The sequence below is a fragment of the Vanessa cardui genome, chromosome 11 (genome assembly GCF_905220365.1).
Source record: "Vanessa cardui chromosome 11, ilVanCard2.1, whole genome shotgun sequence".
In the NCBI taxonomy this organism is placed as follows: Eukaryota; Metazoa; Arthropoda; class Insecta; order Lepidoptera; family Nymphalidae; genus Vanessa; species Vanessa cardui.
Window position 1 is genome coordinate 10,959,725 of NC_061133.1, and position 251,880 is coordinate 11,211,604.

The 251,880-nt window shown below is 33.6% G+C and overlaps 22 protein-coding genes, 1 non-coding gene and 1 pseudogene across 31 annotated transcripts; 10 read left to right on the plus strand and 14 right to left on the minus strand.

Annotated features, from left to right (window-relative positions):
* The first annotated feature begins 626 nt into the window (after window positions 1-626).
* On the plus strand, window positions 627-23,845 carry LOC124533518 (calcium-transporting ATPase sarcoplasmic/endoplasmic reticulum type). 5 transcript variants are annotated; one of them, XR_006966699.1, is made up of 14 exons: window positions 627-824; window positions 6,457-6,601; window positions 16,020-16,037; window positions 16,520-16,602; window positions 16,679-16,783; window positions 16,866-18,451; window positions 18,535-18,724; window positions 19,395-19,542; window positions 19,655-19,913; window positions 20,022-20,166; window positions 20,243-20,452; window positions 20,905-21,022; window positions 23,123-23,273; window positions 23,335-23,845. XR_006966699.1 is itself a non-coding variant. In XM_047108862.1 (13 exons), exons 2-13 carry the CDS (start codon window positions 6,484-6,486, stop codon window positions 23,361-23,363), a joined length of 3,009 nt encoding a protein of 1,002 aa, XP_046964818.1. In that variant the 5' UTR covers window positions 627-824; window positions 6,457-6,483; the 3' UTR covers window positions 23,364-23,845. The 5 variants fall into 5 exon arrangements, 4 of the variants coding, with proteins under 4 accessions (XP_046964818.1, XP_046964815.1, XP_046964816.1 ...); XM_047108862.1 differs by lacking the exon at window positions 23,123-23,273; XM_047108859.1 differs by lacking the exons at window positions 23,123-23,273; window positions 23,335-23,845 and having other exon boundaries at window positions 20,905-22,672.
* Window positions 23,846-25,259: 1,414 nt separating this feature from the next.
* Window positions 25,260-26,168, plus strand: LOC124533574. The gene is made up of 2 exons (XM_047108945.1): window positions 25,260-25,417; window positions 25,512-26,168. Exons 1-2 carry the CDS (start codon window positions 25,404-25,406, stop codon window positions 26,050-26,052), a joined length of 555 nt encoding a protein of 184 aa, XP_046964901.1. The 5' UTR covers window positions 25,260-25,403; the 3' UTR covers window positions 26,053-26,168.
* Window positions 26,169-26,368: 200 nt separating this feature from the next.
* LOC124533414 lies at window positions 26,369-28,572 on the minus strand (annotated as a pseudogene).
* A 491-nt stretch (window positions 28,573-29,063) lies between these two features.
* LOC124533413 (3-oxoacyl-[acyl-carrier-protein] synthase, mitochondrial) lies at window positions 29,064-30,577 on the plus strand. Its single transcript, XM_047108650.1, has one exon. The coding sequence runs from the start codon at window positions 29,283-29,285 to the stop codon at window positions 30,570-30,572; it is 1,290 nt and encodes a 429-aa protein (XP_046964606.1). The 5' UTR covers window positions 29,064-29,282; the 3' UTR covers window positions 30,573-30,577.
* A 52-nt stretch (window positions 30,578-30,629) lies between these two features.
* On the minus strand, window positions 30,630-35,803 carry LOC124533412 (gametogenetin-binding protein 2-like). Its single transcript, XM_047108649.1, has 8 exons — window positions 35,605-35,803; window positions 35,156-35,346; window positions 34,452-34,595; window positions 33,448-33,736; window positions 32,869-33,093; window positions 32,323-32,604; window positions 31,638-32,078; window positions 30,630-31,537 (listed from the first exon to the last, which is right to left on the minus strand). The coding sequence occupies exons 1-8, from the start codon at window positions 35,692-35,694 to the stop codon at window positions 31,340-31,342; spliced, it is 1,860 nt and encodes a 619-aa protein (XP_046964605.1). The 5' UTR covers window positions 35,695-35,803; the 3' UTR covers window positions 30,630-31,339.
* Window positions 35,804-36,225: 422 nt separating this feature from the next.
* On the plus strand, window positions 36,226-37,458 carry LOC124533831 (ribosome maturation protein SBDS). The gene is made up of 2 exons (XM_047109364.1): window positions 36,226-36,515; window positions 36,755-37,458. Exons 1-2 carry the CDS (start codon window positions 36,385-36,387, stop codon window positions 37,377-37,379), a joined length of 756 nt encoding a protein of 251 aa, XP_046965320.1. The 5' UTR covers window positions 36,226-36,384; the 3' UTR covers window positions 37,380-37,458.
* Window positions 37,459-37,919: 461 nt separating this feature from the next.
* Window positions 37,920-50,327, plus strand: LOC124533898. 2 transcript variants are annotated; one of them, XM_047109462.1, is made up of 8 exons: window positions 37,920-38,304; window positions 40,477-40,662; window positions 40,743-41,247; window positions 41,324-41,380; window positions 44,629-44,756; window positions 45,922-46,244; window positions 46,467-46,613; window positions 46,747-50,327. In XM_047109462.1, exons 1-8 carry the CDS (start codon window positions 38,104-38,106, stop codon window positions 46,802-46,804), a joined length of 1,605 nt encoding a protein of 534 aa, XP_046965418.1. In that variant the 5' UTR covers window positions 37,920-38,103; the 3' UTR covers window positions 46,805-50,327. The 2 variants fall into 2 exon arrangements, with proteins under 2 accessions (XP_046965418.1, XP_046965420.1); XM_047109464.1 differs by having other exon boundaries at window positions 46,485-46,613.
* Window positions 50,328-51,508: 1,181 nt separating this feature from the next.
* Window positions 51,509-54,629, plus strand: LOC124533549 (rRNA N6-adenosine-methyltransferase Mettl5). Of its 2 annotated transcripts, none has more exons than XM_047108906.1 (5): window positions 51,509-51,859; window positions 52,226-52,523; window positions 53,343-53,557; window positions 53,815-53,955; window positions 54,349-54,629. In XM_047108906.1, exons 2-5 carry the CDS (start codon window positions 52,389-52,391, stop codon window positions 54,500-54,502), a joined length of 645 nt encoding a protein of 214 aa, XP_046964862.1. In that variant the 5' UTR covers window positions 51,509-51,859; window positions 52,226-52,388; the 3' UTR covers window positions 54,503-54,629. The 2 variants fall into 2 exon arrangements, with proteins under 2 accessions (XP_046964862.1, XP_046964863.1); XM_047108907.1 differs by lacking the exon at window positions 51,509-51,859 and adding an exon at window positions 51,944-52,107 and having other exon boundaries at window positions 54,349-54,628.
* Window positions 51,829-52,381, plus strand: LOC124533400 (SOSS complex subunit C homolog B). Its single transcript, XM_047108630.1, has 3 exons — window positions 51,829-51,859; window positions 51,944-52,107; window positions 52,226-52,381. The coding sequence occupies exons 1-3, from the start codon at window positions 51,829-51,831 to the stop codon at window positions 52,379-52,381; spliced, it is 351 nt and encodes a 116-aa protein (XP_046964586.1).
* Window positions 54,630-54,645: 16 nt separating the features above from the next.
* LOC124533548 (putative aldehyde dehydrogenase family 7 member A1 homolog) lies at window positions 54,646-58,216 on the minus strand. The gene is made up of 8 exons (XM_047108905.1): window positions 57,948-58,216; window positions 57,638-57,854; window positions 57,338-57,555; window positions 56,732-56,947; window positions 56,232-56,411; window positions 55,857-56,039; window positions 55,307-55,513; window positions 54,646-55,069 (listed from the first exon to the last, which is right to left on the minus strand). The coding sequence occupies exons 1-8, from the start codon at window positions 58,116-58,118 to the stop codon at window positions 54,854-54,856; spliced, it is 1,608 nt and encodes a 535-aa protein (XP_046964861.1). The 5' UTR covers window positions 58,119-58,216; the 3' UTR covers window positions 54,646-54,853.
* Window positions 58,217-58,560: 344 nt separating this feature from the next.
* On the minus strand, window positions 58,561-60,624 carry LOC124533564 (UPF0545 protein C22orf39 homolog). The gene is made up of 3 exons (XM_047108933.1): window positions 60,341-60,624; window positions 59,730-59,894; window positions 58,561-58,940 (listed from the first exon to the last, which is right to left on the minus strand). The coding sequence occupies exons 1-3, from the start codon at window positions 60,449-60,451 to the stop codon at window positions 58,719-58,721; spliced, it is 498 nt and encodes a 165-aa protein (XP_046964889.1). The 5' UTR covers window positions 60,452-60,624; the 3' UTR covers window positions 58,561-58,718.
* Window positions 60,625-61,237: 613 nt separating this feature from the next.
* Window positions 61,238-68,422, plus strand: LOC124533438 (peroxisomal targeting signal 1 receptor). The gene is made up of 2 exons (XM_047108691.1): window positions 61,238-63,106; window positions 68,269-68,422. Exon 1 carries the CDS (start codon window positions 61,473-61,475, stop codon window positions 63,081-63,083), a length of 1,611 nt encoding a protein of 536 aa, XP_046964647.1. The 5' UTR covers window positions 61,238-61,472; the 3' UTR covers window positions 63,084-63,106; window positions 68,269-68,422.
* Window positions 68,423-68,438: 16 nt separating this feature from the next.
* On the minus strand, window positions 68,439-70,771 carry LOC124533437 (probable tRNA (uracil-O(2)-)-methyltransferase). The gene is made up of 4 exons (XM_047108690.1): window positions 70,158-70,771; window positions 69,900-70,084; window positions 69,456-69,686; window positions 68,439-69,373 (listed from the first exon to the last, which is right to left on the minus strand). Exons 1-4 carry the CDS (start codon window positions 70,618-70,620, stop codon window positions 68,507-68,509), a joined length of 1,746 nt encoding a protein of 581 aa, XP_046964646.1. The 5' UTR covers window positions 70,621-70,771; the 3' UTR covers window positions 68,439-68,506.
* Window positions 70,772-71,721: 950 nt separating this feature from the next.
* On the plus strand, window positions 71,722-93,245 carry LOC124533825 (inositol hexakisphosphate and diphosphoinositol-pentakisphosphate kinase). Its single transcript, XM_047109358.1, has 28 exons — window positions 71,722-72,253; window positions 73,618-73,800; window positions 74,207-74,347; window positions 74,791-74,881; window positions 74,955-75,109; window positions 75,671-75,758; window positions 75,841-76,045; window positions 76,127-76,408; window positions 76,936-77,124; window positions 77,682-77,782; window positions 78,315-78,452; window positions 79,003-79,234; window positions 79,368-79,576; window positions 79,730-79,956; window positions 80,371-80,507; window positions 81,186-81,300; window positions 82,143-82,270; window positions 82,687-82,801; window positions 83,153-83,230; window positions 83,905-83,990; window positions 85,290-85,389; window positions 86,498-86,582; window positions 88,494-88,667; window positions 88,873-89,034; window positions 89,585-89,720; window positions 90,306-90,406; window positions 91,558-91,661; window positions 92,293-93,245. The coding sequence occupies exons 1-28, from the start codon at window positions 72,143-72,145 to the stop codon at window positions 92,896-92,898; spliced, it is 4,479 nt and encodes a 1,492-aa protein (XP_046965314.1). The 5' UTR covers window positions 71,722-72,142; the 3' UTR covers window positions 92,899-93,245.
* Window positions 93,246-96,041: 2,796 nt separating this feature from the next.
* On the minus strand, window positions 96,042-97,375 carry LOC124533528 (ADP-ribosylation factor-like protein 6-interacting protein 1). Its single transcript, XM_047108873.1, has 3 exons — window positions 97,163-97,375; window positions 96,675-97,046; window positions 96,042-96,594 (listed from the first exon to the last, which is right to left on the minus strand). The coding sequence occupies exons 1-3, from the start codon at window positions 97,178-97,180 to the stop codon at window positions 96,403-96,405; spliced, it is 582 nt and encodes a 193-aa protein (XP_046964829.1). The 5' UTR covers window positions 97,181-97,375; the 3' UTR covers window positions 96,042-96,402.
* A 1,362-nt stretch (window positions 97,376-98,737) lies between these two features.
* LOC124533526 (fatty acid-binding protein-like) lies at window positions 98,738-100,999 on the minus strand. Of its 2 annotated transcripts, XM_047108872.1 has the most exons (6): window positions 100,889-100,942; window positions 100,679-100,776; window positions 100,244-100,335; window positions 100,006-100,175; window positions 99,436-99,546; window positions 98,738-98,971 (listed from the first exon to the last, which is right to left on the minus strand). In XM_047108872.1, the coding sequence occupies exons 3-6, from the start codon at window positions 100,311-100,313 to the stop codon at window positions 98,909-98,911; spliced, it is 414 nt and encodes a 137-aa protein (XP_046964828.1). In that variant the 5' UTR covers window positions 100,314-100,335; window positions 100,679-100,776; window positions 100,889-100,942; the 3' UTR covers window positions 98,738-98,908. The 2 variants fall into 2 exon arrangements, with proteins under 2 accessions (XP_046964828.1, XP_046964827.1); XM_047108871.1 differs by lacking the exon at window positions 100,679-100,776 and having other exon boundaries at window positions 100,889-100,999.
* A 797-nt stretch (window positions 101,000-101,796) lies between these two features.
* Window positions 101,797-174,325, plus strand: LOC124533772 (protein piccolo-like). 2 transcript variants are annotated; one of them, XM_047109281.1, is made up of 16 exons: window positions 101,798-102,226; window positions 108,498-108,607; window positions 111,849-112,066; window positions 112,768-112,956; window positions 115,320-115,463; window positions 115,998-116,091; window positions 121,385-121,549; window positions 163,171-163,309; window positions 163,797-164,032; window positions 166,421-166,584; window positions 167,907-168,143; window positions 168,988-169,161; window positions 169,521-171,087; window positions 171,601-172,900; window positions 173,022-173,133; window positions 173,591-174,325. In XM_047109281.1, the coding sequence occupies exons 1-16, from the start codon at window positions 102,057-102,059 to the stop codon at window positions 173,756-173,758; spliced, it is 5,187 nt and encodes a 1,728-aa protein (XP_046965237.1). In that variant the 5' UTR covers window positions 101,798-102,056; the 3' UTR covers window positions 173,759-174,325. The 2 variants fall into 2 exon arrangements, with proteins under 2 accessions (XP_046965236.1, XP_046965237.1); XM_047109280.1 differs by having other exon boundaries at window positions 101,797-102,226; window positions 169,521-172,900.
* A 437-nt stretch (window positions 174,326-174,762) lies between these two features.
* On the minus strand, window positions 174,763-181,126 carry LOC124533654 (luciferin sulfotransferase-like). Its single transcript, XM_047109066.1, has 7 exons — window positions 180,925-181,126; window positions 177,849-177,983; window positions 177,437-177,536; window positions 176,719-177,041; window positions 176,243-176,337; window positions 175,557-175,740; window positions 174,763-174,915 (listed from the first exon to the last, which is right to left on the minus strand). Exons 1-7 carry the CDS (start codon window positions 181,010-181,012, stop codon window positions 174,797-174,799), a joined length of 1,044 nt encoding a protein of 347 aa, XP_046965022.1. The 5' UTR covers window positions 181,013-181,126; the 3' UTR covers window positions 174,763-174,796.
* Window positions 181,127-182,113: 987 nt separating this feature from the next.
* LOC124533826 (sulfotransferase 1B1-like) lies at window positions 182,114-189,844 on the minus strand. The gene is made up of 7 exons (XM_047109359.1): window positions 189,638-189,844; window positions 187,216-187,350; window positions 186,953-187,052; window positions 183,740-184,062; window positions 183,381-183,475; window positions 182,714-182,897; window positions 182,114-182,424 (listed from the first exon to the last, which is right to left on the minus strand). Exons 1-7 carry the CDS (start codon window positions 189,723-189,725, stop codon window positions 182,309-182,311), a joined length of 1,041 nt encoding a protein of 346 aa, XP_046965315.1. The 5' UTR covers window positions 189,726-189,844; the 3' UTR covers window positions 182,114-182,308.
* Window positions 189,845-193,335: 3,491 nt separating this feature from the next.
* On the minus strand, window positions 193,336-198,319 carry LOC124533749 (sulfotransferase 1E1-like). Its single transcript, XM_047109223.1, has 8 exons — window positions 198,177-198,319; window positions 197,101-197,235; window positions 196,847-196,946; window positions 196,395-196,587; window positions 195,273-195,399; window positions 194,653-194,747; window positions 194,029-194,209; window positions 193,336-193,886 (listed from the first exon to the last, which is right to left on the minus strand). Exons 1-8 carry the CDS (start codon window positions 198,262-198,264, stop codon window positions 193,777-193,779), a joined length of 1,029 nt encoding a protein of 342 aa, XP_046965179.1. The 5' UTR covers window positions 198,265-198,319; the 3' UTR covers window positions 193,336-193,776.
* Window positions 193,347-193,432, minus strand: Trnay-gua. Its single transcript is given in 2 exon segments — window positions 193,347-193,382; window positions 193,396-193,432. It is a non-coding gene; the product is annotated as a tRNA-Tyr (tRNA).
* A 1,911-nt stretch (window positions 198,320-200,230) lies between the features above and the next one.
* Window positions 200,231-200,941, minus strand: LOC124533587. Its single transcript, XM_047108965.1, has one exon. It carries the CDS (start codon window positions 200,858-200,860, stop codon window positions 200,354-200,356), a length of 507 nt encoding a protein of 168 aa, XP_046964921.1. The 5' UTR covers window positions 200,861-200,941; the 3' UTR covers window positions 200,231-200,353.
* A 4,639-nt stretch (window positions 200,942-205,580) lies between these two features.
* LOC124533673 lies at window positions 205,581-206,479 on the minus strand. The gene is made up of 2 exons (XM_047109091.1): window positions 206,005-206,479; window positions 205,581-205,798 (listed from the first exon to the last, which is right to left on the minus strand). The coding sequence occupies exons 1-2, from the start codon at window positions 206,391-206,393 to the stop codon at window positions 205,738-205,740; spliced, it is 450 nt and encodes a 149-aa protein (XP_046965047.1). The 5' UTR covers window positions 206,394-206,479; the 3' UTR covers window positions 205,581-205,737.
* Window positions 206,480-209,455: 2,976 nt separating this feature from the next.
* On the minus strand, window positions 209,456-215,415 carry LOC124533818. Its single transcript, XM_047109338.1, has 7 exons — window positions 215,209-215,415; window positions 214,967-215,134; window positions 214,702-214,853; window positions 214,096-214,292; window positions 213,805-213,882; window positions 213,569-213,716; window positions 209,456-211,721 (listed from the first exon to the last, which is right to left on the minus strand). The coding sequence occupies exons 1-7, from the start codon at window positions 215,286-215,288 to the stop codon at window positions 211,513-211,515; spliced, it is 1,032 nt and encodes a 343-aa protein (XP_046965294.1). The 5' UTR covers window positions 215,289-215,415; the 3' UTR covers window positions 209,456-211,512.
* Between the last annotated feature and the right edge of the window lie 36,465 nt (window positions 215,416-251,880).

Consider the following 251,880-nt stretch of genomic DNA (forward strand, 5'->3'; position numbering starts at 1 on the left):
CATATATTTTGTATAACGTCTTAACTTACCTGTTTATATTTGAAATCAATTTACCCTATCCCTGATTTACATATGATTTAGAAATACAGAACATATTAAAAGACTTGTTTTAGGCAAAAAAATATCTGGAACCTAATTGCTGCTACGCCGTAGCATTTGTAGCGACTAAAAACAATGTTAATTATTATGTAATAATCATACCAAATAACGTACTTAGTAATTATTATTCTAAAGACGGAATCAAACTTTACACTTTTATATGTAGGAAAACAGTGATACAAAGTTTTTGACAAACAAGTTGATTTTGTTGAATTCTTAAATTATACAATTGAACCAATGTAACGTATTCTATATTTTTATAATATTTAACATTATAATATTTACTTAATGGCTATGGAGATACGTATGTCGAGTTACGTTGTCAATTATTTCGATTTTGTTTTTAATAAATGTAAAATAAAACGTCAAAAGTTGTCAGTGACGTCGTTTTTGCAAATGTTATTTGCAGTCGACGCAACAGCTAGCTTAGGAATTTGAACTTTATTACGACGTTTTAAATAACTAATTGCATATGCACATGCGCATAGACAGAGAGAGATGTTGCGTGTTTGAGGAGACGCTCTCGCTGGCAGAGCGCCCGCGGCTCGGCACGGAGCTTATAAAAGACAGCGACGTTTTGCTCCCACGCCCGGCGCACCACAATCTCGACGCTCTCCTCATGGGGCGCGCAAACCTCACCTGATAGTATAAGAAACAAAATATTAATTAATTAATGTATTTTCTATAATAAACCAATAAGTGGGACCAAGTGATAAGTGATAACGGTAAGTTTCAATATGTGACAGTGTTGCCAACAAAGAACTGTGAAATGTGCAATATGTGACTTCAGTGTGTTGCCCCTATATACACAAATCGTGACCCTGGATTTAGCGATGAATGGATTGTTCTTTATGTGAATAGAAACCCAAAAACTCTTTTAAAAGAGTCGTGATATACTGCGGTTTTCTATAAGCCAGTGTTACCAGAAGTGAAAAGTGATCGTGAAAAATTAACCAATAGCCATGTTAAACACATAGTTGAGCACCTTACAAAATTGTAGCTCATAGTAGCCCATTACTTATTAATAACACTGTTATTGATATAACATTTGAATATATTAAAAAAAAAATATTGTGCTAAACGAGAATAGTAACTCGACTTTTACGGGCTATTCGAGGGAAGACTACTTTTTTACAGTGTGACAATCGATGATGACTATATAGTTCACAGATACGCTTCTAGTAATACTGGCTTAAATATTTTTTTTAAATATAATAAAAAATAAAAAAAAAAACAGATTCGACATCCTAAAATATATACAATGGAATGTTTGACAGTGCCGAGACCGCGTCCATCACCACCTCTAAGCTTATTCATAGCGTAGCATATAAATAGCTGTTCATCAATTTTGACGTATTTTTGGCGTTAAGCTTTTATCGACTGTATTTCATATATATAGATATATATATATAATTAGAGACATTTTTGTGTATCTGTTGTGATGCTATCAATCAATAAACGTCAAATCCATTATTGTATTAAATGATATACTCAAAATGATTTAAACAAACAAATAATTATTGGTTAATATGAAACGCAGCATTTACGTAAATCAAATAGCAATTACGCTAATTAATCCTTAAAACAAACAAGATAACTAATTTATTCAATAGAATTATATAATAAAACTTAGCTATAGTTTTTTATGCAATCAAGTTAAACTTTATTTTCCATCAATAATCACATTCAAAATGTTTATTCCATTCGTATTTGTCTAAAATAATGCATGATAATTCACATAATATAACTGTTTATTGAATGCTTTATATTATTTAATATAGAAGAATATACCACAACACTAAAGAATATTAAATTCAAACTATATCAATTCGGCTGAAATTTTACGACTATAATGTAATACACGATAATTATTAGAGCTTCCTAATCCGATAAAATTATACGGTTACTATAATACTCTTCAAATACGTTAAAACGAGCTATTATTTTTATGGCCGTCTATAAAATCTTCAAATTCGAAACCAGAAAATTAAATATACGAACAAAGCAACTAATACTTGGCGTACGTCAATTCTACGATACGAGCTCACTCAGATGAGCAATTTATTACGTTATCTCTATCAGTATAGCAACTCTTTAATTTTTTTTCATTAACGATAAATTTAAAAACTTTAAGTTATCTTTTGACATGAAACGTCCAGAAATAAATTTTTTTTATTTCAACCGAATACATTAAAACGATGTGGTTTTTAAATGTACAGTATTCAACAAGATTGGCATAGTGTGTTAAAACAAGATTGTTACACAAATCAGTGTTCGCAACGACGTTGATTTTGTTTATTTATTCACAAAGAAACTGTGAATTCTATTTTAACATATTCATAAAACCCAATAATCTGATTTACATAGATAGCCTCAGTGCAGAATTGGCTGAGGCAACTTTGCCTAATATTCCGAGTCATGTAGAACATGATTCTTATAAATCCCTTGGGCCAACAGACAAGTGGGACCTGCCAAAGCAGATGGTTACGACACACTCAAGTACTATAATTCTATTTCGATTATTACCTTCGCCTGTTTATTTCTAGATGACGAATAGCCTTACGTGTATGTTTCGATAGATGTAACATCGTGCGTACGCATTGGCGTACATTGGCTCGTTACATTATCTTGGAATTTTAAAAGCATATTTTATAAGTATGTTTTCGATATCTTCTTGACTTCTATTTCTCACTAGATACAGCTCTCAATAGTTCATCGTGGTTGATGTCGTGAAAAAGATTTATTTTCGAACTTTTATTGATTCAGAATAATCAATCACATTTGTAATACTGGAAGGTTTTATACTACAGTTAATACTTACCTTGGTATAAGTATAGTATAAGCGTAGCAAATTTTGTGTGAGTATTTTAGATACATTTTGTATTTCAATAAAGCAGAAAATTATGTCTATGAATATTTTATAACGTTTCGATTTAAAATATATCATTACGTTTCTTATTATTTCATCTATTGTTAAAGCTATCAAATGAAAACCCATTTACGAGAATAATTTACATTAAAAAAAAGTTTAATAATTACAAGGCGACATATTCTTTTGTCTCACTTAACCATTCAATGTATACGTAAATATACTCTATCACATATGAAATAGCGTTTGTATTGCTACAAATATTAATTTGTAGATCATTAAAAAAAACAAAAATATAATAATAATAGAAAAATAAACCGAAGGTAGGGATAGCACGTCGGGAAGACTTTATTGCTTATAAAATATACTCGTCGTAATTAAACAGTAATGAGCTATATTCGTATGGAGAAAATAATTCAATTGAATGCATTTTAAGCAACGTAACATATTTCCAGATAGGTATATCTTCTAGCATATAAATTAAAGCGGCTATTTATATTACTCATATAATGAAAAGACTGAAAAGCTCTTATAATAGTGCTACCGCGTTATTTGTGTTATAAAGTAATGAAGCATAACATTTCCTTATCTATGAGAAATTTTTTTAATGATATATGCGAAGGTATACGTTATGGGTTAATAGATCGATTTAATACCGAAAATAGCTTACTAAAGATATTTGAAATTTATGACGCATGTTATATTTTTCATCGATATATTATATTTTGAAAACGATTTTGTTTTTCTCGTCCTTACAAAAATCATCACTAAAAACATATATACAGCAGTTCACTGTTCCCGAAACGTTTGAATCTTATTTAATACATTTTTATTCAGACACCGAAATAGATGTTAACATTGGCATTCAGCTGTTTCTCGGTGATTTTCTATTTTCAATCTCTAAATATACATATTCTTTGAACACAAGGCTGTCATCTTTAAAATTTGTCTATACTATTTAAGTTTTATAATTAATTATAAATCAACCCCAAAGTAGAATTCTTAAAGTACAATACGTAAAATAAAAACTGAACTACCATATACTTTAGTTGCAAAAGGTAAACAAGTATAATTATTTTATTTTTTTTTTAATTTTTGCCTCATTCTGGTTGAGTAAACTTCAATTATATTAAAAAATTATAACGCAAAATATTCAAACGTATCATAGGAACAAAGTAAAGAGTATGTACCGTTTAATTTTTTTTTAAGATAAGCAATGACATACTTTGTTCTAGTATCAAATCAATAATTTAAAAAAAAAAACGAAACAATAAAAATATATTAAATATTGTCATTGAATTACAACTTAATATAAATTTTAATGTAGTATCGCTTTTATTGAAATGCACGCACAGATACACACAAGTTTTAGAATTATTAAAAACAGAACAGTTTAAATCAATTACATCAGGGCATTTTAAATTGGATAGTGATAATCGTGTTTTAAATAATTATTATATAATATTTAACATGTGACTTGTTTTTGCGATATGCTTGTCATGATGTGAATTATTCTATATCATAGATCATTGTCAAAAGACAGTTCGTCTTGCCAGCTGTAGATCTTATAGCAATTTCGAACTGTCGGCTGCGCTCCAATAATAATTTGACAAGCAAAGCACAGTTCTAACTACAGCGAATAATAAAAGTTTTAAATAGAACAAATAATACCAATGATTAAAATGAATACGACATAAATTGTTACGGTACGATTATTAACTTTATTATAGCAAATATATGTTCAGACTAATGCTTCGTTTTTTTGCTTTATTTTATAGTAATGTTTCATAATCATGTAGAAAATATTGTATATATAATCCTATTACATGAAAATGACAAAAACTCTAACAATATTACATTTTTAACAAAAAACTAGTAAATAGGTACTTTAAAAATTTATTGAGTCAGGCAGTCATAGCGCCTAGTATTAATTCGGAACTTTCATTATAATTAATGCGCAAATTGTAAGAATTAGTAAATCAAGGTAAGGGCCACGCAGACCCTGGCCGTGAGCCCAGTTTTTCTAGGTCGCGCTCAATTTCTTAATGACCAAGATAATCGTGTAAAAATATACCCATAAATACCTTACTTTTATTTTGTATATGTTGACAATTTAGCGATAATATTTGACTTGGTATTACTCTTCAATTTTCAATGTTACGCCAAAACCGCACATTCGAAAAGCACCGGGAGCTCGACCCGGGCATCGGTCGCTATAAAAAGATCAACATAGGACGGTCGACGACGGCAGCCGCGCGACATACAACCCTGGAAAGCGACTTGACTGTGCCATCTAGTACTGTTGCCAAAATAATTAAAGAAATCTCCGTCGATGTCCCTCCGCCGCGCCCGCGCCGCTCTAAAATCGTCGCTCTTTGCCCGGGAGTTGCTACTCGGGGCGCGGCGGGAAAACATCTCCCGCGTCACTTTTATTTCTTCTTTCCTTCCCGACGCTGTCGAATAAAATATTTCAGTAAGTTCCTAATATCTCTAAAAACGGATCAAATTCAAGTGTACTACTATTTACTGTGAAATTAAGTGTTAATAAGTTACCTGAAGGATTGTGAAAAATAATATTGTGATAAAGTGTTACATAACGCGAAGAGAATTATGTAGCTATTTCCTAATTTTAAAAATACCGCACTTTCTAGGCGCCTAGTCCATAAAAATAGCACTGCGTCACGTGGTACAATTTCAACCTATCGTAATGCACCACATTTATTCAAAGCCGTAAATTATATTCGTTGTATTTTTCTATTATAACATGTTTCTTTCATGTTTTATATAAAAAATACGATCATTAAATCAATCAAACAAATTATTTATGTAGTAAAGAAAAAATATACAATAAAAAGATTTACATTTGATAACATTAGTTTCTGACCTGGATACCAGATGGCGTTATGACCGACTCCTTTTTTACGTCAGTCTAGGAAAAAATGACGGCTCGATTGGAGACGTGTTGGTGTAGTTTATGATATTTACGAGAAAAAGTATTAGCTTAGTACAAATTTTAGTTGTAACTTTGAAAATATAAAGTCAGACTATTTATGTTAAGTGGAACATTGATTAAGACATTTTCTGCTCATGTATTAAAAAAGTTCTTGGTGAGTGTGTAATTGTCTGATCAAACGGTGCTTAATGTAGGAAAAAGGCAGTTATCATCATTCTTAAATTCGCATCGGCTCAATATTTATTATTTTTATCTTAGGCAATTCCTATGAATGTTCAATATATTTTAAATACGATTTGTCGGGAGAATTCGATCATAAAATGACAATTAATACAATCATAAATAATATTGCGAGGTTACCTTCACGTTAATGAAATGATGATGAACGCGGTAATAAAGTACAATAAAATCAATATTTTTATTTACATATTATTATAAAATTATTATAATCCTACAACATGGAACTTGGTTTACTTCTGTGATATCATGATGATGACTTGTCATTTTCTAACCTATATTCTGTATTACCTTCTAGAACTGACGGCAACGTAGAAATTCCACCATGGACGACGCTCACTCGAAATCCGTGGACGAAGTCTTAGGATATTTTGGTACAGACCCAGACAAAGGTCTGACTCCAGACCAAATTAAAAGGAATCAAGAGAAATATGGGCCAAATGGTAAGTAGTTTTAATTTTACTATAATTTGGTAAACCAATCAGAGTTGTGCAGAATTATATTAAAAATACTTTTGTATTCTTCTAAGTATCAAATACATATAATTCCAAAATTAACATATTTTAAAAGAATATATTTGAATAAAACCTTCAAGAATGCTATTACATTTTATTGTTCCTCAGTACAGAAAATAAAATATACAAAGTATTAAGACTTCAGATGTTTATGTTAAATAGGCAACAATTTTTTTTTTATGTCATAGTTTTAGTGGTTATTAATCTTAATAGTTTTTTGTATCTTTTACTGAGACAAATAATGAGAAAAAATAATTATAACTTGAATTTTATTATACTAAAATCAATTCTTTATGTAAATTATCTTATCAATTAACTTAATCTTCAGTTAAGATTTATTATAGCAGACAATGTTTATATATAGTTATGCAATATATAGATATTATATTCATTCCCCCTATATGTAAGTCCTCGTTTTCAAAGTTTACCGATAGCTGCTTTGTAGACTGTTATAAAATATATGATCGGTAAATCTAAATATGCTCAGAGGTATCATTGCATATCATTCTATTGTGTGATAAAGTACAGCAAGGCAACAAAGAAATGAAATTGAGTATTTTCTCTTAAAGTGAAAGTTGCCAATTTTTGAATATGCCTAACTGTTCTATGACACGGTTTCTTACTGAGATTTAAAGAGACAAAAAATAACAAAAATGATTGGCTCACTTAAAAAATGACAAAAAGAAAATCATTTTTCGAACCGAACCTGCTCTACATCAGAATTAAAAGTTTTCATTTATAAATTGTGGTTCTTTTTGTTACTTAATAACATTATAACAATTATTTAAGCTGTTGTAATATATATATATATATATCATCAAAACTTAGCTCTGCATAAAATAATTGATTAATTTAAAAGGTGCATAAAGATTGTTGCTTATCGTTTAAGTTAAATGATTACTGTTTTATAATTTGGACATTTGAATGTTACTTATAGCATTTTATAAAGATTACACTACATTAGACTTCATTCTTGTTCGATTTTCATAGCAATATGATGTTATTGTTTCGAAGCTGTTGAACCAAAATATATTTTGTTAAATATTCTCAATTTAAGACAACATAAATTTTTTTTCTTTATTTTTCTATAGAAAATCCCCACATATAAAAACCATACACTTTTAAATAATAGAGTATAGTTTATTTTTGAGTAGTCATTTCATGTAAAAAGACGCATTCTCAATTCGCCCTCTATTAGGCTTATATATAATATAATGCTTCTCTTGCGACTTACTTCTATTCAAATATGAATGCTCAATCTATTCGCCTCAAATTTTCTTATATAATCGTACGTATTAAATAATCTTACTTCATAAAAGAAATATTTAACAATTATTATCGTTAACCTTATAAAATTTACCGTGGTATCGCATAGTAATGGAAATTCAAACTACAAAGAGCATAGTTTAAACACACGCAAAATCTTTCGATAGGAAAGTTAAAATGGTTGATATAACTGACGCTAAAAACTTAACGATAGATTAACCGTTACATTTGACTTGCCGTTCTGAATAATAAATATTAGTGACGACGGTTTTTTTTTTATTTTTATGTCTAATATCCAGTTTTGTTTGTTAGTTTTCAATTTTTTATGTTGATTTTTTTTTATTATATTGGTACATATGTTTTTGTATCAAAAGTTAATCGAATTAATTAATCAAGTTAGATGTTGATTTTTTATACTATGGACTAATACATACCCTAACATTGTATAGAGTATATAGCTCCAATTTACAAATTCATTCACACGATTCGATTTGAGGTGAGCAACATTCCTTATATGTGCTCAACAAACAATTTACAATAAAAAAAAATCGATTTGACAAAAAATTGTTGTTTTTTTTTGTATCGTTTAAACGCGGTCTAAGCTGTTTAAATTTGAATCGAATACAATTCCAAATTAAAAAAAAAACAACTTAGTGACTAAACAAGGATTTGTTCACGCGTACATCAGTGTTATTTATAGTCGGATACTACGAACACCTCTTGTGTTCGGTGAGCATCGCAGGTTAGCAATGGTGCGTGCACGCGAGCAAGCTATCGGCTACCAGAGGACCTTTCAAGCGTGATAACGATCGTGTCACCCCCTTTTTATAATTATAGCCATTTTATCTACTTGATAGAAAATTCTCTAACGATTTTTTATTGTTCACAAAAAAGACTAATCAATAAGAGGCGCGATAATACCTACTGTAAGATTATATTTACAGCTTTCCCACCTACTCGTTTTTATAAAAATACTATTTTCTATCTGTCGTTTTGATCAGTGTCAAGGTTTATAGTTTGAGCGTAAGACCCTAAATTCAGAAATATTAATGTAAAATTAGCGAACGAACAGTTTGTCTTAGAAAAAGAATAGAAAAACGCTTTTAAAATTGTTGTACAAATAAATAAAATCTTCTGTTATCACCGACTTTGATAAACGTAAACAATTTAGCGTGACTTCATACATTTACCTAGATATATAGAAGGTCATTAACCTTGTAGTCGAAACAATCGTGCTTTGTATTAAGATGCTTATTTATAATAAGGCTGCTTGCGTCTGGGCTTGGGTTTAATTCGGTATCATACAAAGTGTATAAGAATTTTAGTATTACGTCCCTGTTACGTCTGATACATTTTAAGAACACTATTTTCATACTTGTAACGCTATTATAAAATAATAATATTAATGTAGTCGGCTTATTTTTAGAAGGACTAAAAATAGTCAACTGGTCAAAAGTACTTTCGATTAATGATATAGCTTAGACTAGATATATCCTCCTGGCGAATTTCGGCCAGTTGTCATGTGTTAAGAAAAAAGTAGCCTATGTCCTGCTTTGAGTTCAAATTTGCTTCATAAGAAATTTCATCAAATTCGGTTCATTAGTTTGGTACTGAAATAACGACAGACAGAGTTTCACATTATCAATATTAATTTAGATTCTCTCTCTCATAATCTAATAAAAGGCGCCTGATTAGACACAACCGGAAAAGTTCAGGCACAGGAACAACGACTTAACGTCCAATAGAGACACGAATTATTATATTTTGTCGTTTTGTGGTACTTGGTACTCAAGACTTAAAATATGTTGCCTTACGTCTAACCACTAGACCAATGAAACGGTTAGCATTACCCTATGAAGTATACCTTAGTACCAAAAATACAATGACATTTTATTCAAGAAATATTGCAAAATATTTATACTTAAATGTAAAATTTTAGTTCTTGACAGGTACATCCGTAATGCAAATTATATAATTGTAGCTAAGAATAATATTGACCTGCGATTTGAACTTGACTTAAGCACTGTTTTTTTTATTGTTAACATATCCGACTCGAAACATAAATCTCAATATTCGTTTATATTTACTATCAATGTAATGGTATATTACATAGAACAAGATGAATCTGGCGGAAAAAAAAATGCTATTGTCTTTTATCAGAGCACACTCGGAGCGTGCCGATGCGAAATATTGTTTAATATACGATAAGCTCGGCTCCGAGTGGATAATTGCGATAACACAGTTTGTTTAATATATTTGCGTTAAACCTTTGCTATGCCTTTACCGATGTCCGCTTAATTTCTTCCTATATTCATTTTTATATCTAAATTATTTTTTTATCATGCATACCGTCTATACATTTTGATTAAAATCGGCCCAAAAATAGTGTCGGTACTCGCGCTTGTATTTCTATTAGCGAGATATAAAAATTGAATCAATCAGTTCAGTATATTCCGTAGGAGAACAAAATCTTTAAAGTTATATTGACGGTGTACGGGATATTTCCTGATTTATTGAATAGACGAAGGCTACAGCTAATCCTTTAGTTTGACAGAGTTCCTGCAATAAAATATATTTATAATAGGATGATGTCATCGTAATGATATTGTACTATTGTGTATTTAACTTAGGAAGACAGGAAGGTAATCTAACATAAAAAATCAACCAACGAAAGATAGACACAGAAAGAATTCAACCAATCATGGACTTATCGTAATTATACTTAGTAAACGCTCACGGTCAAATTAAGACAAAAACAGTTAAAGCAATATATGCGGCGATATTATAAGTCGTGTAATAATTAAGGTACTAACATTAACAGAATAATCAAAAGTATTACCCAATAAAAACGTAAACGAAGTGATATGTTTTAAATTATATATTAATAATCATTTACTAATGGTATAAGTGATTAAGAATATACATTAAAAAATAATATCTATTAGCTTAATATTTAATTCAACCTTAATTGTATTCAATAATGTTGTATTAAAACAATTTAAATGTAAATACCTACTTACATTCCATACAAGTTAGTGTTTTTCAAGTGTTGTCAAAAATTTAATTAATAATACATAATAGTATTCGAAAAATAATGTCACATTTTTTCGTAAAGATTATTTCATAACTAAAATCAAATTGTTAAAAGTTACCTAAGATACAACTAAAGGCAGATAATCTAAAGTAACGTAAAGGTAAATGCGATTGTTTATTTTCGTGGCCTCCTCGGTCCGCTCGTTGAACGATAATTTGCCTCCGTAGAATAATCGCATCCAAGCAACGCGTCACTCCACTTTGAAATCGGTCACAATACGGAAAACTTCCAACCGAAATAGATTCTAACGCAAATAATGCCTTGTTAATGAATTTATAGCGGCTTTGAAGCTATCGTCCTTTAATGTTTACATGATTTATTTGCGTTCTTAAATCATTCGTATATAAATTAGCATTTACCGTTATAAACATAAAGCGATTTCAGAAATTATAACTATGAAACTATATTCGTTTTTATTGCTATTCGTTGTTTTTATTGCCAGACACATGATTCATGTTTGTCTAAAAGTCGCAGTAATAACAATTATTCAGTATTGTCTGTAATAGTACCTCCCCGAACTTCAAAGGTGATAGAATTTAAGCCCTATTAAATATTCAAAATAGTTAAAATAAAATGATTGGGCTGCGATAGCTTAAAAAACGCCAGGATCAATAATTTTCTCATATAATAATTTGTATTATTGTACAGCTTTGTATTCTTTACATATAAAACATACATAAAAGCAGCAAGTATAACTTATCATTATATGAAACTTCTATCGATCGGTTCACTCATAGCTTTTTATGTGAATTAAAAAAAATAATTATAAGCAAGCAAAATATTCTGTTACAATAAATACAAAGTCAGTTACATTATTAGATCATATGAAAATGACTCATACGATTTTTACTTAGTTTCCGCCATTGATTTAACTAAGTATAATAAATTAATAATAGCTCAGATCTTTATTAGCTAGTCTTTGTGCTAAGACAGTTTATATGATATTGCTTTCCTTATTTCATCCAAATTAACGTGCATTAAACAATAAATAACACATATGCAATACAATGTTTAGAGGCAGAAAAACACTTATAAATTTCTCGATTACTTTCACAAATTCATGGAGATCTTTTTCCGTGTTTGAATAAAAAGGGATCTAAATTCAATTTGAAATTGAAAAAAAACAACATCCTTTATTTATAGGATGTATATGTAAGTACTTTCTTTGAATACAGAAGTCGAGTGTTCTAATTACAAAAATTAAAAAAAAAATACTTTTTCGTAATGATGCAACAATTTGGTTGTATACATAATTTGTTAATCATCGTACGTCTGAAGTGAGCTGTTTTGTTATAAAACATAAAATGACATAGCAATGACGTCACTTGGGGTTATGGCTGTGAACTCTGAATCCTTATAATTTCATCGTTTCAGTCTGTTACCCTCGTACGTTTCATAAAGCGCTGATTCAGGCTACTTTAAATTTTACAGACAGTTTTCGAGAATTGTTTACGAAAATAGCTCTTTTCGTATAAACTTTTTAAAGATAAGTCTTAGTGTTGAAATTGTGTTTTTAAAATATTTGAGGTATTTATTTCAAGCGTCAGCTATGATGTTATAATTGAAGTTTCGTTTACCCTTACTGCCATTAGGGTATTTGTAATATTAACATAAAATCCGTAAAAGACTTACTGCTGTTTTTCATAAACAGAAAACTTGGGAACTTAGTCCAACACGCCTGGACAATGAGGATCGTGGAAATGTTCGCAAGCAATGCAGGTTTCCTGCCCAAATCTAATATCATTTTTTTACCGTATCAAAATATATAAAATTATACATATAGCTGTTTAATCTTTCTTAAAATTAATCACAACAGCCATTTTTAATCTTCGAAACGGATATTATATTAGGCCATCTGTTCTTGTACATCGCTCTAAGTGCGCTTATAATGCTTTTGTACCAAAATTTCTTTGATAAATAAATCACCGATCAAAGAAACATCCTGCCATAACTTTATTAGAATATTTATAATAATTTATCTTCGTTAAGTGAAGAGGTGTACTAAACATTGTATGCCATATGCAATTCTGAAGCATCCTTCTTTGCAATTGTAATATATATTTTTAAATTATATACTGTATCTAATATAATATAAGAAGTACGTTTTCAAAGTTATGTTTATACACAGGGAAATGTATATATTTTTTCTTAGAAATATTCGCATTCAAGGCCATACTTTTCAAGAAAAGAGTTAGAAAATTATATTTTAAAGTATAAAAGACACCACTATATAAATATATTTTTTAAATGTATTGAGATTTCGCGTCGATCGGTGTCATCATATAATCGGTAGTTTTCATGTGATAGATGCACAAGAAAACAAAAAGATTATATAAATATAGAAGAAAATTTGATTGACAAATAACATTTTTCAGACATATAGCCGTAGTAACATAATTTTGTCAAAATTTAAAGTCTTATCAAATTAACGTTTCAAGTAGCTTGCTTAGATTAAACATTCAGACTAAACTTCCTGATAAGAAGCAGGTTTTTATTGATATGACTCAATAGTCTATTGGACGTAAACGTATTATACATTACGTACGTGCGTCACTTATCTCAAAGGTTATTGTGGAAGAAACATGTCGAGTCGATCTTGCATATAAATACAAATGTCTAAATAATGACGTTCGTAAATGAATAAAACAATCGTTGCTCTGAACTGTGAAGTCATAGAATTGAATCATTGATTTGCGTATTATGAAAATTCTTAGCAATGTCGATGTCGGCTGGTGCATTGGTAGTTATGAGTGGGATTGTAACGCGAGGTGTGCGGCGCCTGGGAATGCTGACGCGTGATGCGGTGAGCTCAGAGTGCCTAGTGACTGAAATATTATATAGATAGACACCACTGGCCGGTTTATTTCGGACTTTCTTACGTTGGTGTCTTGCGTCTACGAGAGAGCAGACGCGCGGTACGCCCCAATATCTCCGCTCCAATATTTTATTGAATAAATAAATGTCATTAGAATCGTTGTAATTACATTAATTATTAATAAGGTTGACATTTAAGATAACTACCTAGAAATGTATACGATATTGCATACCATTACTAGAAATCGAATTCGTTACATATATTATAATATGTTTTAAAATAAATAACTAATTATACATGAAGCGTATTATTTTATACAGTATGGATAAAGAAAATGTTATTCGCGATCTTTTTTTGGTTAGCGTGGGTTTTATTTATTGTATCCAAAAGATTTTAATATTTTTTCTCAAGTCTTTCTTTAAAATATATATTTATAAAAACGTTTAAATGTATCTTTTTTCATCACTTGAGAATAGATCTGTACCATACATTAAAATTAAATGACGTCTGTTATTTTGACATGGCTTTACTTTTTGCTTGAATGCGTGCCAAATTATATAACTCGGTTGATAAATTCTTTACGTACATAACATTCATATGAATAAGAAGTAAAGTACATTATTAGGAGATATTATATTACATTTGGATCGGATGTCGTTGATTTAAATAAATATAAAGTTTGACAGACCTTACATCATTTATTCAATATTTAACTAAGTATATAAAAGATGTAATGAGCAAGTCCTTTTTTAATATAATCAGAATTAAAGATATAAGACTCAAATGACATTCGAAAGAACCTTCGCTTCGATTATTATACGCATCATGCTCTAAGTTAATAACAATTGTATAGTTAGATTATAGGAACGTGCCATTAGCTTGGAACGTCTCGAATGTATTGTGTGGTACATTATTAAATGAGGCACGTTCCACGAGTGACGTAGACAGACCTAGGAAGCGAGGATCATTAAAACTGCCATTTTAGCGAGATGTCGATAACTGTGTTAAAACGCATTCGCACGCAAAAGCTGACAAGGCGATATCGTTGCGTTGACTAATTGCTTACATTAGTCTCGCTGAGGCAAGCAAACGGATCGCGTACGCAAATAGTCAATACAACGATTGACTTGGCGCACGTTGCCCGATTACATTCAGATGAAATCTAGATATCAATGTATTCCTGACTACACGCGGAACGTTATAACCGCTTTGTTTATTTACACAAAATATTACCACGGATGTATTAACGTATATACAAAAAAAACTATTTGTATAGGTACTGTAAATGGCGCGTACTTTACACATTATAGGACTGTCGTTAATGGCAATCCGCGTTATACTTGCCGAAGTCTCGATTATTGCTGTCCTCGTGCGTATCCTTATTAATCATTTATACGTTACCTATGTAATGAGGTTAGTGAACAGGTCAATACGTCACTCCACGTGTACATAGCGTCGTGGAACGACAACATTGGTCGAGACGCCGTCCAATGTGGCCGTTCCGCGGCAACGTAAAGTTACACAAATATAAACATACATCATTAAATAAAGTAAAAAATAAATACTATGTGTCAACCGTAAAGACAAAGCAAAGCATAAGCTAAAATTTCCATTCTTTTGTTCTTATTTCTTATCAAAAGAAAAACACCTTAGGAAATTTTATCTGTCCGTAAGGATTAGCCTTTGTTTTTAATTTTTATTCTTTAGCACGTAAAGATATTAATTATGATAACAACAATACAATAAAATGACAATCTACAATTGCATCGTACGTATCAAATAGAGATATATTTTTTATAATTAAATCACAAATCAATGTTAATATTCGTAATCGATATTACTCCTTTAATAAAAAGTTATCATTCATAGTACCTGGAGAAATCGACCAATCAAATATATATAGCAATTATTTCAACGTAACATAATAATAACAAAGGATTAGTCGTTGATAGACGATTCGAGATCTTACAATCACAGCTTATTCGTAATCATAATATTGGCGGCGTGTGGTCAGCCTAGCTAGCGCATATTTAGTCAATGTATATGTATTTATGTACGATCGTAACTGCCGAGATAGATCGCATGCATGCTCTGACTGGTTTATCGTCTGTTAAATTTACTCCTTTGATGTTTCATTCAAAATTCTAATTACGGTTCTTTTCTGTTTTCAGAACTGCCTACGGAAGAAGGTAAGAAAAAAAAATCTCGTTAGAATGATAAAAATACAGCAAAAACTGCATTCGTGATAATGCGGTTTGATTATAAATTCTTAAAAAATATTTCAATCATGTATATAATAAAAGGGAGTTTACAATGACTATCTTTCTTAAGTTCATATAAAAGTATGTCATGGTAATTTTTTTTCTCATTGGCTTCATGGTCTGGTAACAACCTAGGCTTGATTATGATAATAATGTAAACAAATATAACTTTGTGATATTATTATGTCAAATTTTTGTACCAAGATTTTTTTAAAAACTCATTTTGCATCGTCTAAATATTTAGATCAAGTTTTACTGTAGGTATACTCTACTCTAATATTGTATACCAAACGTCTCAGTATCTCGACCTGGTTTACGTTCTGCCTTCAATCAATATCTTACAGTCAGTTATCCCACTTAAAATTACTTTTCATGTCGAGTATTCATCTAAATAACACATTTATTCATAGGCAAGAGTATATGGCAGTTAGTTCTGGAGCAATTTGATGACCTCTTAGTCAAGATCTTGCTGTTAGCCGCCATTATTTCCTTCGTAAGTATAAATTAAAAGCATAAATATTTTTATTTGACAAGGCACGCGAATAAAAAACACCTTGTTTAATTTCCAGGTATTAGCTTTATTTGAAGAACACGAAGATGCGTTCTCCGCCTTCGTGGAACCTTTTGTTATTTTACTAATTCTTATCGCTAACGCCGTAGTAGGAGTATGGCAGGTAAAGTAAAACTAAAATTAAATTATGATTAAATTTCACTGCACTAAGTAGATGATATCTAAACTTATATTTTTGACCACAGGAAAGAAATGCAGAATCCGCTATCGAAGCTTTAAAAGAATACGAACCCGAAATGGGTAAAGTAATAAGAGGCGACAAAGCTGGCGTTCAAAAAATTAGGGCTAAAGAGATTGTACCCGGTGACGTCGTTGAGGTGTCTGTCGGTGACAAGATTCCCGCCGATATCCGCCTGATTAAAATTTACTCTACCACCATTCGTATTGACCAGTCTATCCTGACTGGTGAATCTGTGTCTGTAATCAAGCACACTGATGCCATTCCCGACCCTCGCGCTGTAAACCAGGACAAAAAGAACATTTTGTTCTCCGGTACTAACGTAGCCGCCGGCAAAGCTCGCGGTATTGTCATCGGCACTGGTCTCAATACTGCCATTGGTAAAATCCGTACTGAAATGTCTGAGACTGAGGAAATAAAGACACCTTTACAACAAAAACTCGATGAATTCGGTGAGCAGCTATCTAAGGTCATCTCCGTCATCTGTGTTGCCGTATGGGCCATCAACATTGGCCACTTTAACGACCCTGCTCATGGTGGAAGCTGGATTAAGGGAGCCGTATACTACTTCAAAATTGCCGTTGCCTTGGCTGTGGCTGCCATTCCAGAAGGTTTGCCCGCTGTCATTACCACTTGTCTTGCTCTTGGTACCAGGAGAATGGCAAAGAAGAATGCCATTGTCAGGTCTCTCCCATCTGTCGAAACTCTTGGTTGTACTTCCGTCATTTGCTCCGACAAGACCGGTACTTTAACCACCAACCAAATGTCTGTTTCACGCATGTTCATCTTTGAAAAGATTGAAGGTGGCGACAGCAACTTCTTGGAATTCGAAATCACAGGCTCCACATACGAACCTCTTGGTGATGTCTACCTGAAGGGACAAAAAGTAAAGGCTGCAGAATTCGACGCTCTGCACGAATTGGGTACCATTTGCGTTATGTGCAACGACTCCGCCATTGATTTTAACGAATTCAAACAAGCTTTCGAAAAGGTCGGTGAAGCCACTGAGACCGCTCTTATCGTTCTCGCCGAGAAGATGAATCCTTTCAATGTACCAAAGACCGGCCTCGACCGCCGCTCAGCTGCTATTGTTGTCCGCCAGGAAATCGAAACCAAATGGAAGAAAGAGTTCACACTTGAGTTCTCCCGTGACAGGAAATCTATGTCTACTTACTGTGTTCCCCTTAAGCCCTCTCGCCTTGGTACTGGTCCTAAACTGTTCGTTAAGGGTGCCCCCGAAGGTGTGTTGGAACGTTGTAGCCACGCTCGTGTTGGTACTGCTAAAGTACCTCTCAGCTCCACCCTTAAGAACCGCATCCTGGAACTTACCCGCCAATATGGTACCGGCCGTGACACCCTACGTTGCTTGGCCCTGGCTACCGCTGACAACCCAATGAAACCCGACGAAATGGACCTCGGCGACTCCACCAAATTCTTCACCTATGAAGTCAACCTCACTTTCGTTGGTGTTGTTGGTATGTTGGACCCCCCTCGTAAAGAAGTATTCGACTCCATCGTTCGTTGCCGCGCTGCTGGTATTCGTGTCATTGTCATCACTGGTGACAACAAGGCCACCGCTGAAGCTATTTGCAGGTATATTCATTTTACTTTTATCTTTATCATTGGAAGTAAAAGTCTGAATGTTCTATATGTGTAATTCACCCTTAAAATTTTAGGCGTATTGGTGTATTCGGAGAAGATGAAGACACAACTGGCAAATCTTACTCTGGACGCGAATTTGACGATCTCCCCGTTGCTGAACAACGCGCTGCCTGCGCTAAGGCTCGTCTCTTCTCCCGTGTGGAGCCCGCCCACAAGTCCAAGATTGTTGAATACTTGCAAAGCATGAACGAAATCTCTGCTATGGTTAGTTTGAAAATCATTTTATTATAAACGTTTCAATTAAATAAGAAATATAATCGCTCGACGTTTTAGTGATTTTATTGTACAGATATTTTCTAAACATTAATACGTGAAACTTATTAACATGAGATCTTGAACTGTTTATTACTCTTAAAACAATATATTCATAACTAGTGTAGCGAATAAGCGTTATTCGATGTTTACAATAGTAGTATTGGGAATGCTTTCCGAAATGTAATGTTTATGTTAGTCAGTCGGCACTGTTTATAAACTGTAACACTTTGAAATATCATGTCTGAATTGAAAGATACAATAACAATAGTGAAATCCTTACGTAATGCAAAACTAAATAATAAATTATTCGTTGTTATAAATCTTAATTTGAAACGAACGAAATATGTAATTGACAAATATTACGCTTTTAACGCCACAACTGAGAAAGCACATTACTATTTACTTAGTCAAATTTAGCAGCTATACATTTTATTCCACCATTCATATTATTCCACCAGCCCGCATTAGAACAGCGTGGTGGTATATGTTCCATACACTCTCCTTAATGGAAGAGGAGGCCTTATCTCAGCAGTGGGAAAATGTACAGGCTGTTACTTTACTTTTTTTTTACTATATATTTTATAGTACCAAACATTGAAACTCATAAAATTTATTACAGACTGGTGACGGTGTAAACGATGCTCCAGCTTTAAAGAAGGCCGAAATCGGTATCGCTATGGGTTCAGGAACTGCCGTCGCCAAATCTGCCGCTGAGATGGTCTTGGCTGACGACAACTTCTCCTCTATCGTAGCTGCTGTTGAAGAAGGTCGGTTTATAATAATAAATATCTTGCTTATTTGTCTTTATTCAACTTTTTCCAATATTACTCTATTCAAATTAATATAATGTAGAGTTATAAACAAAATATACGTTTGCAGGTCGTGCCATCTACAACAACATGAAACAATTCATCCGTTATCTCATCTCCTCAAACATCGGTGAAGTCGTATCCATCTTCTTGACTGCCGCCCTCGGTCTCCCTGAAGCCCTGATCCCCGTACAACTGTTGTGGGTCAACTTGGTAACTGACGGTCTCCCCGCCACCGCCCTCGGTTTCAACCCACCTGACTTGGACATCATGGACAAACCACCCCGCAAAGCTGATGAAGGTCTTATTTCCGGATGGCTGTTCTTCAGGTTTGTTTAAAATTTAATATGTAGTTCTTCTTCAAAAGCGGGTGATTCTCATTATATTTAAGAAAAGATTTTCTTAAATCAAAAAATTTTGCTACTTCTTCCGCACAGATACATGGCTATCGGTGGCTACGTCGGTATGGCCACAGTCGGTGCTGCTTCCTGGTGGTTCATGTACTCGCCCTACGGACCAGCAATGAGCTACTGGCAACTCACCCATCACTTGCAATGCCTTGGTGGCGGCGACGATTTCAAGGTACTCTTTTGTCCCAGACATACAATTTAATTCATATATAATCAGACAAAAGTTTTAAATAATAATTTAATTTCAGGGTATCGACTGCAAGATCTTCACTGACCCCCACCCAATGACGATGGCTCTCTCTGTACTCGTAACCATTGAGATGTTGAACGCTATGAACAGTTTATCTGAGAACCAGTCTCTCGTCTCCATGCCACCCTGGTCCAACATGTGGCTCGTCGGCTCCATGGCACTCTCTTTCACCCTCCACTTCGTCATTCTATACGTAGAGGTCCTCTCGGTAAGTTCACTTTTATGAATCATTTGGTCCTGCAATGGTAGCAAGGTATACGTCTTAGGGGTTGTCCATTAATCACGTGAGGCTTGAAAGGGGTGAAGGGGTTTGATAAAAATCACGAAAATAACACAAGGAGGAGGGGGGGTGTAGTAAGATATCTCGTGTATTTATTTTTTGTCTAATACGCGATTTTTAAACAAATATGGTCCTTAATTTCAGAATAAAATAAGATTATAGTACCTATTATACCTGTATTTAAATTAAGATAATATTCAGAAAATTTTAAGATTCGTTGTAGGTACTAAAAATACACGTGATGTTGAGAAGGGGGAGGGGGGGTGGTCTTAAACCTCACTACGTATCACCAATGGGGGAAGGGGGGTTAAAAAATGCTAAAAAAAGATCACGTGATTAATGGACAACCCCTTATGTGTGCGTGTTCGGTGTGTCCGCAGGCCGTGTTCCAAGTGACGCCTCTGTCGGTGGACGAGTGGGTAACGGTGATGAAGTTCTCGATACCCGTCGTACTCCTCGACGAGGTGCTGAAGTTCGTCGCGCGCAAGATCTCCGACGGTGAGAGGAACTCCCTGGTTGACTGGCTCAACGGCATGCAATGGATTGTGCTCATGTGGGCCGTCTTCTTTGGCATCATCATCTACGGACCCCTATAAGTCGGCCCGCCCTCGCGTATCGTGCCACCCCGTTTGATTCACACCTAATACCCTCCCATCGAACTCCGCGCTACCCACCCTCTAGCCTCGACGGCTGCAGTAGTGTCAGTAGCAGTCCCCCTGGAGAGTGGGTAGCGCGGTCGCCCTGTGGAACCCTACGGACTATGAGCTCGAGCTCACCACAGCCTAACCGTGTGTGCTAACCCGAGCCCGGCGAGCGGGACTCCGGCGGCGGCTCGCGGGAGGCGCTCGTGTGTTTGCATTTGCATGTGCGAGACAATAATTCATTCTACAATAGTAACCCTCGGAGTCTCGAACTGGTACACGTTTCGTTTTATATACATACGAGAATTGTGCGAAAGTTGTTTACGAGTCAGTGGCTGTGACGACTCCAACCGAAATTTTGAAACACCAAATTTTTATGGTTTTATGAGAATTTACTAAGTTGTAAGTGAGTAGTATATTTGGATTCAGTGGTAAATTTTGTATAAATTAGTTGTTTGGAACGAACTCCGTCGATAAGTTGAGAGTATACTCGCACATTGCTCACTACCTCGTCCACGGACGGCAGACATATTGTATGAAAATTACATTATCTAGTAATGTGCATTGTTAGCTTAGATTAATTTATTGTAAGTGTATTGTTAGGACGTCGTTATTTCGACAACTGTTCTCGTCAAAAGGGAACTTTCCACTTTCCTCTTACCCATGGTTGCTTTACCCTACTCTGACGCATTTCAAATATACTTTAGGCTCCACTCGTTTGCAGTTAGCGTTATGCTACTGTTTCATTAGTTTTTTTTGCAACTGCTAATAATATATTAACAAATTTATGAATGTGTCTTCATGCGTTAAATAAAATATTGGAAACTTCATTAGTTGATACTGTGATCTTGTCGACTGATGCCCCACTATGAACTCTATTGCATTCGATGTTTTCAAAATAATTAATAAGGTAGTTTTGAAAATAATAATAAAGCAATATAGTCAAAATATTAACGAATAGTTAGTTAATAGTAAATATTACTTGATTGGTTTTGGTGATAAATTTTAGATTAAATTAAGGATTTTATGGCCATTTCGTGTGATTTGGTTTTTGTTCAACTTCTCAACATTGAAACATAATATAAGTTACAAAAATGTGAAGTCTGTCAATGTTTTATATTTTATAAGATTTAGTTTCTGGACATTCGTAAGTTTGTAAGAAATGAAATTGTGAAATAAAAATCCTGCATGAGTGCATCGCATGATTTTTTTTTAATAATACTGTTTTGTTTTGACTTTGAAATGACATTTCGATTGTTGTTAATGTATTTTCAGGTATCTGAGGAAACTCTTAAATAAGTTACGTTATTTAAATAAACGAGGCAATTTGTTACCAACTACATATATTCAACACTGCACAATTGAGGGCATGCTCAAAAATTTGTTGTGAATCCCAAACCTTTCCGATTATTATTTATAAAAATATAACTATGTACTAAAATGTTGCAGATAACTAAAATATACACATTTTAAATTAATTAAAACAATGGAATTATTATTCTTCCTACATTGTGTTTTAGAGCCCTCTTCAACCCCCACCCCTCGACCTATTAAATTTTCAATCATAACTGTCCAAAATTGCACTCGTGTCATACATTATTACAGCAGGTTACGTGTTCCTCGTTGACGCACACTAACATGAGTTTTTCTTTTTTTTTTGTTTTCCTGCTAACAAACTAAAAAAAGTTTTGCAAGCTTCAATGTTAAATCGCTATTGGCTACAATATTTTATTAAAATATAAATCCAAAATTTTATATTTTTTCAAAGTGAACGTATCATCTATGTTCAGTATTTAAATATGAATTGCAATTTAATAAATGATATAAGATTTGATTTGTCTAAATTAATGATTGGTTCCGTCGTAATATAATTGCAAAACTTTCTCCCTGTCCTGCCACTGGCGCGGCGAGACCGACAGTGGCGCGCATGCACTAACGCGGTGTTGTCTGCCCCCAGCCGAGCCGACGTGGAAGGTGTAAGCGCCGGGACTCCGCCGCAGCGCACTGCACGCACATATTCCTTGAACATTCATTGTTTGTTGTGATCCCGCAGTGAAACTACACATTTAGTAACTACGACACGGTTGTGATCTCTGCATAAAGACCTCGTAAGTTCGGACTACGGCACTCGCTCGAGCGCATCGTACTAACGCTAACGTTGTTTTACAGCGAACGAGGTGGTCATTGACAAGTGGTAAACGCCACCGATTCATAGTTCCTCATCCGCTTCTCTCTGCTACTTCCGCTCTCGTCTCTCTATAGTACGCTCGGCTGTGGCCGTGAGTCCGCGGGCGTGCTCGTGTCGCTGTAGGCTCTCGGAGAGGACATGTTCATAATGTGTATATACATAACTATACTTAGGAGGTTTATTCGATTTGTTATTACGTTGTTCTATTGAAGACTACATGGTGCCCGTCGACAGAAGCAGTGCGATAGACTATGTGTACTTAAGTTGACAGCGTGCTATTATTTATTGTTATATTTTATTCTCTTTATCTAGTTTGCTTATATAGAGCCGATATTTCTATTTAGTGCTGACGCCTCGACGAGCAATATGGTGTCTGTAAGGGAAGGATATACAATATTATCCAGAGTTTGGGACCTAAAAGTGTCCAAATTTTAAACATACCTGTACATTTTAATGTATTATTGTTTTGTACAATAAATCGTTATAAAAGAACTAATGTTTTATTTGAAAACTCTGAGCTGCCTTTTTATTTGTGAACATTTTTTAAATCTTTGTCTAATGCTCCGGTTTCTGATGTCAATAGCTGCAAAATGGGTCGATGCTCCTATAAAATATTTAATTTATTTTATTGCTTGTGAATTATAAATCACGTTTTTATTTCTGACTTCTACACACATACGACTATAAATTAGAACGTAAATATAGCCAAGCCGAACTGCAAAAACATCAGTTTTACAATTTCAACAACTTTTTCTTTCCGAAAATATTCGCAGCTTGAATGTACCGAACCTGTAACGTGTGTTCCGACTTTAAAAATGTCACACAGTCACCCACACCCACGAATTCTGACAAGGAAACACCGTCTTGTCTTTGTTACTACGTCTAATGAAAAAAAATGCAAATACACGTAGACTTATTTGCTTTCTTTGCTTGGTAAAAAGCTGCGAGCACATTCACTGATTACTAATTTACTTTGACTCACTCAAGACCGAGTGAGTCGAGAGACCAAGAGTGTGTCGAATAAACTAATCTAATATTTGCTTCAAAACTTAGAAGATATCGTTGTGTGATAACTTCTTTAGTACATCATAGATTGGCATAAATATCCGTATTAGTAAATAATTAATTTCGAACGCAGAAAAGTCGTAATATTAATCACCTTATCTAAAATGAAATATTTATAAATTAATATGTTTCTTTAAACAAATACTAAATAAATTCAATATTGTTTTTAAAATAGGATGCATTTGAAGTTTAAAAAAGACATTATATACACATACCTTACAAAGTTACAACTCCAGTATATAACTAGTTACAATCACAGATATTACCTCTTACAAAAATATTTTTCACAAATTTATAAGAATTAGAATGCAACGAAAACTTCTGTAGTATGATATCGAGTTTTATATGCATTGTATTAATGAAATTAATAACTGATCCAAATATCAGTCCCATTAATATTAACATATTATTAATACACTAACAACGGAATTATCTGTCATTAATTCGGACTTTTACAAAGAAGAAGAATAAATTATCCTGATAAATTACATATGTATTTATTATATAGGTAATCCATCAGATTGTATAAAAAACTTAGTATTTCATTAAATATTATTTTATTCTTAAATAAAGTCAAAATCTTTTTAATTTAATGTGTATTAAAACAAATAGAAAGGTTATCAAATATTTTAGTAAAACTACTTTAACTTCATTTCTTTTATGAATAGTTTATTAGTTTACTGAAACGTATTTATTGAACCGAAGAAATGCTAGACCTAAGAAATGAGTTACAAATAATTAAAATCGCATCAATGGTTTTAACTTTGGCTTCACTTAACACTAATTCTTCATACACTCCATCAGCTGTATATTGTGATTCTGTTGGCGGCACATAACTAGAATACTTCAAATACTTCAAACAAAGTTTCATGTGTCACTGTCAGATTAAACGAGAAAACGGCCTCAAATCTTTAACTTTTCAAACTGTTTCGCTTATTTCATTATTTTTAAATAATAAAATGAAATTACGTTTTTGATTATAAAAATGGAAGCATCCGGGTGCGTATTTTCTTATATAAAAGCCAGGTATTTTACCCTCATATGGTTAATGCTTGTATTAAATTTTTCATATATTCGTAACGTATTTTTACAGATTAGTATCGGAATTACCAACTAAAATGGCTCATTTAGATATTATGGAAATAGGGGAAAACATTGAAGCTAATGCTGCACCTGAAACAACAAATTCCCGAGTGTTAAGGAAAAGAAAACCCTTTGTCCCAGAACCGAGTAAATCGTCTAATCGTAGAGTTAGTATGAAGCCTCGCAAACATAATATAACAGAAAACGCGAATTCTAAACAAATAGAAGCATTATATCTCAATAAAAAAATCAAGTCACTAACTCAAACACTAGAAACCATATACGAGGAGCCAAAACCTAGTACTGCAGAATCCGAGACATATATCGGAGGACGAAAGATAAAAAGACTATTGACATTCCAAATAGGTAGCCAATATACCAAAGAAAAAATAAAAAAACGTAGGGCAAAAATCAAGAAACTTCTTGGAAATAAAACATTTGTTAATAGAAAAAAGATACCCATGCATGTGTTTCTCAAAACAATTGAGTGTTTGGAGTTAGACGAAGTCATTCATTCTGAGAGTAAGACTATTGATAATGTCACAGTATAATATTAGTAGATGATTTACCTACGGTATTTTTGTCGGTGTTTATTGTAAAATCAATTATTAATCAATAATTAAGTATTACTACAACTGTGACATTTAATAAAGATTTGTTCAATTTGTGTATAGTATTTATTTTAATTTAACTGCATCATTCTATGAATAAATAAATAATAATTTTTCACTTAATAATGCATTTTTTAAATGTCTATAGAGATTATGGTAGATTTGCGGGATTAATACAGTATAATTATGCCTAAATAAATTATTTTAATTACTATTAATTTTAAAAGAAGTTAAAGTATCAATATTTAAAATGATATTAAACTTATAAAAAATACTTTATTTTGGAATGAGATTCTCTAACAATCACATAAACTTAACTAATAACAATAAATACAATAATTTAATTAACACAGTATAAAAATAATACATACATATAAAGCAATATCTTCATGAAAACTATCAAGTAGATCTTTATGCAAATATTTTATTCAGCTCTCCTTTCATTAGTTATATATAAATTTCAATCTTTAAATAAGCAATACGTAGATGTACTGGAACACCCCTCATACTCTTTGAGCATACTTGAATTATTTTTTTCAAGATTCACACACACACACCGAGGCTTCTCTTCACCTGGGGTAAATAGCTGGCGTGGGACTCCAACCCAGCCTCGTTCAATGCCACCACTGAAATAATTAAATAAAAATAGTTGAGCTAAAAATGCCTTAATAATTATTATATTTTTATTAATTGGAATTTACCATTTTATTATTTATATGAATTGCAACAATTTTAATAACAAAATAACATTTTATATGATTTTGTAATAGTCCTTTTACATTATGCACTACAAGTGGTGTTTGCTAAATATTACTTTTTTTATGGTATAGGTTTGCAGAGCATATGGGCTACCAGATGGAAAGTGGTCACCATCACCTGTAGACAATGATACTGTAACAAATATTACATCGTCAATGTGCCACCAACCTTGGGAACTAAGATATTATGTCCCTTGTGACTGTAGTTACACTGCCTCACTCACCCTTCAAACTGGAACACAACAATACTGAGTACTGTTATTTGGCGGTAGAATAACTGTGGGTGGTACCTACCCAGACGGGCTTGCACAAAGCCCTACCACCAAGTAAATTACACATTACATACATTTTTGTTAATAATGCTACATCCTTATTCCACTTAACTAGTTAAATCCACTTTATAAACTGAAATGGATGGTAGTACTTATAATTATATAAATACCTTCTTCTAAATTTTCAAAGCACCATTTACCAGAACCATTTAACACACAAATTTTTGATAAATCCATAATAAATACCATAGATTATTCCAAATCTCAAATGTTGTTTAAATTCAATTTTAAAGTTGATTATTTTCCTATTGTCCTCTGATTTGAAGTTTTGCCCTTCATAATAATTAGATTTAGCTGAGATGGCATTATTTTTCATTAACAGTGTTCTCATATGAATTTCTATATATTAGCCAGAGTCATTGCTATTCAACAACTAATAAATGCTCAAATTTAAGGTTTTAGAATATCTTCTAGATTTACAATCACATGACCACTGTCTTGACACTGAATTCAAAGTTTGCCAAAAAGCAATAGTAATTTAATTACATAAATTTATCTCCAGCTACCTTGTTTTTGTACACCATACACGAGTCCCTTCTTCTTCACTCCAAGAGATATTGCATGGTGGAAACAATTTATCTTGCTTTTTAGCCGCTTCTTTTTCTTCTTTACAAAGCTTTATTTTATGTTTAAATTCACTCATGTACGAGGTTTCTAAACCATTTTCATCATAATATCTACCAGCTAATAAACCTAAAATAATAATTTTTAAATAATATTATCTAATTAAGAAATAATAACTTAGCATTTTATATAAATCAAATTTTGTTGATTGCATACCAATAAATTTATATTTTTCTCTATATGTCTTTCTCCAGTGCAATATTGTTGATACATCATCACAAGACAATTCTAAAACATGATCTTTATTGCTGGACTCATCTTTAAAATCACCCGTCACCAAAGCTCTTGTTCCATCTTTGCCTAGAAAAAATACATTTGTGTCAATTTATTTAGCGAATATTCACATCTAACATATTCATTTTCAGAGAATTAAGTTTATTACCTATGAAATAATGATAAGGAGATCCTTTAGCATAATATTTCTCGCCTTCGGTAACATCAAAGATGCTTCCAATAACTGATAAATAAAGCTTATCGATATATATTCCATCATATTTAGCTAATTCATCATTAGAGAAGACTAACGGACCATTTGCCCGTTTTAACCCGTCATCAGTTTTTAAAGTAATGTTATACTTTCTTAAAATTATTGCTACTATAGCGATTGAAATAGTGATTATAATATATTTTAAATTAAATTTTGAGACTAATGTTGAAAACATTATAATTAAGTCAGGGTTATTTCGTACCTATTCCAAACACCAAAACGTAAACAAAACATTACACCTGACTCATTTATCATAATTTGACATTGACAGTAGGGAGTAACACAGAATCATTAGCGTTTTATTAAAAGCCAAAATTTAAAAAAATACGTTGTAAAATACTATTATTTTATTGTATAATGTATAGTACATATAAATAAAGTTACAGCTACGGTAATAAATAGATTACATATAAAGCTTAAAATCAATGTAATTATTGTGCACTTATAAATATTTATCTACGAACTATTTCGCAAAATTAGGGCGGAAATACTTGAATAATTCTGAAAATATTAACACGATGATCGTAATATACTTTAAAATTTGAAAGCATGGAACAGTAGTAATAATGGTATTCCCCGATTTAGTCCCGATTATTCCGATCAAATTAAAAAATGAGCAGCTTATGACACGAGTAGGTGGCAGAGATATAGAATAAAATAATAAAATTAATTTTACGAGGGGAATATGAGATATGAGATCCTTAAATGCTTCTCCTTACCTCTACACTCCATAACCGATACATAAATTTGACACATGACAATGACAATTCCTTGTTTATCTTTATAACAATTAACGAAGGTCGAAGTGTATAAATCTTTGGTATTTACAATACTTTTGATATCAAAGTTTTATTTTTATTATATTGATAAGATTCATTAAATTTAAGTCAAGTACATTATTTAAGTACTTGTCCCAACGATCATTATTAACTAAATAATGATTTTAACCTCTATGTTAAACTAAGCAATATGAAGTTTCTTATGCACTTACGTAAATATACACAGTTTCCTCCTAGACGAAGAGTGGTTGTTACAGGTGTTGGAGTAGTATCACCTTTAGGGACAGGATCTGAGCTAGCTTGGAATAATCTCTTAAAAGGACACTGTGGTATAATATCACTTAAAAATGAGGAATACTCAAAACTACCTAGCAGAGTAGCGGCTGTTATACCTATAGAGAGCGATAATGAAATAGCAAAAGCCATGTCTAAATCTAATTTAAAATTGATGGCCCCAGCAACCTGTATAGCCCTAGTTGCAACTGCCGAAGCTCTTACAGATGCCAATTGGATTCCAAAGTCTGATGAAGAGAAAGAAGTAACAGGAGTAGCACTTGGTATGGGAATGATTGATCTCAAAGATGTCTGTGAAACAAATAATGCTTTGAAATTAGGTTACAATAAAGTCAGCCCATTTTTTGTACCTAGAATATTACCTAATATGGCAGCAGGTCATATTAGCATAAGGTATGGCTTTCGGGGTCCCAATCACGCAGTGTCTACAGCTTGTGCCACTGGAGCACATTCTATAGGTGATGCATTCAGGTTCATAAGAAATGGTGATGCAGATGTTATGGTCTGTGGAGGAGCAGAATCTTGTATAAGCCCTCTAGCTATTGCTGGATTTTGTCGATTAAGAGCTTTAAGCACTTCTTTCAATGATATTCCTGAAAAGGCTTCAAGACCATTTGATAAACTTAGAGATGGTTTTGTAATGGGCGAAGGAGCGGCTGTTGTTGTCCTAGAGGAATATGAGCATGCTTTGAGGAGAAATGCCAAGATGTATGCAGAATTATTAGGTTATGGTCTTTCTGGGGATGCTTCCCATATTACTTCTCCAAGAGAAGATGGCAGTGGTGCTATATTATCCATGAGTAGAGCTTTGCGTGACAGTAACCTAAGTAATAATGAAATATCATATATTAATGCACATGCCACATCAACACCTGTGGGAGATGGTATTGAATCTACAGCTATCAGAACACTATTCAAGGAAAATGTTAAAAACATGATGGTGTCTTCGACAAAAGGGGCTCATGGCCATTTATTAGGTGCTGCTGGAAACTTAGAGGCTGTGTGGACTATTTTGGCATGCTACCACGGAGTTGTGCCACCTACAATTAATTTAGATGAACCTATAGATGATTTAAACTATGTTGCAAATGTTCCACAAAAATGGAATAAAGAAAGACGGATTGCTTTAAAAAACTCATTTGGATTTGGAGGCACCAATGCAACTCTCTGTATTTCAAGTATTTAAAGAATATAGTATGGTACTTTGTATTGAGGGATAGTATGGCCAAATAAAAGCATGCTCTAGACTCGATAGTATATTTAAAACTGAGTTACAAATGTTTTCAGATTTTACAACATTGGCTAGCTAGCCACAGTAACTCCCAACAACATGCTGTTAAAGCATTCTCATAAAGAGCGAAAAATAATTCATTTGTGTACCACATAATATATTGAGTCACATAAAGCATGAAAATTAAATGATTTGATCAAAATGCTACTATATTTCATTACAAAGCTTTAACATTTTAAACAGTAAATATTTGTTAAATGCTGGTGTTATCCAGTCAATAATTTCATAATATCATAAAAAGTTGGAATCATTCAAACTTGCACTTCATTGGATAAAACTTATAATTATATAATATAGATTGTTATGTATATATATATTACATATGCTATAAGCACCTTTTCAAATACACCTACATAAGAATCATTGACCTAATTGGTAGGATTTGAATATATTTCAGGAACATGATTATCTTTTATGTGAAACTGTCCTAAAAAATGGAATTGTGTTACTAAAATTGTTAAAGTTATAGCATTTGTAAAAAGTGTATAAAGAAAGCTTTTTAATTTAACTTTAAATGAGCAATCAATCTGAATTATTATAAAATAAATATAAATAATGTAAAATAAAATTTAATATGAATTTATATCTGTATTATTTTTCTTCTACTGACTCAGAGGCTTTTTTTGTGTGCAGTTTGAATGTTACAATATTTTATTATCATATTATACAGGATTTTTACCCTGCTTTAGCATTACAGAAGATAATTGTGGAGTGTTCACACATAACTGAGCAAACTTTTGCCGTAAATTCTGTCTTAGCTCTTGCCTTTTTTCTGTAATGTTTCTCCTTGATTTAAATTCCAGTACTTCTTCAATGGGAATATAACTGGTGTCTTTTTCTTCATCTGATGAACATGTGTCCTGTGAATAAAATTATTCATTAAAATATTTTCACAATAGTTACATAATAATTCCACAATTCTAATCTTTTTAAACTCTTTTGTTAAATATTAGTACATACCAGCATTTCTTGCAGAGAGAGTGTGAAACCAGTGCATGAAATTTTGTCGTTTTTAGGTACATCTGAACAGTCTCCCCTTTCATGGTTGCAAAATCCTTCAGAACAAGCAACCTCGGAACCTTCCGGAGAACTCATTAACGAAGATGAACCAGACATAGTTTCACAGCAACCACCGTTATTACCAGATGAGTAACCACAATCTTGAGAATGATCATTAGGTGATAAGTTGCCATTTTTGGTTAGTTTTTGTCCTAACTTCTTTGGTGAACAAAGTTTCGTATAGTCTTCTTGACATGAATGACAACTATCACCGTTGGATTGTATTCCATCACAGCACTGGTTGAAATCACGAGGTGTTAGCAAATCAGTTGGAGTATCTCTTTCTTCTAATAAACATTCTTCACATTGGCACTTGTCTTCAGGTTCCTCTGAATCAGCTTCCTGTAAAAGAAATATAAATAGATGTTTATATTATGTAGAAGTATATAGACATTATAAATGATTACTGGTTGTACTCAATACAACAAGAAATTATTTCATACATAAAAATTGCAATATATTTGAAATATATTGCAATTTCATGAACACAAAACAATACGATTTTTATGCACAAAAATCTTTTTAGAACATTTATTACAATTAAATGAGTGTTAAAGAGTTATTCTATAAAAAAAATATAAATTACTTTGCATTTGCCCTCAACAGCCAGGCGTTCCTTCTTCTTCCTTCTTTTAAGCTTTTTCTGTTCTTTTCGTTGTTGTCTTGTTAATTCTTCTTGTGTTATTTCATCATATAGCAGCTGTAGCTTTGATACACCACTCTTGAGTTCAACAGCTGTCTCAAATTTGCGATACAGTGCTTCTACACCTACTGCTGCAAGGATTTGACATGTGTTTTCTTCTTCACGCAGTCTAAGTGAAATTCTTTGCAGCCGCTCATAGATGCATATTCCAAGACAAATTAGGACCTAAACAAATGTGTGCTTTTATTATAAAATTGATGACAGTTACAATTGGTTTTAATCTGCTACTCTAGGATGCCCTCACTAAATGAATACTAAATTATACTAATAAATATTAACATATTTATGATTATCTCATAAGATAGACATAATTTATAAATAGCAGACGAATATCAAACCTACAAAAATTCTAGGTCAACTTTAAAGAAATTTGCAAACAAGAAATTAAACAACATTAACAAAATATTAAAGAACTTATACAATACTTGCCTCTTCCTGTGCAATTTCTAAAGTTTTGGCATGTTTTTCACGATGATTTCCAAACAGTTCTGGCTCAGCTCTAGCTATAAGATGTGCAATATAGTCTGTCTTTGCTTGTAAGTGCAGATGTTTGTCTAACAGACACCGTTTAATACCTCCATATAAGGCACCAACATAACCTTTCTCTTTTTGTGGCTCTTTCTCTTCAACTAATAACTGATAAGCTCTCAATACCTGTAAAATTATTGTAACTGATGATAGAATGACGATTTTTAAGAGAATATGATGTCTTTTTCATAGACATCAGAGAATAAAACACTATACACAATATTGTTTATATATAAATAATGCAGGCCTGAAAAGATTCAGTATAAACATTAAAATAATTAGGATCATATTTATTTCTTGTGTTCATTAAAAGTATAAACATTTCGCTCCTTGTTTGTTATAGAAATGTTGAATTTAATGACAAGATAACTATTGATTTATGTAGCAAATTACACAAATTACTAAGTTACATTCAGTAATAATAATCTTATAATTTAAAACCATATTGGTAGAACTATGTTAAGAAAAAAGCATTCATACCTTAGTTTTGCAGTCTGCACAAAATCTGTGTTTCCTGAGATAGTTGTGAAGAGTATCATGTAAAGTGTTAAAATGTACTAAGGTAACATGTTCCCTTGCTGAGGTACGCATGGCATCCCAAGCTGCGCACCATGCAGTGCGACCACCCCAACCCCAGGCACCCCAGCCCCAACCACAGCCTGACGTGGCACCCCAACCTCTTGCAGTGCCTGCCTCAAGTGAATGTAATGTACACCGCTGGGACTTTTTCCATCTAGGTTGACTCAAGATAAGGCATTCAAGACCAGTACTGTTAAAAAAGAAAATTTGAGTTAAAAGATAATTCATTATGAATTAACCAAAATAATCTTAGAGATCATTTTGGTTGATTTTATATTCCTGTTGTTTTTTTAATATTAGCTATTGTTATTCCATATCCTGTCCTATTCCAATAGTTAGTAGGAAAAAAGATAAACAAATCTATGATTTGAATTTTTCATGCAGTTTGGTATTAACTCAACTGTATTGGATACTAAGATTTTATAATTAAGATAACTTTATTTATAATACAACACTGTTACACTTTAATTTTATTTCCAAAATTCTGATAACAGATTTATTGATGTGCTAATTCCATTAGCCTTCAATGCTAAAGCAATTTTTCCACAAATTGTAAGTGAATATCTTAGATAAACCAAGCTCTTGACCAATAATATTGTGTCAATTTGCTGTCAAATGTTGTTAATACAGCTTTTTTCTTCTTAAGGTTGGAATAGAGCAAGTTGTATGTATGCTATGGTGGTGTTAGCATACTATACCCTTTTTGAATATGAAAAATATTATATTATTTAAAAATTTTAACAAAAGTAGTATTGTATAGTTAATAATGTATTCAAAATCAAATTTTACTAAAATATATGTACGGAGAATATATGCATTTTTTTCTAACATTTTGATCATACTGTTTGTTGTATGAATCAACAATATACATACCCCTAAGTTAATTAATATTGAGTCATTTTTACCTGTGTCCATTTAGCAATGTGGCCAAGGACTGTGGATTTGTTATTTTATCTTCTCTAATAGTCATAATTTCATCTTGTGTCAAAATTAATGGATCTAAAGTTGGATGACCTGATTTACATAATTGATAAAAAAGCCTTTCAACACTGAAACAAGAGATTAATAATAGTAAGCTTTATTTTAACTTAATGAAAATAATATAGATGTAAATTTATATTTGTACAAATAATATGAATAATGAATTTGTACAATATTATTATTATATAATACTTATACAATAATCAAAAGTAAGTTTAAATTGATTAAACAAATATAAAATAAAAGGAACTGAGAAAAATAATTATGTGCATATATAATATCATGTTATTCAATAATGTGGAACATTAATATATTGTGTACTATTTCTATACAAAAAATGCTATCAGTCCATGTTTTTTTATATGCATACATTTATGGGTATTTATTTCTTATTTATGTTTTTCTTCATAACATCAAATATCATTATATACATATTAGTTCAATCAATGAATTAAATAATCAAGTATAAATTGTTCATAGTCTAATTTCTTCTTTAGATACTATGTAGAACTAATAGCATGAGTAAAATATTAGTATTATCTTCTATTAATATTTTTGTTTATATTTAAAAGTTACTATCAAATAGATTATTAAATTAAAAGATAACAATAAAAACAGTGATTACTACCTTCTTCGACAACCGACACAAGGAATGCTTTGATTTAAAACATTAAATATATCGGAAGCGTCAACTCTAAGTGCCGACTTTAATTCATCTGTCGTGAGAGTTCTGTATTTGCGGATAAATTCATCATATTCTCGACCTTTAACTTGAGGACTATCAAAAATAAGGCCCATAGTACTTAGATCCATAATCATCTGCAAATTATAAAGAATAATATATATTCAACAAAGAAAAATTCCAGAAAATAAGGTCAACATTTAAACGTCACATCTTGTGATTACAAGAATTATAATTAATTTACTTGAAAAAAATATAAATAAATATTAAATTATGATAAAAAATATATATTTTCTTCAGATTAAGTATGATTTCCTGTAACGTACGCTTATTTTCTATCTTTTAATATGTAATCTACGTTTGAGGTAATGTCAAAGTGCAACTAGGCAACTTACAGTTAAGTTTTCGTAAATAGTTAACGGCAACTGTTTCCTCTTGATAACGGGGTCTTTATCACAATTATATATATCAACTAATTTAGCCATTTTTATGATTATTCACATAAAAATTGCCGACAAAATATACAAATATAACAAAATGACGGCTGATGACGGCCAACTTAAATGAAATACACGTCGTGACGTCCAGTTAAGCGTAGATTAAATTAAGCATATCGTCACCACAGAGTAGGTATACTAAAAATAACCGACATATCCAAATAAAGATAATGGGAGTATCGAAAGGAATTAATTGCTTCCTTTAATAAAAGTCATTCTAACATAAAGAATACATGTAATTATCTAATAGTATTATTAAATTAAAACCTAGATATTTGATTTTCTTAATGTATTAAATAATAAAAAGGTCTTTTGTAATGTAAAAAAGTTTTCAGAAAAGGCGACTTTTCAAATTGAATATCTAATTAACAAAACACTAACTACTGTACAAAATAGTATTTATACAGAATTACGTTACTAATTTTTTATAAATATTGTAGATCACAGCAACGTTCAAGAAACCGCTAAAAATATATTCATTGGTATTTTTAGCGGACATGGGGCATCACTATTTACAGGTTTTATTTTTAGATTCTATTGAAATGTGAATTTATGGAATAAAAACTCCTTGTACAATTATTGTTTATAGTACATAATTACTTTGACGTTTCCAGAGTTCTCATATTTATCATAATATAGATGAGTCTTTAGTTTTTCGATACGATCAAATAATTTAAGATGTCTAAAATATTTACTCCAACAAATCAAATTCGCTTAACAAACGTCGCTATCGTAAGGTTAAAAAAAGGTGGTAAAAGGTTTGAGATAGCATGTTACAGAAATAAAGTAGTATCTTGGAGAAATAAATTGTGAGTTATTTATTTACTCTTATTCTACTAAAATGAATTATATTATATTAATCCTGACAAAAGACATTAAGATGTGTATTTTATAACAGTATATCTCAGACTCGTCTTCTAATCAAGATATTTTAGAAATTTGTAATACAAAATAATTTTTCAATAATTAATATGTATTACACATTTCTTATTATTCGCTTATGACCTTAATGAAATAGATGTTATATAATATTTATTAAATATTTCAGAGAGAAAGATATTGATGAAGTATTACAAACGCACACTGTATTTACCAATGTGTCGAAGGGTCAAGTAGCTAAAAAGGATGATTTGGTTAAAGTTTTTGGTAAAGATGACCAAACTGAAATATGCAAAGAAATTTTGGAAAAAGGTGAACTACAAGTTTCAGATAAGGAAAGGCATTCACAGATAGATGCACTTTTTAAAGATATTGCTACTACTGTAGCAGACAAATGTGTGAATCCTGAAACTAAAAGACCATATCCAGTGTCTATCATAGAAAAGGCTATGAAGGATATACACTTCTCAGTGAATGTAAATAAGAGTGCAAAACAACAATCTCTTGAGGTAATACCTTTAATAAAAAAAGATATACCACTTGAACGGGCACAGATGAGAGTAAGAATTATGTTGAGTGGAAAAGATGCTCGTAAGGTAAGAGATAAGGCTGTCAAATTAGCTACTAATGTTGAAGAAGAGAATTGGGAATCTGGCACAGCCAATGTTATATGCCTTATTGATCCCGGAAGCTTTAGAATTTTAGACGAATTGATTAAAACTGAAACTAAAGGCACTGGACAATTTGAATTATTAAACCTTAAAGAAATGATTGAAGGTGAACAAGCACTATAAACTTGTCCATTATCTTTAATTAACATATTAATAATAAACTTTTTTAATATCATGTAAAATAAATTATAACTTTTGTTAACCAATGTTTTTTATTTATACAAAAATGTACAAAAATCAAGAGACAAGATACATTGCCATAGATAAATAAAGCTCATGAATCGAAGTAGTATAATCTGTACTAACCACATTTATTTGTGATTTTGCATTATCTCTTAATGGTTTATGTATAATTATTAATTTCTTAAAATATGATTTATTATATTTGTAATCTACGCTGCTAATACGTAATAAATACCGGTCGACGTATGTTATCTTAACTTCTTAAGCTTAAATACAGATACAAAATAAATTAATTTGATTTGATTATCAACTATTGTAATTAGTAAATACAGTGAATTTGATTAAAATAAATATTCAATTTTTCAATTAATTACGAAACACGAATAAAACAACTTAAAAAATAATACTTTCAACAAAAAACCGGTATTAAATCGAAACATATAATGGAACGTTGAAGTGAATGTACCCATCAGCAAATGAATGACAAATTAAAAAGTTTTATTTTTCTTATATTGGTACGAGATTTTATTGATTGTTTTCTTTCAAGATTTTCGGCCAGACGGCGACTGAAATTGCAAGTTACTGTGATATATTTATTTTCAATATTAAACTATTCTTATCAAACAATTAAATGAGCAGGGATATCGAGTTATGTCTATAAGTAATGGAAGGTACAGAACTGGGTGGCGACCAGCAATTCTGTTTGAGATGGAACAATTTTCAAGCAAATATAACTTCTCAATTCGAGGCACTGCGCGATGATGAGGACTTCGTGGATGTCACCCTGGCATGCGAGGGACACAGGCTCGAAGCCCACAAAGTGGTTCTTTCGGCATGTAGTCCTTATTTCAAGGAATTATTTAAAGTAAGTCCATCTTTCACTCCCCACACTTTGATGTGTCACCATTACAATGACTCTAGTGAAAGTTGTTATGTATAAAACACTTGATCTACTTACAAATGCCATGTCTCGCGATCCAGTTAAGTATTCGTGATTTCATTATTTGTACCTACTTTAGAATTCTGTTTCACAATTTCTAATTAATTCGTTAGTATTGGCGCACTATTAAATTATTTTATTTGAAAAAGTCACATTCAGTCTTCTAATTTCTCAAAATTGTACAAAATCCCTTTCTAACAGTTGTCATGTACTTTTCCTTTTTCTACATGTTTTCTATTATTAGACATACTTTTTGTTACAAATTCCTATTAAAATCCATTATATATTAGTAATTTGAAATAATACTATACTTTTAATGATGATGAAAAATTTAAAGAATATTTCTTCTTTAGTAATGGGTATCACTCCTATCAGTTCATATTTATATGATTGTTGAGAAAATAGTGTTAAAATGATTACAAAGCCTTGAAACATATAAAAGCTTTAAATAAATCATAATATCTGTGTATAATATTAGTTTCAAAATAACCTACATAATTTAAGTTTATTTTTCTAAAGTTGCAATATACATATTTCATTAAATTTAAAGAGTATGGTCCCACTACAGTTACAAATGGGCCAATTAACCACCAACCATTTTATGAAATCACTTTATTGTAAGGTCTTTGCCCTTACTAGTAGTAATGCTTATTAACATTTACTTTCTGTTTTGTCAATTATTGTAATACAATATCTTTGTGAATGGAACTTATATATTTAGTCATGTGACCAAATTAATGTAATTCAACTCTTTTTTTTTTAAATCAACAATTCGATAAATTGATTGGACTATATTTTTTTATTTAAAAATTTTTCATTAATTACATTATAGAAATTTATGTTATGTAAATATATTTGGCATGAAGTTTTAATTAAAAAACCTTGCAATCATTCGATAAAACTTATTTTATTTGTGTAACATATGTGTGATATTTTAGCTAACTATATATATCAGCTGTCATACATATTGATTTTAAAATAACCTCTAAACTAAATATAGTTTAAAACCATTACTATAGCCATACTGTTCTGTACGCTATATTGTTATTTATTATATGAGATAAAACTACACTTATAGATAATGTGTAAAAACTTAAATAAACAATTACCTAGTTTATAAAAATGATAACAGTCACATACAATAATGACACTGGAAGTAAGGTGTATGTAAAAAGTTGACATTGTTCATTATCAAGATCTGTCAATGACCTGTTACAAAATTGATAAGATCCCTCTAGTACTTTGATTGTGTCGACACTCACAATAAAGGATAAAAATATTTGTAAGACTTAGAATTATTGCATATACATTTTAATACTTATTATTTACTTTAAAACAAAATGTCTTAACTTATTTAATTTCTTGAGAATGTTACTGCATTGTTCTAATATGATTTAGGTTAACTCATTTTATTTAAAGGCTACTAATTAGTCTATTATTAAGTATACATTTTTTATATTACTGTTAGCTTTTGTTTAGGCATGAAAATTTTCTAAATATTGAAATGTATTATTAAATAAATATAAAAAAAAATTATATTTAAGATTCAAAATAAACTTTTAATGTTTTTTAAAGAAAAAAACAATGTGTCAATTTAAAACTGAATTTATGGAATGTGAATAGTGACAGGTTTTGAACAAATAATAGGTGTATTATAGCTTTCCAAAACTTTGAAAACGCAGCAATTCCAAAAGTTAATTATCTCTACTGTTCTTATAGTTTTTGATTTTCAATTGTTTTAATTATAATCTAAAGTTTATTAAGATAATGTTTATTATCTTGCTTTGTAATCATTGTTGTATTATATTAATTAAGTCAATGGTATATTATGAAACAACAATGATCATTATGGTTTAGATAATAGAAATTTAATTTCTATCATTTTCGTAACAACAAATCTATGGAAAATATGTGGTATCTCATTAAGTGGAAGCAATTAACCTAATTTCTAGTGACTCTTCAATCACTTATTGATTTCATAGTCACAATATATTTATTTTGTAATTGTTTTTGCTTATATAGAAAAGTGTATCATTAAGAAACAATTGAACATTTCTTTGATTATATTGTATATTCAATAAAATGTTTCTTTTCCAGAACAATCCGTGTCCTCACCCAATAATATTTATGCGCGATTGTGAAGTGTCACATGTTCGTGCTCTTCTTCAGTTTATGTACGTGGGCCAGGTGAATATCGCGCAGGCACAGCTCAGCGCGTTCTTGCGCACCGCAGACGCGCTTCAGATACGCGGCCTCACTGATTGTTCACAACACAACGACAAAGTAAATGATCATTTCGAATGTCTCATTACTTCTAAGAAACTGGATGTGTGTCAATTTCAAAGTGTAACATTTTTTTTCAGAAAGTGAATCGAAAGTCTCCACCTTCCCAACTACGTAATTTGCTCAGCGCCAAGCCGTCACATTCTACCTCCTCCTCCAAAGCCGCAAGCCAAAATGTGGAATCGACGTCTGCCGATGACCCCGAGAAGAATGCAAGTCGCCGTTCTGAGATAAATTCTCCCGATGCTGCCAGAAATAATCTCAACGAAGAAGCTTCCTTTCAAACTTCTAGTCAAACGAGGCCTAATAATGACGACTTTAACCAAACTTGTAACTACCCTACGTTGAGGGTGAAAACTGATCTCGAAGCAACTGAAATTAACACTGAAGAAAATGATATCCTCATGGATCCCGGAGATTATAAGGAAGGAGTGGACACGTGCCAAGAATTCAGCGCGACCGACTTGCTCGAACCAAAAATGGAAGTCCTGGAGCAGGAAGCCAGCGACGAGGAACGTTCCAGTTTTCAGCCAATGTACTACAATGAGAACAATACTTTGGCGAATCCATTCGCCACCTTACAAGGTAAATAGCTGTCGAGGAAATCTAACGATCGTCCTCGCCGGAAGCGGTCACTAATGGTAATGCTCTCCTCCCACAGGTAACATCGATCTCATGGCCGGAATGAACGCGGAGCTGCGAGACGAGAACTCGGAAGGTAATTACAATTGTCAGTCATACTAGTCACCGTCACGTCATTCACACGCACACGTCGACTCGGACAGCCGCGCCCCCGGCGAACCTCTTGTACATTCCGAACGTATCGGCTAGCAGAGCGCGCGGTCTCGTTTCGAGTAAGGTGCTAGGCGCGCGGGTGTCGGGGCGACGCCGCCTCCGCCTCGCCGCCGTCCGCCGCCAGTATCAGACGAGCGTAGGACGATCCTATCAGCGAAGGGGAGGGAAGCGAGGCGGGCGGCGGCGAGGCGGCTGGGGCCAGTGCGAACGTGGTGTTGTTGGCAGCGGGCGGCGCGGGCGGGCCGGGCGGCGTCCGGTGCGCGCAGTGCGGCCGCCGCTACTCCAACGCGTCCAACCTGCGCCAGCACGTGCGGCTCATCCACGAGGCGCAGCCCGTGGTGTGCGCCACCTGCGGCCGCTGCTTCAAGACGCCGCTGTACCTGCGGCGCCACACGCTGGCGCAGCACGTGCCGCGCCTCAAGCCGCCGCCGCCGCCGTCGCCGCCCCCGCCGCCGCCCGCGCTGCGGCCCGCGCCCCACTAGCGGCACCCGCTCGCCCGCCTCCCTTGTCCGCCGCGCGCTTTCCTTGACTCAGCCGCCGCCGGCTCGCGGGCCGTCGGCCGAGGGGGGCGACGGCGCGCCGCCTTTGAAATGTCGAAAGCGATTTGATGTGGCGACTCAGTCGAATGATTCTGACGGCTTTTGGAGTATTATTGTATCTCTTCGTTGGCTGACATTGTGAAGATGTGGCTTAACGGTGTAACAAGACTGTCAGTAGATGTATCTAGTCTGTGATCGGAGTGTCGCCGGGGGCCTATCTGCCGTCACACCTCTCCGCTTATTGCGTGCCTTTCAATATTATACCGAGTGCCAGCACGAGTCCCTTCAGCGAGCCCTGTTAATCTTTTTTTTGTAGTCTTAGCACCGTATCGGTATGAGTGTTACTTTTTTTATACACAATTTTAATTGCGGTATAACAATAACAAGGATAAACCGCGGTGAAACGCCCGCTCATTAGCAAATGAAGAACGCTGGATCATTTAATACTCGGCGTCGATCGACGGGCTCACGAGTAACGGGCCTCGCTGAAGAGAACGCTTGAGTACCTTCCTTTCTGACAATAGACTGATCGTTGTTAAAGCATTTGTTGCAACCGGTGCTGATTTATCATAGGTTATTTACAGGTTACATAATATTATACATACCTACATTATACACGTTATCCGCAGTATTCGACCCGTTCCACCGCCATCCCTAACGAATAATAAATATTTTCTTATTAGAGTGTAATATTTTGTACTACGAAGCGATGGAATAGGTCGAACTCATCCGTTTTTAGTGTCGATTTCGTGAGTTACACAACCCGCGACGAACAACAATAACAATAGCGATATTTTTATACACAATAGTTTTATCTTTACACAGATGTTATATTGTTGAGTGATTGGACGGCTCCCGGTTTATAGTTTGTACAATATCACAAGTGTTACAGTTAATATTTGATATCTTGATTTACTTATCCAGTAAATATCATATACATGATACAAATGATATTTGTTAAAGCATTTTTTATATAATTTAATGTGCACGGAACGTACGAACCCAGTGTGCGCACGCTGAACGTTCATACGAGCGACAGGCTTAGATTAAGTGAAGGCGCATTATCGAATATTTTATTTTTATTATCTTTAAACTTTAACGTCTTCGATTTCGAAATAATCGACTGATTTGTATTTAATTTGTATTTATAAAGATTGCCATTTAAAACGCATCTAGTCATTTAAAAAAAATCTGCATTTAATTAGGACGTCATGAAGTCGAAGGTATGATTAGGGTTGTGAATTACAATATTAGTTTTATCTTTAATGAAATCATAATTAATAAAATTATCTGAATAATATTAGATCTCATATCGTTTACTTTATATTACTCTTGATCTCTAAATTTTTCTCTGCATTTATTTTTAGCGAGATAAATAAATTTAAAATAAAAAAATACTTGATAATATATTATTATGTACTGCAGAATATTACAAAAAAAAAAATAATATGTTAAAAATCAATTGCCAATGTAATCAAGTTATTAGAAAATGTATTTTGGTGAGCACTTTATATTTTTCTTGAAAATAATTCCATCACTATGTTAAGGCGCAGCTATCGTTAAAAAAAATAAAAAATAAATGTAATCTCTCAAATTCAATAAAATATTTAGGCGAGGATCTCATAAGTTATATTTATTCAGTCGAAATTAATAAAAAAATACATTAGGATTTTTATCACTACAATTATAACTGTGTTTATTGAATATTAAACGAAGCTGTTATTATGAGGCTTTATGAGACTATTAAGTTGTTGAAATAGATTAAAAAAAATATCATTAACATTTAAACATAATCATCTATAGTTATTTCATATAATATATAATTTTCTATAGCTTTTTTTTTTAATTTTTTAAATGATTTGATAATTAAATAATTATTGAATTATGCACACAACAGATTATATTTATCTTTTACATATTATACCGTTACTATATTACATATTATAAATGAGTATGTTAATGCTTCTACAATATAATTTACAGTGCCATAAATGTAAGTTTAAAATTAGTTTAATAACATTTTAGACATGTTATTAAACAGTTACTGAGGTTTATTTTATATAAACGCAATAAAACAGTCAATTTTAAACGCTAATTGCAAATCCTTTTATTATATATAATCTATGGTCCATACAATAATGTGAAATAGCTAGAAACTTTTAATATAATCATGTTCATCTGTACAATCGCTTTGTGCAGAATATAAAACCTTTATGTATGTACATAAATTAATGTAATTTTATACTAAACACAAAAAATAAAGTATTGGGAATACAGAATGATTTTCTATTCTTGAAACGACACTTCGATGTAAATAGTTATTTAAAACGTTACACAGGTTAATGGCATGTAAGTATTTCATTTACCTTGTGTTCACATATATTATTTTAGTTTTAAGTCAAATTTCTCACAAAAAATAAGTTTGCAATATAATGATTCTTAGCTCTAATAACATTTATTTTCTACTCGGAACTTGATGTTAATAAGGCTATTTACTGAAATTAAGTTTTGCTTTATTTTTATGAACTTATGAATTATTAGTCTGTATAGGTATCATTCATTTCGGAGGTTCCCACTCTTATATCTGTTTGTAATGACGTTTCGTGTTACTGAGGTGTAGTGGTGTCGCCAGGTGCGGGGCGCTGGGACGGGCGGCGGAACCGGCCGGTGCCGGACGCCGTGTGGCTCGAGCAGCACCGGCGCGCGCTGCCCTTCGTGCTCAAGCGGGAGAACGAGCGCGGCGCGCCCGCCCCGAGACTTGTGAGACATTTCATTCGCTATTGTGACATTCGCGTGATCAGTCGTAGAGTTACTTATAAAATAAATAAAGTAAAGTAAAGGTTTGTGGAATACACATGTGGCAGAATTTGTATGAAATTTGTCACATGCAGGTTTCCTCACGATGTTTTCCTTCACCGCTGAGCACGAGATGAATTATAAAGACAAATTAAGCACATGAATCAGCGGTGCTTGCCTGGGTTTGAACCCGCAATCATCGGTTAAGATGCACGCGTTCTAACCACTGGGCCATCTCTGCTCATAAAATAAATAAATATAAAAATAAATAAATAAATATGAGACAACATCACATACATTACTCTGATCCCAATGTAAGTAGCTGAAGCACTTGTGTTATGGAAATTAGAAGTAACGACGGTACCACAAACACCCAGACCCAAGACAACATAGAAAACTAATGGTAATCTACATCGACTCGGCCGGGAATCGAACCCGGGACCTCAGAGTGGCGTACCCATGAAAACCGGTGTACATACCACTCGACCATGGAGGTCGTCGTCAACTTTTTGCGATATATAACTACTACTCAAAGCCGTACTACATTTGTATGTTATTCGAATTGTTTGCCAAATGAGTAGGGTTCTTTTAGTAGTTTCTTAATGTATGTATAGTTTTGATGATCCCGTTTTTTGTTTTAGAGGATATTCTGATGTTGCTACGCTTAGGCTTAGTAATAAAGATATTAACTTATAGGTTCAAAAATATAAATCTTTTGATTGTGATAAATTTCACGCACTCTTTGATAACATGACGATAGCGAGACGGAGGCGCGCGCCGACCATAACGACTATCGTCACGAAGTTTTTTTTTTTTTTTTTATGGAATAGGTTGGCAGACGAGCATATGAGCCACCTGATGGTAAGTGGTCACCATCACCCATAGACAATGACGCTGTAAGAAATATTAACTATTCCTTACGTCGTCAATGTGCTACCAACCTTGGGAACTAAGATGTTATGTCCCTTGTGCCTGTAGTTACACTGGCTCACTCACCCTTCAAACCGGAACACAACAATACCGAGTATTGTTATTTGGCGGTAGAATAACTGGTGAGTGGGTGGTACCTACCCAGACGGGCTTGCACAGAGCCCTACCAGCAATAAGTAAGTAATGTAATCGCTCGTAGATAAAGCTGGGGGAGGGCGTGGAGATCCGCGAGGAGCTGCTGCGCGGCGTGAAGTGGGGCGACTACCGCAAGGTGACGCGCGGGCTGGCGGCCGCGCTGTTCTCGCCCATGGAGCTGGCCACGTGCTCCGTCACGGGGCAGCGCTGGTCGCGCGCGGGGCAGGAGGCGCGCCCCACCAAGCCGCCGCTCGACCGGCGCCGCGTGCACGCGCTCATCTCCTACGTCAGCCGCCACTTCCCCGACGTCGAGGTCAGCCGCATCAAGCAGGTGCTCGCCTACAAGTGCAAGGAGAACTGCGCCGCGCTGCGCATGAGGACCGCCAGGTGACCGCCTAACGGGCATTACACTCTTACGTCGAATGAACCGTAGCCAGATCTCACATTATCGTTCGACGATTCGATCGTCGTTTCTCATTTATTATACAATAGGAGATGCTATTTTAAAGTAAAACACTCGGACCATACGCCCCGCCGGTGAGCGGGCGGGACCCCCGCGGTCGGCCCCGCTCACCGGCGCACTGGAGGCAGTAATACAATTTGAAGCAGGCTGTCGAACTGTTTCAGCGAGTCGAGCAACTACATGCTGAGCGCGGCCGCCCGCCCCGCCGCCGACGACGCGCCGCCCGCTCCCCCCGCGCCCGCCGCGCCCCCCGCGCCCGCGCCGCCGCCCGCGCGCGCCGCCTACGCGCCCTTGTGAGTAGTACAACTACCACACTAATTACATAGTAAATATGATCGTTTACGAGCCGAGTCAGTCGCTCGTCTACCTAAACTACTAATTTTAATGATTCTTCTATTCGTGATTTATTTGTGTGTGTTGTCGCAGTGAGGGCGCGAAGGGGGGCGGCGGGGCGGCGGGCGAGGAGGGCGAGGCGCCGCACTGATGCCGCCGACTCGTAGTTTTGTACCAAAAAGAGAAACCGAACCGACGGCCCTCGCGCTCGCGAGTCGCCGCCCGCCGGCGCGTCAGATTCGTATTTATTTAGGTGATATTTTTCTATTGGCTACCGAAGGGGTTCCGTCTCCGGGCGCCGGGAGTCGCGCTCGAAGCTCTAGCGATAATTTATCAGGTTCCTAAGACATGTTCTGTAGTTAGGTTCTATTTGCACGAATTTTCGCGAAACACTGCCGCTTACTTCTGAACCCTCTCGTGATCGGTCGTCGGGCCGCTTCCTTCGTTTCGTATGTTTAGTCATTTTATTTCGTTACTGTACCAATCTGAACACGAGGCATTCGAGTGCCGAACGAGGGACCGTTGCAATCGCAAAGTGAATATATCAAAATGGCATAATTTTAGAACTAACATAGATATATTATATAGTCATTTCGTTCTATAGATGTAATGTAAAAGAGAATTTATTTTGGAGTGAGTCGGGTCGGAAATTGAGAAGTCTTCGGAGAGCTGTGATCGTGATGGTTATATGGAGTCATATTTTTAAATACTTATAAGAGATAACGTAACGTAGCGGGCGTCGGAGGACGCGCGTCGCACATCTGCACAGGGATGTATTTATCATATCAACTAAGCAATAACTATTATTTGATAATGAAAATTAAAGATTTTTTAATTTTTAAATACTATTTTAACCGAGTTGTTATAAACGTAGTTAGTAAATAACTGAATTCTCTAAAGTCCATGATCATTTATACAGTTCTTTTGAACGATGATCGAATCCTCATAATGGTTACTTGTCACATATGAAACTTCATATCAAACGTTATTTTACGAAATTTTGTACTATTTAGTCGTGTTTATTATGTGTAGGAACAAGCAGATATTGTCCTCAGTGGCGACGAAGATTAACATTCGGTCGTTCTTTTTATAAATACTCGCTTTTACTATTTTTATTAAGCTAAAGATTGGCAACATCGTTTAGCTGTTTCGTCATATTCAATACATCGCACTGATCACTAATGATACTCAGATTGTTTTATTCGCGGCGTCTCGAACAAATGAGAATTGAAGCAATACTCAAATATCTGCTTGTTGTGGAGCGCACGGCAGCGTGCGTGCCGTGCGCATAGGTTACAGTTACCAGAGTTAGGATATTCTATTGTAGTAGTCACGCATCGCTACGTAGGAAATCTTACCGACTTGTAATGTTATACGATGCCAATCGATCTTTTTAATGCTCAATTTTGCCAAATTTTACTTGCCGAAAGTCTTGTCTATTAATTTCGTCTACTATTTAAACGAAACGCCATTCCGCCCCGTTTCTCCTCGGAACTGTGGGGGCGAGGAAATGGCACGTCTGATTTGCTCAATGATATGCATTATAATATTCCTTTTGAGTTCTGTTCGTACGTTCTAATAGAGGTTAATGGTCGGCCCAATGGATATATCATTAGAAAATTTTTTAAAAAGAAATTTTAATTGTAATTATAGTGAAATGAAAAATTTTATCGAGAATATTAAGTATAAATACTTATGTGACGAATGCTCGAGATGCAATATGTTAATTTAGTGCCAAATGATAAGTTAACTCGTAGCAATATGTCGTATCCTAATGCTCTTGTAATTTCTCGCGTAGTGTTAATGACCTAAGAGGTTAAAAGGTTTCTTTTACAAGACTATAATAATATATTTATACAGGGAAAGAGTTAGGTATGTACGGTTTGGATATAAGAATGTTGTTGCGGTATAATACTCATTGTGGCAGGGTGTAAAAATAAGTAGAGGCTGACCGAATTGTTCGGGGAGTTGTATTCGCACGTCAGGAACCAATCACAGATGCCGAACGCCTCAGCTACATGGTAGTCGATAATCGTTTTTTTTCACTTAGTCTTAATTATTTTTACACTCTGTTTAAAAAGCACTGAATGAGCAATGGAACAGAGAATTTATTTACTCAAATAAGTTTTTTTTTTTTATTATTATTTATAATATTTTTTTTACTAAAAATATACATTATTTTGCATTTTATGATTGTAATGGCAGCTGTCCATGTTTGCAGTGAATGATAAAATCAATCACTGTTTAAGGTTTCGTAATTGAATAAGAAACGATACATCGAACATGACACATTGGGCACAAATGTTAGTAAAATTCTATGGCTTATTTTTGCTTGCAATACGTAATTATTAAAACGAGAATGTTCCCAAACTGATTGTTTGTCATAAAACGTTTGAGGAGCCCTTGTTAAAAATCTATATTTTATTAAGTATATTTTCACTGAGCAATACATCTATAAAATTATGTATATAAGAAGAACAACATAGATGCCACTGCGCCCCGAGAGGTCAGTGTTGTGCCAAAATTAAGTGCTAGTCTTTAAAAAAAAATGTTGTTATCATTTTCAGATTTTTATTTAGTCCAGAATGTGTTTGTTCCTGTGCTGTGAAAGTAATATTTTCTAACAAATCAACACTAGGGTGTGATGGAAAATTAGATAATATAGTTGTTTTTTTTGTGTATTAGGTCTTAATTTTTAGGTCGTTTATCGAAAATTTATTATTTTTAATTAGAATTTATTTTATTTACACTATTATACTAAATTGACTCGTTTTGTGATTGTTATTAATAAACTAAATATATATAAAATATATTAAAGCAACTATATTGTTTAATTGTTGTGTGTATAGGTCGACAACAACACAGGGTTTGTTGATGTTATTTGTAAAGATATTGATAAGATTGAAAAATATATATAATTGGAATTTGAGGGGCAATTAATTGTATTCCTTCGGTTCTAATAAATATTTACTGTGGTCCATATATATAGTCAGTTGTCGTCCTATGGGGGAGTAGCGGTTCGAGTCAATAAGTGTAATATATGAAGAGTTGTGTTGGTTTGTTGCTATATTTATAGTATTTATATTAATAATGATGCACATGATGATTTAGCTTTGAGCTCGTGCAATATTATTCCAAATTGTTTATAGGGAAAACTGTTATGATAATTTCTAAATTGTTATATAAATATTTTTATAATTATAAAAGACAAAGGCAACTTGAATTCTATTTTTGTTGTGCATTTATTCTCAAATTTTATCATATTACAATACCACAAACTCATTGTGGACTGTAATGTCTGCATCTGTGAAAATTATTATTAAGCTATGGTAGATGGTTTTTTTATATATTGCTGATATTGTGAGTCAATTCTAGTAATGTTAATTCTCGTTAATTTAGAATAATTTACAACAGTAAACATATTACGATTGCTCAATCGAGATGCAACACTAACTGCGAAATAGACAGAAATAATTTTATATTAATATGTCCTTTTATATTGTTATTTATCTAATAATTCAGTTTTATAATTTGTGAGTTGTGGCAGCGCATGTTATTGTCTTATGTTTATTCTTAATAGAGGCCAAATGTTGACTTGCTTATGTGAGACTGTTTTGCCAAGAATCAGAAAGTATATTACCTACATTGTTTTAAAATAAATGCTTTTATATAAATTGTGTTATTTTATTTTGTACCCTTATAATACCGTATAAGTGATGTGATAAAGATATTTATAGAACTTTAAGCACCTTTTCGGAAAAAAAATGAAGCCCTAAAGAAAATTAAAAAGAAATTATGTATATAATATGTATAAGTAGACTGAGTTTCTTTTGCTTGATCTTCAACTCAAATCAAGGTTTCTTCTGAACTTATTTGAGCATATTGTTATGCTTAAAGAGAGTAGGGAAACTGCTTTCAAGGCAACAAATATTTTTTAAAATATTCAGTCTGTTGCCTTGAAAATTTCTTTTAAATTTTTCTAAATAATATAATACAGTGTAAACTCGTTATAACGAAACTCAAGGGACTGAGCATTTTTTGTCGTTATAGAGTTATCGTATCTTATAAATTATTGTTTATACATATAGTCCGATAACTTTTTGTGACGTTTCTTGCCAGTACTTTTTATGTATTCTATTCATATCTACTGTATGTGGTGGAATCGTCTTGATTAAACAACAAAAAACGTTTTACCAACTTAGCAACAATTGGTGGTGATTCGGTTTCGTATACTTGATCATCTTCTTCATCTTAGTTAATAAATTTTTATAAATAAAAAAAACCGCCTTCAAAAATGAACTAAAAAGAAAAAAAATAATCAGTTACATCCATATCCATTTTACGATTTTTTAATCACCTCTCAAAGTCGGTAACTTTCACTTTCCCAGTGTTCAATATATAGATTTCATTGAAGTTTATAACTTCAATTCAATTCTTAGTTTAATGGCTTATATAAACATATAAGAAAAAAAAAACGTTTGGTGTGCTACCGCCAAACAGCAAAGTTTAATATTGTTTTGTTTCAGCAAAGAAAACCAGTGCATTTATAAGCATAAAGGACATACCTAAAAATTTAGCAAATATAGTACCAACGGTAGGTAAAGCATTATGCGTTGTATTGTATCAGTTGTGTCTATGGGTGGTGGTAACCATCAGGTATCCGATTTGCAACTCCGCTTATCCATTCTACAAAAATGTTTGTCATTTTTAACTTAAATCTTGCGACAAATATTGAAACGCTTGGTAATTTTTTTGAATAAATGGTGTCTCCCGCACTCACATGCAAATAATGTGTGTACGGGATGGATGTGAGTGCGATAATAGGCGCTTGGCCGCCACATAAACAAATTTTCTGTCTCAGCTGGGGTTGTCTATTGGTCAATAAAATTATTTGCATTGTATTGTACAAAGTAATGGAATACTTTTCAAAGGAGATCAATGTCAACTTGAAATAAAAGTTTTGACAAATGACAGCTCAGTGGGAAAAAAATCACCAAAGAGTATTTATCCATTACATTTTACGTTAAAATTTACAAGGAACAAGTAATCGGTAAATGACAAACGTGAAAGATAATGACTTCCACTGTTTACGAATTACTTGTATATTTGTAAAACAGTGTGTGTTTGCTTAATTTTATATGATTTATTTTACATCTGGGTTACTTATCGTATTAGATGGCGTTTCCTCAACCTAATGCACAAAGAGGTTAGTAAGGTTTTTGTTTACTTTACTACAAACCAATGTCTAGGCAGGAAACATCATTTAAGTTATTTATATATTTACTTCTAGAACTAACCAATAGAAAGATATTAGAGGAACTTCAGCTTAAAAAGCAAATGCTTTTGAAGCAGGGAGCTGTGGCGCCTCTTACTGCCACTACTATTTCCTTGACCCAACCAAGTCCTGTAAGCCAGCTGCCTATGTGCTCTATTCCTCCACTTTCTGCTACAGCTGTGAGTGAACTTACTTCTTTTAAATAATTAAATTTAAATCATTGTACAGTAGAATACAAAATTGTTTGTAATTTGATTAAATTTTAAAATAGGTTAAATTTTTTGTTTGTGTTTTCAGGGTTTTCCACAACTACCTGAAGCTAATATTGTAAATACAAGTCATAGAGCTGCTTTACAGCACGCAAACGCAACATCTTGTGGTTACTTTGTTTCACAAGATTCTTCTTTTGGTAACCAAATACTACCAGTTTTACCAAGATTTGATAATAAGTGAAATTAAAATGTCTGCACTTATGAAACTGAAAACTCTTGAGGGTCATTTAGGTGCCCTTTCTGGATTTTCAGAACCTAAAATAGAGCTTGAACAATATGAAACACCAGCACATATAGCTGCTGTGGCTCTTTACACCATGCAGGTCTGTATTCGGTAGTTTATCCTGATATTAATTACTATTAGTTAGTTATTTATTAAAGTATCTTTCTGATCAGAGGTGTTAGAAAACATACCTTAATTTTTCATGAGCCAAGTAATAAGCTACTAAATGCTTTATTATGTACTAAAAAACTTTCTTGATGAATTCAATTCTACTTATAATACAACACTATTGCACTTAACTATTTATAAAGTACCGATAATAACATTACCAACTTTCAAAATACTGCTTTTAGGCCAACCTATATTGAATATCATAAATTATGCAACTTTGATAAACAATACAGTATGAAATATATAAGATGAAATACCAATAGTGAGTTAATATATTGTACTCTACAGTTATGTCTATGGACATAAAAACTTTACATAAAAAAATTTAAGCATGTTTTCACTTATAAACTAAGATATTAAGTATCAACAACAACAAAAACAACCACAGCCTGTAAATTCCCATCTGCTGGGCTAAAGGCCTCCTCTCCCTTTGAGGAGAAGGTTTGGAACATATTCCACCACGCTGTTCCAATGCGGTTTGGTGGAATACACATGTGGCAGAACTTCTATGAAATTTGTCACATGCAGGTTTCCTCATGATGTTTTCCTTCACCGCTGAGCACGAGATGAATTATAAAGACAAATTAAGCACATGAATCAGCGTTACTTGCCTGGGTTTGAACCCGAAATCATTGGTTAAGATGCACGCATTCTAACCACTGGGCCATCTCGGCTCTTTAAGTATCATTTAGATATAAATGATTTCCTTAAATACAAACCCTAATTATTATTTTTTTCCCACTTATAGACTCAGTATGAAGCTCTTGAGAATAAATTAGTCCTAGATGCTGGTTGCGGGCCGGGTATGTTGGGCATTGGTGCATCACTATTGGGAGCAGGAATGGTTGTAGCGATGGACATTGATGATGGTGCTTTAGAGGTATTACAAGAAAACATTGAAGAAATGGAAATTCCTAACATTGATGCTGTTCAATGTGATTTTCTTAATTCAAAACATTGTAGGTATGTGTAACAAGCAAAGCATATATTTAAATTTAGATAAAATATGGTTTTGAATAATAAAGTCAATGAGAGAAAAAAGAAACACAGACCCAAAAACTTAAAAGATTTTATTAATATACTCCGGTTAATTTGGAATTTCCCCATTCAGTTCTCATAAAAACTGAGTGAACTTCAGTTTGAGTGGAGCTCTCGGCAGTTAAATAGTCACTGGTGGTTGCTAGTAAGATATTAATGTAAAATAATAAATTATATTTTAGATGGGAAAATTATTTTGACTCAGTGTTAATGAACCCACCTTTTGGGACTAAAAATAATGCTGGTATAGATATGAAGTTTCTCAGGATGGGCTTGGATCTCGCTTGCGACAGTGTTTACTCATTACACAAATCATCAACAAGGTATTATTTGTTAAATAATAACAATCCAGCTTATTAAAATTGTAAAAGAAGTTTGTTTATGTTACTAGATAATAAATTAAATGTTACGACTGTTTAATAATCAATTTAGAAAGAGTATAAGTTGCCTAAAAATGCTGAATTGTGCAAATAGTTTATGGACTTATTTGAATTAAATTTTACAACTAACTTATAACATAAAAGACTGTAAACTATAGAAATTTTCAGTGCTATATTGTTGATTGATTTTTCAGATAATTAGGAGTTTACAATTATTCATTGGTATACTATCTATATATATATATTTTTATAAACTAGCTATCAATGACAGTCTCAAGCAATCGAAATAATTCAATATTTATAGTAATTCTATTTATATTAGCCATTTTTTTACAGAACTCATATACAAAAGAAAATTAAGGAATGGGGAGTAAAAGGAAATGTCATTGCAGAACTTCGCTACAACTTACCAGCAACTTATAAATTCCATAGACAACAAACTAGAGACATTGCCGTCGACCTATGGAGGATACATCATGTACAATCATGAAATATAAAAATATGTGACCGAAAATTGTCAATATCAATGATTTTTTAAATAAATAGGCATCTTTTAAAATATTGTAAATATAATGCACTTTGGAAAAATAAAACATTTTTTTATAAGAAACATTTATTTTAAAGTTTATCAGTCTTCACCCAGCTTACAATCGAGCTTTGAATATGATTAGTAAAATAAGCTTTAAGCTTCATAAATTAATATAAAATGCTGCAAATACTCAATGGAACAAAAATATCTTTTAAACGTATATTTAAATAATTTAGTCGATATATTGTCCCATATCAACCTCTCAACATAGAACCACACTCGTGGAAAAAGTATATACGAAATGTCATATCACTAATCTCCAAACTGAATATTCTGAGCGAGTTTGATGGTGCCGGAGTAGTTGATGGTGACGGTGGAACGGCGCATGTAGTTCTTCCAGCTGTCGGAGCCACACTCTCGCCCACCGCCCGTAGCCTTCTCCCCGCCAAAGGCTCCACCCACTTCCGCTCCATTGGTCGGGATGTTCACGTTTACGATGCCGCAATCTGAGCCGTGGGGTCCGATCCACTGCAAGACAAATAACATTTAACCAACTAATCATTGAAAAATAGTTTATTTTTTGCCTATAAATACGACTACAAAATAATATGAACTGTGACTGAATGGTCGCAAAATTGTAAATTATATTCTTTGCTCTTGTGTCTATATATGTATTAATTTCTGAATATACTGCTTAGACGGAAGTCATTACAGAATGGCAAGATATATTGGTAAGGTTGGTTGGTTGTTGGTGATTGGTGTTACCTTAAATACGTCGGCCAAATTTTCAGTGAAAAGACTGGACGATAGGCCCTGGTCGACTTCATTGTTGTACTGAATACCGGTGTCCAAGTCGGGGATCTTGATGCAGTACACGATGGGCGCAAAACATTCCGACTTCACAAGCGGGGAGTCGTGGGGCAATCCCGTTATTATTGTTGGCTCCACGAAGTATCCTTCACGCTCTATAACCTAAATGAAAAGAGAATTATTAAATTTTGATATAAAAAAGGTTCAAAGAATGATAAATGAACTTCGACCAATATCTTTAAATTTCAAATTTCCCCTTAAAGAGTTTACGGCATCTCTCAATGTTGATTTTATTAATAAAGGTTAATGTCATAAAATCTACGATAGGAGATTTGCTTGCCTTTTCGACTTTCTAAAACAAGAGGCAAATAGCAAACGTTATAGTCCTCGATAGTGTTTAATCCAGTCAAGGCATTATGTGCAACAAATTTGGAACTTATAACGCTTTAATGTTTTAATGACAATTGAATATTTGTGACGTTTTAGTTCAAGCCAATCGTCTTACTTTTCCTCCGAATTCAATCGTTCCTCCTTGCTTGACAGCTTCAGCGACGGTCTTCTTGTAGGCTTCGACGGCGTTCGGCGTATGTAGCGGGCCAATCAAGGTTTCGCCCAACAGAGGATCACCAATCTTAGGCACCACACTCGCGAATGCTTTCTTCAACTTTGATACTACTTCAGAGAACAGCTGTTTCAAAAAAATAATTTATGTTTAATTGACATTACAAAAGTAAACCAGATACCAGATACAATCTTTTATCCCACAACATTTATCAAGCAAACCAAAAAAACAGGATAATGACTACAATCAAAATCGGCCAAAGAAAAGCGATTACTTCTGATTATTATTAGAAGATCTTTGTTAATAATCCCCACTCACCCGCTCGTGTATGAGCAGCCGTCGCGTGGTGGTGCAGCGCTGGCCGGCCGTGCCGGCGCACGCGAACAGCGCCGCGTTCAGTAACAGCTCCACGTTGGCGTCTGAGTTGACCACGATGGCGTTGTTGCCGCCCAACTCCAGCAGGTGACGGCCAAAACGCCTCTGTACCTCCACACCTACCTACATGACGCGGACATTTAATGATGTTGTCAACAACTAGTAAGATAATCGTGTAAGAAGAACCATGCAAAATGTAGGTTTTCAGGCACTCTTTATTTCCTTCTTCTATATTATCGTGGAGCAACAATTATAGTATAATTGCTGTTCTACGATAAGATATTATCTGACATAATCCATGAGTTAAAAATAATAAAATTAGATATATTACATCTAACGATGAATTTATTGCATTCGATTTAGTTAATGTTAATGGAACGTTAATGGAAAAAAGTTAATGGAACGATCCCTTACAACTTAGTAAATAAAACTGAATTAATTACCTCCTGTCCCACAGCGGTGCTTCCAGTAAATGATACTAGTTTCATCCTGTGATCACGTACGAGCGTTTGTCCGACGTCTTTTCCACCGACACAGAGAGATGCCACCGCCCCCGGAATATTATTCTTGACAAGCACGCTCTCGACTATCTTAGTGACGGCGACCGCGGTAAGGGGTGTGGTGTCTGATGGTTTCCATACACTGACATCACCACAGACCTGGAAGCGATAGGTACACGTTTATAACATACTTATGTTCTTTTATATTTATAATTTGGTTAATATTTTATGCTAAAAAAATAAAAAATGCAGTGCAACTATGTCCATTGCTTATACTTTTATAATTAGGATTACATAAACAAAAACATACATAATATCTTCATACATAATCGATTTTTTGTATTCTTATCTTCGTCGAAGGCAAATACTACTTGGTAATGATTAACATTAGTGGTATAACCAAATGTGGGTTAGATAAGATAAGACTATTACTAAGTAGTATCTGATAAAATTAGTTCAAATTCTGTCCAATCAATTAATTACACATACACCTCCTAATACCAAATTGTGAGGTATAGGTTAAGATATATTACAAATGTGTATAGGTACCATGGCGATAGCGCTGTTCCACCCGAAAACGGCAACTGGGAAATTGAATGCGGTAATTATTCCAATAGCGCCCAGAGGATTCCATTTTTCGATGAGCACGTGTCCAGGTCGCTCCGAAGGAAAGATAGTTCCCGGTAGTGTGCGGGACAAGCCAAGAGCTAAGTCACAAACGTGGATGTATTCTACAACTTCTCCGATGGCTTCGGGTAGAATTTTTCCTGAGGCATAAAAAAGTTTCTTAGTTTGGTCTAACTTATTTTAGTTTATTCTAAGTTTATAAGAATAATACTCTTCTCTTACCCATTTCTAAGGAAACTAATTGTCCGAGAGGTTGTAATTTTTCTCTGAGTGCATCACCAATTTGCCTAACGATCTCTCCTCTCGCAGGCGCTGGCATTTCTGCCCAAGTATGCCACGCATCCTGAGCGGCTGTAGCACAAGACTCGTAGTCAGCCTGGCTAGCCGATTGCACTTCAGCGATAATTTTTCCATTTGCAGGACTGTAAGATTGGATTACCTAGGGAAACATTAATGGTAGTTTTAGGTATTGATTTTGATTGGAGATCAATCTAATTTTATTAACTAAACAAACAATACATGTATAAATTACCTGGCCATTCGCCTTCCATTTTCCATTGAACACACCCACATTGGTCTTTTCCAAACCTAAATCCTTTAAAAAGGAATATTTAGGATCTTCTATAAGGTAGGTGGATGCGTTTCTAGCCATTGGCAATCGCAAACGCAGAGCTATGACACTACGACACAGTACACGATTCATCAGTAAACCAGTCACGAACGAATGTGATCGTGTGACTTGGTGTAGCTGAACAAAGATAAAACAATCTTGTTTGTGAACAATGAAAGGCGTACCATTGCCTTATCGCAATATTACCGATAAATTAGTTGCCGGGTCAAGACATTGAATAAATATCATTTATTTTATAATTATACTTTATCAGGCATAAAACTTTCTTGCAGTAGTAAAATGTTTAGATTAGTTTTCAAACATGTACGCTTATTACTAGTGTTATTTGCGTTGTATATTACTATGATAGGCATATTTAAGAAGATAATTCAAGGAGCTTTGAAATATTAAATAATACGTCGATGAATTAATCAATTATTATTCTTATAAAGGTTGGAAGACATATTAACAGCGTCGAAATGAACTGAAACATAAATATCTCGAGTTGGTTGTGATGAATAAACACGACACATATTTACATCTTATATTTATTCTTCTATAAATAAACTTTGTACACAACTGGCAGTTACATTTATATAGCTTTATCTAACAAAACTAAGTAAACATCAATAATGTTTGGTCAATATTCTTGCTAAGATAGGAAACAATTTTACATTAAATAATGCAATTATACTACATGATTATACATGAACTTTTGTCTTCATCAAGTTTCCCTTCTCTCATTTCTTGTGCCTTTTGTGCGAGGTATGTATTTTGATCTCTCTTAATCATCCATTCTGGCAAAGGTTTCTCCCAGTCAGCAGGTGGTGACTCTCTCTTCTTCCAAGTGTCATTTTGGTAATGTGCTGTTAATCGTTTCAAACGACGGATTTTTTCACTTTTGATTAAAGCATCCTGTTCAGTAAAATTTATCGTAATTAATGCAATAAAAATGTAAAATTATAAAACTGGGCCATTTTTTTATTATTAAAATCTTTAGAAATGCTATTTACATCAGCCTTTCATTATGAAATTGAAGAAGAATCTACAAGATATTTATGTACCTAATTATCATTGGTTAATCTCTCCAGCTTGTAGCTTTTATTTCTGTTTATTACAAAATATGAATTTGATAATTAAGATCAACACAAGTACACACATTAGGCGGCTACCGGACAGTGGCCATGTTCACATGGCGGGAAAAAAAGGACATAATGCGACTCTAAACAAACTCGGCAAACGAGACCCGCCATTATTTATGAAATAACTCTTTATTTGCACTTCTTCAATTGGAGCGGCGGTCACACGTTCTTTCGATGTACAGGATAGTATTGGATGAAGAGTGTTTTATTTTAGAAATACAAAACAAAAATCAGATCAGTAATAATCAGATACACATTCAAATAAAAATTGAAAAAGGCTATTATGGTAAGAATTGACTACAAATAGACCATTGACATTTGAGAGAAAAAAATTGTAGAAAAAAATAAGATACCATATGCATTGAAAAATCTAGTTTATGGATTCAGTTTAAGGGATCTCTCAAAAAACATTGTTCAATATTTTAGAATGATGTATGAATTCAACTGATGAATCTGGATGATGAATTTACCTAAGGACCTGGTTTGCCTGGCTGGTGGGGGGCGGGGGCCTATACATGAAATTATTATATTTCATACATCAGTCATTAAAAAATATACTCACAGCTGCCTTTGCATCGTTATCCTTAACCCATTTGCAACAATTCACATAATCCTTCTTCCATTGATTGCAATCAAGTGATTCACCATGAATAAAATACTGATGAAATCTTGCTCTAAAACTGGTACAGTCATCATATTCATCTTCATAAATTTCACAATCTCTTATCTGAAAAAAAAAAAAAAATCTGAGATTATAATTTTTTGTTCTTTTAAAACTCTTTTTATTGTATATTTGGCTATCTTTTTAGTTCTAAAATTTTAATTAAATCTAATATTTTCTTAATTTCTTAAGAAACATTATGTAAATGTTTCAAGATGGGTAACGGTATCCTCTCTCTTTGAGAAGGTCTCTCCTATCTATCAATGTCGGTGTCGCAATGCAGTTGAACACATATGGGTTTCCGTACACTGTTTTCCTTCACCACCAAACATGAGATTCATTATAAACGCAAACATAAATAAGGCATATGAAAATTCAGACATGTTTAACACATCAAACATTTTAAGTAGAACCATGTTGACTGCTCATTAAAATACAAAATTAATTGAAATCAATTTTAGTTACCTAAAAATTAAAATAAAAACGTTGTAAATAAAAAAGCTATTACATACAAGCCATTTCTCTGTGGGGTCAATCGTTGGTGTTGTTTCTTCACCATTTGTACTGCTTTCTGAATCGTTTTTCTTGTCTATATTTGTGCTATCGCTGTTATTTTGAGACATATTTCAATCCTGTGCAATTTTTCTTCCTTATTTTATAACTTAGAGTTTGTTTTAATTCATTATATAACAAATTTAATTGAATAAGAGAAGTTATTCAAAGAAAATGGTAACGAAAAAGTAATGAGAGTAAAATTACAAAAAATAGTGTAACTTTAATGTGGACAAAAAAAAGAGGTGAAGTTTTGAACAGGTGTAAATATCGCTTCTATTAATTATTTTTAATTTTATATTTTGACCTTAATCTTTTAGGTTTTTAGGTTATGTTTTGACGTTTTGAGGTTACTTTCTTACGTCAAATCATAAATATGAAGTTTAAGCAGCTGGTTAGTATCTACTATCTTGTATGACAATTTATTTTATGCACACGTACAAATAAAAGCTCCAAATGGAAAAAAACCTTTTTTTTAGTATACATATATTTAAAATAAGTTTTAGGAAGGTGAAAAACATATTCATAAACAGTTTGTTAACAGTTGTTGAACATTGTCAAACAATCTGAATTCTTATATTATATTCAACTTTAATAATTGTAAAATATAAAAAAATCTCTTTTTTAAGTCTCTTATAAATATAATGTCTTTAATCTACTTTTACAAATCTGTGCGTCTTTAATATTTACAATAATTTACAAGACGCTGGCACAGTTACTAGTTATGTACTCTTTAAATTTACATTCACTTTAAAAGGCAAAGTGTATAAATGTAAAATCATTTGGTAAAATAATCTGTGCCTTTTTGGCACAAATAAAACTTAAACGCCACAAATATAAAGATTAAAGAGTGTAATCATAATTCATAGGTCACTGTCCACTGACACTGACGCAGGATATTTGACATAATAACTTTTAAGTAGTACTTATATTATTATGACTTGTCTTATCGTATTTTATTTTGCAGGAAAATAAAATGATCCAGCTTGCGTTGAAAGTGACCTTTGTACATTTTAAGCAAACTCTGAACTTTTGATTTGTGAAAAGATTTTGTAGTGTTTGAGAAAAATAAATAAATACTTAGTGTTAAAAATGTCGTTAAACAAACTAGTTGGTGGAGACTGTGGAGGTAATAATGCGCTTGTACAGCTTACCAATATTGTTGGCCGTGATGCTTCAATTACGCAAAACCTCTCTCAGGCCGATAGGTTTGTTAATGAGTTCATGGCTCAGAATTCGCAAGCCCCTCAAACATTTAATATGAACGCTCTGCTTAATAATATGCCTGAAGTGGAGAAATCAAATATCTCGAAGACTTTGCAATTACCTTCAACCAGTAAAATATCTAATATACATACACAGAGATCAGTTCCATGGCAAGCTGGCCCTTCCACTTCATTTATGAGTGCACCAATGTTACCTTTTAATATGCCATATCAGCCATTATTACAACCTCAACCTTCTTCAAGTGTCCAGATTCAATATGTAAATGAAGCAGACTTGCAAAAAATTACAGATAATGATGTTAAAGCAAAAGCTCAAGAGTATGTGAGTAGTGTGCAAGAAGATGATGAACTTGCATATAATCAGTTTATGTCATTTATGAAAAGAATTAGCGCAGGGGAATTAAATCTAGGCGAAACATTAGAAGGAGAAGAAAAACAAATGAGTAAAGATGAAATAGTAGAGGAAATGGCTGAAAAATTCAAAGATGAATGGGCTAAACTAAGTGATGTTAATGATGATTGGAACAATGAAATTGCTAATGGGATAGCTAAGGAGTATTCTTTTACAGAAGGAAATGTGATGTTAGAGAATAAGAGTGCTCTAGAAATTGGTAAAGAAAAATTAAAGATGGGTGATATACCAGGTGCTGTTCTATGTTTTGAAGCAGCTGCTCAACAACAGCCTGATTCGGCTGAAGTATGGTTCCTTTTGGGTACAACACAAGCAGAAAATGAACAAGATCCTTTAGCAATAACTGCTTTGAAAAAGTCTTTAGAGTTAGATCCAAGACAACTAGAGGGTTACATAACATTAGCAGCAGCCTATACAAATGAAAATATGGGTAAATATGCATATTTAACATTATTAGATTGGTTAAAAGCTAGTCCTAAATACAGTGACATGCTTCCACAAGATATAAATCCCCAGAAAATGAATTTAAAAGAACTAGAAGCATATGTAACATCATTGTATCTAAAAGCTGCACAATTGAACCCTGCACAGATTGATCCCGATGTACAGAATGCTCTAGGTGTTATTTTTAATATAAACCAACAGTATGACAAAGCTGTAGATTGTTTTAAGGCAGCGATTATGGTATCATCAGATAATGCAAAACTTTGGAATAGGCTTGGTGCTACGCTGGCTAATAGTGATAGATCAGAGGAAGCAGTTGAAGCATATCATGAAGCGTTAAACATAGAGCCTGGATTTATACGCGCTAGATATAATGTGGGCATAACATGTATGAATTTAGGTGCTCACAAGCAGGCAGCAGAACACTTTTTAGTGGCTTTAAATCAGCAGTACAAGGCAAAGAGTATGCATCCAAATGCATCAAATACTGATACTAGTTCTTCAACAATTTGGACTACTTTAAGAATGGTGTGTTCTTTCATGGGAGAACATGATGTTGCCAAGTTAGTGGATGAGAGAAACTTAAGTGAACTTAATAAGTTTTTTGAAGTCGACTCTTGATTTGCAATAGTTATATAATTCTTTATTAAACCACTTGACCGTTATTAGAAGCTTAAATAATGAGATAGGCATATCCGATTCCCGTCACATTTTACCTCTCTTTCTACCCTGGTATGTATGTCTCTTTCGCACTACCCTCTCTTTTCACCTGGCTTGGTGGGAAGCGCTGGTAGCAGTCAGCAATTCCCTTGTAATCATTGGCTTGAAGTTTCCCGTCCGGTCAACTTGTGCACTAGAAGTAATTTTCAAATTGAGCAAAGTGATAATTGTGAAAAATTCTACATGTAAGTTGCACATTTATTTTTATATAACGGTGGTACCGTTCGCTATTGTTTAAATTTTTTATTTTTCTACCCTACATATATATTTTGTGTATTGTCTATAATAAGGACTTATTTTCGAATAGCAAACGCTCAATAGTTGTTTTATAATGGATAACGATGTTAATAGACCTATTGAGCAAGTTGTGGCGGGTACATCAGGTACTAATTCACAACACGGTAGGCGGCGGTCAACCTCTAGTAGCGATAGCAGTGATAGCTCTTCCTCATCTTCGAGCTCGTCTGAATCTCAACGAGTCTCAAAGAGAAAGAAAAAGCATCGTCACTCCAAAAATCATAAACGCCATCGCCGTCTTTTAGAAAAACTGTCTAAAGAAGTTTGTGAATTAAAGCAAAATGTTTTGTATAACGAGCAAAATAATTACTGCGATAATGATAATGAATCATTTTTGTCAGACGTAAGTCGCGAACTTTATAATAACCAGTCGATGCAATACTGTAGTGATGTTAATCCCGATGTACCTAATTTGTCATTTGATATTGAAACTAAAATTAAGGACCCTGCTGTACCTACCGCCCCTTTGGAATTTATTAAAATGTTAAACGAAGTTCAACGATTTGGCAGCGAAACATGGTCTGACGTACGATATAGTGACACACAAAAATTATATAATCATTCCCCTGGATTTATAGAGCTTGAAACTAATGATGAGCTAAAGGGGTATGATAATTTACGTCATTTGGTACACTCTGATAGAACTTATGCTGCTTTCACTTTTTGTATTCTAAAGCAAAAAGAGATTTTCTTAAATAGTTGCCGAAATTTATTAGCCTGGGCTAGAAAATCAGATGCTTCGCTTAGCAATCTTAATGAAAAGATTGAGGAAATATTTTTAAAGGGTGATTTTCAAAAGGTCTCCGCAGACCTATTGCAAATGTCTTGTGGTCATAGAGCAGAAGCCATAGAAATGAGAAGGGACAGCATTTTAAAGAGTGTTCGTGACCCTCTTATAAAATGTAGATTGAATAAAATTCCTCCTTCTAATACCCATATTTTTCATTCTGAAAGGCTCACTACTGCGTTAGAGAGTGCAGGTGGTGTGAGAAAAGCTTTTTGGCCCGTCAGCCAACCTAATAAAGGCAATGGTCCACGATCTAAGCCCATAAGTACTACAAGGCCACCCTCGCAGGGTTATGCCTCTCATACTGTACCATCGCGTGGTACTTTTACAGGTTATTGTCGAGACCATGCTACTGTCTCTAATGCCAGTGGCCATCATGACCAGCCCTCGCGGGGCAGTTGTCATAATTGCTTTTCCGTTGGCCATAATAATATTAGCCAGGGGCAATATAATCATAATCCTAGCAAAAAGAGTGTCTCTTTTCGATCTCGCGGGTCGACCAGACAGCCTTTTCACAGAGGACAAAAACGTAGGTTTTCACCCTCTGACAACAGAGGCAATAAGCGGCAAAAACAATGACATGAAACCTTTCCGAGCCGGACGTCTAGCACAATACGTCGGCCGCTGGAGGAAAATGGGAGCTCCAGACTTTGTGTTACAAATAATATCAGGGTATCGCATACCTTTTTCGCAGAAGCCTCCGCTGAGAATGCCAAACCTAGTATGCGATCGTCGTCACACCGTAGAGTCGGACGAAATGACTTCTGTCGTCCTAAAGATGACGGAACAAGGGGTTTTGAAACCAGTGGCCCTATCGCCGAGCTTTATTTCCCCCCTATTTCTTGTTCTAAAGACGGACGCGTCATACCGTCCCATATTCAACCTGCGACTCCTAAATCAATATGTGATAACCGACCATTTTCGACTTATAAATGTACATCGCATACCAGACTTCCTCCAACCTCGGGATTGGATGTGCAAAGTGGATTTGTTGCAGGCCTATTTCAATCTGCCGGTAGCCCGGTCACATCGTCGTTTCCTACGGTTGATATACAAAGAACAGTTGCTAGAAATGACATGTCTCCCTTTCGGCCTCAGCACAGCACCGAAGATATTTGCTTGTTTAACGAATTGGGTTGCGCAAATTCTTCGAGAAAAAGGTTTAAGGCTTGTGGTTTACCTCGACGATTACCTCATTGTACATCAAGACCCGAGCGTATTGTCCGAGCACGTAAATCTCCTATTGAACACAATAGAGTTCCTGGGTTTCCAAGTAAATTACGGAAAATCGATAATAGTCCCACGAAAATGCATAACTTATCTAGGCATAGTTTGGGATCCATGGTCAAATCACAAATACCTACCACAGGAAAAATCGGCGGCCATAGTCACCAAAGTCACACGTGTTTTAGAAAGCGGCAAGGTATCTCTAAAAGACTTGCAGAGTTTGGTGGGTGTATTCAATTTTGCCAGTTTTGCTGTCCCTCGGGGGAGGTTAAATCACCGAGCCACGCTCAACTTTCTAAATACATTACCAGATCAAATGGTTTCGATGAAACGTTCTCTTCCCGATCAAGTGAGACGGGAACTACACTGGTGGCTCAAAAATTGCCACCTGGCAACACTAATACATGTGCCTCCACCAATACATTTTCTTGTCACCGATGCCTCGGACCTTGCCTGGGGCGCACAACTGGACATCAGAACATTATCAGGCACCTGGAATGTAAAGGAGCAACAACTGCACAGCAATCAAAAAGAGTTGCTTGCCATTTTGAAAGTCCTGGAAAATCACGCAGAGAAAATGGCAGGGAGCTCGATAATGATTCAATCCGACAACCGATCTGCGGTAGCGTATCTTCGCAACGAGGGGGGAACGAAATCTCAACCTCTAACGAAACTAACTCACCGCATACTTCAAATCATGGACGATCATCGGATACACTTCAAAATCCATCACATTCCGGGTCTATTCAATCCACAAGCGGATTCATTGTCCAGGCTTCACCGTCCTCCGGAGTGGCATTTTATGCCGAATTGTACGAAGATCGTGTTTATGAAAATGGGAACGCCTGTGATCGACCTGTTTGCGTCGAAGACCGCCCGAGTGGTGGCGAATTATGCAACCTTAGATCTCAAGGATCACGAGGCAATGTATCACGACGCTTTCAGTATACCATGGAATTTTCCGCTGGCATGGATTTTTCCTCCACCCTTTCTAATACCCAAAGTGCTAATTCATCTGAACCAAGCAACAGGCCTATATCTCATAGTGGTCCCTCGTTGGGAAAAGGTATTTTGGAGAGCGGACCTGAAATCACGGAGCGTCGCACCTCCATTCACATTGACAAACCTGAAGCGGTTTTTGATCGACACAACGACGGGGCTTCCACCTCCGAAAGTCCAGGACATGACTCTGGAAATCTGGAAATGTGGGGGTGGTCTGAGAAGTTAAAATCTTGGGATTTCGCCCAGATATCACTGCTTAGACGTTCCTGGCGGCCATCCACATGGAAAACATATAAAGTAGCGTGGTCTCGATGGATAACATGGGCAAAAGAGCATAAAATAGAAGCAACCAAACCAGAAGGTTCTGATTTAGCACAGTTCTTAGCTGATTTATATTTAAAACAAAATCTATCTTATAACACAATTCTTCTCCATAAATCTGTAATTTCTACGCTATGTAATGCAGAATTGTCCGGTAAACTGAGTGAAGATGTTTTGGTCAAACATATTCTGAAATCCATATCTTTGAAAAACCCTAAAGTACAGAAACCTCCAATTTGGGATATTAGCATTCTGTCAAATTACATGGAAAATTATTCTGTAGATAATAATAATATATTTCAGACGGTCCGACACACGGCCACATTACTTATTCTATGTTCAGGTCGCAGGATACATGATTTGACCTTATTATGTGTGGATAGCGATCATTGTGTGATTCATGAGAATTATGTTATTTTTTGGCCTCTTTTTGGGTCAAAAACAGATTGTAATGATTATAGACAATCAGGCTGGAAATTGTTGGCCAACAAAGAAAATGAAAAATTAAATCCGGTGTATTGGATAAATAGAACGATTACGATTTTAAATGAAAGACGGAGCCGGTCAGGGTCTTTTAATTTGTTTATGACCCTACGTGGATCACCATCCCCAGCCTCCCGTACAGTCATTGCAGGGTGGATAAAAACGCTTTTGAGAGATGCAGGCATTAAAACAACTCCTGGAAGCATACGTTCCGCTGTAGCTTCGAGCAATTGGATTAACAATTTTCCTCTTGATGATATTTTGGCTCGAGGAAACTGGAGATCAGCTAACACTTTCCAAAAATTTTATCGGCGTGAAGTTTTATCTTTTTCAAATAGTAATTCCACCTTGACTTCACTGTTTAATCCTGTACATTGAAGTAATTTAAGGGATTGTATAAATTGAACTGATTTAAATGATTCATTTTCATTACTTAATTATTCATATCTAGCTTGTAAAAGGAATATGTTTTCAAATATTTTCATTTCGGTTGAATTTTAATTGTTAATTAATTGTTATACATTATTTCCATTTCTAATTAAAAATAAATAAATAAAATAATAAAAAGCTTATTCTTTCATACATTATTTTTATTAAGTCACATTGGCATCTTTTCACCAGGCGATATCAAACAAGTCTCATTATTTAAGCTTCTAATAACGGTCAAGTGGTTTAATAGAAGCGTTTTACCTGAAATAAAACGCATATTAAACTACTTACCTTATTAGAAGCTTAGCTTCTATTTCTGCCTGGTGCATAATTACAGACAATGATTACAAGGGAATTGCTGACTGCTACCAGCGCTTCCCACCAAGCCAGGTGAAAAGAGAGGGTAGTGCGAAAGAGACATACATACCAGGGTAGAAAGAGAGGTAAAATGTGACGGGAATCGGATATGCCTATCTCATTATTTAAGCTTCTAATAAGGTAAGTAGTTTAATATGCGTTTTATTTCAGGTAAAACGCTTCTATTATGATAATAATGTACTGTTGTAAGCATTATCACATTGTGATATTTTAATGGCAGAGGGCAATACTAATTAATCTATTACTAGTGTTATAAGACATCATATATTTTTATATTTGTTTTGGCATTTCAATGATAATAAAGTTGTTTATACAATTTTTTTTTTTAATTATTTCATTATATAAATCTTATGTGATTTTGTCATATAAAATTATAATTGCTTATCATTTAAATAGTGGTTCATGTTGTCTTCTCATGCAGAAAACTACAAACTGAGCTGTCTAAGGGACAACCTTGTGGGTGATTATTATAAAACCAACATGGTTTTATTTGCATCTTTAAATCATTATTATTTTTCTTGCTCCTAGCATGATTTTTTACCTCATCTACAGTTCTTGGATACCGTAAATGCACACAACCATTTCTGACTTCAAATATGTGATGATTATTTCTTAATAAAGTTTGTAAACCACCGCATTCAGATTTTAAAGCTTTTAATTTCTCAGAAGGTAGAAGTTTTATAAGTTCATGAATAGCAACACTATTACCCTTTGACCAAATTGTCTTTAAATTGCATCCATCAAGCAAATAATTTGAAATACAACTTATTATAGATTCTGTAATATTCTTATCTAACTGTGTGCAATTTCTTACTCTTTCAATGGGGTCTCTTGTTTTAAATTCTTTTGTTTCAATATCTGTTTCATTGCTCAGACTTAATCCTATTTGATTACTTATCATGTACTGAATACCAGCAACAAATTTCTCATGGTTGTCTTCCTTGTAGGTTCTCTTCCTACCAATAAAACATATTCTCTTTGTACTTGGAATTTTCAATCTATCTATTTCAGTTTCAAAACCACAATTATCACATAATTTTTTAACATATTCCAGATATTCTGTGTACTGGCTCTTCGATGAATTTTGTCTTTGATATTTAGTACCATCAAAGTTGTATGCACAACAGGGTAGCAGAAAAAAACTTGATTTGTAGGAATTTTGCGCAGCAATAACTGGAATCCATGGTGTTAGTTCATCAGAATGATTTCCTATAATCCAATCCACATCAGAAAAGATATGCATATTTGATGGAGTTACTGTTGTTTCCTATAAAAAACATTTTAAAATTACATGCTTTTTCCAACTACTGAACATGTAGATAAATCATAAAATATTATATAAAACCTACTTTTAAGATAATATTATTGGGATATAAGTCCCATATTTTTCTCTTTCTAACATCAACCCCATATCCAGTGTGTCCCTCCATACTTAAAATATAAACAAGCAAACCATTGCCACATCCAATATCAACAAATGATTGAGGTTTATTATTTGTCTCCCACAGAAGTAGCAAGTATGTAGCAATAGCAATATCTTCATACACAAACTTTGTTGGGTCTGTACATTCCGGCCAGATCTGAAACAAAATATATACAACACCATATATATAGGTTTATATTGCACTCTGTCTAACTATATTAAGAAAAAGATTGTTTTTTTTTTTAATTTAGAATATTTTGACATGATAGTCATACCATTGTATTCAGCCTTTTTCAAAAAAGATAGTCACAGTAATGCATTGTCAAGGCAGGTAGTATACATATATAAAATAGAATAAATTAATGTGTACCTTAACCATCTCTTTACCATATCTCAATTTTAGTTCATTATATTTATTATAGTATTCTTCATTTGGCACTAATGCTAAAGATTCATTGCATATCTGAACTTGCTCAGTAGATATTTCATGACACCATTTCAGGACTTGAGGTAAGACAGTACTTTGTAACCATTGGTGAGATTTAGTCACATTATCTATAAAAACAAAAATATATTATCCCATATGTTGTCTAAATTACATAATTATGCTATAAAATATATAACTAACCAGAAAAAGTTTTTAATATAACTTCATCCTGTTGTAAAGAAAAGCTATAAGAAAATGTAGGACATAGGTTTTGCTCATTTTCCACTGGTGTCACATCAAAAAATTGTGCTTGTGTTATAGATTTATTTTTATAAATTATTTGAAATGCATGTGATTCAAGGTAACTTTTGGGAAGAAGTTCTACTAATAAAATTTCATTTTTATTTTTACATTCTTCAACTACTTTGACTTGTTTCTTTTTAAGGATATCATCTAAGAATTGCTTTTTGTTTACAACTTTTAGTTGGAAATGTTTCAATTCATTTTCCCAGGCAATATCATTGTCTTGAACATAATATTTATTCAGAACAGTGCATCCCCATAACCTTTTATTGACTACATGCGGTTTTGTTATTAATATATTAATTGACTGCCAAAATAAATTTGGTTTTACTTTAATACAAGACGTTGTAGTTACATCCATGTTGCATTAAAAAATAATAATACTTATTTAAAATAAAGCATTATTTTATTGTTGTATACAAATATAATTAATAAATATATATATACTTAAAGGAGTTCTAACTAATCGAACGGCCAAAATTCAATTATTACTTCTTAGTTTAATGGCATTGCCTTTAAGTTATGTTAACCAAAGCGTAAATAAATACTACAAAAAAACGTCATTGTCTGATCAGAGTGAGCACTGGTGACAAATCACATTATGACATAAACATGATGTCATCAAAGATGCTAGACTAATCACCTGACATCTATTGACAGTTGGCTCAATATTTCTGGGCTACCATAATTAAATTTGAAGCGTGTGCTAAGTTTATAGGTTAATATTGTACAAAGTACTTATGCGAACTTTCAGTACATAACCAAAATTAGTTTAGTTTCCATATTGATATGTTCAACATAATAAGCCTGACGTGTGTACAATATAATAAACCTTATTATTGTATATTTTTAACAAGGGTTCATAATTTATTTGTCGCTAGTTAAATGTTTTTTACTTTTTAGTTCATTTTTACAAATAGCAGTTATTTAGTTCCAAATCTATAACCACAACCAATAGTGAAACGTAATAGAGCACTTTGGTGTCGTGACACACAAAAAGTCGTTAATAAAAAGCTTTAATCTGTGACACAAATCACTATTGACCCTGTCAAAGTGTACCTTATTGTTATTTGCATGTTTTTTAACACTCTTTGTATATCAATTTTGTAACAGAGATACATACTATTTATGTCCACATTAAATAAATATTTTTAGCCATCTATGTAGGTAATGTCATATACTGAGCTTGAACATGGATATCAAGGGTTGCGTCAAGCTGCTCATCAGCCACAATTTTATGTCGGCGATGACGGTAATCTCGTCCCAATAAGACCTCCTGTAAGTAAATAGTAGGCTTGATGCTTTTGTATCCATTCGTAGAATTTTGTATCAATACATTTGGTAAATTCTTTATAATCAGCTGTAAATACTGCTCTAACAAAAGACATCTGCATAATGAATGTAGTTGTATTGATCGAAAACTACCAAATTGAACACGTAGCATCCATTACACCAGTATACATTGCGCATACTAAGAAAACATACGATTTTCACTAGAATAATAACTAAAATACACACAGTTTTACAAAAACAATATATCTATGTCAATATGAACAGATAAATCAACTGTGCTGGATTTTCAAAGCAAATAATTTATCACGAACAAATTGGCCACAGTTCAACAAACAATAGACTCATTATAAAGACTACTGAGAATTTATTTATTATCATTAAAACAGTGGATATTAATAGCAACTTGATATTTCTTATATTTATGACAATAAAAGTTGTAATGACAATGACAAGTGAGGTAACACAACATGTTAATTTGTGTCAAGAATGTGTTGGTTATCATGTATATTTGTGACCAATCATTTGTGAGCTCACTCATGATACTTATCATGAAATTGTGTGTAATTATGATAGTGCTATGATTGTGAGTGATGGAGTGGCAGTGGCTTAAGGACTGGTGGCGTTTAAAAAGATGGAGAAATAAAAAAAAGAAGGAAGAGAGTGATGATGATTTTTGTTACTGTGATGAATGTTTACCTGATGTGAGCTTTGGTTGAACTTTAATTGATATTAAAAAATTACTTAACTTGCTATTAATATGCAGCAAACTTGGTTGACCTTGCTAGTAATGTTATAATTAGATCTTTACATTAAAAACTATGTTTAAATATACATATGTAACACTTACAACACCATATATTGTATGAGCATATATAAGGTTGATTTGCATAATATATGTATCTTAACAAGTAATATACATAAAAATACTTAAAATTTAGGTTTTTAATTTAATTTTTGGTTACATAACAAAATCAATGTTTGTTTACATGTCAATATTCATTTTCCTTGTACAAGTTTTAGTGGCCTTGTAAAAATTGTTCCGCTAGAATGGAAACTAAATATAGGCAACTCTCTGTAATATTATTATAAAAATGAAAACAAGTTTTCATCCATTTATTTAGAATCTCATAGTCAGTGAAGGAGTATTATGATAAACTTCCAAATATTATCTTTATCTCATGCAGTATAACACTTATGGAGATAAAATTGAAGATTAAACCATATAACTCGACTAGTAACCAAGTGTTCCAGTAATTCTTAAAAAAACATATATTTCAACAAATTTCAACAAACATTACCAGAATTATTTTTCTTAATAGGGTTATAAGTCTATGGAATAGATTAATTAATTAGTAAACATGACTTTGAATGAGTATTTAGGTATTTACATATATTTAGGAACAATCAATATGTTTATGAAGACAATAGCCCAAATGCTAACTTTCATGAGAATTTATTTAACTTCAACTGGGTCAAAACCATGCCAATTAATTCTAAATAATGAACATATTGGTCCTGATGATAAAACGCTACTTTTCAAATATAATTAAAAGAAAATAGTTGAAATTAGACTGGGCTGCACACATATCCGGAGGCTCTAGAAATATTACTGTTGTCAATCTACAGAAAGAGCATAATATATAATTGTTTCTTCGATCAACTCAAAAATAGAAGCTTAGATTTTATCTTCCTATTTATGTATTGTAGTTAGTGTCATGATTGATAAGACAAAGTTTGATTTATTAGTTTTCTTTAATGGTCTTAAGAAAGAAAATGTAAATACGACAGGCAGGATATTTTTTTCCTAATATTAATCATCATACATTGTACAATACATACAAAAGTGTTTTTACAAAATCTTAAAAAATATAAAAATTATAATGTACAATATTTAAATTACTTTCTTAGAGAAATGGTTAGATATCATCCTAATAAGATTATAAAAAATGTTTAACATGCATATATATTGATTTTGTCCCAATCGAGCAAGTCTGAGATGATATTAATGATTGAGTGTCAAAACCTTTCGTTAATGTATTATCCACAGTTGATATTGTTGTCACAGGGCGAGTTGGATCTGTGCGAGCCTCTAGACCCGCACAGTGATGGCGGGGGCAAAAAGGTTGTGGTCGGCGTATGCGCCATGGCCAAGAAGTCGCAATCGAAACCGATGAAAGAGATCCTCACCCGACTCGACGAATTCGAGTTCATTAAGATGCTCGTCTTCCCAGAGGAGGTTATCCTAAAGGTTCTGCTCAATATCTAACCTCTAGTGGAACAAAATAGCTTTACAAGCTTCGCATCAAGTATGTTAGACTTCACATCGTCAAGAGTGTTATTTTGTTTCACTACTATACATTAAGATTTAAGATATTTTCCTTATTAACAAATTCACACACTGAAATACTATCTTCTTACAAATGTACTTATTTGTATAGTAGAGCACTCTAGCGCGTGATGCATGGATTTATTTAAAGGCGATAAATAACTGCGCACGTATGAAACTGTTTTCATTTCATAGCGTGGTTCGCTTTATTTTTGCCTGTATCATATAACATATGGAGCTATTGAATGTTGTATTGTGTTTATATGCTTTTGCTGGAGTACGTAACATACTGGAATGTTTTGAATGACGTCAATTTATAAAATTATAGAAGCCGGTGGAGGAGTGGCCGATATGCGATTGTCTGATATCGTTTCATTCCAAAGGCTTCCCTCTGGATAAAGCGATTCAATACGAAAAATTGAGGAAGCCTTACGTGATAAATAATCTTCACATGCAATATGATATTCAGGTAATTTACATTTGAGTTAATTAGCTGAAGTACTGCTAGCAATTACTGTTCTTCTCGCTATTTTTTAATTACAGAATTGTATTTCTAAGTTTTAATGAATAAAGTAACAATTAAAATCTATTTAATTTATAATGGGAAGACTGTGCGTGAATAGGCTGGAAATTAATAATTAAAATAATTAATTAAAATAATCTATATCAAGATTTTGTGCTAGTCCTCCATGATAAAAGTTGGTTAAAAGTATTTTGGTTTTTATTAAAACTAGCTCCATTAAAACCAGAATATGGCCACACCCTAGTATTAATGTTTTAGTATATACAAACCTTATCAGAATACGATATTACTTTTAAAACTGTTTTTTTTTTACCTATAATCAGTCTCATAAAATATGACCAACATATGTCACGGTGTATTATATATTTTTTGGCATACAACTTTTACAGGATCGGAGAAGGGTATACGCAATTTTAGAGAATGAAGGTATAGAAATACCGCGCTATGCTGTTTTGGACAGGGATTCACCGGATCCAAAACGTAAGTTTATACTCTATGGGCAAAAATGTAAACGTGTTCCCATAATACCTGGTAACATTCATATTGCTTCCAGATCATGAATTAGTCGAATCGGAAGATCACGTAGAAGTAAATGGGGTTGTATTTAATAAGCCATTCGTAGAAAAACCGGTATCGGCGGAAGATCATAATATTTACATATATTACCCCACTTCTGCTGGAGGGGGGAGCCAGAGGCTTTTCAGAAAAGTAAGTATTAATTTTATCAACAAACGAATTCATGATACATTGTTTTGTTTAAAGAAAGAAATAAATGCTTATTTAGGACATTTAAATAAAACTAGTTATACCCGGATATTATAGACACCCGGTCTACCCGTGACCACGAACGCTGTAAAGTGCTCGAAACGTCGGGATGCCAAAAATAATTAATAACTAGTTTTATTTAAATGTGTAATAATCGCGAAAATTTAAGACAACACTATTTAGGACATTTTGTTGCATCTGTGTATTAGTGCGTAGATACTAACTCAAAATTCATGTAGCCATTGGTAAGGAATATTAATCATTTGCATAATACGAACACGCCACCAACCGTAGGAACTAAGATGTTAAGTTCCTTGTGTACACTGGCTCACTCACCCTTCAAACCTTCAATTGCCGTGGCGGTAGATTGTATGATTAGTGTAGTTGGTAGTGAACCCACCAAAATGGGCTCACAAAAAGTCCTACCACCATATAATTATTAGGGTTTTAATTAAGGGACGGAGTATGTACTACGTTTTCTAACTTAGTATGTTGTTTTTACAGATAGGAAGTAGAAGCAGTATTTATTCTCCAGAATCAAGGGTTAGAAAGACAGGATCTTTTATTTATGAAGATTTTATGCCCACTGATGGTGAGTTAGTACATTTGGGATTGGGTGAAATAATTTACTCTATGACTTAAATGGATAAATTGTATATATTTCGTAATTATAGGGACAGATGTAAAAGTATACACAGTGGGTCCAGATTATGCCCACGCGGAAGCCAGGAAGAGCCCAGCGCTGGACGGCAAAGTCGAGCGCGACTCGGAAGGCAAAGAGATACGTTATCCCGTTATATTATCCAATCAGGAGAAACTTATATCTCGGAAGGTTTGCTTGGCATTTAAACAGACTGTGTGCGGTTTTGATTTATTAAGGTGAGTTTATATTCATTTCCTAGAATGTTCCACGTAAACTAAATGTCCAAGTTAAATAATATATATGAGAATGTTTTTCAGAGCGAATGGCAAGTCATTCGTGTGCGACGTAAATGGTTTTTCATTTGTTAAAAATTCAAATAAATACTACGATGATTGCGCCAAAATTCTCGGCAATATGATCCTGCGCGAGCTGGCGCCCACTCTGCACATCCCCTGGTCTGTGCCCTTCCAACTCGACGACCCCCCCATCGTGCCCACCACTTTTGGTAAAATGATGGAATTGAGGTGCGTGGTGGCCGTCATTCGGCACGGGGACAGGACGCCCAAGCAGAAGATGAAGGTCGAAGTACGCCATCCCAGGTACAACATACTCAGAAGTGTCATTAACTTCGTTATTTTTAGACAATGACGGGAATTAGGAAACTTAGTTGTACCTGTTATTTAAACCGGTGCCTAAAAAATTACTGTAAAATAATAGACAACAACAACAACAGCCTGTAAATTCCCACTGCTGGGCTAAAGGCCTCCTCTCCCTTAGAGGAGAAGGTTTGGAACATATTCCACCACGTTGTTCCAATGCGGGTTGGTGGAATACACATGTGGCAGAATTTCTATGAAATTTGTCACATGCAGGTTTCCTCACGATGTTTTCCTTCACCGCTGAGCACGAGATGAATTATAAAGACAAATGAAAATGACATGAATCAGCGGTGCTTGCCTGGGTTTTAACCCGCAATCATCGGTTAAGTTGCACGCGTTCTAACCACTGGGTCATCTCGACTCTCCAAAATAATAGAGGATATGATCGTTTCCTTCGAATATTTATCATAGCTTGAGATGTGAATGAAATGAATGGGAAACAATTTGTGTTTTTTTTTTTGTTCTAGATTTTTCGAAATATTCGAGAAGTACGAGGGTTTCAAGCGCGGGCACGTGAAGCTGAAGAAGCCGAAGCAGCTGCAGGAGATCCTGGACATCGCGCGCGCGCTGCTGGCCGACATCCACACGCGCCACGCCGACCCCGAGATCGAGGAGAAGCAGGGCAAGCTGGAGCAGCTCAAGAGCGTACTGGAAATGTAAGGCCACCGCCATTTTGTTTCATTCTCGTCCAAAGTCGATTTAATATATTGGTTGACGGACGAGCATATGGGCCACCTGATAGTAAGTGGTCAATTTAATATATATATTTTATGGTATAGGTTGACGGACAAGCATATGGGCCACCTGATGTGGTCACCATTACCCATAGACAATGACTCTGTAAGAAATATTAACTATTCCTTAAATCGTATTATGTATAAAGTAGATATTATGTCCCTTGTGCCTGTAGTTACACTGGCTCACTTACCCTTCAAACCGGAACACAACAATTGTAGTACTGTTGTTTGACGGTAGAATAATTTGTGATAATATGAATAAAATTGCTATTGTAACTAAAATTCCAAAAAAATATATTTTATTAATTTAATAAACTCTAAACAGAGAGAACATGCCCATGGTCCCTGGCAAAATTAATACGGCTTTACCTAGAATGGTTATCTTAAAGATATAAATATCCTGGTTGTTTGTGTGTATTCCTTAATAAGTTTTTCGAATGGTCTAGGTGGTAATAAATATGTTTGTGATGTGTCAGGTACGGCCACTTCTCGGGCATCAACCGCAAGGTGCAGATGAAGTATCAACCGCGGGGCCGCCCGCGCGGCTCCAGCTCCGACGACGGTAACGCCACTCACGGTCCGACACCACCACTGCCTACCGCCTACCACCTACCGTCCCCACACGCTTGCTATGCACTGTGACGACGTAGCTCATGTTTATAATCATCAAATCATTCAATATAGAAGCATTACACATTTATTCCTGTTCAAATTGAACACATTTTATTTCTTATATATATTTTATTATACCGGCTTTATTGAAATTATTGCTAATTGCGATTTTACTATGCTTGAGGTAGTTAATGTAGAGCATTTGAAATTATTTGTAGTAATCTAAATGACAGGAATTGCAACAGTGGAAATAATCGTAAGTAATTATACGCGGTTTTCATACATTCGACCTGGATTTATATAAATTATAATACAGGTGCATACAAAAGTGCATAAATAATGGAGTAGTCTTGTTAAGCGCAATTAAAGTCATATTGCATAGCAAGTGTAATTTTAAAAGTTTTTATTTTGCCTCATTTTTAAAGCAAAACTCTTTAATTTATTTCACATATTTCATTTTATGACGTATCTCTGATTAACGAGGCTTGTCGTAGTAGGATGTGATGGAGAGCCGTCCCTGGTGCTGATCCTCAAGTGGGGCGGAGAGCTGACGCCGGCCGGCCGCATCCAGGCTGAGGAGTTGGGCCGCATGTTCCGCTGCATGTACCCAGGCGGGCAGGGCCGACACATACCGGGTACGGAGCAGTGCTTGTGAACTTAGCTCATATCGAAACGTGCCTCTCGCACGAGAAATTTTCGCATTATCTAACATATCTCCATTGTTTCCTTATTAAACTTAAAAACAAATGGTAGTCAAGGTATGATATTATCAGCTACAAGATCACAGAAAAAGTGATTTTACAGAATTGTACATCAGGAATAATGTAAAATATTGACTTTTTATCAACTTTAAATTGGAAAATAAATTGATTCTCTATATGATAGTATATCAAATATAATATATTTATCAAATTGGAAGAAAGATTTTGATGCCACATAGAAATAAAACTAGTTATAACGGATTTGAATCGCGTATATTAATTATTTTTGACAGCCCGACGTTTCGAGCACTTTACAGCGTTCGTGGTCACGGGTAGACCCGTTCGGGTATCGAAACGTCGGGAAGTCAAAAATAATTAATATACGCGATTCAAATCCGTTATAACTAGTTTTATTTCAATGTGTAATAATCCCGAAAATTTAAGACAACATTGATGCCACGTGACATTGCATTGCATGCAATAGGCGAAGGCAGTACGCAGGGGCTAGGGCTGCTGCGCCTGCACTCGACGTTCCGCCACGACCTGAAGATCTACGCGTCGGACGAGGGCCGCGTGCAGATGACGGCCGCCGCCTTCGCCAAGGGGCTGCTGGCGCTCGAGGGCGAGCTGACGCCCATTCTCGTGCAGATGGTCAAGTCCGCCAACACCAACGGCCTGCTGGACAACGACTGCGATTCCTCCAAAGTACAAAATATGTGAGTTCCTCAACCGAGGGCCGCGTCGTGCATAACAAAAGGGCTCTCCGCACTCTATTGTTCTATTTTTAAAATCATCACTAAGTACTGGCTGGTAGTGCCTGGCACGGATTATAACGGGTGTGGCGTGCAGGGCGAAGGCGCGGCTGCACGAGGCCATGCAGGTGGAGCGCGAGTTCAGCGCGGAGGAGCGCGCGCGCATCAACCCGTGCGCGTCGCTGAGCATCGCGGCCGCCATGGACTTCGTGAAGCACCCCGCGCGTACGTGCGCGCACGTGCACGCGCTCATCCGACAGCTCGTGCGCATCGTGCTCGCCAAGAAGGACGACCCCAAGACCAAAGGTGCGCTGTCCTTAGTGGGTGGCCTTTGCTCCCAGTGTCGAAATACATTTGGGGATGATGTGTATGCGCTCTAACGAATCCTATCTTCCTAAGATACATTTGGGGATGGTGTGTATGCGCTCTAACGAATAATAACTAATCCTATTTTCCTAGATACGATATTATACCACGGCGAAACTTGGGAGCTGATGGGCAGGAGATGGGGCAAGATCGAAAAGGACTTTTGCACGAAGAATAAGACGTACGATATATCGAAGATCCCGGATATATACGATTGCATCAAGTACGACCTGCAACACAACCAGCACACGCTTCAGTTCGACCAGGCGGAGGAGCTGTACATATACGCGAAGTACCTCGCGGATATTGTTATTCCTCAGGTTAGTTAAAATATATGAACTAAACTTTAGAATTGTAACGTTCTTACCTAATACATAACATTAACTGCTGCGTGACTATCGTGGTTGGCGTCAGGTGTAATCATGGTATAACACTACAAAATACGAATGATCTTTTATTCGAATTTCGAATTGTAAATTTGGGGTCGGTTTTGTAAAATTGATTGGGATTTTATTTGAATGCACACATGTACATCAGCTCGAGATACTTTTATGAGAAGATAGCAATGCAAAAATTGTGTCGAAAAATCACTAGCCCTAATTCATCTCCAAATATCGTTTTGGAAAGAATAATGTTAATCTCTCAGTCCATCAAACATAAAGAAATATGAATTTGTTTATTTTATTATAAAAAGTTATGGTATGATTTAAAACGATTTATGATATTTTTTTAAGGAATATGGATTAACGATGCAGGAGAAGCTTACAATCGGGCAAGGCATCTGCACACCCCTACTCAAGAAGATACGAGCCGACTTGCAGAGAAATATCGAGGAGTCGGGGGAGGAAAATGTCAACAGACTCAATCCGAGGTAAGAGTGTTTTGTGGACCTACGTTTATATTCTGCAGTAAACATTGCTAGTTTTGATGGAAAGTAGTCTCAACTGTCTTTTGTTTAATCAGTAAAACATACAATAGGCTATTTGACTGGTTTTTAAAATCCATTTTATATTATTTAGTAGAGGTTAAGGAACCCAGTAAAAGTAGATTTTTTTATTTCTAGTACGTATTTGCCGAAAAAAATCATATTAAAAATTCCATATTTAAATAACGCGCGAAAACGCTACTTGGTCAATATGGCGCTGCAATGGGGTCGGTGACGTCACTTTGCTGTATTTTAATCTGTGGTATATATAGTAGAAAAACAAGGTTTACAAGAAAGTGACTTCATCATAAGTCCGGCCAATCAGGAGCGTTTTGTGTCACGTGACAACGTTTGAAAAAAATGCATTTTTATTTATTGATTTTTGAACAAATTAATTATTATTTTCAAGTTTCGTTAGTAAATAACCATTTTTAAATACATAATATACACTGATTACAATATTTCACAATTTATTTTTCGCATTGTCAAATAGCCTATTTGAAAAACACAGAGATTTTATTAAACGATTCAAAAGCTCGTCACTAGAATGACGTAATACGCGAGTTAGCTAGTACGATTGGAGTGGATCCATGGCCGTGTAAGTAAGGCGCGCCCGCCGGGCAGGTACAGTCACGGCGTGTCGAGCCCGGGCCGCCACGTGCGCACGCGCCTGTACTTCACGAGCGAGAGTCACGTGCACTCGCTTCTCACCGTGCTGCGCTACGGCGGCCTGCTAGACGTGAGTGCCCTTACATTTATTCTATTATTTTTAACAACAACATCCTGTAAATTCCCACTGCTGGGCTAAAGGCCTCCTCTCCCTTCGAGAAGGTTTGGAACATGTTCCACCACGCTGTTCCAATGCGGGTTGGTGGAATACACATGTGGCAGAATTTCTATGAAATTTGTCACATGCAGGTTTCCTCACGATGTTTTCCTTCACCGCTGAGCACGAGATGAATTATAAAGACCAATTAAGCACATGAATCAGCGGTGCTTGCCTGGGTTTGGAGCCGCAATCATCGGTTAAGATGCACGCGTTCTAACCACTGGGCCATCTCGGCCCAGTGAATAAATAAATAAAATCACTTTATTTCCAGTACCAAAATTTCAATTTTACAAACACTTATTATTTAATGACTTAACTACACTCCAAATCGACAAATAGCAACTTAAAAAACTATAAGTTTACTAGTACACCAATTTTAAGTTTATCGGCTTAGAAAAAAAAGTCATATTATATAATAGCTATATTATATAATCAAATTGTTTGAAACAACAAGCTTCCAAATTATTCACAGTCTCATATGTTGATAATTAATTTTTAATAAATGTTTGTAAAATAAGAAAACCACCCAAAATTATGACTATACATATGTTTATTTGAACAGTTTGGATTATTTTTCCCGATATAGATTATACTTTGAATTAATATTCAAGATCAATCATTTATCATTTCAAAAAAAAAAATTAAATGTTCTTAATGTCTCATGTCAAATGTTCTCATATGATATAATATACAGTTTTTTGTACCAAATAACGTTTTGCAATGTGATTGTTGACTGTTGTGAGAATGAGTAGGTAGTGAAAGATGAACAATGGAGGCGCGCCATGGAGTACGTATCGATGGTGTCGGAACTCAACTACATGTCGCAAATAGTGGTTATGCTGTACGAGGACCCCACCAAGGACCCATACTCCGAGGAGAGGTAACCGACTTGTAGCCAATTATATTTTCTCTTCATTTATTTCCTTTACTGACTTATGACCGTATGAAACATCATTATTTGGATAAATAATTATTTATATTTAGACTCAGTTTCGTTATTTTTGAAGAATGTCTGTGTGTTTGTATGAACCTATATTATGGAATATTTATCTTCTGTGTAGTGATAAAGTATTATGTTATACATTTATAACAATTCATCGATGTCATACTATGCTTTATTATAATAACAGACCTACCAGCCTTGCTGTTCTCTGTTCCTGTTTATCATGAAATCTTTTGTTGAGTTCAATTCACGTGTATAAATGTGTTTTTCAACGTTCCTTGAGAGTGAGATAGCTATCATTCCACGAGCACAATTTTTAAAGTAAATATTTACCCTCTAAGATCTACCGTCAGGTTCCACGTGGAGTTGCACTTCAGTCCGGGCGTGAACTGCTGCGTGCAGAAGAACCTGCCGCCCGGGCCCGGCTTCCGGCCGCACAGCCGGAACCATTCCACCACCAACAACTCGGTACTCGCCATCCTCTCACCATCGTATTGTTCCTCTTAGTTCATTTATATATTTGAAAAATATTAGTGAATCTTTGTTTATTTAACACTAATAATGTTGGCCCATAAGTAATACAAGATGAATATTAAACATGAAACAAGTTAAATTATAAAATTATAGTATAAAATAATTATAAAATTAAAGTATTTAGAAAGTAGATTTGACTTGAGGTTTATTTTCTTTTTTATAAGATACAATTTAATCAAAACAAAGGTTTGTCATGATGTGTTTTTGACATACTAATCTAAATAATAGATTATATCCCTCTATATATATACTGTTTTTTTTTTAATATGATTTGTTTCAAAACAGAGTCCATCAGATGAAGTGAAGTGTATAGAAGAAGAAGGTGAAGATGACCAGATGGCCAGCCAGGAAACCTTGCAACCCGTAAGTTGAAACTTTACATATGCCTTGTCATTTTAAAAAATATGCCAAAACAAATACATTTATACTATTCTTACGGTAAATATGTATGTACTAACTTTATCTTTGCGTTTCTGTGCTTTAGAGTTTTAAGGATGATGTTTTAGTGAAAATGTAGGTTAGTGGATTTATAAACTATTGTCGAAACAGTTCCGAACGAACTCCATTAACAATTTTCATATAAAATAAATTTAAAACTGCGCACATTTTTTTCTCCACTACTGTATATATAACATAATATTGTATGCTCGAATATATACTATGCCAATTATGTTTAAATCATGAGTAATTATTAATTTTTTCTTGGTAGTAGGGCTTCACTCAACTTGTATGTAGCTTAGCTTAGCAAATACCAGCGGTATTTTGTCCTATTATGCTCTGGTTTAAAGAGTGAGTGAGCCAATGTAACTACAGGTCAAAGGGATTTCACCTTAGTTTCCAAGGTTGGCGGCGCATTAAGGATATATGGAATAGTTGATATTTCTTACAGTGCCATTGTCTATGGCCAGTGTCTCTTGCCATCAATCTGCCGCAGCTTATTTGCTTGTCCGCTTACCTCTGTCATAAAAAATAATAATTATTAGAACCTATAAAAATGGTGTCGTTATCAAAAATTAATAATCAATTATTTTTTTCAGGACAACCCGGACGACCTTGATAGTACATTCTCACCCAAGAAAACGTCGAAATCAAAGCTGAGACCATCGGATCCAATACCTATCTGGTAAGAAACTGTTTTGTAGCTTTTTAGTATCAATTTCTGTGTCGGAGTAACAAAAAAAAAGAAACGATTGTATATCACAGTTTCTATAGAGGCTTTTTTCATGGTCATTTATGGGCTGTTTTTTTATCGTTTAAAAATAACTTCCTTGAATTTCCATCTATCAGATACTTAATAAACTTGGACATTTTATAAAGACTATTTTTACACTGAATGCGGAATTAATTTTAGTCTTGGTACTTTTATCAAATGGTTAAAAACATTTATTGTTTTTGCCTTACATTAGTCATACATTACATTAACAGCCTGTATATAATATTCCACTGCCGGGTTAAGGCCTCTTCTCCCTTTGAAGAGAAGGTTTGGGACATATTCCAAACTACGCTGTTTCAATACGGGTATGGTGGTGCCTCAGTCAACAAATACACTTACGAAAAGTCTTTAAATCATCTGGTACAGTTAATGAAATCATATATAATATTGAAATAAGCTAATTGTTTAGTTTGAACTTTGTAAGTGAGATAGTATTTTAATAAATATTGTACATAACTTCAAGAAGAAAGTTTTGTATAAAATTTATTAATATATGTAGCTTTGTGTATTTATAAGTTATATTAACTAATTGTATCCCTGACTTGGCACGTTATTTAACGATGTTTTCTATATATAATTAATACACCGTCCGAAAGTTTTTAACTCATCTATATTCTATTGAGACCTGACAAATCTTTAAAATGGTTACAAACAAATTTTGGAAATGTGGATATTTTAATATCAGCTACAACGAAGCTTCGGATACAGTTTCATGTGGAACCGACTACTTGATTATTATTCAGTCATATTCTAGATTTTGTCTTAAATTTTCGCGATTATTACACATTTAAATAAAACTAATTATAACGGATGAATCGCGTATATTAATTATTTTTAAACATCCCGACGTTTCGAGCACTTTGCAGTGTTCGTGGTCACGGGTAGACTAAGATGACATTTGTCTATTTGAAGAACAAAGGAAATATTATTAACAACTACCGCCAACGATTTCTCAATTGATATCTTGAGTAACGTTCCGGTTGCACGCAGAAGGTACTAACTGTACAAGACAAGGCAAACAAGACCTAAAGATACATCATTCGTTTATTCATCGATTCAGCGATTCATCCGTTATAATTAGTTTTATTTAAATATTCTAGATTTTCTAAATTTTAACATACCTTTGAAAACATGAAAGTTTTGTCAGAGCTCAATCGCAAGCTAAACAAGTTATAACTGGTTCGTGGACCATGCTCGGTGTGCCCGCAGCAACCTGCACTACACGGTGAGCGGGCACGAGGCGTCGGCGCTGGCGGCGCGCCTCAGCGAGGAGCTGCGAGCGCGCTCCGTGGCGCCCGCCGACCCGCCCGTGCGTAACCCGCCCCCCCGCGCGCATCCTGCCCCTCAGTGCGAGCTCGAATCGAAGACTCGCATATGAATCAGTCCACACTGTGACAAACACTGACGTATAGTACGACACAACTTAGATGTCGCATCGGCAAAATTCGTAAAACCGATCACATCCGAATTGAGTACGCTAACCCAAATTATCAATATTTATTTCTCACGCGAATATGATCTTTGCACAAACGTAATAACTTGTAATATCATGTGACCTAATATATTCGTCAATTTGACGCGTCGATTTACATGCACTTGCTTTCTCTGACGCGTGAATCTATAGCGACGAATAGCGTCGAATGGCGCGATCAGGAGCTATTTCTATTGGTTGTGTACATCGGCAGTAATCGGTTTTATTTTCATTCCATTGTATTTTCCGATGCTACATCTAATTTGTGTCTTACTATACCTTTTTCTGCCGATCGTGATATTTTTCATGATATTTTTAGTCGCAGTTGTACTAGCTCACGTAGGCATGTCCTGCCGAGTTGGAGCTCCTGAGTGTAGTTGATCTAGTAATATTAAAAACTACAAAGCACTATAGTTTGTTCGCGTTAAGAATGCAGTGAGTTGTCATTGTTTACCGGCCTGACTCCGCCCCCTTTGACCAATCAAATCTTTTTTAATAACAGGGTGAGGGTGTATGCATATCTGTGTTAAAATTCCAACAAATAATATTTGTTTTAAAGACTAAGTATAATGAATTTAAAAAATACACTTTAAAGTAAAAAATCGAATCGGGGTGTTTATTCAACAAAATACTTAACGCTATATACAATCGTTTGCGAATCTTGCCATCGCGATGTAGAAATTTACATATTTTACCATAACGTCATCTAGTAGCTATAGGTTACATTAATTGTTACGCGTACGGCTTGAATAAATAAATATAGATATATAAATAACAAAATTTATATTATTAAATTAAATGTGAACTTGACTTTGTAATTTGAAAAGATTTGATTGGTCAAAGGGGGCGGAGTCAGGCCGGTAAACAATGACAACTCACTGCATTCTTAACGCGAACAGACTATAGTTAATTATTTTCCTTTTCTTCTCAATCGTGCGCTTATCAGAGGGAGGAGAAGGAAACGAAGGATGCGGAGGAGCCGCCGCCGCGCGCGCGCAGCTACGACCAACACAAGCAGACGCACGACAACGGTAAGGCCCCCCCCCCCCCCCCCCGCGACCCCCCCCCCGTGAGTTGCCCCGCTAACCATGTCGTGTCAGACAATCCCTAACAAAAAGTCAAATCTTTGAAGTGTTTCACACCATAGATAAATTACAGACCATAAATTAAAATGGCTGCTTTGAAATAAAATATCGATTAACGATTTTAAAGTTGTCTGAAAAGTTTCGCTGGTTCGTTGAAGTTTTTTTTTAATACACTAAAAATATTGTTTTTTTTTTTTGAGAAATTTTGGACACGAATATTTATAATTCATATTAACAGCAAGTATATTTAGCATTTGACTTAACATTTGTTTAAACTGGCAACATTAGCACTTTATTTACAGTACTGAAACAAAATTGCTATTCGTTTGTGTATCAGTTATTGTATTATTAACGTGTGCAGCACAGCTAGACCTAAACCGCTTTCGTTATGCTGCGTCTTCACCTTCGCGTTAGTTGTCAGATCTGCCATTCAGATTTTGACTTGTGCTAAAACAATTTGATGTTTTTAAATGGATGGACAAGTAGGTGAAGAAAAGTAAGTTAGATAGGTTATAAGTTGATATTTACATTAATTGTGAAATTGTAAATTTAAGCGGTTTTAAAAATAATTATTTCTAGAATTTACTAAAAGAAAAGCATATTTTTTTCAAAATTACTTCTTAACTGATTTTTTGACCTTCTAAAGATAGGTTATGTACTCGTATCCGAATAAACACAGCAGTAAGTTCATTACAAACATGAAAAACATCCAAGTGTTTGTTTCTGTATTATAGTAATTTCAAAATCGACTTTTTAACGGACAACAACATTGTCTTTTTTAACCATTATTTTTTGTTAAATATACGGTTCGTTATAGGCGGCACTATAGTATTTTACGGGTTTATAACGGATGTATTCGGATATAACGGCGCTATTTTGAACAGTATACAATATTCAAGTGTCATATTTCTTTTGGTGAAGGAAAATTTGCATGAAATTATTTTATGTCAATCCTACTCTTTACATCAAATGGTTTTTTTCTTATTTCGAATGCAGTTTCAGTTCCCTACTGTAATGCGTTTATTTTTATAATTTTGTGTATTCTTTTACTTGTGTATTTTGGAGTGTGTAGAGACATCGCCACGGCGGCGCACCGCTGTCGAGTCGAGCTCATTCTGGCCGGTGATTTTGTGTGTGTTTGCGTTGCACTCTTGCTCCTCGCGAATGCGTGTGACTCGTTTGACTATTGTTTGAGTTTTGCATGATCTGTTTAACCAATAACAAATATAAGAGTTAAACAATATAAGACGCATCGAACGCGAGTTTCCGTCGGCCCGCTCCCCCCCCGGTCACACGCGTGTGCGCGCGGGGGGAGCGCGCCGGCATGGCGGCTGGCGTTCGGCCGAACAGTCGTCAACCGCCGCGCACGGTGGGCTTCGGGTCTCATTCGGACCGCGCTCTGTCGCAATCCGTCACCATCGGCACGCTTCGAGGCATTTGTTTATTGTCTATCTATATAGTTATATATTTAATGTATACGAATATGTTTTATATATTCTATCCTTTCTTCTTGTACGACGAGACTAATATATTTTCTTTTTATCACCACCCCGTCTCTAACGCCACCTCGCATCGGCCACGTAACCGTCTGTTGCATCGTCGCATCGCATCGTATCGTATCGCTCGCGTAACTCTCACGATCAGATCCACCCGCACTAACTCTCTCCCCACCCCCGCCGACCCCGACCCCTCCGACGCCGCTCGTGAACGTCGAGGGCGTCGAATCGTCCACTAACGAGCTGCCGCTGTCCGCGATCACGTTCGGGGGCCGCTCGTGGCCGCAGCTGGCCGCGCCCGAGGGCCCGGCCGGGGGCCCGCCGGGGGCCGAGGGCGCGGCCTGTAGCGTGTGGGGCGCAGGGCGGCGCCAGCGGCACAGCATCGCCGGCCAGATGAGCTACCTCAAGATGCTGGGGCTGGGCGCGCGCGGGAAGCTGTCCGGCGCCGCCGGCCTCTTCAGCACCGCCGTCATCTCCGGCTCCAGCTCCGCACCCAACCTGCGCGTCATGATACCCACCGCCACCTCGAGCAACAGTACGTTCACATTGAGCATTGCCCATAAACATGTCCGCGGGAGCCTCTACTCGGCTTCTCGAGGAGCCCATTTTTTGAATCATATAAAAATGTATCGTATATCATCCGTTTGCTACGGCGTAAAGTTAAAATTTGGTGTGAATAAATAATGACAAGCGACGTAGGCAGACGATGAAAGTAGCGTATGAGCGAGTGTGGCCCGCAGCGGCGCTGGAGGGCTTCGGCGGCGTGCCGAGCATCCGGCCGCTGGAGACGCTGCACAACGCGCTGTCGCTGCGCCAGCTGGACGCGTTCCTGGAGCGCGTGACGGCGGCGCCCGTGCTGCTGGGCACGCCGCCCGCGCCCAAGCAGCCCTCGCCCACCAACAGTAACCGCCTTCCCTACCTTTGACTACTAACTCGCCCTCGTATCGGGCTTGTCTCATTTCCTTTCCGGTATATTTCTTTTTGTTACCCTGTCAACGGTCTCACGTTTCGTCACACCCGGTAACCCGGTAACCCATAACTGGCAAACATGTATATAATTGCATTATTTCAGTCAGTATTCAATTAAATTCAAAATCTCTGTTCGAACTGAAAAAATTGCTCTAATTAATAATAAATAAATAAATATGAGACAACATCATATACATTACTCTGATCCCAATGTAAGTAGCTGAAGCACCTGTGTTATAGAAATCAGAAGTAACGACGGTACCGCAAACACCCAGACCGAAGACAACATAGAAAACTTATTGTAATCTACATCGACTCGACCAGGAATCGAACCCGGGACCTCAGAGTGGCGTACCCACGAAAACCGGTGTACACACCTCGACCATGGAGGTCGTCAAGATTAATATAATTTTATTTTGTATATTTTTACTAATATCACGAATTGGAGCGGTCTGAAGCGATAGTGACGTGTGTCGTGCGCAGGCGTGGGTTGGAGCGGCCCTTCGTCGCTGATGTCGTCGTCGTGCGAGCTGCCCAGCGGCCTGTCGTCGGCCGGCCCCTCCTCGCCCAACTCCAACTACGCGTCCAACTCGGACAACAAGAACAACTCGTCGGACAGGTAACGCGACCGACTCGATAATCATTTCCGACCGTTTACGCGTAACGAAGTGCATGTGCGAACATATATGTGTAAACGCAGGAGCTCTTCACTTTAGCGGCTCCATATTAGTGTTTGACTGTCACTTGCGAAACTTAATTATGTCTTCCGAATGCCGTTGCGTAACGCAAGCGGGTGCTCCAAAATCGGAAAAAATTTCGAGAGACTCATAGTAAGTTGATCTAGTTTTACAAATTGGCAAATGTTAATATTGACTGTTATTCGGAATACTTTGTTAAGATCCGACAAAGCTCATTGTTTGACTGCTGCCATAGGAGTGTCAATTTCAAGCTTTTTGATTTTGATTTAAATAGAAACTCACAATAAAGTCATTTTCATCATATAAATAATTGTTTCGTTCCTCTCACTGGTTTTACTTTGTACATACAGACATCATCGACTTGATCGTAACATTGTACGCAATAAATGTTTTATTCAAATCGTTACCGCTGATACATTATCATATGAAAATATTTCAATAACTATCGCCGAGTACACGATGGAGCCCGCAGGAGGAGTCGTGCAATGTAACGTTATGGATTCCAGTAGCAATTGGAGTAGAAATGTGGCGAGCAAGCTCCCCGAGTGGGAGGGGGAGGCGACCACGCTGTGCGCGCTCACCGCCGGGCTGCTAGCGGGCGCCGCAGGTACCGCCCACGATGTACCACTCACCACCACCCACCACCCACCACGTGCACGTGCAAAGTACACAATACATGACACCACATTAACAAAGCACACTATACACATGGTTATGCGAAGTAGGAGGTACAAAAGACATTTTTTGGGGTCAATAGACGCGAACGAATACGCAGCTTCTGTACATGTAATAATGAAATAAGTTACAGCACCAAGTACTTCCTAATACCTAGATTGATTTCTCGATTTACACGATACTTCTTTAACACCATTTAGAGCCGAATTATATGTATATTTTGTATACTTACATGCGTATATTCCATGATTATTTTATATTTGATTTCTCAGTGCAATAAACTTCTAAACATTTATCTGTGACTTTTTGAAGACATAACCTATTATAATTAATTGATAATAGTCTAAATTTTTTGGTTCCTATCACCTATCATCCAATATAAATCAATCAAATGAATTATTAAATTATAAAATAATAAAATTTAAAGTGTTTAATGAATGTGAAATATGATGTAGAAATAAAAAATCGAAAACATAATATCGAATTGTAATAGAACGGCTCTATCGAATATCGATCGTTGGTGAATTTTAAACTATTTTAATATAAAAGTAAGATATACTTAGTAATGACGAGTCATGTATAGACAGTGTCATAAAATCGGAATGAATACTTTTGTCTGTTGATACTAAAATACTTTTGATATGCAAAACTTCTTATAAACTTTGCTAGCGCTGCATTCCACGCGTGTCGATTAAAGGGTTCAAGCCCTATCACACCGGAATATTCACGATGAAATGATTAATAACATGTAAATTGAAATGGTCTTTTTTGTAAATTTTGTCGGCGTCAATCGAGGTGAAAGTGTACTTGATTAAAATATTAATATTTGGTAATGTGTATCATATTTAATAGGTCTTGTAATAAAAACATTTTCGTCTGTCTGGTGTATGCATGATTCATTATTCATAGCACGCTGAACAGCATTGTTAATAATGATTTTACTGTTCACGCATGTCGCAAAATTATTATTTTTATTTGACAGAAACTGTCCTTTTTTTATTGCATGATTTAAACATTGCTAAATGACACGATATAGAAGATAATATCGTATGTAGTATCACAGCCCCCTCTCTGGTTCCGAAGGTTCGTCTATTAGCGGCGACGTGACGCCGGTGTCGGCCGCCTCGGAGCTGGAGTTCAAGAGCAACGAGGCAACCGCCGGCTCCATCACAGACCACGATATACTGGTAACCTAAACCCGGACGATACAAATAATATTATATATGGTTTTATGTTAAAGTTTCAGTTTTACCTCAATACATCTTATATGTACTACTAGCGTTCTTCCTTGGAATTTGCAATGTCAATGGTCCCTGAAATTGTAACGGACAAAATGTTTTTATAGATTTGAGGAAGCAGATTTTAAAATCTATATAGTAGATTTTGACTTAATGTGCTTGTGAAAAAATTATTAGGTAATGGAATTTTTTTATATACAGGGTTTCATTTTCCGTCTGGCATTTTTAAATTTGGACCGATAATTATTGTTTAAATATTGACAAATATCCAGTGCTTAATCGTTTTTATAAAACAAAAGAAAAAAAAATAGATTTTAATTGATACTTTTTTTTTTAAATACATTTTTGAAGTTGCATATAATATATATATATATATATATATATATATATATATATATATATATATAACTCAAAAATAGGTCTCTTTTGGATTATACATATGGGGGTTAAAATTATTGCAAATAGTCACCCCTATCACCTCCTCATAACGGATATACGTTGAGTTACCAATAAACCTGTATATATTTATATAAACTAAACTATTTAATGAAAACTAACTTTAATTATTATTACTGTTCAGAGCGCTGAGGGTGAAGACGATGAAGAGACATTGTCCGTTGATGGCTACGGTTCTTCGGTGAAAGTCATTAAAAACGACCTCACCTCGCAGTCCTGCGAAAATGTGACGAAAGCAGATATCGAGGACACCACGGGCACCGTGCCCATCGACCTATACGGTCTCAGCTTTCAAGAGACAAAGGAGACATTCTACAAAGAAATGCCATCCAGTAGTAAAAATTATAACATAGAAAGTGATATTAAAAATAAATGTACTAAAGATCGTTTACAGTACATTAGTAATTTAGACTCGCTGAATTTACAAAGTAAAGACAGCAATAATGTACCGAAAACAAACGATGAACTTAACAATGCGAGTAGAAGATATAGCGATAGTAGCGCACAGAAAAATAATCTCAACGCGCAGACCGCAGTTTTGGGCAGCAGATTCACGACAACATTAGTGTTGGAAGATTCGCTTGCGTCGACCTCATCTACTGATAGTAAGTCCAATAATAACTTGGACCACGCGCAAGATGGACCCCCACCAGTTGCGCCGCTACTCACTAAAGCTAAAACCATAAACGTTAAGCCTGGTTTCACTATCACCGAAAATGAAAATAGTTAAGTGTCAACGTAGCACCATTAATTAAAAATAGTTGAGAAAAGAATCATGAAGATTTACATTTTTAATATATTTACACGAAACATTGTTATTGACTATATTGTATCATTTATGGCGCTTTTACCGATGTCTTTGAATTTCACTTTTTCATATAATGCATGAAAGGGATACAAATGGTAATACAATAAATAGTTCAATGTGATATACGATTTTCAGATTGTGAACATGATCCTGAATCATCAGACACTTTGTGATATTGTGCATTAAGTTTCCTGCTTGTCCATTAACTTATTGTGAAACTGTAGACTAGATAAGAATTTTGACACAATATATTTGACATAATATTAAAACCATTTTTTATTTTTTATCCATCGCATAACATTATTCTAGCTTAAAAACATTTCGGTGCCTTCATTCAATATCAGTGCACTGCTGTTTGTTTATAATTAAATAATTATATATAAGCTATACTTCAAGCCAAACACAACAACAAAAACAACAGCCTGTAAATTCCCACTGCTGGGCTAAAGGCTTCCTCTCCCTTTGAGGAGAAGGTTTGGAACATATTCCACCACGCTGTTCCAATGCGGGTTGGTGGAAGAAGAAGCTAAACACATATATGTATAGTACAGAGACGTTTCTTATACCAACTTCCGTGAATGTTAATATTTCTCCAATAATGATTTAGCTCTCCTGGGATCTCTTTCCTTAACAAGGACGATCGCACAGAACGTTCTGAGTTTTGAATGTTAGTTAAAAGTTTATTCATTGAGTTCTAATTATTTATAGCCCTAGTAAGGGCTATAAATAATTAGAATTTAATATATATCAGCCATGCTAGAAAATGTAACAGCTCATTCTTGCTGTCCATACTAGTCGTCTTCGCGTTTGGACTCCACTTCCACTTACCATCAGGTGGAGTTGAGTCATATGCCCGCCCGAATATATAAAAAAAAATTGTGTACATACAAGATAAACTTTAATTTTAGAGATTTTACACATAGACAATTTTACTACTTCTTAGTTTTTATTAAGTGTATGTAATCTTAAAAAAGTCACTCCAAGTCATATCTCTGCGGAGCGTTATGGACACGTCGCTATAAAATGCAATCAATTAAATTTTTCGTTATTTTATCTAAAGCAGTTTTTATGTAAACAGTAATATGGTGTTGTAATAAAAATTAAATTAAAAATTTCTGAAACCCTCGCCACAAAAAACCCCCAACGCGAAGTTTTTTTTTAAAATATTAATACATACTTATACATATAGGTACTTTAGGATTAATTTTCTTCTTTTTCTCATTATTTTTTACTTTTTAAAGGTAGCTTATGTTTTTTGAGGCGGGGGTTTCTGGAATTTTTATTTTATACTTTTTAAAGGTAAACCGATATCCTTATAATACCTCTGGTTAAGTTGTAAATACGCAGGTTCTTGTCGATTTAAAACATATAAGTTAAGATTACATTTTAAGGTCAATCTTGTTCTTTTTTATTTTACTTACTAATTAATATTTTTTGTTTCTAAATTATTATTTTTTTCTAATAATTTTATTTAATTACTAATGTTTTTGTGATGTATAAGTCATAACCTTTCATTTGATACCCCAATTGAGCATATTTGCAGACATTCGGTTTTTCTTCCCTACTTTAAACCCTTTATAACTTTTAAACGGCTAAACCGATTTTCATCAAACATGTCTAAGAACACTCCCCCGTAAAACACCTATAATACACAAAAAACTAAATTGAAACCGGTTCATTCGTTCGGGAGCTATGATGCCACAGACAGACAGACAGACACGTCAAACTTATAACACCCCTCTTTTTACTTCGGGGGTTAAATATAATCGTTTTGATTTTATTGCTTTACACTTACAGTTACAGCTAGAGAATTCAGCAATTTCATCTGTTATTTATTCATCTTTAGAATATGTACTAAAAATATTCTTTCTGCAAGGATCTATTTTGGATATTTTTATACTAAAAGGATTTTATATGATTCACTGACCGATTCTTCATTACTTTGAAGATCAGAAAACTAATTATGACCATGTAAACAATGCATTATCATTTATATATCATTTACACAAAAAATGCCAATAACAACTTAAGCTTTGCTAAATTTATACCTAGTGTAGAAAGCAGTGTCATCCTTAAAAATTAGATATCTAACTAACTAATAATTCAGCACCATACACCATTAGAAAACAAGTATTTCCTGATATTGATTGTGTTTAATTATTATTTTTATACGGTCTTACAGCATTTGACAACATTATAAATATTGAAAATGTTTTCATTCTAAAAAGATAACAGTAAAATTTAATTTTAATGTATAGTCATATGCTTTATATTTGTGTAACAATATATTTACAAGTCTTATGTATATTTACATTGCTATTGATTATTTTGTAATTATCAGTGACAATAATTGTATAAACACTACAAATAAAGATAAATTTCAAACAATTGTAAGGTACTTAAGATATATTACTCAAATTATCTTTGTAATATGATTATGTAGACATTTTTACACAGGTTCACAAATTGTGGAATTTTTTTAATAATAAGAAATATAACCTAACCAACTATCAAGGCCGTCTTTAACCTATCGGACGCCCTGGGCATATTAGGATAATGGGCGGGGGTTATTCATCCCCTTTTCATTAGTCTATTGATGAATCTTTTTTACAAACATGTATATACATGTATATACATGTAAATTGTATTTTTATATATATAAACTTGTCAGACAGCATAAGACGGGCGAGAGTAGAACAGCTTCACGCATGTTAAAGTTAGAAAATTGGTATCGTTTTCAGTAATTTATGTTCGATTTCTAATATAATTAGCTTTGATAGTACATATTGGTTATGTTCTCAGGATCTGGTAAGAACTAGGGAGGGAGGCCCTACCGATCGTGTGGCTCTGGGCACTTGCCCAAAAGGAAAGAGGTGGTGCCTACTATATATGGAAAAGTAAATTAACACTCTCTAAATGTGCCATTGCTGGGCTAAAACTTAGTCTCTTCCTTTTTTTTCATAATTAGTGATGATTTTCATAAAAACTTTTCTCGTTTTTTTTTTATTGGTAAAATCTGTGACCTAAAAAAATTTCATAAGAACTTTGTGATAAAATGAAAAGACATTATGGTACATTTTTTTATTTAACCCAAATAAAATAATTTATAGCTCACAATGAACAAGCTTAGCTTAAACTTAAAACAATGACCAGTTCATACATCACTTTATAATACAATATTAAAAACTTGCTATTGCATGCATTCTTTCATATAAACTGCAAATATTAACACACTACAGCCATTACCATATAAAAGTCTACTACATAAATAACACCTGAACAATTTCTAGGTACTTTTGTGTATGTAGGTTTAACTGCCTAAAATATTTAAATATCACAAATATAAAAAGAGATCATAAGGTCTAAGACCCTAAAGCTTTAGCTGTGATAAAAAAGCTAATTTTAAAACATTAGTACAGTTTGTATCTAATCTGATTTTAAAGTTGTAATTTTTGGTGTTTTTTTGATTAAGGACATAAGGGTATTGAAAATTCCTCTCTGCTGAATACCAGGCCATAGTAGAACAACTGTAGATAATATATATAACAGGAATATGTTGTTTATAGATGAAGCTAACCACGCCAAGGTGCACAGCATGCTGATTGATATGATGTAATACTGAAAATAGAAAAATTATGAATAATATTCACATAGCAGGCGAGTAATTAATTACATTAATTTTCTTATAATAAACTCACCATTGAAGGACTGTTCTCTCGCATAGAATAAAATGCATTGATATTGCCTAGTAATTTGTTGTAATGTATTACAATGCTTCTACAAATTTCTTCAAATAGTTTTTCCTTTTGGCCTGTCCAAGAATTGGGACCACAAATAGTATTTGATATTATTGGAACAATGAAGTCAACAAAATTTAATATCAGACCAACAACTGAAAATGTCGCTAGGGTGTTGAGGTCCATAAGCCAAATTGAAAAGAATAAAATAGAGACAGACGCAAATATAGCGCAAGGATGCCATTGCTGTTCCCATAATAGTACCGATTTTAAGGGCAAAAGAGCCATGCGCCAACCTTCCAGAAGCCTTTGCACTTTTTTCACTTGCTGTTCCTAAAATACAAATTCCTTGCATTATTCAAATAATTAATCGGATAAGTGTTTAAATAGCGCATAATTATAGAGTAGACCTAAATAGACTAATATACATTTTTAATAAAAGTCAATACCTGAACCAATTCTGCCATTTTGAAAAAGAGTTATAAATGAATGTTCAAAACGTTATTTACTTTATGATGGACGCTCCTATGAATAGTTCGAATGTGAAACAGTAAAAAGGGAAAAGACGACGTTCAGCCTGACAAAGATTCAAATTAGATTTTTTTACTATCTGTCAAAGTAAGACAAAGAAATTATGACAATCAAAAATCACCATTTCACATTCGAGTCTTACAAGACACAAAAAGTAGAGAAAATTAAATATTACACAATTTTAAAAAAAATTATATTATTGAACAATTACAAACTTTAAGATACCTATAGCCGTACGATAAAAAATAAACAATAAATTATAGATTCTAATATAGAACTTGTAGCTTTTACAGCGCATTAGAAAGCGCTAGGAACCGATACAAAATTATATTTGTGTCATTATTTTTTATTTGTCAGTATTTAGGTCGCTTTTAAGTTCATTCGTATTCAATGAGTTGTTTTATTAGTATTCTGCAATAAAGTATGTGTTATGCTATCTATAACTATGCAGAACTATCGACAGAATATAGAACTATCGATAGTTGACCTCAAAAACTATTCAGTTTATCGATAGTACTATCGATATTATCGTTTTGATCCATACTTTTGATACCATCGAGAGTAAGGATAGCTCTCCGTAAGCAGTACTATTGATAAGGGCAATACTATCGATCGATTATATCTATAGTATTGCTAGCTCTTTGTAAGAAATATTATTGGCTCGATACATACAATAATATCGTTGTTGATAGTATCGAGTTTTAGACTATCGATAGTTTTGGACTATAGTCTAGGTAGTCTTATAAATAATTTTGAGAAAAGGTTTCGTTAATGTTTTTTGAGTCGAGGCCCTAATGTGTCATTGAATATTTTATTTTTATTTTGAAATGGACTTTGATAGTCGTATCTCATTATGTAAATTTTACTCATCTACAAGACACAATTTTTAAACTTGAGGGTATACTTAGTTTTTTTCTAGAAAACATTCCAAATGATCATGATACATTTTTATATTCTTGACTGACGCAAATGTATCTTATTAAAATATAGCATCATTATCAGGCCTATGAAATAAGTTATCTTGAGGCAATAATACTATCGAAAAATACATAGCTTAATTGAAAAAATATATAGTTGAATGCAATGATATTCTAATAAACAGATATGTTATATCCATACAACAGAAAAAAGTGTGCCGCGCCGGGGACCGTTTATTTAAGTTTATTTTTACATTTCGTTCAAAGTAAAAAGGATAGCTTGATAAAAACAATAAGTAAAAGTGATAACTAAATGTTTTAATTACGCAAAACGTATCACTACGTAATTATGATGTATTATAACGTATTACTACGTAAAACAACTAAAGGCAAACCTCCCAATTAGGACGTTTTCTAGTCTTCACTTTTTGCGCGTTAATAACATATCTGTTTACTACAACATCATTGGTTGAGTGAATCAAATGACTTTATATTCATTTAAAAAATGAATAAGTAATAACTAGTGTAAGGAGGACTTGTTACAGATGATTGTTGACTGATGTAAAAAAAAGAACATTTAAAAAGAAAAACATTTATTACAAAATTAGAAAAATATTACAACAATTGAAGTATAACTTATAAACATAAATAAGTATAAAGTTGCCTTTTATTCCAATAACCAATTATATTTAATCAATGATCTCACAGTATGCTTTAATTTTAGACTCCTATACAAAATTCAAATGTTTAAGAAGTCACTCTGCGAAAGTATCTTTTACCTGGTGTCTGTGCTTTGTCATGAGTCAAAGTCTGAAAGATAAGAATAGATTATGCAAGGTGAATAAGCAATATATTTTTGAACCTTCATCTATATTAATACTATAAATGTGAAAGTAACTCTGCTGTCTGTCTGTCATTCTTTCACGAATAAACCGCAGAACCGAATTTGATGAAATTTGGTATGAAGCAAACTTGAACTCTAAGAATGGACATAGACTACATTTTGTCTAACACATGACGACTCACAAAACACTAAAACCCAAGCGAAGCCGCAGGCGACTACTAGTATATACATATGTAAAAACAAGATTTTTTGTCTATAACCAATCATGTTATATCTGCTATAGCTTCCTAAAGACAAAAGACTCATAGTAGGCCCAGCAATCTATCAGGACCAAATTGAAATACAATATTATAGTTGTTTTTTTAAATATTGCTGTTGCTTATTATGCATTCTTACACTGCGACATACAAAAATAGTAAACTATACTTACTATAACACATTCATCATCTGTAAATAAATAATGTCTTCCACACTTAGCACCACTCTCAGGTATAGTAGATAAAGTTTCAAGTTCATGGTCATTTAAAATTTTAGTACAACTCTGAAATGATAATAAAAAAGGCTAGCACAAACAAAAATAACGTAACCATAAAATAAAAATAGTAAACATTCCATTGCTTTCGAAAGTGCAAATAGAAAGTATTGACATATAGTGACAGACATCAAATAACAATAAGTTTGTAAAACAATAACAAAAAACATTTATGTACTTTTTTTTGTTAGCTTATTAGGATAGAGAATTTTTAAATAATATTGTGAGTTACATTAATTATTTATTTTGAGCATAAGTCTGAAAGGTACCTTTATTATTGTAATTCAATATCAAAAGATTTATAAAATAAATTACAATATAATATTTTGTCTCAAATTTATAATACATTTTTAAACATATGGTCTTATTCAGTTTTTGTTCTATTATTTTTTTAATACAATTATTATAAATATTATTATTATAATATAATACAATTATTATAATATTATTTGAATTAAATAAATTTACCTTAATAGTTGTATTAGGCATACGTTCCTCATACTCCTCGCCTAACTTGAATTTCATTTCCACTGTTCGGAGCAATGATGAATTTTTAATGACCATATTATCACCATCCATTGTTATTTCCATTAGAGGAGATGACATTGCCATCATCTTCCGTCCCATGAAAGGTACACCTGTATGACAAAAAATATTTCAAAATTCCATTGAATTAATTTTTAGGGCACAAATACTAAACACTTACCTACTGCTATGAAATAGTCATCAATGTTTTCATTTTTATAATGTTGATACTTTCCAGGAATTGAAGGCATTTTTAGTTTTTTAATAAAGCACCTAGAAATAATGAAATATTCGAATTAGAATTCAAGGATAATTATGCAACTTTCGCTTTCTCAATGTTAAAAGAGTTCAATAGACCGATTGAAACTATTAACAGTACTCTACTGTTTTAATCAATACAATAAGATAACACTTATCACTTAAAAGCTGGTCACGTACAAAGATTACTAAGATGAATGATAATGCATTAAATATGAATTATTAACAATGAATTCAGCCTCTTCGTTAGCTTTTTCATTTTCAATATTTTTCTGAAATAATTGAAAAAGGAAAAGAAAAAAAAACGTAACAACAATTCTTATAATAATACATAAGTAATATTTGCGTAGAAACCTACCTGTAAGCAATATAAGACAACAATGCCAATTGTATGATTAAAATGTATCTCTCCTATTTACTTATTTTGAGTGCAATATTGTTTTTATTGATGTAGCACTGATAACAATAAATTATCGATAAAACGTGAACGGAAAATTAGAAAAACAAAATGCAATACGCGTTTTCTGTTTTAAAAGTAATTTAATAATACATTTTTGTATCATATTACCTCTTGTGTAGAAAGTTTAAAAAAGTTTTATGCAAGTTTGATGCGTTTGCCGTTTGCTATTACCGATTGGTGGTTTATCAATACCTATTATATACCTACCTATATAGTATATACTATATACAAATAAGTATTGTTTATTGTCATTTGTCTTTGACATATGTCAAAGCACAGAATAACATAACTACTATATATTCATATTTCATGCATATGCAAGATGCAAGCAATGATGGTTCAATTTCCTTTTAAATTTGAATAAAATTAACTACACAATATTAATTTTATTTCAACACATGCTACTATAATTTATGTGATACACAGCGATCTGTAATTTTCTTAAAGTAACAAACTTTAAATAACTATATACTCTTCTAACTCCATAGCTCGTGCATATTGAAATTTTTTATTCAACGCGAATTTCCCCTTTGTTTTGTGACTTTGTGTGTATATCTATTTTCTACTTTATAAAAACTCATATGGGTAACGTATAAAGACATTAACTACTTGTTTTAATTTAATTATATACGCTGCTTAATTACTTTATTGTTATTTTTAATATGATCCCATTAGGATATACAATAACATAGAAAATAAATACAAGGATACGCCTTACGAGGATAAAATATGATTTTTGTGTGAACCTCATAATGTTATCTTTAATTTTATTTAGATTTATTTGTTTCGAAGCAAATTTGTTTTAAAATTTAATTTCAAGACTTACGAGTTACCGTGAACGCTTCTATAATATTCTATGTTTCACATCGGTGAGCGACAAAAATATCTGCGGCAAAAACGCAGTGTACACAATTTATAAGGTGTAACGGCGTATTAAAAACCGTACGGTAAAAATGTAGTGGAAATGACGGTAAAAGCTGATGCCTGATAGCTATAATAATACATAATATGACTATGGATTGTACTATGTGACGTGTGTGAGCGAGATGTGATTCGAGTGTTTTGATTTTATCAAAAATATAAAACTGACTTAAAAAGGATTTGATTAGTTAAGGAGTATTAGTAATTCTTATTTTAAGTTTAATTCAGTTTTTTATAGTGTCTTGGTAAGTTAGGATTACTTGACCCGAGCGGACTCTATATTCCAAAACAAGTAATTGTTGATGATTTTCGTTCAGTTTTATTCCCTTTATTAAACAATACCGAATATTGTAAAATGGGCGATAAAGATGACTATTTAACTTCGTATCGAGTGTTCTTTGAGAACTTCGCGGCAACTGTTGATCCTGAGGATCAATTGCCTGTGAATATCGCGGGATACACAATTACGGAGGCGGAGTTGCCGGGAGAAGTAATTTACTGGACCTCACAATATTTGAGCGAAAAGTAAGTATTTCTTCTGTATGTTCCTATTTTGATATTATTGGTCTTACTACTAAATTTCAGACCCTTATTTATTTTTGATAATGTTAAACTAATAATATACAAGAGTATCTTATCTGATAATATAAAATATATATTAAGTTTTAAATAAACATTCTAATATAAAAAAAAAAAAGTTGTGTTATCATTGCATTTTAAAACTTAATTTCTAATAATACATTAATACTATTACTTATTAATGAATGTATTACTATAGTAACCAGATTATCATCTAAAGTAACAAGGCTAAGGCCCCTTTGAGTAAAAGGTTTAGAGCTTATTCCACCACACTTACCCAAATCCGATTGGTGGCTGGGTAGATTTAAATCACAAATTCCCTAATATATTAAATGGTAAGATTTAAAAGAAAATCTGTATAGTTTTGTACTATTCATTAAACACCTTCATATAATGTTTTGATGTTTCTCTAAATAAAGTCATAAAATTAAACATCCAGAATAGTATACATGGTAACGACTGATTAAATGAATTAGAAATTTTAATCAAATATTCTTAATATTACTTTGATTGATACTATTATGTACTACAATACTTACCCCCATAAATGACATATATAAGATAAATATATCTCTAATTTTATGTATACAGAGATTTCTTAAATTAATATATCTATACAACTCGCCTTAGATAGTAAAAATAAGTTTTTTAAACTGGACTATTCAATCTTATTTTATATTTTTGATAAAAGAAGATGCGTTGAAATATTTTAAAAATGTAAACAATTATTTTATTTCTGCATTACTTCGATAAGGTATCATAATCACATCAGCCAGTAAGCTCGAATGATAGTTAACTGCAGTAATGTAAATAAATGTCAAGGCTATTCTTATTTTAAATAGACAAATTAATCTTTTTTCTTTTCTATCCTGTGCACATTTAATTTTATAAATGCAACTCCATAATAGTTGCATTTATAACTCACACAGGGCATTGACCATTAACAATAACTCAGAATATTTACTTAAAACAAAAAATATTTGTTCAAGTGTGAATGAAAGTGTCAAGTAATAATTCTTCATTTTTAATTAGTAGCATGTCTAAGTCAGGAAAGAACATTGATATTTAGTAGTATGGCGGTGTGTACAATGATTTAATCAGAGATTGAGTAAAACAAGTATTACTCATCCTGGGCGGTGCGATCACAACCGCAGGTGACGCCTGCGTTGTTTGTAATGTGCTGATTTATAGTCATTTCAGATACACACAATCGCGCTCGTAAATATGACACACACATATACCACATATTAATTGTTATTATTAGATTTTCCGTCATGATTTCTTACGAGGAAAATTATTTAATGTATCGTAAATATACGCAAAAACTAACAGTAATTGGTGTTACTGTACTATTATGTATCTTCTTCGATTTGGTATGCGTTTCTCCAGAGAAAAATGTAGCATGTGGGCATCGTAAGAGCCTGTTATGAGTTTTTTGCGCTACAATAATCTAGAACTACAGTATTAGAACTGGGAAATTCCTATTTCATATGGAGGAGGGTTGGAAGCTGCCATTAAAGGCTTATAAATCTTTGTTTCGAGGAGCTAAAACAACCGACATCATCTTATTAGAATAATTACAGGCAGATGATGACTGCAATTATTTGGGTTTTAATAAACGTGTACTTGTATATTATGTTTAAAATATTAATATATTTATGACACAGTCGCTATTCAAAAGCACGATGGGTTTTTGGTGCATTTAAATTAACTTCATATGTTTTGCTCGCAAAACAATACTTATGTAAATAGAGAATAGCAAACGAATGTTATCTAATCGTTAAAGCTAACTAGACTGAAAAGATTTTACGATTGTTTAAATATTTTTTTCCCTTCACTTAACTTTATATATCTATTTTAGAAAGGTAATTTTTTTTAACACAGCGTTACATAACTTTTATACCATTAAATTATTTGTGAACATTTCATATACGACTTATTACGTATACATTTATTCGTTTGTGTAGGAGAATTTACGCAATTCACTTTACATTAAAATATGTAGTAAGTTTCAAGATGAAACCGACACCGGGAATGTTGGGAGGTGTTCCTACTTTGACGTAATTTGCTAGACGGTTCATTAAGCCCAACTTATTCCGCAAGTTAGCGTAAATTGCGTGTTACGACTTTGCGCATCATACCTCATTGCATAATGTCTCACTTCATATAAATACCAAGAAATAGATTATTACAAATAGCAATTCTATCGTTTTATTTTGTGAATTATTTTATATCTAGTCATGTGAGTCACTGTTTACGCTATCTTATCATTGTATACACGATGCAACGCTAATGTTACGATCGAGTGCAATAACAATGTCTAACAATAAGTTGCAAATAACAGCGAAATTTAATAGACTCAATCAACAAGTCGCGGTCGTGTGGGAATATGTAAATACATCGTCACATAACTTTGTATAGGCTAAGTAGGTTACTTGATAGTTTTACATAAATCAAAATATTCGTCAGCGTCCGATTGAGTATGAATTTTGTTTTGTTGTGAGATAAGTGAAACAGTAGAATGTGACGAAAAGATACGACTAAGAATCCTTGGGACGCAAAATGCGAACGCTTTAAGATTAAAAATGGCAAAATAATAAAAACAAAGCTTTTTGCGTTGATAGGCTGACAGGAAAATGGGCCACAAGATGGTAAGTGGTTACCACCACCCACAGACATTGACGCTGTAAGAAATATTAACTATTCCCTCGCCATAGTCAATACGTCACCAACTCTGGGATTTAAGATCTTATTTCCTTTTTGCGTGTAGTCACACTGGCTTTCCATCCTTCAAAATGGAACCCACCAATATTTAGAAGAGTAATAAATTGAACAAATTCCATACCCACAAGAGCTTGCGGCTTGAATCCTAAAGAAGTTCATATTTGTTTTCAAACTGATATTTAAAATAATTTACATATTATTGGCTATTTCAAGAATATTTGAAATTATAGATTAAAGAGCAGGTTTTCTCGCCCACCTCGTTATCGTGTATGCTAATTTTAAATGTCACTAAATTTTATAATCTATATTATAACTTATAGTGCATATATATTACAGTTACAAGTTACTGTTTTGATATTTTGCATTCCACAAAGATTGTATGTTTGATATTAATAATAATTGGTAAATATTATCCAACGGCTTATGAATGCTTGTGGTGACCGGTGGGCAATGCGTTTTATTAAAGCTTAAAATAGGTGTGATAAACTTGGCAATTGAAATAACGAGGTCATCAATTAGGTACGCACTTTCAAGGCGTGACTTTATTTAGAGTTCCTTGATCTTACATCAAAATTGTTTGATGACATTATAAGCGCCTACCTCAGGAAAGAATTTAGGTTCAGGTTAGGTTGGGTTACATTCCGAACCGAAGATAAAAAAATCTCTTTCTCATCATTTATGATTTAAATACAATTGTTTTAATGTACATAATGTAGAATAAATATAAAATACAATATTTGGGTGCACTCCCAAACTGTAAAAATGAAATTACTTACCAATCGGCCTCTTTATAATGTTTACAATATAAAAGATATTTTTTCGCTGATATCACTTAAAATTTACTGATAACAATCAAGTTTGTTATTTATTTTCTGGCGACCTAAATGCGTTTTATATCTAGACTATGATTAGTTTTTTTGTAAACAAAAATTATAATCCGATACATTTCCATAGTAATTGCGACTGAATAGAATGTAATTACATATCACTTTTACAAACAGTCAGCGTCTATCGAATGAGGTATTATTTTACGTAGGTGTAAGTTTCGAAAGTGAAATCGTATAGTTTCATTGTTTATAACGAATATATGTGCTTTAAATATACATATGTATTATGTACATCTGCTTAGACGAAGATGAAAAAATTATAACATATTTTTTCACGTAGTTTTTACGAGAAATAAACAAATAGTGAAGTACCGGAATACACTTCCTCGACGCTAAATCCGTCGTAGGGAATCAGGAAATGCTACAATACAAATTGCATATTAATAGAATGTCGTCCTTAGACGAGAGGCGACGGAAGTATTAACATGTAGGTGACCTGTGGCGAAAATAATATAATACGATTGGCGTCTTTATGAAAATGCCCTTATGTCCGTTGCACAAATTGGCACGCGTGCGCGTGGGAAGTACGGATGCGTTGATAGTGTGACAGAGTCAATGGACGACTCACCTCCTAACTTTCACATTTAATTGTTGATAATAATTCCAGACGAAATAATTTCTTCAAAGTAATATAATTTGTAAATGCGAACGCTTTATTGCTTCGAGTTTATAATTGAAACAAGAAATATCGTCATAATAATTGTATTTTTTATTTTAGAGTAAATTAAATATATCATGTATAAATTAATCATCGCGTTTATATTTATGTCTCGAACAGTATAATTGGCAACAGCTCAATGCAATTCACGTTAAATGATATCATAAGATTCTAATACTTTGCAATGGTGTCTAAAGTGACTTTGGAAAACTACCGTAGTCGTTGCCAGAAGCATTTGATCTTAAAGTGTCAGGATTTCGTTAGATATTGTTGTGCCCGCCAAGAGCACTGACCTTTTTATGTATCCTACAGACAGACGTACGCGTCCGCATTTTATTTCGTGAATGTACTCTACTCGATTGGGGAACAGGGAAATTTAACACATGTTCCGACTAAATACGAGTGAACGGCCTCGCAGTTTATTTATTTTTTTGTTCGACGTTGTGAATGCTGCGATGTTACCTGTATTGGAATGGTATCGGTGTAGGCGAAAACATTTGGTCTGACTTCCATTGTGTAGTCTGATAAATGTTATCTTTTTAGCCTAAAAGTACATATACGTGTCAATGAACGAATGATTAACCATTCAGGACTTTTATTTGGTTGGATAATAACCAAGAATAGAAAGAAATAGAATAGCATAATAACCCTATCGATACTACTAATTTTAAGCGAAGCGTTAACCGTATTTTCTTAATTTCTGATACAATTAATGTAATTGGTGAATCTATTTGAAATTGATACAATAGCCATTAACTGTTAATCACTTGTACACACACAATAATTGAGAATAAAATGATATCAAAAGTATCACAGAACATAATATACCTACTTATATTTGGCAAGAATCCGATCAGTAGTTTTGATGAAATTGAAAGAGCAAATATTCAAGCACATAAACGCGTCCTAAAAGTCAGATAGATATTACACTCATTTATTATGTTTGTAAATAGTAAGATATATTTTATAGGATATTTTTTATTCATTAGATTAATAAATATTAATTTTATGTCTATTTAGGCACAAACAATTGCATGACACAAAATATGGTCTAGACTTTATCTACCAGTCAACGATGGTCGCCGATAAATGTAAAGAGATATATACTAATAAAAATATTTTAAAAAGAAAGTACATGAATAAGCAAAAGTGGTAATTCCGACCAATACAATATGTTCGAATTGGAGTACTATGTACTTCGATGTAAGTTTCAATATAATGAATATAATATTATATAATACTAAAGATAACTACAATAGTTTTTAATGTCAATTCAGCGTCTAAGTTGTTTGTTTATCTTTCCTTTTCCTTTCGTAGGAATACATTATAAATATTATATTGTAACAATATAAGAACGCATTTAAAACTAAAAAAAAGAATACATCAATCAAGTCTGAGATGTGAACATTTTTGTCAATAACAATGGCGTATATAAGTAAGGTTTGTAAAGAACCGTCATTTGTTTCCATCGCGATAGTGCAGTTCAGCGCTACAAGTCTGGTTCTTAGGGGGTAATTGCAAGGTTAGTCATATTTAACCATAGGTTTAGTGCTATCATGTTTCCTATGAAAAACCCATATCGATTTAATTTAATGGTTTTATTCTTTGATTTTAAGCTTGAAACATTTTTTACGTTACGTCGTGTTGTATGTTTATACAAATATACTTGTTATTAATTAATGTAATGTAGCGACTTATCGTTAAAGGTTTAATAAAATTAACTACAACTATATTAATTATTCCTATTTCTGAGCTAATTTTCATTTTACGAAGAAGTTACCAAGCCTTGGATCACACGTTTCTTTTGGATACACGTGTGGCAGACTTGAATCTGACATAATATGCAGGTTTCCTGGCGAGGTTTGTTTCTGCCGAGCTCGCTGTGAATTAAAGCAATAAAAGTAAATTATTTTTTGCTGTACATTCATAATGAACTTCTTGATTCCAGACAATGCCCTCTCACGTTGATGGCTCCACTACAACGGATCATACTTGACGAAGTCCGCGTCGCATCTAAGAAGCATCCCAACGAATTTGGATATAATTCTGATGAGTCAGGTAAATTTTATCAAACGTGTTATGTCATTTTGTTTTAACGTTACATGTCTCCTACATGTACTCATGTCTTCTGTATTTATAATATAGAAAAAAAAATGTGGTTCTTGACGCGAAGAGAATAAAAATTATAAGGTTGGCGATAAGAGAAATGTTTTCAAACGTAACTCGAAAATGGTATCTTAAACATTTGTTTGTTTTATATCTTAGCATATATATATGCATACAATCAAATAGTAATAGTAAGTCAAAAAGTTTATCAATTAAAGTTGAAAAGTATCGACAAAAAAGCGGCTTCGATATGTATTTTCACTTCTAACATAACTTGCCAAGTTACCGTCTACCGTCTCTTTAATGTCCTGCGAAAGTATCTTAAAAGTATCTTTGTCGTTTTACGATCGCTATAACTCTGTCGTAACTCTGAAGCTAGACCGATCGATATGCGCTCACTCATACATAAAAGACGAATATTGTTACTTTGCCTACTTGACCTGACCTCCTTCAGACGTTCAATGATGATCAATCATTCAGTGTTATTGAAGGTCACTCGATACCCGCTACTTTGTTTCGGACTGGAATAATGTTGTAACCGAATTTTCAGCGATTATTTCATTGTTTAGTTATACTACTAAGTATATTTTTTTACATTTAAAAATACATTAATCTTTTACGACCTCCGTGGTCGAATAGTGTGTCCGGTGGTGTGTGACACCGGTTTTCATGGGTAGGCCACTTCGTGGTCCCGAGCTCGATTCCCGGCCGAGTCGATGTAGATTACCATTAGTTTTCTATGTCGTCTTGGGTCTGTTGTTACTTCTGATTTTCCATAACATAAGTGCTTTTGCTACTTACATTGGGAACAGAGTAATTTATGTGATGTTGTCTCATAATTATTAATTATTTGCTAGGGCATTGCTTTGAAAATTAGGTCCGAGATAGACTTTGCTTACTTATTGATCCTAGAGTCCTTGTTACATATACTACTCAGACTATGAAACAAGGTATTAAATTAGACGGACAAATTGATTACAAAATCAAAAGTGATTACCACTTCCCGGTAATCGAAACGACGACGAGCCTTTTTGTTACGTATAATACGTCAAAAATGCTGTCACTCGATTTATTATATGTAAATGTATCTGTGTTAGGAGGTTTGATACTCAATAACTTTGAATGATATGGAATAGAATATATTATTCTTTAGATTTTTTTTTAAATATATTATAGATAAGAACGCAATGCATAATGCTGATATTAAATTTCAAAGATAACGAGATGGTTATAAGACGCATATACTGCCATAATTGAGAGACAATGCTTATTGTATCTATGTATATATGATATCATAATGTTATCGTTTTATCTACTGGGTTACATCATAAAACTGACCGTTAAATATTAGGACACGCCTACTTTGACTCATCATTAATAGCGCAGAACTAATATAAGCAAATATAATTTGGGAAACGACCTTATGTTATATTAGGCTAGAACTTAAATAAATGAAAAACTCGTTTTAAAACAAAGACTAAAACGAAACATGCTAGCGCCAAAACTTCATCTTTTTAGATGGGCATGCTTAAACTCCAGTGCAAGATTTGACGTACGAACTGGCGAAGATGAATAATAAATTGTGAAATATAATTATTGTAAACAAATTGATTTGTTGAGACATTGCATTGAATAATGAGCCAGTGTTTTATTTACTGAAATTCTCTTAGCATGGTAGAAGATTTTCGACATTAAATAATAAAATGTTACGATTGTAGAGTTCTCTCTATATGCAATAAGAGCAAATCCAAATCGCTGCGGAATACAAGCGTAATGTAAGAAAGTGTGAGCAACATATATATTAATATCATAAATGGGCAAGCAATTCTGTAAATTATCTCTTCACGCTTAAACCGCTGAACCGATTTAGGTAAAATTTGGTACGGAGGTAGTTGAAGTTCCGGAAAAGTACATAGGCTATTTAATTCACCCCTCGAAATGCTAAAATGGGGATGACGATTGTTGTTCACGATAAAGTTTTATAAATTTCGCGCGCGTAAAGCCGCAGGTTTATTGTGTTTATAGTTATTATATCATTATAGTGTTACACGTATCAAAATTGTTTACAACACTATAGCCCTTTCACCATTTGATGAGTGGGATACCAAGTGAATATATAATAACTGCCTAATAAGGATTGCGTCCTTCATCAAGTACTATTACTAAATGTTCTGAAGCTAACTTCGGTCTTTATCGAATCTGTATATATTTCTAAAAATCGTATATGATTAGTTATTAGCGGCTGTTCAAATGAATAATTCTTGTTGTATGCGAGTGGGTATTGGGACCGGTTTTAATGAAGTCTAAAATAAACAAATGCGGTCGGAAGGCACCTCTCTTTGTGCACTATTGAAGCAAGTTGCTAAGTTTTTTAAAACTAATAACTCCTTTCTACAATTGGTTTTTTTATTTGGAATTTAATTCGGGTAATATACAATAATTCATCTTTTATTTTACAATGTGATATAAATGCATAATGATATGCAATTATTTAGTTATATCGTATTGCAAGTTATAGGTGGAAAGGCATACTTGATCAGAAGGTCGCAGATTTTATATGAATTAATATAAATTAAATAAACCTGTAACTTGTAACCTTTTCAATTTGGATAAGTGGAGAGGCGAGGTTAATTAAAATTTATAATTTCTATTTAAGAAAGCATTTTATTTTCTATCATAATTAATGTTTAAATTACAATGACTATTTTTAATACGTTAATATATAACACTTTCTTATGTAGAATCTAAATAAAAATGAGTAGTTAGGCAATTAATTCAAACAATTTACATATTTTTATTCTAATCAGAATTCGAATTTTTATGTAATTCTATTAATTTTGGACAAATTCAAGTCTAGCTGGTACAGGCAGATTCGTAAAAACCATGCAGAATACGGTATATAGAATATATGTGAAATTATATAGTACCTATGTAATATCAATTATATGAATACTTCTTAAATATACAGATAGGTATGGTATACACACCATTTGGTTGTTGGCAATTTCTACTCCATATTAGTCAAACAATTATTTTTAATTATCTCTTTAAAAGTGTTTTTTTAATTCGATAAAAACATTATTTTTGAGGTTTCACTTGTAAATAATTTGACACAGTTAAACATTATAATTTAAGTATATTGTTGATTGCGTAAAACAAGACTGAAAACTTAATATTGTTTTATGTTTTACAGAATACGTAGCCCTCCGATTAATGCAAGCAGTGACGGCACGCGTCAACGACGTGTGCATTCGATATTTGGACAATTCCCGCCTCGACACACTCCCCCCACCGCCTCCTCCAACGATGAGAGAATTTCGCACCGTCTCCTCTGCCACGAAAAATATAAGGAGATCTATGGAGGACCGGCATGTGGAGATTGGAAACCTCGAAGCCTTGTTTGGCATTGAGGCAAGTGAAGTTATAATTGCAAAAAATTGTAAGCTTTTGGACGCAAGCTAAAGATTCTATATAGAGGTCTATAGGGGTGGCCTGGTGGGGTAATCGTCTCATGATCTTTACTGAACCCTGGGCCTGTACTTTCGGTACGGTAATTTACAATGGCGATATTAATAATTCCTTGGCGCAAATTTACTAACCAACATCAAAAGTATTAAAAAAAATCAGGATTTTTAAAAAATTAATTTCGATTTGGCTTGGTAGTGTCTATCATGATCGCAATATTGGGTCTTAAGACATGTTATTTGTTTCAAAATCAAAATCAAAATATACTTTATTCAAGTGGGCTTTTTCAAGCACTTTTGAATCGTCATATAACAATTAAGTGAAGCTACCACCGGTTCGGAAAGTAGATTCTACCGAGAAGAACCGGCAAGAAACTCAATAGTTACTCTTTTTCAACATTTAAAAAAAAGTACAGTCATTTTAGTTAATACAATTATTTAAATTAATATATCCTGTCTGGAAGTCAACGGGTATTAATTCTACGCTTATAAAAAAGATCATCATCATCATCATCAAACATCATCAATCATCAAGATCATTTATAAAATCTTGTATCGAATAATACGCCTTTTTTTAAAAGTTTAAGTAATTGAATTGGTTCCGGCGAAGTGAGTGGTCAGAGAGTGTGATGGCGTGTGCTTGCGCAGACGACGGAGCCGACGAGCTTCTACGCGGTGTACGACGGGCACGCGGGCTCGGCGGCGGCGTCGTACTGCGCGGCGCACCTGCACCAGTACCTGGCCGAGAGCCCGCACTTCGCGCGCGACCTGCGACGCGCCACCGACGACGCCTACCTGCGCACCGACGCAGAGTTCGTGCGCAAGAGCAACCAGAAGGTATGCACGCACAAACACGTTTGCTCATTTCGAAATTCTAATCTTGAAATATTACACAGTATTTTATATATCAAGTCAGTCATGTTTTTAATGAAACTCTGAAAATATTTATATATCTGCCCCGTGACCAGTAAACACGCACAAACACGTTTGCTCATTTCGAAATTCTAATCTTGAAGTATTACACAGTATTTTATATATCAGGTCACTTATGTTTTTAATGAAACTCTGAAAATATTTATATATCTGCCCCGTGATCAGTAAACACGCACAAACACGTTTGCTCATTTCAAAATTCTAATCTTGAAGTATTACACAGTATTTAATATATCAGGTCACTTATGTTTTTAATGAAACTCTGATAATATTTATATATTTTTAAGCACTAAAAAATTCATCAAATATTACTTATAGTTAACAGCGGTAGTTTGAATGAAAATAATATTAGAGATACTGCTAACAGCTACTGCTTATAAATAAAAGTCAGTGATTATCAAAGGGGTGAAGAGTTTAGTTTAAGTAGGATGATATTTACGAAGTGGATGAGATATCATCATAGTATTTGTATAAAAAAATACATTACCTTCGTTAAGTATGGTAGGAAGCAAGTTTACGAATATACCGTGTTATGCTAAGCGGTTTTCGTCACTAAAAATATTTGAAGTTAGCATATCCCTTGTTATAATATAAAGGTTAGAAAAGTCAACAATCTTTACCCTTACTTAGATAATCTTTATTAAGAAATTATCGATTATAAGAAAGAGAAATAAATCGGACGTTAATAATTTCACAATTTGCTACATCAAACACATATTTCTTTATATTATTAATAGTATCCGTAACGAATTAAATCTTCTTAATTCGTGTGACTAATTAAACACCTTATAATTTATATCAATCCGGATAGTCGAGTTTATACATAAATTATCATTAATTTAGTCCGTATACATGCAACTTGATGAAAACGTCACTAGTCAAGTCTACATGTTAATAACCTTAGCCTTTTAATTTACTTGGTGGTAGGGCTTTGTGCAAGCCCGTCTGGGTTGATACCACCCACTCATCAGTTATTTTACCGCCAAATAACAGTACTCAGTATTGGTGTGTTCCGGTTTGAAGGGTGAGTGAGCCAGTGTAACTACAGGCACAAGGCACATAACAACTTAGTTCCCAAGGTTGGTGGCGCATTGACGATGTAAGCAATAGTTAATATTTCTTACAGCGTCATTGTCTATGGGTGATGGTGACCACTTACCATCAGGTGGCTCATATGCTCATCCGCCAACCTATGCCATAAAAAAATTCGATTTTTTTTATTGTATAAGTAGCTGTTCGTCCCAACTTCGTTCGGTTATTATAATAATAAGTTTATTTACTTTGCCAATTAGATATCAATAAACCATTGTGCAATTAAGGGATTCGAAAATCAAATCGTTTAGGAATATTTAATTTAGGTACATAGAATATTTATATATATATATAAAGGTAATGCACATATTTTTTTATTAATAAATAATTCGTTAAAATTGTACATTTCATTAAAAATCTAAGAAAATTTATTTTTAAATTAAACATTTTCAATTCGGGTAGGATTAATTATGTATAACCTGTGGGCTAACTGCTAAGAACTCATTTCTCGTATACAAACATTTCATTATAATGTTTTCGATTAAGTAAGATAATTGGTGCAATTTTGACAATTTGGAGTCATGTTCCAAAATTTGTTGCAGTTTCCTTACAAAGAAGTTATTGATTATGCAGTTTGTGTTTGATTCTGGTATTCATGTTTCTGTGTCTCATTAATTGACAATACATTAATGAATAGAGTGAATCATTGAGTAATAGTTAATATTCTCCGTCTAAACCTACCGCCTAATATTTGTATATTGTCTGCTGCCCTCTGTTGATGAGGATAAGTAATTAATCAAAAAAAGTCACGATGATTACATAAAAAAGGTTCATAGAAATATACATAGTTCGAATAATGACTGGAGGTGATTAGCCCTATCATTGTTTCATAATACCTAGTTTTACTTTTATATACATATCATAGAATGTCGTATTACAAGGTAATTAAAATATACGAGCCAACTTTATTATATTGGTGTGCGTGACAGCTACATTGACACTTGTTGCTAATGTCATACTTCTTTACATGTGTGTGTATAACTATTATGTCTTCGATGAGTCTTCAGCTTTGCGAGTGTGTGGTGTTATAACGCGTGTGTGTGTGCGTGACAACTTTGACACTTGTTGCAAACGTCATACTTTTTTACATGTGTGTGTATTACTAATATGTCTTCGATGAGTCTTCAGCCTTGCGAGTGTGTGGTGTTATAACGCGTGCGTGTGTGTGCGTGCAGCGCGCGTCGGGCGGCGCGACGGCGGTGTCGGTGTGCGTGCGCGGGCGGCGCCTGCTGGCGGCGTGGGCGGGCGACTCGCAGGCGCTGCTCGCCAAGCGCATGCGCCTCATGCAACTCGTGCACCCGCACAAGCCCGACCGCCCGGTCAGTGGTCAATATTTGTTATAGAACTATTTTAGTCATTAATAAATTTTATATATTTATTTAATTCAAATGGGAAGCATTTTGGGGCATATTAGATAATTCCCCGTGTATAAAGAGACGTATTGTCTGGCATCTGTTTGTTTTTAGAAGATTTAGACCTCTATCTAGTATGAAATTTAACGGCGCTAAAGAGGATCTGAGCGTGACCTTTGTTTAAAGAAGATTGAAGTAAGTTTAACATTTTAACTCCGCTGAAGGATATGATTGTAGGGAGTTCTCGTGTCGTAGAAGCGAATAGGAAATTTCCTTGCACCCTACGATCAGACGTAATGTTATTCATTTATGTCCAAAAAAATACCTAGTTTTACTATTGATACTACACTACACATTATTACATTAATTTTAGTATTTTATTTTACATCATAAAAACTATGGTACAAAAATGATTCAGTGAGAAATTAACCAAATAGTCGAGCTTTAAAAACGAAACAAATAACGGAAACGTGTGCTAAGTGGAACTCATTATTGCATTAGGACGAACGAGAACGAATAGAGTCGTCGGGAGGCTCGGTGGTGTACTGGGGCACGTGGCGCGTCAACGGACAGCTGGCGGTCTCGCGAGCTATTGGTGAGTCTAATTGTTGCAATATACGAGCCATCATCCTCCTGCCCTTATAGTTGTCTGACGTCATCTCACAAGTATTTCACATAATCCATTCATCGGTTTTTTGTCCTTCCTCTATTTATGTAAGCAAAAAAAAAAATATTTATGCATGTATCTTTTGAAAGTTCTTTAACGTCGCTTAAAAAACGGATAAAATCCTCACGTAAGGAAAACTTCAGCGACCTTTTCCATGTCTTCCTATTTATATTGTATACGGTTTTATAAAATATTATTTACAACAAACAACAACAACAACAGCCTCTAAATTCCCACTGCTGGGCTAAAGGCCTCCTCTCCCTTTGAGGAGAAGGTTTGGAACATATTCCACTACGCTGTTCCAATGCGGGTTGGTGGAATACACATGTGACAGAATTTCTATGAAATTTGTCACATACAGTTTTCCTCACGATGTTTTCCCTTCACCGCTGAGCACGAGATGAATTATAAAGACAAATATAGCACACGAATCAGCGGTGCTTGCCTGGGTTTGAACCCGCAATCATCGGTTAAGATGCACGCGTTCTTACCACTGGGCCATCTCGACTCCTACTGGGCCATCTCGACTCCTACTGGGCCATCTCGACTCCTACTGGGCCATCTCGACTCCTACTGGGCCATCTCGACTCCTACTGGGCCATCTCGACTCAACTAAAGTATCGCTTCTGTGCTTATAATATGTTTAAATAGACAATTGAATTTAACGTCCAGTGTACGATAATTCTGATAACACGATCTACACATAATCAAAGCCGTGTGAAACACGCTTTATTATTCGCAAAAACGTATAATGGATAACATAATCAAATTTACATTAAAGGGTAGTCAATTGTTTTCATCAACGAATGCGTGTGCGAAGTGCGAATTGTCATAAAAGGCGGTTTAATCAGCCGTTTTATTATTATGAGCCTATCAAAAAGGGGTGACTATCGGCTCTTTTAGAATTCACAGCTTAGAATGTCGCTCGTAGAATTAAGGTTTATAAAAGAACCACGAAAGGTTTATAAATAAAATCGAAATATATTAATTTTTTGAAATAGGCAGGTCGTGTAATTTATACTATGAAATAATATAACTTAACTGTGGGAGTAGTTCTTAATAAATATAAAGTAAAAGTAAAGTAAAGTAACAGCCTGTAATTTACCCACTGCTGGGCTAATGCCTCCTCTTCCATTAAGGACAGGCTTTGGAACATATTTATTAATAAACATATTTTTCATTTATTGATCAATTTCACAATATTTTTGCTTCTTCTTCACTTTAACCTTGTGATTTTATCATTGCACCAACCAGCAAGTTCTGGAAACTTAAATGTCTGCAAATATCCCAGTGCTGCACAAGGCCTCTTTTGCTCTTGAGCAGAAATTCAACCTTAAAAAAACGTGAAACCTTATTTAAGGCGAAAAAATCTTGTTTAGTAAAAAAGCAAAGCCAACTGTCAAATATAGATGCTAACAAATCGAAGTCAGTGACATTAAGTCATAGACAATTTAACTACTTTTTACTAATTGATACATTCCAAACAGCAGAAAGATAAATTTATTAGACATGATCTATGGTATAAAAACAATTAAATGAATACTAAAATAGCACGCCTCAGTTCTGTAATCCCTCCTCTCAGCCATTATGGTCGTGTGTCCGCCATTAAGTTGTTAGCGTTATGCTTGGGGATGAACGATAAATTGCCATATCATACTCTGCGTTGACATAACGGTATCATTTATAAGGATTTCGTGTCTTCATTTTGTTACATTTGCAAATTACAATGTTAACACGTCGGATGTAAGGTCTGCATGATTGATTGATAAAGGTTCACTAACAATTTTGTTCATTATCTTTTATAATGCATTTTATCCCTATTTGTGGATTATTGAACGATTAATGAAAATTGAGTCTGAGACTTTTGATCATTATCGATATTTCCATTAATTGTAGAACTACGTGCACTTTTACAATAAAATAGAATATATTTTTTTGGATGCTAATTCTATTCTGATCAGCTAATTCACAAAAATGAAAAATACTAGCGACCCGCCCGGCTTCGCATGGATACTTGATATGTTTCTTGATATTATGACCAAAATTACATATAATCTTTATAAATTGTGTCCTAGGACTTATACTGATGTATAACCTATATTACTGTAAAATTTCATCCAAATCCGTTCAGTAGTTTTTTTTGTGAAAGAGTAACAAACATACGTACTCACAAACTTTCCCATTTATAGTATGCCTACTTATTCTACTAAGATTAGTAGGATGTATATACACAATAAAAATAGTCTTTACAGCGTGTTCAAATTGAATGCGTATATTTCTCACTATCAATACCATTTATACGGTCCATAATGTCTGTTGTCTATTCGGCAAATATATTTAAGTAGAATATTAATCACACACAATATTCTTATTATAACATTGTATGTCGCAAACAAAGCCCGCCTGGTATAATTTACAACTTAATCGCGGTGAGGTGCGCGCGTCGGGCGCCGCGGAGTCGCAGCCGTCCGAGCGTCCCCTGCGCTACTCCCTCGTCAACCCGCGTCGCTGCACGAAACTATATCGATCACTTCGGACACACTGCACTCGCACACTGCAGACATACAGCCCTAACAGCGATATATTAAAATACATTCATTAAAAATCATAAGCCTTATTAACTATATTAATATTATAAATGTGAAAGTAATTCCTGTCCGTTTGTCGCTCCTTCACGTCCAAATCGCTGAACCGAATTTCATGAAATTTGGTATGAAACAAACATGAATTCCAATAAAAGACATAAGCGAAGCCATGGGCGACTACTAGTGTTTATAGTGACTTACAAAAACAACAGCCTGTAAATTCCCACTGCTGGGCTAAAGGCCTCCTCTCCCTTTGAGGGGAAGGTTTGGAACATATTCCAACACGCTGTTCCAATGCGGGTTGGTGGCATACACATGTGGCAGAATTTCTTTGAAATTTGTCACATGCTGGTATCCTCACGATGTTTTCCTTTACCGCTGAGTACGAGATTATAAAGATAAATTAAGCACGTAAATCAGTGGTGCTTGCCTGGGTTTGAACCCGCGATCATCGGTTAAGATGCACGCGTTCTAACCACTGGGCCATCTCGACTCTTATATACTCAAAAGTCAATTTGTATATGTTTCCACGTCTGATCTACTCAACCTATCATCGTTTACATACCGATCACCGTTGTTATAGGGTACTTAACACGCCCCCCACTCACACGCGGGCGAAGTCGATGTTGGAAACTAGTATTAAACAAGCTTGGAAATTAGTTTTGCAATTGCTACTTAGATCTGATGTTAATAAGCACGTTACCTTGTTCTGGGTAACTAACTATATTGTTGTTACAGCTCGTGTTGCGTTAATCTCGAAACAACGAAGATATTTAATTTATCAATCGAACAAAAAAAATATTGTGACCAACATATTTAAAATCAATAAACGATTATATGTTATAATCGATGAACTAATGAATTCGTCATTATTTAAAGTATGCCAAATTATTTTCCAATGAAAATGTACAATAATCTTACCTGGAAATAATCTACTTGATTATTATTTGCATGTGCAGGCTTGATTTAAAGATTATTAGAAATTTTCGTATAATCCAATGCGCAAAAAAATAAATACCAATAAACAACTTTGACGTTGAATGGTTTCGTTATTATTGGTTAAATCTAAAATAACCTATGATATTCGTTATGGTTTCGTGAAAACATCGATGAAATTGAAACCGCAACTTTGATAATTAATTTTAAAGTAGATATAAGCAATTACAAGGATAAGTGATGTATTATGAATAACGAGCGTCTAGCACCGGATTATCACGGTTGCAATTTATAAATAAAGAAAATTAGAAATGCTCTTGTACATATATAAGTATGTCATGAATGAAAATTGTAAATGGTATTTTTTTTTTATAATTAAACATAGTTACTATATAAATCTTGACCGCGTGGATTGGTGGCAATAATGCTATCATCATTTTCCCGTTCAATAGCAATTCCTATCCTCTGAGCACAAAATGACCACAAAAAAATATTTTGATGACAGAAGAGGCGGGTCATTTTGTGTGTTATACTTTTTACGCGTAAAGTAACGTCAAATAATACTTTTTTAGTATTTTGCACATCTTTGTTTAGTGATAAACAAAGATGTGCAAACGTAATGTTAATCGTAATGTTACTTTGCATATAAATCAAAAACGTCGGTTTATTAATGGAAATGTAGTGTTGACATTTTCTTCACGGCTCCGAAGTTGAGGGGACGATGCCCATTTGTCCCCTTAACATCGATACCCGTTGATTTAGCGTTCCGTTGGAGATTAGGTGCCGCAGCATTTATTATATAGCCCTTCTAAGTTGTCGCAATTTACCCATCCGAATTTTCTGCGTCACTAAACTGATGTGGATTTCTATGGTATAGTCTTTACTTTCATGAGTTGCGCAAATTGGCTTTGGAGACCATTATTATGTTATAACTTATAATGGCTAGAAATTACTTAATTGTTAAACTGTTCTATTACAATGAAGATTTTTTTTACTTTTTATCACAATTGTTCTGATAAATAAAATTTATTTGGTAGCTGTTAAAAAAAATCAGATAACGTATTTATATTAGATCAAACAAATTCCGGAACATTTTTTCACGATGTTTATATTTACAAAATTACTCAAAATTGTCATCGAAATGTACGACTCATTCGGGCTGAATCGCTCATTTGTCTAATTATAATATTCCAGTCATTCACTAAGGATATTTTACATTGCATTTATTTGTTTTTTGTGAGGTTTTTGAAGAATGTGTTGAGGAGTGAAAAGTTGAGGATCGTGTAAAGAAAAGAAAAAAAAAATAGTTTTTGTTTTTAATTCCTAACCCGACTAATCAGCGAACATTTGGTTTCTAGTCCTTTATGACTTGGAGCCATTTATGTCTTAGTCGATTTTGACACATGAGTTGTTGTTTGAATATTAAGTCCTATGAAGTGTCATAGGCTCTATGACATCACCCGTACAATTAAGTGTCCACTCCTTTGTAGTTGCGCTTTTTATTACTTCTGACATCCTATATGAAACTTATCACAATTAATCCGCTTTGGTATTTATTTCATGGAAAAAATAAATAAAAATTAGAATTAAACTTAAATGAAAAATTGGGTAGATCAAATTCATATAAGATTTTTTATTCATCGTTTCAATAATTCCAACTATTTTTGAACTTTTTATCTAATTTTCATTTGATTATCCAGGTGACGCAAACTACAAGCCGTACGTGACTGCGCGGCCCGAGATAGCAGAGGTTGATTTGGATGGTGACGAAGATTTTGTGGTCGTGGCCTGCGATGGTCTCTGGGACGTCGTCAGCGAAGACGATGTTGCATTGTCTGTTTACAACCAGTTAATGAACGATCCAGGTATGTGATTATTTTATATATTTTAAATGTATTAAAAGGTAAATTCGGCTAGTGTTACTGTGGTGTATACAATTTGCATTCGATGAGTTATTTAATAGTTAGAATTTGGTAAAAAAGATCAACTTTAATGCGAATTATTTTTTCAAAATGCCTTAGATATCTTCTACTTTGTTCTCAGTTCATAAATTCAAAAGAACTTAGTCACATCCTTAAAGGCGATGGACACTTCTACAAACAAAATGTTCCCATCTAATAATTGTACGAATTACGTATACAGTACTGTATTATGGTATTTTATCGCCGAGGCAAGTTGCAACTCGCTCTAAACTGCCTATTCACTTATGTCATTGCTATAAATAGAAGCAACGGCTTTAGTTTCCAGATAAGAAAGTCATATCAGCTAACACTTACATAATAATATGTTTATGTTTGGAGTAAATGAACTTGCCGCTAAGTTCATGGCTCTAGACGTACCAATAAAGTGATATGTAATAATCAGTAATTTCAAATTTTTTTTTAGCCAACTTTTATGGTTTTAGGAAACTCATACTGAACTGTTGTCAGATTTTATGATATTCGTATTTACAATCGAATCAACATAGGCTCTTTTTAATTGTGTATGCGTAATATTGATCTTTTGATATTAAACATTCTTCCAATCCGCCTCATGACCCAATTATAGATTGTAATAAGATGTTTGTTTGGTAAATCGATTTGGCGATACACATATTGGGTCATACATCCGTCCCTGTGACTCATACAGAATTTGCTCTGAAATGCGAGTTTATATACCGAACAAAAAGATCTTTTATTTTACAAACTTTCTCTGACGACGTATGGAAGACAGGGGTCTGAGTATTGTGGACGGGGTAACTAAGGCGCCCTTCAAGTCTTCGTAAAGTGTCTTTAATGGATCGCAACGCTCAAGGCGAAAAGCTTTTATGTTGCTCAACAGATTTTTGTTGTCGCATAAATGTAAGGGTTTTTCATTGTAACACTTGTACTGAGGGGAAATATGTCGTATGCCACTTTTGCCATTGTTTCGTTTGGCTTGTGGCGTCAAAGGGAAATTAAAAGCTTAAGATGATAAAACTTGCTTAGCTTTCAAGTTCTCATTCAAGTGAACAACTTTATTCGTAGAATTAATTGGAGATATTATCGTTTTTTTTTTTTAATTAAATATTACCTAGTTTGTATGTTTATGTATTTTGTGTTTATTGTATCAGGATGATTTGACAGTTTATATTTACATGGAACTTCGATACCAGAACAAACCTTATTACAAATAATTAATGTTATATGTTTCAAATTGATTTACGAGTAGATATAAAAGTTTTTAAACACATTGTATTTTTCAACGTCACTCGTTGAGATAGCGAGGTAAGTTCCACTTGGTTATAATAAATCACAATACAGTTAGTGTTGTTAATGAAACGTCTCGTTAAGATCTGTGTAAATGTAATTAATAAAAGTAAGCTTATTTCTGTGGCGTGTCCCCGCTGTCTGATCCTCCGACGCGGTGACAACTTGACGGGTGAATCGAGTCTTATGACTAGCGGACGTAATTTTCTAGCTCAGGTTACTGTCTGAGTGATGTCCCCCAAGAGAAACTAACAGTCCGTCTTGATTGCATTAAGAAAGTATCGTATTAAAGATATCTACGGCATGATCTAGAGATGTCTCAAAATGATTGAATAGCATTTATACTTGATATTCTCATTTTATTCCGTTAAACGTGATATGTAAAAAAATATATAAAGAATAAATAATTTATTATTGTCTAACAAACATACGAATACCTTTGGTGATACTTCTTATTTGTAATAAAAAATCAATCAGTATTCTTCTCTTACTACAAATAAAAAAATAGTAAAACCAAGAGTTCTTTATGTAGTTTTCCCAGAAACACTATCGGTCTAGGTGTTGCGAAAAATACAACAAAACTGTCGTGTAGCGTAACGAGACTGCGGTGTGGGTGCCTAGATTTCAGTGGCTGCGGTCAGACGGCCGCCAGTCCGCGACTGCTCCACAATAACGTTTCGTAATTGCGTCGGAAGTGGGGAAGTGGAGAAATTGGATACTTGGTTTTCACCTCGCCCCCGTTCACCCCGCGTCTTCGTGAAGCCTTTCTAATTGCCAGCTTTGTCAGTAGTACGTAAACACGCCATTGTTGTAATGTCTGCTTGTTTTTCGATGGCAAATAAGATGTTTGTATTATATTAGGCTTTGTATGTTTCGAAAACATTTAAGTATAATTTTCACCGATTAATATCACTTCTTAAATGAATAGGCTTTTACACTGTCGTATGATCTAAACTAACTATGTCGCTTAAATAAGAGATTGTTTGTTTAAATAAAACTAATTATAACGGATGAATCGCGTATATTAATTATTTTTAAACATCCCGACGTTTCGAGCACTTTGCAGTGTTCGTGGTCAGATTGTTTGTTGATTGATGTTGTGTATTTTATATGTATGTTTGTTAGAGTTCCTTGAAAAATAAGTCTTTATCAGTAACAATCTTAATATGAGTAGTTATATAACAGGCGGTACTTCAGTAATTGTATGCAGAGGTCGCAAACTTAATTATTGTCTATTAATGTATAGGCATTATGTTTTGTGGAACTCGAAATATGAATTCGTTATCGAAAAATCCTAATTTTATGGAAAATTTGGACGCATTTTGCCAAGAACTTATCGTGACATGACGTGACTTAGCACTCGTACGTAGTAAAGAGCACAAATTGAATATTCAGTAATATTGTTAGGACTGCAAATCTTAATACTAAGTCTTGTGTAATGCTCTCTGACCTTCCGTTATAACCGTCTTATATTACAACGCATTTCTACGAGTAGGTTTTTAAATATTGAAGAGTGACATATAAAATATCTCTCTAAATCGTTGACAAGAGAAGAGTGCATGTGGGTCAATTCATATTTATTTTAATAATTAAAACGAACACCTACGGTAAATTTGAACTTCTACTTCAGTGGACACAAGGGGCTTATTGGATTATGAGTTTTAGCAGTTTAAACAGTCGGAGTTGATATTTAAACTGGGGCGGCCGGGCGGCGCTAATTCGCCTGGGGGCAGTCGGATTATTACTCGTCATTATACCAGCATTCCTGATTCCAATTTTATATCTGACTGTCTAAAGGTCAAATTTCATTGAAGCTCGAATATTTCACGTCACATTCGCTAGGCATTCATCCTCTCGTATAACGCTTCTAAACCGACATTGTTGGGTATCTTCCTTCCTGTTTTTTTTTTTTATAAACCACAGTGTGTGGAGTATCCACATTTTTCCATTTTCAAATTTCTATTATAAATATTTTGTGTTGGCTGGAGCTGTAAATCCGAAAGACGCGGTGCTGATGTCGAATAGTAGCAGTAGTAGTCTACAGTCTGGCTATGCTGATTGTTTCGATAACATTGTGTTTATAGATCGACCGATAGCCGAGGTACTTGTCAAGTTAACAGCGATTTAGATGGCATTGTGTCTGATTTCCGACATGAATTCTATCACTTCCGTGTTGTTATTTTTTACTGACTGTTAATATTTTCATCATCATCATCATCATCATCATTATTATCAGCTACCATATTTGATGACTTTCCATTGTTTAACGATTAAATTGTAAAGTAATTTGATTATAAAAGTATAAAAATCGCTCTGTTAATTCACAGATTAAATCCGAAAAGGCATATAAGCGTTAATTTGTTCCAAAGCAAAGTTCATGAATTATGACATGTTGACAGGCGACGGCTGGTCCATTAAGTTACAATGAGTTACTTGTGTGTCGGATTATTTTAGCAGACGCCGCATATTGTTTATGGCGAAATTTTAATTCAATAAATACTATATTATTTAATGTTTTACTTTTATTAAATGTTTATAGATGAATTAATTTTTATAGATGAATAATTATTACCCCTTTCTGTTTCGAAATAAATGTTATTATATCAGACCGATTATTGCAAACAGGAAATATAAGATTTTAATGTGAACTTAGAAAGATTGCGCGGTTCAGTTTTGGATGGAGTTGGTGTTTTAAAGTGGCACTAGAATTATATACAGTTATTATGGATCTGATGATGATGAGTTACCGAAATAAAATGTTTTAGGAATCAGCGAGCCTTCGCCACATTATTTGCAGAACCTCATGTTAAGAGGCAAATTTTAAGTTTAGTTCAATTAGCATTTTTTTTTAGTCGTTAAAGATCACTACGTATTTGATCTGCGATGTTATTAAATTATATTGATTGATACTTAAAGGGCATTCTGTTCTGTAAATGTAATATAAACTACTGAGTGAAGTTGCTTTAAGGAAATTGATCATTGGCTGAATTTAATAACGTACGCAAGCAAATTGATTAAAACCGTGCAATTTATTTTAACGGCTTATATTCTTAAAGTTTCGATATATCTCAAAAGGGTATGTTGGTATGATTGTGATCTATAAATGCTGAAAACTGCCCTAATGTTAATTTATTTTTCGACCGGAAAATCATAAACCTACATATGTAGACGGAATTGGTCCTGTTGACTATTTTATGTAACTATATTTCATTGAAAATAATTGTATATTCAACCCTTACTTTTTTAAATCTTTGCAGACCACTTAATTTTCTCGTCATGCGTATTTGCAAATGGCCAAAACTATTCGTGCGAATATAAGTAAAAAAATGCGCGTGTCGGCAAACGTTTCTTATTGCCGAAGGTCATTCGCATTCACAGAACGCTGCTACCAGTTCCTTAATCATTATCAAATAGGCATTAACTTATCGAACGAAATTCTTTGATTCGACGATTCGATTTCAAATTTATCCTGCGATTTGCCATTTGTACATGTTTCATTTGAACCAATAATAAATTAAGTTTTTCTGTATTAGATTGTACCTATGTAAGAAGTTCATAAAAAAGCTTGGAGATTATGTTCGTTGATTTTCATGCAAGAATAGGATCTAGGCATAATAATTAAAAAGTTAATTGTATATGATTATGTGAGTATAAGAATGATTTAAATGCAGCCTTTTTTGTTGGTTTTTCTTGGCAAAATCCAATTCGAAACGGCGATAGTTTTACATTTAATTGATCTTGTAATAAATAAAATAATTGAAATTAATCTAAATATATTTTGACTTTATAATAGTACCTTATATAAAAAGAGTCATGTGTTCGAGACAGCATATATTTAGGCAATATGACGCTCGATCGTCAACACAAATTAAATTTGCGAGAGCGTAGCAATAAAATTCGATAGTTCTGCGGCTGCGCAGGTCGCGCTGACAATGGACACTACTTGGCAGAGCGTCCGGTGTCCACGACATCATGAGTTCCGACCTTGACTTTGTTCGCTACGATGCCGCGTTATCTGCCAACTTTCATTCACTTTACACAACCACCGGAATTAATATAAACAATACTTCCTAGCATGTGATTTAGTCATTAATATGTTCTCGACTTGGATTATTTTCAAATTCAATTTGCTGCAAAATGGATTATTGTTCTTATAAACGGTTCTAGTCATATTATATTGAACATTAGGCACGCAAAATTCTAGACAGTTTTAGTATCTAGAACATAGCACGTATTTCGAAAGAATAATGTAGGTAATATTATATATATACCTATTTGAAAACTAAACTTTTTCCTACATATAAGTTGTGGTTTTGTGTAATAGAATTTTTGACCATATGTAGTTTTTAATAAAACAAAATATCTTAATTGGAGTCTGTTCTAAATTTTTTTTAATTATGACATCGAGCTAGTAAATATTTCCACGATTGAGTCATTACCTCGTAAAGGAATTATGTGTATTTATAGTCACAACATGTGCTAAGATGACTGCTGGATAAATACCAACCTGAATACATGAAATTGAATATAATAGTCCATTTAACAAAACGTTTACATGGTAATTACTGTACAAATTGTAAAATATTTTCTCGAAAGTATCACATAAAAGAGAATGTACTATTGATCATTAGACGGAGCTCTACTTGTTTAACAAGCCATGGCCTATGGCGGACTCATTAGCATCTCAAATATAACATTACGCGGCCCTTTTCTAATTCATCAAAACAATTTTACATAGTATATCCTGAGGTGTTATATGAAGTATGTATTTTTTTGAAAATTAAGATTTGAAAGATAAAACTGTTTTGAATTAATTCCACTTAGTAAGCAAATCTTCTATTCGATTATGTGCAATTTAAATGTTGGCACACTGTTGTAGGGTAAATAAGTCACAACTCATTCGTGTTCCAAAGATACGATGCGGTTGCAATATTTTATTACCTTGTGTAAGAAATTTTGTTCGTAGTTATTCAGATTATGACTCAATATATATATTTTTCTAAATACAAGAATAAGTTGAAAGTAAGCGGTTTACGCGTTTTATTTTCTATGAAAGTATACGGAGTCGCGCTCCACATGACATGTCGGGCGCTGTTTGCAGACGGACCCAACGCTGACGGTGCTAGATGTATTTGCATAGTAAACAGGCAGCGACCGAGCGTCGTCTATTCCTTACTTGAATATAGCTTTGTCTCATTGCATTTATATTTTGGTATGTAAAACGATCGACATTTTCGCGCGACAATGCTGAATCTCATGAATATTTAGCGCGTTTCGGTTGTGCAATGACCATAGGCTGACCTTGGCGGTTCTAATATTGGGGTATTGTTTGAGTATGTGTGTAAAGGAGGGTGAGTCATGTTAAATCGTTAACAAGCGAACTTTCCATGATGGTTACAATAAATCCTTTTTTTTGTTATAAAAACTTAATTTATCCAATATTATTTTTCTGTATGGAAAATAATGTTTGTTTAGTCAGCCCGCAGGTGATTACACAAAACAATAGGCACTAGTGATTATATTCAGTCGAGTGGTCTCACCGCTTGGCGGGAGGGTGCAACGCAATAAAAATGTATAGGGCTGTGCGGGAGGCGCGCTGTCGTGGTGTGCAGCCCTCGCTTTGACATCATTACAATTATTGCTGTATTGCCCCACCCCAGTCTTCTGCCGCAAAATAGTGAACGCGTGCCTCTGAATATACCCGTATTTGTCTAACAGTTCTGAGGCGCATCTATCTTTGATTGCTTTTTGTCTATGGACGTGACGTTAACCAAACCTTTTTTTTCTATGTGGTAAACTTTACCTACTATTAAAAATAGTAAATCTTATTTAAATAGCCATTTAATCTTAATATCAAGTAGTATAATTTTCTAGCGCGATATTATCATACGTAACTTGAATAATATTCGTAGCAACATTCCAATAAGGGAGGTCCGGTTTCATTGTCAATTTAAGTCTTTTGTGATCTAAAGCTACGGTAGACGCTGACAAAGGACGCACTAATCCTACGATCAGGCTAACGAGATGTCACGGAAACGGACTTTCTATTTCTTTGGCGATTACCTAACCAAGGAGTGAAGAATTTTTTGGTCAACTCTACTTACATTATATAAAAAAATAAGTGTGAGTTTAGAACGCATGTGTTAGTGGGCCGAAATTCTCATAAATTTGATGACAAATCAATCTTGAATTAGTAATGTTCGAATTCATTTTACATATTCGAAATAGTTTTTAGCACAACAACTCACAAACGCAAGGAAAACACTAGTCATTGCCGAAACGATATTCGGGAATGCTGCACATTTTAATTTTATCTCGTCGTAAATTGTTTGTTGGATCGCGCCCAAGACGACACAGACTGTATCATCCAACACCCGGCTTCTGTACCACGTGGGTGGTCGGTTGTTTTCATATTAGTTGTGATAACATAACCTCACCGATAAATAATAAAATATGATTATTTTTACGTAAATACGTGTGCTGTACTCCATAACGTATTTAATTTTGCTGGTTGTTCATTCGATGACATCGACATGCTTCCTGATTACACTTTGTATAAAATAATACAGCTAAATAAAAACTTTTTGTAAGTTTTCTGTATAAGCGATCGACCAGCATTATGTAATTTTTTAAAAATTCGAACCTCGAATGGAACGTTAATGTTAGTCGTTTTGGGGTATTGAGAATTTCTCGCGTACATGGGAGGATTATTTTTTATTCCAAAGTTTTCTTTATATGGCAGTCTTGTTATTCGAGAGTCCCACAAAGGATTTCTTTAATATTTATGCGACGGTTCCTTTGTCGAAGCAATATATCATTATTCGAATACATAAGTAAAGTTCATATAATAGAAACTGTATTCACTGACTTTCATTTCAGATCTACTTGATCCATAAGTTGTAGTAAAACCTTTCAGATAATAGACAATTTTTATTTTCTTGTCTTTCTATAGCAGTTTTATTAACGTTCAATATACTTATTCCTACGTTTACTAATAATCCTCAAAATAATATGTTTTGTATGTGTCTGAAATTCAGATTATACAGGTTTGCGGTAAGGTTAATGACATCATTCAATACATCCTCGCTATAGGTACAAGTATGTAACGAGCAGGAAATCAGTATTCGGCAAAGCTTGTGATATCTTGTGATTTCTACGTTCGACGATCAGGTTCAGTTACTAATGTTAATACGTTCTAATTCATCTCGAGTAATTAGCTCCGATACGATCCAAAACATCGAGAAGTCGGGAACTAATCGAACATGCCGCTTCGTTATCTCGACATCGAAATTGTCTAATTGGGTTTGCATAAACCTTGTTGCGGAATGCATTGCACCCACGTTCGCTATCATCGAATAATCAAGATATGAAAATATTTTACACTTAATTCCGTAATATAATACAGCTTCACTTTTTCTACATGTTTAGTTTATAAAATATTATTAAATTAATGTGACTTTCATATGCTGCTCTGAACATTTCTAAGGGAAAGTTTGTATTAACGCATAATAAATTATAATTACGCTGATCTTATAGAATAAAACGGCTTTCGTATGAACAATGTTTAAAGTTATATTTAGATTAAGCAGAGAAGTATTAATATAATAATTTAAAAATAACAATAACTATTTCGCGATGATACAAAATCTATTGAACTAATCTACAATGGAACCAAGTTTTGATATTGAAATGTATAGACTAAGTAATAAGAATTCCATTATAGGAAGTAAGAAATATTGTGGTCACGATTGAACCGCGTATTGTAAATTATATAGCGTCGGGATTATTGCTGTAGACTAAATACTATAACGGTGTCCCTGTTTATATACAAATTAGACAAAGTGGTATTATATGCAGTTGTATTAATTATTATTCTCGCTTGCTCGGGTATATTGAGGAAGTAGTATTTCATGTAATTGTATCTTTCCATAGATAAACCTACATTTTGAAATGGGAATATAAACAAACGATTATTCATAAATCTTTACATTTTCCATAGTTTAACGTTGCCAAATTGTCAGAGGATCCAATTTAGAAATGACATGAATGTTAGACAAATTTTGTTTGTTCTGTCCTGTTTGATAAGCGAACTCGTGTTTGCGTTCCACCATTGTGATGGCGCTGTAGTGGACGAGTTCGTTATAATTCAATAAAGTTCTAAAAGCTATGGTGCCTTATTTTTTTTATTTTGAAAAAAAAATCGTAAAATAAAAAGACGACGGTACAATAGCGTTTTGTAAAATTTAATAGTAATTTAAAATCTGCTTCTATAACATTGAATTTGTTTATTATTTTTTGTTGGAATATTAATAGATGTAACACAGATGCTGTTTCTGCAGCATCTGCGTCAGATTTAATGTGACAACGAGCGACGTTTTCGTGATTCGTGCAACGCACTTCCACAATTGACTCTATTTATAAGTTTTTTTCTGGCCCAAGTTCATCGACCGCGTAATCTTCGTATATTCGGTCTCGGAAAAAGTTGTTACATATCAGTCTGCCAGCACTTGCAGCTATAAATTAATGAAAACTTTCTTTAAAAGCCTTACTCTTATCTAGATTAAACCTGCTTCAGGAACCAGACTAACTTTTAACTTTCACCCCTTTTAAAAGGGCCGAGAGTTTTATTAAGCTTATGTGTTGATTTATATTGTTTGTATTAAGTTATAAAGTACGTTTCAATTAGTAAATAGGTTGTAAGTGAAAATGATCTGTTCGATGATTTATTATCTCTAGAAGATAAAGAGTTTTGTGATGCTTGGTTTTGTGATTGCATTTAATTTCAGAACCAAGATGTATTACTTGCTGGTTCGAACCTGGGCAAGCATTACTTAAGTATAATTTATCTCGTGAAAGAAAATATCATGACGAAAGCTGAAGCTGTTGATTTCTACCACATATCCTTAAAGCATAGTAAGATTTATAAGCCTCAAACATTAGTTTCGAGATAAGAAGGCATTTACGGACTGTCATATTACATAATTGGTAGCTTTGAAGTATTATTAATAAAATATATCCGATACTTTTATGCTATGAGTAGATCTGCTACTATGTTTTAATAAATATCGCACGCATGAGTAATGATCCGTAATTGGAGACAGAAAGGCTATCGCTGTAAAATAAAGACTTCGTGACATCCGTCATCTAACTGTATTTAACGATAGGTAGGTAAGTTTTAGTGTTCGATTACGATAATTATATCGCATGTATTTATACACTCGTGTGTTTGCTGTTGTTGTGATATTTGATAACCGTATCATTTTCAACAGAGGTTGATGTTTGATGGGAGTTTTCTTGCGGATCTTTAACAATAATCATTAACGTTACGCCATATGTATATGCAAATTTTGATTTTTGCAATCGTGAGTCATATCGTTTCTGTAATGGTATCGAGGCTTATCGGGAGTGGAGGTGAGGAGAGAGCAAGTGCTCATTGAGATTCAGCACGACGTGGACCAAACTTTACCTTATCCGGCTACCTCGTAATGTCTCTATTGTTTGCAGGAATGGTTAATCCACGAATATTTTGTGACATATTGTCGTTCGTTAGGCTGTCGCAATTGAATCAAGAATTGCAAATATTTTGCAATAGCAAATTTCTTAATGAATTTTGGTTACTGTTTATAGTCATTTGATATCATTTGATGATCTTTACTTTTAGATACGATGTGCCTTTCCACAAATTATTAGGGTGACAGTAATGACTAAAATAAATACGCCCACACTTTTGAAATAATGGTACTTTTAATGTTTTGTAAATGTACCCATTAAGGCCTGCTTTGTATTTTTTTTATGAGAATTGCATTGACAATCTTGGCAGACGGTTGTTGCGTCAGATTTACGGTAATTTCACGGGTGGTGCGTTTTGACGGTTCCTTGTGGTGGAAAAGTGAAGTGCGAAGTTTCGGCGAGTCGGCGCGGTAGAGCGTGGCCGCGCGGGGTCGTCGCCTCCTCGCCACCTCGCCTCGCAACGACTTACCATCGGCCAGCGTGCTGCAAGCTCGCGACTCTATGATACTGTAGTGGCGATCTATCTCTGATAATTCTATCCAGTATGTTTCCAATTTGACTTCTGTTATCTAGAACTCTTATTAGCTACATTTAATTGGCATTGTATTTATAAAAATGATAAAGATTTTATTGAGCCTTAAGTTATGTTACCTATATCAAAGGACCTTACGTTTTTATTAATGGTATTCATAATGGTACTGTGGTACTAACGAAGATTAATAATAATTATTTATAACCGTATCATATACTTGTATGATTAGTATTAGAAACAGGTAACCACCACCGCTTTAGAACATCAGCAAAATTGTCATATGTAAAGTTTACTCAATTCTTAACTAATTAGTAACGATAGTGTCATATTAATGTCTGTCTGCTGGGGAAAGATATCCTTATCTTTTAAGTGAAAAGGACAAAAATGAAGAGTTTCATTTATTATATTGCACCATTTAATATTCAATGAAGATTCACTAATTTTCTTTTCCTGTAAGTTTTCTCGTGGTAGATGTGTTTGGATTCTTTATGAGAGTTTTGAGAATAGATAACTTGAACAGTTTAAATATATTAAAGTTTCAGCTTGCCCACCTGTGGATTTTCTTGTCAGCTAAAATTCAATATTAAATAAACTTTCTAACGTTTCAAACAAAAATGTTCTTTAGCCTTGCCAGTTTTATGCGACTTTTATTCGTCATCGCCCGTTCAAAGATCTAATTTAAAATATCTGAGTAATGAAATCACTGAAAAGGCGTAAAGATTTATAGTGACAAACTGTAAATATGTATGGGAGGTTCGTCATTGGGTATGGATTCTGGAGGTTTCTGCGAATGGCCACGAATGGCGAGTGGCAACATCTGGAGGGCGCACTGTGCGAACATCGGAGGGGGGTGCGCGGGGTGCGTTCGGGCTCCGGGCTGCAGTGCCACCGCGCGCCAGTCCCCCAGACACCGGCCGCGCGAACGGCCACCGCGAACAGCACGCATCGCGCGAAACCCGCGACCCTTCGGTACTCTGTGCCACTCGCTTCGTGCCCAGTGCAGTGATCCCTGACCGCCCGCCTAGCACCAGCGGCGCTCGCACACTTCGTTGCATACATGTGAGTCTTCAAGTTACAAGCCTTCGCTCCTCCCACGCGCCGAGTCTCGTCGCGCCGGCCGGCCGGCCGGCGTTTCGCCTAACCTATCCTTTTAGTGTTATTCTGAAAACAAAGGGAATTGTGATCGGTGTAAGCATAAGAACTTGAAAAATTACTATGTAATTAGGAAATATCAATTTCTTAATTATCACAATCGTGTCACTGTATAGCAGAAATCTAGACCTATGATAGATGCTATATATATGTACGTCATACATATCGTGAGGAATGTTTGTAACTAATTTTGATGAACTAAACGAATTACTTAGTTATAGTGATTTAGATATTAAGTTGCAAAGGTGTACCGAGTTTTGAGATGACAAAGCTATGATTTTAGATATGATTATTAAAATTATTCCGTTTGTTAATGTCGAGAGACTGCGGATAACGTATCATGGTGGATTGCGATCATTGTTCTATCCATTAGATTAATTAAAACACTGGGCGGCGGGTGATGGTGCGCGATCACGCGAGTGAGCGGCGACAGCGGCGCGGGCGGCGGCCGCTAGGTCTTCGAACCTGCACCGTGGAAATGGGATTACTGCGCGATGGCCTTAAATGCTATTTTGCACTCGTTCTAGTCCATAGTAAATTGCGCTAGATGTAATCTACGGTGGATTCCTTTTGCTCGTTTAAAAAAACGCCATCATTTTTTCACGACCACAAATCGAACAGCTTTGGTTACGTGTATAATGGCATAGAATTAGAATTTCCCACTTACTTGTTAACAATAACGTCTATAGGATATTTATATTGATTTGGATAAAATGATAAACAAAAAAAATACCTATGCACAATGTTTTTAAAATATCTGTAGCAGCCAGAGAAAAATAGAGAAGCTATGATGGAGATTTTGAGTACCTTAATGATACATTAATTTCAAATTTAATAATTATCAGTTAACGTCTGCATTTTCATTTTATAAGAAATAAACAAAAAATATCTTTATATATCGTAGCTGAAAACTGCAGACAGTAATATAATTTATTATCTGTGATCATAAAATGAAAACGCAAATCATAGAGTCAGACATTTAAATTATTCAATTATTTAAAGTAAAACTTTCTCATTATAAAGTCAGATTAAATGTAACATGAAACTTTTATTAGCGGAAGGGTTGTACCGTTACGTTAATCAACTCCGTGTAACGAATTGTGTGCATACTATCTTACAAGCGAATCACATTTTTATAAATTATTTTTACTAAAAAATTTTGCCATTCATTTACATTATATAACATACCGACCAAACTAACCCTAAGATAGGTTTATTAAGGTTTTTTTGATAACGCAAACAATAGTATGACATATGTAAATAAGTCTACATTTTTATTCGAATTTTAAATTATGCATTATCTAGAACACATAACACGATCTCACAACCTCAAGTTAAAATACACTTACAAGAGATCTATAAATATGTAGAATCAGAATAACAATAATGCACAGGTTCTATTGTGTTGAACTAGACAAGACTGATGTGTTACATCATTAAACTGTCACAGCTCGCATCCGAGTTATCGCCTTGTTGATGTTTTTAGTGGCCGAAAAGTGTCACAGTTGTGTCAGTGGGAATTCATCAGCATCGATTGATTTGACGCCTTACCTGCTTTGATATTTCAAACATGACCTGATTTGTAAGTCGCTTGCTTGAAATTATTTTTACATATGCTTGTTAAAAAATGAGTTCTATTTTTAAAATATTCAACTCCAATTGCGATATATAACGTAGTCATTGTTTTACTGTATTGAAGATGAGTCGATAGGCTAAGCATGAAACAAACTCTTAGTCACCGATGAATCAAACCTTCCATCTTAGCATCTCAATATATTAGCGTAGCTTCTGAGAAACTAACAAAGAAAGCACAATACACGTTTGAAGTTTCCCTCGTCTCGTTCTGCAATCATGAAATATATAATGTGTATTTAAACTGCACCATCTGCAGTCATTGTTTTGGCTATCTCTACGTTCCGATCTAGCGCATTTAAAACACGGCGTCTGTGTGCCAGATTTCCCAGGTTATTACCGTTGCTACCGTCATTATGTACAATTGTGGAATATTCTTAAGATACAATGATGATGGAACGATAGGATACAATTCGGTGGGTGTCGAGCAGCGGCGAGTGTGTGGCGCGGGCGGCCAGCAGCCGATGGCGACGCCGAGATGAGAAATCACGACGGTCCCGCTACTCACCGCTACGGTACTTAGTTTAAGTCGTTGTTGCTGTTCTCTTAATGCATTTTATTATACTACCGCGCTCAATTAATCTGCGACTTTCTTACCAATGTAATTTTCTTAAATTCGCACATTTGCAATAATAGTTACATAAATTAATTTTTAATTATTTTAAGACAACGTAACGTACAATCTAAAATCAAGCTTTCGTATATTTTTTATGTTCATCATACAATACTTTCTTTGAAAGGTAATGCATAACATTTAGATAAATATGGTAATGTCTCCAATCGCAGCGTTATATTTGTATATCATCTGTATGTAATTAATAATTTCCTTTTATTTGCGAGATCGTATATTCTTCATGTCAAAACTAGTAATATTTGATAGGCTTCAAAAGTGCGTCATAACTTAAGCGTCTGACCACATGATATCAAATGTTGATATCAAACACGTGTGCTACCAATATGTTATCGATCTATGTGAGATCGTAAGTTTTATGTTTTAGGGTAGGTTTCGTTTTGTTGTGGCGGCGGAATGACGTCATAGCCAGCTGTAGGGCGGGTAACGTCACGCCGGGCAGGGGCGACGACCCCAACTGCCCTAAGCGCCCGGTGGCCGTCGCGTTCTGCCTTCCTCTAATATCATGAATAACTTACATTATGAGCTGTATAGCTTGCCGACCTGGGGCAACCTGCGCTGAAACTTGCTGAATATTATTCATTGTCTGCATCAAGCGAATAATGGCTGCATTTTCAACCTTCATAATGTATTCTATTACCTGCAACGTATTGTATAGAATATTAATCGCGGCTTTGATTTCATCGTTTTTGTATTATAAGATTTTTAATACCTTAAGTTAAAGCATACATATTTAATATTTACAAAGGTTATATCTATCCATAAACGTCACGTACGCGTGTACGCACACATTTCCGTTTCGTCCCCTATACTTTTTTCGCCCTCGACTCGAATGTGATATTTCTCTTGGGACTTCTAGTACTGTTTATAGGTAAGGTGTTAAAATCCATACTTTAGAATGTCCGTAACAGGAAATAGTTCTGTATAACTGATTCTAGTCTATATATTCCGGTCGCAATATTTTATCTCGCCGGACGCCTATTCATTGTAACACCTTTCACTCGACACAAAACGGATTACAGTATACCCATGATACGCTCATTCTATGAAATTATCCATGGTTATCGTTTGAATTTATTGAGATCCGCGATAGATTTTTAATAGCGTTACGATTATCACGTTCATCTAAATTTCTCCGATCACCACATGTAGTCGTTTGAGCGTGCAAGTTTGCGAGTGGTGAATAATACTATTGTTACATTTTAATCTCTATGTATAAAGATTTAAGGAGGTAAATGCTTTATTTGTATCCTACGCGACGAGCTGTCGTATGCGCGGCTCGGCTTGGCTTTCCAGCGTCACGCGAGCTCATCCACGCCCCACATCCACACAACATGATAAATACCATATTCATAAAATAACGTGTACCTACTTATAATTAAGATGCTTTCGTTTAAAAACGTTTTCACTAGATCAACATAATTTTCATTTTGATTCGCATAATAAGCAGATGAGAGTAATTACAGTCGAACCTGTAAAGATAATACGGCACCGAAGCCGTTTTATAACGACCGTACAATGTTTATTTATATTTTTCTGCTGAATAGAAATTGATTGTTTGAAGTTGTAATTAAAACGCTGAACAACAAAACCAGTTAGTCTCGCGTCTACAAACGCGTTTTAAATTAACCAAAAAAAAAAGTACTCCTTATTAAGTGAGTTATCTGCCAGTTAAAATCTAGTTGGGTCCTATGGCATTATGACCAATTCTGAGTCATCTAGTCTTCCCCCTTAATAACAATTAATTGACGATAGTTTAATTGTAACGCACGATAAACCTTCAAAGATATTTAAAAGAAATAAATATTTATCTAAAATCTTAATGGATATAAAATAAACTAAAACATACTTTTGTCACACAATCTATTGAAATGCTCTTTTATTTACTTTTTCATTCTAAACTAACACTTTTTATCTTTCGAATGACATGATTTCGCTTACAATAGTCACGATCGCCACAACGCTATTATTAAATTATAGTCTTGTTGTCATCGTCAATAGCGTCTTTGTCAATAGAGTCTTCGTATTTCTTTTCTATTATTTTAGTAAAAAAGAAAATTAAGCCGTTGCGAGCTTATTTTGTGCTGATGAAGTCAGCAAAGATATCATTCAAGCATATGGACAACCTGATGTTCACCTCCTCCCATAAACAATGGCGCTAGCTTAAGTTACATTAACCATTCTTTCACCACTTGCACGGTATTGTGACTTTATATGATGAGTGGGTGATACCTACGCACACAGCACTACCAACAAGCGGCAAATTTACACAAGTACAAGCAACTATCTTTGTGGTCCTGTGTGGTTTACTTGATGGTAGGGATTTGTTCAAGCTCAGATGAGTTACCTACCCACGCCCCACCTCTACCACCCAGTCATCAATTATACAACCGCAGAAAAAGCAATATATTCTTTTTTTATTACTATGATCCTGTTTGTGGGGTGTCTGAGCCAGGGTATTACTGGCAAAAGTGACATAACATTTTAATGCCCTTCGCCTCGTATAGGCGTTGTATAAAATAATGATCCTTGTATATTTATTTAGTTATCTTTACTCCCATTTGAATAAATCAGACGGCCTCTTGATATTGAATAAAGAAAGCACGTAAAGTAGGTCTCACATCTGAGATCTTATCATCATCTATGTGTGTAAGAAATTTGTTATAATATAAAGAAAGAAAAAAAAATTACAACGAAATCTGACATAGACTTCACCTTGAATTAAGGTTATTGAGTTTATTCGCGACATTTATCCTAAAGAGGGTTAGCAGACGAATATTTTGATAAATTGCAATATCACGTCCCCTTGGGTTTGGTCTACACTTTATATGATGTTATCTATCGATTTACGTCTCTCGTAATGCGATTCGTTCCTTATAAAATATTCATGTCTGGATTATTTAACACAAGATTAATTTTAGTATTACATTATAATTTACATCAAAGTAATTGTTACATAACGCATAATTATATCGTAAAGAGTTTTAATGATTTGTCAAACTATACGCAGGGGCTATCTGGAATATTAATAGGCAACATCGACAAAAATTATCACAAAGTTAGCAAGCACTTTTTCGTAACAATAGGAATGAGTATAACATCGTGACTAGACAGCTTTGTATGAAATGTTTTTACGACCTTAAGAAGAACGTTTTCATTGTACAGTGAAGGGGACACTCGTTTGTAATAGACCTATTTGCTGATAAATGCTCAGTGACGTTCAAATAGCACTCTTGTATTGTGAAATATATTGGTTTTAGAATACGCAATTGATTTAATGGTAATGCACAAATGTCTTTGAAAAAGTACAGTGAAGGCTTAATTTAAGGAGAAAATTTGGAGCTTATTTTTCCACGTTGCTACAATCGGGGTCGGTGAATACATATGTGATAGATTTTCATCAGACACGTGCCTTTTTCCTTCAACTCAAGGTGAACTTTTGGTTGCTTGGATTTGAACCCGCGATCTTTGAAGTTTCGCGAGTTATAACCGTACTCCACTCATTCTGAAAGAAGTCTTTATTTTTATGTCTTCGAGTTGTAATGAAAATTCTTGAGATCAAATTCATCATCAAAGCAATGAGAATCTTATCAGCTTTAGATTTTGTTTTTTACAAGCTTTTATTTACCTCAAACTTATGGTATGTGTTTGTCAAATCTTGCAAATGAATTTGTATACCAGCTCCACTGAATTGATTGAACGGTTATTTCGTTCACACTTTTAGTGTTTATGCATGATTTAGTATATTTCTCTGAAGTTTCTATTTTTAACATATTTAAAAGTTCTTCTTAATCCTCAAACGCATAATGTATCAATCTTGCCTGCATCACACTCTATATTAACCATGAGATTAATTACTAATTTAAAAACAACTTGGTATAACACATAGTCTTAGTCATTCATTGTGTAACTATAGTTTCTTCAACTATATCTATATTTCTACACGAATATCGCATTAACTTTTTTGTTCAATGTTGTTGAATTTTTTGTTATTCAAATATATAATAGTTTTGATTTGGTATTTAAAATACACGATCTAATATGAATTCTTAAGTTCTAAATATAACTAATTGAAATAGAAATGATTTACTAGGTATATATTCTAATATAGAAACTTTTTATATTATCTTTGTTTTTATTTGTGTTATATGTTAAAAAAAAGGATTTAAATGTATAAATATCATACGAATCACCAATCTCTATGATCGTCTTTCGACCAATGGCGAACATGAATGCTAGACTCATAAAAGTGGCAAGTAACTGTGTGCTACCGTTTTACATTAATTGGTTTTCTGCTTTGGTAACGGGGCCTTCGCAAAGTCAAGGGGTTTCACCGAGCGATTCATTAGTGTGCTGAAGTGGACCACAGAAATTTTAATTGCCGCTACCATAAATGTACGTTGCAGTTTTATTCAAATTCGGCGCACATTATTACTTTCATGTTAAATAATAGTTATTACGTCAAAGCTAATTGAACTGTTTTTATTTATTGTATATTTATATTCTTATTTTTCATAATTCAAATATAATATCGCAGCTTGTCGTTCTTTTAAAGTTATTTGCGGTTTCTTCATTCAGAATAATCCTTTTCTCTCTTAATCGTTTTTTATCCGCTTGTATCGAGAAATGAGTCTAAGCGTGTGACTAATGGGCTGCGGTCGAGTCGAATCGTGAGAGCTATGATTCTACATTGCAGATAATACTATTTACTGCTCTAAAACTCGATGTAATTTAACGTTATAAAACTCTTATATTTAATATATTCTGTACCTAGTTTTATGATCTTGACTATAATGACACTGAAATCAGAAGCCAGAACGTGCTAAAACGTTTTGTCTACGAGTTCATCGCTCTATCAAGAGAGCAATTTACTTAATTTTGGCCTCGTGTTTTCTATTTTATACACCTATTCGGTTTAAAGAAAGCGTAACTTTGAAGGTGTGGATTGTTTCAAAGCTTGTTAGTTGAAAGATTCAGTTAAACAAGTATGACGGTACGATCGTAGGTATAAATAGTTCCTCACCACGTGCCCTTACTAGTTAGTATTGATGGTACAGACATGCCTCTTCATTTATCTGTCTGCTTGCGCCTTGCAGTTCTGTTACACTCGTTACGGGTATGTCAATTATAGTGTTGCGGACGCGTTTGTAATGAGAAGTACAGATTATATACATGCATTTTATCGTTCTTATGTTTTTATTTTCTAACGTCCTTATTATACTCCTACATTAAAGAAAATATACTTGTGCAAGGCTATCTAGGTAAGTACTAATAACGCAAGATATATTTTAACGCCCAGCAGATTGGTGAGCGAGCCAGTGTAACTATCAGGGACATAATTTGGGAACTAAGAAGTTCCCAAATTTGATGGCGCGTTGGTGATGTAAAGAACGTTTAAAATTGCCGACGGCGCCAGTGATTGTAAGCAAATGAATATTTCAGTTTATTGGTTCTCATATTTTGTTTAAGATCTATAAATTTTTTTAAATAATCAGTATTGATATATTACCTAAATATGTAATATAGAAAATATAAAAGGGCTGATATAAATTTGGATGTTCCTGCGCTATTGTCATCGACAGAGGTGTCGTTGCATGTTGGGCGTGCTCACTCATACTGACATACTCATAATTATTATTTGCTTTTCGTGCACGGGAGCGACTTGATTTACCGTCCCACTCCGGCTTCGGACAGAGGGCTTAAATTAGTGCTGTGTCGGTTGTCACAAGATATTTTATTTTCCTCCTCCCGCCTGCCCTCGGTCGCATTTCGCTTAAAATCTCCATTCTTACTCCGTCACGAGTTATTTATAAACACGCCTTATATAGACAACTGTCTTAACGTTCGACTTTATATCGTCGATCTCGCTAAACTTAATCGTCTGAAGTACCACGTCTTACGCGTGAGGGCTTATAAAATATTTATAATATATAATTTAAACCTGTTTCAAACATCCTGTTTTGCCTTTGAAACTGTTTTAACTAAGTTAGAAGTGACACTGGAGAAGCTAGAAAAAAGATACGTTGACAAGATTAATGATGTAGACTGATTGGCCGGCAGCGGTGTGGGGCCGCATCAGAAGTGTCGAGGGTGATGAACACCGATGTCCTCCTGACGATGTGCAGATTCCACTTGATTTATAAATTACAGCGACTGCTAGGTCAATGTAATCGATTTGTCCTTAGGACTAGATGAACGTAGTCATTGAGTGATGAGGAAATCGAAAGCGGACTAGTTTTTATATTACATTTAGACTTTTTTATTTCCAATTCAGTGTGATCTTGAAAACCGTAATTTTTTAGACATCTAGATTGTATAGGACATAAACTGCGACAAAGTTTATCAATTACTTGGTTTGTATTTGCAAGAAATTCGCGTTTTGCTTTTAAGGAAACTTTAAGGGCCTATAGTGAATTTCTTCGATACGAAAACAGCTTTAAGGATTGTGCTTTAAATCCTTAACAGATGTGAAATATCCACCCATTAGTAAAGTATATTTACAAGCACTTCCTATATATCCATTTATGTAATTTTCAAAGTAATTATATTATAACATTTCGAATAATTCATATAACAATGTTCCCATGGGACACGCGCAACTTACGGTGACATCAACGTCTATTTCACTTGATTGATATGCTAAATGAGTACACGTCGCGTCGCTGACAATATCGACGTTAAAAACTTCCGTTGCTATTCACTTTACAAGAATATTCGCGATAACTATTCACGTGAATGTGGCGAATCTGCAATATATTCATATGTAATGTGTGTTGATAAAAATGTATTGTTTTTAATGATTTCATTAATAAGGCGCTTGTGATAAACAATAGCCATGGCGAGGCACGTACTAGGATGATGTAAGCGGCGATTTCCTGCGGGCACCGTCGCCGGCTACGAGCGCTGGAGACGCATGTGGCGTGTGCTTGCCTGTTAATTACCCTCGCTGACGTCACCCGCGGGAGCGTAGCTCCATCGCCATTATCGGGGGCCCTCGCGCGGAAACGACAACGTCCGACGCTTTCTCTGCCACGTTTTAATAAATCGCAAATACCATACCGTTACTGTCCTTCAAGGTCACCACACCACATACACACAAGTCTTCCATTTAAATATATGTTTCATTCGAAAATAGAAATGAGAAATTTCTCAATCAAATAGTATATAATCATTTTTAAAAGCGCACAGTAAACAGTCAGACAGCGATCGTATCTGATAAAGCAAGCGTGGTTCAGGCGCGTCGTTAAGCGTGACTCATCTTAATGGTAGCAATTATGGTAGAGCGGTACAGTGATGGCGCTCAAGAACATGCCATGTGCAACACGACTTGGATAACATCAAATTGCAGTTTAAATCCATGTTTTGGTACACGTTTGTTTAAAAATAAAATAGTGTTTATAAAATATCCATAAGCAGCGAATGTAAAGAGATAGACCGTGAGATAGACGCGTGTTCCTTTGCCATTAATCAATCGCAATTATTTTTCAAGTTTTGACAACTTTCAAGGTCGATATCTAATCGTTGTTTCCGTACAATTGTCGACTGATTTGTAATACAGAAGGAAATCTCTTTTCAACCTGTTAACGAATGAGGTCGGACAATACTGTAAGAAACGACACAAAAACTTATCGCCGGTCCAACTGACTAGTTACTAATTGCTTGAAAAGTCTACGTTTTCTGTAATTGTTGTTTTTATACAACTATAAATTATTTAAGGTTTTGTAATCTCGCCTTCATGATATTTATTCAATTAAAATGTAATTTTAATTTAAAATCCGAGTATAAAAATTAGCAAGTCAAAGTAATTACAACGAGGCGACAACTATGTACCGTTAAAAAGTGAGAAACTAAAGTGAAAAAGTCATTCCATTTTAATTCAGACCAAAAATTATTTACATGTCGAGAGGGCGGGCGCGTCGTTATAGTTTAGAGAATAGATTCGGTATTACTTTTAAATGTCACGAGCCCGCAGACTGCGACTCGCTCTGTGAAAGGATCTGTAGACCCTGCATTAAATGCCATCGCGATGCTATTTTGGATTTTATTAGAATAGCCTTTCCATTTATGTCTGGCATCTCTAAGATGGTCGTTATAACATTTTGAACTTTAAAGTTGAATTTAACCATAACTTAATTTATATGATAAATTGTCACTGGTGAATTTTTATAAGCTAAGTGACTGTTCTTAAAATGTTTGTTTGCTGAAAAATATACGAGCTTTTCTGATTTTTTCTTTAATTCTAAAAGTCTTCGAAAACAACAAAGTTTGTTGACAACTTTAAGTAATTACAGAAACTTTATGTACCGATGTGTATTCACAACGCGCAACAGAGTTGCAAATTTTTTAACTTTAGTTAAAAACCCCCAAAGACCGAACTTTAATCACAATTTAATTTTATAAGGATCAAAATGAAAGATTCTCTTCTAAAATGACTGAAAGAATATTCATACATATAATTCATTTTGTGATAATTTTTGTACGAAATAGAGAAACGTCGATGAATGTGGTATTTTATGTCAAACATAGAAGAGATTGTGTATTTATGTTTAAATCATTTAATGTATTTAATTTAGATAATAGAATTTAACAACGTGTTTAAAAGAATCTCAAAGTTGGTAAGTGGAATCGTAAGAATGTTTCATCTTAAGAAGTCAACTTACTCTGGCGTTCAGCATATGTCTGTTGAATTCTAAAAGCGTATCATAGAATGGTAGAATCGTACGGCGGGCTAAACATTATAATACAATAAATACTCTTATTTTAAACCTTATGCTTTATGTATTAAGATATTATAGCATTCAAAAGTAAATGTGTTATAGGCGGTGTACTTTAAACGGAGTCATGCTCTTTTCTGTAATGTACTAGGAAAGTACGCGTTAATAGCAATTACTGGTATACTTGTCTAAATAAAGACAGCGAAGACATATCATACGTTCTTCTTATTAGAAACAAATTAATTACAAACGGAGATAACATTCTAAGTGTTCGTTTTTTTACTACAAATTATCCATAGTTGTTTATACTTTGTTGGTAATCATTTATTGCTTTAATTTATATTATACTTATCAAGTTTTATGCAGAATACTTTGGCGAGAACATAATAATAAATTGTGGAGTTCGAAATGTTATAAAATCGATTATTGGTTTAAATATTTAATATATTTCAGTATATAAATCATTTTCTTTTTCAGGCATTGTAATTGAACGTCCGAAACACTCATGAACAATACGAATTATCTGTAGACGATCAGCACATAACTCTCTCACTTTCGACATGATGTACATTCACTGGAAACAATAGACTAATAGCACTCCTTGTTCATTTAGATTTATCTGTTTCGAAATATATCAATTGTTGCTTTTACTGAATTCGATAGGCTCCATTACAGGTATTTATCATTGCTCGAGGATGTATGTTATTGTGGTGCTTGAAATAGCTGTCATTAAGATGTTTATCTCATCAGTCGCGGTGCGACGCGGTGCTATCACTCGGGATTGCATTCCCGCTGATATTTCAAGTCCTCCTACACGAGGCTCTTTAGTTGGAGCCAGTCGGCCTATTGATTAGGCCGTTGTGCGCGCTACGTCTTATTGCATTCCACACTTGCTGTAGCTTGTAAGTTGTCTAAACAATTTGCAAAACTAAATAACAAATCATGGGTAATATTATTTTTTGGAAACGTTTTAGCATTTTATTATCACTTCTTTTCTAAACTTAAACTATTAAACCTAAATGATTTTTTTAGCTAACTGTTTACAATCAGCTTACTGTACTTAATCAATAATAATTTTATTTTATATATTTATAAGATTTTGTTGAATATACTTCAGACAGCGATTCCACTCCTTAAGGAATCTATTTTATGTGGGCCGAATGCAGAAAAGGCTCGGATATAAATAGAATTGCACGAGTTGCATGACCCAAACTGGTTCCTATTCCGAGTCTGCCTACGCGCTCGCCATCCTCCTGACCCGTAGCATTACCCTCTGATTCATTTTCAGCATCTGCATTACGCCCACATTCTTATGATCGTTTTCGAAGTACTAAATAGTAATTTGTTACAGCTTATATAAGCGTATTGCGAAATATTGAAGTACATTATTCAGATGTGAATAATACAATGTTATACTTGGACATCGTAACCTCTCGTTTCATTAACTAGAAGTGAGAACTGGCAGTCGATAGCATATAGTTGTGTCTCGTTTCTATAATTGGAAACTTTACTGCGACTAGTTCTCACGCTAAAAGCTTAACAGACTTTAGAGAGTCCTATTCTACTATGTTGATAAATTACGTGGAGCGCTGGTCCTCTTCGACTTTTACCTTTTATGTACATTTGTAAATTGTTTGAAATTCAATTTTTTTCATTATCAAGGTTTTGAGTATGTATTATTAGTTATGCACTTGTAACATGATTGTTAATAATAACATTATAGATTGAACTATATGAGCAAAATAAGTTCGTTCTTGAGAACGGGTAATGACGTATAATTCTATGACGTTTTTAGAGATGATTAATATTTTTTACCATCCGTATATTTATGCGCGAGGTAAGAAATGAAACACGCTTCGCTTACGACGTCCGCCCCTTACCATATTTTTTATTTACTTAGCCATATGTAAAGTTAAGTGCCGTAGACTTTAATGTAGGAACTTTTGCGTTTATATATTTCCATGAAGCTGACTGAAGTTGCGTATGTAATTCCAAATATGGTGACGTTTTAACAGATTTAGTATTACCAGTTGGGCAGCTTTCGGAGGAGTTTTTGTCCAAGAAGGGTTGCTTACATATTGCGTAATACAAGACGGACTTGAGGTTTGCTGTATAATTGCAATTACGTACGATTTATGTTATGGGTTAGTTAGAGTAATGGTTCTGATGGAAGTGGACTCATAAAGATAAATATTTATTAGTATGAAAAGATACAAAATCGTTTCATATTAATTACTGCACCCTCACAATCTTTAATTGGCTTAACCGATAAAATAGAACAGTTCTCGCTTCATCTATTGCAATGTTATCATCTTAATGGTAAATAATATTTGCTTAACTACCAATCGCTCTTAACCAAATGTTTGTTTATTTATTGCATAAACAATTTAAATTGGTTATATGTCCAATATTGGAAATGTATAAATTCTCCTCGTGCAGCCATTTGTCCTGTCAAGAATTTTAAGCACTCGCTGACTCGCTTCTTGCTTCGCGATCTTTGCCGACCTAAGGATGTTAGCGACGACACCGATTCTCGCGAAATGTACCGAAATAAACGTCCCCCACCGCTCTCGAAGCGATAATTCCGTCGGTACACCACCGATGCACCTCGCAGCTGGAGTTATCGTGTCAGTTTTATTTATTCCATTTCAGGCAAGCTCTTCGTACGAAGCGCATCAAATTTTATAACTGCTTTATTTCTGTTCGCACGTATGAAGTGTGCCGAGAGAGAGATTTTCTTTTGAAACCAGATAGTTATGATCAGTGTCGGCTTGCGATCGCGTTTCTGTTTCTATTTTTGCTTTAAATAGCCTTCTCTTGAGATAAGTTAGTCATGCGATTAATAATCGAATTGTCATAACATTCACAAACTAAATGACTCATACTATGAGTACCTGTTTGCTTATGTCATTATTTTTTTTTCATTATTACTTATTATTGCTATTACTTTTTTATTACAACGGTGAAAGGAAATGAAGGATAATCTAGATTAGATTAGTAATACTAAATGCTTTTTATGAGTCATAAGACTCATAAAATGATTCAAAGAACAAGAAAAGCCAGTTAAGAAGCTACAGTACTAACTTTTTAGAATTATTATCACAGGATACTTATTTCGAGAAAGTATTAATTTTTGAATGTTGTATTATATATATACAACATATTAGTAAGTGTTTTGACGATATTGTCAAAGTAAAGAAAATATGTTTAATAAAAACATGAAGTTAATACTCGTTTCGACAGCGTTACCGACCCAAGCACCCTTAATAAATTTAAGACTTCGTTTTTTTTGTATTTAATTAGCAAGTAACGTCAAAATATTCGATCAGCGTTCACTTAATTCCCCGGCAACCGGTATATATTCGTATGCAATCGCGTAGGTTGATAAGAGCTCGTTACACCGTCGGCCGCGCAAAACCTACACGGGCTGAGTCCTTACAACTGATATTGATCGATATTAACTGATATTAACGTTTGATAAGCCGTTAGTAAAAAGTTGTATGATTTTATTGCCTGTATATACATACTACAGATAAATTGCAATCATAGTTTTCTGTTTTATGAGTCTTGTATCAGATTTATATTTTTCTATATTTATTTGTCTGATTTATGTTCTTTGTATACCTTATGTAAAAAAGAATTACGCAAACTATACTCTTTACGTTACAGATATAGATTTTTTTACATTATTATGATTTTTTTATGAGCCAGTTAAGTTGTTATAGTTTGTTATCAACATTAGGATAAATTGTAACGATTTGACTTTTTTTATTTCATTTTCTTATAATTTTAAAATTTACGGTTAGGTTTTATTTGTAATTCCTAGGATAGCGAGAACGAGTTCATGTATATACCAACCAGATGAAAACTATAAATTTACGTTATTACCTATTAGTTAGTAATATTAGCTAAAATATTTAAAATTTAATATGTTTACGATCGATTGAGTAATATTAATATGAGTAATAACGTTAAACATAAATACAAAAAAAAAGAAAAACAAATATTGTATAATGGAAAAGTGTGCAGCAATTGTTTTTTATCTCGAAGTAGAATGCTATTAAAATTATCGGTTGTATCGCTCGCATGAGGTGAATAACCTCGTCTTTGTTTAATGTAGACGCCAAATAATTCACCGGTAATTACTTTATTGCACGTGGAATATAATATAACTGTTTCTCAACTTTCCTCTTATTGCATTAGATTATTTCCTCTTTATTCCCCTATAATTGAATAAATGTTTTATATTGAGAGATATAAATCTAGACTTAATGGATTTTAATTTTTATACGCCATTTAAATTTTTTCTCGATTGTGACAGTCGTTTAAATGTAAATATGATTTTGATTTTAGCTTCGTTGTTTGTTATTTACATTGAATTTGTAATTGCTGTCATTTTAGTCAATAATTATAATATTGATAGTCGTATTGTTATATTTTTATCCTACATCAAAAAATATCAAATTTTACCGATGATTACACCGATTGTATACCAATTTTTTTGACCTATTTTTAAAATAGGTTACATCTCGAGGTCACCCGCTATTTCACAATAGGGGTAAAAATACTTGGGAATTCATCACCTGTTTCCTTTGAGGGGTGATGTTTTATGCGCTTGCGCAGGTATTCAGAAGTTTTGGAAGAAGGTGTTTTATTTATTATTCATCAAAATATGTTATAGTTGGCCGTCATAATATTTTTTTTTGCATTCAATAAATTTATTAGTAACAAAATATATAATTATCGGCATTTTTTATAAATCTCTTTTAAAGATAAATTTTATCTTAATTCATTACCATTATCTTATTTTTTTGGCTAACGATTTCGTTTCAACTCAACTGACCTCTCGAGGTAATTGTATACTGCAGAAACACTCGATTTCTCTCGTCCTCGACCTCAGACACGCACAGCATCAATTACGTGCCCTGTGATCGAGTAACGTAAGTATTTGCTTTAAATGTAAAACAATTCTGTGCCCAATACTCTGTTCGTTAGACGTCATCTATGTAAATAAAGCTTATCGAAATAATAACGTCGTTAACCATCAATATAAGTTAAATATTTTCGTTTCTCCAAAGCATGGCATTTGAAATCTTAGGCTTTAGAGCGTAATACACCGTGTATATAGTTATGCAGCATGTATATCCCCACACTAAAGCACCGTGGTAGAATAGTATTAAATTTTCTCGTTCTGAGCAGGACTCATTACACTGTACCATCATTGAACCACTTCGGTTGGGGTAGCTTTTTTTTTAATGTTAACTTAGGTGATGTAATGGCATATACAATATTGTTAATGTAATCACAACAAAATACAATTCAATTTATGGAAATTGCATTCTATTTTGTAGTGCTAATGGTACTTTTTATAGCGAACGTTTTGTTGGTTTTCGTTACTAAATAAAATAAAAACACTACTTTCATCCACATTTACCAATTTTTTCTCGCAAAATATTTCGTGCATAAACGCGATCGTTATTTTTATATGCATAAAAATACATACAAAAATAAAAAGAAAGACGCACTCAAAACACTTTCTTCGTGCAATAAATCATTTAAATTCGGTTATAGTCTTGTAATTAATTTATTAAGAAAATATTTGTCAAAGGAGCGTTCGCGGCATTTAATCACGGTGACGTCTGCAGTACGATAACACATGCGGCTAAGCGCTGTACACATCATTCGCATAGTTGAACTTTATGTTATGAAAACACTTAACAAATTCTCACGCTCTTATGAAGGATAATTTTCTGTATGTAACATTTGTTAATCAGTTTATATATTTACTTTATATTTAAGTATTGTTTTTTTTTTTTTTTGTATGGACATATTATGAAGAGGAATGAGACCATGTTTTAAGAAAGGTCTTGAGCATGGATGTGGATAGATATAGAGGTAGAGGACGATTAAATATTAAAAGTAACGTTTCTTTGGAAACGATGGATGGATTGTGTAAAAGAAGATATGATTAGAAAAAATATTACTTGTGAGTTGACGTCTGACAGAGAGGTATGGAAGGAGAAGACATGCTGCGCCTAACCCAAGTAGAATTGGGATAAGGGCAAGATGATGATGATGATGTTTTAAATATTGATTTTTACAAAATACTTGGGATCTAAAAGGCCATACTAGCAGGCATTTACTTGAATATATTAATAATAACCTTTTAAATCAGAATATATGCTTAACTATAATAATTTAGTTGTTAAATATTCAAAAATATACCCATTTGTCCTTGGTGTTAAAGCTTGCCACAAGCTTAATTTCATAAAAGTAATGTTGAGTAGTTTGGCCGAGAAAGAGGAACAAACAGAAAGAGTTACTTTCGCATTTATAATAATAGTGTAGATTTATGTTATTCTTTATCTCTTCGAAAGAATACCTAAAAAGTAAAGTTTATTTCATAAATTTATCATAAAATTATAAGAAACTCTGAGAGTTAATTGTATTCGCAAATAATGCTTATCAAAATCTTAATTAGTTACTCGTTACTAATTAATATATTTTAACGTTAAATTGCGAAAATTTTAAGTGGAACTAATTCGCTTTATAGTGTTGCTAGAAAACATTTAGAATTTGTATTCTAACGTGCAAAGTTTTTACTTAATAACCTTGAGGCGAGTACCAGTACGAAAACTCGTTTGAATGAGACGACTATTATATATTAAATTATTTATTGTTCTCGAGTTGTCCTGGAACAAACTGACCTCGATCCTCGATCGCTGTAGGCTAATATTGTTGAGTCATACTTAAATAAAAATGAAATTACTTTGCGTCCTCCGTCAAAAGTTGGCATTAAAATTTTCCTCTTACTTGACATAGTTTAACCCGATCTTCATTAACATATATGCAACGCTGCATAATGTCGATGAACGTTTAAAATTGTCACACACAATTTTTTTCTTAGTCACGGTAATTTTCACTTACATCGTGTTTATTTTGGTAATTGTAAAAAATGTGCTTGTAATTGCACAATTTCGAGTGGACTTGCTTTTTATTTGAACTACGTTTTAGCTGCGGCTTCGCGCATGTTTTGTTTTAATATACATAATATTAAAAGAAATTAAAAGTTTTACTTATTTATTGGCCATTAGCTGTTGCTTACTTTGGTTACTGCCATATGGATAACTCGCGTCTGGTAGGTAATCCCCTATAGGTTTCTTATGCTTACTGGCTTCCTATTGAAAAGAAATCGGTTCGATTATTGGCACCCAGATTTCGGTTTTAGCAGGACTCTATGGTTCTGGAAGGATATTTGTTTGTACGACGGATACGAAGGAAGTATGTATATAAGTAATGTATTGTTTGTACATATTCATTGAAGTTTAAATAAGGATATTGCCTATAAGCTGTTTTTTCCTCATTCGCATAAGTGAACAATTAACAGCTGATGCATTTATAATTTAAGTAATTCGATTTATATTCAAAAGAACGTGGATATGTTACTTATATCCACTATAATATCTGGGTAAACAAATCGTTCACAGACATTTTTTCTTTATTTTTAAAGCTAGTGCGGCCAGCATTGTGTTGAAGATAGTTCCAATAAGTGTTAGAATGTGCTGTATTTCGAACGCATAATAAGAATATATAAACGAAGCTAATATTAGTAATCTATTTTAATCAGACAAGCAATCGACACGTGAATCATTCCTGGTTGAGTAAAAGCATTTCGTTCAATAAGTTTCTCAACGAGGGCGTCGCTGTTGCCGTTACTCAACGCTTAATAAACCAACGTACATCTTGAACCGTGTTACGTATGTAAATTGTTTAATGTAATCTACCAACCTGCCTTCATAACTTCGTTTCGCTTGATTGTACTTTATGTTTAAGACTCGTGCTCTGTTGAACCGTGAACGAACGTAATGATCATAAATGTGCACACGATTAAAATTGAGACATTGATGCGTAATGAACCGTATCAATCGGCGCTTGCGTTACATAGAAATGGCGCTCACTTTTTCAACGCATAATTCTCATACAAAAGTTCCCCGTTGATACCTTATAACGACTACCGAGAATTCCAACAAGACTATTAGATAATGTTATCCTTTATTTGAACACCAACAAGATGTATTTGACAATATAAAGAACATAAATCTGTTGATGCACAATACTTGTCGCTAACGATAGGTCGCGATCCTTTCCAGACAACCTTACGGGCTTGAGACATAATCAATATCAATGCAAGAGTCATACGTATATGCACAACAGCAATATATTTAAATACATATACTATTATGCAACACATTACATAACTAAAGAGGCAACCACTCAACTATTTAATTAAAACCAAGAACAATAAAACAAAGGAAGCTGAATGTATTGCATTTATGAATAAGTCAACATTTTTAATATAAGTATTTTCCGTAGTTGTGTTGCGAAGAAACTCAAAGAAAGTTGAGACTTATGCATTTAATTCCAATGACTAACGGAATTCTAAGTGCAATTCTTTCTGAGAAGTGACTAGTCGATTTTCAATTCATTTGTAATAACAGTATAACAAACAATTTCACATATAATTTTTCTAATAGTCTGTTATTCGCGTCAAATATGTTTTAATGAAGCGATCGGACAACGGGTTGAATTCAAATGTGAGAAATCCCGGCGATGAGTAGCCGGTTTCGGTGAGTGTCATTAATCGTGTCAATTGTAAACAAGCCCGTATGACGGCGCCGGCTGTGAGTCATACAATCGCGATGTGGGCCGGCGCGGGGCATTGTGCCGACTCGAGGCTTCGGAGTGCTGGGCCGTGTGGGGCGCTTCATTGTATGATTGTATGTAAAGGAGGCGCGGGCGCCTCCGACGCCGACGCAGAGATCCTCGAGAAAGCGACGACCATCGCAACCTACTTACAGCTTACCATTACATCGAAATATCATTAACAACATTTTAGCTCATACCATTTGTAGCAGCTTCCATATTAAATTAAGAGATTATTTGCCTTCCCATTTAATTTTTAACACTTACTTAACTTAAATGTCTTCCAATTGGAAAGTTGAATTCCGGAATGAGAGTTCTGTTAATTAAAAATTCGTGTTATATTATATATACTAATTCATCAGTTTATGTTATCTCCATTGTAAAGAGAATGTGAAAGTATTACTTTTAATGTAATACAATTCCTTTATCGACTATAAACAACGAATCGTTGAAGGATTTGTTGGTGTTCTCCGACAATACAGACATGCTTGTTTGTGGAACTTTATCTTCTTACTCGACTCATTCCCTCACGATTACTGTCGTGAAAAAGCACTGCACAGATTCACGACATGATAGTTCGCCATATTTGGTAAATCGATTGTAACTATAGTCTGTTTGAAATCACCTGCAGACGTTCCTACAATAGGAGCTTACTTCCACTCGACAAATCTTTCTTTGTTGTTTATATTGATTTTATCTCAATATATGTTTATAAAATCTATCTTAGATATTCAAACCTGTTTAATAAATAACTACTGTTTATATCGTAATAATTAGTATGGTTAATTGTTTTGTCGACAGCTGCAAAATTTTAGCTTAATTTGTTGGGTGGAACTGGTTTAAGATTTAGTGCGAGATTTGGCCCACACATTATAACAGTTGAAATTCAATAAATTGCAAAATTATTGACAAAAGCTCGGTATTTTAACTTATATATTATTATTATAAAACGACAATTATTTTCGTATAGTGACAGGTCTAGTGTGATTTTCTAGTTCGTGCATAAAGCTATTTCATGACCGATTTTATCCAGAATATTATATACAGCTAACAACGATTAACTCATTAACATAGGAATTTCTTTGGTTATACAATTTTATGTAATAATTGATTTCTTATCGATTACGAATATACGTTATAACATGCATTTCTTAATGATCATGTTTGAAGTTATCAGGAATTCTAATTTGAATAAAGAACCGGTTACGATGACATTTAATGATATTTTAAATGATTTTTTTTAAATTTAAAAAGTCGAATTTATAGGATTATCAGTTTGGAGGCGAATCAGAAATACCCTTGACCCGGCGTGGGACTGGAAACGTATATGTATGTATTTTTGCAAGGAGGTCATCAACCGCAACGACGATTTGTCTTATAAGAATAAACATTGTAATTTTGTAAGAACAATCAAAGATACAATCCTCGTAATAAAGGAAGTACATAAAGAATGTCTAGTACCTGCAGATATGAACAACATTAATTACGTGATTACGCCATAAAGAATATGTTGTTAACGTATAAATATGTATAGGTATACAAAAAGTTCAGTAAAATTAATTTTGACTGAACTTAAATGAGAGCAATGGAATTTATAAATAAAAAATAATTTTATGTATGATGAAAAAATATATATTCTATTGAATATTAGAATTAGTAGTTACACTTACATGTAGTCTGTATCGTTGCATGTTAGTTGACGTGTTAACGCTTCGTAAATCTACTATGATTTTATAATAGAATATTATATTTTAAAACGAATAGCTTATCGTTTATTTGTTAACGTCAACATTCAATCAACAATGTTTATTTATAAGCAATGTAATCATATTTAGTATTATCTAAAAATAGAAAGAAACGTGTAATGCAGTCGAAATGGGCGCTTATTCATTACCTTGAATAATATCACATGTCTGACGCAAGCTGCTCGAATATTGAATACTGAATCACTTTTGAAATCACGCCTTTGCGCTGAAAACCGTCCGTCCACCAATTAATAAATAGCTAATCGGATATCGTATATTCGGAAATAGCAATTCTGATTGATCTCCGGGTGAGAGGGCGGGTCGAGCAAATCAAATACACAGCGCAGCGCCGGCCGTCGAGCGCGTGATGTTAATCGGGATTGCAATTACCGGACTTGCTGGCTGTTTATCGGACGATATAAACGAACGTGAATAGTAATTACTGCTCTAATTTATGAAAGCGTAACACAGAAAGCAAAGACGTTACGACAGATATTTGTTGAATTAACAATTCGAGCGTACTGCATTTTTTATGCAGATTCAGCGCGCGCTGTGTAAATGAATGTATGATCATGCAATCTGTTTTAAACCTGCTTTTGCTGTCTGCGTAGCAGATGTTTTTGAACAACCTAAAAAATATTGTACACACATATGTAAATTATAAATGCAATGGAAAATTACAATGACTGAAGCTACGAAACTATTTGAAGCTATACGTTAGATTGACTACATACTACGAAGTTGGTTTTACAAAAACAAACTTTCCATTAGTTTTACTATAATTATTATATTAATTGAGAAAAAACTTAATGTGAAATGTAATGGATGGCGGGGTTAATGTCTATCTCATAATCCAATCATCCGTCAATCAATAGCGACGGAATTTATACTATACTATACTTATACTATCATGGGCGTGTATGGAACATATGTATGTAGCCTAAGATTGGTTCTCGAAACATAAACGAGCTTCTCGGCGGAGTTTTAGTATTGAATTTTATGTAGCAATGCCTCAGCGATCTTACAATAGACGACTTGCATCGGGATAAAATGTTACACATTGTGTGGGTTTCGCACTAATTTAACCGATGCAGGACTTAAATATTTCAACATTTCTCCATTCAGTAAACAAGATTATGAGTTAGAATTAGCTTAGTATGACGTGATAGGTCGTTAGGATGCGCAATAAGCCGCGGCATGAATCATGTATGAGTGTATGACACACAGATAGCCTCTGTGGCGTTCGTGTGAATTATATCTATGGAGTCTATAATTTCGATTCGTCTAGCAAGAGAGGTCGCTGGCCGTGACACGTGATCGATGTTTTCACCCTGAATACTGGGAGCGAATCTGATAGCGATTATTTACACTGTCTCCATGCAGCGTGCTAACCACGCGTTCTAAAATACTTGTTATCTATTTTTATTTTTAATACCTATTGTAATTAAATTAATTTATACCTAATGGTTTTTTATCTTGTAAAAGAAAACATCCGTCTTATATGTAAATACTTTCTTAATCTGTTTAATTTCTAATTATTTGTTGCTATTTAAATAAAATGTAACAATTAATTAGATAGATTTGTAAATACAAATCAAATTATCTAATATGTTGTATTACTGGCAACTGGTTTTTCTGAAGGCTAATTAAAATATGTTTAAAGAAACCGTTTTTGTCAAAAAAAATCAATACAAACAAACATACGGTTTGGTATGATTCACTTAATTTGCCAAAAGTGTATGTGTTACGATATAAATTTTGCAGTGTTTAACCAGGTCGTTGCTACCACTCGAACTGTTGACAACCTGATGTAAAACGTTCTGGAGTGTTGTAAAAACTAACGATCTGCTTTCATGTGCTGATATATCTACGCCTCTGAGTGCTTTTCGAACGTCTGTATCTGATAAATGTGCAATATTGCAACGATAGGCAATGTGATTGTTTCGCAACGAAAACAGTGCGCTTTTTCATCGATACTTTTATTGAATGCGAAATAAAAATGGATTTTGATTATAAAGATAAGCCTGCATGTCGGTTTGATAATAACTGATAATTTTGCATATAAGCCGTTTATCAATGCGTTCCAGGGAATTTCCTATCTTATCGTTCGAATATATTGTCCTATAAGGATAAATTAGTTTTGTGCTTCAAATCTTTACCCTACGAGTTATATTAATAATTTAAAATAAATATGTGTTCCACTTTACTGTTCCGTTTGTTAATCTCGTAAATCAATTAATTGTTTATTTTTAGACACAGCTGCTGATACTAACGTATTTCAATTAAGGGCTGTCAATAAATAAACGAATGTCACTTTGTTTGTTATTCGGAATTTTGTTTATTTATAAGTACCATTAAGAAACAATAGTAACAAAATTAAATAGTCTTTCATATATTTTTTACATAAACAATACGAATGAATAAGGACTTAAAATTATGCGCACAAATACTAAAGTACGTACCTAAATGTGATATTTATTCTGACAGGAATGTAGCACTTGTTGCGTGGGTTCCAACTTTTGCATATAAAGCCGGGCGTGATTTGTCGCAAGGCAACTCGCCCGCAACCCTACAGGCGCCGAGGCACAAGTCACAACGCATGAGCGAACTCACGATCGATGGGACAAATCCAACTCTGACTTAATTTGCATGCACTGACTAACTAACATAGATAGAAAGATAGATAAATAGACAGATAGATACTCTTTTATTGTACACTACACAAAATAAATACAAAAGTACTTATCATGCATACACATGTTATAATGTTAAGTATGTTGTATGCGTACAATAATGTGGCAGGTGGTGCAGTACAAAATGTGAATACTATTTATAAATACATTCAAGAAATACCTACGTATAAATTTATATAACATATTGAAAAACATAGCAATAAAGGTATATAAATAGTAAAATTATACTTCATGCTATTGTTAATCAAATTCGCCCATCAAACATTTCTCAAATACATTTATTACATGTTTCTGATTTAGAAGAATCTGTATTTCAAGCTTATGATGAAAGTATGTTGTTCTAAGTGTATTCCTAATTTACTAGTCGAACAATAATTAAACTGCATCACTGATGAAATATGTTTCCCGGAATACACATTAATTTAACACGATTCTCATCTTTCACACGGTGTATTCAATTCTGCTGTAATTTGGGTCGGTTTAGTGCACTGGAAGTTGTCCATTGTGTCACATTGTTTAACTGTGAGATCAGCGAGTTAACGAAACTTTGACATTCTCTTTTAAGTGGGCAGCTAACAGCGACCAGGTCGGTAATGGATGCACATAAATATTTAGACTAACATTCATTATATACTTCGCGTAATTCCAAGAGAAACCTGATTATTTTGCGGTTTCAATCGGTAATATTAAAATGTACAAATGTAATATTCTGTTAAGAATATAGTCTCCGTTTTTAGTACTTCGTATTAAATTGTAGCACGTTGGCTCAAAAAGTCCAGGAAACAAATGTGCAGATGCGAATTGAAAGGCTGCAGACAGTCCAGGCAACCTTTCAATTACGCCAGGGCAATCGGATCGACGGCGGCTTGCTGCGAGCGTTAATTAGAGAATTCCCTACAGTGCAGCATGTAACTCTTCCGTGCCCTCTAGTCCTCGCGTCCTCTCGCTAACCAATTACCGGCCAAACGTTGAACCTGCACGTAAAAAAAGTTTGCATGCATATCGCGTTCGAAAAGCTGTGTCCGAATTAAATGTATTCACTTTAACGAAAACACCGTTTTAATTATTTCCATTTACGATGATGGTGTCTGATTAATTGGTTAAAACATATTATAATTTAATTATAAAGTGTCACGCGTTGTTATAAAAGAGAAAATAATATAACGATACATACGCTGTTGTCTATTGTACCGTACAAATATATATTTATCTGATTATCCGAACGTTATTATTAGTAGAAAAATAAGCGAATTTTATTTAATCCTTAGGCTAATCGAATATATTCAGTCTGGGTCTAATGGAATTACGTAACTAGATATTAGATATCTGCGAGAAAGCTCTCGGATAAGATGCCCTTTATTTGTCATGTGTCTCGTCGCTGGATAGAGGCCCGCTCCGCAGCCGCGCAGACGGCTGAGCTTAAGTGGCCGCATCGAGTTTGTTTTCCTACGATAATGTGTCTGTAAATATCAACCCCTGCCACTTTCGCATTTAATTAACACTTTACTATTCGAGTGGATGTATTCCATACTAAACATATATTATACGCAGCTGGATTATAGCTTCGATTTCTACACGAGTAATTCTATGGGTAATTATAATTTCGGTACATCAGACATAATGGCGTCGTACCTATAACAGACAGTGTACCAAAACCCCAGCGCCAACTTAGAATCTATATATTATTATACGACCCACGCGTATTTTGAAACGTGCATCAGACTTCGATTGCCTAGACTTCAATCAATTCTATTTAATGGCTCGCCTTTTTTGTATGTATGTCTAATCATGTTCATGTTAAGTTCATAATTTGTTTTGACAATGAACGTTCTGTCCTACATACTCACCGTTACCGTTATTATCTTCCATTGTTCTTAAATCTGTCTATTTCACAGCTTACCGTAGCTTATACAAATAAATATATTTTTGTGGTTCTATTAAGAACGACGTAACACTTTTGTAAACACTTTTTGCATGGACTCGCAACAATGAAGAAATCTTCGATTTTCTCTACACTTCATAAGTATTGCACATAATTAAGAAAAGCGATTACACATATGGCTATTCATTGGAAATAATTGAAAAACATATTGTTACTAACTAAACATATTTTTTTTACCTTCAATAGTATTTTGACGTAATACGCTGCACTTCGTAAGCTCTCTGAAAAGTAATGAGTTTAATGTTAACGTCTGTGTAGGCTTAACATGGTGGAATTTTATGTATAGTTGAATCGTAGGTCGGCTCTTTAAGTGGAGCCTGCAATGGCGGCAGGGGGTTTCTCCCCAACCTTGCTGCAGCACGAAAGCGCCAGCCTCCCTAGTCCTCGCATACATCGATCTTTCATTATTAAATTTGACGTGAGCGTACATAAAATAAGCATATAAAAGAGCGTCTAATTTAATTCAATAACATTATTACCATACGTGACAGATGTAGGTCACATTTTAAATATAAATTATTTTGTTATAATGTCATCACGCGACATGGCGACTATTTTATTAAATTTATGTGCTTGTCACATTAGCGAATTTGTTATACTTTTAAATGATTATTTTTGAAACGCAATAAAATTAGAATTATGAGTATGAGGTTACAATTCACTAAACATTTCCGAATGAAAATTTTCTGACGGTCAAGTTTACTCTCGTCAATCAACTCACACGATAAAACTACAAGGTAATGAAAAAATATCATGGTAATATGTTAAATATAAAAAAGCGTTGGTTTAATTTAAAACTGCATTTCATTTCATTAACTTTCAATATGAAATACCTAGATCGTTGGGTTTAATCTATAATATCGTAGACGATGCAGTAGACTGCAGAGCTGCAAGTTACACCGGGCCGGATGAACTTGCTGGAAAATTGCACTTGATCCGCCTCCCGTCGCCCCCTTCCTCCTCTCAATTCTATTACAGATCTGCAGCATTTTCTATCCCGTAATAGAATGTATAAGACATACGGAGACATTTCGCTCTAATAGTTTAAACTTGTTGAATATTCGTACTGATTTTCACATTTTCACATACACAATCTCTAAACGGACGTAAGTTCGTAGGACTAAAAGATTATTATATATGACTATTAGTTGATGGTAAGTGGTCACCACTGCGCATAGAAAGAAATGTTAATCATTTGGAATTATAAAATGTTACGTCGCTTTTGTCTGTAATTACACCTTTGTAACCACAATACAAGTTAGTATAGTTTTGCGGTAAAATAATTGACGCGTCGGTTGTAGCTCCTACTTACCCAAAGGAACTTGCACAAAGTCCTACAAGCAAGTATTTTAAATGAGTTTACTTAAAGATTGTCTCTAAGCAGGTTAGATATGTTGTAACAAAACTTTTAAATGAGAAATAATTTTATTTTTTTATTTTGAACCAAAATCGAAAGCAAAGGTTTATAAATCGCGATCCAACGCGAACCAGAACCAGGGCAGGTGCGTTCGGCTTAATATGCACCGATGCGGTGGATCGTAATCCGTTTTTGCTAGAGTTGTAGGAACAATGGCCGCCGGCACATTCCATCGGTATCACCGTTAGCCGGCCCGTAGTAATCGTTGCAATCATCACCGCTCGGACAGTACCTACGTAATTTGATAGTTACATAAAAATTTAATTCTAAATTATCGTTCCAGTTACTCGGAGTTAACAAGTTCATTACTAGGTACGGTATGTATGTTAGTTAGTTACTCTTGCGAGTTACCAAATTATCATTCGATTAGACTATGATATAAATGAGAATATCTGTGAGGTTTATTTCTTCTTCGGCTGTTCGAAAGAATATGTTTCTATGATCAATAGTTTTTATAACTTAGTTCACAGCTTATTAGAATCTTAAATGTCTGTAGATAGAATGTTTTATTTTACATTTTAAAAAAATCTGCTATTTACCAATATAAATGTAATGTTGATTGTATTTTTTTTACTAGTTCAGAAAGGGATAACTAAAACAATATACACTACAGTTAAATTTCGAATAGTCTATTTCAATATAAAATAATTTGAAGCCCGCCTTTAGTTTTATAAGAGACAGGGCGCGGTTGGCTAAGCGCCAGACCAAACAGGGTAAAAAAGCAAAGGGCGGTGGCGTTGACCGCGCCCCGATATAGCGGGCAAAGTCAAGGCGTGTATCTATGTCTAGCGGCGAACATCGCATTCGAAAAAGCCATACAACTGGATACCGAGGATAGTATTCCAACAGTGTCCGAAGTACACTCCCCGTTATTACTGAAACACTCCCCGTGGCTCAGTAATAACATGCGAGTACAATTAATTATGTTTGTATTCACTGACATAGTGATATAACATATTTTAATGGTAATGGCAAAATATGACCTTTAACTAATACCAAAATCTCACGCTAAAGCTATAAAGCATTACAAAAACAATATTTACGCAACACAACTGCAGAATCTTAAACGAAACCATGTCGACGGTCCTTTGGAAAACGAGCGTGCCATTTTTTGTTCATATCCCTCCATATAAGAGTCAACAATGCTGGCCAACTTTGCGACAAGTACGAAGTCGGAGTTGTGTTAATAGCTCAGAGAAAATAACGGGGTCTAAGTTAGTATCCAACGTACATGTGATGCACGCGGGTACGAACGGGACACAATAGCAGCGAGGTGACTCATGCGGCAAGCTTGAGACTGAACAAGGACATCCTCACACTGCTCGAGCTGTGGCAAATGGAAACATAAACATCGTTACTCCATATCCGTCCGCTCTATTCACCATTGTTCCGCAACAAATTGCAGACATAATAGACTTCGCAACAAACTTCGCGCTAGATGACACATTGATATTTTAAGGATAATAGCGTTGGGAAATTTCGTCTGGCGTCCGAAATGTTCTTGTCGATTTCAATGTCATATACACTTTATGTAACTACAAAGACAACTGAAAAAACGAAAATTATAATTGCGATTTTCTTTCTACAGATGACTTGAAGGCGGTGCCGAAGAATTTGATAAGAATAGCCAAGAAAGAGGGCTCTGAGGACAATATTACAATAATCGTGGTGTTCCTTAAGGACCCGCGTGATATTGTCGCCGACAACTGCCCGCCCATGGACCTTGGGTAAGGAAACTCAGTAATTTAGATTAATCTTTAAATATATCGTTTTTGGTGGAATGGAATACAGTTGTAGTTTCCAAAGAACCACACTGAGTAGGAGTTTTGTGTTAAGAGTCATCAATACCATCAACACTTAGCGCATTCTAACCAGTCAACCCAATAACTGAGATGAGGTTTAGTGGTCTATTTAAAAGATTTTCATTTCAAGTGGATAGTAGAATATTCAAATTACTGTCTAAATTACTCATCAAACGTAAAAGTTCTTGTAATTTAAAAGTTAATTCTAATATCAATAAATTAATGACATGATACAGTTTCTTATGAATTTATGAAAATCTGACACGAATAATAAACAATGTGTCCTTTACGCTTACAGTAAGGAAAATAACTGCATAAATTGGCTATAATTAACAACGTGATAGTATTATTGAATATGAGGAAAGGTCATTGTTTTGTTTATGAATAGTTATGAATAATTGTTTTTAATTAGGCTGGATAACGCGGTGATGAACGCACCACCGTTCGCCGTGGAGAATGAAGCTTGCAAGATGGTGGTGGCGGAGGCGGGAGGACGAGACTGTGCCGAGGGTGGCGACAATGGTGTGTCTGACAGCGATAGTGACGACCTTGGCCCAGAGACCGCTGTCGACGTCGACTTAGATATTGACGAGGACGCCGAAATGGACCACAATGAACCAGCCGCTCCGACTCCACCAGCACATACAGGTACATATCAGAGTATTGTAACATTACAATGATTGGGAATTTAAAATATCTACCAGAATTAGATATTAAAGAAATCTCTAATTTCTGCACTTACCTGCTTTCGTTCGAAGCTTCTATCACCAAAGGTTGTCTGTAAGAGATTCCTATAAGCGATAAGATCGCCTTTGTGCACCATTTGTTATATATTTTTCGTTTCTCTAATGAACCCAATAATTGTGTCTGCAATAAAGTATTTTAAATAAAAATAAATAAATAAATAAATAGGCTTTTATATAATCTTTTTGTTTCATCACAATGAACAGGGGGCTGTCGTTATGGGTCATGGTTTACCAGATTCGGATGTTTTACCGACGAGGTTATTGCTTTGTCATTGTTCTCATTTTATTTTATTACTATCGCGAAAATGAATCTCACGTGACATTTACACTATCCATGATATTTTTTTATGTATTGGAGAACATTATTTTTCTAAGTAAAAAATTACGCATTAGTATAATCGATAAAAATTCGCAAAAGTTTGCATCGATTTACAAAAATATTTTTAATGACGCAAATTATATATCCTTTAGTACTTATATTTTTTTCCATTTAATGAAAAACCGCAACGAAACTGTCTGCTTTATACAAAAGCTTAAAGAATCTTTTATTAAATGACGTCAGATAGAATCAGCTGAGATGGGTAGCGACCCTTACTTTCGTGATCTCAGCTGTTAATAAAAAAAAATCGTGTACTGTCTATTTTATTATTTAGTTACGGTGGAATATTCTCTCTACTTATACTTTATACTCTATATGACTATTGATTCTGTGCTACTTTCCATTGTTTTAGGGCGCGGTTTATAGTGTATTCTGAGTATTCCGCACCTAATTACTTATTGTTTAGTTAAAATTCGTTCCTAATTAACTGGGTTAGGTCTAGTGGGTGTGTTATGTTTATATCACTCGATGGTATGTTTTATATCTATGTATCAACTCACGTATGGTAAATTTAATTAGGTTTTGTAACGAGCTATTTTTTGGCAAGAAAAATACTTCACGTCAAAGTTTATTTTGTAATTAATGATAAACGATATAGATAGATTACCTATCTGTCCTAATTTCATAAAAATAAATTTATTCAATATATTTCAAAGTGGGTATTTAAAGTCGCAAATATTATATATATTTATATCTTTACAAAAAAAACAATTACATACCTAAATAGCTGCGCTACATTTTTTATGGCATGTTTAGTTACACCTATACAAAAAAAGTATGATACTCAAGTGACCCATTTAAAAAAAACTCAGCGCCTAATGACGTAAACATTTAACTAAAACAATAGCTAAATATTTTGTGGCTTATTTTCATTTCTTTTATTCTTTGTTAGGATATGATACTCTTGAAATTTTGTTTTTAAAAAACAAACATTTAATCAAATATTAAATGCAATTTCTCTTTTTGCCGAGCATAGTAAGTAGTCAATATGGTGATTTCTTTAATATTAAAGATGATGTATGTACCCACTATTCGAATCGTAAATATTCAAATAGATAAGATTAGAGGCGAGTGATATAAATAAATATTGTAATATAATAATGAGACGGCATCCCTGAGTTCGCGTCCCCTCGCCACCGCCGGCCACGAGCGCGCCGGTTCCGCCCGTGCCCGTGGTGCCTCGCCTCGCGCCCCGTCGCCGCCCCGTCCCGCACCGCGCTCGCAATCAGTCGCACATCGAACGCTCGTGGGCTCTGTACCGCTCTCTATTGTCGAAACTACAAATTGTGAACGGACTTTTGTCTACATCAACACCTTTTATAAATATTTTTCATTCGACATTGGAAAAAAAACTGTGCAGTGAAATTACCGTTTGCGGTACGTGATTTTATGCAAATTATGTTGATTATTTTTACATACGGAATAGTTTTGTGAAAGGTTATTTCTGTGTTGATTCATGCGGAGCGGTGTTCTGGAAATAGATCGTGTTCGTACTGTGGCGCATCCCTCCTTCGTTCTTCTGAGGATTCCCGCAAAGGCCCTAGGTTGACCGGCATATTTTTGACTCTATATGCTCGTTCCTTTCGAACACGGGCGTGTCTCAATAATCCGTTTTCGAAATGGCGTCCGCGAAGTTTTCGCGAGTTTAAATTTTACGACCGGTAAATATTGTTATGATCACGCGGATTTGCTGTCAGTGTAACGAGTTAGGCGACACGTTAATTCTTGCTTTGTTTCAAAATATGTATAATGATTTTCACTGAAATCGGTATGTTTCTTTTATATAAGGGTGTGTCACCTGTTGATAGTAAGTGGGGGTGAATGTTGATCAATGTTGCGTGATCACCTGGTGCTGGCGCGGGTGGTAACGAGCGCTTGTATTGAATAACGTGTTATTTTTGTATTATTTAGTGGAAGACAGCCACGTCGACGGCAACCTAGTGGATAATGTAGCGGAGAGTGGCGAAGAGTCCGAAGACGAGTGGAATTACTACAAAGGCGAGGGCGAACAAGAGCAAAATCCCAGCGAAGAGGTTGACGAGCCTCCGCGTTCTGAAACACCTTGTCAGGATAATGTGAGTTCTATTCAATTTATTGCTATTACACATTTTAAATTAACTTCTTAAAAAAATAAAGTATAGTATTTGATCAGTGAATAGAAATATTAGGTTGATTAGAATTCACAGCATAGGTTTCATAGACTTACTTTCTTGGAAATATGTATTGTAGTGGATTTAAAGTAGATTGTAGTTCTATAAATAACTGGCTTCATGCATTTATAGAATGCTAATTTAAAATACATTCTGTATACCTGTTGTAAATACACTTGCATTCTTCTGGGAATTAAGAATGTTTGTCTTTATGAATTAGCAAATTTACATTTGTATTAGCTCCTTTAAAAGATTTGATCTTCATTTGTCTTTCATAAACAATCAGGAATGCTTATGCTTTAAACTGCTTTTTTGTCCACATATTGAATTACCTTAATGTATAGATTATGAATATAAAATATATATATAACAGTATGAAATTTTGTATTCTTATCTTATCAAAGAATTATACCAGCAATAAGCTATACTAATTTTATTGTTATGGTGATATTATAAAAAGCTGTTTATACATAATATAAACAGACTTATTGTCGCCTGTGGCTTTGCTTGCTCTCTACAGGGTTAGGTTAGTCTCATGTGTTGGGCAAAAAAAGTATCCTATGTCCTTCCATCGAGTTCAAATCTGCTTCATACCAAATTTCGTCCAATTAAGTTCATTGGTTTGGCTGTGAAAAGAATCGACAGACAGACAGAGTTACTTTCACTTAAAAAATGTAGATGCATATACATAGCATATCAGCAATTGTGTCACTTTTATAACTAAACACACCAAAAAAAACTCATTATTGACATCTATAAATGTGAAATAATTGATTTTGACCTCAATTAATCTTACATGAAATGCATGTATTGGAAATATATACAGTAACAGTTTGAAATATTGTTTAATTTACTAAAGATTTGGCTTATGCAGGGTGCATGTTATTCGGCCTTGTACTTTTATACAATTGCTAAATTTAATTGTTTGGGTTTAATTATTTTGATAATTTCTTATGCTTACTAATTTGTTTTTTTTTTACCGTCAATTATGAGACAGAGAAGGGAAGCACTAGGGAAGAAATAATTGTATTCTTATTTTACATTATTGTAAAATTGAAACTAAGAAATAGAATTCTTGCTTATAACTCATACCAAGTTTTTAACATATTTTTATGTCTCAATACATAACAACATGATTATATGGAAAAAATAAATCACTAACACTCATTTAGTATTGAATAAGAAATCTCTTAATTCTGCAGATTTAAAAAAAAAATAACCTTATATGTTTTTTGTTTATATTTCAGTCTGCTTGGGAAAGCAGTTCAGTAGACATGAACAGCTCACCACTTAACCCAGACGCTCCGGTCTTTGTGCCGGGTGGAGTAGCAGGGTCTGATGTGCTGCTTGCGGAGTCTCCCCGCAAGCCCTTACCAATGGATGATATAGAATTGCCTGATGTGGCCCAGTTCCAGACTGAGGCTGTCATCAGACCTGCTGAACTTCAAGACTTGGATAATTGTGATCAGCTTAATGGGCATCATGTGAGTTTGTTTATTTCATTACAGATTCGTTAAATGGGCAACTCAGATATATATTTTGAGGTTAATTCAGGTCGTAAAATTGTGCAATTAGCTTATCTAGTCTTATGAATTCATTAAAACAATTTTCCTTAATCAAGTAAACATATTTTTTCCATCATTTCATTTCAATAATGAATTTAATATGGCAGAACTCAAATACATTAACTACTTGTGACTCTTTACATAGACCCATGTACAAGCATAGCGGATAAGAAAGCAGATTAATGTAGTTTTCTTAAAATAAATAAGCATTTATATCATTATATCAAATTAAATAAAAAATATCTCTCTATTTTCACTACAGACCTACAAGTAATATTTATTGTACATCCTTTTTTTATTATTTGTGAATATTGTGTGAGTCAAAGTCACAACTTAAATTAGTTTGTATTAAAGTTTATTGCATAACTATTAATTGAATATTAATATGCATGTATTAGTACATGCATATTGAAGTTTACCACAAAAACTTGAATCTATTTATAATTATTACTTTCACTTGAAGTTATTATAATACATTATTGTTAGTGTATATTAATTGTTATCATTTAAAAATATAGTGATGACTCTAATTTAAAGCTCATTTCCTTATTCCAGTATTCTTATCTATTAATCATTATTTTTTATGGAAACATTTTTTTTGTGTTATATTTGATTAATATTGAGTGTTATTAGTTTGTTTGTCAATTATACACAATATATAAATATACAAATATTATATTACAATGATATTAAAATATATACCCTGCAAACTGTAATAATAATTTGGCAATATTTAATATTAAATACATTTTCGTCTTTTCAGAATATATCAATGGAAGGCGTAACACAACACTTAAATGGCAATGATAAGTGTGAAATGGAGAGCTTAGGTTTCGGATTTAGTGTAGGAATAGAACAAGATAAAATAAAAGATACAGGTTTATTTCAAGACTTTGAAAGAATACAAAAAGATACAACAGACTTTTGTAACATTCAGGTAATTGTTTATTTTTATCATGCTTGTCCTACTTATATATTTCAATTCTATTACATTCATGTGTTTTGTTATTTTGAGCCATGCTATTTTTTTGCTGGTGAACCAATCAATCAATCCAATTTGGCACGTAAAATTATTTCAAATGTTTTCCGAAATTTGAACCCTAGTTATTGTTTGAAAAATATTGTATATAACAATTTTTTGGATTATAAAATTGAAATAATATTTGAAAATCATATTCTGAAAGTCTTTGTAAATATTATACATATTTATCTTTTGCTTAATTTATTTCACAAGTCAAACGACATTTGCTTTGTTGTTTGAAAAATTAATTAATTAAATTAAATTTTTCTTTGCAGGTATTTCCTGCTCATACAGAAACAAATCCCTTTAGTGTCGATGATAACGATGAACTCTTTGAAAGGCTAAAAAACAAAGAAAATGATCCCATGAGCATGAGTTTTTACCAAGAAAAAGATGATGACACTTGTGAAAGATTTGGAAAAATTGGATCACATGTTGATTTAAATGCGGTACAGCCTCTTCCCGACAGTGACGATGAAGATATTCAACAGAATGGAGTTTGTGAGATTGTTAATGAAAACAAAGAAAACATTTCGCCTGAAGAGAGAACAAACTTATTAAATTCGGAACAAGACATTCAAGAGCCAAACAATGACATTATTAGGTTTGAAGACAGATCAGAAATTGTTGGAAACAATGTTTCTAATTTAGATAATTTTATGGACTTCAATATTCAAAACACAAATATGCAAAATTATACTAATACAGACTTTGAATGTAATGTCCAACAAGACCCTGTTGCTCAAACAGACACACCTGAATCTCACAAACTACTCTTTGAACAAATACCAGAAATACCAGATGGTAAAAGCTCGGAACTAGGATTTACAAATGAGGACTTATTGGACCCTTCAGATAGTGATAAAGATGTTAGAGCTATAACTCCACAGGATGAAATTTCTCAAGATATTGAAATGGAAAGTAAATTTGATGAATCACCATCTGAAGAAGTTCAACCAGAAATTGCTGCTGAATTTAAGGATGACCAAGTTGATGAAGAGAGTTCCGAAAAAGACAATCAAATAGAGAATTCACCTGAATCACCTGAATTAGGCGAAAATGAAATAGTGACAGAAGCTGCAATAAGTCCAGAAGTTAATGAAGAGTTAAATTGTGAAAATGCATTGTCTGCAGAACACGTTAGTGAACAAGAAATTATTAAACCATCTTCACCAGAAATGGCTCATGAAAATGTAGTGGTCGAAGTTCATGAGACTCCTGAATGTGAACTCAATGAAGAGCTGAATGAAGAGAATGTTATGGATGAAATACAAAATGATGCTGGTAATGATAATAAAGAAATGAATCTTGCAGAGTTTGCTTTTGAAGCCCCAGAAATTAAGTTTGAAAAAGAAGAAGACACTGAATTACAGAAACTGGAACCAGAGTTATCGACAGAGTCACCATCTCCATCTCCCGCTCCGAGTGAACCACTGATGACGAGTGAGTCCCCATTACCGGTACACGAGTCGCCACTTCCCAAGGAGTCCCCATTGCCGCAAGAATCTCCATTGCCCCAAGATTCTCTGTTACATCGAGAATCTCCTTTGCCGCAAGAGATTTCTTTGCCGCGCGAGTCTCCGTTGTCACAAGATACTCTACAGCCTAGAGACTCTCCCATACCAAGTGAGTCTCCTCTTCCGCAAGACGCATCACATGTTAGAGAGTCCCCATTACCACAAGAGTCCCCAGTACCAAGTCCCTCCCCATTGCCTCGAGAGTCTTCAGTAGCAAGGGAATCACCATTACCGCAAGACTTTTCAGTGCAACGGGAAAGTCCAGTACCTCAAGAGGCTCTATTACCACCGCAGTCATCACTGCCTGGAGAGTCACCAATACCTAGTGAGTCACCAATACCTAGTGAGTCATTAATTCCATCTGAATCACCACTACCAACTGAGTCACTAATGCCATCTGGGTCACCATTACCGATTTCATCACCCGTACCCGGTGAACTTGTCGAACCCTCATCGTCACCCATTTCAAAGTCGCCACATCCTTCAGAATTGGAAGACATTGAAGCAATCGCACTTAATCCATCGCCATTACCGTCACAGACAACTATGGAACAATCACAATCACCATTACCATCACATGATAATGTTGGAACTCCAGTACCCGCTGAGGTTCCACTACCTAGAGAATCTCCGATACCCGAAGATAAAACCGACAAAGATTCAGTGCATGTTAGTGAGATAACACAAGAAAGAGATACCCTATCTTCTAACGCATCACCTTTACCCACTGAAAGCACAACTACAATAGAACCTGCCCTTGTTGAACCACAAATAGCATCACCACAGCCTCTTGATCTTGAAAAGGAAACAGAGACTCAAATTGAATCTAATGTTTCAGTTGAACTCGAGAGTAAAGAAATAGAAAGAGAATCACCTCATCCTGTTGATCAGTCTGTGTCACCTGTGCCAGTGCAATCTGATTCTTTCATGCCCGTGGAAGTGTCACAGTCTACCGAGTCGCCTGTACCTGATATACCTGTTCATACAGAATCAGCACCATTAGAATTGGAAACGCCTATAGAATCTTCCGTAGTGGAAACTGTTCCCCTTGAATCCGAAGTTACTAGTGTATCGCCTGCACCCGTTGATATGATCACGGAGACGACACCTGCAGCGCCTTCTCCAGTGCCCGTAACGGAGTCAGCCGAGGTCATATCTTCTGAGATACAACCATCAGCACCCGAAATTAGCGCTCCAGCACCCGACATAGTCCCCGAGGAACGGCCGCGTACTGAACTAGTCACCGATATAGATATCGGTATTCCCGAATCCAGAGCCCAAGAAATTTGTGTTCCCGTTACTAGTGAAATTCAACACGAGGATACCGTACAACCCGGAGCCACACCCCCTCCGACACCCGCGGTCGAGCCCGCTCAACCTTCCGCCCTCGGCGAGGCGCCCATCGCCGCCGCCACAGCTGCAGTGGCCGCCGCGGCCGCCGCCGCCGCCGTCACAGGTGTAGCCGCGACCACAGCTAAAACGAAATCGACCGGTTCTCCGAAAAAATCCCCGACGACACCCACTGCTAAAGCGGCCACATCGAAGACGGCAACAAAAACGACACCCGCTACACGAACACCAGCTTCGGTCACGAAACGTTCCGCGCCCACATCGACAACGAGCACGCCGCGGACACCGGCGACGGCCGCCCCGCGCCCCGCCGCCGCTCGCACGCCCGCCTCGGCTACCAAACCCTCGCCGGCCGCGCGACCCGCCGCCAAGCCGGCCTCGTCGCCCGCCGCGAAGCCCGCCCCCAAGCCGGCCGCAGCCCCCGCGCCGGCTAGGGCGGCGGCGCCGGCACGCGCGGCGCCTGCTGCACGCCCCGCTCCCAAGGCGCCTGCGACGAAACCCGCCGCCACAGCGGCATCGGCGAAGACGGCTTCGGTGCCGTCTAAAGTCGCCTCGGCACCGGCGGCTCGGCCCGCCGCTCGGCCCACTTCAGCGGCTCGCCCGCTTTCTGCCGCCGCTCCTATCGCTAAGCCCAAGGACGTGAAGCCGAAAGCTGCAGCTGCGCCCTCGAAGCCTATGACAAATGGCGATGTCAAAGCGCCCGCCAAGCCGCCCACTCGCGCGCCGATTACCCGCCCCGCGCCTCGTCCCGCGCCGCGCCCGGCCGCTCCCGCCGCCGCTCCTCCTAAGTACGTACTGTTTATATTTTCTGTTTTAATATATTGAATTTTAATTAAAATTTATCAGTCATATTTTAAGTTAAGACTTAAAGAATTATATTTTTTCTGACTATTTATTTATTTGAAATAGATCTGCTGCACCAAAACCCGCGGCGCGCGCTCCTCTCGATAAACAGAGCAAAGATCTCGCCAACAAGCGCATCACCGCCAAGGCCGCTCCTCCGAGGACTACGACTGCAAAGGTGAGCACTAAATATATGCTAATTATTCGAGATCAAATTGATCAGTTAATTCTTTAATCTCTTTACTTTAAACTTGTAAGTTCACCCATCATATTGTGTTTTTTTAAGATTTATCACAATTTTGGAATACATTACATGCTTTATTGTTAATGTCGCCTTAATTGTCACGGAATTGAGCAATGTACCAATCAATGTGTCCTACAAGATGACTACGTTTTATCACTCGCGAAATAAATATATATACAATATACACACCAGCTGGAGCGACATATCAACATTTTTTTCGCAGCATTTATCTTAGGAAATATCCATGTAGTTGTCGAGGCCATGTCCCACAGCATGTTGCTCCATTAATAAATCGTAGTGATCCGAGGCTTAACGAATACGGAACGATGAGAAAATTAATAATCTCACTTGACTTGTTATCAGTTGTAAAACAATAATACGTTTTGTTTAGGCCCTGGCTGGATTGAAGGCCGCCCCAGCGAAAGTGGGAAGTGTAAAGAAGCCCGTGGAAAAGAAGGGAGCGACGGAGAAGACGCTCGCCAACGGCGCCGACGAGCCGCTGAAGGCGCCCCCCAGCCCGCAGGCCGACAACGCGCTGCTGCCCGACGTGATCGCGTAGATTGTCGATTCGATTCCGATTCGATTCCGATTCCTATTATTTTCCGCTTGAATTTTGTGATTTTCTATAAGTGTATGATAGTTTTAACGCCGCTCGTAGCGGCGAGACGTTAGGTGCGGGAGACGTCTCCCATTTTATATTATAGAGTCGCTTTTAATAGATGTGTACGTTGCCGATTCGTTGTGTGTGGGTGTCGGCCTCGTCGAACCGGCCCCGATCCGGACGATTTCGAGCCGGTTCGGCGCAGCCCGGCCCTTACACGGTTATTATCCACTATTATGAGTCTGTTTAGAATTTTTATATTACCAACGAATGATTGATTTTAAATCTGGCTTTTAATTTATTTTCTTTGTATAACCGTATTATTTAAATAAAATTGTGAAGAAGGACTGAGACATTGTTTTATTTATAGTGGTATTAAAATTATGGAGTATGATAGTAAAAGGAAAAAATGTTTACTTAATAATAACAACTACATTTACTTGTCAATGTTTAACTTAAATATCATGGTGTTACAAAGAAATACTAAAATAGAGCATTTTATTCAAATAAATGGTTATATCACCATCTTTGTTTTTCATTTAGACAACCTTTTTAGTCGTTGTTCAAGAATTTGACAAAATCAAAGTCAGACGTTACTGATTTAAATAAAAAAAATTTTATGGTAATTATGACAATGAAAAAATTAATATGCCTGTGTAATTTTATACTTGCAAAGAATTTACATATTTCCGGATTTTACTTTATAAAAATCATGAGATTTTAAGATTGACCACTATTAAGAGCTATTTTTTATTGTATATAATAATTTAATGAAAAAGCTATAATCGTGCGCAATATTTATTGAAGTAAGTGTTTTTAAAAGTACTTGCTTACTAAAATTATAGAGAAAACAAAAATAGAAACTTATAAAATGAGCTGAAATTGGTTTCCCATATGCCGTTCATTTGGTCAGGATGCCCTGGCAATGATGGACCTCGCCCCCAAAATAAAAAGAACCGTGTGCATTTTAATTTATATACATTAAGCATAATTAATTTATGGGCATGCCATATGAGGAAATCTAAAGTCGGTGTCTTTCAGATTGTCGGAGATCCATTTGTCGGCTTCAGCTGTCATCTCATCATCAAAGTAGTCACGCCAGTTGCCCGTTTTACCTGAAAATATTTTTCGTTTAATTTTTTTTTTATAATAGTAATTGTTTTTTCTGAGGAGAAAAAGGCGTTCTCTCAAAGATTGAGATTACAATTGAACAGCTTGTGCATCTTAGTAGAAATATAGTTTATCTGTTTTGCTGAGGCGAGCCGAAAATGCACACAGTTTATTTAATCGGTCAAACAGTGTCGAAGTATAGTAAACTTTTAACTTATATATTAACATCAATTGTACACAATAAATGTCCTTTTTTGTTTATAATAATAATATCAATATATATATATATATATATATATATATATATATATATATATATATATATATATATATAATATCTATGATATTCCATAAAAACAAATCGGTAATCCATAAAATGGATATACTAAAAGGAATAGTTTTGCAACATTCGTTACCTATTTTTCTCGCTGGAAAAATAGGTAACGAATGCTGAAACGCGTTACGCGCTTCTCCGCGTGATGGAAAGTGGGGGGGTACTCCCTGGTTTCCTGGAGGCTGAGTGCGCCCAGGTCCACCGGGTTTACTCACTAAAAAACAGCGGTACCCTCTCTGTCTTTCGGCGGGCGCCACGGGATCTCTTACGCATGGTACCGTGACGGCACATTAGTTACCTGCTAAAACTTACCATTTCTAATAAAATTCGCTTTTCCCGGTATCTGTAGACCAAGCTCGCGAATCTCGTCACAGTTGATGGATTTATTAATTTTAAAGTTATCATAGCTAAGGTGGTCGCATAGTTGGTCAATTTGCTGTTCCGTGAAATTTTTACCCAAAAATTTGCTGACTCGATTGATTACATTGCGCAGATCCTGAAAAAATAAAAATGAAATAAATATTGATCAAATTAATCAAAAATAAAAAAAAATCAGTACAGTACAGTAACAGCCTGTAAATTCCCACTGCTGGGCTAAAGGCCTCCTCTCCTTTTGAGGAAAAGGTTTGGAACATATTCCACCACGCTGTTCCAATGCGGGTTGGTGGAAGGTGGCATGTGGCAGAATTTCTATGAAATTTGTCACATGCAGGTTTCCTTACGATGTTTTCTTTCACCGCTGAGCACGAGATGAATTATAAAGACAAATTAAGCACATGAATCAGCGATGCTTGCCGCTGCATGAGATGCACGCGTTCTAACCACTGGGCCATCTCAACTCAAAAAAATTCGATTCATAAAAATCTTTACTACACGTGTTTCTTAGTAAACCTTTTCTTTATTTTCTAAGTCTCATAAGCCATGTCAAATGTATCACTTGATTATGGTACTGAAAAAATTGACTAGGAATTTGACCCTTGATATGACTTTTATAATACCTTCGATAATTCTTCATAAAATAAGAATATCATATTGGGGTGATGCCTTTTTTCCCAGCACTCCTTGAGATGTTGAAAATATGGGGTAAAATAATCTGAAAAGAGTAATTAAAATTAGAACCGATCCTAAGAGCGCACAAATATTTAACAAACTGACATCGGCATTACATTTACAAGCACTTTTGAATCGTAATTTAACAAATATATTAAGTGAAGCCACCACCGGTTCGAATAGTAAATTCTTTCGAGAAGAACGGACAAGAAATTCAGTGGTTACTCTTTTTCAATATTTAAGAATACAGTCATGATAGATAAATATAATTATATATCATGTATGTAATATATCCTGATTGGAAGTCAACAAGTATTACTTCCACGCATTTTTATCTTGTTTTAAATAGTGGAGTACATATTTCCCAAGTAAATATAGGATATTTTATTAACATTAGTCTCGATAATATAGTTATTAAACTCACGTGAATCATTAATGAAGAATTTCCAGTAAGTTTTGAAGTCACCGATGTAGCCTCTTATACTCATTGTCGAATTTAGATGGAAATAGGAGACAGCGACATCTCGCGGGTCGCGGGCTACGTAGATCACTTTGGCGGTGTCCAGTAACGACGGTGGTAGGAGGGAGAGCGGTAGGTGTGTTTTGACAAAACGTGGCAAAGTTGAGGCCGCAAGCTGCTCTGTTACCGGTTGGCTAATATACTCGAGGCATTTTAATTTACGCTCAGTATCGCAGTATTTGTCGCGGATTTGCTTTATCATTTTTGGGAAGAAGTTAATTGAGCATCTGGAATTATAATAAACTCTAAGTTCAGTATCACCTGCTATTAAAATCATGATATCTATCAATACATACATATAATGATATTAAAACATATCTGAACAGTAGTATGTGTATTTGACAATTTCTTAGGTAATTTTTGTTCCTTTTTAAAACTTTCTACACACATCGAGACACTTATATATACCGAATCATATTATATATACATATTATATATGCATATTATGTATACCGAATCATCGCGTTGTTACTAAATTTATCTCTATATTTTACATGCATTATTTTTTTCTTTATTTGTAAAAAAAGAAAAAAAGTTATTAAAAAACGTAGCTTACATTAAATAAATGAATTAATTTCTATAATAGTATAGTGTTTGGAAAAAATAATCGATAATTACTTACTCTAAATATGGGAATCTCTCAATGAGTGGTATTGTTTTAGCCTTTTCATAATCCAAGTCATTCGCCACCATCCACACGAGCTCCTGCGTCCATGTTGTTCCTGGATATGATTATTACTGTTAAAACAAACTCAAGATTTATAAAATACTAGCTGTGTAGTAGTGATCCTATGTTAGGCATAAAAGTAGCCTATGTTCATCCTTGGAGTTCAAGTTTGCTTCATAATAAATTTCATAAAATTTCGTTGATTGATTTTATAAACATTTACAATATTAGTATAAATTTAGTAAAGGTTAAATTACATTATTTTTTATAATATTTTAAAATTATATATTGTTGTAAAATAATTTATTCGTTTTCTTTGGTACATCACATAAATCATATATTTTTATTTGTATTATAATTTTCAAACCTGATCGTGGATAGCTGATTACGAAAACGTCGGTAGGACGTATGTCCATGCTATATATATTAAATGCTTCCTTTCTGAATCCGTGTTGTAAGAAGTAGCCTTTTGGTCCGACACGAACGAAGCCAGGGTATACACCTGAAATTTTAAGCATTATTTTATTTAACAACTGATCGAAAGGTTTTAGTCAGAGATCGCCACGTAGGCATAAATAAGAAAGCAGCGTAAAATAATATTAAAAAATAAAACAAATAATATAAAAAATACCTTCCATAATACCTATCTACATATATAAATATAGATTTCGTTGAATATTCAGAAGTAAGATTTTCACTTAATAGTCCTGCAAGAATTCGACCCCGTATAAACCACGATCAAATTCATATTAATATTTTGTGCAAAATATCAACAACAACAACAACAACAGCCTGTAAATTCCCACTGCTGGGCTAAAGGCCTCCTCTCGCTTTGAGGAGAAGGTTTGGAACATATTCCACCACGCTGTTCCAATGCGGGTTGGTGGAATACACATGTGGCAGAATTTCTATGAAATTTGTCACATGCAGGTTTCCTCACGATGTTTTCCTTCACCGCTGAGCACGAGATGAATTATAAAGACAAATTAAGCACATGAATCAACGGTGCTTGCCTGGGTTTGAACCCGCAATCATCGGTTAAGATGCACGCGTACTAACCACTGGGCCATCTCGACTCGCAAAATATCATGTTACGAATAATTAATTTGCACATAGTGCGTAACATTTTAATATGGTGAAAAGCGATGTTATCTATGTCAACCTACATACATATATTATTGTTAGCAGTTTAATTCATAATTTCGATTGTAAAATTAATGTATCTACTCTTGTTTGTTCTTGATAAACAAGCATTCATATCAAGCATTAGAATTAAATTAATTTCAGTTTTTCTATTATCAATAGTTAGGTTATTATAAGTTTCATTATTTTAATTATTTAATTTAACAATTAAAGTACCAGCATATGGAAAAAACATAAAATTATGACGACGATAGAACAAAATTTTGGGAACTCGCGACGTGAGCTGGTAGAAATACAAAAAAGGGATTAAGGTCTTTAATTAATTCGTTCGTCGTTAGGTATTAAACGTTTCTAGAAGTCTTTGTCCTTCGGGTTTTTTGTGACTTATCTAAGATATTTGACTGTGTGCAACATGACATATTGGTCCGAAATTGTCACCATTAGCGACAGTGCATTTAATCTTCTATTACCTATTAGACCAATCCGATTCAGAGGCTTTAAATGAGGATTATAATTCTAGTTTGATTGAAAGGGTCTTCCCTTGTATCGGAATGTATCGGAGCCCCAGTAAGTAAGAGGATCCCTCAAGGATCAATTATTGGTCCATTTCTCTTCGACATTTATATAAATAACTTTTGCTGATGATACTTCTTTAGTTTTTGAAAAAAAAAAATCTATATGTGACGATATAACGATGGTTTTCTTGTTAACATCGTTCTATTTTTATACCAATAATATTTAATTGACTACTCCAAACGAGAAATGTGTTAAAACGAATGCTATTTTACATAACACGTTGTAGTGATGTTGAAATAGATGTTGAAGCAATTACAGAATTCCTTGGTACATTTTTAAATGCATGTCAAGTATTCTCGACATGAATTTAAAACCAAACCCACAATTTAAAGCCATAAGCTCATAAAGGTATTAACGATTGTTTAATTTATATTTATATTTTATAAATATTTGAGTGCATATAATTGTTTACACATACTTAAACATTAATAGTTCTTCTAAAGATTAGCCAACCTACGTTTAAAACAATGTTTTCGATTAATTCAATTACATTTACAATGTACCTACGTATCTTAATGACGCAAGCGAATTACCGTTTTTAAAAAAAAAACATTTACGCTAATAAAAGTTATGTAAGAAGTCATAAATGAGACAATTAGATTAGGCAATTTACATATTATATTTATCACGCAATTTAACGTTGACTTTTATCCATTCCCCAACAAGACGTTTTTGCTTAGCTGATGATGTTTATGAGAAAACAGAAAGTAAAGTACTTTATATGTAGTTAACGGTCAAACTCGTGCTAGGGATACTGTCCAAAAATGAATCACTTATTATATTAGAGTATAATAACTATCAGCAATTCAATAATCTTATATTTAAAAATTAAAATCCATGACTCTTTTTAATTTCTACGTGTAATATATGTATTTATAAAGGGTAACACGACGTATATCCGTTAGGAGGTGATAGGGGTGACTATTTCTAATAATTTTAACCCCCATATGCATAATCCAAAAGTGAACCATTTTTGAGTTATGAAGTTTTTTAGTTTTTACCAAATTTGTCAAAAATGCAACTTCAAAAATTTATTTAAAAAAAGTATCAATTAAAATCTAACTTTTCTTTTGTTTTATAAAAACGATTAAACACTGGATATTCTTCAATATTTAAACAATAATTATCGGTCCAAATTTAAAAATCGAGACGGAAAACGAATTTATTTCAATATTTTTTGATTTTTTTTTCCTCAAAAATGCCTTGAAAACTAAAAAAATCATTATGAAATTTAGCCTGCAGATTATTTTAAAAACATAACCGTTTTATTAGCTTTTCAAAAATGTATAAAAAGAAGGAAATTATTTCAAATCAATCGAAATAAAATCACCAGAAAGGACGCTAGCGGACATTAGTATTCGAAAATGAACGAATTCATACCAAAAGTCGCTCTTTAAAATTGTCACAAAATTAACTAAAAATAAAAACCAATGAAAAAATTTAGAAACAGAAACAGTATCGAAATAGAAACAGAAACAATACTTAAGTTATAAAAATACATTTTGTAATATAGCCTTAATAAAGTATTAGTAACTCTCTGTGCACCTGTGTAGGGCGGCCACACTTGAGCATAATCACCACGTCCGAAATCAGTCAGGCCGACGTGATCATCTTCATGTCTACTTCGGTTAGTGTTTAAAACATAAACACAAAATGTGAAATGAACAAATAACAAAAAAAAAAAATAAAATATTGTGTATAAAAAACAAATAATAATCATTTACCTGTAAAATATTTTATAAGCATTTCTGTTTCATCGGGTTCCACGTCTCGAATCTCCAGAGGATAATTATTGTCTTGTTTATTTTCCATGTTTATTTCGCGTAAAATAATTCAATTGAATGTATAATATATGTAATGGTATGCGTGAACGCGCGCACAGTTCACAAACTTGAGCTCCACTGTCGACTTTTATAGGCGAATAAGCGATAATTGTGTTATAATTCATACTTATCTTAAATTAAGTCATAAGTACACTTTCATTAAAATTCGCATTACGATCATTCGAATTTTTTCGTAAATATGTATAAAAAAACGCCACGTAAGCAAACAATGAAGGTTAAACTCATTCATTTCGACGAATAGCGATTTTTAGATAGATTTTATCTTTCTGACTAATAACAGCCGTCGTAGTGGTCTTGCTGATAATATGACACCGGGAGAAAAGTATCTCTGTACACTTGGAACTGGGGCCTAGACGGCAGCATGCGCGAGCGATCCCGTAATCCCTCCTAGAAGAGATGGACTGGATGTTTTTTATTAGATCTTCCCATGAGCTCGGGTCCACCGGGTATTCCGGGTGTTGGGGCGCATCAGGTGTTAAAAAAGTTCAATTACCCATAGAGGGGCCTAATAACCCAAGCTCTAAAGTTCAAGCCTAGGATCGATGAAGTTTATTGAATACATTTAAATCAACGAATCTCATCTTTAAGAAATAAATCAGGTAAAATATAACTACGTACACATTCTATGGAGCTATATTAGAGCCTTGTAAAGTTAATTTCCTGCTTAGAAGGGATTTGTTTAGTAATAGACAACACTTTAACTAGAGTTCTTCTAGACATTTTCAATCCTTAAAATTATTATTCACGAATTGTTAGACACACTGACCACGCCTCATGAAAATCATTTTTAAAATTGGAGCTCCCACGAAAATATGGTTTAAGCTTTTTATGGAATAATGTTACCATTTTTTGTAATTCGTTCTCGAAGTAATTTCAACCGGATTTGCAGTTTTTTAATATTTAGGTAAATATTATTAAGAGATTTCAATTCGTCAAACCTATTTCAGCTAATCATTTAATGGTAAAAACATCGATATTGCCATAAATGACGAATTAAAAAAATAATAATGAACATTCATTTTAATATTAGCTTAATCATTATTTTAATATACAAAATATAATGTATTCATTATAAAATATACATTTTCCATCAGGTATATTTGGCTAAATATAAATTTGTATATGGACTAAAACCATTGTTTCGGCATTCTATTAATAACATTGTTTGTGTCGTTGCCATTGAATATAAAATATAAAAATAAATTATCTTAAAGTTCGAAAGCACCAAGATCGAAGAATCGATCAATCGATAGGTGGAGAGCATTTAAAGTGCCAAATGAGGGAATCTAAAGTCGGTGTCTTTCAGATTGTCGGAGATCCATTTGTCGGCTTCAGCTGTCATCTCGTCATCAAAGTAGTCACGCCATCCGCCTGCTTTACCTGAAAATATTTTTTAGGAATAGTTGAATATTTTAATTTTAAACAATAATAATTGCTTTCACTTCTATAGCCTTCAGATAGTCTAGGAGGAAATATTGTCTTAATCGCGAATCTTAGGCGTTTGTAAATGTTTGGACTTTCGGCTGAGAATCGCACTTTTCAGATATAACAAAAACATCAGGTTTGCAGTAAGTATTCTACTTAGTGTTAATTGGTGTTATGTAGTTAATAAATAAGCTGTACGAGATATAACGTACGCATATGTGATACAATATCTTTAAAGTCTTACCATTCCTAATGAAAGTCGCTTGTCCCGGTATTAAGATACCGAGTTCACGCATCACGTCATAGTTGACAGATTTGTTCACTTTGAAGTTCTCAATGCTGAGATGGTCACACAGTTCGTCGATTTGCTTTTCCGTAAACTGTTTACCAAAAAATTTGCTCACTCGCTCAATAGCCGCGCGTAGATCCTGTCAATGAAAAGTAAATTTAAATACTTATTCATCTAATTAATAATAATCTGTGCCTGCTTAGCATAAATAAAAGCTTAAATTAAAAAAAACTGATTAATTAATCACGAGAATCAGGAATAACCTTTATCGATATGGGCACTTGTTACACTTAGTAAGGATTCGTTTAACATCGGACATCAATTGAACTTAAGTGCTGGTTTATTAAGTTCTTGAAATTATTACACAAGAATTATAACATTAATAGGCCTTCTCAAATAAGGAAATTACTTTTAATGTCTGAAGATTTCGCCAAAAAAGGGTAGTAAGTAAAACTAAAGGCAAGTTCTCCGATCCAAGATATACCGGGATTAAACAGAAGGTGACTTTTATTTATTTCCCTTAAATTTCAGTACCAGAACATTAAATTCTGCAGTGATTCTAAGTGCAAGTACTTATAAAATCAATTAGGCATTTTGAACAATTAAACGAGTCTTATAATACCTTCGAAAGTTCTTCATAAAATAAGAACAGCATGTTGGGATGATGTCTTTTCGCCCAGGACTCCTTGAGATGCTCGAAATATGGGGTCCAATGATCTGGAAAATGTCATCAAAACTAGTTTAGACCCTTTTTGTCTGAAGAATAGTAACTCATAATGCTCCAAATTAATTAAGAAATTACTTATATTCGCTTCACAAGATACTTAATAATTATATTACAATACCTATATACATATATATATTATGTATTAGATGTTTTGTAGACGATCACCGTAATTTTATTTTTAATTTAACTCATTGTATACGTTTTAAATATATTGGAAAGACCAGTAGACGTGATGATATAAATCATAAACTTACGTAAATCTTTAATGAAGAATTGCCAGTAAGTTTTGAAATCACCGATGTAACCTTGTGTCCTCATTGACTTGTTTAGGTGGAAGAAGGAGACGGCGACATCTCGCGGGTCGCGGGCTACGTAGATCACTTTGGCGGTGTCGAGCAACGTCGGTGGTAGGAGGGAGAGTGGTAAGTGTGTTTTTACAAAACGTGGCGAAGGTGAGACCGCTAGCTGTTCCGTCGCCGGTTGGCTAACGTACTCTAAGAGTTTCAATTTATGCTCGCTGTCGCTGTTCTCGTCGTGGAATCGCTTTTTCATTATTGGATGGACGTATACTGAGAATCTGGAATTATATTAAATTCTAAGTTAATTATTTTCAACTTTGTATTCAGAGGGTTGCATATTTTAGACTAGCGACCCCGGCTTCTCATGTGTTCAATAGAATATATTTATATTCAAAGTCCAAAAATTTAAATAATTGTATTTAATTAACATGACGTTGTATTTTTTAAATGTTAAAAAAGAGTAACTACTGAGTTTCTTGCCGGTTCTTCTCGATAGAATCGACTTTCCGAACCGGTGGTAGCTCCACTTAATTGTAAAATGACGATTCAAAAGTGCTAATAAAAGCCTACTTGAATAAAGTTCATTTTGATTTTGATTTTTTGATTTTGATTTTTTGATAAAAAATCAAATTCAGGGACATATTTATTTTAAAAGCACGATGTATTTAAAATAATACATAAGGATTAATGCTGTATTGATCAAAATCGCTTCGTAAATACGCCATTACGTCTGGGTCTAAAAGTAAAGTATAATAAAAATTTTTACAAAAAGAAAAACCGACTTCAAACAAAACACTATTTTAAAACAAATGAATATGCACGAAAAAGTAATAAAAATAATTGCGTATTCAACATATTTTTTAGAGTCTTCCTAAGTTAAATGAAATAAAAATTTTAGACTACTTAAAAGTCGATTAACGATTATATCATGTAGTTATAGTTATTGGTATATTTGGAGCCGGTGTCAGCCACGGTGCCCTTGCCCCAACAATCAAAAGAAAGAAGCGATACGAGCCCCTTGATTGATCCAGTATATTATTGTGTAAAAGGTAATTTGTAAAAAACATATTTGTCAAAGTATTCTCGTATTGTTTTTTGATAGATATACTGTAGGGTTTTATTGGCTGACACCGACTCCAAATATAACAATAATTATAACTACATGATATAATCGTTAATCGACTTTTAAGTAGTCTAAAATTTTTATTTCATTTAACTTAGGAAGACTCTAAAAAATATGTTGAATACGCAATTATTTTTATTACTTTTTCGTGCATATTCATTTGTTTTAAAATAGTGTTTTGTTTGAAGTCGATTTTTCTTTTTGTAAAAATTTTTATTTATTTTTTGATTTTAAGTGAAGCTGATGTTGACTAACTAATTTTTTTTAATATGGATAGATTAAGCGTTCCGTTTATATGAGTCAGAAACTACTTCGAGGACAATTTCAAAGGAAACTTGCGAATAAAGCAAAAATAGACTTTCGAAAATGCGGATTTAATACGTCACGCGGCGTAAACTACAAGGATCCCTCGAAAGAGCTGTAATCGAACTCAGCAAAAAAGCTTTGAAAAAGACCAACTATATTTTGTACATCATATGACATCACATCACATACACAAAATTTGATTAAAGATAGTAAGAAATTCTGCCCCATAATCACACCCTAACTGTGAGCCGTATAGGAGTTCCATCACTACATAGTATAAAACAAAGTCGCTTTCTCTGTCCCTATATCTTTAAATGTACGCAACGGATTTTGATGCGGTTTTTTTTAAAAGATAGTATGATTCAAGGGGAAGGTTTGTATATATAATACATGAACAATATAGTAAAGAAACACTGATAATTTTAGAAGTTTGCGATGTGATGTCGTAAATAAACAAATTCTGTAGTATATTTAGTATCAGTATTGCACCCGTGAGAAGTCGGGGCGGGTCGCTAGTTGATTATAATATTCGATTATGACAATTACATGAACATAACCACGTTCCGGAAGGTGTTTCAAATATCCAAGTAACCCATAAATAAAAGATTCGACCGAGTATTGCTAACGTGCTCCTCAGAATTGTTCCGTTCCCTTCCGTTCCGTTACTTTGTCATGGATCCTGTGCTCAGAACTTTACCAAACTTTCACCAAATTATCCTTGAAGTATATATTTTATAATAAAAAAAGAATTATCAAAATTGGTTAACGTAATTTTCAGTTATTCACCTATTTGTCGCGCATATACATAATGATAATTTAAGACTTATGTCGTTTTCATATGGATACCATCATCGGAAAAAAATAAAAAAAATGGGACCCCACGGGAAGCACTACCTTTCAAACAAAAAAAAAAATTATCAAAATCGGTCCACCCAGTAAAAAGTTATTAGGTAACAAACATAAAAAAAAAATATACAGACGAATTGATAACCTCCTCCTTCCTTTTGGAAGTCGGTTGAAAATGGTTATTGTGGGTTATCTATAAGAGTATTTTTGTAAACTTTTTAAGTGTATAAAAAATTATGTTCATTTTCTTTGATCTATCTCATAGGGTTCAGTCAGCGTATGCACTGTTAGCGCAAAAAAAAAGGTTTATTTATGTCAACAAAGTAGAGACCTCTAAAATTATAAGCGATTCTCTACTATTGACTTCCAGGCAGGATATATTATTTACATAATATATAATTGTATTTAACTAGCATGACAAGTACTTTTAAATGTTGAAAAAGAGTAACGGCTGAATTTCTTGTCAGATCTTCTCGGTACAATCTACTTTCCGAACCAGTAGTAGCTTCACTTAATATAGTTGTTAAATGACGATTTAAAAGTGCTTGTAAAAGACTACTTGAATGAAGTATATTTTGATTTGATTTGATATAGGTATCTAATTAAATCTATCTATCTCATAAAAAACCGCGTCAAATCTGTGGTGTAATTTTAAAGATCTAAGCATCAATTCGGACAGAAAGACAGCAGGAAGCGATTTTGTTTTATACTATGTTGTAATTTACTTTTTTTAAATGTTTTTTTTTCTTTTAAAAACCCCTTTAGGGATATTAAGACACTTTAAGGAATATTATATTCACTGAATTGTAGCATTTATGTTTTGATATTTATATTTTTAAATGCGGACGCGAAAAAAAAGGATTTGAAGAAATCTATACGAAAATTTAACTTACTCTAAGAACGGGTATCTTTCAGTGAGTGGTATTTCATTAGACTTTTCATAATCTAAGTCATTCGCCACCATCCACACGAGCTCTTGCGTCCATGTCGTTCCTGGATTGAATTAATACTGTTAAACAAACTCAAGACTTTTATAAAATATTTTCTTTTAAAAGTTTGTTCATCCTTTATACCATAATTAATATATTTTTTTTAGTATTCTCTCTTAGACGTGGCATAAATCATATATTTTTTATTTGCATTATAAAATTCAAACCTGATCGTGGATAGCTGATTACGAAAACGTCTGTAGGACGTATGTCCATGCTGTATATATTAAATGCTTCCTTTCTGAATGCATGTGGTAAGAAGTAGCCTTTTGGTCCGACACGAACGAAGCCAGTGTGTTCACCTGTAATTTTAAACATATTAAACTGCGTTAGGCGATTGCTTTTAATGTTATTGCTCTTGTTTATTTGTTCGTATCAGTATGATACTGACAGTAATTATAAAATTGTAATAAAAGGCTGCGTTAGTAATTATTTATGTTCCTATTTGAATATGAGCTGCTTGAGCATAATTTATTTCAAAAAACCAGTCAATCGACTTTAACGATTAAATACAATGTAACTAGTAAGGTAATACAATGAAACAACGCAGTAAACTGTATTTCAATGTTGTTGATTCATGCAGAAATGATCAAAATGAAATAAAATGAATCAAACGTGCAAAATTTCAAGGCTCGAGAAACTGTAGTGCAACACAATAAATCAATTTATTGTGTTGGTTATAATACACTTTTGAGGAAGTGTTTTAGATTGTTTAATTAAACATAATGTGGAAGTTACTATTTCATTACATTTTTTTCCGAAACACGTTTGGGAAAATAACCGTAAATATGACCTTGTTCTCAAGACTACTCATATTTATGATAGTACAGTGAGCTGTTACTGCTTCTGAATGACTTGTATTCGATTATTTATACTACGCCTAATAGACAAATGTTTTTTGGTTGTTAGCGTAGAGATTAAATACATTTTCGAATGCATACCGGCAATATTTTATTAATTTATTACAAACTTTGTGTACCTACAAAAATTCAGCACATTATATAAATAATTGTAATATGTTTTTTTGTTATCTATTCATTGTATGTTTTTAATCTGTTCACAATTACGAATTACAAAATTCGTTATCCGCGACTGGTGAAAATTCTAAATCGAGCAGATAGTGTGAACTACAATTTATCTTTAAAGAGCGGAAAGTTTTTGGAGACTTGATTTTTATTATACAATCTACCTAATTATCTAATAAAACATTTCGCTTTTTTGTTTTAGTTATTTCAAAAATCTTTATTTATTAACATTTCTAAAATATAGTAAGAAATAAAAGGACTTAAGATTTTTCTAATTTTATTTATATTCACCGAACGTATCTATGAAGCGCATCTATACAATATTTAACATTATTTACTAAAACTGCCGATAAGCGCTGCTTTTTCCAGCATTGTACTGGTTTATTTAATTGTATACCTTAGCGCTCGGTACGCAGAAGGTTCCAACCTGAGACTTCGAGCATCAGCCGAGTAAGCGTAAGACTTTATCTGTCAAGATGATGTCAACTGCTCGTTTTTTTTTTACAATTAATAATATAATGTAATCGAAGTTCAGGAAGGCGTTAGTACTAGTAAATAAATACATTTAAATAATACCAATATTAGTTAAACATGTTCGCGTTGCCGACTACGTTCGTATGGCAGTTTACGTGTTTGTTATTGTGTCACTTTGATTAGATAAGCGTTTAGTATATTGACACCAAAATAAATCTGAGTTTGATATAACATCAGAATAAATTTCACTTTGGTATGACTACCTAATTGTATAAAAATGTATTAATTGAGATAATTAATTTATAAATCTTAATGATATTATCATTTATTAACATAAGAATTAATAACATAATCTTAATGTAATATAATATATATCATAATAATTTCTTGAGTATTCCTGAACGTTGGGGCAATGAACTCTTAACAAAACCATTGTTCACAAGTTCTGCTAACTTGTTTTGTTAACTCTCCGTTGAGCTTCGTCAAAGGGCTATTTGGTTGTAGATTAAGTGATAAGTTGCTATAATAAGCCATAATCTTACCAACTAATATGTATAAATAATAACTTAAAATCTATGTTAAGTAAAATAAATAAAATGTTTATTACTTTAATTAATAACGAGTAATTGAAAACGTTATTTTTGAATATTTAAAAGTATCATTTGATGTTAGCGAAGTGACTGATTCAACGCTTTGAATTTAAATGAAACGTAGCGTTACTATTTCAATATTATGTATTGGGTTAACTAAAGACAGTCACCATTTCCAAATTCCACGCGAACTATGTCACATTATTGTTATAAAATAAATAAACATATAGGTTATTTAATACAGGATTTAATACAAATTAATAATTTTATTACAATTACGATTTATATTTATTCAATTGATCACATTTAAATTTCTAAGCCACAAAGAGAATTCCGCAGAATATTTTGTAGTTAATATATTACTTTAGTTATTTTCTTACGCAAAAACATGTATGACATGACAATGTTGTACAAAATAAATTATTTTCTTATTAGCTGTATTTATATACTGTACATAGAAGCTACACCGCAATAAACAAGCAACAGTTAAAAACATTTACCCGTAAAATATTTCATAAGCATTTCTGCTACATCGGGTTCCACGTCTCGAATTTCCAGGGGATAATTATTATTGTGTTTATTTTCCATGTTTATTTCACTTCTTTAAATAATTAAATCGTGTTTATGGTATGCGTGAACGCGCACACAGTTCACAGACTCGCGCTCGACTGTCGACTTTTAAAGTCGGACGGGCGATAAGTGTGTCACAACTCACAATCATCTTAATTAAAACCAAAATAGTAATACTATCACTTTCTGCGTTGAAGTATAACTTACAATCAATAGAATTTGTTAGTAAATAAAAACAACGCCTGCAAATACGCAATGAAGGTTACACGATTTTTTGCATTAGTTATTCCATGATTTTCTCGAATTTAATCTTAGTTATTTAAACTATATAATTTCATGATTGTTATTGTTTATTAACTAAAGCCATAATTGTTTTGCTATTAATAATACACAATATATGATTTTTGTAATATGTCCAATCGATGTTCTTAAATAACTTATTAAAAAAATAACAGTGTTCAATATTAGAAAGAGCTACTGACTACTACAAATTAAAAATATATATCCATGAAACGTTTCCTGGGTTGAAGTGAACTGTGTACCTAGCTTAGTTTAAAGATCTACTCAATACAACTTTAATTTTTGGAGAAATTCGTGGGGAAACACACAAACATACATTTAAGAAATTAAGGAAACGTGCTTAGAAACCTAAATTGGTCATCACACTCAAATATAATTAAAATCTAACAATGTTACATACATACATGTCGATCTGATAAACTAATTTTTTTAGAAGTTTAGAAGAATATTAAATTAATTTATATAAATATCTACGAATGATATAAAAAAATATTTCAGATTTCAAAACCCAAACAGTTAAAATAGAACTAGGCATTATTACTTAACTATATTTCAATTAGCCTTGTAGAGTAAATTACTTAGATTAATTTCCTGTTAGGACCGATTTCTTTAACAACGGACAACAAATGAACTACAATAGGTAAGTAGTCGTTTCCAATACTTGTTTATTTAATATGAGAAACCTTTAAGATCAGGGTAATAAAACAATTCAAATGTGTAATTATTTTTCTACATTATTACTAAGTACATAATATTCGTTTTATTATCACTATTAAGTTATTATCTTGTTAATTTGTAATTACACTATATATTAATTATTTATTATTACCGAGTGTTGTCAAATTGAACAGATGATTATTATCTAAGACAATGATAATTATATTTATTTATGATTTATTCTAACCATAAAAGGAGAAAAGCCAAATAAACAATTGACAGCAAATTAACAGCCGAGCGCTCGATTAATCTACGAGTATAATATCCACTATGGATTATACAAAAAATGACGTTTTGAAAGTCGGCGAAATCGTTATTGGAATTTTGGAAGTATAATTAGTAAAGTGTAACTGTGTTGTATTATAAATAAAGATATAGGTATAAATCATGAGTTATTAGCAAATCGCACGAAATACGTCAATCTAAGGTTTGCTTATTTTTATTCGTACTTCCATTGAAATAGGTTGTATATACAGACAATATTAGTTTTTACTAGGTGATTGTCACCGTCTAATCGTAAAGTAAAGTAACAGTCTGTAAATTACTCACTGCTGGGCTAAGGTCTCCTCTTCCATTAAGGAGAGGATTTGGAACATATTCGATAAAATTAGACACATGCAGGTTTCCTTACGATGTTTTCCTTCACTGCCGAGCACGAGATGAATTATAAACACAAATTAAGCACATATAAAAGCACAATAAACACAAAATATATATATATAGTGGTGCTTGCCTGGGCTTGAACCCGAAATCATCGGTTAAGATACACGCGTTCTAACCACTGGGCCATCTCAGCTCATTGGTGATTGTCACCGTCTTATCGTGTCTAGTATTTATAATTTAGCTCTTTATTGGTTGTGGCAGAAATAATAGTACCAAACATGCGGAACAATTGCAATTTAAGCCAATAATAACCGTATTTTAATAACTGTTGACCAACATTTATTATATAAATACATTTAAATCATTGTATGTTTCCTGGTAATAATAAAAACAAAAAAACGAATGCAAATTTTATTCAGTAGTTTTGAGCTGTAAAGACATTAACATGGACTTAGAAATCGAATATTGGAAATATATTCTTGATATGTTATTTTCTAAGTAGTCAATTTATTAAGTTATTATCAAAAGTATATCACCTCGCCTCATTGCCTCCACTGGTGACAGGAGGGCTGGTTCGTTTTTTGCCCAGAGGATCGGAATTACGCATCAACGGGGAAATGCTGCTAGCATTCTTGCCACCATTCCACGCGGTCAAGATTTATACAGTAACTAGTTTTAGTTCATATTTTTAGTTGCAACATACTCCAAAAATATTGAAAAACTTTTAGATGCTTAATTATTACGCATAATGTAGTTCTCCGACTAGCAATACCGCTGTGTTTTAACCACAGTCGTATTCCAATGATACCTTAGACCTGTTTGCATTATAAGTATATAACTTTGGAGTAATAGGACAAAAATATTTTGATTTTTTAAATTCATAACTAGCGCGACATAATTTCTTCCACGTGAAACAAACAATCTTTCTGATTCCGCGTGTGATATTATCTTGTCTATTGCTCTATTATCATAATTATCAAAGCGGGACTAAACGTTCTTTAATCAACTAATATAATCATTTATTAAAGTTTATATTATCTAATATATTAATCCTGTCAACGTGACATAACAGATAAAGGTTTCTTATAACGGTAACTCAAATTAACAAAACAAAATAAATTGCAAAATGCAACGCCATAGATATTGTTTTAGAAAACACGTAACACAATTTCATACTGAAAAACCATTAGCAAACTATAACCAAATAAAAATAACATAACTATTTCTTTTCTAAATAGTTGACAATTGCTCTAAACAGATATAACTTATAAATTTTAGCAGGCGCTTAATTCGCCATTTTTACTGAATTGAGTAGTATATTATATCTTTGGAAAAGTTTGTCGTTTCCATGTATTGGCAAAACAAAGATATTCATGTAACAATAAAGCGTGTAGCGTGTAGCGCGTTCATTCATGGAATAAAGTCTTCTGGATCTGTGCTGAAATTGGGTTTTGAACAAGGCTTAAATTTAGTATTTCAAGATATTTTAAAGAGTAGCTGCATTTCTTGAAGGTCTTGGTAAAATTCTGCATTACGAACCAATGGATTTTAACTTTATATTTAATACTATTGTGTACTGTTATGGTTATAAGAACCTATAAAGCGTAATCAAATAAAATATTTGTATATTTTGATTTTTATAGTTATAAAGGCTACCGTTAAAATAAACATCGTCACCCTTATTCTGATGATTTATTTATATCTGACGTAAAACGGAATATATATGAATATTATAATACAATAATATTATTGAGTACAAGCAATAACTCTAATACATTCTAGGTATTTACTCTTCAAATATTTCTAAAAGTCAATTTGTGAAGAATAAACGGCACCTAAGCAAATAAACTTAACAATTTTGTTATTTCACATTTATTTAATAAATATAATTCATACCCATTTCGATAATTCGAATCGAAATATTTTTCATTCGTTTTGTTGTAAGATAAAATAAGATAAGCATTTGTGGTTTAAAGAAATTTGAGTAAAAGTAATTGTATTCATTGTCAAGAAAAAAAATCCTTCGAGCCGGATTTGAACCAGCGACCTATGGATGACAATCTCACGGCTACAGTCCACCGCTCTACCAACTGAGCTATCGAAGGCACATGTACAAAATTATTAAATGAACGTGCATTTTTGACATTTCGCTTAATAAATCTCAGTACTGCCGTCTTAAGCACAACATGCGCCATACGAGTTGTTGTTTGGTGATCTCCGCTCCCCACAAAAAAGATTTCACCTCTCCTAACATTCATCGCCCTGGATTAAGCCGGATCTGTGTATATACTAGAATATGCAATCTACTGAAAAAAAATGGCTTGTTACTAGTACATCGGTATATGTTTGTCGCCTAAAATTGTAAAAAACTAATATAATAACAATAATAGCATACGATCAGCATTAATAGTTGACAGCTGAGACATTAATTATTTTATCTGTTATCAGTTTAAAAATGGGGAAAACGAAAATCAGTATCACGGATATTGTCCGCAATCCATTTGTCAGCCTTTGCCGTCATTTCGTCGTCAAAATAATCTCGCCAACCTCCAACTTTACCTGCGAAACAAATAATTATGCATAATATAATTAGATACTTCAATATGAAAAAGCAATACCTGATCCCAATTATTAAGTTACTATTATTTTTTAGTTATTTAAATGGTTTGTATATTATCATTATAAATACTTAATGTTCTACCTTTTCGCACGAAAGCTTCGTTTTTTTGGAATATACCAACATCTTTTAAATGTTCCATGTTGACAGACGCGTTGTTTTTGAAGTTGTCAAATTTAAGGTGTTCTCGGAGCGTTGTCACTTGTTCATCAGATATTTCCTTACCGAGGAACTTCGCTACGCGTCTTATGGATGCTGATAAATCCTAAAATTCAAATTATGTTATAATTGCGGAAAATTATTACACGCTTATATACACGTAAATAACGAAAACAGTCTATGAAAAATATTGTTTACAGTAAACTCTTATCGTAGCTTAGCTAGACAGATACACATACATATACATATACTATATATATATATATATATATATATATATATATATATATATATATACACATACAAATATATGTTTAAATATCATCGAATAAAGAAATCAAATATTCTCATATGAAAAAAAATATAAAAATATTACATAACAAATAATAAACAAATACTTATATGTCGTAAAAATGAAATAAATTGTAAACGTAAAATACAAGATGTTGGAACAAAAATATTAAATGAAATAAGTTGTTTCTACTCTCTTTACAGTTTAAAATATTTTAATGTTAAATATAATCTGTTTCTAATAAAAATCTTACAAACCTTAGATAACTCTTCATAAAATAAAAACAGCATGTTTGGGTGATTGCGTTTTTGCCATGCTTCCATCACATGGTCAAAATATGGTGTCCATAAAACTGTAACACAATTTTAAAATGCATATAAATATTTATATTAATGATAGTCTTAGCGGTCAGGTAAGGTAGGAATCCAAAGCTATAATATTAAATGGGCATTCATTTAGTCATTTAGCAGTTTCATTTAGAAAGTTTTAAGAGAACTGAATTTATTGTTTCTATCAAAGAAATCATCTGAATTAAATATTGCAAGCATTTTAGGTGATGATAATACATGTACGTACGTATGTACGATCTAAGTTTTATTAGTTTTAGTCCTTGACAATGGTAAATTGGAGCTGTAAATAATTTAATTAATATTCAATTATTGAAAATAATGTTGAATTGAATTAATATTCAATTCAACATTATTTTTCAATTATTTTTACAATTTAATAATTGATCGGTATGTTGTCTCATCGTAATAATATAGTTTGATCATCAGATAATATGTATAATTGCATCGTCATTTATTTTGGTTAAGTAAAAACAATTAAATTATTGAAATAAAGCAAATTAAATGAACATAAATTCAGGCAAACTTACTTTTGTTTTGGATAAAGAGATCCAAATCTTGTTTGAATCCTGTGTCGGGCGATATTATTTTCATAAGTTTGTGGTGATGGTAGAAGGAAACTACTACGTCTCTAGGATCTCTTGCGATATAAACTACCTTTAAATAAAAAATGAATTAGTAGTATTGGACACAATAAAACGTAGGTAAAATAAGTGTTTATTTCTAAATAAAAATCTTAAACAACATGTTGGTACTTTTTATTCAATCCATTTGAACATAACTGATGTAATGCTAACTCTATATCTGTTACGTGATCAGGGATGAGGCACTGAATCGTCATCACCATCCTCATGCCCTTATCCCAATTTTATTTAATTTAATTATATTTTATCTAAAACGCGACAGTTGAAACCCATCCTCTCTATATACTCTCTGTCGAGAGTATGGAATCCAATAATAAAATTATGCAAACCCCCGCAAAATAAAAATAAAATAAAAAATTCGCGAATTGATACGGTGAGTTTCGTCTGCAAAACACGGGATCGAGTGTCGAGTGTACATAAAATAAATTCGACTAGTGACAATGGTAGGGGTGAAAGTGACAATAGTAGTGGTGACCGGTGTTTACGTAGCAAACGTACAAGAAAGGAGGTAGTTCGATACGGACACCTCTAACATTATCAGCATCTACCCGCACACTTCAGTCTCGTGAACAAGACATTCGTAGACAATGTCGAAATATCGAGCTCCACCGAACAAAAATAAAAAACATGGTAAATATCCCGAAATTAATAACTTTAATAATAAAAATAACCATGTTAGTTTAAAATCCTATATGTATATTGTTCAAGAACTCCGTTGTTTATTTGCAATTTCTCCTCCTGTTGCAGCAGGCATAGAAAAATATCATCTCATCACGCATCTTACTCAACGCTCTCATATCAATCAAAGATCTAGTATTTAGTTAGATGTGTCTGTTTTGTGTTTAAATTAAAAGCCGCCCGTGGAGCAATCTGTCATTCATATTGCTATGAATTTCTTCCAACCGCAGAGACATTGAGAGTTGAATCCGTTCTTCAAATAATATTTCCGACGAATAAGAGATTAATATTAATGGACATCACTCTTTAGGATTTACAGTGAAGATTTACCTTTGCAGTGTCTAACATGTTTGGTGGAAGAAGTGACATAGGTAAATGGGTTTTGATGAATCTCGGCGAAGGTAACTCCTTTATTTGATCAACAGTCAATGGTAGCATTGCATTTACTAAGTCACTGATTCCATCATTTTGCATTTTTCCAGCAGATTCCCTAACTGCGTCTGCTTCATCGAAAATTGTTATTCTGAAAAATTATGTATACGATTTTAACTTTTACGACCTCTAAATTGATTCCTGATAGTAATTTTGAAAACATATTGATTTTCGAATTCATTCGGGTCATTTATTCTTAAAGTTATAGTAACAGAACTTCTTAAAACTATGTTAGTATGCCTAAACGTTGTTAATTACAATTTTGTTACTGATTTTTTTAATGTTGTATTTTATCCAAAGGTTATTATTAATCAGATTTGAACGCCTTAACCCTATACCTATATACTTACTCCAAGAAGGGAAACCTGTCGTTGAGCATCACCGATTTAGCCTTCTCATAATCCAGATTGTTCTGCAGCAACCACACTAACTCCTGAGTCCAAGTTGTACCTTTACATTAAAGAAATACGTATTAAATAGAACTAGATATAAAAATGAGATTTTTCATCTGAATGTAGTAAATATTATTATTTATTAAAACGAATTCGCTGGAGTTAAATATTTATCAAAGTCTTGCAAATTTGTATAAATGATGATAACCTACCGGATTTTGGGTATGAAACTACGAAAATATCATCATTTTTAATCGGAAAGTTGTAAATATTCGCAGCTTCCTCTGCATATCTCTTCGTCAAGAAGTATCCTTTTGGTCCAATACGCACGAAATCCAAAGCTTTTGCTGAAAAAAAATCCGTATGCTTATATTTTAATTGTTCGTTTCATATTTTTTTTAAGTCAAATCAGCAAAAGAAAATTACAGGCACATTTAAGTAATAATGTAGATAATCAGATATCTAAATTCAAGAATTACTTCAACAAGTATTCGAGATTAGATGCAGGTTCTTGTCAATGTCGGATTGTTGATCCAAACTGATTACGAATGACAGTTAAATGCATAACAATATCAAAACAAGATATACTTTAGCTTCTGTTGTAGTGTTATGTTTAATTTGATCCCATGACGTCCTATGACATTTAAATGACATAAAGACCCTACTAGAACAAATGAATATTCCGTCGACAAAGTCTACTACTGTTATGCCTTTAAAATTAAATTAAGCCTGTACAGTTCAATCTCCATCGCAGGTGACATTGGCGAAATAACCTGTGCCCTCTCAGCACAAATAAAAGCAAAAAATAATGCAGTAATAATAATATCACAAACCACCTCTTGAAAAACGAACGGAGTTATGTATTTCTATATTTGTATGCATAGCACGTTGACGCATAAAAATTTAGAAGGTTTTTTTATATTGTTATTAAAAGTAATGTGATTGCCTTCAAATGGGAAATGAGAGGCGACGGTTTGTGTACTATAAAGTTTTATAAATCTACCGCTAGTCAGCCATCCGCAAAAAAGCAAAGTTGATGAGAGAAAACAAAGTTTTTGAGACGAAGGAAGTTACAGTTATAATTAATTATATAAGTTAAAGTAATAAATAAGCACTATATATAATTAATTACGTTAAAATCCCAAATCGCTGTTCTTTTTGAATGCGCATCACGCTATTCATGAAAAATATCGTTAGATATTTTTTCGTGAAATTTATACCGTTAGTCGTGGTCTCGTAAGTCTTGATATAGTTAAATAAGAAATTTTAAATAAACGTCTAGGCAAACCTTTCCGAAGATTCCTTATTTCTTCATTTTCATCGGGTGTTAATTCTTTGATTTCGTATGGAAAATTTTTATCACTCTTGTTAGTCATTATAACAACCCTATCACTTCGAGATATAAAACTGAAGTAATGTAGGAGTATCGAGTTTTTATGTAACGTTGAATAAAGATAAAAGTTTAAAACGTAATCTTAACATTAAATACATAAGCACCTGTAGATAAACAGATGTTATCATCATTTTTATTTTCATTGTAAGAAAGTAAATAATCAATAAAAAATGCAATATTTGTTTTGTTGAGATATACTCTATATTTTAGGGGTATCCCCGATTCGTATTCGTGACTTCAAGAGGCTTGACATGTCCCCCGATGCAAACCATACGGTAGTTATAGATAACTAGCACGGGTACAATGCTGTTTAAATAAAGAAATAAAAAACATCACATAAATTACTCTGCTCCCGATGTAAGTAGCTAAAGCACTTGTGTTATGGAAAATCTGAAGTAACGACGGTACCGCAAACACCCAGACCCAAGGCAACATAGAAAAACACAAAGGAAACGAATAATGATACTTAATATACTACAGATTTTTTCTTGTTTCTTTACTATATTGTACATATATTACATACAAAGGCCTTCCTCTCCATCACACGATTAAAAAAAAAACGCATCAAATTCCGTTGTGTAATTTTAAAGATCTAAGCATACATAGGAACAGACAGCGGTAAACGTCTTTATTTTATACTGTGTAATGATGATGAATCAATACATTTAGGATCAGGACTGGATTAACCATATCTCGAACGCCTGCATGCTGAAAATATTATTTTCCATCACATTGCAATTTTATTCATTATTGCGTTGTTTTTTCTATGTAAGTGTTTTTTATCTCCGTTACAAAGATAGGACATAATCTTATTGAAATAAGAGATTTTTTCATGGACTGGGGTCTACGCAGTTGTTAACACTGCATTATGGATAATACGATCCTTAATATATTTTAGAACTTTTACTTTATAAAGAAATAATTTAATAAATGTGAAAGTAATTCTATCTGTCTGTTACCTTATCGCGAATCGAGTCACTGAACTGATAATTACACCATTTTACATAATCATACTTAGGCATAGCCTATGTATACCCGATTCCTAAGACTGGGATTAGGACGAGAAGATATATATTAACTTTTTTTATGGGTTAGGTAGGTGGACAAGCAAATATGCCATCTGATGTTAAGTGGTAACCAGCGCCCATAGACATTGGCGCTATAAGAAATGTTAAACATTTCTTACATCGCAAATGCGCTACCACCTTTAGTAACTAAGATGTTATGTTCCTGCAGTTACACTGGCTCAATCATCTTTCAAACAGGAACACAACAATATTGGGTACAGCAGTACCCAATATTGTTGTGTTCCTGCTAAACAGCAGTTTAGCGGTAGAATATGATGAGATGAGGTACCTATGCAGAGGGGCTAGCACAAGGTCCTACCACCAAGCATAAATACGTTATACAGATAAACTTTTCTTTTATATGTAAAACGCCGACAGGATCGTGGATATCATCTAGCATATACTAAAAATATATAAATATGTATTTTCATGACATTCTGTATATGAAGGATACTTCTTCCGTTCGAATGTTGATAGCTCTTAATTTAATTTAAAAGTACAATATATTGATCTTTATTGATAGCGTCAGTCTAATAATAACAAATGAACAAACGAACGTGATGATAAGCTAATAATAGATTCAACTGCGTCGGTAATTTCTGTTGAACATTGTGTTTTAGATAAAAGTTTTTAAGGCATAACTGTATATATTCTTAATTATATAAATAGAAAAGTAAAATATTATCATTTCTTATTTTGTTGTTGTTATAGTATAATAATTAAACTGTTCTTATTATAAAAATAAGCAATGTGTTTATTATTATTACTGTGCAAATAACGCGAGGCACAATGAGTTTAATAATATCTGATATTCATTTGAGTTGTGATAATATTTATATCCTCTTATGACACTACTGACACGTGGTAAATAAGAGATTACTGTTTTTAAAATTACTTTACTCTATTATTATAAAAATAATTTACAATTAATCACAAATATAAGGCGTAAAAAATAATTTAACTTATAATATAAATACATAATGTACGTAATTAGACGGAACGTTGTTACGCTGTAGAGGAAACTACTTCAGGCGTCTTTTCTGGAACTGAATCGCGGAAACGGCAGGCGAGCGTCACTGGATCTCTTTCACGTTCCGGACCACACTGTTCAGTCGCTCCTATGAGCTTCATTTCGTCTTCGTGCTGTGGTTCCGTTTCAAAACGCCGCCGACCAGCGATAACTACCTCTTCATCACGCCTGCTGCCACTGTCGCCTTCCACCGATCGCTCACCTTCGGAACCGATTTCTACTCGATACGGCGTGCTAGGTTCCACGAAGGCTTCCATGACATGGTTATCAGACCTGTCCTGTGCTTGTATGTTGTCATTTCCTGTCTTTGAGTTCCTTAGGAAATAGCCAAGAACGTTACCGAAGGGTAATTTTTTCGGTAAGCCAATGAGTAGGACGACATTTTGTACATCCGTTTGGAGGTTAAAATTGCCGTCCTGTCGCTGGTCGTAGCTTGGCGCGGCGGCCGCGGCGGCTAACAGGCATGCGAGCAATAACAGCATCGTGCATGCGCGTGCGTCTCATTCACCCAGTGGTCGGCGACTGGACGCTGTCATTTCTCGCGTTCCTTTAACTGAGCACCCGCGAACCAGTCGCGAGATGAATCGAGTACATTGTAACGGTTAAAACGGCACGAACGCTTTTAGTTTTACATATAGCACGTGTGACACTTACTGCTTGCAATCTCCCAGTGGGGCAGTGGATACAAATCTAGATTGTGCAAAAATATAATGCTATACATATATTAAGCTTTCTTTAATTATTTTCGCAACTGAATGAATTTGATACGCAAAACATTACACAAATAAGAACAATAATATATTATAATTATTATTAGGTAAGAAAAGAATGAGGTATCTTTTTATAGCGACAAATAAAACAATACTTTTTTCATATGATTACAATGCTTTCTTAATATAATCGTATCGTCTTGTATTGTGGAGTCGCTGTAAGTGTGTCACCTTTGACTGTGACCGCGGGTCATCGATATGATAACCGAGTTTCCTATAAACTGCGCACGCGCACATTGCTTACCATCGAAATTATTGAACGAGTAATATAAATGGACAAATTATTCTAGGAGCAGTTACCTTAAGCCTGTGATCCTACAGTTCCGAGTACCGTTACTCTTAGATCCATACTAACGTTTACGTTACAGCTAAGTGTCGATATTAACTGTGTATCGACAATGATGAGCTAAAGTAGAATTTTTAATAGATCGTCTTGTTTATTGGAAATTACTATAAAAGTTTTTATTGGATATTTATTAGATTGTTAGTGTAAGTATTTTAGTAAGTTAAGTTGCAAGTTAGTTGATAATTAGTTTGGTTTCGTTTGAGACAAGATTGATTCAAGTCTCATCATCAGGAAAAAGAAAATACATTCGATGTATTTTCTTTTTCCTTTCTTAATTTATTGCTGAACTACTGCTCACTAACTCCTTAGCCTGCTACTCTGAAGATGTTGATTGATCCATTTGTATTTATTTTTATTTCCTGCTTATATACGCAAAATTTATTTCCATGACAGTGATGAATAAAACAAATTGTTTAATGAAGAACCTGTACATACTTAAATGCATTAAACTATATTGAATATTATAGTAGTATGTTATAAATAAGTAACTATTTACAAGTGCATTTGTTAGCAAATAAAGGTTTTTATTATATTATATATCACAAGCGATTATTAATTCTGCAGTAATACTTAATTAATAAAACACTTTATATACACGCGTGTTAGTAAATAATAAAGCTATAAATAAAGTAGACCTTAATAACATTTGTAAATTTGTTGCTGATAATCTCGTAACCTACAAAACGACTTTTTAATTCGATTGATATGAAACTTTTACATTTTGACAGGATGTAGTGTATATCTAACATTGTATATATGTCTCTATAAACTTTCTACGTATGTAAAACTGAATGTGTTTTTAAAATAACCATATTTAAATATTTACAGATTGATTGAAATGTTCGTTGGTCCCCAACGTCCATAGACATCAGTGCTGCAAGAAGTGTCAATCATATATTGCTAATGCACATTGGAAACTAAAATTATCCTTTAATTCTATAGTTACTCTAGCTCACTCATGTTGAATCCGGAATACGAAGATACGAAGTATTGCTGTTTAGCGGTGACAAGTGACAAGTGGGTGGTACCACAATATACCAAAAAAACAAATTTCACAAAATATATTAAGGTTTCTGTTGGCAATTTATTTGTAGGTATATGCTAATACTACTTTTATTTTTCGTAAGATCAAATAAAGTTGGTAAATGTTTATAGGTATAGGGCGTATAACTATTGAACATACTGACAATTTTTTGTATTTTTACTAGTATTTAGAATGCGAAATGGAGTTTGCTTATTTATTTGTTTTGCTTTAACGTATTAATAACTTAATATATGTATGATCATTGACTCTTGCAGAGAAAGTACAACCTAGGCACTCAAGTACAGTTGGTACAGAAAAGCACTAAACCTGTAACTAGCAAAGACTACTAAATGAACTAATATTAATACCGTAATACGAATGCTTATGATTTACCTTTTGATTGTCACACTTCAAAATACCACCGGTACGGAAAATGAAAATGCCCTGAGAAGAATCGACGAAAGATAGTCAGCGAAATATACTTAGTCTTTGTCTGTGTGTTCCCTTACGTTTTAAATTTTGACAATATCTTATATATTTTTAGCTATTGTTAAGGTAACAACTAAGTAGTGAATTTTAGGGTCAAAATGCGTAAGACTATATCGTAATTATCTTTACATCAGTTAATTAATAAATCATTGTCAAATAAATTGCTCATATTTTTGAAGAAATCAAAAAATATATGTACCTACTGAGTTTACAATTAAAATAATTAGATACACATATACTTTAACACATTATTTAAATTATAGTACGAATAAAAAAATAAATAAATATGAAATAAGTCCTATGTACAAGTCGAAAACAAATTTCTAGAATACAAAGGTCAATGTCCTCTTTCTATATTATTTTATCTGAATCCTAATAGCCAGTGAAAGCTAAGTTTTTAATGAACTTTCGCATCTATTATGTCCATCATTTATAAGAGACAGTAGGTCATTTCGTATAAATAAATATACAGAAAAATTACATTGCTCCATATTTTAAAGGTTATATTGAGCACAGATATATAAAAAAATCCTGTAATCCGCGTTCTATTTCACGTGATTTTTCTCAATAACAATAAACTAATTGACAATGCGAAAAATAAATCGTGAATTATTGTAATCATTGTATATTATGAGTTTGAAAATGGTTATTTACTAAAGAAAGTTGAAAATAATACTTAATTTATACAGATTAAAATACAAGAAAGTGACGTCACCGACCCCCTTGCAGCGCCATATTGTCCAAGTAGCGTTTTCGCGCGCTATTTAAATAGGGATATTTTATTATGAGATTTTTCGGCAAATATGTACTACAAATAAAAAAAAAATAACTTTTACTGGGTTCATTAACTTTTACTAAATAATATAAAATGGATTTTAAAAACTAGTCAAATAGCCTATTATCGTCCTTGTAGATCTTCTAATTATTAAATAAAATAAATATTGGACAATGACACATTCATTGCTTTAATCCCATTGTAAGTAGCTAGAGCACTTGTGTTATGGGAAATCAGAAGTAATGATTTATTATTTATTTTCACCTTATGTAAATCCAATATAAAGTTCGATTCGACAATCGAAACTGGAACACTTTGCACCTCAGATTAGTGACTTCAACTTAATTCATATTTAAGTACGAGACACGAGTACAAGTTAAAACCATATAATATATTAAAAAACTCAAATCACTTATAAAATATACATATATAAATTACACAGGTTACTAAAGTTTATGCAGGATGTATTTTTATTTTTTTTGTTGTATTATGATCGTAATAAATTACACAATTATACTTGTACAGTTTGCTTAAAATTATAGCCATCATCTATTGGATTTTTCAGTAAAAGATATTGTAAAAAATACAATATATTTATTTTATATCAAAATATATCGGTCGATTTCTAATTTCCTGATACAAACTGAAATGTTTTTATCAGTTTCAAAAATATACCTATATTTATATTGTTTATTAGTACCTTGTATTATTATTATTGTTTTTTATAATGTTTATTTAATAATTTTTTTCAGCTTAAACAATTATTTAAGGACTATTTTTTATTAATAGAAATACACACGAAGAAAAAGTAAGTAATTACTTTTTGTTTATTTATATTTTTTTTGCGTAGAACATACCATAACTAATACAGTTATTAATAAGATTGTTTTCTACATAAATGTAAAATGTATCCTAATCTCTTATTTGATAAGTTTTGGGCAGCGTACCCAAGGAGGAAAAATAATTTAGAGAACAATTTCACGTACATCTCTTTCGACTTTTTGCTACACATATAAATATAATTACTTGTACCAATATATTTTAGAACGATTTGAGTAAAACTTAAAATAAAATTAATTTATTAAATAATATTGTACTTTGCTAATGTACTGTAAAAGCTTGTGCTTTCATGAACTTAATATGTCATACTTGTTCATGTATGTCATGTTATGCTCTGTCAGAAGGTTTCAAAACTTTCACCGCTATCAGTAAGGCCTTAAGACTTAAGCCAGCTTTAAAAGGCCGGCAATTTGAAATTTAAAAAACAGCACGTTATATTTTTGTAATGTAAATAATTTGTAATGCATTTAAAAGTATAAAAATTATTACAAAATACTTGGGAAGTCCAATTCAACATTTACGTTTCGCAGTTTTTTGTTTCCTTATTATATCTATTGAACTATTATTATTTATCACTATATGGTGAAACAATCATTCACAAAATATCCAATGAAAAGTTGGTGACGCTACTAAAACCCTTTCAGATATTAATATTATTTTTTTAATAAAATTAAGTAATTGCTTTATTATTTATTACAATTACTATTATATTATAATTATTCAAATAGTTATACTTATAACAATTTTAATCAATCTTTCGGTCAAAAATTGATCGAGTAACTTGTAATAAATACAACATACGATACGACATAACATATATTTTTTAACTAACATCAAAATATAAATATAACAACAACAGTATATAACATATATATACAACAGTTATTAAATATATATTTTTTATAAATGAATAACTTATAGCTTTCTTCTAACATTATATTAAAAATACAAACAACGATTTAGGGATTTTTCAATAAAAAATTATCATTTATTTTCAACAAAACAATTCACATACAATCTTACAACTTAGATTTAAATTATTTATACATAATAAATGCACTTTGCAGATCACACGTAGCCTTAACATTATTTCAGATTTTTATACATATTTCACTTTATTGATGGCGCGTTCTTCGGAGCAATGGTATTATAGCATTAGCGAGGCGGTGTTTCAGTCTGAAAAAATAAAACATTTGTCAACAATAATACAGACTATATAATACCGTATTATCTTTTGGTTTTTATAGTTAGGTGTTACGTGTATCTTATGATTTTAACAATTCATCAATGACAACGAGACCTTTTTTAAATAATCTTATCGATGCTTTGATTAGCGGAAATGAATTAATAATATGTTATGTTATATTTTATAAATGAATTACCTTTGAGCTTTCTCCTGTTTTCTGAGTGATGCATCTTTTTTTTGGGCGGGCAGGTCTGAATTGAGGCTGACGTCACTGATGGGCTTTTCGGCGTCAGGCTTAAGACTGTCTTGGGGCTTCGTAGATGGGCTTTCAGTACTCGGCTTAAGTAAAACATCAATGCTTGACATATCGAAATAGTCACTCAGGTCTGAGGCTGCTTCTAGAAGTGACTCCGCGGGTGCAACTGCTATAACGACACCATCAATGTTCAATCGATAGTTTTCTGTTCCATTCTGTCGTTGATCGTAATGCGCATGAGTGCAATCAGCGGCAGGCGCAGCGGTGGTGACGGATAGTACCACCAGCAACACTGCCACCTCGCATACCACCCGTTTGTAGTTGACCATCTCGCTAGTCGTCTGTAAAGGCACTGAGACACGGCTTCGCTAGCGGAGCTCACTTTGTATCCACTCTCCGCTGCATCTTTTATTTATTTGCCGAGATAGCGGTACAGGCGCGGTCGATCTTACCACACCACCCAGTTAACTTAAACTGGAATTAATAAAACGCTATGTAGGCCGTTATATACATACATATGATGGTATAGGACACCATATATTTAGAAACGAACGATTTTCTAACAACTAATTTATATATTCTTAGAAATTACTAAACATTATTTACACGTGTAATTATGAATATACGTTAAGATGTAGAACCAGCTCACATTAAAGAAAGCTGGTGAGTGTTGGATTATAATTATAAATAAATTAATGTATTAACAAATATTATAATATAATATTTTAAAGGGTTTACATGAGTAACTAGCGCAGATAATAAACAAAAAATTAAATATGACTAAACATTTATTTAAACAAGATGCACAATAGGTATTTTAAATGTACTTAACATATACACATAAATATAATGTACCTACAAAATTTTTAGCTATTATATACCAGACCAGATATTTTTAACGTTGTGAATTATTATCTGAATGTTAAGAGCATTGCAATTTTCAATGAAAACTTGGCATATATTGCTTGAATAAATAAAATTATTAAGAAAATTGCATCAATCTAACATGACAACAAATAGTCGGCACAGATTATATTGACTCGAACAACCTGTTGCGATGCGCTCGCCCTGCTCTCTTAACTGTACTGTACAAACGGTAAATCGTAAAACATTTGTTTTGGATTATTTGTCACGTCTATTCAGAGATCGATTTTCGTTAAACGCTTAGTATATTTATTTTACATCCAATTTTAAGTTGGATTCCTGAATTCCATATTATGTACTGTATATAAAGCTCGTGACTACGTAAAATTAATAATGAAATGCTAAAAAAACACTGGTAATTACAACAAGACATTATCAAATCCGTAAATTTTTAACTCTTAATTTTAACATGTATTTATTGCTTATGTACAGATGCGTGGTTGAACATACTTAATGCATTCAAACTCACCATCTCTATCATTGTAAGTTACTAAGGCTAGAATTATCTTGTATAAAGATAAACTAGCCTTAGCGTACAATAGGTATATACTTATACTACTATATACTTATTTTAACAATTAATTTCGTGTAGAATTGAGGGATATTTATCAATCTAAAACTCCAGTCTAATATAAGCAAGCTATTATCTATAACTTATATAAGCTCGACGTAAATCACTAGCTAAATAAAGTTTAAATCAAATCAAGAAATCGATCAAATCGCAAATAAAATACTGAAATGCTAAATATTTTTATTTTATTAGAGTTTTTTTAAAGACAAGTGGGATTAGAATAAAAAAATAAAGACACAAATTAAAGGAAATATCCAATCTTATACTTAAAAGCACGAATAACTATAAGGATACCTACGAAACAAATAATGTGTTAGAATAGAACGCAAGCACCTGTGAGATTGAACGATTGATCGATTGAACAGAGTAAAATTGAAAATTATTATAATATTAATATAATTTGAACATTATTTTTAGAATAAAAATAAAAAAGGAGAGAATGTTGTACTTTAATGTTTCCACGGCAGGTTTTTATTTCGGTCAAATAAACTTAGTCTTTTAATAGCTTGAGAACGTATACTTACAGGTATTTTAATGTAGGTTCGTAAACGGGACCGCGTGACCTACATCTCCTCAAGCTGCTTGGCTTTAAGCCTTTTGAAAGCTTGATATTTACAACTAAAGGTCATCGTCTAATAATCGAATATAAATTTGAATAAAAAAATGTTTAGTTAAATGATCGTGCTTGATATTCTAAAACAAGTAAAATAAAATGCTCAAGTGATTAATTTTCTTCTTTTCCATCAAGCAACTTCAATATCGACAGCTGGTTAAACATAAATCAAACTTATTTTGCTTTGATATTATCACGTTCAATATTTTTACAAGTGGGCTTCAACTTTTAGTATAATCTGTAAATAAAAGGATTTGGAAATATCGCTTAAATGCATCTTGAAACCGTTTTATATACCGGAAACTGAGTTAAGAGATTAAAATATAGATATTCTCCAGTACTAAACTTATACTTACTTTAAGATATTCTTTAGGACTAACTTTCTTTAATAGGAAACTTGGGAGCTGGTTGAAATAAAGCACACCGTAAAACGTATGGTAAACACGTCGGTATGCGGTGGAATTAAGTATTCGTTACTTTATTTAAAGAGCCCTAGTGTTAAACTTACATACGACAGTGGCACAATCTTACAACGAATTAATGTTTCCTTTTATTCAAAGGTTTATATTCTTTTGAGATATTGTTGTTTTAGTTTTTTGCTCCATTTCGTTCTTGTTTTTTTGCAGTTATAACGTAATGTTTTCAAATTAGTGTCAGTTAATATATTTAAAAAGTAAAGTGAATTTTAATTAAATGATTTCATAATATGCCAATTTATGGAATTCTAAAATATCCATCATACAACTTTTGCTGTTGTTGCAACGTTGTGTTTGCTAAAATACTCGCAGCTTAATAATAAAGATTTGACAGAAATAGAAAATTTGTAAAAAAGTGAAATGTTTGTTTTCAATCATGTTTGTATTTTATCGATATGTAAGTATTTGCTCGTCCGTTAACCGATTCTTTTATATGAAATCGGTTAGCGATTACTATCGCCCACAAACAAAGGCGCTGTAAGAAATATTAACCATTCCTAACATTGCCAATGCGCCACCAACCTTCGGAATTAAGATTTAAGTCCCTTGTGCCTGTTACACTGACTCACTTAAAGCTGGTACACAATAATAAGTACTAAGTATTGTCGTTCAGTGCTAGAATATGTGACTAGTAGGGGATACCTACTAGAAGGTCTTTCCTAGAATTTGCACAAAGTGTAGGGCTTTCACCAAATGAGTTTGGTTAACATAGATGTAATGATTAAAATACCGTTAACATTTTAAAGGATGTGATATTTTTTTTTAATTTTGTAGTAATAATTGCGAGCTCAAATAAAACAAATAAAAGTCATAACATATCATTTTATTAACACAATACTACGAGTAAGATTAAATTTCATAGTAAGAAAACAAACATGTCAAATTCTTATTACATTTTCATGTACATATATATGGAATATTTAAAAATATATATGTCCTCGGTATACATCGTTTATATTATACAAAAGGTCCCTTTAAACGTTACTATAAAATACTTTTATTTTCACCAAAATTAAAAACGTAATATATATTGATATCATTTTACAACAATTTAATGAGCTTATTTCAATAATATCTACTTCGTAAGGAAGACAATTCTATTCATATAATTATTATTCTAATACTCTGATACTGAATACTAGCAACACTGTGACCAGATAACTTAAGAAAAAAAAACAAAACTTAAAAAATAACGAAATCTGAATCGAAACAATATAATTAAATAATTATTAAAATCATAAGACCTGCAAATTCAATCAGATAAAGATTATTTCATTGCTCTAACAGCTATGTGTTAATTTAAGAAAATAGTTACTGTATTATCACTTACTTGACCTTATACATTTTTTTCTCTTGTATATCATTAACTCTTTATTAGAAATAAGAGTTCTGAGAAGTCTATGAAATTCTAACGCAACTATATGAAACCAAGGGTTGGAATTTAAATACATTTATGAACAACATAATATCACGAGTAATATCAACTTTTCGATAGTATAACAGGTTAAGGCACACACAATACTTAGGAAGACACACATTTTAAGGCACTTCTTAATCAAGAATACAAATAATGTAGAAAAAACTTCTTACAATATAACCTACAGTAATATCATTATCATTATCACACATTATGCAGCAAAAAAAAAACAACTGACACTAATGTGTGCTTTAATATAGTAACTTAGCTGAACATTTAATTGTGCATATAAAATTTTTCACACAGAAAGGCGCGCCCTGTCACGTTAAATTATAATTTCATTTTAGTATCAGGGATGTTATGTAGCGCCTTCATCTTGTAGGTGAGTGAATAAATCTATACCCGATGAAATTCAACAAAAGCCTACACTATTGTAATACATTATTAGTATCATGTATTATTACTTATATCTTTTAAAAAAAACCAATAACAGCTCTTACGATAATATTACTAATTCAATACTTCACGTCTATGATAATTAAAAATTAAAAAATATTTTTTGAACATCCTTACTCATTGTTAGTACTCGTAACATACTTCTACTAACCAGTCATATTTAATATAATAATACAATTTTTTATTGTCAGAATTAATTAAATAGATAAAACATATGTAAGGATCTACTTATTTTTGGTATCCAATAAACAGATTATCCAATACTAAACATATTGTGTATACTACTTAGTATTATTCGTAAACAAATAAATCAAAATATAATTATTTGTGCGATTTTTCTTCTTTTTGTACTATTGTTAGAAATATTTTGTATAAGGAAGACACGTTACTATTGTACAGACACACACAGAGCCGGATTTATAGTCCAGGAGGTTTTGGGGCCACAAAGGAGTGAATGCTCTGAGGCAACATACAAGTGGAGCCCTAATTATTACTTTCCACTTTAATTTTACCATATTCATATCAGTCAATTGATTTTTGAAATAGTGTTTACTCTTTGTATCAAAACAGTAATTAATAATATTATTATAATTTGACTATATCTAAACATGTATTATATTAAACTTGCTACTCGTCTGAATCTCTATTGTGGAGGGCCCAAGCAGTGGCCCTTAAATCCGGCACTGAATGTACAGGTGACAAACTTAATTATGGAATCATTACAGGATAATATAGAATTAACCTAGATTGAAGGAAAACATCGTGAGGAAACCTGCATGTGACAAATTTCATAGAAATTCTGCTACATGTGTATTCCACCAACCCGCATTGGAACAGCGTGGTGGAATATGTTCCAAACCTTCTCCTCAAAGGGAGAGGAGGCCCTTAGCCCAGCAGTGTATTGCAGGGAATTTACAGGCTGTTGTTGTTGTTGAACCTAGATTGACTGGACTCCGTACACGGTACGCACTAGGAGGGAGCGTGCGTGACGTCAGCGGCGAGCGCGCGCAGCGTGCGTGACGTCAGCGGCGAGCGCGCGCAGCGTGTGCTCGTAGAAGCGGTCGGCGTGTCGCAGGCGCTGCAGCGCCGCGTCCAGGTAGCGCTGCAGCGGCGCCGCGCACGCCACGGCCGCCGCGCCCGAGCACAGCTCGCGGGACGCGGAGCACAGCGTTAGCGCCTGGCTCCAGATACGGGAGCTCACTGAAAAAAGTCATTATTATAATTAATACATTTACTGTTTATCTACCATGGAAAGACTCAAGACAAGACCCACGATCTAGAATTTAGAAGCAAATGATCAATTTAACAATGCATTTAAGTTAATTGAGAAATGTAAAAACCTATCAAATTTGCTTCACGAGGACTGAAAATTTTAATAACGTAAAACACTAAATCATTATGTGTAATTCTTATAATAATCAATTATTATTAGTAATATTTAACACGTGCAATGCGGAGCGAGGTCTAACACACCTCGTACAAGCTCTCGTTTTCCTTCGGTGCGGCTAAGAAAATTCAAAGCAGAATGCTATTAAGCACTACTTCGATACGGGGTCTCTTTTTCTTTTAAGTTTCAGTTTCTTAACCCTTCGGGTGCCTGGTGGGTAAAACTTACATGGCGTGCCTGGTGGGTCTGTGGGACCCGGTAACAAAATGCTTGTTTTTTACTTATTTTATTAGTCAGAACGCCAAATAATGTGTTTATATTTATTTTAGAGCTGTTTAGCTCTATGAATGAAAAATAAAATTAAACTAAAGTTCTTCTACAAAGTTATATTAAAAAAATTAAAAAGTCTTTAATTTTACGTAATAAAAATAAACACCTATGCTTAAATCGACAATATTTTTTTTTTTAATTGAGTTCAACAATCAAACTTTACATTAATTTAAGGCACTAATTAATCAACTTACAAACTTTTATATTTTGATATAAAAGTAACAAAGGTATTTATTGCTTGTCAGTAATCTGTATTTATGTGTCAATTTTCACAATCAAAAATTGCGTGTTCCAAGTATATATGACTTGTGCAAGACACATAGATGTATTTAGACTTGTGATCTTTTTGGTTAGGACATACATAACAACGCTTTTTCGTACCAGCATTATGTTTTTTGGGTGGTGGCTCTGAGGGTTCCCCTAAATGAGAGCTGATTCTCTTACGTAAGATAAAATTTTGCATCTTACAACTATTACGTCGTTCAGTCTGATGAAGAGCAGTCAATACTATGCCCATTTTTTTATGAAGTTCCTTCTAGTATCCGAATTGTTTAACATATGAATAACGTTTGAACATGAACATTAACATTGCGTTTATGCCAGTAGTGTTGAGAATCCAGAAACAATAATCAAGGCCTTTATATATTGATCTGTGACCAAAATTACTTAATGGCTGGGACATATAAATCACTTTTGATGGTTGTATATATGATATCCCTGTTATTTGGTTCGTTATAGACTTTTACTTCTTCCTTGTCAACATCAGAATTATGTATCTGACTCATCTTCACTTTCATCAAAAACTACATCATGATCTTCATTTTCTTCAAAATTTCTCTCTAAAGCTTGGCGAATTTCATCATTTATTAATCGCCCAGTCATTATAACTGCATCAATATTTTTTCCATAAATAATTTACCACCCAATATAAATTAAAGAGACAAAACAAAAATAATAGCTTAAAGATTAAAAGTTACGCCGCGTGCCTGGTCGGGTCCCTGAGACCCGAGCGCACATAAAATGCGTGTTGTTTGGATGGGTGTACGTTTTGGACAGCGGGAGAGTAGTCAAAATAGCCGTTAGTTTATATCGCGAAGCTACTCGGGAGTGCAGCGGGTTTGCTACAAAAATTTAAAAGTTATCGTTGATTTTTTGAAGTGACGGGTCTGTCAGACCCACCAGGCACCCGAAGGGTTAAACGGGTCTAGTATGCCCCGTACTGGTATTATGATAGTTTTCATACGAGGTCTTAAACGCCCCGTACTGAAGGAATGTAAAAAATTAAAAGAATTTTGGCGCAGCGAAAGTGTTAATTGAGTGAATTACTCACAAAAATGTTGCATATCAACATCACAATGCTGTATCAGCTGCTGTAGAGACACAGTTCCGTCAATTAACGGAACATTGTTGCCAGTAACTAGCATTGACTCTGGTTCTGATACACTCTTTAACACTCGCTCTATTTCTTCTTTGAGGGACTGAAATATGACAAAAACATATCATTAGTTATAATCAACTTTGATAACAACATTACAAATAAAATAAATATATATCATGTATGATTACCTGCTCATTATTTGTATTACCCGGCAGCTTCTTAAGATCACTTTGAATTACATGTAGCTTGTATCGTGTAGGGATATGCTGAAAGTCAAAAAATACATATTCTGCTATAATATCTTGATTTATTTAATTGTTAAAATCACATTCTAAATGAATATGTGAAGACAAATCATTAATCCTAATACACTATATATATCATCACAAGAGGTATTTATTATAAACACTTTCTATTAACTTAAAAGTTTAGAAACATAAATGTCAATTTTCTATCACTTCACTCTTCTTCATACTCACTTTAGTGTCAGCAATCATCAATATCTGATGGACATGAGCTTGATCTGTTGTGTCTGGTGATAGTCTGTTCAGGCAATCAGGATACATCTCAGTAAGAACAACTGCATTCTCCCCCCCTAACTTGCTTTTCCGAAGTTGATTTATTGCTAATTCATCCAATCTATCGTAGATAGAAGTAGCCACTCTTGGCTTTACATCTAGAATTTAAAAGATTAATATTTAAAAAAATAACAACCTGTTAATACAAAACAGCCCCACAACTGGTCAAGATCCACCCCTCCTTTTTGGTATAAATAATTTTAGTTTCAATCCTTAACAATGCATACAAATTTTAAAAACTGTGCTTTGAAAATAAATCTAAACTTCATTAAATTAAAAGGTGCGAATTTGAAGTTTAAAAACTTAATACCTTTAATAATAATTAACTAGCTAGGATAAAAGAGAGCTAATAAAGAACAAGATGGTAACTTACCATGACGTTGATTGAATGATAGCATAAAAAAAATATTAAAAATTACTTTTTTATGTTATACACATTATAAAGTTTTAACTTTTACTTAATCATAAGTATGATCTTTTATAATAAGTCTCAGTAACATTATTTACCAAAAAATTGTGCAGCAGTTGTTATTTCTGCATCTTCACACCAGGCAAGAATGATCTGCAGAGCTTGCAGAATAGAACATTGCAGTCGAAAGAAGAATGAACCAGTTCTGATTGGCTGTTTTTTACCACATCCCTCACAAGCCCACTGAACCCTGGAAAAGGAAACAGTAGATTTTTATATTATCTGTTTTTATTGCAATTTTTCTGCTTAACATTTATTTGACAGGTTAAATTATTTATTCAAATTTGAATATGTAAATATTACCTGTCAATAACGCGAGCCGATTTACATAAAACTTTACAATCTGGTTTGTTTTCAGGACAGGATATATTTTGTGGTATTAGCCCAAGAGACTGTAGTTTTCCGACTAACTGGCTTTCTAAGCTACGATCCCCTACATCACTTATTAGATTTTTATAAAGCTTTAGGTTTCTGAAAAAATTCAATTCAAATATATAGATCAACATTCAAAGGTAATGTATACTAATAAAATAATAAAACCTTACGCTGCATTAGTATTAAATGGTAAACAAATGTCATCGGGAGATTTTGAACTATTATCGTAAGTTGTTGAATCAGCCTCCATTTTTATTTTATCTTATAAATAAAGGTTTAATTTCTTTCATTTTTAAATTCAGTTGTCTGTATAATTTTTTGTTTTATATTATTGTTATTTATTTTCATTTGACGTTGAATGATCAATGAGTTATGGATATATTACTTTGGTGCTGCCATGTAAATTCTTAAAATAAATAAAACATTTAAGTTTTATTATTTTGAAATTATTATAAATATGCTTAAATTTTTAAAATGAACTAATGCTAATTATTGGCATAATCGTGATAATTATTTAATAAAATCAATCATCATCATCTAATTAAAATTTTATTTAACAACAACAACACCTTCTCGTGTTTTGAGTTATTTAATTTAAACGTGTACAGTGTGTGAAATGACGAAAAATAATTATCATCTTTAATTTATATATATCTTCCTTTACAGGATCTTTTAAATCTTTCTCGTTCATATTTTTATCAAATAATTTAGAAATTTCTGAATGCAAACAACGAGTACTTGCTTAGCAGTTGGTACCCTTGATTATTTGTCGGTTAACACCTTACTTGAAAGTTGTCAGCTTGTCATTTGTCAACTACCGACTACTGTATCTGTGCATTCGTGCATCGTTGATTTGGTTTTTTGATTTATTTATTAATTGTTTTGTATACGGATATACTGGTGTTTATGAATGAAAACAATAATATATTAGTGTGTTTTCGTGTTTAGACGAAAGCTTAAAATATTTACAATCTAAGGACTGGTACATGTGTTAATTTAAAGGTGCATCTCATTTCATATTATATATTATAAATGGTAAGTACATTTCTTAATTTCTAATATATAAAACATCGTATACATAAATAACATAAATAATTATATTTACTTCTTGTAATTTTAATGTATCCAACATAAGTCCTATTCTTAAATGTTATGTTATTAAATTCTCGTATTTATACACGTATGTAATTACAGACAATTGCTAAATTCTGCATGCCTTGTTAAATAAAATTTAAATACTAGCCATCTAAACAAAATATGTTGGCAATCTAACTCACCACAGTTTTTTTTAAATCTATTAAAATATACCTATTGTGTTTGTTTTATAGATACAATTCTTGTGCATCATATTGCCTTATAGTGCTTTACCAATAGTAGAAACGTTGCCTTTAGTTACCTCTCGTTTTTTTTATATGTGACATGTTTATAAACTTACAAAATCACGCATTTTGTTTATTAAATAGGTATTCAGTACCACTTAAAAACTTCTTGTTATTGAGTTATGTTTTAAAAAAACACCTTACAAGTTACAAATTACTTGAAACCTTAATAAAAGCAAGTCAATGCAAATCTTATATACACAGGTAAATTTTTAATAATTATATCCCGAATATTAAATTATAAAATGTAGAATTATATACTTATTATTTATTTAACACATTATGTCACCACTATTTTACTAGGAAATAGGTAAAGTATTGTTTTTTAAAGTCTAAAATGGAAATCACACTTATTTGCGGTTTTAAAAAATAAATAGGTAGACTTATTTAATAACTTACTTCACTTTTACTGTAATGTTTTACTCATATTAATGTGATATGATATTGCTAGCTCAAAATCATAACACATTAATTTAAAGTTTTGTTGATTTATCTCGCAAAAGTTTTAGAAAGAAAAAATTAACTAAACAAAATTGATATATTTGTAAATAGTTTAAAATACTCAGCAATTTCCTTGTAGCTCGCGTGATTAAGGGCATTCGTGATGCCGATGATGCAACGCACGTATTTTCGGTGGCAAAAGAACTAATTTCGTTCGTAACTGTCGCGCTAAAACGAAAAAAACACGCGGTTACACATAAATCGAATTTAACAGCGCACAGTTAGTGCGCTGTTAAATTCGATTTATGTCCTCCTCTTACGATCCTATATTGCCCAATAAAATGTTAATATCGAGTGTGTCATAAAAATGATAAAAATGAGACGTCTTTTGACGATAAATCTAATTGATATTTGGATAAAATTAAGACTTGTTTGTTGTGTATTTTTAGGCGCGTTAATAGAAAACTTTTATGTTGAATTATACCAATTGCAATGATTAAAAAGTAAACATTTTTTAAGTATAAAAAAAGACAAATGTGTTGCATTTTTGCACGGTTTCTTCTTCATTAAATATATTTATCTCATAACTGTATATAATGGCAACGACACACTTTCAACCATTTTGAATTTTGTCATTTTTGAGCTTTACGTATTTCGAACAGCGGTCGAACCGTCGTAATTATAAATCTTACTACATAGTAGGTGATGTTTATATAGTCTGCATGTAATTTGTCACGGGAGCAATATTGATAGTCACTTAAATGAAATGAAATATATTATACGACCTCCGTGGTCAAGTGGTGTGTACACTGGTTTTCATGGGTACGCCACTCCGAGGTCCCGGGTTCGATTCCCGGCCGAGTCGATGTAGATTATAATTAGTTTTCTAAGTTGTCTCGGGTCTGGGTGTTTGTGGTACCTTCGTTACTTCTGATTTTCCATAACACAAGTGCTTTAGCTTTACTTGGTGGTAGGGCTTTGTGCAAGCCCGTCTGGGTAGGTACCACCCACTCATCAGTTATTCTACCGCCAAATAACAGTACTCAGTATTGTTGTGTTCCGGCTTGAAGGGTGAGTGAGCCATACTAACTGTAACTACAGGCACAAGGGACATAACATCTTAGTTCCCAAAGTTGGTGGCACATTGACGATGTAAGTAATGCTTAATATTTCTTACAGTGTCATTGTCTATGGGTGATGGTGACCACTTTCCATCAGGTGGCCCATATGCTCGTCCGGCAACCTATAACATAAAAAAAAACTTACATTGTGATCAGAGTAATGTATGTGATATTGTCTCATATTTATTTATATTTGACGATTTTTCGTTTATCGAACCGAGAAGGTGATTCCACGCTTTATTACACGGGTGTGATGAGAACGAAATGATTACGTATTACTACGTTACCTATAAAAATATGGAATATTTTAGCTCCCTCTGTTCATACGAGTGCAATTTATTAATAAAGAACTCATTGACTATGAAAACAATGGCAAAGTGATAGACTTTGTCACTATACGAAAGCCGGGCTAGGGTTGCCGCAGTTGAGTTGGTATGACTATTACTACCTTTAAATGGTATCATTGTTTTAGGGCTGATGATGATGACGTCATGATAAATAAAATTATTATATTATATCAATTAATTTTAAGGTTTTGGTTTTGTGTGTGTTCAGACTTAATTGCAAATTATTAAATATTTAATTAACCAATAAATGTCACATATATATTATATACACTACAAACAAACACATAGCATATATTATATTAACATATGTATGTATTGTTTTTGGAAATAAACATCCAAGTGAGATGGCGTAGGCGCATTTTAATTTCCATTTCTTACCGGCTTCTGTTAAGGACAATGATGTCAAGAAAATAAAATACTTTCTAAAGTACCGGAACCAAAACTTAACGTTTAACATAAATGGATGTAAAAGCGGTTACCCTTTTTATTTTAAAACAAGTTGTGTGCATACTCTATACAGGTATGTACGTATGTTGATGTTTCTGCGGTTTTCTCATAAATTTTGTAACTATTCGGTTATATTACCAGTCTCTATGTAAACCGTGTAGTGTGTAATGTATTGTACAAAATTCGTCCTAGTTTGTTGTAAATTTTATGATAGTTAACTCAAGTGAAGATTAAGCTATTCACGGTACTTAGGAAACTGTTAGTTTTATTTTTCTACAACCAAATGTAAAATTTTTATCGAAACAATAAACCATAATAAAATTTATGACTGCCTGAAATGATGGCATATTAAAATACATATATACATATTAACAAAACGAATACCAATGTAGGTTCGATAAACTATACTATCTATATGTACTAATATCTAAATGCACCTATGCCCGTTGCTCTTTCACTGGCAAACTACTGAACCTAATTTGATTAAATTTATTTTGAAGCAAGCTTGAACACCAAGGAACATAGGCTACTTTTTACACCTAACAATAACTACACGTAAAGTAACAAATGTGTATAGCTGTTATTACTACTTAGACATCATATTATGTTCTGCATATTTGCTAAAACTTTTGCATAGTCATCAAATATATATTGTTATCGAAAACAGCCACAGTCGCAGTACATTAATTAAATACGGATAAAAGCGTCTGACAATTACTCTCCAATTAATCATCAAGACTAAACAGTTGATATAATATTAAAATAACGTGAATGGTATCTGTCACTCGTACATCTATCATGAAGAAAGCATTTATTAACTGTGACGTGACCTTTCCATATTCTGTCCTTGATTATTGTGTCAACCCCAAGGTTTAATATTATTTGTTAGGAACGTACAAGGCGTGTTGTGAAAGAATCTTTTGATACATCTTTATTTATAATAGCTATTTGCGAGACATGGTTATTTTTGGAACAACTATTAACATTTTTTACGTAAAAATTCTTTTAAGTATTTAAGTAAATGTGAAACAATGTCGTTTTTCATCTATCCTGAAAATGTTTATCGTATAAAATACGATAAAAAATTAGGTGTTCGAATAGATAATTAGTTCTAGTTTAAACGAGTTACAAGCACTTAAAATAATTAAATTACTGTTTTTATTTAATCGGCCGCGAAACATAAAAATCAAGTTAATCTAGTATATTACGTGGCATAGACATAAATCATGCGTCCTTACACGCGAATATAATTCAATTGATGCCAACAATCGATAGTCGATGGCAAGAAAGATAGCAACACTAAATCAACCGTAACACATAAAATAAATCACTATATGTTATCAATAGACATCTCCGAAAATGCAATTGTTACCAGAAAACGACCTTTTTAAACCAAACTTAATAATCGTTTTTTTCGTTTCTATAGTGAAAATAAAAAAATACATTAGTGAATTTTAGCACATTATCTGTGGCCGTTACCACGGCTAATATAAGGTCCTTTAAGAAGTTATCAAAACTTTCAATTTCGAATTAAGAATTTAATTTAAAGCTATTAACCCTCATCGCTCTATCGTTCGTGTAACTTGTCGCATACAATATTGCCAATAACCCCGGAATTCTTTGGAGCAAAATAGGAACAGCTCACTGTAAAATTCCCTCAACCTATAAGCTCAGAAGCGCGTGGAACGCGGAGACACTATAATTAGCTAAGCTGTCCCGTACAGCATGAGTCTATCTAGATAAATGGAACGTCTGTCACGATGCTATAGACGGCTGGATTCGTTTCAATCGTTCCGAAAACAACTCTGAGAACGATGTCGGATAATTGAGTTGAGCGTTTATCGAATCAAGTGCCTCGTACGATGCATTGTAATCTTAACGGCTTGTTGAACAACTTCACACGACAATCAGGGTTTGTTGATTTCGTATAGAGATCGAGACGGCATCCATTTTATTGTTTTTTTTTTATTATATTACTAAGTTTCCCAAAATGCATATTATGTTAATAGATGCGTTCATTTTTTGATCGTAATGTAGATAATATGTACCAATGTACTGAACCACGAACGTTTGTTACGCTTACTGAACAAAAAAATGTTAATGAATAATTTGCTTTAACGTTTACTTTTGTTACTAGAATATTTTGTAGTATTGTCAAGAAATATTTAAAAAATATATCATTTTGTCATTAACTATCATCGTATAATACAGGTGAATAATGCTTTTTTTATCTATGGCGATATCTTATTTGTAACTCAGTTTAGTGCCTGGCACGTTCGTAAAACTTAGGTAATGGATAAAAATCACGATTCAATCATATTTTATTGTTATCTAGCTCAATTATATATAATTGATATGTTTCAAAGAATCACCTTACCAGCTTATATAATACGTACATTTTAATTTAAACGTTTCTTTTTTCTTAACAATTGTATAAAATTTACATATTCATAATATATTTATTAGTGTGTAGGAACGGTCCGTTAATGACCAAATGCAAGTTTGGTTATTCTGTTGATAATTAAAAGACCACTAAGCTCGACAATTTAACATGCAAGTATTCTGACGAAATATCCCTGTATTGGCAAGCACGAAAATAATTAAACAAACATAAATAAACGTGACAATCCAAGGCTTGCTCGGAATTGAACCCGCTTTTTGACTTTGACTTGGATCTATCCCACCCAAAAAGTGATTATTAATAATCTAAATCAGTAGTTTCCAAACTTATTTTTCTCGTGGACCACTTTCTAAATTTTATTGGTTTCGGTAGACCCCTGCTGCTACATTTCAACCACATTCTTTAAATCGCAAAAAAATAAAAATTGTGTCGCTTCTGAGTTATGTCCCTATATTCCAATAGGTAAAATAAAAACGAAAAATAGTACATTTACTAACACTTTACTTATTAAAAGAATATAATTACAAGAAAAAAAGATTAAAGTAATATAATTATGCTTACATTTTTGCTCTTTACTATCAAAAGCAGATAAATTTTCGTGGACCGCCATTAACATATTATAGATCTCCATTTTTTATTCACGCCTACGTAGACCCCCATCATGTCTCCCGAGGACCCCTGGGGGTCCGCCTGGACCACTTTGGGAATCACTGATCTAAATGGTTGCACTGAGAAGATTTAAGTAGATTCATTTTATTTAAATTAATTATTTCCGTTAGAAATATTAAGACGTTAAATATGTTAAACCAGAAATGTTTTTATCTCGGAGTAATTACGAGAACGCACTATGAATGATATAACAATCGCGACGTACATCAATGCCTGCATAACGTGTAAAACGCATTTCCTTCATTGTGGGAGGATGCGCATCGCATACTGGAAGTTATATCCGCATGGTAATTAACCTGCACTTTAATAATTACACATTTTTATGCTACGTCTTATAATAACTGTTTTTCTCATACTCATATTCATAGGTTTTACTTATAAGACTTATTTAATAACTTACTAAATCTCTAGTTTGTCTCATAAGAATAATACCCATAACCCTTCTATCTATCCATTCTTGGTGGTAGGGCTTTGTGCAAGCCCGTCTGGGTAGGTACCACCCACTCATCAGTTATTCTACCGCCAAATAATAGTACTCAGTATTGTTGTCTTCCGGTTTTAAGGGTGAGTGAGCCAGTGTAACTACAGGCACAAGGGACAAAACATCTTAGTTCCCAAGGTTTGTGGCACATTGACGCTGTAAGGATTGCTTAATATTTCTTACAGTGTCATTGTCTATGGGTGATGGTGACCATTTACCATCACGTGGCCATATGCCCGTCCGCCAACCATACCATAAAAAACCCATTGTAAGTATAAAAATTTGATGGCAAATCAAAATATAGTTAATATAATAAGGTTTTTAAGTATTTTACTAAAATTAAAAGTACTTTTAAGTCCATCGTCAATTTAGCTACCGACAATCGGCCTTAATGTGATTATTATTGTTCCACAACAGCACTCTAATATAAATTAAGCACGTAATCCGGGATTTTTGAAGAAAATATTTAAATCAATATTTATTTATTTTTTCCCAAAAACATACACAAACGTACATGAGAGGTCAACGTCTCTAAAAAACCTCTGAAATCTTCCAGAAACTAATGCTGCAAGACTATGATAGAAGAATATGTAGGAATAATAATTTCAAAAAATCGTAGTCAAAGTAAGTAATCGTAGTCGGTAAATTAAAAAGACCTGAATATTAAAATTGAAATCCCACTAGTCAGACACATCTGTATTCTTAAAGAACATGAATATGGAATAGCTTTGAACTCTGTTGAATACGTGTTTTAGGGTGGCAAATACAAGAGAAATCTAATGAGAATTTAATTTTTGTTTGAAAGATTGTTGCCCTAGATCTTTATTTTTAAAAAAAATTATGTAATATACTAATAGCGTAAACCATTTTTTATCCCAGGTATTATGGGACTGGTAAGCTTTACATAAAATATCGGTTATAATCTAATTTTGAAGAGCCGTCGATGTGCAGAAAAAAAAGGGCATTGTAATTTATTAAATTGTTACGTTTAACAAAGAATTAATTTTAGAAAGCGGAAAAAAGTTAAGGAAAAAAGGCACTGGCCACGTAGAGAACGGCGCTATAAAAAAATAAAAGCTGTATTAAGAAAAAATGTTAATCGTGCGAACAGCCGTCATCAAATTACAATGACATTAAATGAAAACAAAATCTGTCATGGGTTTGAAATTTGTAAAAATCTTTTGAATAAAAGCGAAGCTTCGCGTGCGACCCCCTAGTATTATATTAAATAAAATGTTATCGCTAACAATTTTCTAATCGACTATCCATTGTAACAAGTTACATGAACCATAACAAAACAACCTGAACTCGATTGAACATTGCTTCTATAGTGATCAGTGTCGTTACAAAATGCCCCGTTCACACGAACTTTCACCTGTCGAACTGACAATGTTGCCACTTAATTTCTTATACCGTAATTAAAAACGTGCGACTAATCAATTGTGTCATCAATTCTTAATACGTGTTACGATATTCAGAAATCGTGATTGTTATAAAAATGGTAATGCGTAACTGTTATATTGAAGATTGTAAATTTTTGTCCCGTTTGCCATACAATAAAGTTTTATACTTAAAAAAAGCTGGAAAAGTGTATTAAAAGTTAGTGAGTTCATGGATGGCTTACTGGCCATTTCTCTGTCATATTCAAAATTATATCAATTACTACTTGATTAAGAAAAAGAAACCGCTGTGTTCCTTTCGTCGGTTTTTCTCGGATAAGATTTTCATTTCCGAACCGGTGTTCCAGTGTTAGAATTTCCTTTACCTATCAATAGCCAAGTGTAATGCCTCGACGTTGGTTAAAGTAATTAGAATAAATAATAAAATACAACAAGAGGCTCATAATTAAATACCCCAAAAACATTCGGTTAAAGGAATGACAAATGTTTGATGTTCTGAGTAATTTCGGCCATCGCTATTCTCGAAGGAGTCGATCCAACTGCGCACGAAATATCGTACGCAAACACAGGTGTATTTCCTATTGACACATTTTCAGAATCCTATGGGCTTTACGTGCTTACCAAAACATGGGCGGTAGACATGAGTGAGGGTAAACTGCCAAATTTTGAACTGGGGAATACTACATACATTCTTGTAAAAATCCCATACTAGACTAGACTAGAATGTGTTTTAATGGATTAAAAATACTGATATAAATTACAAAACCATTTCTAGAATGCTGTAACATTTACATTCATTCAATTTCTCGTCATAAAATATTCCTGTGTTATTTCTTTTAATGTACCATCTTCTTCTATTGAGAAAACCGAACAAACCAAAGTCTATAATAGTTGTTATGGCAATTGTTGTCGAAGTTTCCGATATTGTTAGCAAGAAATATTGAGAACTCAGAAAGAATTGTTAACCATGTCCTGATATGATTATGGAAATTGAAATACATATTTATACTCGATTTGCGTATAAAAAGATTGAGTAACCATATTATATTTGTGCGTTTCTTTCTTTATACTAATATAATATAGTAATAGCCTATTAATATCCTACTGCTAAGAGAAGACCTACTCTCTCTTTTGAGAAGAATCGGAGCCTAATGAACAACGCTGATCCATTATGGATTGGATCTTGACAGATCTTTATCCATCACATGCATGTTTCCTCGCGATTATTTCCTTCAGCGCCGAGCACGAGATATATTAATTAGGCACATGAATTTATGTTTGCTGACCCATCTTTGAACTTAGTAACGGTTTTATCATGGGTACGGTATTCACGTCTTTTAACTACTGGACTATTAAGGCTCTATATACTTGTTCGTTACCTTGTTTGTCTGATAAGAAAAAAAACCTTTTTCTAATTGTGTCTTGGTCGGCTGGTCCGTCTATGAGATTTAGAATGTCTATGATATTTTATTATAGAATGGAATACTTTGGTACGCGCCCCCCCCCCCCCCCCCCCCCCTGCTTGTACTAAAATAAATATAGTTTAAATTCTACTTACTACAAAAGGCTACTAATTCTGTAATATTTTTAATAGACATATATTTAAGAAATGTTATCTCAAAACCAGTGAGTTTTTTATTTCCTTCCTATTATTTCTTTTCCTCGAACAGAATATCATATAGATAGCATATCAGATGTCGCAGACTGTCAAGACTGACCTCGGTTAGCACTGGACACATGTGGGTCACTCGACCGTAACCAATAGTCTCGCAACCGTTCACACTGTAACAATAGACATGACCAGAATTACATGGATCAGAGACGTTATATTGTACGTGTTTTAGGAGTTGACCACACTGAAATGCTCATAGTATAGTCAGTAGAATTTTATCAATGTCAAACAAATGAGCGTCGCTATTATACCAAATTTTCAGCGTTTTATTATTCGGTTGCGAAGTTCGGTTTTTTCAATGACGAAATATTATCTGAGATGAATGGGTATTGTTTATTTTTGAACAAACACAAAATGTTCATTGAAATGGACTGGGCTTTATAGTCAGCACAAAGTTATGTTTTTTTTTTTTACATTCCGCGAGATTCGTATTGAAAATGTTCGCCTAGTTGTCTGAAATGTCTGAATATTATTATTTGTATAAATAATAATTTGGACGATTTGCGAAATGTTTTTTTTTACTTAATATTAACATTTTTTCGCTGACAAGTCGACGACAACGACACCCGTTGTCCAATTTTAAAGTAAAAAGTATTTTATTTATAAATTACGTTGAAAATGCGAAACATTCTTGTTAATCAGAGACGGTTTTCAATAAATGCGATTATTAAAAGTTTATTTTCGGTTAATTCAATTAAGACGATTTATCCTCTATTAACTTTGTTTTTAATGTAAATTTTTAATAATAGATTTTGTCATAGTAAAACAAAGAGCGCTTGGTAAAAGTAATTGGTTTTGATAGTGCGTCGCTATTAATTTGGATCGTCTGACAATAAGTATTCTTGATAAAGAATCGTCGGCGAGACGATTTATTAAATTAAGTGTTACTTATAAGTTAATGCTTTTAACTTTGAAACATTAAATTTACAGACAAAATTGTATAAAAAAATTAATTTGTAACACAATAATTAAATAATAAATAGTCTAATAGGATACACGCTAATGAAAAGGTAAAGTTCAAGTTTTTTTTTAATATTTTTTACGATGGCTTAGTGAAATAAAACCCCAGATTCTAATTTTGTGTAAAACGTATTCCAAGTATTTGTCCAGTATTGGGACTTACTCGGCAACAAGTCGTTAAGTAATATAAAGTTTATATACAATACTGTAATAAGTATAAGCTGTGTAGAAAAAAAAGGTTTTTTTAATTTGTTTTTGTTAGTTGTCAATAGCAGGCAATAGACTTTATCTAAGAAAAAGTTATCAGTCATTAAATCCTCATTCTTTTAAATATTTCTAAAGAAATTTTATTACAACAGTCTATGTATCCTTTTATCTGTATTAGTACTGATACGATACGATAAGAATAAAATATAAAAAAGTAATAATATCATTATCTTATACATGTACTTTAAATTTACTAAAACATACGACCCTGACTAATACTTTTAGTCATATATTTTATCAACAATTTAAGCAATATACACCACGCCACACATTTAAAAAAGTAATTTTTTTAAATGTGTGGCGTAATATACGTATAATTTTTGAGAAAAACTTGAGTTTATCATTACTGCTATTTATCCGTTGTAGCTCGATATTTCGACATTATCTACGAATGTCTTGTTCACGAGCTACAACGGATAAAAATAAAAAACATGGTAAATATCCCGTAAGTAATAACTGTAACGATAAAAATAACCATGTTAATTTAAAATCTTATATAGAACTCTAGTTTATTTTTTGTTGAATGAATATAATAGATATTTAATGAATATTTTAAACTGGAACATTTTTAATTGGTTTCGTAATAAGGTGACCCTGACATTTTACTAACTAGATAGTAGAGGAATTCATATTTCAGGCTTCGTTCAAAGCTTTCAGACCTAGGGCTGACAGGTATCCTGATTTAGCCGGATTTACGATGTGTGAAAATTATCGCACACAGTGCTTTCCTGAAGAGCGGATCATCGCCGAATATTACCTCGGTTTTTTAGTTAAAATTTGTCAATCTTTGTGATGTTTCTTTTTTTTCCAAAATATATCTGATTAAAATAGAATACGTCCGATTTATTTAAATACTGATTCCGTTTTTTTTTTTGTTTTGGCAACCCTATTGAGATCTAGGCTTAGCTTCCGCGGTCGCTACTGTTTTCACATTTCATTATGAGGTATTTGTGTGCGAATGAGCGACGTCGTTATATGAACGATGAAAGGCCATGTGACCTTTTCTCGCATTGTATATTTCTAACAAAAGTTCACTGATGTTATTCATAAAAAATGCATATAATATCCCTGTTGCGAATTTATTCTTTTCTCACTGCAATCTGCAATCAAGTTAAAACTTAGAAATACTTTAATTTTGTATTGAATTGTAACTAACTAACATGACTGTATTTTTAAATGTTGAAAAAGAGTAACTACTGAGTTTATGCGGGTACCAACCAAGATTCTTGTCGATTCTTCTCAGAAGTTGTTCTTAGCTTTACGTTTTATTCAATACTGTAACAGGAATATTTAAAAATACTTTAACTATTCGCTCTAAGAAAGAATATTTTTATTCTATTACCGATAGCTATTGAGATTCATATTGCTTGCTTAAATTTCCTTGTATTTAATTTAAATGTAAAAATGCTATGAGAACGAAATATATTCAATACGTACAATAAAGTTGGAGTATCTGTTTGTAATATTAAATTAAACTCTTTTTATAAAATGCATATGCTTGTTTACTCGGTACATATACCTTTGTTATTATTTGTTATTATTTTTGTCTGCCTATTTGTCTGTTTGTTCCGGCTAATCTCTGAAACGGCTGGGTAGATTTTGATGGGACTTTCAATGGCAGATAGCTGATGTAATAAAGAGTAACTAACTTGACTTTATATTATAATTATATATAAAATAATAATAAAGTCACACTGCAATATTATGCACCATCGCGCTTGCGCATGTCACCACTACTCTGTCACGTCCTCTTCTGTCAAGTCGTTGGTAGGGTGCCTCCTACCAACGACTTAACAAAAGCTGGCTTAATAAAATGTCTATTACAGAATTATCAAGTTATAGTAAAATTAAAACGGGCACGGTGTCACGGGCACAGCTAGTATTACATAAATTTTAAATATAGAAGTTCCGGTCACCCGTCCCGCATGCACTGAGCTCCCTAAATGAGTTCAATCCTCACTTACGCGTTTGCAATTTCCTTCCATCATCCGCGAGACGGACGCGAGCAGTCATTCCACTCATTCGATCGCTCATTTTGTTTATATTTATTGTTAGGTGTATGTGACACTAGTTTTTATATGAACGAAATGTTAATAGAAAATTAGTTACATCAAAATTTTATATTCAATAGGTCGATTTGCTACTGATGGTATGTGAACGCCTCTTTACATTTTATTTACAAAACCAATGCGCCACTACCTTTGTGAGAAGACACAAGAGACATTATGTCTTTTACTTGATGGTAGGTTTTTGTGCAAGGCCGTCTGGGTAGGTACCACCCAAATAACAGTACTCAGTATTGTTGTGTTCCGGTTTGAAGGGTGAGTAAGCCAGTGTAACTACAGGTACAAGGGACATAACATCTTAGTTCCCAAGGTTGGTGGCACATTGACGATGTAAGGAATAGTTAATATTTCTTACAGCGTCTTGTCTATGGGTGATGGAAACCACTTACCATCAGGTGGCCCATATGCTCGTCCGCCAACTTATATCTTAAAAAAAACATTGGCTTACTCACCCTTCAATCTAAAACACTTCAATACGAAGTATTGCCACTTGCCGGTAATATGTAACTAATGTGAGGAATATACATCATACACTTTTAGTACAGAGCCCTATCACAACTACTACCCAATTCACATATGAAGTTCACACCTCTATCACCCTAATTATATGTTACCAAGGGTAGAGATAATGCCATAAGGTACCTCACACCTGCACCATACTATGAATATCGAAATGAGTTCGAAGTTTATTCTATCACACTCTTTCACTCTATTCAAAGTTTCAACGTTTTATTTACCATAAATTGATTTACAAAGTTTTCGTTTTCATCGGAATTTTTATCTCTAATACCAAACACGTAGTAAATAATTGACATTAATTATACACGTGTAAATTTCGAATTTGAACTTATTACCAATAAAGAGCTTTCTATCCACTGGGTCGTAATTACTTCGGTTTTTGCATGCAAATTTGTTATGCTCATGCGTAATGCATAAATAGGCACAATTAGATCTAATGATCATTATGAAGAAATTGTTATTAACGAGCAAAAAGCGTTTTATGTTATTATGTTATAAAATAGCCGACAACATAGCATTAATCCGGAAATAAAAATAACAAAACGTAACATTATAATAACAGAATAATTAAAAATTCCCAATCAACATTGTATGTACTCATGAAGCTAAAATTTCTTTCCTATTTCATATTATACGTTAGGAAATTTTAATATAGATATAGTTCTCTGTATTATATCTCGATAACATGCCAATTGATTAAACTGTACATATGTTGTTGGCAAATCGTTAATGGATTCAATTGGCATTGTATTAGGTTTAATTAATTACGTTATTAATCGCTGGTTTAGTGGCCCAGTGTCTTGACTTATCAGGCCAATAACAAATCGTTGCGTTTTCTGTGTGTGAAGTGATAAATCTCACGACTCCGTAAGCAAGTAAAGGCGATGGTTCTGCGTCTTAACTCACTGGCCGTGTCAATTCAGTTCAACTCTACCAAAGTCATCTGCCCAATCTTTAGCACCAGTGATTTGGCGATCTTCCCTCCGCAAACTATCTTCTTAAGCGATCTTGTGAGGTGTGTTGGTTAGTTAGTAGTCTCAGACAAGAGCGTTGTCGACATGACACCGTCAAACTTGGGTCTCGAGATGTTTTTTCACGGCTTGCATCCTGGGTTAAGTCGACTCGAATTACCGGCGTTCAATTCGTATGAGTGAGTGACGCTCGTGCTTATAAAATGTCTTAGTGTGTGTGAAACAACGAAGAGTATAGACAGCAAAAAAGATGGACTATATTTGTTAAGTTTATTTCATACCAACAAAATAATTATTTAACCCAAATATATCGTTCGCAGTTAGCTGTCTCCTTTGATAAATTTACTCAGTTACGGAAATCGGTCAAGAGGACAGTCAGAGGAAGAGGCCGTTTCCATCAATTCCCATCTAGTTCTATGAATTAGTACGTACAACAAATTGACTTAATATTACCTATGCTATGGCTCTGTTAAACAATTAATAAACATTTTAAATAGAATTTATACGACGCCTGCGTTAAAGTTTTTAATCGGCCTATAGACTAATCTAGTTAGTTTAGTTCCTGTTATGTACGGTACTGAACACTTTTATACTAAACTATGACGATACGATTTTATTAAGCTGCAATATACGCTTAAGTTGAGCCGGATTTAAATCTCTGTACATTGCAGGCTCGTATATTGCAGACTCTTCACGTTGGCCAATATTTTCGCCAATGTTTTGACCAATAACTTTTGGTTTTCTACGTGAAAGTATGGTTAATATTGGCCCAAACCTTGGTCTTTGGAGCACGAGATGAATTATAAGCACTAAAATTAAGCCCATGAAAATTCAGCGGTGTTTGCCTAAGTTTGAACTTGCATCATAATAACAAAAAAATGTGTGACACTTCTATATTGAGTAATTTTTTGACTTTAATTTGATGTGAATGAAACTGAATGCATTTACAAATAGTCAAGTAGATAAGTATGGACGGAGGTGACCACTTGTATCAATAAACCCCAATATAAAAGACTCGAGCCACGAATATTCGGCTACCGTTTGTCTATTGACCGATATACTTATGGATGTAAATAATAATAAATAAAAGTATAATTATCTAAACGTATATTTTATAATATTGTAGCACACTTTTAGCTGTCCGTTTGTTCGTGTGTCCGTCTGTTACCAGAACCCTGATAGTTAGACACTTGAATTTTTCACAGATGTTGTGTTTATGTTGCCGCTATAACAAGAAGTAATAAAATTAATATGTAAGGTATCCCTCAGATACACGAAGAAAGTTTTGCCTTTTATAATGGTACGGAACCCTTCGTGTACGAGTACTGTTCGCAATTGTCCGGTTTTTTTAATAGCTAGTGAAACATAAGGGTATGAATAAAACGTGGTTCACTATCTCACTCGATAGCTAACGATGCGATTATTCGTAAGACGCTTGGTGCTGGTGTAAGGGCCACTTCAACGGTAGTGCGAGGGCGAGTTAACTGTATATGCTATACTATTACGTCATCACATTACGTGCAGCTTTGCATACGAGTGAGTACTTTAGATAGTATAATTATTATATGTAAAACAAAACTTTTGGTATCGATTTGAATACCAAAAGTAAGAATCTCAACTTGAACTTGCATATATTTTTTCAAATGATTAGCACCTTAGCACCTTATCTAATATGTTACGTTCAGTTAACAGATAATAAATTATATTTACAACACTTATAAACGAATACGATGTTTTATATTGTTTTTATTTATTTAATTGGTAGAGCAGCCAAATGTGCCACTATGATGTGATACTGAATACGAGTCGCCATGCCACCCATATGCATTGTGGTTGTAAGAAACCTTTCGCTTTAGAATTAAAATCTTATGTCCTTTCTTGGTAATTAAACTGGATCAATTACTCTTCAAAGTAACACCACAATATTAAACAAAGTGTGATTTATCTCAGGCGCATCCATATTGATCGGATTTTTGATTTTGGACTATCCATTTAAATTAAGTAACAAAACTTAATTTTTTTTTTATATTAGTATGAGAGATGATATAAAACATTTCATTTTTTTATGTTCTCTAGTAAGTATTTCGGTAAAACTACAGTTTATTTTTAGAAAATGAAAAGTAGAGCTTCGTTGATTTAATATTTTTCTGGAGCTCGAATATCAAATTAAGATGTAAACAAATTTCATTTCAGATCGGTGACGAACTGCTTCGCGACTTTTATTAAGAGAATATTTCACTTATTTGTTGAAAAGTAATATTGGACAGACATTTCTGAATGATTTATTTTATACAGTATGAGGGACGAGTCGAGATGGCCCAGTGGTTAGAACGTGTGCATCTTAACCGATGATTGCGTGTTCAAACCCAGGCAAGCACCGCTGATTCATATGCTTAATTTGTCTTTATAATTCGTCTCGGGCTCAGCGGTGAAGGAAAACATCGTGAGGAAACCTGCATGTGACAAATTTCATAGAAATTCTGCCACATGTGTATTCCACCAACCCGCATTGGAACAGCGTGGTGGAATATGTTCCAAACCTTCTCCTCAAAGGGAGAGGAGGCCTTTAGCCTAGCCCAGCAGTGGGAATTTACAGGCTGTTGTTGTTGTATACAGAGGGATAAATAATTTGCAAAATGGTTTAATACTTTGATTAATTTCGAAATTCTTAAATGTCCCAATAAAAGATATTTTTTCTTTTAAGAGAAAATCAACGAATGAAATCGTTATTCCGACATTCATATACACATATGTGACAGAATTTCATCCTGAGCATGCAAGTTATTAAGCTCGTAATAACTCACACATTCTTATAAGGATTTGAACCCTCGAGTTCTGTTATATCCATATGTTCAAAAATATTCCATAACTTAAAGCGAATTCAGTCGATTCTTATTTAAATTTAAATATAAAAACTCTTTCAACATCTCAGACATATTTTTTTTTGGAATATCCTCAGCCTTAAAATATTATAAAAAGTATTCATTATATATTACATTGCTGATGACATTTGATCTCTAGAATCAATACTAGCAAAACAAAAGTCGAATCGGGCGTCAATTAATATTTATGATACTTTTTATTCAAAATGGCATTTGTATGTATGAAAAATATTAAGTTTCTTTGGAATATAAATCTGAAAATGACTAAGGGTGGTTTTTTAAAACATAAAATTTAAGAAGTTGTAGATTTTAATTTAAAAAAAAGCTAAGCTAAGTGATAGTAGATTACCATTACTTTAATTTATTTATTTGCAACATGCAGCACCTAAAACAGTGTTGCCAGTAAATTTAATTACAATATTTACATTCACACAAATACTTTTTATTTCTAAATAATTATTAGCGAATCGTATCGATAATACCAGAACGTTCGGCCTTTGTCAAATGATTCGTTATAATTAGCGCAGTCTGTTTCATTTATTTCGATTCCTCAACGACTGCCCATCCAGACGCATGTGTCTTATAAAATTGGTGATATATCTTCCTAATATAAACATGACATGCTTTTGAGGCGGCGATTTACTATTTCAATGTGAGACGAATTATTTCTATGCGTTTCCCGGCTTAATGGTAGCCATAGTTTTGTTGTATGTTGTTTTGATTTAATTTGTTAAATATTGTTTCTGAAAATGTATGTATATAATTAATCTATCACGACCATTCATCGTATAACATTTTAATATTATCTATTTGAAAATCGAACTGTGCTGCACACTAACAATTTAAAACTTATAAAAAAAAAAACAAAGTTTTGCTAATCTTTGTGTTTTCTATAACGTGTTGCTGTAGAAAATTTGTATATGCAACAACTTTTAAACTCAATTATTTTCTAGTCATCTGTATCTACAGACGATTTAATCTCATTTTATTTAGGTCTTTTATATGCTATCATAATTTCATAGACACAGTTGTTATATGTTCACGATTTATAAGCGCTATGCACTATAGCCGAAATTGTGGGAATTGTCTCGCTACGCAGCCGGCTTAGCGAATTCATGCTGTGCAAGTGTGCAGTCACGCTCACTCGCACGTCAGAGTTGGACGCGTAAATTTTCGCCGCCACAGACTAATAAATCTCTGTATACTTCTAACTGTGCATTTATGATAAATTGTTTCACTTCGGATACTCTGTGACATACAAGTGATTTTAACAACTCTTGATTAAGATTTGGACTGATTTCTGAAGATATTGAAATGTCAACGTTTCGTTTTTGAATGTAAGTGAATTTGTTTTTAACGTGATTGTCGAATCTGTTGCAATGGTTTGGGTAGAGTTATTATTTTCGCAAAGTCGTATGGTTAACTTCACGTATCCTAAATACTAAGTCCTAGACATATCCGCGTACAGACCGGTTCGAAAGTGACGTTTTGTTAACAGAACCGGATTAAGTTAATCATTTTATTGATACATTGTCGTACTGTACTTTCTTATATGAAATCATTGTGATCGTATAAATGATACATTGTCTATTTATGCCTTTACGTGCAATAACTTAGTATTATAAAGATTTTATAAAAATCAATTAATTTAATTGGCGACGTTAATTCATAATTGTTTTTTAATTACCTATTAAATAATGCAATTAATTATATTGTTAAAACATTATGTTAAATACTTTATAACACTTTTCCAATAATTAAAATAGTAATTTTAATGGAATTTAAAGGAAGTTTATTAAAATCACATCTAATGTTATCCTCGTAAAATCCGTTAGGTATCGTGAATATGTTTATTTCTTCGGTCTAATTTTAACTTTTACAACCGCGTGTTAAACTAGGATATACATAGTTGTTCTAGGAAGAAACGTTTAAAACCATCTTGCACTACTATTATAAATAATTATATTGCATGTATATATGCATTTGCGAACAATCTTTTACCTTATAACTTTTTAACCTATATTTAAATTACAATAATACACTAAGACCTAATAAACAAGATTTCAACTAATAAGAGAAGTCGTATATCAAAAAAATGTCTTAGGCATATGTATGTCTGAGTCTCCAAAAATCAAAATATACTTTATTCGAGTAGGCTTTTACAAGCACTTACGAATCGTTATTTAGAAACTATTTTAAGTGAAGCTACCACCGGTTCGGAATGTAGATTCTACCGAGAAGAACCGGCAAGAAACTCTGTAGTAACTTTTTCAACATTTCTAGCTTTTCAATTATGTTTATAATACCGTGTTTCGCTCGCGCACTTTATTTTTATAGTTGGTAGTGTAATGTCAGTAAATAAACACTTGATGCTTAGTCTATTAGCTACCGGCCAGTGAACCCGTCAGACTGTTTTTAGACGAACGACCTTTTAAATTATAAACCTTTGCGCATCAACGCCGACCGATAGAATTACTTGAGAGATTGTGTAACTTAGAATACTTGAATAAAACTTAATAGAACTATAATAAGACTAAATTAAAAAGTATTACGTCTTAGTCAAATTTAAAAGAAATTGACTACAAATTTTATCATTATAAATAGGGTTTATTTATATTTTTTATTTATCTAAGTTGTGTATTGGTATTAATAATAATCATACGTTATTAAGTAGATGAAATATCGTTGTTCAGTAGTGTACAGGAAGGAGCCGTATCAAATATTTTGGAACTAAATATATCCGTCTTTCGAGCAAATTGATCGATGATGTCATTTCGTGGCTTAGGATCAACACGGCTTTTTGTCTTCATTTGAAATATAATTAATAGCACTACTAAAATATATCTTATGGAGTCGATATATTTTTAATTAATCCTGTTTTGTTGTACCAGTTTGGAATTATACATTTTTTTGTATTTATACTTTTCTATGAATAAATTTAAATTTAACTATACCTAACCAGGTCAGGTGGGTAGTGGCGCGTATAATCCCATTTGAATTCATTAAGTAATTAAATTGCAGTTGGGTAATACAAAACTAGCTAAAAAGCCAATTAAGTATTTAGAATGAACAAATTGATCAACTACTACAACTCGATTGAGTTAATAATAATAATTGCACTACAAACTGTTTGGGTTAAAACTTTAAAGAAAATTTAGTAAAGATGTATGAATGGGCCTGTTTGTAACGGATCTTATATGTTTTGGCTTCGAGGTATGCCAATGTTTGTATTTTCATTCAATTTCCTTCATGCAGAATGTTTTGTCAGTCCGTAGCCTATTTCACGTTGAAGAGACGCAATCTCGACTGACGACGCCAAGAAGTCTGGAACTCGTTCCCGAGAGCAAGACCCAGAATTCTTGGCTCGTTTCTCAATTTTAATAGGATTTCAACTTATACTAGCTATTTACTTATATTATTCTTTTTAATTTTATTTCAATTTAAAGTAAATTTTTATGAAATTTTTATTCTACAAAATATGTAAGTCTATTTTACGTAAATTGAATATCAATTTCGTTCTGATGAGCATTCAGTTTCAACACATCTTTGGACTTTCGCCAATTCCAATGCACTCAGAGGTCGGACATGTTTTATTTGAATAATTCCTTGTATTCCAACAAAATATTATTTACTTAATTGACTAGTTCAAATACAAGCTCCTAATTGTAAAAAATACTTAATTTCTTAAGAGTACTATATTTTTCTATGCGAAGTTTAAGATATATAGAAATGATGAATGAATTATCTCAAAAGGTCTGTAAACTGTAAGACAGTTATAGCCAAAAAAGACAATACCGAGTGAAATATTAGCTGCAAAAGTTGACCTAGAGACCAATTCAAAGTAACAAAGGCAAGACTAAGATGGTATAAAAGTTTTCTTGAAACTGTAATATCATCTATTTATTTAGCCTTCAAAGCTTGATAAGGTTTGAAAGAAACTAAAAGATCTTACAGAATATTTACTCACATTTATTTACTCTATGTCGGAGCTATTATTTTATTAGCGCTAGCAGTAACTATTTACACGGAGTTCATTTTGGTTACTATTTGTTTATGTTTGGGTATTTTCAGCTGACGTCTTGTTTTACAAAACGTTTATCGTCTAGCAATAGATGGGGGCCGGGCCTATAAAGCGATAACGATTGCTTCGAAACTGTGGTGTGTTTAATTTCAATTTAATATCCATTTAGAACTAAAATAAAACCCATTATATCATACTTTGTTGATACATCTTTTGATTTCATTACTTTACGGTTAATGGATCCGAATACTGCAAAATTTATTTTGCTTCGTTGCGAAGTTTATATTTCTGTGGTTTTGAACGTATCGCAGTTGTTTATATCATGTTTTACACTTCATTTCATCAAATGCATTTACAATTTCGATCCTTAGGGCTTTGGTTTCATCACTGTCGTGGCTTCCCACTTGATAGTTTACGCTATTTGATATAAGTAATGCGGTTCACAGTAACAACCGGCGCCGAATTGTCGCGACTGCGGTGTTGCGAAAAGTGACCAGTTAGCCGGACGAGGAGATTTTGATTATTTCTACACAGTTATTACTGAAAAGTGCTTTAGAAATAAAATTTAGTTCATTGCACAATTAGCGCAGAGCCAGCAAGAAGCATTGTGATTATTCGCTATAGTGCGATGTATTAAAAAATTCAGTCGTAGCATAATAGTAATGTAATTATTTTGGCAAATGCCGCATCATTCATTTTTATAATGGTTCGTGTGTAATGTTTCTTTCATATAGTGTTTTATTTTTTCCATCAGTTTAAAATTTTTTGGAAAAATATTTGTTAAGTATGAGCACTATATATTAATATATTTGAATGTCAATATACGGCGCCGTACCGTCGCGCCTGCAATGGTGTTGCGAAAGCTAGGGGTTTTTGGGTTATCGTTACACGGCCTTTGAGCTATCCTCCTGGGGTTAATTTGAGGGTCTTTGATAGGTCACCATTGCTTGTCAAAGGTTTAATGTTAAAACTATAAAAGTCAAACAAGCGCTTTAGATTCATTATGGTAATAATATTGCAGTCTGTATGGAAACTTCTATAAGATTGCTTTATTATTATAGTGTAGTAGTAATGGTCAGTAATTTCTATGATACGGAATTAGGACAAATTTCCAACGATTTCGGATTGGTATATAACTTAGATTGAGTTAGTTCCTCGCTTTCCCGGATGTTGAAAGCTGTTTTGTTCGAAGCGACCATTGTGTGCAATCCTCGTAACCACCAATCACGCTGATCGCTCTTACGTAAGTTAATGAGCCCAGACCAGCCGGGTGGCAATTGAGGACTGAAAATTGTTTCTCGGAGATGGTTTTTTAACGAGTGGCAGACGTAAAAGTCCACAACGCAAACAGTAGTCCTTTTCTCCTTGTTAATAAACTTTTAACGAAATCTAAATTTCTAACATCTGTTCATATTGAGTTCATATTTATTTTGCATTGTTATATTCCAAAGAAGGTTTGCGCTAGTCACAATAATTGGTATGCACAGTGGCCAGCAAACGAGAACGCAATAATCAATACCGGTGGGAATTAAAAGTTTTCACATTATAATAATTGCTCGACGCTCGAATACACAAGAAAGAGTTGGGAAAAGAGAAAAAAAAAGAGAATAAGTATGCAGACGACGTCTCTGTGCAAAACAATTGAGGTGCAACGAACTCAGGAAGGGCCAGCCATAATTGATTCGAGTGTATCAAACAATGTGATTCATACTTCTTCTATAATAGGAGTACGAGTAAGTTCAAAAACGACTACGCTTGATTAATCATAGTGTAGAAATTGTTACATAATCGCCGGCTCATTATGCAGTTAGTTACTACGCTATCATTCTTGTTGGAAGTTTTATTGTAGTATTAAGTAATATAAAATTTAATTTCCTTATCACTATGCATTGTGAAAGTTAGTTGAGAACTTGGTCTATTAGATCAGGAGTAGTGTATAATAGTGTTTGTGACTTCCGAATTGCATAGTACGTGTTCTCTGTTAGAACCAGAACAGATTATACTGAAGTAGATGTTGATCGATGATTGTCAGATTTGAATAGAGAGACTTCCGTAGGTATCTATTTACACATAGAATAACATTGGAGTGTCTTTTTGTAATATTACAATAACAGCTTTTTACTAAATGCATATCTATATATATACAGTATATATATCAAAATAACTTTTTATTACATTTTTGTCTGTTTGTTTGTTTGTTCCGGCTAACCTCTGGAGCAGCTGGATCGATTTCAACGGGACATTCAGTGGCAGAAAGCTGATGCAATAAGGGGTAACTCAGGCTAAACAATAACTTATTTTGTTAAATTCAAACGCGCACTACTTCGCGGTGACAGCTAGTAGTAATATTAATTTTGACTGTTTCCAACGACATTTATCGGGTACGACTATAGACAACATAGAGCAAATTGAGATGTAATATAACATTTAAATATGATAATGTATTTGACTTAATAATAACGGTGGGAGTGAAAGGGTTCCAAGTGTTGACGTGTACTGTTCGTGCCCTATGCCATGTGTACACATGTGTAAATACACGTGCGACGCACCGCTGCCTGTGACTCCGAACTCGGATCGAATTTAACAGTATCAACTCTTGCGCTGAATTTGTTTGGATGCATATATTTATCAGCTTTTATCTTGTAAAAGTTGTAATGGATGGCTGTTGAAAAAACGCACATAATGCTCTTGATTTTCGATCTCAACGCTTCTATTGTTTCTTTTTTTAATTCATTCCAAATTCAAAATTGTATTTATTTTTGATTAATGTATTTATTTGAATTTTAACCTATATTTCTACACTAGCAACCCTCTCATAAGAATTATTCCATCAAATGATTTAAATACAAGAACAATACAAAACCTTTAAAAATTAAAAGTTAATATCTTGTGGCTGAAATATTATTAAAATGTTTAGTATTAGTCATTTTTTTTTCATAAGGCAACATTTTTATAAAATATATTAATAATATCGAACAAAAACTGCTAACGTCTTATCAGTCGTGTTAATATTATATGTATTTCCTGTTACAGAATACTGTTTATAATACGTCGTAAAACTTTTAAATATGTGGCTTATCGCTTTTTAATATTTATAGCGTAATAAAGTAGTGTACAAATTGTGGTCAGTTACATGTTGGTCCTGTAATGGCTCCAAAAGAAATTTTGTAACTTTATGGAATCATTTTTTACTCTTTACAAATCGGTCATTGTGTAAAAATATATACTTTTAAGTTGTTTGAGATTTTATCAGACAATATTAATATGATGATCTATTCTTGTTAGGTTATACATTATATTTCAACTAATGCGGTGTCGTTAGCTACTCGATATCTTGCTTGTTATTGGTTCGTTTATGGCATATTAAATCGAAAATATTTTGTGATTGGCCAATAAGCAATCATGAAATAATTTGACAAATGTATCAGTTGGTTGTCAATTGATTATTTCTTGATTCTGATCGGGTTTCACTATTTTGTTGTTTTGACAAGTGATTCTACTAAATATTTCTAATAGACATAATTCTTTCATGTCGAAAACATAAATATTTGAACTTTCAACAAAAAATAATAAAATCAAACCGATATCATTTCAGGAATATTTCTTTATTATATTTATTGTTATAATCTTATCAAGTCAAAGACAATATCTTATTTATTTTTTCTTATTACTTATCGTCAGTAAATGCATTTTAAAAGAATGAAAACTTCTGAAGATAAATGTTTGCTTGTAGAGTGCATTGCAAGTCTTCTTATAAAACAAACCAATCGTTTTAAAACCGTACATAAATAATTCTCACATTTGGCAAACAAGCTTAATGTTTGTTCGTCGAACGGCAGTAGTGTGTGTGCTGTCGACGTTATTTGCGTGTGGTCATCTAATATCGGCGTCATGCTCCGGATGTCGGTTATTTAGCGAGTCGTATTATACACAGCCACTATCTATCGCTCAGCTCCACCGAAACTACGCTCTACATGACAACACATGTGGTTTATGTCAATGTGTGCGTGCCACTGATCTCGTTATCCTTTCACAATGTTTAGAAATATTGTCTTGTAACTAACAAACAATTAATACTTGTCAAATAATATTCTGTAAAATACTTAAAAGTCACATAGATGTGGCTTTAAGAGTATATATTACTGCTGAGGACGATATTTCCGGCTTCTCACGGGTGCAATACAGATACTAAATATACAACAGAATTTGTTTATTTACAACATCACATTAGAAGGCTTAAATTATCAGTGTTTCTTTGCTATATTGTCTATGTATTATACAAAAACCTTCCTCTCGAATCACACTATCTATTAAAAAAACCGCATCAAAATCCGTTGGGCCATTTTAAAGATCTGGAATCTGGTATGAATAGTATGAAAAGATCTGGTATGGAAGAGCATACAAATTAACTGACAGCGGTAAGCGTTTTTGTTTTGTACTATGAATGATAATTTTCACAGCTAATGATATTGAGACTAAGAGGAAATAACAAATTAAGAAACAGTTCAGGTTCTGACCTTCATATAATCGTGGTGCTCGTTATCCAATTACGATTGTCCCAATGATTACTGACGTTACACGACATGATCTTTCTAGATTTTCTCGACTGTTGTGACACGCGTCCATATAGTGATACTTAAAATGTTTTTTTTTTTTAGAAAAGCTATAAAATTCATCCTGAATATCAAAATTCAGCCAGTACTACTGAGCCTAGAAAGCTGAAACTTTGAACATAGCTGTATTTAATATCTTAATTAGACACTAATTTTCTTATTTAGGCTTTTTGATATATGTTTGGAGAAGTCGAAGCAATTGTGTAATTATCTTTATTTCTCCCTTACAAAAACACAAGATCTGATTTTAACAATAAACAAAGTAATTTTTAATTTATTTTTATTTAACATTATATAAGTAGTCTAGAGACAATGATATTATAAAAATATTAATCATTCCTTACATCGCCAATGCACCACCAACCTTGACTGACTAAGATGTCCTTTATGCCTTTAGTTACACTGACTCACTCACCCTTCAAACCGACACACGACAATACTGTGTACTATTGTTAAGAGGTAGAATATCTGATGAAACCTACTCACTGTGTTTATAGTACCTCTTATATGATAACAATAAAACTAACTGCAATGCGTCTTGCATGAGGCTATTTTGGCAGCGTTTTTTTTGAAGATTTTCTCTCATTCCTTGAGATGTATTTGTGTTTTGAATACAGACGTATGCGAAGTCTAGACGCCAGATCAGTGTCAGTTGAATGAACTACTCCATTCAATTACTAGTTGGAGCACAGATTATGTCTGGTAATAGGTACGCCTGCATTCGATATTGCTTTGTTAAATCTAAACATGTTGTGAAATAATCCTATATTATTGTTAATTATATATGATTAGTACTATGGTACTCGCTTATGTAGGTATATGAGCTGAGATGGTCTAGTGGTTAGAAAGCGTGCATTTTAAGCGATGATTTCGGGTTCAAACCCAGGCAAGCACCACTATATATATGTGCTTAATTTGTGTTTATAATTCATCTCGTGCTCGGCGGTAAAGGAAAACATCGTGAGGAAACCTGCATGTGTCTAATTTAAACGAAATTCTGCCACATGTGCATTCCACCAACCTGCATTGGAACAGCGTGGTGGAATATGTTCCAAACCCTCTCCTTAATGGGAGAGGAGGCCTTAGCCCAGCAGTGGGAAATTTACCAGGCTGTTGCTTTTGCTTTTTGCTTTACTCGCTTATTGTAATAGTTACATTTATCATACCGCTGGCTTTTTGAACGAATTCAAGCGAGTCTAATGAAAATGTCAGGAGTTGTCAAATTGCATTTTAATAAAATCAAGATTTCGTATCACACGTGTACAGACAGACAGAAAGACGAAAAATAAATGAAATGACGATATTTTCAAAGATATAGTATAGACGACTCGCATCGATAATTATAATTCTTCTCCCAAATCACTTTAAATTTAGTTGTATTACTTTTTCATTTCCACATTCAAAAAACGTCTTCTATATAGATTTCTATTTTCTTAGATATAATAAATTGAATAATTATAACGTCTAAAACGGCGCATTCATTGAAAAAAATGATATTTCCTTTGATTCTACACGGTCTAGCAATAACGCTTAATTTGTAGTTAACCGTAGTCGGTAAGTCATCAGTGCGCAGATGGATCGCTATGCGGAAATACACATGAAAGTACTATTTGAGTGAGGCCTTTAAAACTTCGGCATGTTTAAGTCGAAATTAAACCCGTAAATCCGTAGGTATTCACAAGCACCGTATCAAATTTATAGGGAGCTCTTTCGGAAAATCGAAGTTTAATACCTAGCTCAGTCACGTGATATTGGTATTAACTATCGAACCGCATTGGAGAAGTGTGTCGGAATAAGCCTAAAACCTTCTTCTTAAAGGGAGAGGAAGCCTTAACGCAGCAGTAAAGAGCAAGCATTTACTTTTTTTTATCTAAAATACATTATATTGGTTTTTGTTTTTATGGTATAGGTTGGTGGACGAGCATATGGGCCACCTGATGGAAAGTGGTCACCATCACCCATAGACAATTACATACGAGACCTTACATCGTCAATGTGCCACCAACCCTGGGGAACTAAGATGTTATGTCCCTTGTGCCTGTAGTTACACTGGCTCACTCACCCTTCAAACCGGAACACAACAATACTGAGTACTGTTATTTGGCGGTAGAATAACTGATGAGTGGGTGGTACCTACCCAGATGGGCTTGCACAAAGCCCTACCACCAAGTAACTAGTAGTATATTTAATCGAATTAAAAAATGAGGTGCTCAACTTGAATATATTTTTCATAAATATGTATATAAAAACAAAAAAAAATGTAAAATTCTTTTGTTTTTAAAATTAAAAGGTTTCCGTAATCGTCGCGTTTAAATTTCGAAAATATCTGGTCATGAGTTTCGGACAAAAACAACGAAACTCTTCAATAAATGTCAGCAAACCAACTACAATTGCTATATTATAGCTATACGCTAATAACGTTGCTTTTTATACTTATATATTTAGAACATTACCCTCTAATTATATAGCGTAGTAAGGAAAACGTTTTCCTAAAATTACCAACGATAATATAAAAGAAGTTTCGTGTTGTAGTTTATAACTTATTTGTCATATTTTACATTTGTGGAGAATTCTTATGTACCAGCTTCGAGACAGGCACGCTAGGCACGCGACAGGGGACAGACGAAGATCTAAAATTAGATCATACTCGTTCTTGTTAACCCTGTACAGTTCTGCATTCGCCATGAAAAAAATTACACATGAAATAGGCATTCCTTTGAACATCTTGCTCGCAGTCTCCAACTTTCGAATAAACTTTAAAACGTATTTTATTTACTATAATTGACAACCTCCGTGGTCGAGTAATGTGTTCACTACAGCGGTTATATAGGTACGTCACTCCGAGGGCCAGGGTTCGATTCCCTGTTTTCTATGTTGTCTTTTCTATGGGTGTTTGTGGTACCGTCGTTACTTATGATTTTACAAGTGCCAGTGTAAGTTGTCGAATATTTGTTTAAAAAAAAGGGTATTTTATTTAAACACGATCGAAACGTGTCCAAGGGCCTTTCACGTGTGCTACTTTTTTTTGCAGACGCATTCGAATTCGTGATTTATAACTTCGTGACTGTCAATGACGTGATTGAAATATGTCATGTCCATAATGTCCATCGAATAATTGATTGGAATTAATTAATATATGTTTTTTTTTTATAGCTTATAGTTGTATATTTTAAACGGTTAAGAAAGACATAATATGGGTATGTAATTAAGTTTAGATTTTAATGAAAATAGTGCATGAAACCTTTGCATTAGGAACCGCTGTAAATACTTAGTGCTTAGTACCTCATTAGCGGCACGAGTTAAGTGTATAACTCTAAATAGATTTATACGCTTAGTTTATGTGTTCGTACAAGATTTCTATTTCAAACTTGTTGTACATAATGCATATGTTTTTTTTTTTCAAATCACACATTGATGTCCGTAATGCGCAATGTAATGTCGCATGTTTGTGTCTGCAATAAATTAAATTACAATAATATCCTTCCAAGATTATAATACGATAAGATTTATTGTTAATATGATATTTTGATTATTGTTTTCATATTTATGGAATATCAAAAGTAAACTTAAAGCTGTTTATGTTCTGCTGTTGGGCTATGCTCCTTAAATTAAGGAGAATGTATGAAGCTAATTGCCCTACGCTACTACAATGCTAGTTGCTGAGATCAATTAAAAACACTAATTAACAACGTGGAAATTCGGTGTTGCTTGTGTAGGTTTGAACCCGCAATCATCAGTCAGTTCTAACCACTGGGCCGTCTCAGATAGCTGTGTGTACTATATATAATTATTTAAAATTAGAGATTACTTGACATGATATGAATATGAAGGCTCTGCTTAAGTCGAAGCCAAGAGATCACTCGAGACTCACAAAGGGGTTGCTTAGGTAACTAGATTACATTTCCTGCATTTTTTCTTAACTCATAAGCCAAGATTTGACAAAAAGTTGTAACATGTAAGGAATATTTTATCAATTTCCTTGTAAATATATACAACAACAGCTTGTAAATTCCCATTGCTGGGTTAAAGGCTTCCTTTCCCTTTGAGGAGAAGGTTTGGAACATATTCCACCACGCTATTCCAATGCGGGTTGGTGGAATACACATGTGGCAGAATATCTATGAAATTTGTCACATGCAGGTTTCCACACGATGTTTTCCTTCACCACTGAGCACGAGATGAATTATAAAGACAAATTAAGCACATGAATCAGCAGTGCTTGTCTTGCCGGGTTTAAACCTGCAATCATCGGTTAAGATGCACGCACGCGTTCTAACCACTGACCCATCACGACTCTCCATGTAAATATATGAATGTGCATATTGCGCCATTGGAATCATATAGACGGCAATCAAACCTGATACTCGTGGATCAATGACCATGGTTCCGCCCTATGCACCGAGGATCAGTTGCAACAGAACCAGATCTCTGTATTATTAAGTAATAATTCAAATTATTAGCATTCAAACTCTTTTGTGTATCAAATTAAAAAATAATTGTTTATTTTTTTGAATACGACGTCAACGATTGAATGTGGAAGCAATTTGAACACGCACTGTAGGTACTAATTTTAAGCTAAACTATGTAATATGAATATCTAGTTTGAAATTACGTGCAGTTTTTATTAATAACATTCTACATCACTGTTCTCTTTTAACTGATGTAAAGTTTTCATTTTATTGTTTTTCAATTCTATATTTCCAAACAGATTCACAAATAAAGGTTATAATAATCGTTATTTAATAACTTTAATATTAAAACTATTAAGTAAAGACACCGTTTCCAATTTTTTTTCCATAAAATTTCCGATAAGTTTGCCTTTCCAAGAAACAAAAATATCAACCAAATCTTTTTAAAAATCCGAGCTCTAAAATCAAAATATAACCGAATTGATTCATATTTTTTGAAGTTGATAAAGATGCGTTAAATTTTCATTATTAATTGGTATTACTCGATGCAATACAATTCACGGTTGCATGAGCTTACTAGTGACTCATATTATACCTGACATACCGACTATCGGTTGCAGGATTAGTAGCTTAGTAAGATTAAATTTATAAGATAACTTCGTAATCTGTTGATACAATCTTCTCACTTTGTTTGTATAGCACATTTTAATTATATTCATTTCTTATAATTACATCACAAATAACAGTATCAGATAATCTTGCGACTTAGAAAACAATATAGAAAAAATATCAAAACACACTTATGTAGGATTTTATTCCCGCACTTTTGAATCGGAAATCGTGGTAGGTTAAACCTGATAACTCAATAAAAAGAAAGCTTTACTTCACCGAAGATAACGGCTTTAAATTGATTCATGCACCACTTAGTTTTCATGTACTTTGTGTTTCTAATTCATCTCGTGCAGTTCAACCCGTACGCTGCGGATTTATGAGTAGTAGACATATGACGGAAACACATCTAACCAGTAGCGTTTTAGAATAAACTGCTAAGATCCTTCCTAAAAGGAGAAGAGTTCTTTAGAAAGGAGTTGGACATCTACTCTCTAAACTCATATTAACCAATCTTCCCTCTCCCAAAGGGCGAGGAGGCCTTAGCTGAGCAGTGGGAAATTGAAGGAATGATTATGATGAAGTGACTTTGCCTCTTTGAGAAATTAATTTGAAGGTCAAATAAAAAACAAATATACATACAACAGACATGAACAGAATAAAAAACCGAAAGACTTAAGATCCGACAAACAGCTCGTCACTCTTTTACTCAAACGAATACATAAATTAAACAACATAATCTTAGACAAAGATCTCATAGCCATATTTTCAGGACGGAATTTTGGAATGAAGATGGATATACCGTTTCATTGACATAGATGTTCGCCGTTATATAAAGTCGAGGTGTTAATTAGATTTTGCAATGTACATACATTTCCAATTCGCATCACGCTTACGTCATACTCTTACCGCAGCCGTTATAGCGCGTTACCGAGATCTGCATTAGTATTCCAATTTAAACGAAACGCGGTCAAAAGCGATTCGTGCTAAGAATACGGGGACTGGAATTGTTGAATTTTAATTTATGTAACTTGTCTTGATTTGAAGAAAAACTCTAAAGCCTTTAAAGATAACAAACATTTAGTCATTAAAGTTATCCAATTAGCCATTAAGTACGAACTGATAGAAACAATTGTCTATAAGTTCACACGGCATAAATACTTTAAGATGTAATAAGTTAACTCTTCTACGGTACATTATTGAAATGTAAATTAACTTTCTCCTTTCAACGATTCTCAACGTAGAATTTATCGATTTGACCATCGAGGAGAGGCCGCGTCTCATTCATAACGATTTGTAATTCTAAATATGGCAATAAATTTTTATTATAAGTAAGTTGTCATAATTGACCTCAATAATGTACAAGAGTAGACTCCTCTAGAGCAGAATGAATGTGTCGTGAACCTTGTATGGAAACCGACTCGTGAGTCAAATAGAAGTGCAACGCCATATGGCCTAGCTGGTCAAGGTTAAGAATTCAACACGTGAGAAGTCCAAAACGACCCATATCGTAGATATGATTTATCATAACAAGCATGAATCTCATGGAATGTTATAATTGTATTAATTGTGTATAATTGTATTAAGTGCTGCAAAGATGTAGAGCTGTGAAGATTTTTTAGGTGTAGCCATACTATTATATTTTAGGTGTAGATACTTGCTATATTATATATGGTAAATAGTTGTCGCCCGCGGCTTCGCTCGCGTTTTAAGGTTATCAAGTAGTAGGCAAAAAAATTAGCTTATATCCTTTCTTAGAGTTCAAGCTCGCTTCATACCAAATTTCGCCAAAATTTGTTCAGCGGTGAAAGATCGACAGTTACATTTATAAAATTAATATTTTTTTTTTATGGTATAGGTTGACGGACGAGCATATGGGCCACCTGATGGTAAATGGTCACCATTACCCATAGACAATGACGCTGTAAGAAATATTAAGTATTCCTTAATTCGTCAATGCGCCACCAACCTTGGGAACTAAGATATTATGTCCCTTGTGCCTGTAGTTACACTGGCTCACTCACCTTTCAAACGGAACACAACAATACTGAGTACTGTTGTTTGGCGGTAGAATAACTGATGAGTGGGTGGACCCTACCCAGACGGGCTTGCACAAAGTCCTACCACCAAGTATATAAATATAGATAGTCGTATTGAAATTTTTTTTTTTTCATTTCATACCACATGTAAAAAAAAGGTTGTTTAAAGGGCGTATCACTAGATAAAGGAAAAAAGCGTGGCTTTAGTGATTTCTAATCGGGATAAGTTATAATTTATTATGATAATAACGCACTGTCCGATAAGAGTAACTACTGAGTAATATTCGATAGAAACTAAATTCCGAACCTATGGTAGCTTTAAATTTAATTACTTCATTTTAATAATTTGACTAAAGTTTGCTTCCATTTTCAAATATATCGATGCAACTTTTTCTTTAAATACAGCCAGTGGCTAATTTAGAAGTCATTGCTCCAATGTCAAGCACGAACGATGGCGATTGGAAAGTAGTAAATTTCGAAGCATTCTGTTTACGGAAATGATTAAACGTCTAATAATAATCAATAAAGTTATAATTGAATGTTAATATAAATCAGACAAAAGTGTTCTATACTAATAATGAAATAACAAAAGTTAAATTAAATATAAATTTGTGTCCGAAACTCGTTTAAATTAGTAATCCGATAAAATTGCATTTCGGTGAATTTAGATTCGAGTGTTCGGTAGTTATTAATTTCAAAGTCATTGCCATAAGGTTTTGTAGGAGTGCAATAATTAATTTTAATGGATCATTCTGAAGATTTATAAATGAATAAATACTTATCGCTTTGACGAAAAATGAAACGGCAAATTTTAGATTTCACTTAAGGCTTAAAGTGCTACGTCTTTAGTGCATGAGGTCAAGATTGAAACGATATAGATAAAATCACGAAATTGTCGATTTCATTGTAAGTAATTTATCATGACATCAAGTAATTGATATATTGAATTGAATAATTTAAGCGAAGCAAAGTTTTAAATCGGTTCGATAGTTTTTGACGAATGCACGTTCAGAATATGATTTTTACGAGACAGACTATCTCGTTTCGGTTTATCAGAAAAGCATTGTTCGTTCAACGAAGCCGCCATTGCTGCAATCCAATCAAATTGACCATGTAATCAAAGAGGCTAGCCATAATTCTGTTATGATGGAAAAGGTAATGAAATTACCGGTCGGACTGTTCCAGGTGCATTAGTGCTTCCCTCGTCTGTTCAGGATATTGCCGTCTGCGTGTCGTTCGACAGCTTTTTGATTATGGAAATTGATGGAAACTCATAACTTTTTGTTGATTATATTAAATTATTTTTTATACGCATTTCGTTTTGGTTTTATTGAATGACATTTAAAGTCTCACAATCGACAAACGATTAAATCAAATCTTTCGCCAATTTATATTTAAAAGGTACAATTGAAAACTTCAAGCTTTGTTCCACGGTCAAACGACTGAATCAAATTTAATTTCATCAGGTACGAAACGAGCTTGAACTCCAAACTCTTTTTATTCCTAACACCTGATGAAAAACGCGACTGAAGCCGCGGGTGTTAAATAGTAATTTATATATATAACCTCTTTTGTAGAACTGAAGGTGTAATTAGTGTTTAGTATTACGAGAGCGCTAGTTTTCAATCATTTAAGTGGGTATTTAGTCTTCGTATCTGACGGAACACCGTTATAGACTAACAATTGTTTAGACAATAGCCTATTAATAAAATTTATTCATGTTCGAAGCCATGTGTGCCACTTTCTATAGTTAAAGATTTATTGCCGCGTTCATGTTCTCAACAAGACATTTTTTTTTCTCATTGTTTAAAACATTCAAAAAACTTTCTCATTTTCGATGTCATAAGTTGAATGCAAGTTGGTAAGTCAATTTCGACTAAGACATTACATATATTAATGACTTACTCTAGTGGATCATTTCCAAAATCAATTGAGATTTAATTAAAAAAGGTTTTATTTGTTTATTTTTTATAAGAGAATGTTCTGCCAAGCCAATATGGACTCTATATAAACACTGTTATTTGTATACAAAACGCCCGTCAAAGCAAAATAGATAGTCGGGGTGGTTTTCTACAATTTAAATTTCAATAACTTCGAAAGTCACAAATTACATAAGCTTATCTTCAAGAATTAAGTGAAATGGTGTCCTATTTACTATGAGATCAACGAACTTCCGTAAAGAAATAAAAATCACTAGTGATATTATTTGTGCTTTTTTATTATGTACGAAAATCTTGTATCCGTAATCTTAAAATGAAACTGTCACTGCACTGGTCAGACACGGTGAAACATCAATTTTTTGTCGCATGCAAGACTTCATAATAGATACAATCAAAATTCGTTTCTCACTTTTTGTTGATTTACAGACACGTTTTTAAGTGTAGCCTTAAATTGGACTTAGTGAGACTCGATCATGTAACTTCTTTCACATATTTTCTTAAAGCAGATCTTATGTTATTTATAATGCTTATCTTTTGGTCAATAACCATTTTTTTATCGTATTAGACACTAAATATTTATAATATTATTATACAATATAATATTATATAATATAATATTATTGGGCACTTAAAAAACAGATAATAATTGATAAATTGTAAAGTGCCCAATACGCAAAAACCACAATCTCATGATGAGATATCTCAAACTCAGTTAGTTTTTTTTTTGGAAATTGAAATTTCATCGAGAGGATTTGGAGTACCTTTGTATAAATTTAACCCGTAATAAATACTGTTAGTATATTATATAGCATACTTTTATTATTGTGTGAGACTGTTGAGTGTGCTTGAACGACCCCTCATCACTGTCGATTTTGTTTCGATGTTTCGCTGTCTTATATTAACTTCTTACATTTTTTTAATTTAATCATATAGTTCTAATTAAATGGTTTTGCTGCTCCAAAGAGGATTTATTAACATTGACGTTATAGGTTTATCTTTAATTCTATTGTTTTAACTTCGATTGTCACTGATTCTATGCAAATAGTCAATATTATTCTGAATAAACATAATATTGGTGTGAATATAATGACGTAACTGCGTGTATTTCTATTCTGCATATGTGATAAACGTTAATACACATACCAAATCTATGAATTGTAGTTTGCTCGTCACTTAGTTTCTAAAGAG

Coding starts and splice junctions, on each gene's coding strand:
- LOC124533749 (XM_047109223.1), bottom strand. CDS start 198,264: ATGACTAACAAGAGTGATAAAAATTTTCCATACGAAATCAAAGAATTA. Junction 196,588..196,846: donor GACAGGTTTCCCTTCTTGGA/GTAAGTATATAG, acceptor ATAATTTTTCAG/AATAACAATTTTCGATGAAG. Junction 194,210..194,652: donor TTTATGAAGAGTTATCTAAG/GTTTGTAAGATT, acceptor TTTGAATTTTAG/GATTTATCAGCATCCATAAG.
- LOC124533831 (XM_047109364.1), top strand. CDS start 36,385: ATGTCTAAAATATTTACTCCAACAAATCAAATTCGCTTAACAAACGTC. Junction 36,516..36,754: donor GTATCTTGGAGAAATAAATT/GTGAGTTATTTA, acceptor TAAATATTTCAG/AGAGAAAGATATTGATGAAG.
- LOC124533587 (XM_047108965.1), bottom strand. CDS start 200,860: ATGCTGTTATTGCTCGCATGCCTGTTAGCCGCCGCGGCCGCCGCGCCA.
- LOC124533412 (XM_047108649.1), bottom strand. CDS start 35,694: ATGGCTAAATTAGTTGATATATATAATTGTGATAAAGACCCCGTTATC. Junction 34,596..35,155: donor TGTGTCGGTTGTCGAAGAAG/GTAGTAATCACT, acceptor CTCTTGTTTCAG/TGTTGAAAGGCTTTTTTATC. Junction 32,079..32,322: donor CTGTTGAGGGCAAATGCAAA/GTAATTTATATT, acceptor TTTCTTTTACAG/GAAGCTGATTCAGAGGAACC.
- LOC124533772 (XM_047109280.1), top strand. CDS start 102,057: ATGGGCGATAAAGATGACTATTTAACTTCGTATCGAGTGTTCTTTGAG. Junction 108,608..111,848: donor ATATAATTCTGATGAGTCAG/GTAAATTTTATC, acceptor TATGTTTTACAG/AATACGTAGCCCTCCGATTA. Junction 116,092..121,384: donor GGCGGTCTCGCGAGCTATTG/GTGAGTCTAATT, acceptor TTGATTATCCAG/GTGACGCAAACTACAAGCCG.
- LOC124533518 (XM_047108859.1), top strand. CDS start 6,484: ATGGACGACGCTCACTCGAAATCCGTGGACGAAGTCTTAGGATATTTT. Junction 18,452..18,534: donor ACCGCTGAAGCTATTTGCAG/GTATATTCATTT, acceptor TTAAAATTTTAG/GCGTATTGGTGTATTCGGAG. Junction 20,453..20,904: donor TATACGTAGAGGTCCTCTCG/GTAAGTTCACTT, acceptor GTGTGTCCGCAG/GCCGTGTTCCAAGTGACGCC.
- LOC124533438 (XM_047108691.1), top strand. CDS start 61,473: ATGTCGTTAAACAAACTAGTTGGTGGAGACTGTGGAGGTAATAATGCG.
- LOC124533549 (XM_047108906.1), top strand. CDS start 52,389: ATGTCTGCACTTATGAAACTGAAAACTCTTGAGGGTCATTTAGGTGCC. Junction 52,524..53,342: donor TGGCTCTTTACACCATGCAG/GTCTGTATTCGG, acceptor TCCCACTTATAG/ACTCAGTATGAAGCTCTTGA. Junction 53,558..53,814: donor CTTAATTCAAAACATTGTAG/GTATGTGTAACA, acceptor ATTATATTTTAG/ATGGGAAAATTATTTTGACT.
- LOC124533826 (XM_047109359.1), bottom strand. CDS start 189,725: ATGGAAAATAAACACAATAATAATTATCCCCTGGAAATTCGAGACGTG. Junction 184,063..186,952: donor GAAAGATACCCGTTCTTAGA/GTAAGTTAAATT, acceptor ATATAATTCCAG/ATTCTCAGTATACGTCCATC. Junction 182,425..182,713: donor AGCGACTTTCATTAGGAATG/GTAAGACTTTAA, acceptor AAATATTTTCAG/GTAAAGCAGGCGGATGGCGT.
- LOC124533673 (XM_047109091.1), bottom strand. CDS start 206,393: ATGGTCAACTACAAACGGGTGGTATGCGAGGTGGCAGTGTTGCTGGTG. Junction 205,799..206,004: donor AAACAGGAGAAAGCTCAAAG/GTAATTCATTTA, acceptor TTATTTTTTCAG/ACTGAAACACCGCCTCGCTA.
- LOC124533413 (XM_047108650.1), top strand. CDS start 29,283: ATGAAGTTTCTTATGCACTTACGTAAATATACACAGTTTCCTCCTAGA.
- LOC124533548 (XM_047108905.1), bottom strand. CDS start 58,118: ATGAATCGTGTACTGTGTCGTAGTGTCATAGCTCTGCGTTTGCGATTG. Junction 56,948..57,337: donor GGAACAGCGCTATCGCCATG/GTACCTATACAC, acceptor TATCGCTTCCAG/GTCTGTGGTGATGTCAGTGT. Junction 55,070..55,306: donor ATTTGGCCGACGTATTTAAG/GTAACACCAATC, acceptor TTTGTCTTGCAG/TGGATCGGACCCCACGGCTC.
- LOC124533825 (XM_047109358.1), top strand. CDS start 72,143: ATGGAGTGGCAGTGGCTTAAGGACTGGTGGCGTTTAAAAAGATGGAGA. Junction 75,759..75,840: donor AGATTTTATGCCCACTGATG/GTGAGTTAGTAC, acceptor TCGTAATTATAG/GGACAGATGTAAAAGTATAC. Junction 85,390..86,497: donor TGGCGCCCGCCGACCCGCCC/GTGCGTAACCCG, acceptor TGCGCTTATCAG/AGGGAGGAGAAGGAAACGAA.
- LOC124533898 (XM_047109462.1), top strand. CDS start 38,104: ATGGAAGGTACAGAACTGGGTGGCGACCAGCAATTCTGTTTGAGATGG. Junction 41,248..41,323: donor TCCATTCGCCACCTTACAAG/GTAAATAGCTGT, acceptor CTCCTCCCACAG/GTAACATCGATCTCATGGCC. Junction 41,381..44,628: donor GCGAGACGAGAACTCGGAAG/GTAATTACAATT, acceptor TGGTGTCGCCAG/GTGCGGGGCGCTGGGACGGG.
- LOC124533818 (XM_047109338.1), bottom strand. CDS start 215,288: ATGGAGGCTGATTCAACAACTTACGATAATAGTTCAAAATCTCCCGAT. Junction 214,293..214,701: donor AACTGCTGCACAATTTTTTG/GTAAATAATGTT, acceptor TTTAAATTCTAG/ATGTAAAGCCAAGAGTGGCT. Junction 213,883..214,095: donor TGATGATTGCTGACACTAAA/GTGAGTATGAAG, acceptor TTTGACTTTCAG/CATATCCCTACACGATACAA.
- LOC124533564 (XM_047108933.1), bottom strand. CDS start 60,451: ATGTCTCAAAATAACAGCGATAGCACAAATATAGACAAGAAAAACGAT. Junction 59,895..60,340: donor ACCCCACAGAGAAATGGCTT/GTATGTAATAGC, acceptor TTTTTTTTTCAG/ATAAGAGATTGTGAAATTTA. Junction 58,941..59,729: donor ATAACGATGCAAAGGCAGCT/GTGAGTATATTT, acceptor TTTACTGAACAG/GATGCTTTAATCAAAAGTGA.
- LOC124533654 (XM_047109066.1), bottom strand. CDS start 181,012: ATGGAAAATAAACAAGACAATAATTATCCTCTGGAGATTCGAGACGTG. Junction 177,984..180,924: donor GCTTATAAAATATTTTACAG/GTAAATGATTAT, acceptor TTAAAATTTCAG/GTGTATACCCTGGCTTCGTT. Junction 176,338..176,718: donor ATTCTTCATTAATGATTCAC/GTGAGTTTAATA, acceptor TACTCTTTTCAG/ATTATTTTACCCCATATTTT.
- LOC124533528 (XM_047108873.1), bottom strand. Junction 96,595..96,674: donor GAGAGAACAGTCCTTCAATG/GTGAGTTTATTA, acceptor TTCTATTTTCAG/TATTACATCATATCAATCAG.
- LOC124533400 (XM_047108630.1), top strand. CDS start 51,829: ATGGCGTTTCCTCAACCTAATGCACAAAGAG. Junction 51,860..51,943: donor TCAACCTAATGCACAAAGAG/GTTAGTAAGGTT, acceptor ATTTACTTCTAG/AACTAACCAATAGAAAGATA. Junction 52,108..52,225: donor CTCCACTTTCTGCTACAGCT/GTGAGTGAACTT, acceptor TTGTGTTTTCAG/GGTTTTCCACAACTACCTGA.
- LOC124533437 (XM_047108690.1), bottom strand. CDS start 70,620: ATGGATGTAACTACAACGTCTTGTATTAAAGTAAAACCAAATTTATTT. Junction 70,085..70,157: donor TATATTAAAAACTTTTTCTG/GTTAGTTATATA, acceptor TTGTTTTTATAG/ATAATGTGACTAAATCTCAC. Junction 69,687..69,899: donor ATGGTAAAGAGATGGTTAAG/GTACACATTAAT, acceptor ATTTTGTTTCAG/ATCTGGCCGGAATGTACAGA.
- LOC124533526 (XM_047108871.1), bottom strand. CDS start 100,313: ATGCCTTCAATTCCTGGAAAGTATCAACATTATAAAAATGAAAACATT. Junction 100,176..100,243: donor TGACTATTTCATAGCAGTAG/GTAAGTGTTTAG, acceptor TTTGTCATACAG/GTGTACCTTTCATGGGACGG. Junction 99,547..100,005: donor TGCCTAATACAACTATTAAG/GTAAATTTATTT, acceptor TTATCATTTCAG/AGTTGTACTAAAATTTTAAA.